We start from the raw sequence: 288,358 nt of genomic DNA on the forward strand, positions 1-288,358 counted from the left end.
TCTTATGTTAATGCCCTTGTGTTGGGAGCTATGCAATGATCAGCAAGCAGGGAACATACAAAGGAGCTGAGAAAAGTAGAGAAGTTTCTTCGCACATGTAAGTAGCAGTGTAATTAGGCAGCTCCTGAGGGTGAAGAGTATGAAGGTGATTTGGGGGGAAGATAGCACATTGAAAGGCAGCATATTGCAGTGCCATTTTTGATAGAATGGCATGGAGGTCGTGAGGCCAAAGGGTGTAATAATTGTGGTGAAAGATGGCCTGATGCATGTCTCATCACACATAGTGGTGATAAGAGGGAAGGGTGGATTTTACATCTGAGTTTCAGTGTGTGAATAATACATTTTTCATAGCTGGAAGTTCTGAGAAATATCTTCTGTATATTTAACCAGTCTCCTTGGAGTTGCATATATTCTGTGTAGCAGTTTTATGATACAGTGCTTAATGCAGCCTTTAAGATTCATAGAGAAAGGTGGAAGTCTGCATATTCAACACCAGACATGAAAGGCAGAGGTCAGTAATGAAAGTTGTCATCCATCTGCTCTAATAATATTAACTGAACCACCAAAAGTTGATAGTACAGTATGGTCAGCTCTCTTCCTGCTACAGGAAAACCCAACGCAGCATTCCAGCTTCTGTGGCCTGTTCAAGAACTGTGGAAAAATACTTCACACTATTCAAGTTTTTTCAAGGTTTTATAGAGAATTTACTGTGTGGTTGGGTTGCCAAGTGTGCTGAGTTAAATAATACACCTAGAGTAAGCACCAAAATAGAATCTATATTGTATGGTTTTTGGCAAATGACAGACCCCACAGAGGATGTGAATCAGATCAGCAACAAAGCTAAACATGTTTCAAGGCCAGGTCACAGCAGATGGACTTACCTACCTGCTTTCCTGACCCCCTGCCAAGACAGCCTGTCAGTAATCATTGCAATTAGGGAACAAATAGGACAGAAAGAGCAAGGCAATCCTCAAAACAATTTTATTAGAATGATCTGCTTCAAATTTTAAGAATACTTTTATGTCTATGGGTTTTTGTAACCAGACTGTTTTTTTTCCACATTCACTCTGCTATCTTTTTCCTAGATGAGGCTCTAGCTGTGGAGAGTTATATGTTGTACCCTCTCAGATGGGACTAGTGTATCTAGAGCCAAATGAAAATCTCAGCCACTGAAAACACATCACATGCATACTTTTTGATTCACTGTTCAAGTCTGGTTCTGACTGAAATTGCTACTGTACGGAATAAAATTAGCTGGTTTCCATTTCTTTTGGAGATTGCCTGTTCATTGATGGTCCACTAAAACAATTGCACTGAATTGTGGATCCCAGTCTAATAGTACGGAATATTATTCCATAATAATATTCTGAGCTGGGCAAAAACCAGGAATGGTTTTCAGAATATGCCTGTCCTATTTTTGTCAAAAAAATTGAAATTTGAGGTCTGATAATTTTCTTAGGTCTAATAACTTATTTCCCTTTTAAAAAAACTTCTTACATGTTTTTAGAATTACAGGGAAAATAAAACACTGTGGTTTCTATTACTATTTTTAAATTGCCTATAATATTAGGAATCCTACATTTTTCCTTGAAACAGTCTATTCTCCTTAAAGTTCAAGGCTTGGTCTCTAAGTATATGCATTCTGAGACTTGTTCCCAAGAAAAAGGGTATGGTCCAACTGAAATAAGGGGTGTGCAACTCATATAAAAGAAACGCCAGCAGCTTAGTTGGAAACCAGAAGGAATAGGAAGCTGGAAATAATTCAAAGTCATTCTACAGGGAGAACGATTTCTCATTAGGAGAGAAAGGGGAAGACTTTGTAACAGTGGACAAGTTCAGTGTAGAAAATGGCCCTCATAAACTCAGACAGGGTACTGAACTGGAGAGAAAAAGCCAAGGGGACTGGGATTCCATAGGGAAGGACCAGTAGGGAGAGAATGAATTCCCTGCTGCATGGATGATATACTGTATTGCCCAACCCAATCATTCGAACAGTGGCTGGCTGCTGATTTTTATTTCAGTTCTGGTTTCTGAGCCTTTAGGTGGCTCTAGAATCAAAATCTCAAGGTTTTGTTCACAAACACAAATCTTTTTTTTCAGTAAAATTTGAAAAACTCTACTAGTAAGTAAAATATGTACATAATGAAAGAAAGTGACTTGCAAGCTCAGAATTAAATAAGCATAGGTAAGGGAGCAAATGGTCTTATAACACAAGTTTAATAAGTTGCCCATTTTAATTAAAAAGAAACATCATAATAATTTTAAGAGGGAATGATGTTTAGGGGTGACAGTGAAATGTTCGTTAAAGTTCAAAGGCTCTGGAAGGAATGTTGTTTTGTTTTGTTTTAAAACTACTCTTTGAAAGGCATTTGCTTCCAGCAAAGCAAAGTATATTAAAGAAAACATAACATATGTTTTTCAAATGTCCACAAAATGTAGACAAAGCAAACAACAAAATTATAGATCTCAGAAATAAATAAATAAATACTGCCCCCCTCCCCAAAACAAAAAAAATGGAGACAGTTCCCTGTAGGGTTGAAGGGCCTTGCTTTAATACTGAAGGCCTGGTTAATTGTTTAGGAAAGCAGATAATGCCTTTGATGTTTTTTAAAGTGATTCAGAGTTCAGAATCAGTAGTATAACATGTGGTTTATGTTGAGCTGATGTCAATACAATTTTTTCCAGGTCTCCCTCTATGACTGTCCTATTCCATCAACACCAAACTTAGGCAGGAGAAAAGGAATCAAGACAGAATGGTGATGTGAAGGTGAAGTGTGTAGTACAAAAGGCCCTTCATGTGACCCTTCCTTCTTTTGCCCTGAAGTGATGGCACATCCTTTAACCCTTGCCCTCATGAATTTGAAGGGGGGATACTCTCATCACAAACAGTTAGTGCAAGGAGGCAAAAGAACTGTCATGAGTAATTACTATGAAGTGGCAATCATGCTTCAGCTTTGACATCACCAAAGACCTAACAAAGATGCTTACTTTCATTTTGATCCAGCTCCAATTTAACTGGTCATAAACTTGTCTAGCTATAACTTTGGTCTTTTGAAAGCACACATAAATAAGCGATTGACTTTGTACTTATGACTCTTCTGATTTCTCTCTGAATGTATGTGGTTTTTTGGTTTGCGTGATCTGAATTAGAAATCACCACTAAAATGATTATTTTTGCATTAGTGGAGGCTACTATTTAGAGATCTGTTGAGAAGCAGACCTTCAATATTTCCTGTGGCCCTGAACCTAGCTGAATGCTGTCTAATGAATGAAGTGATTACTTCCATGATTCTCTCTGCCTCAATTTTACTGGTAACTCTAAGTTGGATAAGGCAGTCAAGGTTCTTTGGGTAAATCTGATATCTTTTATTAGATGAACTCAAAGAGTTGGAAAAATTCTTCTTTGCAAGCTTTTGAGTACCAACACCAGTGTGATGCAGCTGTGAAAAAAAGGCATAATACAATTCCAGAGTGTGCTAAGCAGGGCATACTCAGCAGAAACAAGGGAGCGTCAGTCCCACTGTAAAAGGCACTTCTAAGACATTATTTAGAATACTATGTATGGTTCTGGTCACCAGCATTCAAAAATATGAAACTGGACAGAAACAAATAAGGTGAACAGTAGGGTTGTGCGAAATGGGATGTATTCGATTCAGATTCGACCTGAATCAGGGGGCAGTGATTCAATTTGTTAATTCGAATCACTGTCCCCAATTCAATTTGGCTGAATTTGAATCTGAAGAGCCGATGCTGATTCAGAGAATCAGCGATTCAGCCATAGATACAGCTTTAAAAGTTTTTCTACATACCTCAATATACCAGGTATGGCTTGTGAATGCTGCGATGGTGGGGCAGATAGACCATCCCACAGGAACACGCCCCCCCCCCCCCCCCACATGCTCGGTTGTGAACCTGGAATTAGATTGGAAGTACTTCAGGTCCACTTCTGGGTCTACTGCCGAGCATGTGGGCAGATACCGGGTGCCCCCCCAGACCCAGGAGGCACCAGTTGCCAAGCCAGGGAGGCACAGGGTGGGGGAGGGGAGGGGAGGCCAGCGTCCTCCCCAGTGGACCCAGAAGTGGACCAGAAGTGCTTCTGGTCTACTTCCAGGTCTGCTGCCGAGCACAGTGGGGACCTCTCTGCATTCCTGTGGGATGCTCCATCCACCCCACCATCTCAGTGTTCATGAGTCACCTGGTACCTTGAGGTACATAGAAAAAACATGTAAAGCTGTGTCTATGTCTGAATCATTGAATCTCTCTGAATTGATTTTGGAGGGTTCCAATTCAATTCGGAGAAATTAAAGGGTCTCCTGATTCGATTCGGATTTGGGGATTCAGCCACTGAATAGAGCCAAATCTCTGCCAAATCGAATCGGGAACCAAAGCTTCCCTTAGCCCTAGTGAAAGAGAATCTTACGAGAGGAGATTAAAAAAACTCAATTGGTTTAGCTTTGCAAAGGAAGGTTGAAGGGGGTCTATGATTACTTTTTCTAAATACATTTACAGAGAGTGCATTTACATGAGACACTTTAGTGTGCAATAGAACAGTTTTCTGTGCAGTAAGTGTGTGCATCTACATGTGCACATGCTTATTGCACAGTAAAATGCTGTAATCATGAGTAAATTTGCTATCTACAAATGCAAATATCAAATTTACTTGTGATTAGTTACTGCACAGTAGCGCTTGTGTAGATGCCTGACCAGGAACAAATCTGCTCCCAGCCAGCCAGCAGGGGACAGGAGATTGCTGTCTGCCCCCCAGAGCTGCCCACTGCCAGGGTGGTCTCTGCCACTGGAGCCTGGGTGGGGATTATGTCCCCCTGCCCCAGCCACAGTGAGCTACAAGCCGCCCTACTCCAAGATCGTGGTTGGGGAGTGGGGGCTGGGAAATCAAGATCTCCCAGCCCCTTCTTTGCCATCATGATTAGGGAGAAGGGGGCTGGGAGTTCCTTATCAGCTGTCTCCTGGCTCAGTGCTCCCTGCCAGCCCCTGGGCTAGCTCTTGGCTGGATCCTAGAACTCCCTGTAGTGGCAGCAGGGGCCCATTGCAGGGCTCCAGAAAGCAGGAATAGCTTTCTGCCATTAGCAGTAAATCTGCTTCTGCTTCCCTGCACATGTAGACACCTGCCTGGGAGTGTTTACTGGCAAGTGTACCAGTAAACTCCTGGATCTAATGCATATATATATAGACACACCCAGAGTGAATATAAGGGAGGGAGAAGAGCTATTTGTGTTACGAAATAATATTGGCACACAATCAACTACATACAAACTGGTTATAACTTGTTTAGACTGGAAACTAGAAGACCTCTATTAGAGGAACAAAGTTTTGGAATAGCCATCTGAACAAAGTAGTGGGGATAAAGAATCATAATTGCTTCAGGGTGGAAGTCTTCAAACTTAGGGGTTCTTAAAACAAATGATTAGCACACAGGATATATGGGCATAAGTTTTTGCAACACTCAGCTCTAGCTGTGCAGAAGAATGCTGTGCATTCAGGGATTTGGTGTGGTCTTCTGGGCTGGGCTAATCACACTAGTTGAGGATGTGGTCCAAAGTATTAAAGTGAGAAATTATATTAAAACAAAGTTTGTTTTAATGCCTTTTATGTCTGCTGCTTTCACAGGATTTTTGATTGAGTTGGGAACTAGGTGAGTTGAAAATCCTTGACATAAACTGTCTTTTATGATATTTTTGACCCAGTTTTGCAGACACTGATTCACAGAGGGTTGTAACAACATGCAAACATCTCTGTATCTTTCTAAACCTAACTACACAGCTGAACTATCTGAGGTTGCTTGCCCTCAGATTTTACTACCATTTTCTACAAAAGTTCTTCTATGACCCTCATTGCCTTAGTGTCTCAGTCATGCAATAAGCCACACGGAAGCAATAGGGCCTATGTTCCTGGCTATTATTATGAGGGTTCCCCAAAAGGTAAGGAGGGCTTCACTAACAAAAGGTAAGGGGCTTAAAGACATAAATTGGATCTTACTGAACTCTGGTATCCATATGGCTGTTCTTGCATCTTGTGGTTTTATATGAGAGTCCAAAAGGCCCGAGTCATGTATCAGGTACATACGTATGGACATGTATGTACTATGTATACTGGATCTTTGTGGTTTCATGTTCAGCTTGTCATACATGTTCAGCTTGCTTCAGCCAGTTTCTTTTGTTGGCTTTTTTGCTCCATATTGCAACACCATTTCTGCTTTTTGTAGGTATTACCCCCCACCCCCATATCACCAAACAGAGAACAAAGCATGGAGAATCCTTGAATTATCCTCTAGCCCTCTTCCCCTCCCCCACACCAGTTTTTAACATTGCACAAAACAAGTCTTCCACATAGGAAAACCATGACTTACTGAAAACTTAAATGCAAAATAAGATGAAATGCAGGCATTTTTCCTTCATTTGAAGAGAAAATAAGACTTATGGAGTCCAAATTATGCAATATAATAGCTCTGAAGGCTGATGAAAAGCAGTCAGGGTCCCAAACAAAGATAATGACTGTGACCGCAGCTACAAGAAGCTCATTCTTTAAGCTCTGAGAGACTATCTAATTGAAGCTATTGAAATCCTGGCCAGTATTTAAAAAATGAATTTTGGAGATCTCTGGTAATGTGGCTGTTGGAAAGAAACAAGCATAAGAGATCTAGGTGTAGGTAACAGGGCAGTGTTTATTTGAGTGTCTCTCTCTGAATAGATGACTCCCTGCCTGGCCAGTAACTGGGAAGAAGGGTATATCTGGCTCCCAACGGTACCCTAAAGAATATTCACAGATAGATTTTCTGTTTGTTACAGGTTTCAGTGAAAAAAACAGTTTTTTGACCTCTGAATTAGTGCTGACCATGATAATCCAGAATGCTCCTACAAAAGAATTCAGTATAGTTAGAACCACAGTGATTGCAGTGATCTTGAACATTGCAGACAAGGTATAAATATGAAATGCTGTAAGAAACTGTCACAGGGAAAAGGGCTCTTGTTTCTCTGATTTCACCGCAGCTGACATAGAGGGAGCAAGTTTATCAGTATAATCTATACTTACTAAGCATATGGCATGTCTACATGTGCAATTAATGCTCATAAAGCTTACTGTTTTACTATGCAGAATGCTTTCCTTGAGAGCATGTCTACACATGTGCCCATTGGGAGCAAATTTGTTCTTGACAGGAACAGTTTAGAGCAGGGATGTTCCTGCCATGCTCTGCCACTATATGGCAGCCCGGGGAAGCTCTAGGCTCTCCAGGGTGCCAGCCCCAGCCTGGCAGGGTCTACCAGTGTCAGGGCTAGGTTCTGGGAGATGGGTGGAGCTGTCCCACCTCAGAGGAAGCTGTGTCCCATCCTCTGTTGGCACTGTATTTATGACCCAGATACCTTGTTCCAGGTAGATGCAAACTCTCAAACTAGCCATGACTTCTTCCATTGGATAATAGTCAAATTTTATTGATACATAATGAGAGCAGATAAGACTAATGCAGGCAAGGCAAACAAAATAACCCCTTGCCTGATTACTTATCTACCAGTCTTAAGGATGTCACAAAGGGAAGGTACATCTGGCCAGTACATGAGCTTCACCCTGTGGTTCTTACTTGAAGGTCAGATATCAGCATCCTGGAGACTGAAGGCCAAGCCCCGCCCCCCCAGTGGTTTTGGGTAAGACAGGCTGGTTATGTGCCCTTTTTCCATGGTGGCCTCGGGTTCCCCCCTTGGGGACCCTTTGCTACTCTGAAATCCCTCCTTTTGTATTCTTGCCCTCCTCTGATGACTCTTCATCTCCAGTTACCATCGACTGGTTTCCCTGCAGTTGTTATACTATCCACATCCTGTTCTTTTAGAATATTCCTTTGTTTCCCAAACCCATGACATGCATGCATCCTAATTTGGTCATTTGCAATGCCTTAATTTGAACATGAGCCGGCCTCCTAATTTGGTCCCCAAAAGCAGATGTATTTGGAAGAACAGTGATTACCTTATTTCTTAAATGTTGCACTAAGTCTTTGGTTGGTTATGACTGCTGCGAGAAACCTTTCATTTGTTTGTGTCTGTTTTTAAATTTTATGTCTAAGTTCCAGGTCTACTTTGTGCTTTGTACAAAGTCTGGGTAAAAAACAGGTTTTTTTCCCCAGGAAGTCAGAGTTCTGGATGGAGTAGGTGAAATGTTACATGGCCTGGACATGCTTACCCTCATGCTTTATTCAGCATAAACATACTCTTAGACTTAGAGTCAAATGGTGTGTGTGCTGTGAAATGTAGCTAATTTCCCCCTTTTTTCTTAAAAGCTAGGAAGATGCCTCAAGAACACAGGAACATGTACAGAACTTTCAAGCATTCTTGGTTGATTTATCTTTTCTCTTAGGCCCAAGCAAGTCCTCCATTTTCATAGTGTCGGACTCTACCACTTGAACTATGTTTTGGCTTGTTTCATGTTGGAATGGATCCAGAACAACATTAAGTTAAAACTTCTGTGAATTTATGTATTTATACTTGTCTCTCAACTGAATAAATGTTTGCCCAGAATTCTAGTCCTGACCTGTTCTGAAAGATATCATTCAAAGACACCATAGATGACAAATTCCTATAGAATCTTTCTATGTAGTCCTGCAAAACCCTTCAGCTTATTTCTATAAGCTGACAATCTCTCTTTATGTAGATGCAAACACTGCTGTAATTATTTGTAGAAGTTAATCTACTGTAGCTCAGCTACAGTAGATTAACTTCCACGAATAGACAGTAACCCAGATTTAGATTAATGAGAGTGTGTGCCTTAGATGGAGCCATGCAATCTCAAAGAGGATAGTCATTTGTAGGGTGTTAGATGGGTCTTACCTTCAGTGTCCACATCCTATGCATGTAATTATTTGGCTGTCTCATGCATGCATGTTTAAGCTATGCCCACTCAAAGATTTTCCAAGATGTTAACTGAAACAATGGGTGGCCATCCACATTCTAGTCAAATGGCATATATGACACTGAAATTCTGTTCTGCTTCAAGGGAGCTTACTCCTTTGAGAATACTACAGTGCTTGCATACATATCTCTACATATGCAGTTGCACCTGTCATAATCTAAATTTCAAGGAAAGAATACCTAAAAAACACTGGAAAGAAACACATGGTTGCTGAGATGAGTAGTTTGACAGTGGGTTCCTTTGTAAGGGAACCCACCCCTCTAAAATCTATTACCTATGAGGGAAGGAAATCCATTGGATTATACAGAACTGGCACATGCTGCTTGCAACAGTGTTCTGTGTAATGGTATGTCCAAGTTTGTGCATTATGAGAAAAAAGAAGCCAAAGTGAATTCTAACTCAGAGAAATACTAGCTGATAGCAGAGTAGCGTTGGCAGAAAACACAAATGTACTTTCTCTTTACTTATGTTCTCTCTGGAAATCCCAGCAGGTGAGCTCATGTAGCATGCTGCCTTTGTCTAGTTTGCTTAGCTGAGTCAATACAGAGAAGCAGAGAAAACTTTTACATTGCCCAGGAGGGGTTTGGCTGTGAGAACAGGGCAAAGGAACGTATTGCTATGGTGCACAGAAACTTCTGTCTCCTGATTTGAAGTCAGCTTCCCAGCAACCTGAGCACTACAGTAGAGTACGTTCTTAGAGAATCATTAGCTGATACTATAAATATGAAACTCTACCCTAAAATAGCTTTATTCAGTTATGGTTTTCCTGGTCTCAGCAATTGACTATTGACCTCTGTGTGAATTCTATTTCAAGTCCGAATGAATGTTCACCAAAAATCACATTTTCTTTTCTTCAACAAGTGCTTTTTAAAATTATTTCAATGGATATGCTATAGTTGTTACTCAAGGTCTGCAGCCTTATCACTCTGAGGCCTATTGAGGTCTGAGGTTTTCCAAATACAGCATTAAGGAGATGCTCAGGTGGTGACTCCATAACTATGATTATGTTCTACAATAAGCTTAAAATGGGGCACATATTCTTATTTTCCCTCCCCCTAAAAGTATGTGAGATTTTGGAGTGTTATTTAGGTTGAGTTCTTAGCCCCATTGGGACTTTGTACACAACACAAAATTGGCCTTTAAAGCAGCTTAAATGCCCTTTTGCACTGCTTTAATGGTGTTGCTGTTTGCATGCTAGGCAGCGTATTCTGCTTTAAATAACGTTGTAATGTAGCAAGATAAAACACCTCTGAGGTGTTATAGTTTGCTACCTAACAAAATGCAACCATGCACAGGGTTCTGGAAATCAAAGTTCTTGGGGTTTGGCAGGCTTCCAGTGCCCCATGCACCATCCCTGCTGCCTTCTCCCACCACTAGCACACCTGTACAGGCAAGCAGGCTCTACTGAAGGTGGGGGGTGGGGAAGCAGCAAGGAGCCTGATTTTTTTGTAATTCTAGAGCCTGCCTGCCTGTGCTGTGCGGGGGCCCAGTGCTACCGTTTGCAAGTGGAGGGGGGTGGGGAAGTGCTTCTCTTCATGGTTGCAGTGCCCCCCAGGACCACCAGGGCCAGATGCCAGTGGGTAGGTGCCACGTGAGGGATGCTGCCACCATCATGTAGGCATTGGTCCCCTACTGCCATGGAGGGAAGCACCAGGACCCCATGCACTTGAGGGACCATTCGGCCCACAGGCAGCTCATCCCCCAACAGAGAAGCACATAAGGGTTGGGTCCCACCCTTGGGTACATGCCATGGGGTGAGTTCAGTTTAATTCTCCCTGAATTGAAATGGTGGGTTTTTTAATACCTACCATTTCAATTTAGGGAGAATTAAGCCAAATTAAACCCCAGTGGCATGCAGAAGCACCTTTAAATTTTTGGTTTAGTTGTTGATTATCTTCTCAGGGGGGTTGCTGTAAGTCTATTTGTTTGTTTTTTAAAAAAGGAATGATTTCAAATTTGGCCTTGTTTGGAACTCTTAGTGATGCTACTTTTTCATCACCCTGGCCGTGTCTACACAAGCAGCGGACTGCACAATTGTTACTGCACAGTCATTTAATACTTGCTTATGCATTACTATGCGGTACCATCCCCGCTTAGTTTTTCAGATGCTACTGCACAGTAGTTTGTTACTACTGCTCAGTAGTGGTGCAACATGGTTAGTGCCCACCAATGCAACTACATAATAGTATCTTGGGTATATGTACCCCACCATCTACTTAATTGCCCTACCGACACAGCAAACCACTGTACACAGAGTTCATAACTAATAGGAGTAAGTGGTGGATAGTTTTGCAAATATGTATATAGAGAAGGAAAGGTTAAGGGTGGTAGAGTTAGGGTTTGCAGTGCTTGGTATTTTGTGTACAGTATTTGTAGCACTAGTCATCTGTGTGCCTGTGGATGAAGGGAAAGAGGGCACATCTGGTTAGGTGTCATATAACTTTCATTTCCTTGCTTTCTGTATATTCAAATGACGAATGGTTAGACCTGTTTTACATGCAGTTAATTTATTTTGAAAACACCCATCATTCTGGCATGGATACACCAAGTATAAAATTAAGAGTTACATTGAAGTTACCTCTTAATTTTTTATTGATATTACTCAGTTTCTATTTTTTTCTTCCTTAATTCTTCTTTTAACATCTTTGAGCATGCCAAAACCTTGTACAACTCATGTTATTGTGGTAGGAGCAGGGTTTTCCACCAGATTCTGGAAGAATTCCTGTTTGAATTCATTCTACTCTTGGTGAATATCATGAAGAAGACTACAAATAGACTTTTCAGAAATCTATTCTTGGACTCCTTCAGTGGGAGAAATTTCACTAAATCCAGCTATTTTGGTGAACTGTGAATGGAGGATCCCAATTCCTGCAAATAGTGAACTGCAAATGGACAATCCTAACTCACTAAAGCCATAAAGGTTTGGGACCAAGGTCTTGATTTGAATGTACAAATCAAGTTCAACGGGAGTTCATATAATGTGACTTTTTATATATTTTGCTTAAAGGATGGATTGTGGCATGTTACACTAGATGAAGGGTACAAACAATTGTTCAAATGACCAGACTCAGATTAGGCAGTTTACTATATGCTTTCATGCTCATGGTTAAGGCAATCTAAATGTAATGCTTGTGTGTATCCAAAGTTTCCACTTGGACTTTGTCACTTGTGTGGGAGCACAGTCTCTTGACTAGCTGGAAGTGGACTATGGTATTTCTTGTTGTTTTGCTGTGCTTGAAGATGAGAGCAAAGATGGTTCAATAAGTGTCCCTGAGAACACATTAACTGGACACATTTGCATTGCAATTAATGTGTGTGAATTAACTTTGGAGCTTATTGCTCCAGAGTTTTTTACTCCCAGGCATGCCATTTCAACATACATGCATATTGCTCTGGAGTTTATTCATGCACAGCACAAGGTGCTTGGTTGGAGTAGCCTTGGCTGGCAGGGGACCCACAGGTTTAGCCTGCCAGCCCAGGGCTGCTCTGACTGGGCTCCGTGTCTTGCAGGGGGTTGGAAGAGGCATGAGGGTACTTCAGAGTGGGGGCTGCTCGTGCTGTGGAAGGAATGACTAGGGCACAAAGGTGCTTCAGCATGGGGGTTGCCTGTCAGTTAGCCCCTCACTGAAGTACCCTCATGCCCCAGTCAGACTCATCACCATATATGTGTGTGCTGCAGCACACAAAACAATGCCACCACAAGGTAGTACTCGTGTTTAGCTGGACTATGCTGAGATGGCATTTATTAGTTTACTGAAGCCTAATAGGGTTGCATGTGTAGATGGTGATGTTTTACTGTGGACCTAATTACCTACATGTACATATACCCACTGAGAGTCAGAGGATAAATGGACCGTTTTGACTGAGCAAAGGGCCTGCCAATCTTTTGCTGTTATATAGTTCATTTTGAAAACATAATAGGACTATTGCAGTACTGATTTTTCTTTCCCAATTATAAACATCAGACTGAAATACAAACCTGCATTCAATATACAATAATGAAAGACAATTTGAAGCCTCTTAATCTGTAAAGCTGATGAGGTATATAAACAATAGTAATGCTAAGTACACCGGGTTCAAGTACTTGGAAAGCAAGCATGTAAATAGGTTACATAGTGAGTGCTTCTACACAAGATGCTTTACTGTGCAGTAGTACTGCCTGCTGCCAGGGTGGGCTCCACCACCATAGCCCAGGTGGCAACTATATCCCCCTGCCCCAGCAGCAGGGAGCTTCAAGCCCTCCACACTGAGATTACAGTTGGAGAATGACGGGTTGCAAGATCCTTATCTCTCAGTGCTGGTCCCATGACTGCAGAACTGGCATTGGAAGCTCCCTGATGTCAGGGGCCGGAAAGCCTGTTCTCCACCCAGCACCCTGATCACAGAGCTGAGCAGGGAACAGGCTCCCCAGCCCCCACCCCATGATTGCAGAGGAGGGATGGGAACTGTCCTAGTCAGGGGCAGATCCCAGCCCTGTGCCCTGATTGGGTGATTGAGGCATGGGGCTTGGAAAGAGCTGCAGGGGTGGGGCAAGTCTCAACCCCACCTGCTGGTGGGGCAGCTAGTAGCAAGCCCCCAGCTGGGTAGAGAATCCCTAGCCAGGGGCTTGCTGCTAGTTGCCCTGCCACTTCATCAGGTCAGGGAACTGGGGCCTGGCCCTCTCCTGGAGCTCTTTGCAATCCCCTGCTCTTATTGCAGGGCCGGGGCCAGGACCTCCCTGCTGCTGGGGCAGGGGGGCGTTGTTCCTGCCCTAGCAGCAGGCAGCCCCCCTGAGGGCAGGGAGCAGTGTCCCAGGCCTGGCCAGGAGACAGCTGTCTCTTGGCCTAATGCTCCCTGTGAGCCCCTGTCCTAGCACCTCAGTATGGGTGGCTACTGTGCTGTGTAACCTTAACAGATGCTAGTAATGGATGATGTCATTGTTAGTTTTCAAAGATGAATTGGAAAAGGCAATTAATATTTAAAATGAAATATTGTAGCAGGCTCACCTTTCAGAGCTTGGCTTGAGTCCCAGGCTTGATCTTGCTGTTTTGATTGGTGGAGCCCATCCACCAATCAGGAGGCAACTGGAGAAATAAAGTCACACCCCTTTCCTGAGGGGAAAGAGAAAAGCCCCCTGGACCTGACTGAAGACTGTAAACTGTCAGGTCTGGAAGACTTCAGGGGTGGAGCCCTGGAGCGTATAAAAGGAGCTGCGTGCCCAGCATGAGGGGCAGATGCAGTGAGGGACTCAAGAAGAGCGGAGTCAAGAAAAGCTGGGGAGCTCTTTCTCAGCAGGCAACAGGCCCAAGGCTCCTGAAGTTGCCACTGGAGGAGCAGCCTTGGGAGTAGTGTGAGACCGCTCAGGGTGTTGATGGCGCACAGGGACAATGCATGGAGACCTGGTGCTGCAAGCAGTGTGGGATCACTCGGGCCCATCGCAGTGCATGGTTCGGTGCATGGAGCCCAGGCTTTGGGAGCCACAAGCGGTGGCTTGAGCCTGCAACCGGAGTGCCACATGGTGTGGGGGGGCAGTGCATGGGGCAAGGGCTTTGGGGCCACAGTGTGGCAGCTCAGGTCCCACAGTGCACAGGGAGATGCATGGGCCTGAGCCTTGGGAGCTGTGGCAGGGCAGCTCAGGCATCATTGGCATCCTATCTGTTGCCATGGGTCAGGGACTATGTTAAGAAATGGGTGTTATTAAATTTGTTCCTGTCTGCATCTTATATTTTGTAATAAAAATGTTGTATTGTGTTGATGCTGCTGAAATTGTTTTACTGTGATGGGTAAATAGTGTTGTTTAGGGTTTGACCTTGGTTATTGGTTAGCGCTCACTGTGTAAACATATGTATATGATATCTAGCTTTATAATTATGTATATTATAATTCAATAAATTGTATGTAGTTAAAAACTTTGGACTTGGGCTAACTCTATAGAGGAAAGAGGGATCCGCTCAAAATTCTGGAATCCCTCTCAAAGCACCCGCTGTTGCCTACCCATCCCATCCAATTATAAATGGGGCACACCCTTAGGTGTACCTGGGTTACAAATCTTCAAATTGGGTTTCTACCCTGTGTGATACGATTCCCCCATTCTAGCTCTCTCTTTCTACAAAAGGAAAAGTTTTGTTTTTTCTTTTTTGCTCATCCAAGAAGGGAAATAGAATGAAGACCAGACTTGATATTGTTTGAGACCGTCAGAAATGGGGAAATGATTGAATAGCATTAATGGCAAGATGTGCTGAGAATCCATAGCTTCCAGTGACTTCTGTTAATAAAGATATGCAAGTAAAAAAATTTGGGGCTAGGCTGACAGCAAGTGGGTGGAGGTTCCAGTATTAGAACTTCAGTGTCTCTGCCTGCTGTTACCAAGACCACTTTTCTGAATGTGATGCACAACTATAACTTCTATCTCTTTCAATTCTTTTCTTGTCTTTCCTGTCATCTAGTAAACAATGTATCAAGTAGGAAAACATGGCTATGCATCAAAAGAAGCTGTCATTTGAGTACTTGAATAGGCATAAATATATAACTTTGCCATTTAAATGACTTTTACAAACCACATGCAAACTGTGGCATCTGCTTCTTTTTTTAAAATGATTATTCACAAAAAATTACAGACGTGGATTACAATACGAACTGTGTGAGTGTGGATGACTAGTGACTTGGAAGGGTGTGGTTTTTTTATATGATAAATAAAAGCCCTCTGTTGCATTGCGGCTTCAGAAGAAACTTTCATGCAAAGAGCTAGCTCTTGTACCAGTTAATGTCAATGGAAACATCTCAGTGGGAATGGGCAGAGCTTTAAATCACTGACATTCAATTAGTTATAACTTTTTGCATCTATAAATTAATCTGTTGATGTCTCTGGAAGGCTACAAGAAATATAAAGGGCTGTTGTGCTCTTGATGCTCTTTTCAAGGCAGCATAATCAAAAAGAACAAAACTTGTTTGGCTGACTGATTAAAATAAGATATGAGCACAGAATTTTAAATATGTACTCTACAATACCAAAGGTTTATTAGTTGTTTTTTTTTTAATCTTTTCCTTTCCCCTCTACCTACATCAAATGAATTTATACTGCTTCCACTGGGAAATAAATGCTCTTTTCCCATCTACAATCTTTGCTACATAATATTATGTATGTATTAAAGCATCAATGTATGTAATCTGGATTGAATTCACAGCTAAAACTAATCTGTGTATTAGTGAAAATTTACTTTCAGGTCTTATTGTCATTCATAAAATTGCATTACCAAACAGTGGGTGTTCAAGCTAGGTCTGGTTACAGTGCTATTCATAATGTAATGTCCCAATTGGGAGCACTTTAATGGTATATTTTTACAAAAATGTATATATCTAGCTACCTTGCCAGCTGTTTCTTGATTCTTTTTTCTCATGCTTTCTAAGCTTCTGATAGTCTACCTGATCTTTTTTGAACAAGAGTGCCCAAAATAATGGGAAGATTTAATGTCAAAAGTGAAAATAAATCAGAATTTGCCCATTCATGCATTGGAGTGTAGGAAAGATGAATTTGTGAATGATGTCTGCGTCTCTCTCAGATTGTTTAAGAATGTGTAGGACTTATGAAAAGTGCAGATTGACAGCCATTAGAAAAAAATCTAGTCCTAGATCTAGTACAGCATAGATAATAGCAGGACACATTAATAAAGGAAGGCAGGTACTGTACAAGTGATTGGTAGTTGCTGCTATTTTGATCTATATGAAAAAATGTTTTTGTCTAATATCGCTAATATGCAGATTCTGGGTTTTAATATTTATGAGAATTTGGAAGTGATAAAAGTAAACAGTCTGATTTTACCTTATACGTTATAGGCAAAGGTGAGAGGATTGCCTTCCAGGGCTGGTTGCAAAATTCTCATCAGGTTTCTTCAGTGGAAAATAGGATTTCCAACTTAACAAAACAATTTTGAAGGAAATTAAACACTCAGTGCAAACATTTGATTTCTTTCATCAGAAAACCATATAAAGAAATATGTTTAGGTTTTGCGTTTCTGTAAACAAACAAACAAACAACAACAACAAATCCCATTTTCTATGGAATTTTCTTCTTTACCAGCTGCATTACATTTACTTTGGCATTTTAACACTTTCTGTTTTCTGGTTTTGGTTGCTTATAATTTCCAAACTCTAACAATCCATATTAAAAACTTCCATGTCTAGCTTCTTCCTCGGTAACAAATGAAATCTTAATAGAAGCCTGAGTCACGCGCAGGGGTGTAGGTTGTAGCCATGTTGGTCTAAGGACATAGGCAGACAAAGTTCTCTGGGTGAATCTGATATCTTTTATTAGACCAAATAAGACATGCATGTACACATGAGAAAATGTATAATAATGCAAAAAAGGCAAAAACCTTCAATGAATACTTCAATAAATATTATGTTCTGCTGTAGGATGATGTATTCATATCAAATGAGTATGGCGGAATTTGGGATAAAATGTTTAACCCTAGTACTTGCTGTTTAACGTACTGTTTAGTTGCTATTAACTTGAAGACATTTTAAAATCAGGAAGCCTTTCATGCAAGAGCCCTTAGAGCTGGCTGAGGAGAGTTCTGATTCTCTGTTTTAATTTTACAAAAAAATAAAATAATAGAATACAAAGGAAACTCCAGAAGAATGTTAATATTGCACCAATATCCAAAAAACCTAAATGAGATAATTCAGGTGACTAAAGGTTGGTTAAACCTTGCATCAGTCCTGAGGAATAGAATGGAAATACTGATATGGAATTCATTTAATAATAAAACAGAATGACCTAATGTCTATTTTCTTTTTTAGTTTTTATTGATACAAGTCTCATCAGACAAACCCATTTAATTTTTTGATACCTCTAGCAACCAAAACTGTAAAGATAACTTCTGTAAGGCCTCTGACTTAATTCAGCATAACATTATGATTAAAAAAATAAACATCTTATAGTATCATTAAGGCATACATTAAATAGATTGAGAATTTGGTAACTAACAAATGTATAACAATTAAGGTAATGAACTATTGTAAATAAACAATGAAGGGAAGAGAGTCTTCTTTGTTTGTTGTCTCCAAAACACCACCAGCTGTCTTTGTGATTTAGCCATGGTTTAGGTGATAGATTCAGTACATTGTAACTATCTGTTATTCTATGGTCCATGTTACATAGGAGGTCACACTAAATGTCAGTTCATCCATGTCTACATCACCTATGTACTATGTCGTGACTGCTGAGAAGCATACCTGCCAAGGTTCCCTCTAAGCTGCATGTGTGCATGGCCATGCACAATAAAAAATCTTGCCGTGCGGTAACTTTTTGATGCCACGCACCCACCTGAACCTGGCCACTGGCTGCCGCAGGAGTGGGGTGGGGTGGGCACACTGAGATACCCGTGCACTCCCAGCCAGGATCACAGTGACAGGCAGGTAAGTTTCTTTCTTTATCACTGGGCTTGGGGGGTGGGGCAGATCAAGACCCCTACAGTGCAGGAAGGAGTGTGGTAGGGGCTGCTACAGAGTCAAAGAAGACTGATTGAAGGAGATGTTCGAAACCGACGTGCCACATGTGTTTGGTCAGCAGTGCATAAGTTTTGGAGATATTTTCCAGTATCATGAAAGTGGGGATGTCCTGTGTAACATCTGTGTACATGCGGACACCAATAGCAAATGGACAACCAGAAAAAAATGGGCCGAATATTGGAAATTAGACTATCTGAAATGTCATTTGACCCACAAGATTCACGCAGATTCTGTGATGAAACTATGCAATCAAAGCAGAGGAATCCTGAAAAGTTTTATTTTCTGAAACGCACGAGACATGGGAAAATAGGATAGGACTGTCTGAAAGGAAGAGATCAAATGCTGACTAAGTCAAAATCTTGATAATGTTCTTCTTGCAGTCAAATTAAACTCATCAGTGCTATTACTGCAGGAAATCCACAGTCATGTTGGCAAATATGTTAAAATTCCTGAAAGCTGGAGAAGTAAGAATTATGCATTTGAATTTATTGACTGCATGCATTCTGTAATTCATCAGGAAGTACTGAATGAAATGCATACATCACCATTCCACACTTTGATCGTTCACAAGAGCACAGATATTTCTGTTAGCAAAATGTTAAGTCTGTATGTCAAATTCCAAACTAGGGACGATTTCACTCATCAGACCAGGTTTGCTGGAATTTTAAAGCTGACAGCCTATGATAGCTCTGCCATTGTAGCAGCAATTAGACAATTTTATGTTGACAGCACCTTAGATATGCAAAAGATGGTAATGTTCACCTCAAATGGTGCTTCAGCAATGCTTGGGAAGCACAATGGTGTGGCTGCAGTATTTTACCAGTCTATTTCACCTCTGCTCAAGCAGCACTGTGTGGCATACCGGGAGGACTAGGAGATTGATGATGCTTGGAAACGCATATCTTTGATAAGGTGCATTGAAACTCTACTATGGACCATATATACACTTTTTAGTAGGTCTTCTATAAACAAAATTAAGTTAGAAGAACTATCTAAGGCTGCTGAGTGTGAAACACTTTCATTTAGGCCACTGAATGAGGTCAGATGGCTCTCTAGACATTTTGCTGTTAGTGAGGTGATGAATTATACTACATTGATGGACTACTGTGCAAAACAAGTGGCTGAAGACAACAACCCAATTCACAAATACTGCTTGGACAAACTGCAGAAACAAGAGTATCACGTTGCACTGGCCATACTAAATGATGTCTTAGGTGAACTGGCTGAGCTGTGCAGAATGCTTCAACAAAGTTCACTAACAACAGTAGAAGCATTTCATTTTGCCAAAGCTAGAATTGCCAAACTTCATTCGCAGTATCTTTGTGAGACTACATTTTTCTGAAGATGTTCAAACCTTGCTGTCATCATTTGAATCATCTGTTGACATTAGATCAATTATTCAATTCATTGAGTGTACATGTTACACATGGACAACAGATTTCCAGAAGGCAAGTTGAAAAAATGGTCAATTTTAGATGAGGTCAATTTTTCCTCTGTCAAACAGGAATGATTTTTCATTTGGGCATGAGGAGCTGAAAACATTGGCAACAAGATATAGCACCTTGCTAATCAAATCTGTAGAAACTTTTAAGAAAGACCTATGCAAACAATATATAGACTTCAAATTAACTGTTAGTGAGAAAATGAATACCAGGGCAATAAAGACCTTTGAAGACATGGTCACCTACATACTACAACAGAAACAATTTAGTGAAGTGTTGACATCTGTGCCACTTTTCAGGCATCTAGTGCAGATTGTGAGAGAGGGTTTAGCCTCATGAATGCAAGAAAAACAAAATCTAGAAATCGTTTAGAAGTTGATAATCTGGACAAGTGATGAAAATTAAACGTCATTTAGGCTTAGGAAACGCTGTTAACCTGGACACTATATTCTGTTGGGAAAACAGAAAAAGGTAAACGAGAGTCACTCTGGTAAATAAAAAGGTATAGTATCATCTTTTGTTGTTATACTGTGGGGCAGACCGAAGCAGCATGCACTGAAAGGGGGAAGCAGAACCAATTTGAGAGCAGATTGAAGCAGCACGCTTAAGGATTGCTACACCTTAGCGGGAACGTTGATACCCACTCTTTCCTGCCTAGTGCATACTAAAACCCAGACATTAAACAGTGGAATCAATTTAGTGTGGCCAGGAGCATGCAACAAAAAGCTGGCTCGAGACAGAGAGTCTGAGGGTGAGCCTGGGACATATGTTGAGGACTGTGTTTTAAGCTGGCTACTCTGCCTAAGTTCCAGGCTTTGGTGCATGCTGAGTAAAAGTAAGTGGATGATATGTACTCCTGCTACTGGTGTCAAATGCAGCATTGCAGTAACATAGAGAGATTGGTCTTCATACTTTCAGGACTTAAAATCTTCTCAGTCATTCATTTGGAGAGCTTTAGCATTTTCAGGGACTAGAGCAAGATCTTAAAACTGCAGGAGGATAGACAGGAGAACAAAAGGTGATTTCTGTTTGATCCCTTAAATATGACATCTAAATTTGGCCAAATAATAAACCTCTGAAAATTGCCATTGACTTTTTTGGTCAGAGGAGCTTATTATAGGCTTGGTGAAGATGGAGTATCTGTGTGTTCTGTTTACACAAAGATAACTTCAGTTCTGAAGATTTTAATGTGTAGTTTAACTGGTTTTAATGTGTAAACTTCACTGGGCATTCTTCATGGCACAGGTTGAATTGCATAAACCTGCTTTGGGAGGTAGACGAGTGGTATTTCTTGTTTTAGAGATAGTGGAAAGTAAAGATTAGATAATGTCATATAGGGCAGGCCTAGAAATCGAAATAAGAAGAGATTCTGCACTAAGCAAAGTAGCTTTAAGCCACCTTTGCACCTCCTGCTATTTGAACCATTTTAGGGAACAGTGTATCTTTTAGCATAAACTGGGGCAGCAGAAGAGCCCTGTTCCAATTTCTAGCAGCTTTATGTTGTTGGCTGCAGGCCTCTCTCAGCCTAGACCTGCCAGAGTCAAGGCTGCTCTGATCATTACCTTCCAGTACAAATTGGTCATTACCTTCCAGTACAAATGGGCAGACCGACTCTTGACCCTATGCTGCAGGATGTGAGAGGAGTGCCAAGTACAGGTGTACAGGTTTTCAGTAGCATCTGTATGGTCTTTCATTATACCCTTGTGCAGTAGTAGAGGAGCATATAGGAGCTCTAGTGGACTGGGACAGGGGTTTTCAACCTGGGCTACGCTGGCACTTCTGCTGCTGCCAATTGGCCACAGGGTAACACCCCTCCCCCCCTCCCCCAGTTGATGATCAGCCGCTAGGAGACCCCCGCCATCCTTGCTCGCCTGGCTGCTGGGAGACTCCTGCCTTCTTGACTGGCCACCAAGGGTACACTAACCCAAAAGGTTGAAAACCCCTGGGCTAGGGTTACACCTTATCTCTCTACTCTGGCCTAGCATAAATCAAATTCAATTAGCCACCCTATCTTTGAGACTTAAAATACCAGATCCATGCATGTGGCTATTTTGCTTGTGATCATTAAACCTCCACTCTCTTCCCTGAGTGTGAGAAATGGCACCCACAATTTCTCCTTTCTTTTTATCTATCAAGTAGTTGCAGAAATCAGTGGCAACCATATTGATTCTTTCTACTGGCAGGCCCACATAGAAAATAACCTGCTAGTGGAATCAGTATTATCTGGCACCTGTAATAACAAGTTGTGGAAAACTGTGAACCTAACTGCTGGAGTTCCCCTGTGCATGTATGGCAATCCAGAAGCATTAGCCATACTTGCATGTAATTTGTGATTTTTTTTTTTTCAGATTTGTTGAAAGGGAAATTCAGAATATAAGCATTGAGTCCTAAATTTTAAAAGATTAGGATTGCAAAGTCAAGCTTTCAAAAGGAAGGAAATACCAGGAAGAAAGTTGCGTGTGCAGAATAAATTTAGCCATTCTACATATGCATTAGGATAGTAAAGTATGTGTTATTACAGATTATTTATTCTACGGGATCCATGTACCATACAGTGTCTAAGAGGGAATGTGCATTAGGAAGATGCTTACTAGTAGAGTGAGGAAGTGGTTTTTGTACATAAGCCAAAAGGTAATAATACATGTGCACAGAGAAGCAAAGTACAGCCTGGATTTTTGAAGAAGATCTGCTTGGAGTAGACTCCTATGCTTGTGAAGAGTCCAATTTGCAGTTAGAAGCCTGTCATTGACTCCCGTAAGCCTTAGTAGTAGGCCTTAGAGAGCAGGGTCAAATAACCTTCCACCTTTTTTATCCAGCTTCTCCACAGAATATGTTTGTGAAACATATTTGAGCATAACATAAGGGTGAAGTTCCATGTTATAGTTAAATCATACTAAATTGCTAGAATGTTAAGCAGTGTTAAAATAAAAATGTGGTGTGAGCAGTCGCACATTGAGGGTTAATATTTTTCCTTGCCAGCACAGCTCTAACTTGTCATGAGAGGGCTGGTGAGCAGGCATGGGGCTAGGAGCCAGGACACCTGGGCTCTATCCCAATGAGAGGGAGGCTGGGAACAGTGCAGCCTGGGATGCTGAAAGACTGCAGATTGCTCATTTTACCTTTATGGAGCAGATTGAAATTACCCTAGTGAGAAGCAGGTAGTATGGCTCAGAGTTAATCCTTGCCTGGAACTCTGAGATGCCCAGAGGGCACTTGGCATGAGTTGATACATTTTAGTATGAGGGTGCTCCTGTTTGAAGTGCCCTTAGTAACTTCACTCTGAAAGAGAGAACAGAGACAAAACAGAGTTGTAAGAGATCAAATGAACAGAAATGTTGCCCTCGGACACAGGAGAAGTTTTAAAGGGATTGCAGGCAAAGAGCCAACCCTTGCACAAACAAAATCAGGGTTTGTTGGCAGGACAGAAGGCTCTTCCCAATATGTTCCTTGCCCCTGGGAGGCCCGGAATAGGGTAGGGATATGGGTTGTAGCTCCGTTGATCTAAGGACATAGGCAGACAATGTTCTTTGGGTAAATCTGATATAATTTATTAGATCAACTAAAAGCAAAAGACAGGTGCTTTTAATGTTTACTGATGTGACAAAGGGACAATTACTGCCCAGCGCCTGATCTGGCCTTATTTTTTTTGTCTCTTTAAATCATCAACATGTGAAATCTGCAGGACTTTTCATTCTTGCAAATCACGCCGTTCCCAGGCCACCCACGATGAAGCTGTGGTGTCAGGGTGGTGGGCGTTGGAGCCTGGCTTCTCTCCTACATTTTCAGAACAGATACAGCACTTGAGAAAGTCCCTTTTATTTTTTTCTATCTAGCATCACATCGGCATAAGTATCCTGAAGGTATGGGTCCTAATCAGTACAGACAGAGTGGTGAGCAAGGGCTGCCCTGAACTTCTGCACTGCAGTGATTCCCTGCTGGTTGCTAGTAAGGGCACAAGTGGCTTCTCTGATGGGATCAGGGCATTAATGAAATGGGACACTGATGAGCAGGGATCCTGATTTTCTCTGATTAAACAAAAATCCCCAGTTTTTGGTTATAAAAAGGTAACCTCAAATCCACATTTTTCCACGAGTAAAATAAAACACCACTATATCTATATATCTATATCTATCTATATCAGTATTGATAAGTAGATATAGATAGATATATAGATATATCTACATGTATCTCTATATATCTATATAGATCGATTGATTGTATCTGTCTATATATCTATCAATCTATATAGATACAGATAGATATAGATACATGTAGGTAGATATATCGGAATTGATATATCAATACCGATATATAGATAGAGATATCTATCTATATAGATAGATACATATAGATTTAGATCTATATTTTTCATGAGTAAAACAAAAAACCACTAATCTATAGATCTATAGGTATAGATCTTTATAGATACATATATATAGATCTTTATGTATAGATCTGCCGATATCTATATAGATATCAATCTATATAAAGATCTATATCTATAGAGCTATATAGATCTTTATGTATAACTATACAGCTATATAGATGTTTATGTTTGTCTATAGAGATATAGATCTTTATATATATCTATAGATCTTTAAATGTGTCTATAGGATACTAGTGGGGTTTCATTTACTCATGGAAAAATGTGGCTTTGGGACTTCTTTTTTTTATATCCCCAAATTAGGGATTTTTGTTATTATCAGAGAAAACCAGGCTGCCCGGGGCCGCTGAAGCCGTGACTGAACAGCGGAGGGATTGCAAAGGCTCGCGGCGGGATCCTCCTCTGCCAAACTTTCCACCAATCCCAGCCCAGCCTTTCCCGATCCAGCTGCTGCAGCCTCTGGCCAGCTGCGGTGGAGCCGGCCGCGCCGCTGGCTCCGCCCTCTCCCGCTCGGGAGCAGCACCCCCCCCCCCGGCCCCTCTACGCGCGCGTGGCCCCGGCCGGCGCCGGCCCGCGGCGGCGCACCATGCTGGGCATGTACGTGCCGGACAGGTTTGCCCTCAAGTCGTCTAAAGTGCAGGACGGGATGGGGCTCTATACGGCCCGCAGAGTGGAAAAGGTGGGTGATCCTCAGCCCCGGGGGTGCCCGGCCCGCGGCCGACTCCCGCGGAGAGAGGCTGCCACGTAGCACGGGAGGGGATTGCACGGCGCCGTTTCCCCGCGCCGCTGCCTGCCTGGATGCAGCCCTCCCCTTTGTCGGACCTCGCTTCACTTCCGTCTGCTCCTCGGGAAAGGAAAACCCCTTGGAAAGTTCAAAACCAGCCAGCGGGTTGGGATGCCCCACACCCGCCCCGCAGGCCCTGGACAGCAGCTGTGCCCACAGCTGGCTCATTCTGTGCCCCAGCATGAAGTGAGCTGGGGGGGTGTTTTATTTGGTGGTGCCTTACTCCTAACACAGCTTCTTTCTTTCAGAGTTGGGCCAGGTCCTGCTTTGAGCAGGGTGTGGGACTGGAGGATCTCCTTGGGTCCCTTCCAACAGGGCCAGAGTTACTCTTCTAGTTTCAGGGGGTCTGCAAAAATAATAAAATTAAACAGGTTTACTGATTAACAAGTCCACCCAAGTGAAGGAGCAATCTGGAGGATACCCCTCCCCCCCAGGTTATGATTTTTAAATCTTTCAGGTGGGCTGTTGTCTCTTCTGTGCCCCCGCCCCAGCTCCCCTGTTATTGGCACCCTGTCTTCCAGCCCTCCTTTTCTCTGATTCTATGAAAATGCACCTCTTGTGATCTACTTCGGAAGATCCGGCACCTCTTGTGATTTGCCCAGGCCCCTGGCACCCCTTAGACTCCTGTGCTTTTCTGGCCTTTCCTAGATCAAATGCCCAAATTCACCATTAGCTTCTTACAACAAAACAGAACTCTTGGTTCCAAAATAATACCTTTTATTAGACCAACTCGGAAATCGCAAGAAAATTGTCCTTTTCTGAAAATTGACAATTTTTTTGGGGGGGGGTTTGTGTCATTTCCCAGTTGATCTAATAAAAGGTATCATTTTGGAACCGAGAGTTCTAGTTTTTTGTATGTCTTTTTGTCTCAGACCAACACGGCTACCAAGTATACCCCATTAGCTTCTTGAAACTTCAGTTATCTAGATCCCTCTTCTTCAAAGCAGGTCACATCCCCTGACTGAAGTTAATTAGAATATTCTCTTGATGATCCCAAAAATCTCAATTAGCCAGCACTAATGTATGGTGCCCATTATGTTCAGATAATTGAAGTGATGCTAAACTATTGTTATTAATCCCATATTAATTTAAGCTTCTACTGGGGTTGTTCTTTTTTTCTTGGATTCTTTAGTTTTTTGAGTCTGCGTCCCATTTTCAGATCTTACTGATTGATTTGAGAATCATTTGTACTTCCTAGGCTGCCGTCTGATGTATACAGCTTGCTTTGACTCCTTGGCATACAGTGAAGCTCAAGCATATTTTAACCTATTTTAATGGTCTGGGACATCTCTGGATCTATTTTGCCTCTCCCTGATATTGGTGTACCTTGGGATTAACTGGCTGTGTCTACACAAGATACTGACAGTGCAGTTCTTATTGTACAGTCATTTAATACTTGTATACACAAGTACTAAATGTGTATATGAGTACTAAATGACTGCACAGTTACCTGGAGTTACTGTGCAGTAACTGAAGTTCCTGTGCAGTAGCGTCGCTGAATGGCTTGTAGGTGATGCTGGCTGCACAGAAGCTCATTACTACTGCATAGTAGCATCACGTCATGCTTTGTGTCCTGCGATGCTACTGCACAATAGTAACAAGCTACTGCTCAGTCAGTTTCTCCTGTAGATGTGGCCACTGAGTTCAAAACATTGCAATGGGCAGAAGGGAGGGTGATCTTCCCTTACTCCTAAGTGAAGCCCTTCCATTTTGGAGATGATGGACTGCAGCATCGGGGAAACACATTGGGAAGCATCAAAGGAAAAACCCACTGTGTGGACCTGAGTTGGAGGGAAGAAAATAAAAGCTGTAGTGGATACTGGTTGTGCCCAGACGTAGATTAGAACCAGCATAGCTCCCCGAGGCTGGGCTCCGAGCGCAAGCGCTGTAAAAATGATTTGTATGCATGTCCAGTTGTCGGTGTACCGCTGAAGGAAATATTGGGTGGAAATCTTGGACACCACTCGAGAGATGCCAGTAGGTCTAGCCAATGACCTACCTTACCCAATGGTATTGAGCAGAGACTGGGAGGAGATTTATGAAGTCCTGGACACTGTGAGGAGACAAGAAGTCAAAGTAGAAGGTTTATCTGGAAAGAACAGCGAAGATTACACTGAACCCATTACACTGAATTTGGAGAGTTTAGCAAGCAGCTCCTGCTTTCAAGAGGCTCAACAAGGCAAGGACCTGTTTTGATCAATAAGACAAATGGAGCTGACCAAGCAAGACGATCAGGTAATTTGCTCAGAGAGATGCCACACATACCCAGGTATGAGTTGAGGAAAGTTTTGTTATATAGGATCTAGGTGGGACATACAGAAGGGACAGAGGTACTGCAACTGATACTTCGAGACTACTGGGAACCCCTCTTGAAACTCACTCATATGAATCCATTAGGAGGGCACATGGGAAGACCTAAAACGGAAACCAGGCTAAGTAAGTGGTGTTTCTGGCCCAGACTGTATGAACAAGTTGAAGACTATTGCAGAGCCTGCCCAAGTTGCCAGAGGGTCGGCCTTCAAAAACCCCCATGGGCTCCCTTACAATCCACGCCAGTGATAGGAGAGCCATTCTCCTGTATAGCCCTGGACATGGTTGGACCGTTACCGAAAAGTGTGACAGGTTACCAATTCGTACTTGTCTTGATAGACTATGCCACTCGGTTTCTGGATGCCATCCCATTGAGAACAGTCACTGGATCTCGAATAGCAGAAGAATTGCTTAAGTGAGTATCCCGCTTTGGTATTCCTAGGGAGATCATTATGGACCAAGGGATGAGTTTAATGTTCCAGGTTATGAGGAATCTGTGCCAAGTATTAAAAATAAAACACATGCGAACCATGGTTTATCACCCCCAAACCAAAGGCTTAGTGGAGAGATTAAACGGAACCCTTAAAAATATGATGCGTAGATGTACACAAGAGGAGCTGCGGAAGTGGGACTTAGTCATACCCCCTCTGTTGTTTGCGGTATGGGAAGACACACAATCATCTTTAGGGTTTTCCCCATTCGAGTTGGTTTATGGGCATTGACCTCAAAGCCTGATGGACATGGTCTGAGGGGGATGGGAAGAAGAAGGAACCCCAGGGGTGAGGCCATCTGAATATGTCAGTGAATTGAGAGAACGGTCACGAAAGGCAGAAAAATTAGCCCAAGAAAATCTCTGACAAGCCCAAGAGAAACAAAAAACTAGGTATGACCAAAATAAGAGTGAAAGGGACTTACAACCGGGACAGAAAGTGTTAGTCTTACTCCCAGGTACTACGAGTAAATTTTTAACCTGTTGGCAAGGTCCATTCAGGATATCCAGGTGTGTTGGACCAGTGAAGGCAGAGATAGACAGGATGTTAGAGCAAGGAATAATAACAGAATCACAGAGCCCATGGCAAAGCCCATTGGTAATTGTTCCAAAAAAAGATGGGTCCCTCCGTTTGTACATTGACTTTCGTAAATTAAATGCAATTTCAAAAGTCGACACTTTTCCCATGCCCCAAATCAGCGAATTACTGGAGAGAGTAGGACAAGCCAAATACATATCTATATTAGGTTTGACAAAGGGATATTGGCAGATACCTATACGCAGAGAAGACCAAGCAAAAACTGCTTTTGGCACACCAAGGGGTTTGTACGAATTCAAGCGAATGCCATTTGGCCTGTATGGGGCAGCAGCCACTTTCCAAAGACTCATTGATTGGGTCCTAGCACCACACCAACAATATGCAGCAGCCTACATAGATGATATTATAGTTTATACAGATGAATGGGAACAACATTTAAAAGCTCTGCATGCCATTCTCAAAGAACTCAGGCAAACAGGCCTCACAGCCAACCCAGGGAAGTGTGCCTTAGGTAAGGCAGAAACTAAATATCTCAGCTTCTTTGTAGGACAAGGTCGCATGCACCTCTTGGTAGATAAGGTCAAAATGATACAGGATTATTCGCCTCCACGGATGAGAAAACAAATGCGTGCTTTCCTCGGTGTAGCCAGCTATTACCGCAGGTCCATACTGCGTTTTGCCAAGATAACCACCCCCTTGATTGACTTATTAAAAGGACGAGGCAATGGGCCTATAAAATGGGAAGAAAAACATTTAGAAGCTTTTTGTAGGACTCAACAAACTTTACGTAGCGACGCAGTCCTTCATACACCCTTCTTCACCCGTCCTTTCATTTTACAGACGGATGCATCAAGTTATGCTGTGGGCGCTGTGTTGACGCAGGAAGTGGATGGGGTAGAACGCCTGATTGCCTATGCTAGCCTGAAACTTAACCCACCAGAACAAAGGTATGCCGCTATTGAATGTGAGTGCCTAGTAATAAAGAGGGGAGTAGAATATTTTCAGTATTATCTCCTGGGCCATAAATTCACTTTGGTTATTGATCATGCACCCTTGAAGTGGTTAAAGACAGCCCAAACAGATAATACACAAATCACCAGATGGGCACTCGCCTTACAACCATTCCACTTTGATATTGAATACAGGCTGGGACATGCCAATGTGTTAGCAGACTTCCTATCTCGATGTCGTCCTGGTACCCAATCCCTAGAGGCCTTGAATACTCAGGAATATCCGAACTCCCTCTGCATTGAGGATCAAGGTAAACAACAAAAGGCGCCTAGCAGCGTCTTAAGGGGAAGGTGTGTGAAAGAGCAAAAAGTGACATGGCAAAAAGAGCCGGAGAACGTCGCTTCCGGAGCTATTACCATATTAGGATAGAAGCTCCGGGAAAAGAAAGGAAGAGGAGAAGGGAGTCTCAGGGAGAAGAAAGAAAGAGCGTCTGAAGGAGAAGGTGAGGAAGAAAGAAGATCTCCAGGAGATAAGACACGTACCTCAGGATTTTTCTCGCCACTGGAGAGAGCGGAGCTCTGAGAAAGGGGAACGGATCCCTGAAGAGGCACCGGAGACGTGGCTGGCAGCCGCGCTGAAAAGTAAACCAAAAAAAAAAGAGAAGAATGATTGACTCACTCCCACAAGCTTAGTGAAAACAAGTGAGTGCTGACCACAAGGATTCAAGGCTTCAGGCACGCACCAGATGAAAGGTACACACTCAGGATAGCAAAAATAGAGAGAGAGAAATAACAAGGCTTGAAGAGAAGAGCCTGCTCTAAAAAAAAAAAAAAAAAAAAAAAGGAAATAAACAGACAAACCAGAGTTAAAGGGACTTTGTTTATTAACACCAAGTTGAGTCCGACCAAGCTGATAAAGGTTAAACAAGAACAGTTTGAAGATAGAATTACAAAGTTGATATAATTATTAAAAAAAAAAAAAAAAAGGACCACTTCTGTTTAAAGATAACGAAAGTTTGTATAGTGTTATAAAGAATAAAGATAAAGACAAGTGTTAATCTGCATCTGATTGTGAATATATATATCGGTGAGTGTGGGGGAATAATCGAGTGAAATTTTCCTCTATAATACTGGGATTCCTAACAGAGACACCCAAAGAGCAAACTAAAACAACAAATATATATATAACAACCCTTCCGATAAGTGACATCATAAAGCAGAACATATTATAATAACATCCAAGATGTGGCAGGCGGGAAAGTCAGGGTACTTACAGCTCTTTGGGAGATTATAAAAGGATACAGAGAGGCAAGGTCCACCATCATAGGCATGTATTAGCAACTGTTTCCAATAGTTGGCCTTTAATTAAAATGTCAAGCTTTGCAATACTGAGAATTAGCAACACTGGAATTTCTTGGTGTTTTGCTGGAAATAGAACCAGATTGCTGAAATGGGACTATTATAGCTTAACTTTCACGAAAGTTGACACCTGCCATTTTCTGCAAATGTGACGATATGGCAGTTTGCATGTCCTTCTGTTGTATACATAATGTCTGGTGCATGCATCATTTTTTATCAACTTGAGAAAGTATAATCTGTTAGGGATATCTGTGTGTGTGTGCGCGCACGTGTATATATCTGTATATATCTCAATATATAAGCATGTTACAACATGCTTATCAACAACCAAAAATTTCAGATAGATCTGTAAAAACAAACAAATAAATAAATAAAAGCTCTTTTTGATGATAATGTGTATATTAATAGCTGCACGTACTATTGGGATCTTTTGGGTTGCAGGGCATAATGGCTAGTTGTCTACCAACTTCAGTTTCATGTTAAAATATGACAAGTTTAAATTAATATTTAAAAATACATCTCACTTGCTACTTATTTTGAAATCACTTTGAAATTAAGGTGAATGTCTCCTGTTTCTTATCCACCATGGTTCTGGATTGTCCTAATTTCTTAAACATGTAAGATTACAGTAGAGAGTTACTGGTCTTGTGTGAATAGCTGTGTGTAACCCATGGTGGTCCTTACTTCTTGTTCAGTAGTGCATGGTATTTTAGGTCTATTGTTACATTTCACAGAGGTGTCTGTTTTGATGATTGGCAGAGCTTTTATACTATGCTATGGGATCCTTGGAAACAAAAGGTTTCTTAGAAATGTAAAACAATGGAGCTGACTGGCCCAGGTATAGTCAGCATCTCACTTCCTGATCTGTGTCCTACTTATGGTAGATAAATTTAACTGCTCATCTGTGCTTTCAAAAGGTAGTCCTACCTTTAAAAAGTGACTGTGTAAACCCATCCTTATCTGGTTTCATGCTCACTGAGTTTTAAACTGATTTCCGTATCATGTTTGCACAGTTTATTGCTGGTACAGGCTACCACAGGCTCCTTCTCTTCTTAAAAAAGAAGGGAAACCAGGGAACTAATTGTGACAGAATCACACTATCCCTAGGTCAGCTCCTGAGCCTGTAAGAGCTATTTGCTGTTTTTACATGCCTCCCTTTGCTTGGGACAGATTGTAATGCTAAAAACCATCCTTATATTATAAACTTTTTAGGCACTGCCTTTTTAAAAAAAAATCTAAGACCCCTCCCAAGTCATAGTTATACAAATATTTATCAACAATAAATAAAAAATTCCATATGTCTGTAGTGTAGAAAAGGGTATAATTTTAAGGGAGACAAGGATTTTTGTGGGTATTATATTTTATTGCCTGGTTGGAATAGACTTAGACAAGCTTTTAAATGCAGCAAATTCTTAACATATTTTACATAATAGTTTAAATATACTAGCTAGACATGTTGTAGTTTTGACATTTGTTTGAAGATAAGATGTACCTTTACCAGCTAGTACATGTTAAAGCTACAGCTTTCTTTTTCTACACCAGAATTTTAAGTTAACAGATACATCTACTATTTTTTATTCTGATGAGAATGCTTGAGTCAGTGGTTCCCAGCCTTTTTTTGCCATGACTTGCTGCTGGGAGCGGAGTATGGCGGCGGCAGTGGCTCGGGGGAGGGAGGTGCTCCTGGCATGCAATGCAGCTTGTCCTTTGTGTGTATCGCTGCTGGCATTGTCCCCAATACCCTCATTTGGGTTGCAACCCAAGGTTGTGAACTGCTGGCCTAAGGGAATGGTAATACCATCTTTACTCAAGTCTAAGATGAGCCCTACCCCCTTGCAGTCAGCATTGGGGGGAAGCCTTGTCTCAGATTTGAGTACTGGTTTGGGGTAGGCAGAGGCTTAACTCTAGCTTTAACAACAGGCTCATTTGGCAGGGGAGGGGCACACGATAGGTTGGGGTAGCAGGGAGAAGACTACTGGGTAGGGGAAACATGTAGCCTGCCCCTCCAATCCCTGCTCCCCTGTGCCTGTATGCTCCCCACTCCCTGCTGCCCCCCTCTCCTTTTACCTTCTGCTGTGGCTCCAGCCCTAACCCAAACTGGACTGCCTGAGAGCTGCTGCCAGTTCTCCCTGGCTCAGCTTGGCTGGGACCATGTTGCTGACTGCTCTAGAGAAGCAGAGCTGCAGCCGAAGGTAAGTGGGGGTGGGATGGGCAAGGGTTGGGGGGCAGACTGCAGGAGAGCCAGGGCTGGGGGGGTAGGCTGCAGGGGTTTGGGGAGTCGCATTGCAGGAAGGCCAAGAGGTGGGGACACAAGGAGTGTGTGGTGGGGGGCAAGGGCCAGGTAGCAGGGGGCAGTCACAGGCACAGAAGGGCTTGTGGCAGGGGGCTTATGGCAAGGGGCAGGGAAGCAAGAGCTGCAGAGCTGGCCCCTGGCTGCCTGCCACTGCTTTCTCCATCACAGTAGTGAGGGGGATGAATTTTAAGACCAAACAAATTTATAATATTTCATGTATAGAGCCTAATGATTGGGTGGTTGTCTTAAATTCTAAGTCATCTTGGGTTCATGTAAATACAATATTATAACTGCAAAGACTGTATAAACATGTTTTCCAGAACTGTGTTAATGTCTTAAGTACTAAAGACAACCTGGCATTTTGCTCTTTACTGCCTACAAAGGCTGAATTATAGAAGTGATTGCATAACACGCTAATGTTATTTGTCAAACAGGGATGTATTTGGTAGCCCTGTTGGTCTGAGATGAAAAGGAATGTAAAACTCTAGAACTCGAGGTTCAGAGATGATACCTTTTATTAGACCAACTAAGAAATCACAAAACAAGTATCTTTTTCTGCAAACTTTCCAGCTCGTATGCCTTTCCTCAGGGAAAATTAAAGATGGTAAAAAGTCCCTGTAGGTAGAAAATAAATTTCATTTTTGTGCAGAGGAAGCAAAGGTGGAAGTCTGGAGCAAAAACAGGGAAAAGATAGTTCTATAGCATTATAGGAAGAAAGTCTTAATTAAATGATTCACCATGCTTCTAATATGGTTTGTGAGACAAAACTGTTGTAGAAGCATGACAGTTCAGGCTTTTCTGGCATGAGTTTTGGATAACAGGTGGTTTCACATTTTCCAATTTTAAATTTGTTTATACAGATGAACTAATTCATAGATATGTACATATGTACTGTTACTTTCACCAAATTTCTCTATCTGCTGAAGAACTTCAAAGCTGTTCAGTGTTCTCAATTTGTGGCATTTCAAAAAGCAGATTTGTAATCAGGAAAATAAATGCAATGGAAACTCTACAGCCAAAAATCTTAATTTTTATAAGGATGTCTATTGAAAAGTGCTTTTTTAAAATGTTATGCTACGATAATATTGGCACTGTGTAATAGTTCTTTATTAAAAAGTTTGTTTTATACATTTTAGCTTAACTTAAAATGCAGAAAATTGTGCTCTTTGCCAAATTAATGATAAAAGTGGGAAGGAAAACCTGTAATTTTTAAAGGATGTCAGTCGCAACCCATGCAAAAAAGGAAAGATTTACAAAAATAGCGTAATGTGGTATTTTAGTACCTATAGCTGTTTGTGAAATAGACAGTGAGCCCTCAATTTCCCTAATCATAACTGAACATGACATTACCACTGTTGAGTTCTGAGCTATAATACTATGCAGTTTTGGTAAATAAAATCAAATTGTCTTTTTCTTTTTGAAGATGACGTTGTTGCAAAATACTGTAGTTTGGTAAGTTGGTTGCATTACTCTCGTATCCTTTTTGTTTAAACATTACGTAGGGTGAAAAGTTTGGTCCATTTGCTGGAGAGAAAAGAATGCCACAAGAACTGGATGAAAATACAGACTGCAGACTCATGTGGGAGGTAAGTTGCTCAGCTGGATATTACGAGCAGCAAAGGTCTTTGGAGAAGTAGGCCTTCAGATATATTATATTACATTGCATTTCATTAACTTAAATAGACAACTTGAACTACTTCTGGATTTTGTAAATACATTACAACAAAGCTTAGCTTCACTAGAAATGTTTTAGGGATTTGATGATGATGATGTTTTAAGAGAAATTATACATACTTCTAAAGGAATAAGTCATAACACATTCTAGTAATTCATGGGGAGTGATCAGTTAAATTCACTTTCAGCCAAGCTGAGCAAAATGTGAAAAAATAAACAAGCATGGTGAGAAATTGATTAGCACTGACTTTTTAAAAAAAAGCTAAAACAGTAATATAGTTGTTGCTATGATATTTTGATTAATTTTATCCTGTCAGTGGCCTTTTAAAAGATGAACATAATATAGTAAAAGATTAAAAATAGTAATAATTGTAAAAGCAGAACTAGGAATTTTGGCACTGGAGTGGCATGTGCATGTACCAAGCAGTTACCTCCCTACACAGTGGCGGCTGCTGTAACTGTGCGAGATCCTCGAATATGGGCTCCCCATGGGCTGCAGTTTTGAAACCTTTCTGTCTACCTCCCTCCTCCACTAATTGGCCATCAGCTCCAGTGCCTATGACTAGATCCAAAAAGTTAATTCTGCTCTTTGATACTTATTAGTTTGTAGTTCTGCTCTTTTTGCTGTTTTGGAATTATCATATGTGGCTGTTACATGTTTATTTCATAGCTTTATGTGAAGAGAGATTTTTAAATATATATATTGTTGTTTTAGTCCTGCTTTGCATTAGGTCATACGATTGGAAGGTTAGCTTTTTTACTTTTTTTTTAAATTCTACTGGATATTTCATTTTAAGTAATCTATAACTTTTTAAGTACTCAATAACTAAGAAATTTAAAACTAGTTGAAGTTGAGGTTTGGAACCCCCCCCCCCAGTTGTGAAATTTCTTTTGAAATTTCTTCTCCTTAATTTATTGCAGTTCTTATGGAAATTTTGTTTTCTATGAGATTCTGATAGACAAAGTGCCATACTTTCTTTTTTTTTAAAGCAAGCCTGCCTTTTATTTGTACTTGAGAGTGACATGATAGTAGAATAATGGTGGTGCCTTTTGAGGTTAGAGGCATAATGTTTACCGTTAAATGGATTTTGCACTGCTAAACAACAAGTGAGTGGATGCTAAAAGCCAGTCTTGTTTTCCAAACTCCATCTAGGGAAATACAGGTCTGCCATACCTTTTTAGTTGTTTGCACAGTCATAGCAAATGGTTGATCTTAATTGGCCTTATCAATTACAAAAAATGTAAATTTACAGTCTGTTGCTTGCTGAATGACTTGCGCCTTGTTATCTTGCAATTACCTCACCTTTTCAATACGTTCCTGCAGGTCATCTTCAGTTGATAGTGGTGCCCATAGACATGCGGGGAGGCTGCTCCAAAACACTTTAATTACAGTGCTTCAGCAGCTTCTGCATCTCATCCCCATGCTTCAAAATGGTGGTGGGGTGCTTTAACTGAAGCTCATTCAAAATGGTGGTGGGAATGCTGATGCATGAGATGCAGTGGGTGCGTTAATTAGAGTGGCTCATGGAGCACCCCCATCCCAGACCTGTGGCACATGTAAAAACGCATAAGATACTCTAGCTAGGGTAGCCTTTATAAGATGTTGGGTGGATTTAGGCATTAGTAAGAAGGACTCTTAATTTAAGTCAATCAGGAAGTGCAATACTCTTCTAAATGACCTATTGCTGATGTTTACATTGGAATTTAAACTTACTTCAACAAGCAAACAGTACAATCAAATACTACTAGTGACACTAATATGACCCCAGTGACAGCAAAACAGAAATTGGCTTATAAACTTTATTCTAAAACTATTCTGCAACATTTTATTCCGTCGTACTTCTGAAAGTCTCTAAAAGATTGATGCATACCACATTTTATGAGTTCCTGAAGTTTTGAACCCAGGTGGTACTTGTTTACCAAAGTTGGTCTTGTCGCGCCCCTTAACGCCGGTGCACCCTTGACCTGCGAGCCTGGGTCGGCACGACCGGCTTGGTGCGAGGAGGGGGATTTATGACTGGGTAGGTGGGTGATAACAGTGAGCAGGAGTCAGTATGATTTAAACACAGCGTGATGGTTTCACAAAAGATTTATTTTACTTACGCTTCTGATGTACTGGAGCGTAGGCAGAGGAGCTGATTGATTTATTCAGTTACAGCATGCAGATATCATGTTACCCAGCATTTACAGGTTGGGTAAGACAGTTGCTTCCCAGCGATTCATATAAGCCGTTGCAGTCTGCAGATTACTGAGAGCTCTTGACAAGAAAGATAACACCAGAAATAGAGAGATAAACGGGGATACGCCAGAAAGATAAAATAGGCGGAGAGAAATATTTGTGCACGATCTGTTCTTCTTGAGTGTATACGCAGTTCTCTGCTTTGGGCGGAAGTTCTTTCAAAGTTGTACTTTTCACAGGTGACTAATTACTATACGCCAATTATAAATAATTAATGAGCTGGCACTTGTGCTTTCTTTGTTTGCTCAGGTTTCATAAAAAAGGGGGGTTATTTTTACTTGGGTGGTACTGGTTCTGTTTGGTCACAGGATGGCGTGCATAGTATATTTAATTTTACAACTTTACTAAAGTCAGCTAATCTCGTTATTATAGGTACTTTATCTTTTGTGCTGGGCTGCCAAGGTCAGTTTTTCTCTTTCGTATGAGAACTCAAGTAATTTGAAATGAGGCACAGACAGGGGTGTGTATATGCAACACTGTTAATACAGAGGCATAAATTACAACCACAGAGTTTGTTGTGTTAGCTTCTGACCTTTTGTCATCTGACCTTTTGCCATCGGCATCTGAAATCAAAGACTTTGATCTTTGACAGATCAAATCTGAACACAGATTTTATAATGTAATTTAAATAATACTGAGAGTAACACTGAATTCAAAATGTATAACATTGATGCCATGAAATATGTAAGGTAAAAAGGAGTTGAATATTCCAAATAGATGATTATTCCAGAAGGTCTTCGGGGCAGTTAAGAGGCACTCACCAAGTTAGTGGCTATTTAGCTGAATTAAATACAATGCAAATAAATATGTCATTGACCAGGAAAACTACAGTTCTGTGAAGTATAAACGCAATGAAAATCAAAATAGTGATTTTTTTGGGGGGGGAATAATACATTTATAAAAAAGGCTAAGAAACAAAATTCTTTTCATTTTCCTGGCTCAGATAAATATGGATGTGACAGAACTTGTTTTCTGACTGTGATGTGTGTGATTTTAGTTCCAATTTAGTGGGACCATCTTGTGTAGGAATCGGTGGAAGTTCAGTCTTTCTGTTGGCAAAGATGGATGCTTAATAATGTTTACTGTATAAATTTCCAGGTGTGCACCAGAGCTAGTGGTCTGTGATGTAGTCTGTTATGATCAAACTACTTGATCTGTGATGAGACCACCATTTTGAATTGGCTTCTTCAAGAGGTCACTCTGAGAAAGACCTGGACATTTATGTTTTCCTTTCGTCTTTGTAAAACACAATGCTTAAAATGCATTCCTGTGTGTTCTAGTGAGCCATGGTAATTTTGTTAAAGAAGGTTCTGAAAAATGTCAATATTTGGGATTATAAGGTTAAGTATAGAAGAATGTTGTCATTCGGCCTGCAGTGTTGATGGCAATTCATACCCTTTTGAAGAAATCAGACATTTACGTTGCTTGTTTAAGAGACTCTAGAGGATTGAAACAAGACCATCCTTGATGCAGGTGTCAAATTCATCTCACTACAGAGCTACATACTGAAACATTTTATTGACAAGCCACATGTCAATTAAACTAAGCCTATGAACCAAAAAATCGAAATCAGAAAAAGCTTAACATGGCACCTTTACCCCAGTGCTATCAGTTTCTTGGATTATTTGCACGTAATTTACTATATAGGTAATCTATAAAAGAGAGCCTTGTTTTAGGCTACATAATCCTTGGGTCACTTGATGGAATTCTATCTTGGTACGTTGCAGAAGTCCATCTATTTTTATTCATAATAAGACTCAGGATGGTGATTTCAAATTTTGGTTTATTTGTTCAAAGGGTAGGTGCTGAATATTTTTTGGAAATTATGTTTCACAGAGCTCTCTGCCTCTTGAGGCAACTCAGATGGCTCTCTTGGTATTTTGTTTTCCACCCTCTGTGAGGGGAAGATGTTCTCTTGCATATATTTTATTTGATGTCCCAAAACCAAGCAAGTGGCTTCTTATTTTCAGTAATATTGGATTATGGGAAAGATATGTATTTTTAGTGAACTTTACATCAGAAAGGACTAGAAAGATTTTTTTCACATTTCCTGATGGACTATGTAAGAAAGTTAGCCTGACTAGGATTGGACATAATACACTTAAAGCACTGAATATTGTATATTTTAGGTTTGGTTTCTGTTGCTCTGCCAAGATTTTTTTTTTCCTTCAGTGCTATAAATTAAATCTGAGAAGAACAGACACATGCTAGAAATCAGTAGTTTTATAGTAACTACCACTCATGTTTGTTTATATTAGAAAATAAAATGAACATTTGTTTCTGCTACTTACTCTCAATGCTTGCAATAACAAGTTGGTTTTAGTTATAAATATGGATCTGTGGAAAGTCTCCCCTTGATGTCAGTGGGATTTGGATTAGATGCATGATGATTATGATCAAGTTCTGAGACACTGAAAATGCTTAGTTAATGTTGGTCAAAATTCTTTCAGTTTTCCTTTTAGAAACATGAGTGTGGTATGTGAATGTCTTTATATACAGGCAGTCCTTGACTTAAAAGTTTTTGAGTTACAACGTTTCGCACTTACAGTGCTTATCAATTGACACCCTGTTTCAACTTTATGATGTTAGTTTCGACTTTACAATGCTTGATCTGATGCAACGCCATGCCAACGAACAAGTTCGTTGCATTGCCTATCTCCCTGGAGAACATCTGTCTGAACTTCCTTGGACACTGTCTTTAAGAAAGCAGGCAAGGCTCCAGAAAAACCTGCAGCCAAGATTCTTGAGAAGACTCCAGCCAAGAGCCCTTCAAAAAGTCCAACCAAGAGCCCTTCAAAAAAATCCAGCAAAGTCATCTCAAAGAAGTCCTTCCAAATCAATATGATTTCTGTTTACAGTATAAATACATTAATGTAGCTATATTACTCATCTATGATTGGTTGAGTACTAAATTCTGGGGTATTTTTGGTGAAAATAGGGTATTGGGCCTTGGTTCAGGAACAAATTCCCCATTTATAACATTGTTTCCTATGGGAAAATTGGTTCCAAATTACATTTCAACTTAAGATGCAGTTTTCAGGAACCAATTGTGTCATAAGTCTGAGGACTGCCTGTACAAGGAACCATGTCATCATGTGACAAACCCTTCTGAGCTGAACCCTTGAGTTCTACTCTTTTGCAACTAGCCCTTGGAGCTCTCTTGTCCATGGCAGACTCCTCTTTTCCAGGCATGCCTGGGTCTCACTTGTAATTCACTGGGCCTTAGAGCTCAGTAGAGGAGACTATCACCAGCCCTAAAGTTTTCTTGGGTTTGAAAAAGGAAATGAAGAGGGATTCCCTTTTCCAAAGAAGTGGTATACCTATTGCTGTCAGTTGCCCTGCAACCCCCCTTATCACAAGACAAGTGGTAAGGTATTAAGCAGAACAGATTTACTATACAGAATTTCTTAAAATGGTAAAAAAGATAAAAAATAAAAAAAATTTGGTGTATTTGGAGACAACACAGGAAAAAAAAAAAGGTAAAAGAAAAGAGTCTGCAGATTGAACTACTTCAACCCTACTTTCTCTCTAACTTGTAACAGTCTCTTAGTGAATTCTTAATCTTTTGGCTAAATCATGCCACAAAACTGCAAAGATACGCACATGGGAAACAACATGACCCATACAGCCGTACAAGTGATAAAAATGAACGCAGTCTATTGTTAGCATTTGAAAAAAGACCAAACACAAAGGAAGTTGAATCAATTTGGAAGGATATCTATGCATGTGAAACTGTCATTAATCATAATACATGCCATGACCCAGAATATTTCTTAGACTTTTACTAGAAAGTTTCCAGTGGTTTTTCTCCTTACCAGTTTTAGTAACGCATCCTGGATTTTGACTTGAATTTTAAACCTTAGAAAAACACTTCCGGGATGTACTTATAGTTAACTATCCTAAATTTATTACGCATTCTTTATCACAATTAATTTTCCCTCAGTATTTCATATGCATTCATGTGATTTATTAACTATCTGGTTTCGAGCGTGATTTTTCTAGGGCACAGGCATGAGTACTTTTAGAGCTGTTTCAAAAGGGCAGAAACTGTTATACTTTAAGAGCTACTTGTGGTCATACTGGGTATATAGCAAAACTGCTCTAAATTAAACACTGTTTCATCCTGGGTTAAATCTGGAAGGGTTTTGCTACATTTGTATTCTTGTGACTTGTCTACAGTAACAATTAGAACTTAATTGCTATTGCCCTTTTGAAATATTGCCCTTTTGAAACAACTCCAAAAGTACATGTGCCCATAGTCGCAGTGAACTGTGGAACAGGCCTACTGAATATAGTTCATTATTCAACATTTAGCTGTAGTAATTTCATGGAATATGGAGGAGGTGTTACTTGAAAAGACTGAGGATGATGGCATCTGGCCTTCAATTATTTTAAATGACTTCAAAAATCAGAAGATTTACAAAATGCTACATTCTGATGCAAGCTTGTTTTATAATTACACAATATATTTAAATATGTCTACAGCTACCCTTGCTTTCTAATTATAATAAATATGCAGTTCAACACTCCTGGTGAAGGCTCAGCAAGTTATTAATGGAAATCTGAAGCTATTTTCAGGAAAAAAATGAATGCAATCATATAACATCCATGTAGTTTTTATAATTCTGAGGAATATTTCTTTCTGAAAGGGCCATTGTGAGTAGCTGAAAATTCTCAGGCCTCCACTCAACCGGACTCTGTCTTTCTTCTCGTTCACCCCCCATGCTTTCATGTTCTGGTTCTCTTGGGGAGGTTTGATGATTCCTTGGGTGAAGTTCTGTTTGGCTGGACCTCTTGTTCTTTTGCAGGGCTTCACCTCTCCTATACCTCTTTCCTCTTGTGTCTATGGTGAATGACTCATACCAGTCCCACATTTGTGTTTCTCCTTTAAGCTTTTCTCTGGGCCTCCTTTGTATTTCTCAGTCTTTCATTTGCCCTTTTTTGGGCCTCATTTCTTGAAACAAATATCTGGGCATTAAATCCCTCCTTATCCGTCAATCTGTTATATCAATCCATTTGAAATATCCACAAATTAATGCACTTCCTATTTCTTAATTATTATGATACATTCATTCAAAATGTCCATAAATTCATTTACTTCATATTAATCAATCCTATGGATCATTTTCATTGAAAATGTCCCTAAATTAACTTAGAGCATATTTCTTAATTAGTCCTGTAAATTCATTTAAACTGTCCATAAATTACTTCCCTTTTTATATCTTATTTAATCCCATAAATTAATTCAAAATGTTCCCAACTTAATTCATTTCTTATTTCTCAGCTAAAATATACATGGACACATCTTCTTCTCCTTTTTGATTAAGATTAATAAATTCAGTCATTCCTGAATTTCCCCAGATCTTTCCTGCTTCTGGTTGGATCCTTGCCAAGTCCTAGTCGTGCTCCTTCAGAACTTCTTGGTTTGGCCCTCTGAACATCTGGATCCCATGTCTCCACATGGGTTGTATAGCTCCCTGGCTCTATTGTACTTTTTCCTTTCCAGGGGAAGAACTGAACATTGTCTGTCATCCAACTCATCCTTTTGTTACCTTGCTGGCACTCAGGGCCAATGAGGGTGGTCTGTCTCTGGCACATGATGGCATGCCCTTGGAGGTCCATCCCCTCCCCAGGGCTTGTTCCCAGGTCCCTTTTCCTGGTGCACCAGCAGACATAGATAGATTCATAGACGCTAGGGGTTGGAGGGGACCTCAACAGATCATAGAGTCCGACTCTGTGCCTGAGCAGGAAAGAGTGCTAGGGTAAGATGACCCAAGCCTTATGCCTATCTAGCCTTCTGTTAAAGACCCCCAAGGTAGGGGAGAGCACTACCTCCCTTGGAAACCCATTCCAAATTTTGACCACCCTTACTGTGAAGAAGTTTTTCCTGACATCTAGCCTAAATTTGCTCTCTGTCAGTTTATGACCATTGTTTCACCTCTTAGCCTTCTCTTGCTGGGGCTGAATAGGTCCAGGTCCCTCGGTCTCTCTTCATAGGGCTTGTCCTGTAAACCCCTAACCATTCGAGTGACCTTCTTTTGGACCCTATCTGGAAACCTTCTTGAAGTATGCCACCCAAAACTGGGCACAGTACTCCAACTGAGGTCTGACCAATGTCGCATAGAGGGGAAGTATCACCTTCTTGGTTCTATTTATCATGCATCTGCTGATGCATGATAAAGTGCAGCTAGCTTTGCTGATGATTTTGTCACACTGACAACTCATGTTCATCTTGGAGTCCACTATGACTCTGAGATCCCTTTCTGCTTCTGTGCTGCTGAGAGGGTTATTTCCTTGCCAGTAGGTGTGCTGGATATTTTTGCACCCTAGGTGCAGTACTCTGCATTTGTCCTTGTTGGACTACATCCTCTTGTGTACTGCCCACTTTTCCAATCTGTCCAGGTCTGCCTGCAATCATCCCTACCCTCCGGAGTCTTCACTTCACCCCACAATTTAGCATCATCTGCAAACTGGGACAGAGTATCACATCCAAGTCACTGGTGAAGACATGGAAGAGTATAGGTTGAAGGACCAAGCCCTGTGGGACACCACTGCCCACATCCTTCGAGGCCGATACTGACCTGTTTACTACCGCTCTCTGGGTACAACCCCCCCCCAAGCTAATTTGGCACTCACAGAACCATGTAAGCATCTAAGTTACAGCCTCTTAATTTATTTATGAGAATAGGATGAGATACCACAGTGAAGGCCTTCCTGCAATCCAAGAAAACAATATCCACCTCTACTCCTGCATCTAAGCATTTTGTGACCTTGTTATAAAATGAAACCAGATTAGTCAGGTATGATCTACCTGCTACGAATCCATGTTGGTTGCCCTGCTGCATTATTTTTCCCACTGGACTTACACAGATGTGATCCTTAATAATCTTTTCAAAGACTTTTCAAAGGATGGAGGTGAGACTGATTGGCCTATAATTACTCGGCTCCTCCTTCCGCCCCCTCTTGAAAATAGGGACCACCTCAGCCCTTTTCCAGTCCTCCAGGATCTGACCTGAGTGCCATGAGTGCTCAAACAGCTGTGCCAGTGGTTCTGCTATGACACTGGCCAATCCCTTGAGTACTTTTGGATGCAGCTCATCCGGGCCTGCATTTCTCTGTTTAGCCAAGGAAGTTTTTTGGCTTCTTTCCCCACTTCCCCTCGCACTGGGATTGTCTCCCTCTGTGCCCAGTGGATCGCCTCTTTTAGGAACGACGACTCTTCCTGGACTCCCATCTCACCAATACTCCTATCCTGCAGTGTGTCATTGACTAAACTCTTGAGCACGCTGAAGTTAGTTGTCATGTGACTGTCCTGGACTTGCTTGGTTAAGTTTCCATCTAGTGTGGCTGGCTTTTATTGTTCATAGCAGGGGCTTGTCGCCAGCTCCTGCTACAGTTGCATATCTGAATATCTGTATATCATGAAACTTCAGTTTTATCAAAGGCTATTAAATTTAATGATAAATGATAAGCAGCAAGCCATAGAAATATATCATCCATTTGGAGATAAAATGAATGATAATTGTCCTCCAGACACCATTGCAGACCAAGAGCTCCTGGATCAGTTGTTCCCCCATATAATCTGACAACTTCCACAGTAACATTAAAACATAATCATCTATTCTGCAAGAAGTTTTCTGAGAGAATATCCTTCTAGAGCTGATTTCATCTCCCAAATATAAGTGTCGTATCCTAGCTGCTTTATATTATCAAAAAAAGGGGTCATGTTTTCCATTTAAAAAAGAAAAAAACACTGGGATACAGTAAAGCAGTATTTCTCTTCAGCTTATTGTTTACAAAAATATGTATCTTTGTATTTCTCACTTGATAAAAGCCCAGAAAATGATCTCTACAGAGCAGACAATGTGTGTTTACTGCCTGCCTCATAGATATCCATCTACTTATTGTCATCTAACAGTATGACTTTTTCCTGCCTTTGCCAATTGCATACAACACAGCATTTGCAGTTGAACTCATGAGCATATTGAACTAATACACCAGAATATATGACCCAGTAAGATGCATGTTGAACCTTTGGTGGCAACTTCATTGCAGGTATAAAAATGCCATCCAGCAAATGGCATGGTCAGCCCTGTTGAAAAGTTATTTAAAGCAGCCTGGGCAGCATTATTGAGATCTTTGTGGAATTTTATCTTGTAGCTTGCAAAGTTAATGCATTTTCTTGATGTTACTTTTAGTAGTAATATTGCAGTTAAAGTTATGGTGAAGGATTTGGTGACCTCTCAGTCAGCCATAAGGCAAAACCACTTTTGTGGGATCCCAGTGAGTCTCAGGAATTTCATTTATTTTAAAGGAAAATTAATTTAATTAGTTCAATAACGTACATGGAACCATTAGGCTAAATCTTAAGTAGATGTTTTCCAAATATTTTATCAATTTGAAACTTGGTCAGATATCTGGTGTAGATGTTGGATATCTAATTAATAGCTAATTAGCTATTTAATTTTAATTGAACATTACCTAATTAGTTATAATGCTCTACCTTATTAAGAATTGTTAAATCGTTTAGGTGTCCTGGTATGGATCCAGAGGCATTGATATGAGGCTCACTCTGAATTTATGCCAGAGGGTGTTCCTGGTCAACACAGCTGTCTATACATTCTTGATGAGTTAAGCCATATCATTCCCTTTCAATCTGAGGACTAGATGCCTTAACCACAGTGGTTTGCTGTACCAGCTATGGTTGGGAAAACCTTAGTAGTTAAGTACTTCAAAACTTTTTTGGCTGCCCGGTCATGTACCTGCAGCTGGGAACTGAAATATTATAATGTCTTGTCTACCGCCTGGCCTCATGTTTTTGGATGGCAGAGTGAAAAAAAAAAAGATTTTTTCAGACTTTTGGCCACTGAGGTAGAGCCTTATTTTCAACTCACTTTCCCTCCTTTTCCGGTTCAGACAAAAGCTACAGTTTGGACTTTTTCACAGTCTGCTCAGTCAAAACATAGAACTATAGCTGCTGCTGAAGACTAGATTCCAGGGGAAGGTTTTGAAGAGCACTGAAAGCAGTCTGCAGGGCTGTGAAATAGGAGAAGAAAGACCGTGAGTAGATTGTCTTTCTTCCATGCTAGACAATTGCTGAAGAAAGTAAATTTTGATTAGTAGAACATCAAGGTTATTTAAAAAAGGCAGAGGGTCATTAACACATGCAGAGTGAAGAATCTAACTAATGAACCCTCAATTTAGTTTACTTGCATCAGGTGGTCTGGGTAGAAATGTCACTGCTGCTTCCAGGCAGTTCATTTTAAACTTTGGGTGAAGTGGGAATTAAAGGAAGGTCTGACTGCAAAACTGCATCCTTGTGGATCTGTTCTGGTTGGACTCTGTCCTTCCGTCCATGCAGCTGCTTGAAGGTGGGGAGGGAAAAGAAGAAGCAGTCATCTTTCGGTATTTTATAGAAGTGCACCGATACGTTGGTCCATATCGTATCGGCACTGATAAAAGGAAAATTGACATTATCAGCAGTTGGGGATTTTTTTGGCAGATGTGGCCAATCATGTCTCTGATAAATGCTGTGTGTATGTGCACAGCTGCAGCATGCACACCTGGCTGGTAAGTCTGTTGTGGAGAAGTGGTGGGGAGAGGGAACGAATGTGGGGGGGGACAGGGACGGGACAGGGACGGGACAGATCAAAGCCCCTGTGGTGAGGGAGGGAGTGGGCCTGGGGCAGGCACAGGCATTCTTCAGCTGGGGTAGGGCAGGGGACAGAGCCACAGACAGCTCATTTGGGGGGCATGGGATGTGGGGGGGGTGGATCCTGCTGCAGTACACACCCCTGGTGGAGGCATGGCGGGGCTTGTTTCAGATTGTGTGCGGGGTGAGGGCAGGCAGCCATGGCCAGGGCTGTGCTTGAGCCACAGAGCAGCAGCTCTGGGAGAGGGAGTTATGGGGAGGGCTATGACGAATTTTGGGATGGGTCTAGCTACCCCCATAGCCACCCCCACCCCAGCGCCACCTACCAAGAACGCAGCCTCAGCCCAACCCCCCCCTGCTGGGAAGAACATGGCATTACCTCCAGCCCCAGCCCACCACAGAAGCCCACCCTCATCTCACACACAGCTGGGGGGCACATGCCCCCCCTTGGCTCCCCAGGGGTGTGTGCAGTAGTGGGATCTGTCCCTGCCCTGCACCCCCCCAGACGAGCTGCTTATGTCTGTCTTGTGCTTCACCCTGCCCCAGCCCCACTCCTCCCTCACCACAGGGGCCTCTATCTGCCCCCCCGCGACACCTTCCCAGACTTACCAGCTGGATGCTGCATATCGGTAATCAGATTGGAGGTATCGACTGATATGGCTCATGAATAACTGGCCATCAGTATCGGCCCAAAAAAATTTTTAGTGTTTTATTATTCTGTTCTGGGCAGAAAAATCAGTTTCCCCATTTCAGACACACACCTTAATTTTAGAGGGCTTATTTTTGGGGAAAAGGTGGATGCAGTATGTGAGTAAATGTGGTAATTAGGAAATTGGGGAAGTACAGGCATAGCCTTAAGAGAGAAAGCAAAGGGCAAAAAGGTCAGGGACAGGTATAAATATAGTATAACATGGGAAAAGACTCAACTCATTCCAGATAACAGTATCTGATGAATTATACTGCAGTAGTGTAGCGTAATATTTCCAAGCTAGGTACAGAGATTCAAAAAATCCGAGGTGGAATTGGTCTAAGTTACATGGTTTTCTGTAAGTGGTGTAGTTTAGATTGGTAGCAATCGGAAAACATGTTCGGCCTTTGATGGGGGAGGGGGGATCATGTTCTGTCATTTTTGAACCAGTCTATATGTGCCAAACTTCTTTTCCGTTTTGGGTATATACTGGTTTCTGATCACTTATACAGATAAAGTGTAATGTCTGTACCTGCCTCCAGGAGTCATTATATTATACTATTATATAATATATATAATTCAGTGTCTTGGAAATTAGTAAAGCAGAGCATATATGAAAAGAGTAACAGTAGACATCATGGCTATCCCATTGATTAGAAATAGTAGGGGCAACTGATAACTCATTCATAGAAGTTGTTTTTTCTTTTAAAATTACCAAATATTATGTCTGCATATATAATCATATTGATAGAACAGATGATAAGTTATAAGGTATGTATTATTTCTCTTATAAAGGTGTGACAACTTCAGCCTTACGCAGTCCTGTGCATTACACATGTATTGGAATTTGTTTCTATAGATAAGTAAGATGGGAAGACATAGTTTTAAATATATATCATCATGTATGCAGATGGCAGGGTTACTGTTAACACTTAGATTTCACACATTTTAGGTAGGGAGCATAATAATTAGGTATTAGCACTATAATATTTGCATATGCTTTAAATAGCTTTATTACAGTTCCTTACAAATGATTGCAGTTCTGATACATATTTGCAGGCTTGGGAAATAGATAACAATATGCTGTCGAACACTTTACAAAGGGTTCCCTTAAAAATATCCCGTCTGAGGATCTGACTCTTAAGTTTCCTTATTTAAGTATGCTTTCTTTTCCTTCCCTCAAAAAAAAATCCTGTGGTTCTATGCAGTTCTCTGCCAGCAGTTGTCATACCCCCCTGGATGGGGTAAGGGATTGTAAGGAGCCATTTTCCCTTGGGTGGTGCTAGGGATACAGGAAATGTGAGTTCCAGTTTCCTTTCCTGTATTGGCTCATGAGACTGACCACCTGCTAAGCCCCAGCCTTGCAAGGAGAGATGCAGTCTTAGTATCTCCAGGGTTACTGTGCAGTACAGCTGCTGCTTGACACCATCTCCTATCTTTGTCTCCTGCTAGCACAGCTGGAGCAGCTAGTGGGGTTAGGATGAAATACTGAAGCTACCACGTAAATTTCTCATACTTTCCTAAAGGCACTAGTCGAGTATGAAGTACAGGGAATTCCCTTTGCTGCAGCGGACGTCACTAGTTCAATTATGAGTGCACCTGCGGTGCAGCATCTGCCTGTGTGGTAGCCATTTTAGTTCCAACTCCCTGGAGAATGGCTGAACAGTTTTACAAGCAGAGAAGGCTTAGGCATTTTAACTATATTCTGTGAAGTAATTTTTAACATATCCTGGTCCCCTAAATTTAACACATTCTGTGCTGTGAACTTCAATCATTTGGCCTGGGGTTGGATGGAGGATTTCATGGTGGTTCGGAGTCCAGTTTTTCCTTTTAACCCATTTGATGGGTTTGTGTTGGCTTGTAATTATAGATCTGTCTTTGTAAGGCTCTTTTTATAGATAAAAGTTGAGATTTTTCTTTCATGGCTCTCCAGGGCTGGCTGTGCAAACAAGGGGCTTACAGGAGCTCATCAGTAGGAACAGTGAGTCAGTAATTGTCACCAATCCATTCATTGTAAAATACAATAGTTTGAATATATTTTTCTTGATTTTTTTTTCTTCTGTTTCACATCTGTATATATAATGCAACCTTGTGTCTTTATGAGGTGAAAAAAGCAATAGAAAATATAACACATGTCTTGAAGGGGTTTATGGGATTATTTTGCTCAATAGTTTCCTTATGTGTTAAGTCCTTGATGTGTGCTTGATATCTCTTCATGGGTTGGCAGAGAGTGAGAGGGTCCAACTGAGATGACTGTAAAGCTAAGATGAATTCTTTCAGTACAATTTAAGGATTAAACAAATGAAGAGACATACATGAAAAGGAAGGTAGCAGAACATATGGCTTTTATAATAGGAACTTGATTGTTTCTCTTTTGCAACCTAAATCAGGATCTGATGAAAACATTTACAGAATCTGCATTTTAAGCCTCTACCACCCCTACTCTTGGTAGCTGTAGCTAAGTCCAAAAATTATTAACTTTGCTTTAATTGATCAAAGATGTAAACCTCTGACATTAATTCTTTTCACACAAGTTCTGTGACTTCCTATTCAGCAAATTATGTACCATATTTTCTTGCATATAACAGGCTCCCAAATAAAACTTGCACCTTACTTTTGGACTGCAGCATTCAGGAAAAAAGATTTTTTCTGTATCATGGCTGACTGTGACAGAATAAGCTCATAGAGAAAATTAAGAAACTGTGTGTCCAGGAACACAGCCTATCCAGAAAGCATCCAGACTCTCCTGCAGTGCCACAGTTTCTGGATATTCTGTGTTCCTAGGAGGTCTTACTTTTTGCCACACAAAGTTAGAAAAGACAAGCTAGTCCAATATACTACTTAATGCTTGCACTGGGATTATGGATGGAATTCATATAACCACACTATATAGCAAAGCCCTACAAAAATACAAGTTAATATTGTATTTATCAGCATTCGTATTAGAAAGTAAAGATTGGATGCCCCCCAACATTACTTATCATGATATGCTCCTTCCATGAAAACATGCATGCCACAGTTCACTTTGATGGATCAACTTCTGACGGTTTTGAGATGAAGACAGGAGTGAAGCAGAGTTTTGTTCTGGTGCCCACACTCTCTGGGATCTTCTTTTCTAAGCTGCTGCACTATGCTTTTGATGGCTTTGAGGAAGTCATATACCTTCACACAAGATCAGATGGCAAACTCTACAGTTGATCACATCTAAAGGCCAAGACAAAAGTGAGGCACATGCTCATTAGGGAACTCCTTTTTGCTGATGATGCTGCACTTGCCACCCATGAAGGCCAACTACAAATATTAGTGAATTGCCTTTCCCATGCTTGCAGGATGTTTGCCTTGACTATCAGCATCAAGAAGACTCTGGTTCTAGGACAGGGTGTTCACCAGTCACCATATATCAGCCTTGACACCTCCTGAAGCAGTAAAGAAGTTCTGCTACCTTGGATCCACAATGAGAGCCAACTGATCACTGGATGAAGAGCCAAATGTGCACATTGGAAAGGCATTTTCAGTAAGCTCTCTAAATGAGTCTGGAACAGTACAAAGCTCATAATCAAAACTAAGGTGCTTGTGTACAAAGTCTGTGTCCTCAGTGTCCTTATGTATAGCAGTGAGACATGGTCAACATATTCATATCTAGCAAAGAAGCTGAACAGCTTCCAGCTACACTGTTTACACAACACATCCTTGACATCAAGTGGCAAGATGATCACCAACACAGAGGTCATTGCCAAAGCCAACCTGCCAGCCATCATTGCACTACTCAGTGGCACCTAAGCTGGCTTGGCTATATTTGCTGGATTGAAGATGGGTGCATCTCGAAGGACATCCTGTATGGGCGAATTGCAAGTGGGGAGAGAAGGTTAGGGTGCCCAAAATTACATTTCAAAGACATCTACAAGCAGGATGTGAAGGCTTTTGGAATTGAACCAAACTTTTGGGAGGCCTTAGCAGGAGATGGGACAAAGTGGTGTTCCCTTCTAAATCACGGAGTCCAATATCACAATGAGAAATGATCACTTGAATTACAACAGAAACGTGACCAAAAGAAAGAGCCTGTCAGTACAGCAGTCCCTAATGTCATGTACACCTGTGACCACTGTGGCAGAACCTGCAAGTCTGACATCGGTCTTTACAGCCACAAGAGAAAATGCACCACTAGTCAGTAAAATAGCTGCAGTATCCACCACCACTTGCTGATGAACAGATGCCATATATATTAAAAAGTCTCGGGTCCTTTAGTGATCACCATATTGGTTATGTTGCTATCACCGTGTATTTAAATATTGTATTTTCTTACATATAGCATATACCTTTGCACCCAAAATTACCACCCCTCCCACGTCCCACCCTCCCAAATTAGAGTGTGTGTTAAATGGGGAAGCTGTTTTCTTCAGAGGACAAGGAGTGCTCCTGGAGACAATATGCATGCCATGCAGGTACTAGGATGGCTTTTGCTTGTGTCTACTCCACAATATGAAGGGGCAGAATCTCATGTTAACCTTTTTACAGCCATAGCTATAGGCTGGGCACCATAGCTTGCACCTGCAAAAGCAAGCAAGCTCTTGAGAGTATTTTGATGAGACTTGTAATGTGGAAACAATACTTTATTTACAGGAACTTATATAAAGAACTTCTTACAGTAAAGAAGTAATAGTCTTTCCACTGCCCTTTTCAGAGGTTTGCTTTTGAATTTACAGACATGACTCCTATTTGTTTCACCAGTGAATGAATCTATATGTTTGAAAGCAGAATTTGACCTGCAGTTCTAAAATTTGCCAACTCTTGGTGAAGAGTCTTTCTTCAGAAACACATTTTATTTTTGCAAGGGTAGTGGTAAATTATGAAGATTTTTTTTATTTGTGGAACTACTGTAGTTTTTTTCAAAATCTGAGAACAATATGCTGTCCACATTGATTACTGTAATGCAATGTCGTTTTTCCTTCTAAAAATACCTTACTCTAGGTAATTTAAACAGTCATAGTGGAGGCATATTATATTGCGTCCATTAGAAAAAAATATGGGAAGTATGTTAGTAACTTAAACACAAAGGCATGGTGACCATTTAAATTTCGTTCTTGCATGTTTAAAGTCCATAGCTCTTAAAAATTCTTACTTTGGACACTTGTTGACAGCTTGACAAGAAGATGTGTTCCTTATGTAAACAAATCATATAAATTAAAACTGCTACAACATGATCTTCCATTGTAGCTGTATATCTTTCATGCCAGAAGAGATTGCATTTCAGTGATGGATGAAATGTTGTAAAATAAAATATATAAATATGTACACTTTAATGCCATCATTGAAATCTAGCCTTTTCTAGTTTGGGACATTGCAGCCCTATTTTGCCAACAGTATCCCGACATATCTAAGAATGAGTGGTGAAGAATAACTTAGGCCAGGGGTCAGTAATCTAAGGCGTGCAGGTCTGATCCTGTTCACAGAGCCACTGGGTATGGTCTGTAGAGCTGGGTGGCTTTGACAGTGATTTAGTGGCTTGGGCTTCCACTGTGTTTTGTGGCAGAGGGCTTCACCATCACCATGCTGTTGCTGGGAGGTGGGACAGAAGCAGTGGTCTTAGCAGTGGCAGGGGCCAGGTCCTTGTGTTAGCCTTCCTCAGACTTGCACTGAATCATTTTGTCCTGGTGTCACAAAGTGTTGTTAACTGCTGACTTAGCCTGTTGAAATTGCAGCTGGAAACATGATTATTTACATTCTGCCATTTTGAATTGCAATTTGGACAAAGCACCGGGGCTGTTTTTTTAAAAAGAATTCTATTATTGGATAACACAACCACATTCTGCAGTGTAGGGTTGTTGAATCCAGTTACTGACCATACCTGAGCTGAGAAAATTGGCCAACATAATGTATCAAATGGTAGGACTACAGCTGTGGATGAAATTGCTGGCATTCTAAGGTAGAATCATTGTGATGACAACTCATTCTTTAGTTACTTTTGTGCTAGTGAAATCTTTGTTGCTCTTCTGCTATGGGGAAGTTTTTTTGGAGTGGTGTCTTCATTTAATAAAAGAAATAATGGAACTTTTCTTTCCTCCTCGAAATAGATAGTATGCACCTTTTTATCAATGTTACATCAATTTACTCCTTTTTAACATCCTCTAATACTAAGATAAAAGGTCAGCTAAGTACAATTTAAGAACAAATAACTTGCAGCAGTTTGCAATGACCTAAATGCATCAATTCTGGATGAACTAAGTCTATAGGTACCCACAGTAATTTGCATGTATGCAAATGATCATGGGCATATTTGTTTCAAATCAGTGGTTTTTCATCCCTTTTGTTTCAAATGGCACAGGAAAACCTTGTTAAAGTGGAGGAGGGGGGCAGGCAACTGCTGTGGGTCTAGGTTAAAGCCAGCGTTAGACCCATAGCAGTCCTCTGTTCCCCCTCTGCTTGCCCTCAGCCACTTCTGCCCCCTCCTGCCTCTTTCCCCCCTGCTTTATTGTCACATGTAGCTCAGCACACTCCCACATGTTGTTCTTGGGAAGGGAACAGAGCCTGAGCAGGATCTGACTGTAAGTGAGGGAAGAGAAGAGACTGGGGACAGGAAGGCTGCAGGGGGAAGAAGTGTCCGTGTGTGGGGAGAATCTATAATTTGTCCATATATAGAATCTAATTATTGTGGGGGTTGTCTTCTATTCAGGTTCATCTTAGATTTGGGCAAATATGGTATTAAAAGTCTGGAAATGGACTTTAACGTAAAGTGAGAGAAAGAGAGGTGTCATGGGTTGGAAACTTAGGGGCCTTGTAGCACGTTGCAACGTGAGCTGCTCAAATGCTGATCAGTGTTAGTGCTAGCTCGAGTTTGGAGCAGTCACACTTCAGGCCAGCAGGGGCCTGGAGGACTGAAAGGTAAAATTCCCTGTGTTCCCCACCCATCGTGGACTTCCCTCCTGCCCCCTGGGTCTCCCGCCCTCCTTCCCACCCACAACTTGTGACGCCCATGCTGTCTGCTCCTGGGGACCAGGCAGGGAAGGATTAACTTGTCTGACCTGCCATACCCCCATGACTGCTGCTGCTGGGCTGCTGCTCTTCTTCTAGGTTGCCCATCAGCAAGAGTGGCAGCTGGGCAGGCAGGTTAGTGCTTCCCTGTTAATGCTGTGATAGACAGCACAGGCAGCCACAAGTAAGTGGGGGAGAGGTGGGAGGGACAGTGAATCTGAGGTGCTGGGAAGGGGAGGGGAAGTGGTCAGTGACCCTGATCTGAGCCAATATGGGAGGAAGGATATTCAAATTAACATATAGCCTAGAGTAGCTACATGTTAATGTAACACCAGCTGGATAACACGGGCCAGAGATGAACCTAGGCTGGAGTGGACTAACTTTAAGCCACGTAAAGAATGCTTAAAATTAGCTTCAGATGTTAATGTGTGGACAGTTCAGGGGTTAAGAGCTGTAGGAGCTACCTAAAATTCATAAGACCCTAGAATACTTATGAATGAGCTGATGACTTTTAGAGGAAAGAGGCAGATGTAAACAGTGATTAGTAAGAAGGTTGAGTTCATGTCTGAACTTGAGATGGAGATGGATAGAAATAGCTGGATTTGTAGACTAATGAGGCAGAGAAGTTCAGGAAGGAGAAGATTAGTAGTGCTTAAGACAGCTGACAAATGGTGTGAAATGAGAATAGAGAAATGGTCCTTTGGTGTTTCAAGAAGGATGCTCTTGATGGCCTTGGTGAGGTAAGCATTGGTGGAATGGAAGGGTTGGAAGTTAAACTGGGAAGGATGGTAGAGTGAACCAGAGGGAAAGTCTAAACAATGGGAGAAGACAATCTGCCCAAAGATCTTGGAGAATAAGATAATGAGAAAGATATGACAACACAAGAGTGCGTTGTTAGGAAATGAGAATGAGCCAGACGAAAATGAGCAGATAAAAATAATTTGGGAAGGAGTGGGTGAGAGGCAGAATGTATTATGGCAATAGACAGGAAGGCAGAAGGTCAAAGAACTAGAAAGTTGGTAGGAGTGAAATGTTGGCACCACAGCAGTTGGTAGATAGTGAGCTCAGAAAGAGAATGGGGAGAGGAGGAGGCTGACATGGCAAAAGTGAAGGACAAAAGCACTTCCTAGATATTATCATTTTTTCTGGGTGGGGAGCAAGATCCTAGGCAGAAGGAGGGCGAGAAGGAAGACAGAACTGTGGAGATCCAGGAGTCAGGAAGGCAAGTTAGAGGTCTTTATTAATAAAAAAAAAAAAAAAAAAAGAAGAAAAGAGAATGAAGTCAGAGGAAAAAGATGAGACAGTTACTGGATTTATGAATAGCCCACCTAATGTTTGTTAGTATAAAGCAGATGATAATATCATGTGCTTGAAGTAAAAGATGGATTTTCACCAATATCTAGAGGTGAATGTTGCATGCAGGATTCACCTGGCAAACATCAAGAGGTCTGGACATGTTAAAAGTCTGTGTGCTTGTATAGAAAAATTATATAATTTTATTTTCATACAAGATGCAACCTTTTTCACCCTGTTCCTAGTTTTCATTTTGTTCGATGGTTTTTAATATTTCAGGTTCGTGGGAGTAAAGGTGAAGTCCTTTATGTTTTGGATGCCAGCAATCCACGACATTCTAACTGGCTACGTTTTGTCCATGACGCACCATCCCAAGAACAAAAGAACCTGGCTGCCATCCAGGTAGGTTTGTTGAACCTTACCATTCATCTTCTGTTATTAGTTTAGTGAAGGTCTGCTCTTTTTTCTAGCCTTTATCTCTGGCAAAATTTACAGATTACATGAAATACGGCAGCTTCAGTTTTCCCAGCACCATAAATAAATATCTACAATGATAACCAGACCAAGGACTGAGAGCATTTTTAGAAACAATTGAATGTTCTTTGAAAGGTTTTTAATTAAATAGCTCTGATTGAATTATATAAACTGTATTTAAATTTAATTTTAATTTATATTTGCAGAAATATTCGTATAATATTGCTACAGTTATTTTTTTTTCATGAAAACCATATTCATCTAGGCTTCACTTCATTGATACCATTCCCATAATTGAAGACAGACATGGATTAGGGTTGAGATGGATCAGGGTAATTATCTTACAGGCTTATCCAGGTTCTCAGTAGAATTACTGAGCATATGGATGAGCAAGGAAAGCAGAATCAAGCCTTTATTTTTAAATTATTTTAAAAGTAAATAGTCAAAACACATGCAAAATATTCCACTGGAAGTCTAGCTCAGTGGGTCTGCTAGACCTCCAGAATGTTTAAGCAGAAATCAAGTGAAAGATCATAACGCTTTAATTTTCTTCATTAGTCTTGGGTACAAAAATGAGTTGCATACTTATTTGTTGCAGATAATAAAGTTGAGGAATTTTCAAAGATTGAAAAATGAAAGACCAATTGCTGAAAAAGACTATTTAATTAGAGTGTATTACATTTAACTGCATAGCCTTGTGACTGAAAAAATGTTATGTACTTATGCAAAGTATGAACTTACTAAAACTTAATGTAATTAGTCCTGATTGAGTACACAGCACTGTCAGTGCCATGGTTATTAGCGGGCCAAAAATGATTGGATCCCAACATGTTCAAGACTTCTAATGTCAGAAATGCTATTAGAAACCTTGAAAATAATGGGGATTAGGTACTGTTGGGACTAATATCTTGCCTTATTTTCAAGACTTCTAATAGTAGCCTTGAAATTGTTAACTCCTCTCAATTTCAAGACTTTTAGTAACAGCACTTCTCTGTATTTGGCAACAAAGATTATGTAATTAAACAGAATACTGCAATTACATTACAAAGCAAACAGTGAGGGTAAAATGTACTATGCACTCAGGTGGCTAATACACTTTATATGTATCTAGCCAATGTTTGTTTTTAATGTAAAGACTGCGCCAAAAAATCGGGACTGGTATTATGTATGCAGTTTGGTGAATTAATGTCCATTCAATATACATTCAAATGGAGATGAATATAGTCTCCAGTCCTGTAATATCCATGTTGATTGCAGGGTGCTCTTGGAGTCTGTTGGCTTGAATGCAACTCAATGTGGGTGCAGCAGACCACCCATGTACTAGATGTTGTGGAACAGAGAAAAAAATCCCCAGCTTTAAATAGCTTTATGCAGGCCTGTTGAAGTACTCAATGGCTTTTTTACTTCAGTCTTTACAGGCAAGGTCAGTTACCAGACTACTGTATTGGGCAGCAGTTGGGGGAGGAGGCAAGCAGCAGATAGTGGCAAAAGAACAAGTTAAGGTCTATTTAGAAAAGCTGGACATGTACAAGTCCACGGGGTCAGATGTAATGCACCTAAGGGTGCTGAGGAAGTTGGCTGATGTGATCTCAGAGCTGCTGGCCACTACCTTTGGAAACTTGTGGCAGTCAGAAGAGGCCCTGGATGATTGGAAAAGAGCAAATATGGTGCCCATCTTTTAAGAAAGGGAAGGAGGAGGATCTGGGGAGCTACCAACCACCCAGCCTCATTTCAGTCCCTGGAAAAATCAAGCAGCAGGTCCTCAAGGAATCAGTTTCTAAACACTTGGAGGAGAAGGTGATTATGAATGGTCAGCATGGATTCACCAAAGGAAAGTCATGCCTGACCAACCTGACTGCTTTCTTTGAAAAGATGATTAGCTTTCTGGATGTGGGCAGAGCAGTGGATGTGATGTATCTTGACTTTAGCCAGGCTTTTGATATGGTTTCCCACAACCTTCTTGCAAGCAAGCTAAGTAAGTCCAGGTTGGATGAAGGGCCTGTAAAGTGGTAGAAAACTGGTTGGATCATCAACCTCAAAGAGTAGTAATCAATGGCTTGGCAGTTATTATCAAGTGGAATGCCCCAGGGGTTGGTCTGAGGCCAGTTGTATTCAATATTTTCATCAGCTATCTGGTAGATGGGGTGGAGTGCACCTGTAGCAAGTTTGCAGATGACACCAACCTGGGGGGGAGTAGTACATACACTGGAGGGGAAGGCTAGGATTCAGAGACACCTAGACAAGTTGGAGGACTGGACCAAAAGAAATCTCACGAGGTTCAATAAGAAGATGTACAAAGCCGTGCGTTTAGGACAAAACAATCCTACATACTGGTACAGGCTGGGGGCTGACTGGCTAAGCAGAAGGTCTGCAGCAAAGGACCAGCAGGTTACAGTGGACAGTAAGCTGAGTCAACAGTGTGCCCTTGTTATGAAGAAGGCTAACAGCTTCAAAGGAGTGTCACCAGCAGATTGAGGGATGTGATTTTTTCCCCTCTATTTGGCACTGGTGAGGCCACATCTGGAGTACTGTGTCCAGTTTTGGGCCCCCCACTGCAGAAAGGATGTGGACAAATTAGAGAGAGTCCAGTGGAATGCAACAAAAATGGTTAGAGGGCTGAGGCATATGACTGAGGAGAGGCTGTAGGAACTAGGCTTATGTAGTCTGGAGAATTGAAGACTGAGGGGGGACTTGATAGCAGCCCCTGCCTGAAGAGGGGTTCAAAAGAGGATGGAGCTAGACTAGTGGTGGCAGATGACAGAACAAGGAGCAATGGTGTTAAGTTGCAGCAAGGGAAGTTTAGGTTAGATATTTGGAAAAACTTTCTTACTAGTAAGACAGTAAAGCACTGGAACAGGCTAACTAGAGTGGTTGTGGAATCTCCATCCTTGGAGGGTTTTAAGATCCAGGCAGACAGAGCATGGTTTTGATGATCTAGTTGGGGATGATCCAGTTTTGAGCAGGGGGTTGGACTAGATGACATCCTGAGGTCCCTTCCGACCCTATTTTTTTAAGGTTCCCATGAACCTATTTTTTACGATTCTAACAAAAATATGCATTCTCTCATTAAACTATAATACTGAAAATATGTGAGTAGTACAGCTGGACAAAATTCTTCATGTGGGTCATTTATTTTCTATAAAATGTATTTTCAAATTGTCTGAGTTTATTTGTAGATTTCTGCCAACTATTTTCAAATTTCAAATGTGAAACCTTTAATTTTGTTTCTTAAAATTTACCTGTTCATTTTGAAGTGGCAGCTTTTAAAACAAAAAAATAATAACCATAAAGGAATTGAACAATCCTTCAGATGATCAGAACTTTTTTTTTATTGGCAAGGATTTTTTTTTCAGATCAAGTTAAACAAACACGTCTTTCGATATACTGGTTTGCATACTGAACCGAAATATTTAATCATTTGCACAGCTTGATTTTCTAAAATTCCTTTCAATGTCCAAAGAAGGGACTTACTCTTCTATAATCTTACATTCTTGGTGACTCCAATGTCCATGTTGATGACATATCCATTCCCTTCGCTGTATTTTTCCTTGCCTTTTCCTTTTTATTCAACCTAGTTCATCTCTCCCACTCCCAACGGGCTATTCACTCAACTAGAACTTCATCAAGAACTACTCTCTATGTGATCTCTGTGTTGCTGAATTCCACATCTCTGACATCACTTGGTATTGTTTAGTATCATCTATCAACGTCTCCCATCATGTCCTCAAGTTAGCCTTTCTGTGACATTTGTTGCTCTCATCTCTCTCCTGCCTTACCTTTTCCTCCATTGTTATAGTAGTCATTTTTTTCCATTCCTTGTTCTCCACCATCCCTGACTCTCTTCTTCTGTCTCTTACCACAATGTCTGTTTTGTCATTTCTTAGCTCTGGATGAGCCCCAGAATCCTTCTGTGCCAGAAAGCATCTCTGGGATGAAATTCTAAGACCATGTAAGCTTTTTGCATGGAAATGTTGTTTCCTGCCTCCTTCAATTCCGGCTTCTTTCTAGCTAAACAACAAAGCTTCTCCAAGTATTATCTCCAATTACCCAAAATATTACCCAGCTGTTCTCCATCTCACTCATCAGATCATTTCCTCTTCCTACCTACACTTCTTCCTACACACAGAATTTGACTAATTTCTTCCAGAAGAAAATTGATAAAATACCCCGACTTTCCTGCTCTCCTCAGCTTGCCTTCATTTCCTACAGATGCAGAGGTTTATTGCTTGCATTCTTGCTCTAACTGCTTCACTTGTGCTAGAAATCCCATCCTGTCTCTTTGCCTAATATCCCTTGCATTCGCTCCTTTCTTCTTGAATCTTCTGCTCCTAAAATTACCAGCATGATTTTCCAGTGTCAGAAACCTTCCTTGACTATGGGTGTCTTTTCAACTGCTTTTCATCCTTTCATCTCTAACTTTACTGACTGTATAGTGTTGCTGCCTGGAATTCATATCCTGAAAAGCCATTCAATCTTGCTTGCACTTCTTGAATTCAGCTGTAACCAAACTCTTGCCGAAGTATCTCCATCTGCTTCATCTGTCAGCTAGCTTTGACACAGTCTGTGATGCTCCTTCTTCAGATATTGTCTTTTGCTTTCATAGACCGTGAGTAGACCTTGAGCAGTATTTTGGTTTTCATCACTCAAATAGCAAAATGAAGACTGCAGTAGAATTAAAGGGCCTGCCAGATGTGACCAGAGTGATTAGAATCATGGAAAAGTTTCCATATTGGGAAAGAGAGAAAATATTAGAAAGGAAGGGATAAATATGATTGGTCTATGAAGTAATGAAAAGAACAGAGAAGATAAATTTGGTATTTGTATTTACCAAATTACCTAGATTTTATTCAGCACATCAGTAAACATGCAGCTATCAGTGACTATAATATACCCATCTACTTTGTGACCCCAAGATTATACTTATACTAGGTGCTGAACTTCAGACATATTCAGAAGGACCACTAGTGTATGAAAGTCTCTGAAGGATTGGAGCCTTCTTTAGTATATATGAGTGCAAATGCTAAAGCTCTGATCTCCAACATACTTCACAAAACCAGTCACATACTTCTTTAATATTATATTGCTATGTATTTTTCGTCTTTTCATCTATTTGCAAATTTAGGACCCATCTCTTTAATGGCATGCTCCATGGAAATTTTCTTGAATAAATGGGAGTTCTTTTCTTTTAGAACAGTTCCAAGAATGGGGCTTTTATTTACTATTAGAGAGAAATAAACTATCCACCTGTATAGCCTTTATTAAAGTAATGCAAAGATAATGTGTAAGACATGGTTTGTAATCACTGCAAAAAGGAAATTTAATTGTCAGCAAAGTGATTTCAACTTCAGTATCATTGACTCTTATTACACAGTTAAAAAAAACAGTTCAGTCACGTTACTGAAAGAATTCTGAAGCAATTAAAACATTAAAATAATTCATAATGCAGATTATCTGTATCAAACACAAGAGAATCTTAATATTTCAATTGAATAATGACATATTGTCTAATACAGTGAAATATGTCAGTGTAATTATATAGAGGGCTAATTATCTAATTAACAAGAAAAAATGGAAAACTTAAATTTGGAGATGGCTACAAAACACTTGTTCTAACTGGTACATTATAATTACCCTAATGAAAAGTAGAATATCTTCTGATGTTAACCTCAAGACATTTTATTTTATGAAAAGGAGGAGTTCTTTTGGAGCTTGGTGGTATTATGAATCAGCTACTTGATTTTATCTTCATAGCCCTTTGTTCATTTTTTAAAAATTGGACTGTGGGTAAATGCTCCCATGATGATTCTCACCACTTCAAGAAATATTGTGCCAGCACTTACAATGATTAGCTATAAAACATAATAATACTGGTAATTAGAAGTCTTGGGAGAAAACACTCCCTTAGAGCGTAAACCTATCCTAATATTGATAAATTGTGTAGGGCACTTTTGAGCAGTTCTTTAGAATACTCCTGAAAATTCTCTAGGAAAATTACAGAAACAGAGATAAATTCTGTTGTCTTTCACTGACAAAGCATGGGTTTTTGTTTTGTAAAGAATCTAGAAAGAACTTCTTGACATACTCTAGAACAGGGGTTTTCAAATGAGTATGCATGTCCCAGGAGTACGTGGCACTTTGCTAAAGGTTTCATACCTAAATTTCAGTAATGGTGAGGAGCTGCTGCTTAGTCAACACATGGTGAGTAATGGTATCGCCTCACATTGACATGTATTTACACTCTTAAGGAATGAACGTGTAGAGACATGTGGGGGTATAAGCAGCAGTACTTTGAAGAGAAAGGGCTACACTGTCAAAAAAGTTTGCAAACCACTGTTTTAGAAAGCTTTGTAACCAGATACCATCACTATAACTTGGAGTAATACCATACAAAATGCAGTTTAATGCAAGAAGGCTGCTAATCAGTTTACTGTTTGGCTAGTTTTTGGTCTTGCATTTAAAAGGGGGAGCAAATGGATATTGTTGCACATGTACAAATATGGTGGTGAACCTATTCCTGAGTGGACTGAAATACACTAACAAATTACTCACCCTGAGATTACTCTAGTTAAGGGTCACACTCCATGAACAATGTTGTCTAGGTCTTAAGGTTTGAATAATATGCTTCCTGTTGAGTGCATAAAGGGAATTTACTGGGCATAAGGAATTGGGCCTTTAAGTTTTTTGTTTTTAATTAAGCTACTTGTGTGAGGTACCTGATTTGGTGAACTATCACTTAGATAATAGCTATTTCTGGTAATGCAGGATGTTAGGATTCTGAAAAATATGTAATGCTTAGGAGTCCAGCAACTAGAAAGTGTTTCTAATAGCTGTTTGATAAAAAATGAACATTTCTGTGTGAGAATCAGCGGTGGACTGAAAAGTGGGATTGTATTGTGGATGTATACTTTTTTCGTACGTCCTTTTACAGTTTGAACTGATAAATCCATTGTCTCTCCTGCCAGTTAACTCAGAAGTTTTATATGCCGTTTGTAATTTAGCCACAGAGTTACTGTTCTTGGATTGTATTTAGGTAGTCAGACTGACCTCATTGCCTTTAGCTGTGACACATTATGATGTGAAATATAAGTATGTTCTACTCTAGGCCAAGCCTAGAGTAGGCTTGTTATAAACTGATAAATAAATTTGACTTGTAATACCTAAGCAACAGTCCTATTGGGCACGTCCAGACAAGCACACACGTGCCTCTTGCCCCGCCTCAAACCCCATTGAGGTGGGGCAACAGGCATGTGCAGGAATGAAAAAATGTTCTCCGTGCTGCAATTTTGCAGCGTGGGGAGCAAATCAGAGCCCTGGATATCCAGTGGTCTAAAAAAATCGAAGTTTAAAAAAGCAGACCAGGGCACCCTGAGGCAACTGGAGACTGGGTCCTCCATAGAGACGCTCTGGCTGCCAGAGCCTCTCCATGGTTGGCCCCTTGCCCTGGGGCTGTAATGCGCAGCCAGCCAGGCCACATGTTTCAGCACCAGGGCTCTGGTGCTGGTGAGTATGTGGTTGGGGGGGTTAGAGGAAGGGGGAGGGGACCATGGGGGGAACCTCCGACGGCCCTGTCCACTCCACCAGCCCCCCGGACTCTTGCCCTGGCTGAGCCCTCCCCCCACCAGCCCTCCTGAGGCCCCCATCCCCCCAAGGCCCCCGACCCCTGCCACAGCTGGCTCCTCCCCCTGCCTTGGCTGGCCCCCCCCACACCTCTTCCCCCACCCTCCAAACCTCACATACCCCCAACAAATCTCACACCCTGAATGGGCAGCTGGCTCAGAGGTGCAGATGGCTCTGCTGCAGTGCCCATACTACAGCCCAGGTGGCCACACAGTCCCTGTTCAGTTCTGGCACACAGCCATGAGGCTGCAGCTCCAAGGGGGTGTGTGCTGTCACAAGTGGCAGTAGGTCACAGCCAGGAAGCAGCCCCCGCTGCCAGACAGCTGCAAAGGGTAGAGGCTGCAAGGGCCACTATAAGTTAGGGCTGCTTCTGCAGTCCAGCTGGCACAGGGGCTAGTGTCCTCAGATACCAACTAGCCAGGCCTCAGAAGCTCCTGCTGACAGGTAGCCCTGAGCTGCTCACCAGGGTAGCTTTTTATACCACTGGGGCCAGCACATGTGCTGGCCCCAGCCTCTGGTTCCCTCTGGCTGCAGATCCAGGAAGAGCTGGGCAGAGTCAGTTTACCCCATGTGGCAGAATTTGCCCCACACCAAAGTGCATGTTCAGGCATGTGTTCTGAGGCATAAACCTCCGGCACAAATTTGTACTGCTGCAAGTGCATGTGCTTGTGTGTGTGGCTGCGCCCCCAGCAGTGGTTCAAAATTAGAATCAGACTCCAAATTTTTCTCTTTCCATGAATTTTAAAGGAATACAGGTCTCCCTACATCTATTAGTTTAGGTTCTAGTTGATAATTGAACTTTCTGAGATGCAGTCCCTTGAGATAAACATTAAAACATTAACATTTGCCAATAGATGTTGTAACTACTACCCTTATTTCATCTTCTAAGCACTTAGAAATCTTTTAGCAACTTCATTACCAACGTGTAGTAATTTATGGTAAATGCTGATTGTTTTAAAGGTCGCACTTGCACCCTGCCAAAGGTGTATTTTTAAGTGAGGATGTTGGGAGAGAAAGTGAAAAATCACTCCTTGGAATTGAAGTCCTTTTTCAGCAGAACACTTAATCTCATGTTTCACTAGAAACATGTGCAGTACTGCTGACACCAGTGGGATTCCATATATTCCTAAAGTTTTTTTTGTGTATTTAAGTTCTGTGCTAAGTCAGAGGTCAGGTTATATTCCTCTTCCTCCCATTGTAGCCTAATCTTTAAAACTGTGACATATTTAGCCAAAGCATTCAAAATGGCTGGATCCTTCCCCAACCCTGACAGATGATTATTTCCATGCATAGCTTCAAGTATTGTTCCTATGTGATATCACTGCCACTGAATTCAGTACGAGACTTTCCAGTGATTTGAGTAGACCCTGAAGGTTGGGGAGCAGGGTGGGGGGAGAGAGAGAGAGACTCAGTTCTGGGGTGCTGAGCTTTCTCAATTTCCTTTGACTTTGATGGCAGCTAGAGGTCACCTTTATGGATAAAACTAATAAAGACCTTAGGTTGTTTGAGGCTTGCCAAACTGTTTACTCTGACAGTTCCCCATCAAAGTGACAGTTACAGATTTGAGCTCCATGTATGTTTTATACAGTGTCCATGTCCTTTTTATGTTTTTTACATGTCAGTTTTTTCTTACATAAAATAATGCTTTAATTAGAGATCTAAATTGTAATACCAAATGCAAACAGCTGTGAATGTTGAGGGAAGTTTGGATTTATCTCCAAAGCCAGAAAGAACCTCTGTGGCAGTGGTTCATTCTCAACTAGCATTAAATGTTTTTGCTTGTTTTTTTGACTACAAAGAAACCGGAGCAGTTTTCTGTTGCTAACAACTCAGAAAGACCACAACAGTTCAAATGTTTTTAACACCATAGATACTTACTTGGAATCTCTGGCTGTGTCCTGACAAGCATGGCTGTGCGGTATGTGGCACTGCAGGCATGTTTGCGGTGCACATTTAGAAGTTCTCCATGCTGCAAGGGAGCACTGTCCATGTGTGCGCTGCTTCACTTTTTTTTCCTTTGGTTTTTTTTGACCCCTAGATATCCAAGGGTCAGAAAGTCCCACAGGAAAGAAAAAGTGGATCAGTGCACACAGACAGTGTGCACCGATCAAAAGTGGAGCCAGGTTGCCTGGAGCCGCACTGTGGCTGGTAGCTAAGCTAGCTAAGCTCCATGCAGCAGAATCCCTGCTGCTGCAGCTCTGGGAGGTCCCCAGGACCCCAGGTAAGGCTTCTGGGGCCAGCGTCCCCTACCCCACCCGGGTTAACTTGCTGTAAGCCAAAGCGCGCTTGGCACAGGCATTTCTTGGGGACAAGTAGTGGTGGTGCAAGGTGAGCCGCTACATCTACACTTGGCTGGACACACCCTCTGGGTTTAAGTTGTGAATCATGTCTGCACACTTAACGGTACTAACGTTGCATGGCATTGGGGATGCCATGCATCCTAACTAAGAATCACTGCTCAATCAGCTTTTTTTATGTCTCATTTTAGTTTCAAAAGTAAAACAGGAATAAAAATTACATTCTTTTCTTAAAAGGCAGAAAAGTGTGTCAAGATCTATCTAGTTCTAGAAACCGAGAATGGAATGAGAACTGGTATATACATTCTACTAGAATGTTGGTTAGCATACTTTTGAAATATATGAATGCAAAAAATCAGAAGGTTACCAGATTTATATTAAAAGCGAATAGTATGGCTGAGAGGGGACATAGATATATTCTTAAAGAATGGGTTCAACTTATAAGTGTGGGACTTCAAAGATTGGTAAGAAAGACAGAATTTCTACATGGACCCAGAAGTTCATGAGCAATAAAAGACAGATTTTTTTTAGAAGATGAAGGCTTAAGCTGGTTATTAACAGCACAGCTGAAACCTAGGCATTCTGGGTTTTAAATCATGAGTTGCTAGCACCTGAGCCACCAGACTCTCTCAGTTAAACAAGGTTTTAACAAGTTTGTCTTGCTGCAGCCACCACTAGAGGGGAAGAAAGCCACTGTACTGTGTGTGTGTGCATTGTGCAAGCAAACTATACGGAAGAATGCTAATAGAGAGAACCATAGAGAGGAGTGATACATAGAAATCACAAAATGGATTTTACTTTCCATGTAAAATGCCAGATTTTCATTGCAAAAATGAAATCTGAAAGACTTTGATTTAGAAACTTTTTTTTTAGTGGCTCTTAGGGGTTGAGTTCCTTTGTGTCCTTTTTCTCCCCCACCTCCCCAGTTGAACTTTGGTATTGAACTTTGGTGAGAAGAAGCCATACAATCTGGTATTCATTCTCATATATTAAACTTGTCATGGGACATCTCCTGTCCATTTTATATGCAGGAGACCATAGTACAAAAGTCATATGGCAAATACAAAACACCTATTATGAAGATCAGAACAAACGAGCTTCATTTGTGTGAGCTTGATGTGTAGAATAATGTGGCATGATACTAACTACTAGGGCTGCGTGAAGCTTCAGTTGCCGATTCAGTTCAAAGGAGATTCAGCCCAATTTGGTGGTTGAATCTCCAAATCCGAATCAAATCAGAAGACCCATTAATCTCTCTGAATTGAACTGGAAGCCTCCAAATTGATTCAGAGAAATTTGACGACTTGGCCATAGACACAGCTTTGTTTTTTTTTCTGTGTACTTCGAGGTACCAGGCTTGTGAACACTTAGATGGTGGGGTGGATGGAGCATCCCATGGGAGTGTGTTGCGGGGGGTCTTCCGTGCGCTTGGTGGTGGACCCAGAAGTGTACCAGAAGTACTTCTGGTCCGCTCCTATGGGACACTCTATCTGCCCACCATTTCATGAGCTGCACCTGGTACCCTGAGGTATTAGAAAAAACATATAAAGCTGTATTTATGGCCATATTGCTGATTGGATCGCAATTGAATCTTCAGATTCGGCCGAATCAAATCAGGACAGTGATCTGAATCAGTGAATCTCGGCCTGATTCGGGGAACAGTGATTAATCTAAATTGAATACTGTCCACTTTGCACACCCCTACTAACTACAGGTAAACACTAATATTTTAAAAATCCTGATTATTTGAATTCCTAAATTAAAAAAAAATTGTTTTCTTTTTTAAATCTGGGATTCATATTAACTTAGTATTTTATTACACGATCCTGTTTTTATTAAGGTTTTTCAGATACCTACTTTATCCCCAAGAAACGCCATTACAAAAAAATTGGAATAATTGTAAAAATGAACAGAAATTGTAATGTTTTGTGTCTACAATGGTGGGTTTTTAAATGTAAGTATTAACCGTGAAAAATAGTGTTTACAAAAAAGTCTAAAAATCTCATGGGTATTTTATTAGTGTCTTTTTTCACCATCTTCCCTGCCCACTAAAAGGAAAGAAGTAAAGATGGAAGAAAAAGATTTACTTGTTTTTCAATTGAAACATTTTCATTTAGGAAAAAAGCCAGTCTGTTTGTGAAACATTTAGTGAGTTCTAGTCTGTAGTGTCACAGGCACCACAGACATCTATCTACAGTGTAGTTTCAGCCCATGTTAGCCTTTGAGGGCTGACAGTCCTCTAATATCCTTTCCATAATATCCCATATGAAACATGCACGCTCCTGTGCAGTTGACTGGGAAAGAATCCTAGAACACTTCAGCACAAAGAACAAAAGAATATGCCTTCATACACACGGGCAGAGCAAAGACAGTGAGACTGTAATAATGTGGATAGGACTTTGCTGTAGGACTACTTATATAGGGACTGGACTAATATGGATGGGGTGCCACTGCCTTTTGGTTTACTTTTCATGGCTGGTGCGCTTTTGTGTCAGAAAATGTGCATGACCAAATCCAGAAATTGCATTATTGTGTCAGGTGTTTAAGATACCAGTGTAAAACTAGCATGTTTCCTGTGTAGACTGTGCACAGGCCTTTGGGTTTTAGGAGGATAAATTTACATTGGATATTAGGAAGAACTTTCTTACTTTAAGGGCAGCTAAATACTGGAACAGATTACCTGGAAATTTGTGGAACCTTTAATACTATAGGCCTTTAAATACAGGTTACATTTGACTGGTAACATCTAGACGGGGATGTTTCTGCCTTAAGCTAAGGGTTAGACTAGATGACCTCTTGAGTTCCATTCCAGTCCTATTTTTTCTATTATTGTGTTTCAAAACAAGTGGTTTACATGCACAGAATTGTCCTGCGTTATGAAGGACTGTGTTGTTCAGTGATATAAAGGAGGCTTTCACTGATCTTTTCATCCAGTCTCTGCTGAGAAAGAGAGGAGGGAGATTATTTATTTACCTCAAATCAAAGTTACAGAGAATGAGTTATTTTTTATTTATATTGTAATACATTAAAGTTCTCTGAAACACGTGGCAGTACCATATGAAAAGCAGCAACTCTTAGATGTTTGCAGAAGTTAGGATAGTCTATAGATGAATATCTAGGCTGCACGATATATCTTGAAGGATATGTGTAATTAGATTTGTTTTCAGTGACTATTATTGGTGTACAGGTAAAACTGTGGTGAGTCATTGAAGATTGCTGTTGCTATCAAGTCTATTGAATTAAATGGTTTTCACTGTTGTATGAAAATTACTTTTTTAATATATTACAGACCTTCCAATGCATTCGAAATACTATATCCCTGTTGACAGTTTAAATTAATCTTAGCATATTACAAAATTAAAAATCATTATCTTGTCCCTGTGCTATGAGCTTTTTATAAAATATATGGCTAGATGTATTCTAAAAGAGATTCAATTAACTTCACTGGATGTTAATCAGATAAGTATTAAGATTTATGACAGCACTTGGAAGTCTTCATTAGGTAAATATGATTCCTTTGTTGCTTTGATAGCACCCAAAGCACTTGGCTTCTGTATAGCTGAAGAGGCAGCCTAGTACATCAGCTTTTGAGAGGACAGCTGTTTTTGTTAAATGGCTTATTTTTTAAATCTGTTTAAGTAAACATTGGACACAAAGCAATGAGCTCATGTATCTATTTGGAAGTTTACTTGATTGTTCTGGTTGCTTCTGAAGAAGTATTTCCTGGGGTTGGATTGGGGTGGTGGAGGGGGAGGGAGGGATGCATGGCATATCTTAGACAGTGACTAAGCTGGACCTTTTGTCAGTATTAATCTGCATAGCTGCACTGATTTACACCATACGACCGTCAAGCCCTCTTTTAAGTGTGTTATCATGAGCTTTGGGAGGATGTCTGTCATAATTCTGCAGTCAGTCTCATCAGAACTGAAAGCCTGTTTGAAAACAAGAGGGTGAATCCTTTGGAGAAGGATGCTTACAAACATACAGATAATTAAAGTTGCATAAGTTTTAATTTAACACTTTCCGCTGGTTGGTGTGCTTTACTTCCCACCCCTGACTTTTTTACTATGCTGGGGGAAGATCTAGGCATTCATTCTTGCGAGGGTTTATCTCATAAGGAATGTAGGTTGTAGCCATGTTGGTCTAAGGACATAGGCAGACATGGTTCTTGGGTGAATCTGATGTCTTTTATTAGACCAACTCCAATAGTTGGAAACATTTTTTTTTAGCAAGCTTTTGGGTTTAAAACCCCTTCCTGACAAAGGGTTTTTAAACCTGAAAGCTTGCTAAGAAATTTTTTTTCCAGCTATTTAAGTTGGTCTAATATAAGATATCTGATTCACCCAAAGAACCTTGTCTCTCATAAGGGAGATTTTCCATGTTGAAATATGGATGATGTTTCCCCCTTGAAGAAATTGAATTAACACTTATATACTCATGGTTTCTACTTGGAGAGCATTGATTCTCCCAGTACAGATGAAATGCCTTTATATGGCCTAAAAATGAGAGAAGAGGCTTTTTCAACGAAAGGAGAAGAGCTGCTGATCGTTGGCATAGTTTTCTGGCACAAATTAGAGCAGTATCAGGGGCATTCCAAACATTGTTAAAATGGGAGGACGCTTTTTGCCCATGCCCCAGACCTGGAAAGAAATCTTAGGACTGCATCACCTGTAGAAACACTTATGTCAGTTGAATCTTTCAGTGGTTGGCAAAGCTGGCTTTGAGGCTGCTCTCTGCCCCTAGAATCCTTGAATCTAACTTCGATTTTTATGTTTATATGATGATGATCAATTGGTTTTGCTTATTTTTTTGCAACAGGAAGGGGAAAACATTTTTTATCTGGCTGTTGAGGATATAGACACAGATACAGAGCTTTTGATTGGCTACCTTGACAGTGATATGGAAGAAGCAGAAGAGGAGGAGGAAGAAGTGATTCCTAACCAAGAAGACGAAGACAGTAACAACAATAACAATAAAGAACTACAACAAACTAGCGAGAAAGGTACACGAATAAATAGTTTTGTGTTTAAAAAACAATCACTAAGGGAACAAAAACCTCATTAGTGGGAAGATGAATGGATTTTAGGTATATTTCAAGAACACTGAAGGCCATTTACATTTTATATTGTTATATAAGATAGGCTTACATATAACTTTGGTTTGGGAAAATTTTAATCAGAAATTATTTTAATAGTGAGATTATAGCTCTACTCTGTCTCTAGGGTAGAAGTAGTTCATATACCTTTTGTTGCAGGGCTCCTATCTACATTCCCATTTCTGTTTTTGAAGAACATTTATTATGCTCTTTTAACAGTGGGTTTTGTAAGATGATGATCATGTTGGTCACTGTAGAAATTCCTATTCTAAGTCCTGAAGTTGTGAGAGTTTGGGACTGTAATGCTAGTATCCAGAGATGTGGACTATGTAATTGGCCCCAAGTACAAAGGTGATCCCCAAAGTATAACATTTTTCATATAAAGGGCAAGACCATGTGGAGGAGTGTTCTTCTAATTTACCAACAAATGCTCAAGTACAGTGCAGTGTTGAGACATATGAATTAATGGGAAACAAAGCTCTTGTCATGATAGCATAGTGCTCCATTCACATTAATGTGCTCATGTGAAGCTTGATATTACTTCAGGTAGACTGCTTCTAGGACCCAAAGTGCCTTGCTTAGAGCTAGGTACATACTGTTTTGCAGTGTGCCACATAGATATACCTCATGACCATATGAGAACATACAGTTAGGTTCTTTGCTGACCAGTTTGAGGCCCTCGTACTAACTAGAAGTCCGAATGGATTATTAATTTAGAGGAAGACAGCTCCTCGTGCAGTCTGCTAAAGCAGAATTAGCCATGAACTATTTAGCCAGGTACAGACATTACACTTTACCAGTATAAGTGATTAGAACCTGTACTCGTAACAGAACAGAAATTCAGCACCCAGAGACTGGTTTAAAATGGCAGAATCCAGCCTGAGATTTACGCCCCCTTTGCCCTTCCCCCAAAGGACAAATGTGTGTTCTGTTCATTACTAATCTAAACTACACCACTTACAGAAAACCACGTAACAGATCAATTACACCTCAGGCTTTTTGAATGCATGTAACTTAGCTGCCTTTTTTATGTCAGCCTCATGATTTGATTCTGTTACCTACTGTATCAGTTTGGTGACTTGGCAATTTGAACTCATTAATCTACTTAATCGATCATCAACCCTGATCTCAGTTTGATCCTTATAGTGTTCCTTTCTTAATTAGTTTAGGAGAGTTATAGTAGTTCAGGCTTATTATTAGTGTCAGCAATGTGTTTGTATGTGCCTGGTTATTCATTTCATAAAATCACTAAAAAGTCCACAGGACTGATTTATTCCTTCAGTTTGCAGCACAGGACAGTTATCCAAGAGTAAAGCTCATTTAGGTGAAATATCAGCTCATTTTCTAAATGCATACACTGTCTCTCAGACATGTGCCCTCACTGAGGCATTAAACAGTCAGCAACAACTTTAATCTGTTGCTATCTGACAAGCTACAATTGTCGAGGCATTGAACATCTGGACTTGGTCTGGCCTTCAGATTCTGTCTCGTTGGTGTAAAGGGGGGGATGGTAGGCCGAGAGCAGCCTCCACTACTCTTGTCTAGGAATATGTGCTGAAGAAGGTCTTGGTGTGATCTATAACAGCAAAATGATAAAGTGACTTTTATGCTGGAATATATGGACTTTGGGCCCCAAAGTTGGATTTGAACTCAGACTTATGGAAAAGGGCATTACTAATCTATGAATTGGTTAGACTTGGGGTTGATATTGGTGCATTAGCAGAAACTTGACTTTCAGGTAGAGGTTCTATCCAAGAGAATAATTACATTGTTTTCTGGCATGGGAAACCAACAGGAGAAAGGAGAGCAGGGAGTAGGTTTTGCTTTTAGAAACAGCTTACTGTTTTTCTGTGAAAGTCCAGTTGCTGTACCTATTTGACTCATGATGCTCAGAATGCATACACAGACTGGCTATGTCATGTGTAGTGTCTATGTGCCTACCCTTCAAGCTAGCAATGAAGACAAGAATGTTTTCTACCAGCATCTTGAAGAAGAGATTGAGAAAACTCACAGAAATTAGACCATTATAATACTTGGTGACTTCAATGAAAGAGTTGAATGTAGTTTTGAGAATTGACCTGATATTCTGGGCAAATTCAGAATTGGTAATATGAATGAAAATGGCCAGTGAGCGTTAAAACTTTGTACAAGTCAAAATCTGTGCGTTACCAACACCTACTTCACTGGGAAAATCATAAGAAAGACATTTCAGAAACATCCAAGCTCAGGGGACTGTCACCAATTAGCTCTAGTACTGACCAGGTGCAGCCACCTGGAAGTAATCGTGCGTATATGGTCTTATCACAGTGCTGACTGACCATGTCTGCTGTAAAGTCAGAATCAATTTAAAAAAGATCCACCATAGAAAAACTACCAGCATCCTCAGATAAACATCAGCCAAACTAAAGACAGAAAAATACAGACTTCGCATTTTTCTGTCTAGTCGACTATTTAATGAAGAAATTGTGAAAGCAACTTCACTTAACACAACCACCGAAGCTCGGTGAAGCCTAAAAACTTATGTGTACCATGCTGCTATAACAGTGTTTGGAAAAAATACAGGAAAAATGCAGACTAGTTTGAAGAGCATTCAACCACTGTTGAGAACAAAAGGACAGTGCTAACCACCTATAAGAAATCTTCTAATACCATAAGCTAAGCAATCTGAGAAAGGCTCAAAGAGAAATGCAGAAGGAGACTAAGAGATGTGCCCAAGTTATTTTATGGCTTGAAACTCTGATAATGATATTCAGAAAAGCTGAGGCAGGTTTTAGCTGTTGAATGTATGAAGGCATCAAGTGAGCAGTTGGTCAAGTCAAGAAGAAAACAGCTCCTTCTCTGAAAGACTTAAACAGAAATGTCATTACTGATGCACAAAAACAACCTTAGTGTTGGATTGAACACTATGGAATTATACTCCATTGAGACTGAAATCAAACACAAAGAGCTTGTAGGATTGCCACAGTTTGAAGTTACGGTGGATTTAGACAATGAGCCTACATTAGAAGATTTGCAGAAGGCATTAAATCGATTCCTGAGAACAAGGTATCGGGAAATGACTGTTTGCCTATGGAAATCTACACATGCCAACAATGAAATTACTTTGAAATCTTCCTGAAGTTATAGTGTTCTATTGGAAAGAGGAAGTGGTACCACAAAGTTTCAAAGATGCTTGGTTTGTACACTTATACAACAACAAAGGGGATAGAAATGACTGAGACAAGCATCATGCTCCCTAGGCTGCAATCTCTAGGTGAAGGAATCCATCCTGAAAGTCGATGTGATTTTTCGCTCGGGATGCTTCACCATTGATATGATATTTTCTGTCAAACAACTGCAAGAGAAGTGTAGAGAAAAATGAATACCACTGTACATAACCTTTATTGATTTAATGAAAACCTTGGATACAGTCAACAGACAGGGCCTTTTTACTGTGCTGAAGAAGCTGGTTGTCCCCCCAGGCTGTGGAACATCATTTGCTCATTACATCAAGGTATGAAGGCAACTGTAGTGTATGAAAACAAATAATTAGACACCTTTGACATCAGCAGTGGGGTTAAACAGGGGTGTGCCTTAGCCCCCATGTTCTTTAATATGTATTTTTCATTCCTGCTTCTTCATGCATTCAAGGGCAGCAATGATAGCATTTATCTTTGAACTAGACTAGATAGAGGAGAGGCTGCTCAGCATTGCAAGGTTTAGAGCAAAAACCAAGCTGAAGAACTAGTTCTGAGAGACTTCCTGTTTGCAGATGACATGGCCTTGGTTGCCCACAGTGAATCTTCCCAGCAATATCTCTTGGGCAGAGTTTCTGAATCATGCAAGAGCTTTGAGATGGCAATTAGTGTAAAAAAGACTGTGCTCATGTACCAAAGGGTGAAAGAACCAATACCTGATGTCACCCTGGAGGATAAATCTCTTGGTGTCATTGACAGTTTGGGGTTCTACAATCAACAGGAATCTTGACCTTCAGACTGAACTGACTATCAGAATCAGGAAAGCAGCTAAGAACTTCAAGCTATTACAGAAACATGCATGGAATAACAGCAAACTATCAGCTGACATGAAGCTGCAAATCCAGCAGACTTCTGAGCTGTCATCCCTGCTTTATGGTTCAGAAATGTGGCCTACATATGCTAGGCTTATTGGGAGACTGAACAGCTTCCACATGAGATCTCTGCTCAAGATCCTGAAAATAAAGAGGGAAGACAAAATGCCAAACACAGAGGTACTGAAGCATGCATGACTTACCGTTAGAGACCACTATCAAGAGGAGGTGGTTGCGATGGATTGACCATGTCATGAGAATGGGAGGAAGACTTTTTCTCCAAGAATATTGCGAGATTTGAGATGGGTCTAGAAAGTGAGGTCACTCTCCATGACGGTACCATGATGTGTACAAAAATTATATGAAGTCATTCACCATTAGTGTAGAAAGCTGGGAGGAGCAGAATCCTTTCCGACCTGGAGGGAACATCTGGCATTGAGTGCAGCTCAACGTGAAGCAGCTTTGATCTAGAAGATTGAAGCAAAGCGAGAGAAGATAAAGCAGCATGCTGCAAATATGGACTCCATCTAGACAACATATGGATCTGTGAAACTTGACAAACTGTCACCCTTGAATTGCATATGTCAGCCACAGATGGATTCATCAGGCATCTGACTAGACTGTTAATGTATACACTGTGATCCAAAGGATGGGCAATTGCCTACTACTATGTTGTCTCTCATCTCTACCCTCCCTGCTGTACCTTTCTTTCTCACTACCATCAAGCAAAGAGAATAGAAAACTACCATTTCACAATGATATACTGCTGAAATTTTTTTCATAAGGTGCACTGAGTGCACATTGGTGAATTGGGGAGCAAATTAGTTTGTTTTTCTGCTACTGTGGCAATGCCAATTCTGCCACAGCAGAGTGAGCTAGATCTCATTCTTGGTGCATTTTGAACAAATTCTACTTGTGCAACTATACTGAAGAGAAGTGAGATTACTTAAACATAAATGTGGTCAGATTTTTAGCTGAAGAACCTTAATTGATATGATGATGAACTATGAAGGAAACAATTTGGTTTGCTTGTAGTACTGGCCTATGAAAAAGTATCATGTTACCTGTATCATATTTGGAATGATTAATCCAGGCTGAAGGCCTGGGCATGCAACATTTTTATATCCTTGAACCCACCTCTACACTGGTTTAAATGGGGAACAGATCTATGGTGTATAGTCCTATAGTGGTGCAACTTTTTACAATCTGGAGTTGTTACTCTGGGGAAAAATTACAGTTAAAACACCAACAGTTTAGACACTACCAGGGTCCACTCCTATACCAGTGTACCCCTGGTACATTATTAATACTAATATGTTATTAATAGCTTCCCCATCACATTACATCAATTGCAGCAGCCACTCTGGGAGAGCAGGTTGTCTTTCCACTCTAGGCAACAATTTAAATTAACTTGGTGTTCGTTAATTGTCCTCAGGGACAATAATTGTGAATCTGATTGTGGCATTTAACATAGTACCTTTTCAGAGTAGAACCTTATTTTAAATTAAGCAGAAATATCAGTTACTGGAAATTATTTCTCTTCTATTTTTCTTTCCAATCATACAGATTCTTTGAGTTGTAAAGAGGACCACGCATGCCCAAATTGTGAATCCAGTTTTGCCAGCCAGGAGATTCTAGCTGAACATCTTCAGACTTTGCATCAAAAGCCCAGTGAAGAGAAAGAATTCAAGTGCAGGAACTGTGGAAAGAAATTCCCAGTTAAACAAGCTTTACAAAGACAGTGCGTACGAATAAGAATGTTTTCTATAACTTTTAAAATCAGTACTTTGCCTTAGTCTATATAATTAATTTCTTGTTCAAGTGCCTACAAGGTCCATGCCTCTTTTCTAATAGTGTTGTGATTTAAAAGGTGAGCTGTTTTCTTTCAATTAATCTTTCATACTTTACTCAATACATTAATTTTTGAATGTGTTGAGTTGCTGTATTTTTTGGAGATCCTGGTTGGAATGAAAAAGGGTCATTAATGCTTAATCATTTATGACTTTAGGAAGGCTGAAATGGAAAAATAATATCAGGTTTTGTCATTAAAGTCATATGCAGCATACTTTATATGAATATTTAATAGATACTGTTCTGTATTTTAGTACTTATATCTTATGCTACTATCTAAATTAAAATATAGATTAAATGAATGAATCGCTTTTTATTGTATGTTTAGTTACAGAGAATACTGCATTTAATCTGACTACTGGATAAGAGCACAATAGTATTACATAGCAATATGTAGATATATTCATTTAAGTAAAATCATAATCATCTCTAAAACTGTTATCTCTTACTTGTAAGTAAATACTATTAAGTGCTTATGAAAAATGTGATTTCTTGAAATTGCTTTTTGTAGAGGCAGTTAAATGAATGGAAGCAAAACCCTTTTCCCTCTTTTTGTAATCCTGATTTAGAGATTGTTTTGTGATTGGCTGCTAGCTAAATTTATTTAAAAATCTTGCAAAATGTATCTAATTAAGAATGCATACAGTGGGATTGCTGGATTCTTGCAGAATCTTGCAAAATAAAATATTTGTAACAGAGAATACATTTCAACAATTTACTATAGCTCCAAACTGCAAATACTTATACAATAGAGTAATCCCATGAACTCATTCTATATACATAAGTAAAAATACTCAGTAATACATGTCTGTAGGCTCAGGCCTATATTTTGTAATTGGCAGAGTCAAATTGTTCTTTATAGGATGTTTGCCATTTATTTTATCTTTTCTCCTAGTGTTCTCCAGTGCACAGAGAATGTCAATCCAGGCGACTCTTCAAGAAGTTTTCAGTGTTCTGTGTGCAATACCTCCTTCAGCTCAGAACTGAGGTTTTGTGTCTGAATTACTGGACTGCTATCATATCATTGCTGGCTTCCCTTTGCATGTTAGCTTGCAAGCTTGTTAGTTTATGTGAATCTTAACAGTGAACGAAGTGAGATGCTTTCATTCCTACCTGGTGTAAGTAATGCATGAAGAGGTGTGGAAATCTGCTATATGGCATGTGTTAAGCTCAGAGCAAACAGTTGCTTACAGGCAAGTTTGTTGGTATTTCTTCATATTTTATTTTTTCTTTGCTGGTTACCCAATGTAGTTATGAGCAGCACAAGGAGGCTTGCAGGGGGGATGCCAGATTCATATGCAAGGCTGATAGTTGCGGAAAGAGGTTCAAGAGTAAAGATGCCCTAAAAAAGCACAAGGACAATGTTCACACTGGTAAGAAATGACTGATTATATCATTCTAATTCACCAACTAAAGAAAGAACTATTTCTTATTTTATTTTAAACTGATTCATTGATAGTCCTACTATATTTCCATTTACTTATTTACTTCCATTTACTTGCAATATTTACTTGAATATAAGATGAGTTTTCTCCTGGGGAAAAGCCCTTCCTCTTACATTTGCATACAAGGAAACCTCATTAAATACTTTGTCTAGAATTAAACTGTTGCTAGAGACAGCATTAGCTTAGTAAATCCAACAATACACATAGCCCACGTGGCACAAATGTACTGATGGGAACCACGTGTGTGTGTCTGTGGCCCAGGAGGAAATGAACAGCAGGCCCAGAGGTACTGTAGTACCAGGGCAGCACTTGGAGAGGCCAGAGCAAGCTCCAGCACCCTTCCCTAGTGCCAAAGTGCTGATGGGAACTACCAAAGGATAGGTTGCTATAACCCATCTGAATAAAATAGAAGGTAGTGCCCATTGCTCTCAGTGCTGACTCTTTTTTCCATGGTGATTCACTGCACTGTATACATTTTGACTTCCTCTTGACTCCCACAGTTTTACTGCAACTTTCTTTCTCCCGCTCTTCCCCCCAATGATTCATTTTTCCTTCACCAGCCTTAAATATCTGGCAAACACCACCAACAAGGGCCCCAGACAGTTTACCGAGAATCCCTCTGTTGCTCCCTCTCTCACCCCATCACATATGATTAGTGTGGCCCCACCCTACATGAGGTGGAGCCAAACCAGGTTGCCCTGTACCTCATCTTCCTGTAAATTTTTGGAAGATCCCATAACTCAAGACAGGGCCACCTGGTTTCAGCCATGAATGAGGAGCTAATTAGCACCTGGATCCTTTGTGGGTGGTATCTGGAGTACACACATACAGAGCACTGCTGAGCTATGGATTCACCATAACTTTAAACACTGTTATCTCTGCTGGAATCCAGTCCAGTGGCCTATATGGTAAATCATGAATCTTTTGGCTTTGGACTAATGTCATGCATAATTTGTTCTATATATAAGTAGGTACAGCAGTGCTGCTTAAAAGTGTGGTAAAACTTGCAGTAGTTTCCAAAAAAAGGAAAATGCATCCATTCTGGGTGAACTAATTCTATGCCTACCTGTAGGGCACATTACTACAGGTATGTTTATTTCATGGTCAGTCTTTTTCAAATTTGCTGCTCACTTCCACACAGAGCCATCCCTAGGGGTATGTGGGGCCCACGGTATATCAGCCTGTGCAGGGCCGGAGGGTGGCGAGTGGCCAGAGCGCAGCACGGGGTGGGGGGACTGGGTGAGCAGCCAGAGCTGGCAGTGCGTGGCAGTTGTAGCAGGGCCTGTACGGCACTGTCTGCAGGGCCTCTCAAAGTGCTAGGCCTGGGACAGTTGCCTGGATTCACACCCCCTCCCCCCCCGGTGCGATAGCCCTGCTTCCATGTACAGGTCTGAAAGTAAGAAAGAGAGAAAAGGGAGGAATTTGGTGGGGGCAAAGTTGCCATCTGACCCTTGGATTTATTTTCCCTGCTGTATCAGTGAAAGAGGGACAAGTCCAAGGCAAACTCAATTAAATTCTATACCTGGAAAATAATACAAATATATACATTTTCTATATAGAATCCAATTACTGGGGGGGGGTCAGCTTAGATTCAGGGCCTTCATATATTTGAGTAAATATGCTACTTATCTTATTTCTATGATATTTCAATTTAGATAAACTAATTTAACTTTCTCACTTCTTCTGAGGCTGTGGATATAGCTAAGTATATCAGGAACACAGGGAATCCTTATAACCACATAGGCATATTACACAGAGATGGTCATGATGATGCTGATGACGCAGAAAAGGCAGACCTCTTCACTTTGGTTTTGTTTGTTTGTTTTGCTTTATTTTTGGAAAAGTGGGCTGATGTATTTGTATCACATGAGGATTTTTTGCTGTTTCTACGTCAAAAAATACATCTCAGATCTACCCAAGATAGACTGTTTTTTAAAAAGCAAGCATAGTTAATATCTTCCTGCCTTCTGATGCTAAGTTTGAATAATTTGGGGGAATTAATAAATACCAGGGAAATTCTAAAGCACCAGCAGAATGCGAATGTTATGCCAATATCCAAAGAAAGCAAACAGGATGGCCCCCGTGATTAGCAGCTGATTACTCTGACTTAACTAATAAATTGAAAAATAATGGGAAAATAATGGAAATAATAATAATGGAGAACTGATACTCGAGTCATATGGTAGAGAATCAAAGACTAAGATAATCAACACCAGTCAACACAGCCTTATGGAAAGCAGGTTTTGTCAGTTGCACTTGCTTTTATTTATAATGTCATTATAAGTTTTGTTGATGAAGGCTGTGCACAGGCATTCCATTTCTGATATGAGAATCATGGTTCTTCCAGTAAAAATGACACATGTACAAGCATTCACTCAGTTTCTCTCTGGGGAAACAAACTCCTTTAGGGAGAAGATCTTCCAGGGCTGACTTTGGACAGTCTCCCTTGTGAACACTCTTACACTCCCCTCCCAGTATGGTCCCCTGTCTAAGGAGCAGGTAGGGGATTTGTGGAAGTGCTTCAGTCCTCCTGAAAATGGGAGGACTGGAGCAGCTAATACTCCTCATGCTTCCTCCAAACCATGATCACCCTGGTCTTATGAAGGCATGAGGATCAGGGTAAAGGGTGCTGTTGCAGGATGAATGTCTGTACTGTTCCCCCTCCCAGAAACATTTCTAGTGATGGAAATGAATGCAAGGTTGTGCCTTAAGGTTGCCCTGTAAAAGTGATATACTTTTGTTTGATTTAGTACTGCAAGGTACTAAATAGTACCATGCTTTAAAAAGTATGTTTATACAATATTCTACATTAAATGGGTTAAAAATTACCCAAATCTCAAAAACGAACTGTTAAATGAGAATCATAGAATGTGTGTGTTGAAAGGCGATTCTGTAGGGATTGTTTCTAAGCCACACATTATTCAGATTTCTTATGCTGACCTAGAATTAAATAATGAAATTGCTGGTGATAAAATATGTGGCTTTTACAAAGATTAGTGAAGTGCTAAATAATTCTAAAGCCAAAGCAATCATACAGAATGACCTGGATTGCTTGGTAAGCTGGATCAATTCAAACAAAATGCTTTTTTTTTATACAGCCAAATGCAAGGACTTTTTAGTAGAAAGAATGTAGGACAAGCCCCCTGCATGGAGGGTGGTGCATCCCTGAAAACTGGGGCTCTGAAAATGATTTAGGGATCATAATGAATCAGTAATTGAATGGGGCTTTCCAGTATAGTGCAGCTGAAAAATGGGTTAAATTTAGTCCCTGAATATATTAGGAAGGAGGAATGGAAAGGTGACTTATAAGGAATTGGTGAGACCATTACAATTAGTGTATCCCATTCTGGGGCCCACATTCTAAAAAGACACTGAAAAAATGGAAAGGGTTCAGAACATAGCTAAAAATAACACATCATTTAGAGAAAATGCCTTAAAATAAAAACTAAGGTTAGGTACAGACATTCAAAAAACCTGAGATGGAATCAATCTAAGTTGCACAGTTTTCTGTAAGCAGCATAGTTTAGATTGGTAGTGGATGGGATACACATTTGCCCTTGGATATAGGGGGCGAGTCTTACACTGTACTCCACCATTTTTAAACCAGTCTGTGCACTGAACTTCTGTTCTGCTATGGGTATAAAGCTGTTTTGCATGCCAGCCTGCTCTGTTATGGGTCCAGACTGGTTTTCGATCACATTTACTTCTACAAATATTCACAATTTGCTGTGTGCACATGAGCAACTCTTAGACTATTCCCCTATCAACAATGATGGAAAGAGGTAAAAAAGAAGAGAGAGTAAATTAATTTATAGTCAAATCTTTCACACTGATGTTTAGATCTTGTTGTTAACTTTTTATTCTTTCCACAGCATGTTGTGCCTATTTTTACTGTCAGCATTAGCAACAGCACTGTGGTAATATTATAGAGTAAGAAAGAAGGCCTGAAAAATAATACTGCTCTGTAGAAGTTTCTTCTTAATCATAAATTTGTGGGACGTGCATAAGACATATACTGTCCCTATTTTCTAGCTAACTACTTTAGTTTTATCTTCACTAAACTTACTTTAGTTTTGCAGCTTGAAATATGAAAGATTAAGTCATGTTTTGTTCAATATAGTCCCCATGTTTTAGCTAATATTCTATTCAAACACTGCTGTTGGACCATTTTAGATTTGAAGTCCTTTCACCATGTTTAAGCAGAATGCAGTTATATATTTTCATGCACTGATTAAAATATATCTTTCTTAATAACTATTTAGATAAAATAGTAAATAGTAAAATAGTCCCTTTATAGTCACCATTAATTGGAAAATAATTGTAAATTTCATATTTATGTAACAATTTCTTTCTATTTGCCCCTCTGTATTGTATGTTGTTGATGGAAGCTGAAATTCACCTGGAGGGCTTGTTCATATCTCTCTCTCTCTTCCATCAAAAAGCAAATGGGGATAGGGTAGGTTATAATTTAGTTTATGCAAAGAATAAAGGATGTAGGAACATTGGGTAATTTCCCAGTGTTTACAGGGGTTTTTGTCACAGGTCCAATTTTATGTCCTGGATGACATTTTCTTTATTTCACAGCCCTGGGAATCATCCCAAAAGCCATCAGCCACCATTCTCATTAATTTTCCTGCAAGTGTGTTGCATGGCAGCCTCTCCATCAACCACACTTCTACAGCTTCCCTTGCTAGATGCTTCAGTCTTTACCCAGGGAGATCAAAGTGTTCTCTTTTCCTGGTTATAGCAAAGAAATCAGCATCCTGGAGCTGCAACTGGACTAAGAACTGGTCTGGAAAAAGATCACCAGACCAAATATAGAGGGGTTTCATAGATTATTACATGTTTGGGTTGGAAGGGATCTTAGCAGATCATCAAGTCCGACCCCCTGCCCTGGGCAGCAAAGAGCTCTGGGATCAGACGACCACAGCCAGGTGCATGCCTAGCCATCTCTTAAAAACCCCTAAGGTAGGGGAGAGCATTACCTCCCTGGGAAGTCCATTTCAGATTCCGGCAACTCTTACTGTAAAGAAGTTCTTCCTGATTTTTAACCCAAATCTGCTCTCCATCAGTTTGTGGCCATTGTTCCTAGTTACTCCAAGTGATGACCTGGTAAACAGAGCATCTCCTATTACTTGCTGCCCCCCCCCAGTGAAATTGTAGGCGGCCAAAAGATCACCTTTAGCCTTCTCTTGTGGAGGTTGAAGAGATCCAGGTCCCTCAATCTCTATTCATAGAGCTTTGTCTGCAGGCCCGTAACCATACCAGTAGCCCTCCTCTGAACCCTTTCAAGATTGCCCACATCTCTCTTGAAGTGCAGCGCCCAAAACTGGAAGCAGTACTCCAACTCCGCCTGACCAGTGCTGCATAGAGGGGAAGTAGCACCTCCCTGGGCCTGTTTGTTATGCACCTGCTAATGCATGATCAACTGTGGTTAGTTTTATTGCTTGCTTCGTCACATTGATGACTCATGTTCATCTTGGTGTCAGTAATGACTCCAAGATTCCTTTCCACTGCTGTGCTGCTGAGAAGGTCCTCCCCCAGCCTGTAATCATTCTGGTGATCCTTCTCCCTAGGTGCAGCACCTGGCTCTTGTTCTGGTTGAACTGCATCCTATTTTGTTCCTCCCACTTTTCCAACCTGTTCAGATCCACCTGGATTTTTTCCCTACCCTCTAGTGTGTTAACTTTACTCCATAATTTGATATCTTCTGTGAATTTGGAAGGAGTGCTTTCTACACCTTAATCCAAGTGACTGACAAAGACTTTAAAAAGTACATGTCCAAGGACTGAGGCCTTTGGGACTCCACTGCCCACATCTTTCCAGGTTGATACTGACCCACCTACCACCACTCTGTAGGTGTGAACCTTAAGCCAATTTACGACCCACCTAACCATGTAATTATCTATGACCTAGCCAATCAGTTTATCTGTGAGAATAGAATGAGATACCTTATTGAAGGCTTTCTTAAAATCCAAGTAGATGACATCTACCTCGATTCCTGCCTCTAAACATTTTGTGACCTGGTCATAAAAAGAAAGAAGGTTAGTCAGGCAGGATCTACCTGCTATGAATTCATGCTGGTTGCCCTTCAGCATTATTTTTCCTGCTGGACTCCCACAAACGTGATCTTTAATAATTTTTTCAAAGGTTTTCCTGAGGATAGAAGCAAGACTAACTGGTCTGTAGTTACCCAGATCCTCCTTCCTCCCTTTCTTGAAAATGGGGACTATGTTGGCCCTTTTCCAGTCCTCTGGGACCTGACCTAAACACCAAGAGTGCTAAAACAGCTGTGCCCGTGACTCTGCTATGACACTGGGGTGGGGAAAAGAGACTTGTACAGGAATGAAAACTATGCTAAGGTCTGCTGGAATGGGAACAGTAGTGAGGTGGACCTAGAAGGGAGTAAGGACAGAGTAGACTAAGGAATAAGGGGAGCACAACAGAGAAATGAGGGAAGTGAAAAGGTACAACATTAAACCAAGTAAATTAGAAAGGGAAGTGGTAAGGAATCCAAAAGATGAAAGAGGGGAAAAAGTGTAAAGGAACATACTAAGATCAGCCAGAGATTAAAGTGAAAAAATAGCATGTCATGAGGGTGAGAGAGAGAGAAAGGGCTGGGATAAACTGGCAATATATGTCAGTTTGGTCTGGAAATAGTTATGTTATGCCAATAGCTCCCAAACCTGTAGCACCAGCTGGCACTGATGAGAAGGTTTCTGCTGCTGCCAGGTTGTTTTGCCTCGATCTCTATCTAGCTCTTCAGCTGCAGTTTGGTTTAGACACTGGACATCCTATATTTGATATTCCCAGATAAAAGAATTTGACTCTGATGGGATATAACACAAATGTATTGCTACCCATGCATTTTGACAGAAGGTTCTGCCTGATTTGCTATAAATGCATTGTAAATCACCAAAAGACTACCACACAACCATGGCAGCATTCTTAAACTAGACCATGATTCAGAGGTAAATTTACTATTGGTTGATTAACTTTTCATGACTATATCTATAAGTGAAAATTTGACTCATAGACTGGTAATTCAGTGAAAGAGACAGGCTTTTCATTTTCTCAGATCTTTGCAATCAGTGGCTAACACATATTTGAGGACATGAGATACTAAATGACTCTGCCAAGATAAGTGCTACTTTTTTCTTCTGGTATGTATAGTTTGCCACGATCTTTCAGGTCCTTTTTACCACCAGATTAGATTTATATATTCAGTATGGACCTGCATTTGGGTAACCTGGAAGCTAGCAACTGAAGTCTTCAGCCTGCTTTTTAAGTTGCAGAATGGAAGCACATTAAGGCAGTATTCCATGAGCTATGCTGGCTCCTAATAACTTTCTCAGTGGAAACTCTAGTGTTGATTTTATACTGTAAAATCCTAAAGAGTTTGCACTTTGATTACTTGAGACATTAGCTTTTCCCAATGATATATGACCATCATTCCTCCTAGTGGTGGTGTGAGAAGTGGTGGTCTTGTGGAATAAAAGGGAGCTACTCCCAGGGTATTTTGAGGAGTCCTTAATTTTGGGACTTGAGTCTAAATTTGCTAGGTTTCTGAATTAATTTTTTTTTATCTTATTTTCTCTGCGTTAAGTATGGTAAATTGTTATGCTGTCCAGGGCATGTAGTCTTATTTAAAAAAAACTAGAATAATTAAATAAATGAGAGGGGCATATATTATATCAATTATATTTGTTTAACAATTTTCAAGAAAGACAAATTAAGATCAGATCCAGCTGAAAAATAATTATAAATATATAATGCTCAGGAAACTAAGAGCATGGGGAGATGGGGCACTGGAATGGCTGGAAAAGTCGTGAACTGGAAATAGTCTGATGCGTTAACTTCTGACCAGGCTTCATTAAACAGGTGAACAGTATTTATTACCTCCTCCTACTTAGCTTTGCTACTTTTCTTTTTATTGTAATGTGAACATGAATGCCAGAACACGTGTGTAGGCCTCGGGTTACAAAGAAAGAACCAGGTTTGTAATAATTGGCCCTTGTAATGAAACAGCTGTTGGAGTACTAACGCAAAGTTGAAACCATGGTGGTGGCCTGAAAAACTGCCTTGGCATAACTGATACCATTTTTTCCCCTGGACAGACACCACAAGGTACAGGCGAAGTGCACACAGAGGCATGGAGCGTGGAGGTGGTGTAAGCCACTGCTGTAGGCCAAACAAGATGTAGATAGCTGTAGAATGTAGGAAGACAGGCTGCAGGCAAAAGAAAACCCAAGGACAGCTCAATAGGGAATAAGTAAGTTCAGAAAGAAACCAGGTGAGGGTGACAAATTGATGAGGAAATAACTGCTGTAGAAGTTAATTGCTGAGGATCTATAGTATGACCATACAAGAAATATACAGAAGAGGACTGTAAAAGGGTATAAAAGCCTAAGGAAATGACCAAGTTTGGGGAGTTGTCACTGAGTCAGAGGAGAACACGGTCAGAACTGGGACCCCTAGGGCCATGATGATACCTAGCTAGCTGAGTCATTGTGCATTGATCAGAAGGCTGGCATAAGAATACCTTTACAGACAGCTTTGGGTTTTGCTTAAGTAATGGTATTACTTATGTGTTCAATACATTTGGATTTGAAACTGGAATGGGATCACCAATCATTTTTCATAGATTTTCATAGACATCAGGGCTGGAAGGGACCTCGGGAGATCATTGAGTCCAGCCCCCTGCCCAAAGGGCAGGAAGTCAGCTGGGGTCATAGGATCTCAGCAAGATAAGCATCCAATTTACTCTTGAAGGTGTTCAACGTAGGCGCTTGAACCACCTCCGCTGGCAGACTGTTCCAGACCTTGGGGGCTTGGACAGTAAAGAAATTCTTCCTTATGTCCAGCCTGAAACGGTCTTGCAGGAGTTTGTGACCGTTCGACCTCATCATCCCTTGGGGCGCTCTGGTGAACAAACACTTCCCCAGATCCTGGTGGTCACCCCTGATAAACTTATAGGTGGCCATCAGATCACCCCTGAGCCTACGCTTTTCCAGGCTAAAGAGTCCCATGTCTCTCAGCCTATCATCGTAAGATCTGTTTTCCTGACCTGTGATCATGCGCGTGGCTCTCCTCTGGACTCTCTCAAGCTTCTCCACATCCTTTTTGAATTGTGAAGCCCAAAACTGGACGCAGTACTCCAGCTGCGGCCTCACCAAGGCCAAGTACAAGGGGAGAATACCATCCGTTAATCAAAATTAAGTGCACCAGATTTAGAATCCCTTGTGGCTTCAGCGAGTGAGCTGAAGTGGGCTCTAGCTGGTGAATGGAGATCATAATATCCAGGTTTACTGAACTGTGCTGGGTCCCAAGGATTGCAACCTTGATTCATGTAGAGAGGGATTTGCTGAGACTATACACAATTACGGACGAGTAGGATATCTAGTTAGGGAATTTCCCCTTTCCAAAACTAACAACATGGCAACAGAAGTAGAAGATTTTAGATAACCTAATTAAGTGCTTTGTCACTTTTCAAACCAATTGTAAAAAGAAAAGAAAATGTGTGTGGTTTCTGACTTTTAACTTGGCTTATAATATATATGATAGACTTTATTTGTATTTATGATGTGGCGCTAATACGAATTCCCAATCTTATTCATTTAGGAAAATATTAATTTCATGCTGTTTTTTACTATAAGGTAGAAGACTGGCAGCTTTCAGGGCCTCTAAGTGGAAATATTGGTGTTGGCCTCAGTGGGGATCTTTTTTTCTCATTGCTCCACAGATTTCATTTATCAGACTTTTTAAGCTCTAACAGTATGTTTTTTGAGGATGTCAATTGTTTTTGCCTTCTGAATAGCACAGTTATTTAGTACACTTCATACAAATTTACTATTAGGTGATACTTCAGTTCTATAAGGTTCTTTTTTTAAGGTTTGATTTTTCATTAAAAATAAGTTACAAGACACATACAGAGAATTTCTGTAAACCAGTCCCTTGAAGATGGGGTATAACAGTAACATTCTTGTGTTGGTCGAATGACTTGTGAAAAATCATGCATTCAGTGAAAACATATGGGTTCTTTCTTTGCATTTCTTTAAAAAGTTTGTGGTATTTTGTTTCTGTTTTAGGAAATTCTAGGAAGAAACTGATGTGCTCAGTGTGCAATAAGAAGTGTTCCTCAGCAACAAATCTTCAAGAGCATCGAAAGGTCAGTAAGATGAAGGATGACCCACAGCAGGCTTTGACTTCACCAATATATTGAAAGCATGGAGCTTGGGTCACTTGAGAGCTCATGTAATATAAACTAGTAGGTTGTCTTTTTATGGTTACAAAAAATGCCATTTTTTTTTATTCTGGGCTTTTAATTTTGTAACCACAGTAGGTTAAATCAAAATTTTTGGTTTATTTGTAACCTATCATTTGCTGAGCATCAAACTGTGTGTGTGCATGTTCATTTTCAAATTCCTGAGTTAAGCCAAAATTGCCTACTTTTATTTAGCTGCAGGTCACAGGAAGGGGACTAAATCTAAATGTATATTAGCCTAAATTAGACTGAACCTGTGACTCTTTCTTATTATGCAGAAAATGCAAACAACTTCTTTTTTTTTCCTTACGATTTTATGTGAAAATAACATCACAATCCTAAGAATGTGGTCTGAAATCTATTTTAGTGGTATGGTTAGTATAACAATGCCTTTAAAAGAGAAGAGGTATAAAAAGCAAATATATTTTTAGTTTTATTCACTTGAATTCTTGTAGATAAATCAAAATAGTGGCATTTCAATAACTAGAACAGAAAGAGTTAATTTTCTAACAAATATCCATTGGAAATAAGGTAGTTAGTATAGATATACAGATAGGTAATGAATAAGGTTCTTAAACTGTTATACCCAAAGGAAGATCCTGCAAGATTAATTTGATAAATCAGTAAAACCCAAGAGGGCCAGATTTTACAAAAACCTATATTATATAGTTTATCAGATCAACCATGAGCCTTTTAATAATGCCCTGTTTTCAGTGTAAGTCCAGTGAGAATATATATGATATTGATTAAAATAAGTTGTTGTAAAATTGTTGCAAGCCCTTTTACTAATTTTTCATGATTTGTTATTTTGCTTACTTGTATTAATGTTCTCTTGAATGTTTTGGAGAGAAAATACAAAACACCACTATCCAATTGCCCAGTCACTTTCCAAGGTAATCAGAATGTGTTCTGTTTTTAATTTAGGTCAGGAACAACAAATCAGTGTATATTCATATGACCATGTCACTGAAAGCCTTGAACCATCCCACTTTTCTAGGTCACTCCTTGTGAGGTTTATAGAGAAGATTTGTCTTGCAATAATTATACATCTCTTAAGATGTTATCCATCCACATGAACTAGTGACCAAGTTTGCCAGCAAAAGTAGGCTAACTAAGTACCTGTTCATCTCAAGAACCACCATCAGGATTGTCAGTATTTCCCCCCCGTTTTTCTTTGGCTTCTGATAGAGGTTACACTTAAGATGTTTTTAACTGGTTAATTGTGTCTTAAGTAGTGACCATACCTTCAATCAATTCACAGCACAATAAAATGAGGAATAAGCTACAAAGTTATTAGATATGTTGTGTGTAATAATTTTGTAACTGGTTCCTGTCATGCCTTTAATTGAACATTATGACCATCCTCTGGAGTATATGGGAGGTTTTTGAGACTCTTGTGTGCTCCAGAGGCTGGAAGGCTTCTCAGCTGATCGGAACTCCCAGCTCGGGGAGCGCACCATGTGGACAAGAGCCCCTGTCAGATGATCAGGTGCATCACGGCAGGAAGCACAATTGTTGGGATCCAACGTCAGATCCTATCGCACTTTTACTTGAACATCTATCAGGGACCTTTCTGTTAACTAATTCCCTGTTAAAGCCCATATCCTGAAATAAACCAACTCTGCCCATGCAGGAAATTTGATCAATTTGGAGGCATTTAGAACTAAATAAAAAGGATTTAGGTGCTTAACATGGAGACTCAAACGGGCACCACAAAGGGCATGATCAAGTAGGTGTTTGCGGAGTGTGCCTAACTCATACCAAGAGGACTGGGCATCTCACAAAAACACATTCATAACTGTAGCTTTCTCTTAAAATGCTGCGGATAGGGAATCTCACTTATTGTACAATGACATGTTATACTATACCATTTTGTGTATTATACCCAAGTTGTATCCCTGTTTCTTTCCTTAGAGATGCCTGTAACTGGTTGAAGAGAGAGGTGGCACCTTGTGGTCTTGTAGGGAGTTTCTACACGTACTCCAGGAGTGAAGTTCATGGGGGAGCACAGAGCATCACTTGTATCGATGTACCCACACGGAAAAATGGTGGCGGGGGGCTTTAATTAAAGCACCCCCACTGCCATTTTGCAGCATGCTGGAGCACAGTAATTACCATGTTCCAATACACTCAGTGAATTGAGTCTGCTCTGACACGCTGTAATTAGTGTGTTGGAGCAGCCTCACTGCATGTGTATAGGTAACCCTAGTAAGTTGGGGCATTTCAGGTCCTTGTTTCCAGGACTGTTGCTGTATCATATATTTAAAAAGTCATTGGATAAAATACAGAAACAGTCCTGGGAGAAAGTTCCACAAAGCTACAAAGTCATGTGCATTCTTTTGCTTCCCTCCTATCCCCTTCTCCTCATTTCTCTCTTTCTATTTTCCAGTGAATCTTAAATTCCTGAGAGCCGAAAGAAGGATGGCCAGAAGAGACATTGAGGGGTCTAGCACCCCAGGAAGGGGCTGTGTGGAGAGACCGAAAGGTCTCGGGGTCTGGAGTGGGGCTGAGAGAGATTGAGGGGTCAGAAGGTCCCTAGAGGGGTGGCATTGGCAATTGATAAAACATCTGTAAGGATGCCATCTGCAAGGCATAGGGTTCGGTATAGAGGAGGTATGGAGCCATGCAATTGGCCCAGAAGGCCAGGACCATGATCGGTGGTAATTGTAATAAGACCAGGGCAGCCTTTCGCACTCTGTGTAACAAGCAACATCAAGAAATGGCAGGAAAGACCTGGGTGGACTGCTCATAAAGTAGGATATCCCCATTTTTTTCCTGGTTCCTATGACTGTCCTTTACACATTTTGTAAGTGTAGACTCCTGTTTGCATCAGGTATTATTTACAGAGTTGCCCTTTCTCTGTTAGAAATGCATATCTATTCTCTCTGGCCATGATGCATCTTTTTTTCTGGGAGTGGCATCTGGGGGCAGCAGAAAGGCAGTGAAGCGCCCCCAGAGTTAGAAGTTTGTAGAACTATTTCCTGGAAAAAGTGCAGGATCCAGTTATAAAAGATTCCATGAAAAGTCTGATCTCATTGCTTGTATCTGTGGATCTGTGCAGGGACTAATTTCTCAAGGAGTTTTTTATAGGTAGAGAGGTGGATTGCAACACAGATTACCAGTGATTACCAGTTTCAGAAAGCATCCTACTTACTTTTGAGACATTGGGTTTTCTAAGGGGTTTTTTGGGGGGTGGGGGGGAGGGGGGAGGTTATTTATGGAGGGGGGTTGCTGATGTGTGCTGGCATCTCTCAATTCCCAAATTTTGATTTGCCTCTATATAGAAAGCTCTTGGAGCTCAGGAGGAAGGGAAGAACAGAGGGCATTACCAAATCTCTGCCAGCCACTTTCAGTGAAGTCTATGCTTTGCTGATTATTTCTGCCCACCGAGCACCATGCATTTATCTAGGGGAGTTTTTACATGTGCTCCAGGGGCAGTGGGGAGCTGCTTTAATTAGAGTGGTTCTGAGAGCCACTCTAATTAAAGTGCCCACAACATCTCATGTATCAGCATCCCTGTGCTTCAAAAGTACTGTGACGGGGTACTTCAACTAAAGTTAATCAAGCGAGTTTTAGTTAAAGTGCCCTCACCATGATTTTGAAACATGGAGATGCTGGAGGAGGCTGGCTGGAGCATGCTAATTGGCACACTCCAGCAGACTTGATTAATCATGTCTGCTCTAACACGCTGTAATTACAACACATCGGAGCAGCCTCCCTGCATGTGTACAGGCACCCTACTCAATCATGTGATTTTTCTTTATAACAGTCCATTTTGTACCAATAGAAATCTACTTTAAAATGAAACACTGATTCAAAGCACTTTAAACCTACTAAAAAAATTGATTCGTGTGGTACAGAATTGTGGACTCTGACCCCTTAATTCATTCTGAATTGTACTTGTTTACACTGCATGTAGTCCTACTGGCTCTGTAAGAGGATCATTAAGTAAATGATTGAAGGGTTTTTAAACCTGAAAGCTTGCTTAAAATTTTTTCCAACTATTTAATTTGGTCTAATAAAAGATATCAGATTCACCCAAAGAAACTTCTCTGCCTGTGTCCTTAGACCAACATGGCTATAACCTACACCCCTCATTAAGTAAAAGACATTAGGTATGAATAAATGTTATTAGCAGGTGGCTCTTGGTAAACTTCCTTGCAAAAGTTAATCCAACTCAAGTTCACCTCTGTAAACTTGAAAACTCTGTAAACTTGAAAACTTTTCAGAGAAAATTTGTCCTATTTAATAAAACAAATATAGATTTCTGAGACTGACACTCTTTTAAATGAAGAAATATGTTTAGTTGAGGTTACATAGAGCTTGGTCACATACTTGCTATTCCATTCAATTAGGTCATAAGAGGTTGCTGTCTAGAGTTGTAAATCAAAATACGTTTAAACAGTTACAAGAATGTTTCTTTGTCATGCACTTACATAAGTGCTGCTTGGAAATGGAAGCCTTCCCAGTTTGCATTACTATCAAGTGAGTTATTCTACATACTAAAGGCTTTGTTACATGGTAATTTGGGGCAGCTCCTGGAACTCTTTACCACTGGATTGTCCACTCATCAACACCTGAAACTAGTTTTAGGCACCCTTTAGATGGCTTAGTTATGCTACTCCAGGGCTGGTTTATTTCTGTTACCCAGCTTGTGTTACACTAACCTATGGCCACTCTAAGCTACACATTGGTATAAATACTCCATCCACCCCTGCCTCCCAATAACACATATTGAGCCCATTGCTTCCACATACCCCTGATTGAGCTGCCCTCCCTATCCCCCCTGGATCAGATCCAGTGTCCCCTGCCCTCCCAATATCCCACATCCCCCCTCCTATGTCCCCTTTCTTGTGGCTGCCAGCACAGTCCCAGAGGAGCAGGCAGCAAGGGGAACCCAGTTGCCTAGCTGCTACTGTTGTTGCTGCCACTCTTTCGACTGGGTAATCACAAGTAAGTCAGGGTACGTGGGGACCTGAGTGAGCTGTGAAGGCTTGGGGGCAGGGGAGAGCACAGAGGGAACCTGAGGGGCAAGAAGGGAGTCCCAGGGTGGGTGGGGATAGGGAGAATGGTAGTGGGTGGGGAGGCAGGGGGAAGTCCAGATTTGGGAGGGGCCGGGAGGTGGGAGGATTCCTACTTTTCAGTCGTCAAGGTCCCTACTGGCCTGAACGTGAGACTGCTTCAAATGTGAGATAACACCAACAGTGATCAACATTTGAGCAGTTTAAAGTGTAGCATGTAATACAGCTCTAAAAGATAACATAATTTTCTACAAATTCTCTTAAAATGAAAATTCTTCCAGAAAAACATAAGAATTGCCATATGGGGTCACACCAGAGGTCTATCTAGCCTGTCTGTGACAGTGGCAGAAATAGATGCTAAAAGGAGAACATCAAATCAGATAGATCTAGAATGATCTATCCCCTATCCATTACCTTCCCTGGTATCTAGCATTATTGATTTGGAGCAGGGGTGGACAATTATTTTGGCTGGAGGGCTGCTTAATGAGTTTTGGTGAGCTGTTGAGGACTGCAAGGGTAGCCTCACCCCTTGACAGGTGCACTGCCTCCTGATTGCCATCTTGGGACTGGAAGTCCTGCTCATAACCCCTGACCTGTGCCACCTGAGGTTCCTCCTCTCGCCCTAGAAGTACTCCTTTTGGGAAGGGGGGGGGGAGAGGTTGCCATCTTGGAACTGGAAAAAAGAAACTAATCATATGATAAAAGATATCAAACATCTACTATACCATATTTTAATTTTTTATTAAAAAAAAATCTTTGACCTGATTGATGTGTTTGCATAGTGTATATAGCAGCAATTGCATAATTGCTCAAAATACAGTCTTATTTTTGTATATTTCATAGGTTTCATAGACATTAGGGCTGGAAGGGACCTTGGAAGATCATCGAGTCCAGCTCCCTGCACCAGGGGTAGGAAGTCAGCTAGGATCAAAGGATCCCAGCAAGATAAATGTCCAAATGTCTCTTAAAGGAATCCAGAGTAGGTGCTTGCACCACCTCTGGGGGGAGTCTGTTCCAAGCCTTGGGGGCTCGGACAGTAAAGAATTTCTACCTTATGTTCAGCCTGAAACGGTCTTGCAGGAGATTGTGACTGTTTGATCTTGTCATCCCTTGGGGTGCTCTGGTGAACAGGCATTCCCGCAGATCCTGATGTACACCCCTTATATACTTATATTGTGTTGGGGGAAGGTAAGGGTTATATGTGGGAGGGTGTGATTGGGAAGTGACTGTGTGTGTCTGGTGGGGTGTGGGTATGGTGGGTGGCACGTCCGGAGAGGTCCCATGGTAGACAGCTTCTGCCCAAGTCCAGCCCAGGCCCAGAGCACACGGCTCTCATGCTCCTGCAATGTGGGGGCCAGGTTGGCCAGGTCCCATAGCACACGGCTGCCCATGCTCCCAGCCCCCTTTCCCCAGTGGGAGTCCCTGGCCCCTAGCTCAGTGGGACCCTTACCTTCATTTCCACTCTTGCAGGCAGGGTGGTTTCGGAAACAGCCACAGGGATGCCAGGCAAAAACCTCTGCCAGGCAAAAGCTTCTTGTCTCTAGCACCCTCTGCCTTGGGGATGGGGGCAGGCCAGGCCGGGATGGGCTGGGGGCTGGTTGCTTAGTGGCCAAAGTTGGACTTCCTGCATGGAGGCACTGGCTTTCAGAGGAACAGTGAGGGCTAGGGCCTGTGATAATTAGATTTATGGAGGTACCTCATGCGCTGGATTGAATCACCTGCAGGCTAGATGTGGCCCACAGGCTGTATTTTGCCTGCCGCTGGAGATGCCAATGGAAATATCTCCAGCTGTTCTGTTTAACAGGTATTAATAGAGCTATCATCAGTGAATTTGTCCGGTCCATTTTTTAACTTGGCTGTGCTATCTCTCTCTACCAGTCCTGTGGCAAAGAATTCCATAAGTTAACTAAGTGTTCCATAACAAAATACTTTCTCTAATTAGCTTTAAACCCGTCTCCTGCTAATTTCAGTGGGTGCCCCCTAGTTCTAATATTCTGGAACTTGGCAAACAATAGCTCTCTGTTTACTTGGTCCATACTCTTCATGATTTTATAGGCCTTTATCATATGCCCCACTTATCCTTCTCAGCTGCAGACAGATGAGTGCGGAGGTGTGGTATGTGGCGCTGCAGACCTATCTACATTGCCCCATACACTGCACATGCAGGTATTCCCTGTTCTGTTACCTTGCAGTGTGGGGGAAGGGCAGGGGGAGGGGCAGGGGTTGACCCTGGGAGATCCTGGAGTTAAAAAACCCACTCTGAAAAAAGGCCAGGCAGTGTAATTAGTGGCAGTGCGTGCCACCAAAAACCAGAGCCTGGCCAGCCAGAGCTGGCCAGGCTGCTTGCTGTGGCTGCAACCCCAGGAGGCCCCCAGGATCCCAGGTAAGGATGCTGGGGCTAGCACAGTTGCCCAACCAGGTCTACCTGCTATGTGCCAGAGCGCGCATGGCACTGGCATTCCCTGAAGACAAGTAGCAGTGGCACAAGGTGTGCTGCTTTTATTTGACCCCTGGGAAACAAATGTTCATGCTCATCTGGATATACCCCCCAATTGCAAAATGAATGGTCTTAGAAGTTATAGTCTCTCCTGGTATAGCAACTGTTCCAGGCCCTTGATCATTTTGGTTGGCTTTCTCTGTACCTTTTCTAATTCTACAACATCCTTTTTTGAGATGTGGAGACCAGAACTCTATACAGTGTTCAAGATGTGGGCACATCATGGATTTGTGTAATGGCATGACAATATTCTCCATTTTGTTTTCTTTTCCTTTCTTAATGAAACCATTTTATTAGCTGTTTTGGTTGCTGCTGCTCATTGAGCTGACACTTTGAGAGAACTATCTACAGTGATTCCAGGGTCTCTTTCCTGAATTGTAACAGCTAGTTAACAACCCAACAATATGCATGTATAGCTGAACTTATTTTTCCCCATGGGCATCATCTTGCACTTGTCAACTTTGTAGATCATCTGCCATTGTTTTTGCCCACTCAGTGAGTTTGGAGAGAACTTTCTGCAGCTCCTCTCTATCAGCTTGGGACTTGACTACCTGGAATAATTTAACATCAATGGCAAAATTGGAGATTTCACTGTGCACTTCCATTTCCAGATCATTAATGAAAATGTTCAACAAAAATTGGGTGCAGTGGAGATCACTGCAGGACCCCACTTTTGACCTCCCTCCTTCCATTTAGCCCTATCCTTTGCTTATTATCTTTCAGATGCTTCTATTCATGAGAATGTGTTATATTTCTAGTTATTTTGTTTTGGCTTGATATTTAGTTTAGTTTGTTTTGACTTGATATTTTCTAAAATATTGATACAAAGAGTACTAAAGATTGAAAACATATCTGAATTTTAGTGCTTTTTAACATACCATCTTAGTGCTGAGTACATAAATGAATAATGAAGAGTTAAAGTGTTGTAGTTAGGATCTAGAAACGCATAAGAGGCAGATTTTTAGTGATATCTTTTACTGAAGCAACTGCGTAGTTCAGAGAGCTTTTGGACAAGTTGAGGGAAAGCACTTCATGCCTGAAAGCTTGCCCAACAACTCTCTCTTTCTGCATGAAATTGTTCTTGGTATGAGGAAAGAGGTAGTTAGCCATGTTTGTCTGTAGTCAGGCATAAGAGAAGACAGTGTCATCTTAAATCAACCCATAATCAGTTTTCAATCATTCTATACATATGAGTTACTCTTTAAGGGTGCTGATAGTTGTTCACCTGATATACGTTCATGCAGCTTTCTTTAAGCCATTTGAACATAGAATGGGAGTGGTGCATATAGTCTGTCGTTGGTGCCAGGAACCATATGGGGAACCATTGGGGTGGAGGGAAGGAGTGGGCAGGACTGGGAGGGGTCACTCGTGGGTCTATAGGGGTTGGCACGTCCTGGAGTGGAGGTCAGGGAACTAAAAATATCCCAGTCACAGTTAGGGGGTTGTAGGAAGAACACAGTGCTGAGGCTAGGGCAAGTGGCTAGGCTTTCCCAGCTTGAGGGCTGTGCTCCGAATGCAAACAGGAGTTCAATAGGTCAGGTTAACCCATTCCTAATGTAAGTTAGTTCACCTCCTCAGGTGAACTTACTTTGTTTGGGCCCACCATTTTTTGTCTGCCTGCACACCCCTTCTGAATGCCTGCACACATACGCATTTAGATCTAAATGTAATGAATGGCTTTATGTAGCCTATAATACTACCCTGCAGTTCCTTTTTCTTGATATGAAGAAAAAATAGAAAAGACTTTTTTTTCCCTGTTTAAAAATTTTTCTCCATAGTTATTAAAATACTGCTACAATTTCCCCCTTTTTAGGAGGACTCCATGTAACAGTTTGTAAGCTGAAATCAGAGTTATGCAAAAGTAAAGAGCACTGTTGGATTGGTACCTTGCTTCTTCCCTAAATATTTCATCCCATTTTATTTAAAATATTCTGAGTTGGCTTGGTTGTGAAATTACTGAATTGTATGAGAGAAGGAAAAACCAGGCGAGCTGAAAAAGGATGTGAAACCATTGTTCATCCCAGCAGAACAAGGAATGTGCAGAGAAAAGTTGCCTACCAACCTGATTTTAGAGAAATGTTTTGGATCTAAAAGACTCTGGACCTTTCTACATGTAAAAGTAAATGGAAGCATACAAAAACTTGTGGAATCCTGGGGAAGTGGTGGTAACCTGTCGTGATTATTACTAAAACAATTAATTTGTTTCAAAAGTATTTTAAATACAGCATGAATCACAAAGCAGAAGATGTGCAGCTCAGACCTTATGAAGTGTTTAATTTGTAAAGGTGATTTTTGAGTAGAACATTTCTTTATGGCTTTCACTTATGTGTGTAGCATAGATCATCCTGAGTGCCTCAGAAGGGCCACTTCCATTTGCTTGTAATGTATGACTATAGCTTTACCAGAATTCTTTAGAAAGGTTTGACCACGGGGCTATGTGTATAATATAGAATAAGTATATATTTTTAGGGCTGTATCTTTTATGGGACCTTCTTTATAGTTGGGAGACATATCAGATAAGGTTTTGGGCCCAGAGTGCCTTTCCTCAGGTCTGGGAAAGAGCAACTATAGCCTAATTTAAATAAAACAAATAAAGGGTATTTTAAATAGATAACCTAATTTTACAAAGGTTATTTTTATTTGTTATGCAGCTACTACCTGAGGTTGTATATGTGGCTCAATAAAAATGACATCTTATAAAGTTTTCTTTATGGCAACATAAATGGCAACAAATAGATGCTCTACCCTTTTTTGCAGCACACCTGTCTGTAACAAAAGGTTAAAATAGTGCCACTTTGTTGCAGTGGATTTCTATTTGCTTTGTGATCGGAGAGTGTAAGCGGCTCAGAGTTGCCCAGACTGTCTAGCCAACCCAAACAGTTGCTCTAGAGGCTTTAGGGACCCAGTCTTGTCCACCCCAGGAAACTACCTGCAGGATCAAACCTCTTGTTTTATCTGGTATTTAGCTTGGGCTGTATCTACATCTTTTTTGGATTTGAGGAAAGGGTACTCTGTGCCTGAAAGCTTGTCAGACAGTTCTTACAATTATACAGTTGGTCCCATCCCCCTGCAACTCTCCCATCTCCCCAAGCCCTTTGATTGTCCCCCAAAAAACCCCTTGCTTGCATATTTGTTGGACCATCACCACTACATTGCCATTATGACCCTTCCATAATATTGAATAAATTTATTAATGGGAGAAAAGCAGCAAGAGTGAATTCTGTGGAAGTCAGAGACTCTAAATTGGATGTTTACTTGTGGACAAAGTCACCTTATTCTTGCTGTGATTTTTTTCATAGATTTCATAGACATTAGGGCTGGAAGGGATCTTGGAAGATCATCGAGTCCAGGCCCCTGTCTCAGGGGCAGGAAGTCAGCTGGGGTCATAGGATCCCAGCAAGAAAAACATCCAGGTTTCTCTTGAAGGTGTTCACCTTTGGTGGCAGGCTATTGCAGACCTTGGGGGATTGGACAGTAAAGAAGTTGTTCCTTATGTCCAGCCTGAAACAGTCTTGGAGGAGTTTATAACTGTTCGACCTTGTCATCCCTTGGAGTGCTCTGGTGAACAAGCATTCCCCCAGATCCTGGTGAACACCCCTTATAAACTTATAGGTGGCCATCAGATCACCCCTGACCCTGTGCTTTTCCAGGCTGAAGAGTCCCATGGCTCTCAGCCTGTCATCATAAGGTCTGTTTTCCTGACTTCTGGCCATACATGTGGCTCTCCTCTGGACTCTCTCAAGCTTCTCCACATCATTTTTGAATTGTGGAGCCCAAAACTGGATGCAGTATTCCAACTTCAAAAAGGGGAAGGAGGACCCGGGAAACTATAGGCCAGTTAGTGTTACTTCGATCCTAGGCAAGCTGTTCAAGAAAATTATGCTGGCACACATCCATGAGGGGCCAGCAGGGGATTTCATGCTTAGGGGCAACCAACATGGGTTCATCAGTGGCAGGTCCTGTCAGACCAACCTGGTGGCCTTCTATGATCAGATCACCATATCATTAGATGCAGGGGTAGCAGTAGACATACTCTTCCTGGAATTTCGGAAGGCCTTCGACACTGTCTCTCACCCTGTTCTCATTAAGAAACTGGAGGACTGTGGTGTCGACACCCACACAGTCAATTGGGTTGCCAACTGGGTGGAGGGCCACACCCAGAGAGTGGTAGTGGATGGGTCATTTTCAGCCTGGAGGGATGTGGGCAGTGGGGTTCTGCAGGGCTCCGTCCTCGGGCCCGCAGTGTTCAACATCTTCATCAGCGACTTGGACAAGGGGGTAAAAAGCACCCTGTTCAAATTTGCTGATGACACTAAGATGTGGGGGGATGTGGGCACTCTAGAAGGGAGCAATAGGCTACAACCGGACCTAGACAGGATACAAGGGTGGGCGGATGAGAACAGGATGGGATTCAACACTGACAAGTGTAAAGTGATACACCTGGGGAGGAACAACCAGCACCATACCTGGACTGAAATTTCCAGGTATTTCCAGGGGATTAGCAGGCACTGGGGAAGTCCCTGTTCCCCCAAGCACTGCCAGGAGTGACCAGGAATAATGGTCACAAGCTGGTAGAGGGTAGATTTAGGCTAGATATCAGGAGGCGCTACTTCACGGTCAGGGTGGCTAGGGTCTGGAACCAGCTTCCAAGAGAAGTGGTGCTGGCCCCTACCCTGGGGGTCTTTAAGAGGAGGTTGGATGAACACCTTGCTGGGGTTGTTTGACCCCAGTAATCTTTCCTGCCATGGCAGGGGGTCAGACTAGATGATTTACTCAGGTTCCTTCTGCCACTAGAAACTATGAAACTGCGGCCTCACTGATGCCGAGTACAATGGGAGAATGACATCCAGGGATTTGTTTGAGAAGCATCTACGGATGCAAGCCAGGGTTTTGCTTGCTTTATTAGCTGTGGTGTCACATTGAAGGCTCACGTTCATCTTGTGGTTAATCGTGACCCCCAAGTCCCTTTCATCTGTAGTGCTAGTCAGCGTAGCACTGCCAAGCCTATAGACATGCTGCAGGTTTTTCCTACCAAGGTGGAGAAGCTTGCATTTTTCAGTGTTAAACACCATCAGGTTCTCATCTGCCCATTACATGAGCCTGTCAAGGTCAGCCTGGATTATCCTGCTGTCCTCAGGTGTGGATGCTTTACCCCAAAGTTTGGTATCATCGGCAAACTTGGCCAGTCCGCTTCTGATTCCAATGTCCACATTATTAATGAAGTTGTTGAACAATATGGGTCCAAGGACAGAGCCTTGAGGGACCCCACTGGTTACAGCGCACTATGACGATTGACTTCTGTCAACCACCACCCTCTGGGTCTGACCACGGCACCAATTTCCCAGCCAGAGGATCATGGTGGAACCGAGGCCGCAGTTGGCCAGTTTTGCCAAAAGTTGATCATAGGATACCAGATCGAAGGCTTTTTTAAAGTCAAGATATATGACATCAATCTCTTCCCCCTTGTCCAGGTGATGAGTCGTCTGGTCATAAAAGGAAATGAGGTTAAGCACAACCTACCTGCAACAAACCCATGCTAGCTATCCCTCAGGATGTTGCCATCGGCCAGTCTGTTAAGAATGGCCTTTTTGATAATCTTTTCTAAGACCTTCCCTGGGATAGAGGTCAAGTTGATGGGCTTATAGTTAGCCGGATCCACTTTCCTCCCTTTCTTGAAGATAGGCACTACATTGGCCTTCTTCTAATCATCGGGCACTTCACCCGAGCCCCAGGAGGTCTCGAAGATCAGTTCCAGGGGCTGAGCTATGATGCAGGCCAACTCCTTGAGTACTCTGGGGTGCAAATTGTCAGGGCCGGCTGACTTGAAGGTGTCCAGCCTCTCAAAGTGTTTCTTCACGAGGTCAGCATTGATGGAGGGCAAGGAACCACCCTCACTCAGGCATCCCTGTCCCATAATAGGGTAGGGGTGTCCCATGGGACTTGTGAAAGACCAATGCAAAGTACCAATTTAGTAAGTTGGCTTTTTTCTGGGCATTGGTCACCAGTTCTCCCTTCTGGTTTAGCAGGGATGGAATGTTGCCCTTGCTTTTCCTCCGGCTCCCCACATATCTAAAAAAGGACTGTTTATTGTCCTTGATACTTGTAGCCAGTTGGAGTTCCATTCCAGCCTTGGCTTTCCTGGTTTGCTCCCTGCAGGTTTGAACCAATGCAGTATATTTCTCCTTGGAGGTGGATCCCATCCTCTGTCCTTTGTAGGTCTGTCTTTTTAGATGCAGGAGGACCACTAGTTCCTTGCTGAGCCAAGGGGCTGCTGTGCCCTCTTGCTGCTTTTCCTCCAGATGTTAAGGTCTCTGTTAGAGCAAGACCTCCAGTTTACTCTTTTCTCACTGAAATTTCTGCAAAATACGGCACTGCTCTTAAAATATATGTGATGCAAAGCATAATCTGGTAGTGATTTAAACAGTAATTCTGTCTGATTAGTCATTACTATGTGCCAGGTTTAAACCTTATTACAGCAAATGATTCACATTCAGTCAAGAAAAGTATGGAGTCAAACCGAGGAATTCTTATCTCATCCTGAATAATGGCTGTTTAATTTATTTTGTTTCGTTTGCGTTGAACTTTCAAGTTCTCTTACTGTAGCACCAACATGGTCGGTTTTGGGAGAAATCATCATAGATTACTATTTAATTAAATTTAGAAAAAAATTGAACTCTATCTCTTAATATTACAATTATATAAACTTTATTTTCAGAAAACTTAAAATTCGCAGGAAAATTGGCTTGATAATGTCACTTTTTAAATATGACAGGAGAAATTCAGTGTTCTAATTTCAAATTACTTTGGAAGGAAGTAGGTTTTACTCAGGAAAGGAGCCCTATTAACTAAGATGGGATAACTAATGTGAGTGGACACTACTTACATAAGTAATTACAGCAGTAGGTCTTGGTTAACTATATTTTGTTATTACTGGCAAGAATATCTTTCTTTTTTTTTGGAGAGGGAGGATTGGTAGTCTAATATGTCCAGTTAGGTGAATCTAGATGATCAACTTTTTCATTTGTGATAATAAATAATCATTGGCAGTTTAATGTAATAAAAATAAAATGTGAATTAACTTTACAGCAATTCCTTAAATTGGAGTAAACTGGAGTACAGATAATTTTACTATTTACTCCAATTCCACTTTCCATTTAATGTGCTTTAACTAACCCACTTCAAATTCCTCATTTTTTAAATTCGACTTAACTTTCCTGAATGAATTTTTTTTAAAGTGACAGTAATGGTTATGATTATTAAGAGAGAGGTGTGCCTGTATACTCACATTTGTTAGAGGTAAATGCACTGACAAATTCTACACTTCTTGCATGTTTCCATGTTGATGGAATTCAAATTTCATCTGATAGTATGCATTGATGTGCTCTTCATTTCTGTCTGTAGCCTTGGTGTTAATTTTTTGTTCAGAAGTAGCGTTTGATTTTTTTCAAACTTTGCAATCCAGCATGGGGTAATTAAAGAAGTCACAAACTATCAATAAATATTAGCATACCTACTGCCTAAGAGATAATTACAGTTTGTTAGGGATGTTCGGTATATTGAAGAGGCGCTATCTTGTTGGAAACACATATTTAATTATCATTAAACACTTTGCAGGTTCATGAGATCTTTGAATGTCAGGAATGTGACAAGAAATTTATATCAGCTAACCAGCTAAAACGCCATATGATAACCCATTCAGGTAAAAATCTTTAATTGTTTTCAGTATGTTGTAATTGGTCCCTGAGGTATTACCTAGATTATTTTCTAAGAAAAGGTTTGTTGAATACCACTGTGTTTTGAGGCTGTTTCAGTCAAGTCTGTCCCACCCGCCCACTCCCTATAAAATCATTTAAATAATGCTTTTTACCCCAGTAGAATATCCATATTTAACAGTGCAGTCTCCTGCTCCTTGAAACTTCTTGAAGCTGCCTTTTTATAATAGCGTGGATGGGAAAGTTCAGTTCCATGGGGAAAAATTAGATTGCTACTTGTTTTGTGGAGGAGAGTAGGTGATTAGTGGCTGAAATTTCATGTTGAACAGAAAGGGAATGAAACCAGTGATCAGAAATGCCGGGTGACTCAATGGTTTCATGAACGTTGTCCTGTCAAATACATTAAAGTTTAAAAAATGCAGGCTTTCACAACTGCAGAGACTTCTAATTTATTTCTTTTCTTGATATCAGCCCACACTGAAGACGCATTAACTTTATCACAGCAGCTTGTAGCTTAGTTTTGACACATTTTGAATGAGAATACAGGGCTTATGCAGTTAAGTTGCAGTCACCAGTTGAAGAATAAAGGCTTTTTCATAGGGACTTTAGGTTTTGGAAGCTAATATGATAGGTATATTGTTAATTAAGTTTTAAAACATTTAAACTGTCATGCCCTCTTTCACATTTGTAATCTGGAAACAGGCTTTTCCTCTTTGAAGTCATTCTCTTTTGATTTAAGCTAATTAATCAGAATTTAGTTTTAGCAATGATTATTGCAAAGAATGTGCCAATTTCTTGAGATGCACCATGGCTCATCTTTTATGAAGTGACTTAACTGTCTAACATAAAGGGCATTAGATGTCTTTCTAATTGGTTTAATCTTAATTGGGTTGACTTAATTGCAAAAATCTCTCTGAGGAGATGACTGTCTTTGCCTTTCATCTTCTCCCCCTGTACAAACAGGAGATTAAATGTCCCCCACTCATTTTCTGCAGAAAAACGCCCCTACACCTGCGAGGTTTGCAATAAGTCCTTCAAACGACTTGATCAAGTGACTGCACACAAAATAATACACAGTGAAGATAAACCTTATAAATGCAAGCTTTGTGGAAAGGGATTTGCCCACAGAAATGTTTACAAGAATCACAAGAAGGTAAAGCACTCTGCTGTTGTTGTTTACAGGTCTGCCAGCCTCAGATTTGCAGCTATTTTCCTTTTAAATGGTTGATCATTAAGCTCTGGCATGCTTATAAACATAAGATTAAAGTATTGGCAAATGTATTTTCTAGTGTTTTTTGTTATAACCAAGATCTCAAGATAACTGAGTTTTCGTAAAAAAAATAAAATAAAATACACACAAACCAAAACAGTGTTTCTTTGCTAACGAGCATTGGCTAAATCCTTTATTTGATTTTTCTGTTTTGATTTTTGTTATCGGGTCAAATTTTTATCTAATTTAAAATGGCCTCAGTCTTAGGTAAAAAAAAAAAAACAGAGACAACATTTGAACAATATTATCAGTATTGCTCTTGCAGTCATTCTTAATCATTGTACCTATCACATGGTGCTTTCCAACAATACCATATTTGCATTTTGTCGTGTTAAATAACACATTACTACAACATCAGAAAAAACATTACCCTGAGAATGTGCCCATGGAGGGACGCTCTACTTATGTTGATTTAAGCTCAATCTGCTTAGCCTAATTTCTCTAATGCCTGTCATTACTTTTAACCCTAGGTTCCATTTTCAATGACACCCATGACTGCTGTTTCAGAATTATAAGACTGTAAAAAATTATCTAGCTGGTTTCCTACCCAGTCTTTGGAACCCTTTGCTCTTTCTCCCCTTCCCTTTGATGAAATTGATATACTCTTACTTACATGTTTTTCACAGTTTGGCTCATGTTATATGCCATTCAGGAATTTGGCACAGGATCTTTGCACTATCTCTTATACTTTCAGCCATAAATCATATGAAAGTAATAATAATACCTCTTGCAGGATGAAACAGTGATAACTGTTCTAAAACAGACAGCATACAGAAGCCTGTTGAATGAGTAGACTAATTTTCATACACATTATGATCATAGCTTACATATTAAACTTCATTTTAAAAAGGGCCCGACAAAGTGGTGGTGAATCCTGCAGAATGGATGCAGTTCTATAAAAGGACCTGAAATACAATTCAGGCAATTGCTTCTGTATCTTAACGTAACAGGTTTCTAGGTTCTAAGTATTTTTGTTATGATAACCTGCATGTGATGGCCTATAAGGAATCAGAACTTCAGAATCAAGAATAGCGAATGATGTTTTTTTGCCTAATTTTGCAACTATTACTTGCACCAGTGGCACTATTCATATCAGCAAAAATTGCATGAGAAAAATTTCACAGAACTGACCCTTTTATTTAATAAAAAATATGTAGTCTATTTGCTAAAAAAAATTTACTAAGACTTTAATTATCTGGTAAATACGCTGTTTATTTTTGTCATGGATATTCTTGCTATGTGTGGGAGTAATTGCTTCTTGAGCGTGTATGCAAGTAATGCAGATGTATTTGTCCAGTTGGATAAAGAAAGTGTAGAGAGAAACAAAATATACATATTTTCTTTACATTTAGTTACAGATTTGACAGAGAGCCTTTACATATCTCCTCAGTCTAAGTGACATACTTTTCTTACTGAGTAAATCTCAGTGGCATATTTGAAAATTGAACAGAGTGTACAGCATACACTAAATATGTGATCTAGAATATTGTTATTACTGTGGTTCAAGGAAGACTATACTTGTAAGAGCTTAACCACTGATTCTCAGCTAGGGTGCTATGGCACCTTAGGGTGCCATGAGATTTTCGAAGAGATGAATGAGATGTGAGGAAATAAGCAGATAAGCACAGTTGCAGGCTTGTCCCTGGCTGGCCAGTCCTCCATCTTCACTGCCTGGCATGTGTAAGGAGGTAAACACTGCAATATATAAGTTAATTGTTGGAATTAGGCGCCACTCAATTCACAGAAGTTACAGAGAGGTGCCTTGAGTCTCAGGAGCAATGCCTCAAACCCAAAAGAGATTGAGAGCCACTGAATTAAATGGTTCGGTATTTTGATGACAACAAAATCTTCCCAGTAAGACAGAAATGTAAAATTTCATAGTGTCTCACCTAATCTCTTATTTAGCTTATGCTTTGTGTTAATGTTTATGGCTTTATCCTTTTCTTTTAAATCTCTGTGCCCCTTATTTTAATTCTTCTGTATTGTGTAGTCCAATGCAGATATACTATACATATGTTCTTTTCTTTTGGGGGAGGTAAATCTTGGGACTTGAATGAGTTGACAGTGTTCTGCTACAATGAAGCAATGTGGCTGTAAATCTGTAGTAAGAATAATATGTGCTTTAGTTAAAACAGATAAATCAGCAATATTTAGCAGAAGACATGATATCAAATTTGATGCTTTCAAATCTGAAAATCTTCTTTGGCTTTTACAGCCAGCTAGCATTATAGTACATATTTTTATTTATAATAAGAAACAGGATATACATTTTGTACCTTCTTTGAATTTTACATCCATCATTTAGATGGAGATATATATTTTTATATGAGGATTCTTATCCTGGTTATGTGTCAGAACAAAAAAAAACCCCTTAGCTTCCACAGCCTGTTTGCTTTTAATTATTTCTCAAGTTTTGGGGAATGCTGCATACTGTGCAGGCTAAGGCTAACCTTTTCAAAGAGTCAAAGAAAATTAGATATCCAATTCTCTGGGAAAGGTAATGGGAGTAAGGCAGTTCATTCACTGTGGTGACTAAATACTGCTTTTAAATGAAGTAGGTAGTCATAGAATATAAAGTCTTTTCACGAAAGAGGTGGACAGCAAATGTAGAGATAATAATAAAAATAGTATTGGACCAGTGCTAGAGACAAAACTTTTTACCTTTCATTAGGGTAGGTCAGATTTTATGAAAGTGCATCTTTGCAGACAAATACTGATGTATATTATTTTTTTATACACTGAGTACAAAGGAAGGGCTTACCTTTTTTTCCCCCTCAATTGTTCACGTACTAGATTGGCTCTGGAATAAAGTCTGAGGAGACGAGAACAACGAGCAGTAACAGATAAGTGGACAAAATATTCAGAAGGGCTTAGAGCAGTGACTCTCAGCCAAGATGCCATGGTTCACAACATAAACCCAGAGATTTTAAATAGGAATTCATAATGTTGAGAACATTGTGACCTGTTATTGTCTTTGAGTTCTTTGCAATAGAGGAAATTGCTCTATTATTTTTCAGTAGTCAAAAAACAAATGAAGTCTAGGAGCTGACAGTTTCTGAGGGGTGCCTTGAGCCTAAAAAAGTTGAGAACATCCGTCTTAGAGCTAATCAAGTGATCTTCATTCATGGAAAACGTGTGGTTGTAATGACTACACTCTTTCAGGAGTTCCTTTGGGATGGGCAGCTTTAATTTGGCACTGAATCCACCAGAGCCATCCTAGTAAAGGCTGAGAGAAGGCTATTTTGGAGTAGTCCCAGTTTCTTTGGTCATATCAGCCATCAAATGAAGTACTTTTTGCAACTATATTGGCCAGCTGCAATCCCCTGACATAGTCAGAGTTGTTAGGTACCTTGTGGGGTGACAAAATCACTTTATTTAGGGTTTCCAGTACAAGGTCTCTTGTGCCAGAAAAGGTTCTGGGTTAATGTAGTCTATAGTGTGTTTATTTCTGTAAGTCCATTCAGAACATTGAAAAACTAATTAGTGGGTGCCTAATATAAAGTTTATTGATTTCTATTAGGGAAAATTACTTTCAAGCATCAGAGATAATATGAAGATAATTATATTTTAGAGAAATAACTAGCCATGTGCGTTTTAATGTATAATATTGATAATTGGTTTTGTATTCTTCACAGTGAGCCCTTAGGCGGTTGGAAATTGGTCTCTTTATTTTTAATATTTTACAGTTCAGCCCTATTTGTGCTTCCAACAGTGCAAGTTACAGTATATATGAGGCACAAATGATGTAATTCAAATCTGCTGTAGAGGACACAGCAATAAAAATATCCGTTATCATGCCATCCTCAATTGCTGGAGCTGCAGTAACAGAAAAGTGCTTGTAGACTTTCCCAATTTTTAATGCATCTTTTCTGTGCTTTCCTGGATCAAATGTGTTTAACACATTTCAAGAAGCAGCCTAGGACTGACTTTATATAAAGAAGCATTAATTATGGGGAAGAAGAGCAAACCCCATCTAAGGCTTTGGTTCAGTAACCTAGCATTAAGCATGCGTGCAGGCCCCCTGAAGTCAATGAACCTGCTCATGTTGATAGTGTTAGGGAGTCACTTAATATTTCAGGCTGATTCAGGTTAAAAAACAACTAAATGTAGCTAAATATAGCTTCAACAGTAGTTCAAGATGTGTGTGGAGGGGAACCAGGGAAGAGAACGAGTAACCCAGATGGAGGCCTGTTTTAGATGGTTCCATACTTAAGAGCAGCTGTAATCTCTTCTCTTACTTTCGAATTTGGGGCATCCCACTGGTTTATGTGCCCTAAAGCTGGGAAAAGAATGGAATATTTAACAACGATTGAACAGTTCTATTACTTTTCCTTGCTGCATGTATATAAATCATGCCTTTTTTTAAATAAAAAAAAAGTTTAATGTGCATGATACACAATTTATTGTATATAGTGTACCATTATACAATATATGTGTATGATTTGGTATCGTACAATAGGGTGCAATTTTGTAACACCATTCAATAGCCATGTTGGCCGCACTTGAAAATTGCATGCAAGTACTTGTATTAAGCTTGTTTTGCAATTTGGAGTCTCATACCATAAAACAAATGTGAGGAGCTCGTAGTGATAACAGTGTCATCTGAAGGAGTACGCACACATCTATCACATGCTGGAGAGGTGTAGAAATATATTAGGGTTTCTGTATTTTAGACCGTGGCAGACAAGGGGCTCTTAGTGTTTAGAGATAATAAACCTAATGAGTATTTCAGACTAGGGCATTCTGAAATAAAAGGAGTGAATATTGCGCTCGTGAAAGGTGCCAGATTGACAGACCTGGAGACTGAACCCTTCTATTTATCCACAGAACAGGTACAGCACAGACAGCAGCACTGCAAGCTTCCCCACAGTGTTTCATCAATATGTCTCAACCCTGTTCTGGAGGAACCACCTATTGAGGTGAGAAGGTAGTTCAGTCTCTTCATGCCCAGTCAATCCTTGGCCTCTCTGATGAGATTGCCAGTAAGAGTGTTGAGTAATGCTAATGTGATGGGAAGAGCTAGGAGTTAGACTGGACAGTCTTTTTATTTTACATAACTGTTTTGGAAGTGCTGCAGTGGGACGTTCTGCTGTATGTGACTTAGGCTGGGTTTGAACTGTTGCCATAGAAGTGAAACCTCTTTACCCTGTTTTCAGTAAGCACTTTCTATGAGCCATCCAGTCATAAGCCACCTTCTCAAAAATATCTCCATGCATATCCAAATGCATAGTTAAAAAATGACAAAGCTTTATTTTTGTATTTTAATAATAAGGACAGGAATGGTTAAAAGAATGAATATCTATGAATGAAAAAGCATCATGCCCTTTACATTTCTAATCATTGCTCTGGCTGTAGGTTTTGTAACCCACTATTGATGACTCTTAGAGTCATGAAGACGCTAACATTTTTGTATTACTATCTATTAAGGGGACACTAAAAATCAATATGAAAGTGTGACCCAAAAATGCTAGCGACGATTATAAATAATTTTGCTGACTTTTAGCAGAAGAGCTATGACTATCCCATTGCATTGTGGATTTGTTTCTGCCATAAAGAGATAGACTGTGCACTTGTGTACCATATTAATGCTTCCTGTTAGGCTACGAGATTGACCTTTTAATATCCATAATTTTGTTTTTAACCACAAACCCTGGATATTATAAAATACTTCCTGTCACTCCCCTTTCCCTCAGGGCATGATGGCTTTCAATCAAGGTCCTTGTGAATTAAATAAAGTATTCTGATACTGATTCTTTAAAACTTCCCTGTCTTTGAAAATTATAGGAAATTAGGTAGATAACATATTGTATGCATTTATTTAGTGGCTCTAATAAGGTAGTCCTTGATTAAAATAGAGGAGAGGGGAAGTGGTTTGAAATTTACACAAGTAGGGTAAAGCTGGTTCTTTCACAAGCTCCAGAGATCCACTTCAACAGCTGTGAAGTTTGTTTACAAGATTCAGCCAAGCTTAGCTTTTTGTCTTGCTTATGGCTTTGATGAGGCTATTTTAGGTCTGGTTAATATGTAGTTATGTAAGTGAGGATCTTCAATATCAATTCTTTTGCCTCCTGTTTCAGATTAGCAAACAAGGCTGAAACAAAAGGGTGGGGAATAGATTCTAGATCTGAGAGATTTTATTTGCCATATTTTAAATTAGTGTCTTGGGAATTAGCAGATCATCAGTTTGCTAAAAATGGCCTGGAATTAGCTTTAAAAATGATTTTTTAATGCATGCACTTAATTTGAGATCCTTAAATTTCAGGATTTGGTGAAATGTGATGAAGCTTAGTTTGTAGTTTTCCTTCAAAATATGATTATTTTCCTTGCACATGTACCCCTACCCAATATAACAAGTCCAAGTACCTGTTTTGTACATTTATTTAATAGCAGCTGGGTTAGTTTGTGAGGTTTCACATAAATACAGGATTTTTTTAAGTCTCATCACTTTGTATGCTAATTGCTATTGGTATTCTTTCTGAACTCATCCCTAATTAATTTCCTTTATTCTTCCCTGTGACACATCTGCAGACCCACTCTGAAGAGAGGCCATTCCAGTGTGAAGAGTGCAAAGCTTTGTTTCGAACTCCATTCTCTCTGCAGAGACACCTACTAATACATAACAGTAAGTACTAATTCAGAGGGGTAACAAGTCAGATGTCAGTTTATATCTCTGACTTGTAACTTGAGAGGTAATGCAGTGCTGAGCAATGCAAATTTGAAGTGAATTTTCTTTGTCTTTCTTCCTCTTAGGTTCTTGGTTGAACTAAACTATATTGCAGTAATTCTAAGTTTCATTTTTCAATCTATGAGAATTAGGAAATTTAGACCTAAGTCCAAAAGTTTGCCAATAGACTGGTCCTGTTTTAATACCACAGAGGATATTGTATGTACGCTGCAGGTTTTCCAGTAGTTGTGATGATGTGGCTGATGGGACCAACTTTTATATAATCTGGAGATATAGGAGGCAAGCTTTTGGGCTAGGGACAAAAATTACACATAAACCAGTATGAGTTATTGGAAACCAGTTCAAATCTGTAACACAACAGAAGTTCAGTGCATATAAACTGCTTTAAAATGACCCAAACTGGTTTAATATAAACTTGGATGGATGTAGTATCAGACTTAACTGATTTAGGTTAATTTGGTTTATTGGACTTCTGTCCTGGATCCCCTCCAAATTCAAGGTAACTTGCAGCCCCTGAGCATCCCAGGATGCTTTGGATCTGCCCTGCAAACTGCACCTCATAGGATGGATAGGCTAGCCTTGGCCCAAACTGTCTGCTCCAGCCAAGCAAGGAGGCATGCCATAGCACCCCCACCAGATTCTTGCCAGGGCCACTGAAGGGTTGTGGCTGCATTTCCAGAATCAAAAGTGAATGTCTGTTCCTGCTTATTTGTCCAATCTATGCAGCTTTAACTAAACTTCAAAGATTGAATTGATTCAGCCTTGGGCTTTTTGACTATCTCTACTTAGCCTATTTGTTCAAGTGCCCTTCCACAGGTCTGCAAATAAAGCCAATTGCTTTATTAAGCCTAAAAGCTTGTCTGTTCCTTTTCTCTCTTTTCCCTAGCCTTAAAGGATATTATCTCAGCTCTCAAATATTACCTGATTAACTCTGAGAGATGCAAGATTTGGTATTTTCTGTATTAACTAGCACTAATATCCGTATTTTATGTGTGGGTAATTGTGGCAGAGAGAAGTAAATAACTTGCTCTGGTCACACAAGAAAGGCATCTGAAGTGTTTCCTTCTAAGTCAAAGCCCCAAACATTAGCCACAAAACAGACCTGTCTATCAGCAACACATGTGCCAGCAGACTGAAGGAATGTCTAGGCCCCACTGGGCCAAGGAGGTATTGTTATGGACCTCTAGCAAGTCATCTTAGTTATTATGAATAAATTAGCTATACTTCAAGGTTTTGGGTTTCGTGATGCGATGAATAGTATTTAATTATCCACAGAAGTCTACATTTTAATATATATTTTAAATAAATTAAGAAACTGTGCATGTTAAATTGTTCAAGTAAGCAAATTTAAACAATTTAGAAATGATTGTAACCCTAAACTCACCATAGCTTTGAAGATTATACTGTGGTTGGGTAAAAAAACTTTAATTTTATTTTACCTGATACACCAATCTTTAGTGTAAAGTATATTAGAGAAGTGATTGGCACTGGATAGTTTTAATCAGGTTTTCAAAGTTGCCATGATCTGTTGTTTTGGTGAAAACTAAATTTTGTAGAATCATTTTTATTTCTGATGACTAAATCAGAGTGCTGAAAAATCTCATTCAATTTACTCACATGGAGAGGAGCCCATTTTTAAAGCTAATTACGTTCTGATCCAATGAAGCCACTGATTTTCATGCATATTGGATCTGGCCCATAGTTGTAAAAGTTCTCCTTTCCTTTCTTTTCCAAGTATCCAAAACCTGTTACTAGACCAGAAGTTTTACAGTTGCTCCCACACCTCCTCCTCATCATCTTTGTGTAATTCTTTATAAAAAAGGTGCTGCTAGGCCAATACCAAAGTGAAAAGCATCACTATCATGTAAGAAATAATAAATACAAGACTGATCAAAACGAGGGGCTTCTGTTGCTTGTGTTCCAGGTAAAGGGCATTAGAACTCTTCCCACTCTGACCTCACCCTGAAATTGACAGGCTCCATTACTATGATAATGAGTCTACTGTTTATTTAATAACTCACAAACAACACATGCCACGTCAGGGTGATAGTTCCCCTTTCAAAATTGCGCTTTACCTGCTGTTTCCAAGAAAGAAAGAAAAAAACCAAATAGCCTTCTAATGTCTTTGGCCATGTTTATAGTGCTGTGTCATGGAGCAGAAATTGAGGGAAACCGCTTCCCCACTGACTATGAATTCTGGAAAGCATGGGAAATCCAGAGTTAAGGTGTATCATCCATTATAAAGTCTTTCTGTAATCAGTATCTCAAGTTGCATGTAGAGTTGTTATTCTGTAGAGCACCTTACTTTTAAAATATTATACATATTCTGCTTAAATTTCATAAAATAATGTTAAATTAGTTCAAAAGTGGACCACTTCAAAGGAGGATTTACTCTGAATTGTAGATCTATGAAAAAGTATCAGGGGTTTGATTTCTGTGTTTTTTATAGATTACCTATTAAATATGTTTACTTAGCAAGTAACTAGGCTTTTTTTTCCTTTTGGCAGTTTAGCCAACTAAATCTGTAATCCAAAAATTATGCTGAGTTCTTTCTTCCTGATGTGTCATTGTCAGTAATACTAGGCTCTGCATGCCAGTTGATGTATCAGTTCCATTCCTCTGGCAGCTTTTCATTGATGTACTTTGTTAGAGCAAAATAACTTTGGTGCACACAAAAGAAAATATAATTCTGACCATACTTTTTAGTTGCCTTGTCTCTTTGCGGCTAACAGAATTAAAAAAAAATCTAAATACTTCAGTCACTAAAACAAGCAACTAAGACTCTGAATATGTACGTATATATACACACATACAGACGAATATATTTATTAAGTAAGAAGTCAGTATTTTTTATGATTCATCACTGGAAGGTTTTTAAAGCAATTTGGATTACGTTAGATTAATTTAGGGATCTTGTCTAATTTTGTCTAACTAAACTAAAATGTCCTCTTGAGTTCTCTTCCAGCTGTTTTTCCATGTTTGTGCTTATAACATGTAATTCCTGTGCAAACTATTTTTGCACCAAAGATTGCATGTGTTCCATTTTTTGTTCTGGATGCCATTATAGGTATTCCACATATTAACTGTAATACTATTAATTCAGGTCAAATTATTTGAGAGGCAATCTTCTTTCCTGTATACTGTTCCAAAAACTGAGATCAATGGATTCACTTTGATTTTATTTTCTAGCTTTGACTGTGGCATCATGTTTTCTTGGGGGGTGGGGGAGGGGAGGAGAGGGTTATTTTGAAATTCCCTTATATTCTTAATCCAAAATTTGTTGACTTGAAACTGGATAATGGAAGTATTCTTATCATTTTATTTTATTTATCAATATAGTTACCTGTATCTAAAATGTATGTTGTATCTTTTTTTCAAATGGTTAATGTATATTAGTAAATGGAAAAAAACTTGGCCTTTGGCAGTGAGAGAACCTGTCATCTGCAGAAGTGTTGTTATGTTAGTGTCGTGAGAATTGATTGAAATGATCTAAATAATGATATCATATGAGGTTAATATACATAGTGGATTTTATGATGCAGTATTTTAGAAGGAGATATGGTCCTATTGAAAGCTAGTAAGGCTTTTGCTTTCAAGTCTTCTAAAGAATCTCTTCTATAACCATGGGTCTTTTAGAAGAATTAAGGATTATAAAACACTGGACTTCATGATTCTTGGAGAGAATGTCAGACTAAAGATAGACTTCATCTTAGCCTTAAGACCTAAGTAACAAAAAAGAAGGGAGGAGGAAGAAGACCTTGACCACCTTTTGCATAAATAGTTTTTTTTAAGGAACTTTCAAAGGATGGAATAATGCGGTCAGTCCAGAGAATTGTTAGGTTATGTTCCATAGAAAGCAAAGGAGAAGAAGAAAAACTATTTTATAAGATCAGTAGTAGTGAGAGGAAGTTTAAGGGAATATTTGGTCCACTACTTACTGGGTAGGGAAAGCTAATACCTGAAGACGCCAAGAAGGGTGTGGCATTTTAATATCTGTTTCTGATTTAGTCTTCACTGAAAAATTTAACTGTGCTCATATGTGATCATGTGTCTAATAGAATTGGCACCATGTAAGAACTCAGACTAAAATAGGGAAATAATTAGTTAGAAACTGTTTAGATGAGTTTCATACTTTCATAGCTGTTAGGGGCTGGAAGGGACCTTACAGATCACTGGGTCCAGTCCCTCTACACTTGGGCACGAAAGACTGCTGGGCTCAGATGACCCCAGTAAGCTTTTTGAAAATCCTCAGGCTGGATGACTGTACTGGGGGGAACCTGTTCCAAACCCTCGGTACTTGACTTGTAAAGAAGTTTTTCCTTATGTCTAACCTGAAGTGATCTTCAATCAGCTTGTGCCCATTGTTTCTTGTCCTCCTCTGGGGGACCTTGGTGAATGGATGCTCCCCCAGGCCCTGATGCACCCTTGATATAGGTATAGGCTGCCACCAAGTCCCCTCTGAGTCTTCTTTTCTTCAGGCTGAAAGTCCCATGTTTTTCAGCCTCTCCCCAATGACCTGGTCTCTAGGCCTCTGCTCAGGCTCATGGCCCTCCTTTGGACTCTCTTGAACTTCTTCACATCCTTCTTGAAGTGCAGAGCCTAGAACTGGAAGCAGTATTCCAGCTGGGGTCTCGCCAAGGCTGAGTAGAAAGGGTGGTTGACATCCTTAGCCTTGCTCAAGATGCCTCGGTAGATGCATGCCACTATTTGATTAGCTCTGCCAGCTACAGCATCACTTTTGTGGCTCATGTTCACTTTGTGGTCTATCATGACACCCAGGTCTTGTTCAGATACTAGCAAGTATAGTACTGGTGAGCCTGTAAGTGTGTTGTGGATTATTTCTCCCCAGATGAAGCACTTTACATTTCTCCATATTAAATAACATCAGGTTGAGGTCCACCCATGTTGCGAACCTGTTCAGTTTGGCCTGTATCGCCATCCTGTCTTTGAGAGTGACCACACTGCCCCATAGTTTGGTGTCATTGCTAGTTCAGTTTTAATACCCAAATGAAAATCATTGATGAATATGTTGAAAAGCACTGGTCTGAGTCGTGAGGGTCACCCTCCACCATGATGACTCAGTTTCATCAATCAGTACTCTCTACCTAGCCACCAGACCATAAAGTAATCGAGGCCACATTTTCCCAATTTTTTCATGAGGACTTTATGGAGACCAGGTCAAAGTCTTTTTGAAGTGCAGGTGTATGACATCAACCTCATTTCCTCTATCTAGGTGGCAAATTACCTGATCATAGAAGGAAATGAAGTTGGTCTGGCATGACCTACCTATAACAAAGCCAAGTTGGCTATCCTTTAGAATTCAATTCTATCCTTTTGAACAGGGGTTTTCAACCTTTTTTGTTTGGTATACCCCCGGCAGTTGGTCAAGAAGCAGGGTGTTCCCCCTGCTGATGAACAAGTTGTGGGGGGGGGGTCCCAACGACCAATCTGATCAAGCAGGGAGCAGGATGGGTCATCCTCTGGTGGCTGATTGGGTGGGGGGGACCACCTGGTGGCTGATAGATGGAGAGGGGGCGGGTTCTCTGCATGCAGCAGTGAAACCAGAAGTGCCAGCAGCAAAACCAGCGGTGCTCCCACTTCTCCATGCCACTGCCGCATACCCCTGGTTGAGAATATTGTCTTTTGCTAGCCTGTCTGTAATAGAGATAGTTGTTTTCAAATTGACTGACTGTGATAAATTTTATTCCAGAATACTTAGGGTGCTGTTAACAATTATTTTTGAGGACTTGTGGAGAATACGGGAGAACAAGTTAGGCAAACCTCTGTCACAGCTGGTCTAGTGTACCTGAGCCGCCTTCAAGAATGAGGAGGTAGACAAGATGACATAATAATGTCCCTTTCAGCCCTGTTTTCTACCAGTTTGTGTTTCTTGTGTTTTTCTTCTTCAAGCAAGAAAAACACAAGAGTGTTATGAGGGTAAACTAACTAATAAAACAGAAAAAGCTTATAAAATTAGGAAAGATTAAATTACAGCATTTGGATGATGTATGGAGTTAATGAGGTATGGAGCTGCTTGTTGAGTAAGTAGGCTAAGGCGGTGGCATACTGAATAGCTTCATTCACTGACTGCTGCCTGTCTTGTGCGTTCTAGGCCTAATTTGGCATAGCACACAAACATGTCATTAATTGTAAGCATCTGAGCATGCCCATTAACTTCAGTGTAATTAAGTGCTTTGCTAGATTGGTTAGTATTTAGTATTTTACAGAATCTCTGGATAACCATGGGTCTTTTAGAAGAATTAAATGTGATTAAAGACTGCATTATAATTTCTGTACACAGTGGGACCGAGTGAAACAATGTACAAGCAGCACTGTTTACAGCACTTGCTTCACTTTTCAACATTATTGTTCTATTATTACTCCGTTTTTTCCCATGATGTTTAATTTTATGTATGGAGTCATTTTAGAAAACTGACTGACTGGAATAATTTCGTTTAAACAAGCACTTTGAACAAAATATACTGAATATATTTTAAATAGCATGCTAAACACAAATATGATATTATTGACAGAGCCAGATGGTTAGCTAGTTAATGAAATAAGGTATATGAATAATTTAGGTTGGGTTACTTGCATTGATTTTACTCTGTGTGAAAATATGGATCTTTGCCATTTCCTGATGAAAGTCAGAATTGCAGGTAAAATGACAAAGAAGATGCTTCTTCCCACCTTCCCTGACACTAACCAAAAACTGAAACACAACACATGGCAGATCTTGTCTTAATCCAAAAAGGACAATGAATAACATTAGGGAAATTACAGAAATATATCTGGCTTCCATAACTATAAAATTACTTATTAGAATTATGTCTGGGATTGCTACATGTTTTCTTTTGTTCTAATTTTTCTCTAAATTTAGATCCAAGTTGCTATCTGCCTCTTGTAAAGAAAAGGGGAAAAAGACACCACTGGTGATTGTCATTTTTTTTTTTAAATACTATTTTCTATTTCAAGAGGTGCAGAAGATCTTGTAGGAAAGCATTTTTTAAAAAGTTTCTTCCTTTACTGGAGTAATGGGATATAACAAAGTATGTTAACATTAATGAATTTACATGAAGCTGTTGAAGAAAACTGGTATCAGAATAGAAAAAAAGAATTTCCTGTTTTCTAGAATTTCATGTAAATACTTTGGTGCAGTATCAATTTAAAATCTCTACCAGAAGGCACGTTACAATGCATGCCTGGTGACTATGAATCTAAGTGACGGGGGCTAAGTATTTTAGAGGATAAAGTATTCTGTACTCTAATACTTGTATTTTTCTCAGATAAAACTGCTTTTATTTTTGCTTATCAAAGTGAATGATTTTACAACTTATTAAGTATATTATTGGGGGAAAAAGTTGAGGTCCTAGAGGTGTAAGACTGCCTACATACCGCATAGGCCAGTAAAAATAGTCCTGATCTTTACTGGCTCCTCCTGTGTTAGCTGAGTAAAATAGTTTTAAGATCTACTTGTACAGGAAGTAAAGTCTGTTTTGCGATGGAGAGAATGCATTTGACAAATAATATCAAAGTCATTTTACATCTTTGTCTTTAAATAGTCTCCATAATGAGTTTTTCAGCATGTGCTACCAGATAGGATTTGTTGCATAGCCCATTTGGAATTAGTGGGAATCTCTCCATTTGTTGGCATTTGAATTGGAACAAGAATACATAATGAAAACTGAGATGCATTCATTTTCCAGTTGATTATTTTGCGCAAATTGAGTGTTATATTTTGCCAAGGGAGAGGAGAGACCATGCTTTGGCATACCTGGTGTACCTTCTTTTTGTGTGAGGATCAGAAGCTGGCAACACACAATATTGGACCTGGCTGTGTAATTGCTTCACGCAGCAAATTTTTGGGCCCTGTTCTCTTTCCCAGATGAGAGAGTTAATGTGATTTCTGAAAATAGCTTAACACTTTGCTTTTTCCTATTTATAAGGTGAGAGAACCTTCAAGTGTGATCACTGTGATGCTACCTTCAAAAGAAAAGACACCTTAAATGTTCACATACAAGTTGTACATGATGGACATAAGAAATATAAATGTGATCTGTGTGACAAAGCCTTTGTGACTCCTTCAGTCCTTAAGAGTCATAAAAAAGTGAGTATAATTGACTCCTTTACATTTTTACTTCTTGCTTGTTTGGCTAAGTATAAAACCCTCCATGTTTCCGGAGGGTGTTGATCATTTGGTACATTTGGTTGTTGTTAACAAAAATAAACATATTACATCCACTTATTACAATCCTGGAATTGCTGGTGACAACCAGAGTCTCTAGAAGAATAGGCAGAAATCCTGTCTAAGCACTCCAGTACTGATTGTATAGCAGAAGTGACTTGTTGCACTGATCTTACAGCACTCTTTTCTGTACCGCTCTATATAACAACACTGGTATCAGCTTTAGAAGAGACCACTTCCTCATATTCTTGACTAGAGGTTAAGTGCCAGTCAGAATAAGTCAGTTCAAGTGTTGTCACCACATGCAAACGAGAGGGCTTCTCAAAACCATTGTGCGTACATTCTTAACTTTCTAAAGTATGAGTAGGCCTGCAATATATCGTATAAGTTTCTATGCATTAACAGTGAAGCCAAATGTAATTACTGTCATGCTGTATAAGCATACTATATTAAGCACTTATAGTATATGTTATTGGCACATTGTTTAACCTTATGAATACTGAGCAAAATAATGAGCAGGGGGAAATTCAAAGCTTCCACTGTCATTCTCATCTTACTTTGTAGTCTGTGCCTGGGTGTGTAATAGCACAGGGCTGTCCAACTTCGACTCAGCGAGGGGCTGCACACCATAGGAGCTGCATTAGTGAGGGCCATGGGTCCCCTCCAGGCTGTATTGCATGTGCAGATGTGGGTGCACTCCCATCCTGCTGCACTGCTCTCCCATATACCAAGAGCAGGTGATCCCCTACACTTGGGTGGGTGCTTCCCCACCCCATGGCACATGGTACTTCCCTATCCCCTGGCAAAGAACATGTGCACAGGCAGGCACTTCCCCACACTGCTGCACTGCATGACTGAGGCATGTACCCCTGCCCCAAGTGGCACAGAGCCCTAAAATCACCTTTGAGTATCCAGAAGCTCCCCCATGGCATCATGCCACTCAGTGGAGCACTGAGCTGCCAGATTCCCTGGCACCGTGTTGTGAAGTTGCAGTTTTGCATATTTATGCATATTGTATTATTTGTATAGAAGTCTTACTGGGATCTGTATTTAACACTTATAAGATATATCAGGAGTAGGCAACGCTCAGCATATGTGCCAGTGTGTGGCATGTGAAGGCATTTTGCGTGGTGCGTGTGCCTCAGGAAGTGGCTGGGGCTGCCCTGCCACAAAGATTGGGCCCCTTGAAGTTTCCTCACCATCTGCCCCTAGCACACCAACATCTTACAAGCGTCATAGTTTCTAGGGTTGGAAGGGACCTGAGCAGATCATCTAGTCCGACCCCCTGCCATGGCAGGAAATAATACTGGGGTCAAACGACCCCAGCAAGATGTTCATCTAACCTCCTCTTAAACACCCGCAGGGTAGGAGCCAGCACCACTTCTCTTGGAAGCTGGTTCCAGACCCTAGCCTCCCTGACTGTGAAGTAGCGCCTCCTGATATCTAACCTAAACCTACCCTCTGCCAGCTTGTGACCGTTATTCCTGGTCACTCCTGGCGGTGCTCGGGGGAACAGTGACTCCCCCAGTGCCTGCTGATCCCCCCTGACTAGTTTATAACAGGTCACAAGATCCCCCCTCAGCCTTCTCTTTTGGAGGCTGAAGTTAAGTTTGTGGGTGTTTTGGCACTCTGTTAAAAAATGTTGCTGACCCCTGATATAGATGGATGTTTGTGTATGTCCATCTGACTGACGTCCCTTGGTAAACAGAATGTGTTAAACTCATTTTTTTACATTGGAACCTAGAATTTCACAGGTGAATAGCTAATGTAGAAATACTGTGGCCTACTTAGTTACCCATCTCTTAGTAGTCTTAGTCTGTTGACAGATAAGTGCTCATTTCTTTATTAAAAGCCCAGTTCAGCAAGTGTTGTTCACTTTAACTCCCATTGGAATAAGGAGGAGTTAAGGATTTTTACATCACAAGATTAAAGCCTAGGAACATTTTCCTATGATTATCTTTGAAACTTTTGGCTTTTTCCCTTGACTTTTTTTCCCTCTTTAAAATTAGTTGCAGGAAAGTAAGTCTTTAGTGGCCAGATTCGGGGTATGGTTGCCAACCCAAGAAAATAATGTTTTAGTAACAACCTGAAAGCTTTTTACTAACTATCAAACTTTTCTGCTGACATATGTTTTTCCTACCATATGCTTTACAATTTACTGTTTTATAAATCTGGCTCTAGCCCACATCCAGAAACCTGGGAAAATAAATTTTAACTGGGTGTTCTAATGTGAACAAAGTTCCCCAGTTGGAAGTAACACTCAACTAAAATGGAGTGTTCATCATTGATAATATGCTGACATGTTTTGTGCTACTTATTGGTCTCGTGTACCGCCATGTGCTACAATAAACATCTTACTCCAGCTGTGTTTAGCATTATGCTTGCTTTCCTTGTCTTCACAAATGCATTCTTTGAATTCCTGATCTTTATTTTAAGCAGACTGAAATGTACACATTCTGCCCAATTTTCTTTCTCATCCATGGGTTCATCTATGCTTTAAGATTATCACTTGCTCTTTTTCTAATTTGCCATTTTATACATAATAATACTAATACGAGTGATAAGTGATTGAATAGAGTTTTATTTAACTAGCAGTGGTCAATGGTTTTATACCATGCTGCCCCATGTCAGGGGTCCCTTAGTTACTTCCACAACCTGATACCCCTGACCACACCTCACACTATGTTGACCCCAACCCACCCATTTCCCCCACCCCCTTCCAGTCCTTCAGCTTTGTCCCAGCCACACTCCTCCCCTCTACCACCCTCCCACCTGGTGCCTCAGACTGCCTGGGGCTATGCAGTCTGCATACTTTTGAAGTGAGCAGCTGTTACAGGCAGGTGCTGGCAGACAAGACACAGTGACAGCATGTAGTTGGGTGGGAGTAGAGGGCTATAGACACTCCCATGGGTCACAAAGTTCTGACAGAGCTCTCTGTAGAGTACCAAACTGCTCCTGCTCAGATATAAGATGGCATTGCCCTACTCTGTCTGTCCATCAGCACTCAGCCTCATTCCAAAAACATATCTTCAAATAAAGCTCACAGTTTCTTATTTTTTACAGACAGATTTTTTTAATGGACTTATGGACAAGCCTTTTTTAATTTTTTTTTCTTCTTTTTTATGGACTATAGCAAGATTTACAGACAGCTGGCAACCCTGCTTCAGGCTTTTACTCTGAAGTATGTTTCCTTCTGTTTTTTAAATTAGTTGTGTTTTCACTGTAAAACATATGATAATGTAGAAATCTGATCACTGTGCTAGTAGGATTTGTGAAAAACTGGAAAGTATTAGTATGCAAATGAATCTCACAAAATATCTTATATATTTGTAGATAATGGCATCTCTCTAATTGCTTCTGAATGAATTGTTCAGGCTACAAAATCATTTTAGATGTGGTAATGATGACAGATTGAAAATTCAAGAATTAAGGTTAATTTAAAAGCTAGAAAGTAATAATTACATTTGTTGCTTCTCTGATGTAATAAATATGAGACTATACATATATGTTTATGCTTATAGGTTCAGATTTGAAAAATGTTATATGTTAGAGCCTTATTATTAAATTTAGTCATGAGAATCCTAGAAATACGTTGTGTGATAAGTGTATTTGTATATGCATTCCTGCAGGAATTTGACTGTCAAAATTGTGGGTGCAAATATATAGCACAGATGCCTACTGAAAATATTATCTTATAATTTGTATAATACAATTAAGCATATTAAATCCATCATTTGACAATATAAGTATTGTTAGCAAATGTAGACCTTTGGTTGATTTTATTTGTATTATGTTGGAATGATTATGCTGGGGAAAATTCTTAGAAGTCCAGAAAATGATAGCCAATGAAAAAACAGAAGGGGTAGATGATAATTGGATACAGCCTGAACAGGAAGTAGAACTGTTTAAAACTTGCTACCCACAGCCACTAGACTTTTGAGGACAGCCACTAGACTTTTGGGGAAAGTCAGAACTGAATCCAGATCCAAACAGGAGTCCATGTATAATGATAACTTTGTAACCCTTACATATTCATAGGTGCTGAGGTCGGAGGGGACCTCAGCAGATCATCGAGTCCGATCCCTGCCTAGGCAGGAAAGAGTGCTGGGGTCAGATGACCCCAGCCAGATGCCTATCCAGCTTTCTCTTACAGACCCCCAAGGTAGGGGAGAGCACCACCTCCCTTGGAAGGCCATTCCAAATTATGGCCACCCTTACCATGAAGACGTTTTTCCTGATATCTAGCCTAAATCTGCTCTCTGTCAGTTTGTGACCATTGTTCCTTGTTACCCCAAGAGGTGCCTTGGTGAACAGAGCATCTCCAATCCCTTGCTGTGTCCCCCTAATTAATTTGTAGGTGGCCACAAAATTACCTCTCAGCCTTCTCTTGCAGAGGATAAAGTGGTCCAGGTCCATCAGTCTCTCCTCCTAGGGCTTGTCCTGTAAGCCTCTAACCATATGAGTGGCCTTCCTCTGGACCCTTTTGAATCTATCAACATCCTTCTTGAAGTACAGCACCCAAAACTGGACACAGTGCTCCAACTGCAGTCTGACCAATGCAGCATAGAGGGGAAATATCACCACCTTGGTTCTATTTGCCATGCATCTCATGACAAATAGACTCATGTTCATCTTGGAGTCCACTATGACTCCAAGATCCCTTTCTGCTTCTGTGCTGTTGAGAAGGTCACTTCCTACCCAGTAGGTGTGGTGGATATTTTTGCACCCGAAGTGCAACACTCTGCATTTGTCCTTATTGTATTGCATCCTATAGTGCACTGCCCACTTTTCTAACCCGTCCAGGTCTCCCTGCAGTCTTTCCTTACCCTCTGGAGTTTGCACTTCACCCCACAATTTAGTATTGCTCACAAACTTGGACAGAGTACACTTCACACCCACATCCAAGTCACTGATGAAGATCCTTCACTGATGAAGATCTCCTTCAATGAGTTAAGAAGAATAGACAGGGAGGCACTGAGGTCCCAGAGAGGAGAGGAGTTGGGTGTCCAAGAAGAGTAGCCATTCCTTAAGGAGATGATCCTCCAAGCGCAAAGAGAGGTAATCCCAACAAGGATCAAAGGGGGCAAGAGGGCACAAAAGCCCCCATGGCTCACCAAAAGCATACGGGAACATCTCCTAGCTAAAAAGGAGGCATACATCCAATGGAAGAGAGGGGCCATCACCAGGGAGGACTATACATCAGTTGTTTGGGGCTGTAGCGGGGCGGTCAGGAAGGCCAAGGCAGAGATGGAACTGGGACTAGCTACCCGGATCAAGGACAACAAGAAGTCCTTTTTTTAAATACATAGGGGGTAAAAAGAAGGTACCGGGTAACATGGGGCCTCTGCGAGACACACTAGTAAATCTGATCATTGCACCAGATGACAAAGCTAACCTATTTAACAATTTCTTTGCCTCCATTTTCCTGAGCAGGGACTGGGTCACCCCCCCCCCCACTGGGACCCCCGTAGGCCCCAGGGGAGGTGCACCCAGGGTTAGGGTCAGTGAGGATCTAGTCAGAGAACTTCTGGAGGGACTGGACATATTTAAATCAGCTGGTCCTGACGAACTCCACCCCAGAGTGCTGAGGGAATTAGCAGAGGTCACTGTGGGACCCCTGGCACAGCTTTACAAGCACTCATGCTGTTCTGGTGTGGTGCCAGAGGACTGGAGTGGATGTAGTCTTTCTAGGCTTTAGGAAGGCCTTTGACACTATCTCTCACCCCATTCTCATTAAAAAAACTAGCGGACTGTGGTGTTGACACCTACACAGTCAAATGGGTCACTAACTTGCTGGAGGGCTGCACCCAGAGAGTGGTGGTGGACGGGTCTTATTTGACCTGGAGGGATGTGGGCAGTGGGGTTCCGCAGGGCTTGGCCCTCAGGTCTGCACTGCTCAACTTCTTCATCAGTGACTTGGATGAGGGGGTAAAAAGCACCCTGTTCAAATTCGCAGACAACACTAAGATGTGGGGGGAAGTGGGCATGCTAGAAGGGAAGAATAGGCTGCAATTGGACCTAGACACGTTACAGGGGTGGGCGGATGAGAACAGGATTGTTTTCAACACAGACAAGTGCAAGGTACTGCACCTGGGGAGGAAGAACCAGCACCATACCTACAGGCTGAGGGCAGTCCCCTGCCCTCCATGCTGACCTCATGAAGAAACACCTTGAGAGGCTGGATACCTTCAAGTCAGCCAGCCCTGACAATCTATACCCCAGGGTACTCAAGGAGCTGGCAAGCATCATAGCCTAGCCTCTGGCATGGATCTTTGAAAACTCCTGGTGCTCTAGTGTAGTGCCTGAAGACTGGAAGAAAGCCAATGTGGTGCCTATCTTCAAGAAAGGGAGGAAAGTGGATCTGGCTAACTATAGGCCCATCAGCCTGACCTCTATCCGGGGGAAGATCTTAGAAAAGTTTATTAAAGAGGCCATCCTTAATGGACTGGCCGATGCCAACATCCTAAGGGATAGCCACACGGGTTTGTTGCGAGTAGGTCTTGCTTGACCAATCTCATTTCTTTCTGCGACCAGGTGATTTATCACCTGGACAAGGGAGAAGAGATTGATGTCATATATCTTGACTTCAAAAAACCCTTTGATTTGGTATTCCATGATCACCTCTTGATGAAACTGGCCAATTCTGGCCTTGGGTCCACCACAGTCTGCTGGCTGGGAAATTGGCTCTGTGGTCAGACTCAGAGGGTAGTAATTGATGGAAGTCACTCATCGTGGTGCCCTGTGACCAGTGGGGCCCCCCAAGGCTCTGTCCTTGGACCCATATTGTTCTACATCTTCATTAATGATGTGGGCATTGGAGTCAGAAGCGGACTGGCCAAGTTTGCCAATGACACCAAACTTTGGGGCAAAGCATCCACACCAGAAGACAGGTGGGTGATCCAGGCTGACCTGGACAGGCTCAGCAAATGGGCGGACAAAAACCTGATGGTGTTTAACACTGAAAAATGCAAGGCACTCCACCTTGGGAAGAAAAATCTGCAGCATCCTTATAGGTTCGCCAGTGCTACGCTGGCTAACACTACGGAAGAAAGAGACTTGGGGGTCATCATTGACCAGAAGATGAACACGAGCCTGTAATGGCTTACATCCATAGATGCTTCTCGAGCAGATCCCAGGACATCATTCTCCCCTGGGTGAGGCCGCAGCTGGAGTACTGTGTCCAGTTTTGCGCTCCACAATTCAAAAGGGATGTGGAGAAGCTTGAGAGAGTCCAGAGAAGAGCCACACGCATGATCAGGGGTCAGGAAAACAGACTTTATGATGATGGACTGAGAGCTATCAGGCTCTTTAGCCTGGAAAAGAACAGGCTCGGGGTGATCTGATGGCCACCTATAAGTTTATCAGGGGTGACCACCAGTATCTGGGGGAATGTTTGTTCACCAGAGCGCCCCAAGGGATGACGAGGTCGAACAGTTATAAACTCCTGCAAGACTGTTTCAGTCTGGACATAAGGAAAAATTTCTTTACTGTCTGAGCCCTGAAGGTCTGAAACAGTCTGCCATCGGAGGTGGTTCAAGCACCTACATTGAACACCTTCAGAGTAAATTGGATGCTTATCTTGCTGGGATCCTATGACCCCAGCTGACTTCCTGCCCTTTGGGCAGGGGGCTGGACTCGATGATCTTCCGAGGTCCCTTTCAGCTCTAATGTCTATGAAATCCCTTTTCGTCAGTGCAGAGACAGAAAAGGATCTTGGAGTCATTACTGATGCCAAAATGAACATGGGCTGACAGTGTGGTAATGCGGTCAGGAAGGCCAACTGTACCTTGTCATGCATCCACAGATGCATCTCGAGCAGGTCCAAGGAGGTGATCCTCCCCCTCTATGCAACACTGGTCAGGTCGCAGTTGGAGTACTTTGTCCAGTTCTTGGTGCTGCGCTGCAGAAAGGATGTGGACAACATGGAGAGGGTCCAGAAGAGGGCCACTCGCATGATCAGGGGCAGCAGGGCAGGCCCTATGAGGAGAGGCTAAGGGACCTGAACCTGTTCAGCCTCCACAAGAGAAAGCTGAGGGAAGATCTAGTGGCCGTTTACAAACTAGTCAGGGGACCAGCAGGCATTGGGAGAGTCCCTGTTCCCCCAGCACAACCAGGAGTGACCAGGAATAATGGTCACAACCTGGCAGAGGATAGATTCAGACTAGACATCAGGAGGCGCTACTTCACTGTCAGGGCGACTAGGATCTGGAACCAACTTCCAAGAGAAGTGGTGCTGGCTCCTGCCTTGGGGTCTTTAAGAGGAGGCTAGATGAACACCTTGCTGGGGTTGTTTGACCCCAGTACTCTTTCCTGCCAAAGCAAGGGGTTGGACTTGATGATCTGCTCAGGTCCCTTCTGACCCTACCAACTATGAAACTATATTGAAGAGTACAGGACAAGGACCAAACCCTGCAGGACCCCACTACGCACATGCTTCCAGGTTGAAACTGACCCATCTACTACCCATCTCTGGGTACAACTGCTAAGCCAAGTTGCCACCCACTGCACCATGTAAACATCTATGTCATAGCCTCTTAATTTATTTATGAGAATGGGATGAGATACTGTATCAAAGGCTTTGCTGAGATCCAAGAAAACAACATTCACCTCTACTCCTGTGTCTTAAGCGTTTTGTTACCCTGTCATAAAACAAAAACAGATTTATCAGGCATGATCTACCTGCTACGAATCCATGCTGGTTGTCCTGCTGCATTATTTTTCCCACTGGACTTCCACAAATATGATCCTTCACAATCTTTTCAAAGATTTTTTCAAGGATGGAGGTGAGATTGACTGGCCTATAATTACTTGGCTTCTCCTTCCTCCCCTTCTTGAAAATAGGAACCACATTGGTCCTTTTCCAGTCCTCCAGGACACTGTATGGTGAATTTGATTGATCGGTGTTCACTGTCCCTGAAGTGACCATGAATCTGTAGCTCCCCTACTAGGTCATCCCGCATAGCCAACACAAAGTCCAGTGAGGCATTCCCCCTAGTGGGACTGTATACCTTCTGCATTAGGTGAAGGTCCTGCATGCAGGTTAAGAATCTATGTGAACAGTTGGATTAACCTAGTTAAGCCTTATATTAGCTCAATATCCCAGCATAAGTGCATGACTAAAGCCCATAGTATACCCAATATGTATTCCCTAGGAGACCAAGTGTCCTAAATGCAATTTTTTCCATCCATTATTTTTGCTTTCAGAGGAACCATGTAAGAGTTTCTTATCTATAGTCACTGTGTACTGTGTGTAATGGAAAAATGATAGGTGTCAAATACAGCTCTTTTAAATAAAGGAAGATTGGAGTGGTGGTCCTGCCAGTGGCAGGGCTGGGCCAGCAAATGCCAGGTTCAGGGACCAACCTGGTGAGAGGTGGGTCAGGGCAGCCTAATAACCCCTGCCCCCACCATCTGGTGGGCGACTAGTAACATTGGAGGGAGTTAGGACCAGGCATGTCCATGTGGGGCACCTGAGCCCAATGGGTGCAAGGCTCCGCAGAGTGGGTAGTGGGGCCAGGCATGGCTGCGGCCACCTGGGCCCGGAAGGGGTAAGACCCTGGGGAGAGAAGGATAGTTGTGGACCAGGCATGCTGACAAGGGGCACCTGAGCCTGCGGGGGTGTTTGATGCCAGGCCCCAGAGAAGGGGGCGGAGTATGTGCCTCAGGGGAGGTGAAGGTGCAGAGTTTGGTGCACCTGATGGGCTACATCTGAGTAATTGAACCAGTTGAGGCCCTGTGAGTAGGGGGCATGAGTTGAAGTCCTATTAACTTGGGGGACTGAATTTGGTCCAGGTAAGCCTTTGGGTGCCTGAGGCCACAAGTGGGCCTGAGGCCGATTGGAGGGCAACAGAGGAGAAGCCATTTAAATATAAGGGGGCAAGTCAGCAGCCCTGTATGGAGAGCAGCTATGGGAAGTTACCCAGCTACAAGACAGGGGCAGGGTCTGCTCAGTATTTTGCAAACTACCCAGCGCTCACTCAGATGACGGTAGCAGGAAATGCCCAAAAGACCTCATGCTTGCTGGTTGGGGAGCAAAAAGAATGAAGCCTGACGACCCTCCTCAGGCCAGAGCTCTACACAGCTTTTAAAAACCTCTGTATGGCATGGGACATGTAACGGGTGGTAGGAGCATGTACTCAAGGACCTAGACATCAGGGTCAGAAAGAGCAGCCTCCTAATTTAAGACCGTAATTACTTAACAATGAGGTGTGGCAGGCGAGGTAGGCAGCAGCATGCCCAGAGGTGGTGGGAGACCAGCACTGTGGCTGGCTGGGAAGCTCCCATATTTGCCACAGTCATCTTGGGGATTTTTGCCATGAATGGACCATAAGATCTGGAAATAAACAATATCAGCTAGAGAATGAGAATTTCTACATGAAAAAAATATCAGCCTGTCAACTTATTCCCAAGCATACATTTTTTTTTCATTCACAACTAGTGAACTAATAGGAATGCCACTTATTTAAGAAAAATTAGAGGTATCTAATTGTTCCCCTTTTGATCGATCTTTTGTTTCAATTCCTTCTTAAATATAACTACTACTGCTCCTGCCACAAATAGGACTGGTTGTATATTTGAGAACTCATATGCTACTAATGTATTGCTCCAGGAAGTCCTGTGATTTTGGTTGGTTAGCATGAATTAGTAATTGTCTACCTGGAGTTTCTTAGTATTGCCATAACAGATATATACAATTTCTAAAGAACTCTATCCTAATCAAGATGGATTTAACGTTCATAATCCTAAAGTCAGAGAGTGAAAATTATACAAGTTTCTTGGATTTTGAAACCGTATCCCATTTACTTAACCTTCAACAACAGTGTAATGTATACCATGTGAGTTAAGTTTTTTACTGAGGAATGAAGAATAACTTTATAGCAGCTGAGGATGTTGCGTACAAAATGAGAATTAATTTACTGATCTGAGAAGAATCAAATACTACATTTTTAAACCAAATTTGCCAGTGGGATAAGTAGTTGTAATATTACCTCTGCTATCCTATTTAAAATCCAATCAGTAATCCTAAATTATGTTGATGCTTCCAAGCAAATGCCCAGAGTAGTGACCATTATATATGTAAGCGATTATGTTGACTGATAACTCTGTAGTGAGAAAAGACAGGGAGCTTTGAAATGAGACTAACTGTTCCCCATGACTGAGGTTATTTGTGAGGTAACCTAGTGATGTTCACATTGTAACTGTTGGGGATAAATACCATATTTACTTGACTACAATACAGAGTTTTTCCCAGTATGGGGGGAGAAGCCTCTCATCTTATATTTGCATACAAGGAAATGTGTATCATTAAACTTCTGCCAAAAGCAGCATGTGCTTAGTAATGAAAACTAACTCTGAAGTTGATTAAATGCAGCCAGAACTGAGCATGACTTTAAAACACGTGGGCCACACTAGGAACTCATGCTGATAGGAACCTACCATGGGGATAAGTTAGTGCAGCCTGTCTAAGTACTATGCCCATTGTGCCAAGTCCCCTTTAGCATTAGTTCTGTTTCAAGTCATGGTGATCTACTGCACTGAATACATTTTGTTATCTTCTTCACTCACATAATTGAGCTGTGCCTTTCTTTCCCACTTTCAGTAATTTCTGTTTCTTCACCAGCCTTAAATATCTGGCAAACATTTCCAAATGGGACCCAAACAGTTCATCCAGAATCAAAGAGTCACTTCCTCTCTTAGCCCTTCGCACATGATTAGTATGCCTCCCAGCTCCATGAGGTGGACCCTGTCAAGTGCTGCATCTGCATATAAATTTTTTGGAGGGTCCTAGGACTTTGACAAGGACACCTGGTTCCAGTCATGACTGGGGGCTAATTAGCACATGATTCCTTTGGTGGGGAGTATCTGGAGTATACAAACCTACTGACCAGTGCTGAGCTATGGGGTCACCGTGGCTTGAAATACTGGTGACTCTGTTGAGGCCTAGCCCAAAAGTATGATAAATCCATGAGCCTTTTGGCTTTGGACTAATATCATGAATAGTTTATGCTATATGTGGCAAGTATAGAAGTGCTACTTAAAAGTGTGTTTGTGGAGTACCTGTACTAAAACTTGCAGTAGGTTCAAAAAAGATAAAATACATCAGTTCTGGATGAACTAAGTCTATGGCTACCTGTGAAGCAAGTTGCTCTAGGTATGTTTATTTTAAAGCCAGTGTTCTCAAAATTTGCCTCTTACTTCCATGTGCTCAGGGACGGCAGGGTTGGACAGTAAAGGGTGGGGAGGAGCTGTAGGGAGAACAAGTTGTGGGGGCAGAATGCAAGGGGGTCCCAGATTTTAGATAGAGATTTTTGAAGCCAATACCGATAGCTGCATTTTAAGGTGGCATATCAGCCGATACCAATCTGATTTCCGATACAGCCCAGCAACTTGAAGAGCTGCATGCAGATGGTAAGTCTGGTGTGGTGGAAGGGGAGGGGGGAGAGAAGGGGCATGGGAGGGGCAGATAAAGAAAGGTCCCTGCGGTGAGGAAGGAGTGGGGCCGGGGCTGGAGCAAGCGCTGCCCACCTGGGGTGGGGTGAGCATGGATGGGGTGAAGCTGTGGCTTGTCAGGAGGATGTGGGTGGGGGTGCAGATCCTGCTGCTGTGAGCTGCTCATTCAGGACCTACTGGTTTGGCACTTGCCCGCTCATCCAGCGGCTCCTGCCGCTTGTCTGGGAGAGCATGGGGGGGGCGGGGGCTGCCCCTGGATCTGCACAGGGCAGACTCTTCCTGGACTGCCTATCCTTCCCCGTACAGATCTGGGGGCATACACCCCCTACAAGCGCTCCTGGACAAGCGGCGGCAGCTGGCAAGCACCAGATGAGCAGGAAAGTGCCAGAACAGTGGCTCCCAGATGAGCAGCAAGAAGTGGCAGAAGCCACCCCACACCTCCTCCCTGTGTCCCCTGGATGAGACATGGCTCTGTCCCATACCTGACCCACCCTGGCTGGGCAGCATTTGCCCCAGCCCAACTCCTCCCTCACTGCGGGGGCCTTGATCTGCCCTCCCACTTTTACACCAGTTGCTCAAATCATGAGCAAGACTTTATGAGGGAGGATAAGTCAAGATGCCTTGTTTATTGATTAAGCGCTACACACACACTCTCTCTCTCTCTCTTTCTCTCTCTCTCTCTCTCTGCTTGTATACATTACCAGTCTTATCAGCTGGGATCCTGGTTTTTTCTGATAAAAAAATCACAAATTTTCTGACAACCCCCCGAATCTGTTATTAAAATTAAAAGCCCCCTGCAGCACCACCAGCCCTGCTGGTGCCTCACTGCCCCCAAAGCCCCCCCCAGCCCTGCTGGTGCCCCTCACTGCCCCCAAAGCCCCCCCCAGCCCTGCTGGTGCCTCACTGCCCCCAAAGCCCCCCCCAGCCCTGCTGGTGCCCCTCACTGCCCCCAAAGCCCCCCCCAGCCCTGCTGGTGCCTCTCACTCCCCCAAAGTTCCCCCAGTAGTGCTGGTGCCCCTCACTGCCCCCACAACAGCCCCCCATGCTACTCATGCCTCTTGCTCTCCACCCACAGCCCACAGAGGGGGCCCTCAGCTATCAGGGTAGCTGCAGCAGAAGCAGCATGGAGCCGGCTCTCCCACCACTGCTGCCTGCTGGGATGGGGGCAGGGCTAGCTCCTGGCTCCCCATCAGCCCTGCCTGTGCCTCCAACCATGAACTGCAATCCCCCAGCCCTGCCAGAGGGGCTCCCAGCCCCTTGCAAACCCCACTTACCTCAGGCTCCAGGAAAAGAGTGAGGCTGAGCTGAGCGGAGCAGAGCCATGGCTGAAGGAAAGCCTCAGGCCCTGCCCTTCCCCTCCCCCTTCCCCTCTGGGCTGGGTTTCCTGTTTGCAAACAGGTTTTGTGGGCTGGGGCTCAGCCAGCCTGCAGAGCTTTTTACAAAAGCAAGTAATCTGTGGGTTTCTCTGCTAAAAGAATAAATCTGCATTTTCTATAATGAAAGGGAGAAATCCGTGGTTTCCTCTGTTTTTCGCTGGGGAACGGAAAACCCAGGTCCCTGCTTATCAGTACTTGGATCAACCTAGTGGCCAGCCAAGTTGATCATGTGTAGGAGCTGGGCTCCTGCTAGTCCAGCTTGTCAGATGAACTGATGTTTCAGGATGACATGCAGAACAAGACCCAAAATTGATATGTCTCGCCCCATCTTTTATAGCTTTGTCAATTCACGCAGTCCTTTGGGTTTTTGCTGTGTTATGGCTGTGTTCTTCCTTGCAGGTTGATTGCCATTGTTCTTTCAGTGTTCTGGGGCAGATTCTTTTTGTTTTGGTCTTTTATCTGTCTGCATTCTTCAGCCAGTCACCAGCTGATGCTTTACTTTTCCACAGAGTAAAGTAAAACATTTACTCTATGTTCCAGGAGAATGGTTCCCCCACCTGTCCTGGCAATCTGCTGATTGGTGGGATAGATGAGGGGTCATTCTCCTGGGGCTCTGGGAGGGCTCCAGCCTTTTACCTGCTTTCTGCATGAATGGAACATCTGTACATGGCCACTGTTGGATCCTCCTTTGAGGATCCATACCATTTCATTCAATAAGGGAAGCTTTATCAACACTTATATGTTCACTAAGGGCCAGATCCTAATTGATCTCTAGGATGGCTCCAATAAGGCATTGCAGCATGTAAATTTCAAGCATCTCATCCTGTCCTGGTTATTGAAATTGAGAAGTTAGGTGCCTAGGCTTCCTTTGTAGTGAAGGGCAATCTGGCAGTAGTGGTGGTTGTCTCTTTGTTGGCCAGGAAGTCAGAAACCCAGTTTCTAAGCTCTCCTCTGTCTGAAGTGACTCAAGGCACTTTTGCCACTTCTGAGGAATGCACCCTAACCAGAAGGCTGTGGGAAGAGGTACCTGCTCATCTCATCTGCTGAAGCTGGCTTAATGGGCAGGAAAGACTCAGAGAGCCAGTGAGTCTGTATACAGAAGAACCGAGAGGGAACATGACTTCCTAACCTAGTAGTTGAGGCATTCATTTGTGTAGGAAGGAGTCTAGGAGGGGATTCAAGTCCACATATTCCAGTTCCCAGGAGAGCCTCCACCTCTTCTGTGAAAACACAAATGCAAAACAATAAAAAATTATCCTTCCAAATAAATGTTTTGCCAATCTTGCATGTGCTTGGGAATCTGTATTTCTTAGCTCAGATTTCTGATATACTTAATTTAACATAATTTAAGTTTTGAATGACAAAAAGTAGAACAGCTAAATTATTTTTTAAAATTGTGATGGAATATTTTTGCTGTAATGTGGCAACCATTTTTGGAAAGAACTTGCTGTTCTTAAACCAGATCAGAGAGCAATTTAAAAATTTGAGTGTCTGAGATCTGGGATACAATTTGTGTGGCTTTTTTTCCCCTTTAACCAGTCCTAATAAATAGCAATGGGCTCTCTGCAAAAATATTGCTGCCAAGCATATAAATGTTGGGTGGTTATCCTGACTTCTGTAATTTCTGAAAGTCTTGTGGTTGGATATTTTTTGCAAGATCTTCAGCTTTAGTTTGGATAAAACCAGGAATACTTCAAAAACAGTCTTAAACAGTTTTCAACATCCTGGACTGGGCTTGAAAATGAAGCCACATATAAAAATAATGGTTCCTTATTTCAATGTATGCTTCCAGCTGTTTGTAAGAACATTATTGGCTTTTATTAAATACATTCTTACCTTGCAACAGACTTTGTCTCCCAAACCTGACAGATATTATAGGCATAGTCTGGAATATGCTTGGGTAGGTTCATATAAAACATGATATGAGTAAAATATATATTCAGAAATTCCAATAAATGTCTTGTCCTATGCATTAGATATACAGAACTCAGTCTTACAGTCCTTATGCATTAAAGACAATGAGAGTCTTGGGTATTGAAAAACTGGCCATTACAGTTGTCTATATTATACAGTAAGGACGGTAAAGCAGGGCACGAGCTCCAGATGGTGCCTAATGGTGGACTTCAGAATAAATCTAACAGGGCAGACCACCCTCCAGTTCACAGATTCTCCCCTCTGCCATTTACCTTCCCTGCATCAGGTCTGGCAGTAGGGAGGGCGGAACAGGAGTGGTGTGTAGTGCAGGAGAAGCAGGTCACTTCCTGTCTCTCTCTCTCTTCTTTTGCTGCTTAAAATCAGTGTTTAAATGGCCACTTGACATACATGGAAGCAAAAAAAAAGAGCTAACATGTCCCATAGCAGCAAACCTCCCACTACCACTCCTGCCTCCTGCACTTTATGCCACCGCTGCTGATCTTCTCTCCCTGGTACTAGAGCCAGAACTAGAACCCAGGGAGCAGAGCTGGCCATGACACCTCTAAAATTATGACAACTAGATCTTGTTTTTATAAACTAGTTAGAACTAGATATTGCTTACATCATAATGATACATCAAACAACTTGAATTCTGTTTTGTTGGAGGAAAAATTATCTGCTAGCCAAATTCTGTTTAGTAATAAATTTAGATTTGCCCTAAATACAAGCTTTTAAGGAATACAGTTGTGGTTGATGTTATCATGAGGTATCCAGGTCACTGTTTGCTAGTCTGAAAAATGCTGTCATGGAAATGTTCTTTGATACAGAAAAATAGGTGATTACTTTTTCTGTCCTGGGTTTGCAAGAGCACATTAAAGATGAATTGAACTTTTATAAGCCAGAGTACCTTAAGAATTATAAAGCCAGTGAACTGTAATTGGGTTTGACAAGTAGGTTTATTTTACAATTAATAAAGAAATTAGTTTGGAAACATTAGAAGTTTGCTGAACTAAAAGAATATTAATGATTGTCTCTGATGTGACCAAATTAAATATGTAATGGCTGTTAAGGGGACATGTAAACCTGGAAGAGAGGAAATATTAGAGCACAGAAGTAAAGAAAAATGCTTGATGTCCAATATATTCAATTTCCCATGGACTCTAATCCTTAGAAGGTTTTCTAAATCTTTCATCCTTGTCTTTTCCTTATCCCCAACCCTATACAGACCCATACTGGAGAAAAAGAGAAAATCTGCCCTTACTGTGGTCAGAAGTTTGCAAGCAACGGAACACTGAGAGTTCATATTCGGAGTCATACAGGTATAGTATTATGTGGAAATTGAAGAAAAACTTCTCCAAGCTATATAAATATTCTACAAATACATCTTACTTTACAAGGGGAGGTGTTTAGGTTATATCTACAACAGGCTGGCACTGCGTCCCAGCTTGGCATGCCCAGCTGGGCCAGCTATTGACATGGTCTGCCCTTGCACAGATGCCACACACCCCAAATCTGGAAACAGGACATTGAAGATCATTTGGGGTCGACTCTTAGTGGCTTCCCACAAGCTCGCTTGAGATCAAGATCTTGAAAGTGGCCACAGGTTGATGCAACGTGTGCTAAATTTAGTTAAGAGTAAGTGAATAGAAAAAAAAGATCAGTCAGACTATTCTGGTTTGAAATCTTGATTTATTGAACACATAAGCAAAACCAGTCTTTAAGCAAGGATTTAAATGCAACACTTCACTTTTACACAAGTCCTAACAATCAATACAGATATTCTTATATAAGCCTTCCAGTAGATACAGTAGGTTCAGCTGGCCAGACGTTCCTCACACCACCAGGGCTCAAGTACCTGTTGCTGCTTGTCTTGTGTATTGTTATCTCCCCCAGCTTTAAGTCCTTTTACAGTTGTTATATAGTGGTCCTGTGTAAACTTAGTTGTTCCATGAAGTTTCCTGGCTTAGTGTTGACAGCTGCAGTTACGATTTCTTTTTACCATTTGCCCTGTCAGCCTTTTCTGCTCATGTGCTTTCTTTATATGTAATCAAATGACTTTTAGCTGTTCAGTTTGCAGCAGTTGTGCTTGGCAATATGTGTGTGTGTGCATGTGTACAAATCTCACTAATTGTGAGTAAATTTGCTACTTACAAATGCAAGTAGCAAATTTACTCACTAGTAGTTACTGTGCAGTAGTGCTCATGTAGATGCCTGACCAGGAGCAAATCTGTTCCTGGTCAGCGAGCCACCAGGGGGCAGGAGATTGCTCTGTGCCCTGGCAGCTGCCTGCTACCAGGGCAGGGAGACATATTTCGCCACTGTCCCAACAGCAGGGAGCTCCAAGCCCTCTGCTCTAAGATAACAATCAGGGAGCGCATGCTGGGAGATCCTTATCTCCCCGTCCCTGCTTCACTAATGATCATGGAGCAGGAGGTTGGAAGATCCTTATCTCCCAGTGCCAGTTCTGCAACAGCAGGGCCAGTGCTGGGAGATGAGGATCTCCCAGCATCAGCCCCACAACAGTGAGGCTGGTGCTGGGAAATAAGGATGTTCCAGTGCCGGCCCTGTGATTGTGGAGCTGGCACTGGGAGCTTCCTGCTGGTGGAGGTTGGGGATCCTGTTCCCTGCCCAGGTCCATGATCATGGAGCTGGGAGCAGAACAAGCTCCCCAGCCTATTCCCCACCCAGCTCCATGCTCATGGAGCTAGGAAGGGAATGGACTCTCCAGCCCCTACCCTGCAATTACAGAGAAGGAGCTGGGAACTATCCTGGTTGGACAGTCAAGGCATGGGGCTCAGAAAGAGCTCTAGGGTTGGGGCAGGTCCCAACCCACTGCCTCGTCTGCTGGTCAGGCAGCTAGTAGTAAGCCCCCAGCTGGACAGGGAATCACCACCCAGCCAGGACCTTGTGGCTAGCTGTCTCACTGGTGGATGGGGCAGGAGGCTTGGACCTTCCCCTCTGCTGCAACTCTTTCCAAGTCCCCTGCTCCAGTCAGGGAGCTGGTTCCCTGCTTCTGGGATGGGGAGAAGCAATGTCCCAACCCTGGCCAGGAGATGGCTGTCTCTTGGCCCCCTGCTCCCTGCCAGCCCCTGGGCTAATACTCAGAGAGAGCCTCGAGCTCTCCCTGGTGGTGCCAGGGGCCCACTGCAGGGCCACAGGAAGCGGAAGCAATCTGCTGCTTGGAATGTGTGTGTAGTGTGTAATTGCCTGACCAGGAGTGTTTACTTTCAAGTAAACTGATCTCAGATCAAATGAATATGTACCCACTATGACTTATTTGCTTTTGCATTCAGTTAATTCTATCAAGATACAAAATGGCATTGCTTATGTTAAGTATTTTGCTAAAGCAGCTTTCAGGCATACAACCAAATTATTTTCACCACTGTATTTCTGGGTTTGGAGTATGTGTGCAGAGGTAAGTAGGCAGTATTCACTACCATTCTTCAAATTTAAGAACATATGTGATTTATATGTAATTATGTAAGACTATCCATTTGTCTATGAAAGCATTTTTCTAACTATCCATCTGGGTCTTGGTGCCAGTATAATTTAGTCATTTCCTGCTGGCCTTTCTTGTTCCATACTATGAGACTTCAATGAAGCTATGACAATTTATAGTCACTAACTCAGTAACTTAAAGCAAGCATGATTTGGTTTTTAGCCATCTGAGCCATTGTCATGTCTCCATTGGTTAAGAATTGTATGCTATCAAAAAATGGGATTGATGAATTACCAATTGGGTAGAAATTGATACCAAAATGAAAATGTTGACTGCCCTGCCAGTAAAGTGGTCATTTTATTATTTTGATCATATCTTTGACGTGATAATTCTTACTGGCCAAATGGCAGACGCATTTCAGAATCTACCTAATGCTGTATATTAGGTCCAAGTGGAAGGATCCTCTTGGCTCCTATCTGTTGCATTAAGTGAATGGACATGAGTCACTATTTTGACCCCTGGAAATTCTTTTTTCACAGTCAGGAGAAAGGGATTGTCTGATAACACGTCTACTTTTCCACTAGAGGAAGAAGTTCCCTGTTCTACAGACTTTGTGATGGAAATAGGTTTTGGGTCCTGGGAGAGGGACTTGGAAATATTCAAGCCTTCAGAAACAGTTTGATTTGAGAGTTGGCAAAAGGTTAAATTGAAACCATATTTGAAGATCAAAATCTGCAAAACACTTAAGCAAGGAGCTCTGATATATGCACCCTTTCAAATTTCAGAGAAAAGGTAGTTGGTCTGAACCCATTGGGTCTGAACTTGTCCCTACCTATGGTTATAGTACCTGAGTTAGATCTGAAACCAGGTTCTAGTTTTGATGCAACTGACATTTCACACAAGGTATACAACATCTCATCAGTATAAAATTCAAGCCTAGATATCCAACCCTTGACCTCAGGTTCTAACTTTAACCAATATCCAGTTCAGATCCAGTCACTTGCTTGATAAACTCCAGTAGAACAAAGGTGGGTTGGCACATCAGGCACGGGTGCTGGGCACTGCATAAAGGCAGAAAAAAGAAACAGAAGGGAGGTGAGGGGCCACCTCAACCTCCTGTTCTCGCCTTCCCAGCACTATAAACCTTGTTGCAGCAGCTCTGGCCAACATCAGGGGAAAGTAATGCAGCAGCAGCAACACAGGAGAGAGAGGGAGGGAGGAACATCCTGGGAAATATAACCTCTGTTGCTGAGAGGATGTCATCTTTTTGCTGCCAAAAATTGACTTTTTTTTTGACTTCATGACACATGTCAGTGGCAAAAAAAAAGGAACAAAAAGAGGTGACGGCTCCCTCTAGGAGCAGAAAAGCTCCAGTAGCTGCCAGCACTGCACATTGTCATCACCACTGCTGTCCCCGCTACCTGCCAGAGCTTCAGCCATTGCAGGGAAGGGGCAAAGTATATAGGGAAAGAGGTACAGGGGACTTACAAGGGCATGGTACTGGCCAGTTACACCTCTGATAAGCTCATCTCAAGTCAGAGTTTCTCTTGCAACATTTGTCTTTATTATGATGTCTTTATATCCAAGTGTGTTCATATGTTGGATGGTTTATTTAAAAACAGTTATTTCATAGATTTCATAGACATTAGGGCTGGAAGGGACCTTGCGAGATCATCGGGTCCAGCCCCTTGCCCAAGGGGCAGGAAGTCAGCTGGGATCAGATCACCCCAACAAGATAAGGATCCAAGTGTTCCTTAAAGGTATTCAGAGTAGGTGCTTGCACCATTTCTGGTGGGGAGTCTATTCCAGACTCTGGAGACTCAGACAGTAAAGAAATTTTTTCTTATGTCCTGCCTAAAACCGTCTTCCAGCAGTCTGGGACCACTAGACCTCGTCTTCCCTTGGCACGCCTTGGTGAACAGAAGTTTTCCCGGTTCCTGATGCACACCCCTTATATACTTATAGGCTGCCACCAAGTCACCCCTGAACCTTTGTTTTTCCAGGCTGAAGAGTCCCATGCCTCTCAGTCTCTCAGCCTCTCATAAGGCCTGTTCTCTTGACCTCTAACATGTGTGTGGCTCTCCTTTGGACTCTTGAAAGCTTCTCCACATCCTTTCTAAAGTGCGGAACCCAGAATTGGATGCACTACTACAGCTGTTGCCTTACCAATGTTAAGTAAAGCAGGAGGATGACTTCTTGGATTTTGCATGAAATACATCAGTAGATGCAAGCCAGTTTTATTTGCATTGCCAACTGCAGGATCTCATTGGTAGCTCATGTTCATTTTGTGGTCAATCATGACTCCCACATCTCTTTTGGTCATGGTGCCTAGTGAGCCTATAAGTATGATGTGGGTATTGTCTCCCAAGGTGAAGCACCTTGAATTTCCCTGTGTTGGATGTCATCAGGTTTTGATCTGCCCACTTGTGAGCCTGTCCAGGTCATCCTGAATTCCCAGCCTATTCTGTAGTGTGACCACACTTCACCATAATTTGGTGTCATCTGCGAACTTAGCCAGTCCACTTCTGACACCCAAATCCAGATCATTTATTTATCCAGCTTGCTATACATTTACACAGCACTTATATAAGCATGTTGGTCATACTGGTAGATTCCATTTACCACAGATGGGGAGTTCATTTTAAGGAGCTGCCAGGTAGCTGAAAAAAGTTGTTTTGGAATGCTTTGCTTCCAGCATAAATGGAGATAGATGTGAGTTTGACACATGAAGCTGCAGCTAACAAATCAAATTCCTATGACATTCTCTTAACTTTTGTATAAACAGATTTGGCTTGGAGGAAGATGACAAAATGTGTATGTTTAATCATTTGGCTTTTTACTGTTTGACAAAAGTCTTAATCACTTATGTCTATCAAAGCTACCTGTTAAGATCAATTTCTTTATTTGTTTGATGTACCATTCCAAATGTATCTGGTGCAGGATAATGAGACCAACTGAAGAGATTAATTTAATTTGCATTTTAAGCTTTTAGTCTTTGCTAAATGAATTGTTTTTGAAAGTTAATACTCATAACTTCTATAACACAAAATTCTGCTGAGATTGCTTTCCCTTTTATTTAAATAAATAGTAGGCAGAAACACAAAATACACTCAAGTCAGAGCAGGGAAGATGGTGTAGTTGTTCTTTTCTCTTTTTTCTGGTCATGACTCCATTTCTTATGCTCTTGTCAAGCCCCTTCTGCCCAACCTCCCTCTTCTTGTCTTCCACGTGGTCTCTCTCACTCCTGTCCTCAGTGTCCATCCCTTCAACAATGACAGCTGCAAGGTGTGGTGGGGAGCAAATGATCTAGACATGTAAAGAGCCCAGTGTAAATTGATAAACCAAAATGTTTCATTTCAGGATGAAATGAAATGGTTTTAACTGAAAATGTCATTTTAAATTAATGTAGAAGGCAGGGTAGATTTGTATGAGCCTGGGCTCAGTTCATCACAATAATTTTACATTTTAATTTAATTTTCAGTTAATATCAACTGAAAAGATTTCATGTTAACCTTTAGAAACACTTCATTTTGAAAGTCTAAAATATTACCTTTCAGTTCAAAATGGTGAAGCTTCTTGTTTTGACATCAAATTGAATTATTTCTGAATTTTGAAATTCTGCAATGATTTTCAGCATTTCAACTTGTCTACCCATTTTGGGGTGGAAACAAATGTAGAAATATCAGATTTTCCCGAGAGAGAACTGTTCTACTTTTAGCCCAGCTCTACTGATTAGAGTGCAAATGATCCATAGCTTGAAAGATATTGCTTTGGAGAAGTCTCTCTTGTACATAGTAATCCATACAAGAAAATGTAATGTTAACTCTTTTTAGCTGTTGTTTAATACATGGTACTTATTCTTGAATATGTGCACACTTCCTCAATTAGTAATTTTTAGAATAAGGCTCTGTAAATGAGGCCTAGCAGAAACTGCACTGGTTTGGGGTGAGTGACAATGCCTGCGTGTGCGTGTATGTAAGAACACTGGATGTTTGCATCTGAGCTTGGCATATTGCTCTGTAATTCATCATCTGGGTTTCCAGCTTTGCAATGACAGAGACAGCACTCTGTAGGTCAGCTGAAACACTATAGCACATTCTCCCCCTGCTATATCCTGTTGGTTTATGGCTTCTGAGGGTCAGAAGGAGCTGGGGTTAATTCAGCAAAGGAATCCTCTGACTGTGACATAAATTCCATTGGTTGTTCATAAATTGTGAAAGAAATTCTATGAACTGCTTTTTGGGATTTTAAAGCTAAAGGCCAGAAGGTTAATTACTTGCCTGAAGTTTCAACCAACTTCCAGTGCTAACAGTTACCGGCTGTTGTTTCTTCTTTTTTAGCTCTTGCTTTACACACAGATATTTAAATATAATCATGGCTCTCTTACACTTTTTAAAAAATTGTGTGCTTGATCTAATTGATTATGGTCATATAATTCCCATCTATCTTTGAGTTACAGTACAGGGAGTTGCATTGTACCAGTTTGATATGGGCAGTTTAATTTACAGCTACTGTTTTCCAATACATAGGAAAAAAGATCCTGCGAGTGTAAAATTATTCCCACTTTATTATACTATATTTGGAAGCTGGTGAAGTACATGTAGTGATCTTCTGAAAACTATCTTATAGATGACAATGAGTTAAGTATAGAGGGGTAGCTTTAATTCCTTGAGTCAAAGACTCAGTACAGATCAGTAAAAGCCTAAAATATTGTTGAAACATTTATGATTTTTTCCCTTCATTTTATATCCTTTTTTATTGAGCCCTAGCACATGGTGTAAGTTTCCTATGTATTAAGTGTGCTGATTTTTTTAAAAAGCTAGCTTTCTTTCTTGAAAAAAAAATTAAGATTCCATTGGGATCAAATTTGGTGTCTGTGTATGAGTTTTATTAAAATAAAAGCTATAAAAACCTTAATTTCTACATTTTAATTGTAGATATATTAAGGTTGATTTGTCTAAACATTGAATCTTTACATTAGTCTGTGTTTTTGATGTTTTCAAATATGCTTTGTACAATCATATTTGAAGATTATATTTTTCCCTTTACAAGAATCTGGCTGGGTTTAAAAACTTATATTTTATTTTTAATTACACAAAAACTACTTGATAACTTTGTATGATGATAATTAAAAGCAAATTTGACTTGGCAGTTTAATAACAGTTAACATGACATATACAGACACAAAAGTACCTGGATGGAATGCCAATTAAAAAAAGAGTTAATACATGCAGAAATAAATAGTATTTACATTATAAAGTCGATATGTATATGTGTGTGTGTGTGTGCACGCGTGCATACAGATAGATATACAGGTGCTTTACAGTATATTACATGTAAGAAAACTTATAAGATCCTAAACTACTTCAAGGTTTTCTCTGCAAATTTAATTTCCAACTATTCTTTACATTTAAGTTAATCAAAAAATAAAAGGGAAGTCTTTTCAATATTCTTCTATTATAGTCATAGTATGTGCAAACATTTAGTGATCAATACCTAATCCAGGAATAATGTGTAAATAGGTTCATTCTATTCAGTAACCAATAGATGATCCCTCTCTCTTATCTTTTGAGAGAGAGAAAGAAAGAAAAGCATAAGACCCAAAGCTATAGTCTCTGCATTCCTAAACCTTTCAGTTTATTCATCATTGTCCTATTTCTCTCCACGGCACAGCTAAATCTTTAAAAGTACCTGCAAAGTCTCATGTGGCTGTCAGTTTCTTGTTGTCTGCTACTAGTGGATGAAAAAGATACATTCTTATAAAGGATAGTTTTCTTGAATGCAACTGACATCTTTAGATCAAATGAGTTATACCACCTAATTGATTGATTAATGTACATAGAAAGAGTACCAGTGCTCAGTTCACTGAGGTCATAGATTTTAATACTTCTTTCATGGGGATAGAAAATCACTTCATTTAACTAGAAAAGTATCAAACTGTTCTTTAAAATAACATACTTTGTGGTTTCTGGTGACCAACATTATTAATTCATTTATAAGACTGGTAAAATTCTGTATCTGTTAAATCATTTTGCTACTTGGTTTATTGCAGTAACTCAGATAACTTTTTAATAAGCTGTCATAAATTTAGTTCTTAGTAGCCTTTAATTCTTTTAACAACAAACCAAACCCGTAACATATCACAGAAATTGTAATGACCCCAACCAGACAATAATTTATTTTAGAGGCTTATATGTTTACAGTTAAAAACAAGATTCTTAAATTTAGTTTTTTAAATTTAACTTCTTAAAATGATCTATATTTTTTAACTGAATTTAAACTAAAAGGAACCCTCTTAATATAATACAGCTAATCCTGTTTCTACAAAATTAACATCAATTGCAAAAATATCACTTATGCCTGAAGTCTAAAAGAAATGGGTAGCTAATTACTTAAAAGTAAAAGATATAGAAAGGTTTGGTGAAAGTAATTGCATTCCTTTGCTCTTTTGGAATGAATTATTTCCAAGGATTTTTCTCTTAAATAGATTTAATTCTGGGTAGGAAACAAACTAAAGCTGTTCTACTTTTCCCAAGTGGCAGGAAAATATGTAATTGTTGCATCTTGCCTGGAAACATTGACAAACATGAAGGATCCCACTAGGCACGTCTACACAAGACACTTACTGTGCAGCTGACTAATTAGCTGCACAGTAAACATCATGTGTACCCATATTAGGCTGAAGTAAATTACTGCGGAATAAAAAACTCCACAATGGCACGCATGTAGATGCTCCTCTGGCTGGCTGGAGCATGAAGGTGCTTCACTGTATGGGCTACCTGCCAGCTAGCCCCATACCAAAGCAGCCTCGACCCAGGTTGGAGCAGGCCCAGACTGGCAGGCTAACCCCCTGCCAGCTGGGACTGCTCTGACCCAGCTTAATGTGCAGCTCTCCCAGGCTTATGTGCAGACATGGCACCCAGGAACAGTAAACTCCAGAGCTAATTCATGTGTACTAATGGCACATGTAGATGCACCCAGTGTTAATAATCAGAGGAGCACATGATAATATATAGTGTCTTGTATTCAGAGCTTCCTGGTCTAAGCCCTGGTTAGAATAAAGAAAGCATATCTTCTTTCCAAGAAACCATCACCACAAGAAACACTGCTTGATGTGACCCTTTCCCCCGTTCTCACAGGTAAGAGGGAGGTAGTTAGCCATCATAGTCTCAAGTCAGGCAGAAGACAAGGTAGAGGTACACCTTACAGGCTGACTGGATCACAGGCGTATGCTTTTGTGAGCCACAGCTCACATCATCAGAAACTTAAGCATCTCTTGATTCAGTTAGTCTGCCTCTGCCTCGCCTTCTGCCTCACTGGAACCAATCATTGCAATCATTGCAGGTTCTCTTCCCTCAGCTCAGTGAAGGAATTTAACTCTTTACTTATCTAGCTGAGTTTTGGGGAAAGAGTGGTGTAATATTGTTTTTTCCAGCTCTGGTCTTTCTTGGGAACCAGAAATATTGGAAAACTTCTACAGGTGTGAATATGCTCAGTTCTTGGTGTGGAAAGCTGTTCCTGAATGTGTTCTTTTACCCTTTTCAAAATGGACGTGTCTAATGACAACCTTAAACAATTGATAAGAAAGCACACAGGCAAGACATTTGGGAAATATTTGGGGAATGATTGGAAAGTGCTCTTGCTACCTGACTTTGTATCTGCTACTACTATTAGTGGGGCTTGTAAACAGAAGTAGTGGTTCACTCCTGCAATACTTGGCTGTTTGGATTGACTTAGTTTGGCTTTTCTTGTTTCCCTAGGTAATATTTTCAAAAGGGCTGAAGTGGCAAAGATGCTTCTGAAAACTTTGTCTTCAAATCATGCAAGTGCCACTTCACGCAAGGAAAACATTAAATTAGTTTCTTGTTTCCAACAATAATGAGATTTTTGTCTCCTTTGATTCAACATGATATTTTATACTGAGCGTTGGCTGTGAATAATTAACCCAATAACATCTTACAGTAAACCACAGTTGAAGAAATGCTAGAGAAACCAATGCTTAACTATTTAATCTCTACAGAATTTTGCTGTCTGGCAATTTTTGATTCACATTGTCTTTATGCAGGTTAATGGCACTCTGTCATTGATTTCAGTAGGAGCAGAATCTGTTCATAATATGTGAGAAGTGCTTCCCTCTGTATTTATAAAATGGCACTTAAATGGAAGTTCTAGTTATGTATGCAGCTGTGGAGACACAATCCCCATGTATTTCAGTGGGAGCTCCAGGTATTGAACAGTAACAGTACAGGACAAATGTGCAAAGTTGTCAGGCAATCTGTCTGAAGAGATTAAGTTCTAAGCATATGTCACAGATTATAATTTTGTTCCTCCCTTTAACCTTTTGCCCATCCCTACTTGTTGCAGAATGCTGTCATCACCCCAGATTACCTCTGACTAAGAAGAACTCTTATAACTCCCTTTCTAAACTACCCTATTGATCATCTGGGAGGGGTGCCGCATGTGGAACCCAGATGGCCCTCTTGCCTTAGCATTCCTCCCCAAGAGAGATGTCTCCATTCTGCCAGAGTGGTGTGGTAACAGTAGATTGTTTCCCCTTGTCCTTAGCTTCCAAGTTAGGTGTTTTAAAAGAGGGCATTTCAGAGTTGCAATTTTAAAAAGTTCTTTAGAAAACCAGCTCTTAATATAATATACTTGAAATGACAATGGAAACCTTTTGTAATCATTATCATACAAGTTCAGTTGTTGGTCACAATTTGACACAATGAGATACTACATGCCATATGGTAATGTCTGAATATCCTTAGCAAAAGGCAGGAGTTGGTTCCTACTTCATTTGAAAAATAAAATAAAATAAATTGCTTTTAAATTACATATCTGGGGCCTGATCCAATTGACTCAATGACATGGATGAAAATCTTGCATATGACTTTAGTGGGCATTGAATTGGGCAGAATCAGCATTCAAGATAGACTTTCGTAAGTTTGGCTCTAACCTAACTTCCAATTAATATAAGAAATTCATTGTCAATCCCGTAATTCCCAGATGATCTCTACTATGCCTTATTGATGGGTCATTAAGTGACTCAAGAGTCCAATCCTTGAGCCACAGACCAGTCCATAGAAATTGCAGGTCTTTCCACCTCCCTACAGCCTATCCACCAGAAGGAGGATAGGCTGTAGGCCAGGATTTCTCTTCCTTTCCTTCCTCTACTCTCTCTTCTCTTCTTCAAGGTTGAGATAGTTTACCTTAAAATGGGCAGCTGCTTGGCTGAAGTTGCAACACAATTGGAGTCAGTCAGTAACCAGTTTCTCACAAGTCTTGACACTAGCATCCATTTTCTTGAATGTGCCTTCAGTGTGTCCTTGTAGTATTTCCTCTGACCACTGCAAAATTTCAGGCCATTATTAAGCTGAGAGAAGAGCACTTGTTTTGGGAGTCGAGAGTTAGACATCTGAACTCAACATCTGGTCCGGTGAAGCTGGTACTTGAGTATCGACTCAGTGCTGGTCACACTGGCTTTAGCAAGCATGCTGGTGTTTGTGCAGTGATTTTTGTAATTTGATGTGGAGGATTTTCTGGAGACATTGCTGCTGATACCTCTCTAGGCTTTTGAGATGATAGTAGGTCACTCATGTTTCACATGGGTAGAGGAGAGTGGGGATGATGACTGCATCGGAGCCCTGGATTTTAGTGTCTTTCCAGAGGTCACGATGAATAAAAACATGCCAAAGCACTTTCCCAAAGGAGGCACATAGACACCAGATCCTGTGCTGGATCTCCTCATCAATGTTCGCTCTCTCAGAGAGGTGGCTGTTGATATAAGCGAAATCCTTGACTACCTCCGGGGTCTTTCCCTCAATGATAATTTGGGAAGTTGGTGGTCACATTCATAAAAAAACCCAACAACTTAAAACCCTCAAAAGGGAGGACATAAGCTAGATAAAACATATTTAAGCTTTAGTGAATGTAACTGGGAATCAGTGAGAGACCAAGTTATTAATGATTCAGTAGAGTAGATACTTCAGCTGGGCACTGAGAGATCCTTTTAAAGATGCCTCATAATGTTAGCACTGTTAGATGTGCAAACATCTATATATGATTCACAAGATAAACCTGATTTCAAATAGAAATCCATAAAGTCAAGAACATTCTGACCTGCTTATGGTGTTTCTGAGTTATTTGCAACCAAGAATTTCTCTTTAATTTTTCTATAGTCAAAAAATGAGTGAAAGCTAAGAGCTAGCATTTTCTAAGGGGTGTATTGAGTCTAAATAGGTTGAGAACCAGTGTAAAAGATTATTTTTAAGATCTCCATGAGACTGCCTCCCATAATAGTGGTTTATCAAATGGAAGTCACATTTGTGACCCTCAGCCCTGTATCTGTCTGTGTCCTTTGATCTTTTTCTCTTATCTATTTAGATTGCAGGCTTTTCAGATTGGAAACATGCTCTCACATAATGAGTGTATATGGTGCTTAACAGAATAGGACTTTATATTACTGTAATACCTTTTCATAAAATGTTGGGTTTTTTTTTTTTAGCCTTATATATACAACTGTCATAGAGCTCAACTTCTGACAATCTGTTATTCTAATGAGTTTAAGACACATTTTTGCCGCCAGTTTTTTCATTTAATCTTTTAACAGCCAGCCCAAAAAACAGGCAATAAATCTTGGCAATATCAACATACATGCTTGCTGTATTACCAAAGAAGACATTTGAACATAGCTACTAAACTCTTGTGCAACTTTGTAATAAGGAGTGAGTATTGTTGTTTCCTTACTGTTATGCTTTCAAAATATATCTGAAGTTTGGATCATATTCTGCTAACTGACTTGTACTGTATAGCTTGTTACTCTACAAGGGCTTCTATTGAAATCAGTTGAATTGCTCATTGTATAATGTATTGGGTAATGCAAATGAATGTGGTAGAATCTGAGGTTTAAGCTAAGGAAGTACAGACTAGATGAAAGTACTGTAAGGTAGATACATAACTGATTGGACTGGATCATCCTGCTGAATGAGTAGTCATCAATGGCTCTAGTTGGGAGGCAGTATCAAGTGGGGTTCCCTAGGGGTCTGTCCTAAGTTGGGTGTTGTTTAATATCTTCATTAATGATTTGGATTGATGGGGCTGAGTGCACACTTAAAATCTGTGGATGACACCATTTGGGGTGAGCATGTAGATGCTGCAGCTGTTAGGGCAAGGAACAATGGTCTCAAGCAACAGCAGAGGAAATTTAGATTGGCAATTAGGAAGAATTTTGTGATTAGTCAGGCATTGGGACAGGCTACCTAGAGAAACTGTGGAATCTCCATCCACGGACATTTTCAAGAGCAGGTTGGATAGACACTTGGCTGGGATGGTTTAGTCAGAGACGATGCTGTCTTGAGCAGGGGCTTAGAATCAGAGGATCACAGAAAATTAGGGTTGGAAGGGACCTTAGAAGGGCATCTAGTCCAACCCCCTGCTCAAAGCTGGACCATCCCCAACTATATCATTCCAGCCAAAGCTTTGCCTACCTGGATCTTAAAAACCTCTAAGGATGGAGATACTACAACCTCTCTATCTAGCCTGTTCCAGTGCTTTACTGTCTTCCTGTTGAGAGGGTTTTTCCTACTATCTAACCTAAACTTCCCCCTTGAAGCCACGTGAAATCATTGCTGTTTGTCCTATCATCTGCCACCACCGAGAACAGTCTAGCTCCATCCTCTTTAGAAACACACTTCAGGTAGTTGAAGGCTGTTATTATATCTCCCCTCAGTCTCCTCTTCTCCATAGTAAATAAATCCAGTTCTCTCAACCTCTCCTCAGAAGTCATGTGCCCTAGCCCCCTAAATATTTTTGTTGCCCTCCACTAGAGTGGGAGGTCCAAACGGGACACAGTACTCTAGGTGTGGTCTCACCAGTGCTGAGTAGAGGGTAATAATCACTCTTCAATCAGCTGTCAGCACTATTAATGCAGACCAGTATGCTGTTAGTCTTCTGGGCTATTGGTTCATATTCAGCTTATTGTCCACCGTAACCTCCATATCCTTTTCTGCAGAGCTGCTGCTTAGTCAGTCAGCCCCCAAACTGTACCAGTGCATGGGATTGTTCTTTCCTAAGTGCAGGACTTTCCACTTGTCCTTATTGAACTTCATGAGATTTCTTTTGGTCCGATCTTCCAATTTGTCTAGGTCTCTCTGAATCCTAGATCCACCCTCAAGGGTATCTACTACTCCCTCTATTTTGGTGTCATCTGCAAACTTGCTGAAGGTGCACTCTATCCTATCTTTCAGGTTATTGATGAAGATACTAAATAAAAGTGGCCTCAGGACCGACCCCTGCGGCACTCCACTTGATATTGCTGCCAACTAGACACTGATCCATCAATTATTACCCTTTGAGCCTTAAGATTCAGCCAGCTTTCTATCCACCTTACCAGCCATTCATCTAACCTGGACTTCCTTAGCTTGTCTGTGAGAACATTGTGGGAGACCATACCAAAAGCCTTGCTAAAGTCAAGCTATATCACATCCACTGTTCTCCCCACATTCACAGAGCCCATCATCTTGTCATAGAAGGCAGTCAAGTTGGTCAGCCATGACTTGCCCTTGGTGAATCCATGCTGACTGTTCTTAACCACCACCTTCTCCTCTAAGTGTTTAGAAATGAATTCCTTGAGGATCTGCTCCATGATTTTTCCAGGGATCACGATGAGGCTGACAGGTTGGTAGTCTTCTGGATTCTTATCCTCTTTCTTGAAGGGCGCTATACTTGCCCTTTTCCAGTGATCTTCAACCTCTCCGGATTGCCATGAGTGTTCAAAGATAATGGCCAGTGACTTGGCAGTCACATCAGCCAACTCTCTAAGCACCCACAGAAGCATTGTATCCAGCCCCACAGACTTGTAGACATCCGGCTTTTCTAAAGCGTCCCTAACTTGTTCTTTCACCACTGTGGTGAAAAAGGCATTGCGCACTTCAGCCTTTTCTGCATCCTCAGTCACTAGGTTGCCTCTGCCGTTCAGTAAGGGACCCACACTTCCCCTGATCCTCCTTTTGTTGTTGATATACTTGTAGAAACCCTTCTTGTTACCCATGTCCTTTACCAGCTGTACCTCCAGTTGTTCTTTGGGCTTCCTGATTTCATCCTGCATGCCAGAGCAATACTCTTATACTTCTCCCTAGTTGTTTATCCACGTTTCCACTTGTAATCTTCTTTTTTGTATGTTAGTCACTGGAGAGTTCCCTGCTAAGCCAACCTGGTCTTCTACCATACTTGCTTGTCTTCCTGCGCATAAGGATGGTTCATTCCTGCACCCTCAGTAAGGTTTCTTTAAAATACAGCCAGCACTTTTGGACTCCCTTCCTCCTGAGACTAATCTCCCAGGGTATCCTACCCATCAGTTCCCTGAGTGAAGCAAAGTCTGCTTTTCTGAAGTCCGTGGTCCTTACTCTGCTGCTCTCCTTCCCTCCTTTCCTCGGTATCCTGAACTCAATAATCTCATGGTTGCTGCTGTCCAAATTGCCATCCACTTCTACGTTCCCCACCAATTTTTCCCTGTTTGTGAGCAACAGATTAAGAAGAGCACGGCCCGTAGTTAGCTTCTCCACAACTTGTACCAGGAAGTTGTTCCCAACACTCTCCAAAAGGTTCCTGGATTGCTTGCACACTGCTGTATTGCCCTCCCAGCAGATGTCAGAGTAATTGAAGTCCCTCATGAGAACCAGAGCCTGTAATTAGGAAACTTCCACTAGCTGTCTGAGGAAAGCCTTATTTACCTCAGCATCCTAGTCTGGTGATCTGTAGCAGACACCTACCATGACATCACCCACGTTGCTCTCCCCTCTGAACATGACCCAGAGACCTTCAACAGGCCTATCTCCAGTTTCGTGCTGGAGCTCTGAGCAATAAATCTTACAGCTCTTTTACATATAGCACAACTCTTCATCCTCTTCTCCTCTGCCTATCCTTCCTGAAGAGTTTATACCCATCCATGATAGTGCTCCAGTCCTGAGACCTATCCCACCATATCTCTGTGATTCCAGTTACATCATGGTTCTGTGACTGTGCAAGGACCTCCAATTCTTTCTGCCCATTTCCCAGGGTCTGTACATTCATGTACGGACATCTGAGGTGACTAGCTGATCGCCCTGCTTTCTGCATTTCCTTGTGAGGTCCTTTCCAGACCTACTTTCCCATGATCCTATAATGCGTCATCTAAATTTGATACAAAAACCCATATGGCTTTCAATCATGTAATCATTTTTAATAATCCTTGTATTAGGATTATATTTATTTTTATTATTGTAAAAGCTTTGCTGTTGTTAAATAAAATTCTAGGAGTATAGTGTTCAGACTTTCAATGATCTGAAAATCCTTTTGTCTTTTGTTTGTGGATTGTTTAAGTTTTTTTTTTCAGAGACAGTTGAATAATTTGTTAAACAGTTTGCTGTTGACACTGGGGATGCAATAGTGAAATATAACTAGAAGAATAGCTGCAGATTTTACTGCTTTTGTCACTCAAGTTTGTTATGATCTTTTATTGGCACACATTGTTTTTCTAACTTGCACAGAACTTTGCATTCATAACATTACTTTTGGATCGGCTGGGATTTTTATCACTTATTACAGCAATAAATGTAAACAATGAATGCTGATACATGAAGAAAGCAATGTTCAGATTGAGTAGTATAAATCATGCTGGCTTACACAGGGCTTAATAGCAGAATGGAAGGTGTTTAGTTTCCAAAAATTACACTCCTAAAGTGTGTAGACATGAAGAACTGAACTTGTTGGGTTTTTTTGTTATTTGTCACAAATATTATTTCATGTACTAAAAATAATATTTGGGAGCCAAAGTAGTGATTTTTTTCATGATCCCATTTTTCTCTGTTAATAAATATAACAAAAAAATCAGTATCTTCCTTTTAAATAAAGGTTGATACTTTAAAACATACTAATCTATTGCTTACTGAAGAAATATTGAGAAGACCACAAAATGGCCTTATTCCAAAATTCTGGTTCTCAGAAGTCTTACCTCCAGTTTGTCTTGAAACTTAGAGTTCAGTGGCATCCATGTTAACCAGTGTTTTTAACCTCAGAGTTACTCCAGACACTTTGTGAAGAATTGTAACACACATGTAAATATTTATATGCTTTCAGGGTTCAAGTCTTGTTAGAAGTAAATCCAAACAGAAACTGACTTTTATGTATAGAAATACATGATGTGTTACTATTTCTCCCTTTCTTTATTTTTCTCATAAGTTTATAAATCTTTAGAGGTAAGGAAATATTATAGGAGATGTACCTCCTGGGAAAGATAAGAGAATGCTGAAGTTTTTAATTTCCTAACATTTTTGATCTTATTTTTAATCTTGTTCTACAAACACAACAGATCAATTCCCTTCCTAATCTGAGAAGATTTACATCTATAAGTATTTATTATGGGGGAAATAACCTGAAGGTAGGCTAGGAATTCCAATTTTTACAATTGACTTTTGGTGGTCTTTGGTTGATTGAGAACAAATCCCAAGGCATAGATGCATAATGTCACCTTCCCAGCAGCTTTGGTTATATTGCATTGACTCCTCCTGTTATTTTTTCTGATACATCTTTACTTTCTCAGTGTGTGAAAGCCTGTCACTTTAAAAAGAAAGAAATATTCTAGGAGGAAATATAATACTTTGGCAGAAACTTACAGAAATCACATAGGAAGAACATATAAGGTTCATTACTTTGATTGCATCTTGGAAGCAAAATATTTTTCCTCTCAGAAAAGAATTTTTGTTCTTTCCCGTTGTCGTCTTATTTGTCTTGCAGCACTGTGTATCCTGAAAGATTGCAAGCACTCTCTAGTAGCTGCATATTGCACCTTCAAAATGTAGCCAGTAAGGCCAAAAGTAGTATAGTTTTATATTCTAAGACTAGCAAGCACTTATTCCTCCAAGCCATATATCATGAAAATGTATTATTGGTAGTATTAGGCAATAGAAGTAAGTAGGCAGAAGTAAGAAGGCAGTGTAAGTAGATGATCCAACAATTTTGCCCAAAATAGAGAACAGTAATTACAACCAGTTACTTTGCTAACACCTACTCACTGAGGCGTACATCATTCTTGAAACATGGTATCCTATGTCATTTATTCAAAAGTAAAAAAATGTCAAGCAAATGATTTTAGCTAATGACACAGAGACAGCCACACACATTCATGTTTCTAGGCCGTTACAAAGAGGCTAGGAAATCTAGGTTGTTCTAAAGGTACTGCAATTGCAGTTATATATTTGGCTTTAATAGACTCTCCGAGAATGTGTTTGTGAGAGGAGGTGATTTATACAGTTTACTTGTGTATGTTTATGTCTAAACTTGAGTGAGACAAAATTTTAAGAAGTTTAGCTGAAAAAAGGAAATAACAGAAATAGTTGGATCTAAGGTGGAATATGTTATTGACGATGAAATGAAATGTTTGATTGACCATTGCTGATTATGCTGTAATTTCAGTGGGTAAGAATGCTTGTGTAAGTCATTAGATTGTGAGGTAAGAATAACTTGTTTCTCCCACTAATGCAAAACCTCAGTCTTTCTGTCTGTTGAACAATAAAAAGGAGATTACAATTCTCAACTGAATAGGAGAGAGTTGTATGGTGCAGATTTACAGTACCTATAGCTGATCAAAGGCAGTCCTTATCAGGCATAACATGTTGATATCAAATTACAGTGTTGCCCTCTACTGGCATCTGCTGAAAGCTGTTAAGCATCTATTCATCAAAAACCATAAACACCGTGATTAATTTCTGAAGGATGTTGTTTAATAGATTTCAGACCAGCTCTAAGTCATCTCCTGAAAGCAAAGAACTCCTTCTATAAAAAGAGTGGGGGCAGCACTTAGCTGTCATCACTCTTCTGGTTACAAACCTCTACAAACTTTACCTTCAGAATAGAGAGCCTAAAACATAAAAATGTCAGCTGGATTAATTAAATGTTTCAGTATCTGATAGAGTTCCAGACCTTACGGCATGGGTTAAAGACATCAGGGGTCACAGGAGATAATGTCGTATTTCAAGCAGATGCAGAAAAGTAAAGACAGTATTCTACAGCAAACTTGTAAAAAAATCCATGTATTAGTCCTTAATGAGGTAAGGCAAGGCAGTCCTCACACACGTGAGTAAAATCCAAGGCTACACATGTTGCAACAATACCTAGTGGATCAACCATAGTACTCTTTAAAGAGCAATTTCTTTCATCTGACTCCAGTAGAGGCTTTTGTAGAATTGTAACTTTTTTTTGTAAGCTTTTGTCCCAGGGACAAAGAATATGATATCTTTTTGTTAAAGCAATTCAGGAGGAGCACCTCAAACTGGTGAAGACTGGAAAAAGGAAATGTGTCTGGTTTGCTCTAAGTCCAGATGAATGTCCCCATAGTTGGGGAGGCAGGAAGCCCTCAGGGTTAATTCTCTCTATGACCTTTAGCAAATCAGTTGTGAGTTTTCACATCTGTAAAGTAGAGATAATTTTACTTGCTTACCTACTTTACAGGATTGAATTAAGGGACAATTACTGTTTGTACAGCTCTTAAAACATGCCATAGTTTTGGATATGTGCAGCTGCTTTTATCAACACAATTAGTTCTACATTGACTGGCAGAAGTTTTATTGTTTAATTTGCAATTGCAAATAAGGGTTTGTTATACAGTTACCAGCTTACATAGCTGGAACAGGCTCTATTTGGTTAAATAGAAAATAGTTACATAATATTAATTTATCCAACCATACTTTTGTAATGGAAACAATCTGATTTTCTTCATAAAGCTTATATGTACAGAAAGAGTAGATCCCAAATTCAGATGCCCGTACATTGGCCAGAATGTGAAAAAATAAATCTTACTTCAGAAATTATCAAGCTTTATTCCTATTCACAAAATATGAAACTACCTTATAAATTCCTAGCTTGTGTAGATTTGAATATACCAAGCTCTTGAGTTCCACTGGTTGGTGACCACTGCACTAGTGTATCTTGATGCACCGGTAGATCTTGGAGCCTCTTGCGGTAGATCTCGGAGCCTCTTGGAGTCAATCCGAGGCTGGGGTGGGGGGCTGAGTGCTCATGTGCATACATGCCCCAGCCCAGCAGGTCAGTCCATGGGGGAGGAAAAGGATGGGGGCCAAAGTGAGGCCCCTGCAGTGAGGGACAGTGCTGCAGGGGAGGAGCAGGGGTAAGTTGAGTGGGGCCCCGGCAATATGGGACTTACCTGCTGGGGAGGCATGCCCTCCAAATAATTTTTTTCTCCCTCTGCCTCAATCTGCACCCCCCTTGCCCTCCTGCCAGACTTACCTGCTGGGGGGAAGGGGGTGGCGGCAGCGTATAGTAGATCTTGGGTTGCTTTAAAATGCCAAAGGTGATCTCCTACTTCAAAAGGTTGGAGACCACTGCACTAGTGGTAATAGGAGTAACTTAAATTAGAATGAACAGAAACAATCCTGATTTATGCTGATTTGAAGAGGCTAACCCTATGAGGTACAGAATGTGAGAGGCTGAGTGAGCTTGATGTGAGGTGCTGATACATCCAGTAAGTCACTAGGCATGTCACAAAAGTTGTTGAAATTGTGGTGGAGCAAATTTTACTAGAATATATTTAGTTAAATGAATAGAAGCAATAGGAGTAGGTTTTCTAGTTAAAATGCATGGTGAGACCCAGATGGCTCAAGTGATGAAATGAGGAAATTGTCTCTTGCTACTGACTGACCATAAAAGTGACCATATATTAACTATGGTAGAATTCATGCCGACACAGATGTTACAGGACCACAGGGTTTAAAAAAATAATCTTTCTCTGTACATTTGTATTGTTTAAAGAAAAAATCAAGCAGCTAAAAATGCTATCTTGATCCAGCTCAAATGATGCCCCAGCCAATCTTTTGTCCTTTCTTTGTGGTTTCCTCAGTGCTCAGATCTCTTTGTTTCTGTCTGAACTGAACATGAACATTAGGCCAGAAAAATGTGCCTCCTTTTGATAGTTAACCCATGCTGTGAAAACTTGATGTACTAAGGTAGTGCTTCCTTTCACCAGCCCATATTTGTGGATTTTGATGCTTATTTTCAGGTGAGCGTCCCTACCAGTGCCCTTACTGTGACAAAGCTTTCAGCAAGAATGACGGATTAAAGATGCACATTCGTACTCATACGAGGGTAAGTGTGGGTTCATTTCTTTTAATTGCCACTTGAGAACTGTGATTGTCCATGAGCATTGAACAGAAAAATATGTTATTGCTATTTCAACAAAAATACTATTTGCCCTTCAATATATTAGGTGTAAAAGGCTTACTCTGTTTATCATTTTAAAATTGTAATTCTGGTTCCTGCATTAACTTGCTGTGTGACCCTGGACAAATCATTTAATTTTTTTTCTATGCTTAGCTTCCCTTATATAAAAAGGGATAATTATTATTCCTACATATCTTATAAGATTGTTTTGATATATTAATTAATGTTTGACATCAATTAATTAAATAAAAATTCTAAAACATTACAAGTTCTCTAAATACCCCATTTTTTGTTGTCTGTTTCTTACTTCTGCTGCCTAGTTTGAAGTCAAAGCCTTGACATGTATGTTTTCTAAGACCAAAGGCCAGAACCTAGTCAGTTCTTCTTGCCCCTCCCACTCTTGTGCCCCTCTACTAGAAGGGATGGAAAGCCACCCTAAACAGCTAGGTATGAATTCCCCTTGCATAGGTGGAAAGCCAGCAGAGATGTCTCTAAGCTACCTGCCTCTGGCCATAAGTAGCACATTGCGCTCATATCCTAGCGCTTCCCATGGCAGGTCATTACTGCTGCCATAACTTAAAACAGATTTCCATGTCCCTGCTTGGTACTCCAAATAGGACTTAAACATGGTGCCCAGAAACACTGGTTTTCAGGTCATTTGTAGTTCTATGCAGCACTTCTGTGTGGTTCATAGAGAGCTGACTGTTCCCATGATGTTTTTAGTTCCTCCCTATTCCCAGCTGCTAAATGATTTTAGAAGTACTAAAAATGCCCATCTTCATTCTGTTCTAAAAATACTTGAAGGACCATTATAGAGAGGATGGAGATGGGCTTTTCTCTTTGGCCATAGGACTAGGAGAAGCTACATCTTGAGGGGAAATTTAGGTTGGAGATTAGGAGGAACTTTCTGACTATGAGAGTGGTCAAGCATTGAGACAGACTACGTAGAGAAAGTGTGGAATTTCCATCCTCGGGAGTTTTCAAGATAGGTTAGACAAATGCTTCTTTGGTATGGTTTGCTCTCAGGGATGATCCTGCCTTGATCACCTAACTGATGAATTAGATGATCTTGTGAGGTCCTTTCCAGCCCTGCATTCCATGATGTCACTTTGCTATATGGGGGTATTTAAGCACTCACAGGTGCATGTTGTATCCAGAGTCAAGAAAACGGGTTGTTTTAGAGACATAGAAGCTTTAATTTGCCAGAAATTGAATGTCGCTCTTTTGAGAAGTAAGTTTTCATGGTAGTTCTCTCTTCTGCTACTTAAACATTGAAACAGTCATAATAGCACACCTTTATAGGGATTTTATACATACATGTCAGTCTGACAGATTGTTATTGCTTCTTTTTTAAAAGTCATTGCTTACACATATTTCCATATGTCTTTCCACATTGCCACTGTTACATGTAAACAAAATACCTTTGAATGGTTTGAAAACACTTGTATTAAATGGAACGTAATGAAAGACTGATTAAGGATTTATGCTCATAAGAGGACATGAGGAAAAAGAAAATCATTCAAATTCTGTTTCTACATGACAGAACCATGATTTAGCCAAACATGATGATTATTCACTCAGCAGTAGGACTTACTAAATGTGAAACCAACAGCCACAGTTCAGCAATAACTGCACTTTACAACATAAACATTGCATGCTGCTAAAGGATGCAGTGAAGTTTAATGTTAAAAATAGCTTGAATAGAATGTTGCTTTGTAATAAGGCAACTATTTAATCAGTATATTATCAGCTCAGCAGCAGTGAACTCAGTATTTCCACATACACTCAACTGGTACCATAAGAATATGGCAATTTCAATACATTTGAGATGTAGCACCCCTCTAGTAAGGGGATGTGATGTCATATCTGTCTTCTTTTGTGTGAAGAAAAGAATACAAATTCATGCAGCTGTCTTACAGATTAATTAAAAGTATGCAGAAATTCACAGAGTCCGTTTTTGTTGTTATCGTGTTTATATATCGTGTTCACCCCGTAAGTCTAAAGCCAATAAGTACTTTTTTTTAATGAGTGGGTGGCATTTTATATAAACTAACACCTGAATATTGATCTTTCATTTCAAAATGGTGGTCAGTATTGGCATGTTACTAGCTGGTTTTGTTTCAACAAGCTTATTTTTACTTCCTTGCACCACAAATCTGTGTTCGCAATCAAGTGGTAGAAAAATTTGAACCATTCAATATTTTATTAATATTTCAATATTGAGTAAACCCCTTTTGATTTCTATATGGCACACACAGCAAAATCTGCTCTGAATGGTAATCCTCCCCCTTATTTAAAATGTATTCAAATCAGGATAAAACATTGGGTCTTATTTGTTTTTTCTGAATTTGGATATTTGATCATTTTTTTGCAAAATTTTACACAAATTTGCACACACATACCCTCATATCTGTCATGTCTTAATTGTGCTCCTTAAACTACTGAAAAGGATGTGCACAAGTGAAAGAGAACACTGGAAAAGGAAGACTTACACACAGCTGAAAGGGACTGAGGCAGAAGGAAGAGAGAAAATTCTAAAAGTTAAATGAAATGAACTAAAATAATTACTGACAAAAATATTAAAATGTATATGGAATGCCATTATTAAAAGAACTCATTGGGTGCCCATCGCTGGGATAGCCTGGTGCTTTTCAGGACTGAAGTTGTAAATAATTAATATCTCATTAAGGATTAAGTTACATTAGATCATATTCAATCTGTGGAATGTTAAGCAGTGTTAAATTTAGAACGTGACATGAGCAGCTGCATGTTAAGGATTAATATTGTTTCTTAACTGCACAGTTCTGACTTGTCATTAGAGAGTGGATGAGCTGGCATGTTTAGAAGCCAGGACACTATTCATGCTCTGGGTGGGGGAGAGATGGGAGCAGTGTATCCTGGGAGGACTTGCTCATTTTTATTTCTGTGGAGCAGAATGAATTTACCCTAGGTAGGTAACATGGTCCATAGTTAAACCTTGCCTGAAATGATGGAACTTTGAGATGCTCAGAGGGAACTTACCATGAGTTGATGAGCTTTAGCATGTGGACACTCGCATTTTAAGTGCCCTTAGCATGATCTAAGTGTAAAGTGTAATTTCACCCTGAGAGACGCAGAATAACTTGAAGAATTGATACCTGCAAGTTGGACATCACTCAGTAAGGATCCTGGCATTGGCCAAGGGAGAACAGTGAATGTGAAGAATACCTAGAAGAAAGTCTCAGAGGAAATACCAATTAGAAAGCCTTCACAGCAATAAATAAATGTTTATGCAGAGACCATTAAGGTCCTCTCCCTAGAGGGATCCCTAAATACAGGCAGCTTAAAGAGCAAAGCAAGTGCATGGTCTCTGATATATATCACACAGTTTAGTTGCAGACATAGGCACCGAGTACTTGGGGAACCTGAGGGCCCTGGCTACCTATGGGTAGAAGTGAAGGTGACCACCTGTCCCTAATTGAAGACTGACAAACACAAGTTACCATGTATCCCTGCAAGGGGCTGTGGGGAGCAGGATACAAGGGGTGTCATGTACATGTGGTGTGCACACATGCACATGGCCAGGAATACAACTCCCTCAGCTGCCTGGAGGCAAGTCTAGGGAGAGGGGCAGATTGAGGTCCCTACAGTGGGGGATGGAGTGCTGGGGACTGGGCAAGGGGCCATTGCCCAACCAGGGCAATGCATGGGGTCTGGGGCTGGGGTGGGAGCAGGGCAGAGCCACAGGCAGCTGATCCAAGGGATGGGGAGGGCACAGTCCAGAGGAGGAGGACATGGGGGCCACGTGCCACCCAGGGTTGTGCATGGGGCACACGTGGATGTACAATCTTGGGGCTCCCTACCCTACTACCTTCCCCCTGGGGGCTCCGCACCACCATTGTGAGGTGCCCTGTGCCCACCCAGCAATAGGAAATAACTTCCAGTGGATATACTCCAACATTTTGCTTACATATGACACATCCAGACAAGTGCAGCCATGTGGTATGTGGTGCCACAAATCTGTCTCTGGTGCCATACACCACACGTTCAAGCATTTCCTGTGCAGTGGTGTTTTTTGGACCCCATGCAGAAAATAAGTAGGGTAGCGCACGTGGAAGCAGCATGCGCTGCCCAAAACCAGAGGCTGGCTGGCCAGAGCCATGCTCTGGCTAACAGCCAGGTTCCCAGCTGCAGGAGTGGCAAAGCTGCAGCTTCCCCAGCCCCCAGGTCCCCAGGTCAGGGGCTGCTGAGCCCCTGACTATAAGAACTTAAGGTCTTTAAGTTAAATAAGGCAAGTTAAAGCAAATATTCCAAAGAAGTTAGAATACTTATTTTACCTCCTAGTGTATAAGGACAGATTTACAAGTGAGAGAGTGTTCCTTGGATCCTGGTTTGGTGGAGCAGCTGGCATTCCTGAGGGAACATCCCACTGCTGGGGTTCCTCAAGCTCCAGGTGTAGACCCTTCTCACTCTGTACCTATTCAGGTTTTTTTATTTGTTTTTAGAATCTTGAGGTGCACTTTCACAGAAACCCCTGCACCTATCTCCTTGGAACTTGGCAGGCTTCAGGCCCTCAGAAGCAGCTACTAGCCCTGCTGGTTTCATCTGAATCTGCAAAACAGTGACAAAGTTATAGGTGATTTTAGTGATTCCCTATTATAGTCTATGGCCAAACCTTCTAATCAGTGCCAAATCTCCGAATCTGAATTCACGGAATTGAATCACTATCCCTCTGAATTGGCCAAATCTTAACCAGAGACACTTGCTGCTTCACACAGGCCTAATGCCTAGTGTTTCATAAGTGAATTAGGTTGTTCATTTATATAAACCCCTTGCCTTGCACGGGCAGACTTCTCATCTAGGCAGTGTACCACGAAGGATCACATCCTCAGGTTAAATTCTGAGAACAGAATAAAAAGCACAGCTGTACTAGAGAAGAGCCAGGTGGTGATATATATTGGTAATAGTAGTAGTAGTATGCAGCTTCTCCTGTTGGAGAGAGAAGAATTTACCACATACCAATGATTTGAAAAGCTTCCTTGAGATACGAAATCAGTGTACTCTGTTTAGTGATTCCAGGTAATTAAAACAAAGAACAAACCCAAAAGAAATTCTCTAACCAAAATTTGTAGTTTTTTAGTACATTTTAACTCTAAATTCTACAAACCATCTAGGTAAGATTATAACATAAAGACCCACCAGGTAACTTCACACATGGCACAGTTTTATTCTGTAAAGTGCAATCCCCAATTCATTGGTTTTTACATTGACAGTTGCCATTTAGTGTTATGTAAGTGTACTACAGATACAGTCAACTCCAATGAAGTTCTGATGGGACTTTTGTGAGCTGGTGCAGGTAGAGGTCCCAGGACCCTAGTTCCTTGCCGTCTGAGCTTCCAGATTTTCAGCTTCCATAGTTCCAAGCAATCTATAGAGCTCACTGCTTCCAGGTCAGACATCCTGGAGTTTCAGAGGTCTGTGGCAGACTGCTGCAGAGCTAGGCACAATTGACTTTTTTGTGAATTATACAATTTTTGGTTTTAACTTGAGTCAGGAGAGTCAACTGTTGAAATCCTCCAAGAAATCAAAAATCCTTTTTTTTTCTGGCAAGCTGTATGGCTAAGGATTACTTTTATGAGTAGTTGTTTCCCCTCTGTGATTTCCAAAAGTGCCAAGGCTTTGTTAGTGAAAGGATATACTTGAGTTCCATAACCTAAGAACATTTTCATCTGCATATTTACCATATTATCTCATACCACACACACCCAAATACATGCCTTGTTTTTGAAAGGCAGGATTTCCAGCAGGTGCTTTTTGGGGCAAAGTGTGTCTTGTATGTGAGAAAATACAGTAAGACCAGTTTCTGCCCATGATGGTAAAACAACATAGCTTTGGATACTTTGGGAAATAAATGTTGTAATGAGAATGATAACATATAATATATTTTTATAAAATGATTCATAGCTATGTCATGTTGAAGTATATAGTAGTGGTGTGCTTATTTCATAGAAAATAATACTGAACAGATTTTAAGAGATGGGTCATTTCACAAATTTTAATTATAATACAACATTAAGTACCAGCCAAAAGAAAAAAAGTAATTTTTTTTAACATTTTAAATTTTGCAGGAGAATAGGCTTGCTTATTAATATCAAGTCAGTTAGAAAGTGTTCCATAAAGAGTGAACACCTTTTTCCTCCTCCCATTTCCACTCTAGAGTGGAAGCTTTACTCCCATGTTTAGAGTAAAAAAGCAAATGTGTAAAACAGTACTTTTTATGATGCTGTGAATATTTGCAATTTCTGGTGCAGCCATTTCATGCATTCCTCCCCATAAAGAAAATCTGTTATAGTCCCCTAGCACTGTAGAGCAAAACCTGAGTCCAGCGGCTTTGCTCCAATGAAAAAGAATGAAATTACAGCAGGGGTAAAGACAAAAGTGTGCTTCAGAGACCTCTACTGTGTGACCAGAGACTTCTGGATACGGGCAAATATAATCTCAAACTACTTTAAAAAGGGAAGGTGTGTCGGTGATAGCGGGCATGGAAGGGCTTTTATAATGTAACTCTTACTTTTGAGGTCCTGTAGTGGTACAAGTGAGCTAAATCACTGTAATTTTAACTCTGTATGAAACAAAGCTTCATACTACCTGCATATCTGTTTTTGTGTGTTCCTTCCAAAGTTTCCTGTGGAAACACACTGCAGAATTCTTTCCTATTGGTAGCATCAGTAAAACTCTTGCTACATGGATTCTCCATAATGCTGTGTTTCAGCTTGCTGTTAATCATATAAGGGACCCAATCCAAAGTGCGTTGTATCCCAAATAAGATCAGACCTATTCCTTACTCAGAGCAGGTTGTTGTCATCTTGAAAAATGATAAATGCTTTTCAGATTCAAACAAAATTAAACCTTTATAGGTGTTTGACACTGACTGACTGCTATTCAGCTACAGTTGTTATCTTTAACCTTTCTAATGATATCGTTCCAGAGTTTAAGTACAAACCCATGAGGTCTAGTCTAGAAATAGTTTTCCTTTGTTTCTAGAATACAAAAAAAGGACAACACTTACAGCACAATGGATAAACCTTGAGGAAACTCAGAAAAAAAACCACATTATTTTCATATATGTGATCAAATTTAAAAAATAGATTTACATTTGTAATCATCTTTAAATATTTTACTTAAACGTAACAGAATAGAGCCAATGAAAAATGAAGTCTTTAAGCAGCAGCATTCTTTGTATGGTCTAGAAACTTCACTTCAGATGCATATGGATATAAAGCCACGTATTTAATTATATAGTTTAATTATCTGCATACTTTTTAATGCGTTGTCTATATTACATAGTAATAATAATTATTAGGATTGGTTATTTTACCAGTCAAATAAAGTTTGGTCAATTGACTGGTCAAATATTGGTCAAAAAATGTAAAATATTGCCGATAGGACCAAGTAGTCCACAGAAAAAAAAAATTACAAAATTTTCTTTAAGAAATTTGTCACAAACAATAAATATATATATTTTTGTCAAGAAAACTACAAAAAAATGTAGGGTTTTTTTTGTAAAATTGCTATAATCTTTGACTGGTCAAAAAATATGCATTCATTTGACTGGCCAATGGGCAATATTTGACCAGTCAATTGACCAGCTTGCCAACTCTAATAATATAATAATAATAATAAGCATTCTACTTCTTATCAGTAGCTCTCAACACATTGTGACTATAGTGGGTGTCACGGAGTGGGGCCTAGGAGCGGCCGTGATCTCTCTAGCATCCCCTACCGTGCCAAGTAGGCGATCCAACACCCTCTTTCTCGCCCACCACGTCTTGCTGTTATATAGTTTTAGAAGGGAGGCTGCCTCTTGTCGCCTTGGACACGGTGCTAGGATTGTCTGGGCTCCTACTCTGTATAGAGTGACCTGGTGCACCCCAGCCTTATGGGCTATGCGTGCCTCCAGCCTCCCCTTTAGCATGCCCCAAGCCTCGCAGATCTTCCGGATGTTAACCTGCCCATACACTTTCCCCAAAGGCTCTCTCAAAAGGCCTCTGCCCGAATGTTCTCTCGCACCGGGCCTTGTCTCTCAGTCCACGCCCTCTCCGGGGCATCTCTCAGTCCGCACCCTCTCCGGGGCTTCAGTCACATAGACAGTGCCCCACTGGGGCTAGTTTCTCTCAGTATGCGCCCTCTCCTGGGGCTTCAGTCATACAGACAGTGCCCCACTGGGGCCAGTCTCTCAGTATGTGCCCTCTCCTGGGGCTTCTCCGGCTATCGCCCACCCAGGGCCGCCCTGCTCGGGCTTCTCTGAATTGGGGCTCAGGCGGCCTTAGCCTTACCTGGCCCCAGACCCGCCTTCTTGGGCCTATGCCCCCCTGGGCTTTTGCCAGCACCCCCACTGGGGTCTGTTCTGATATTGCCCCCACACGGGGCTGGGGTCAAGACACCCCCAACCGCAGTGCCACCCCAGCGCCAAACTACTGTGCCTTCCCTGGCACCACTCGCTGTGCCCTTACAGGGCACCAGGAACCCCCACCCTACTGGGGAGCTCCCCTGAGCCCTCCTCCTTCCCCTACAGCCTCACCCAGTCCTCCAGTATTACACAATAACAAACAGGGAACATAAATCCATGAGCCAACCAGCTATAAATACAAAATAAGCCTCCTGGCTAGAACATAATTGCTGTGCCACCATGGCTCACCTTCCAAGCCTCCCTGTCAGGGTTCTCTCCACCCCGTACCATGCTGCAGCCACTCGGGCGGTCAGGCTGCTCTTCTCTGCTCTGCGCTGCTGCAGATCTGCTGCTCCTTAGGCTGCCAGAGGGGAACTGCCACTTAAGCTTCAGCCTGGGCTGTTTATAAAGGCCCAGCCCTGCCCCCTTCTGGTCACCTGACCAGTGCAGTTGCCCCAGCAACCGGCACCTGAGCTGCCCTGAAGATTGGCAGCTGTCCTTCTCCCTTCTTAGGAACAGGGCACCTGAGTGCCCCTGTGACAGTGGGAAAAAATGGTTTATCTTTGATGTTACTTTTGGAATAGATTACAGACCTCAAACTCTGTTGGAGTAGCAGGCCAAACTAACACAATGGGCACTTCCACACATGCTGCTATAGTGGTGTTGTTACTGCACCATCATTTAGTACTTCCTCTTGGAAGTACTGAAAGATGGCCCAGTAACAGCTGGTACTGTACCATGTATGCTGTGCAAGGTTATTTTTAGATACTATGTTGCCATAGTGACATGCTATAGCAGGGGAGCATGTTACTACAGTGATGCAGCTATGGTGTCATGGGTTTTGCTCACAGATGCTACGTCACCATAGCACGTTGCTATGTTGACATAGTGTCACGTGTAGATGTGCCCAGTGTGATCAAAAGTGGAGACCCAACCAGGACCACCACTTTCCCAACTACCTCATCAGCTGTAACCAGTTCCCACCAAATTGCCACTGATGTGTTTGCAACCTGGTCACTGCTGATGATTGTGTTCATTTTCTCCTTGTCACCAAATTGTTGACAACATCCTGGCTTTGTGGGATGCATAAAATTGCTTGGTAGGCTGGAGCTAGCCTGTAGGTCAGAAGCTGTCAATCCATAGAATTAGATAGCTAACTGCAAGGTTTAGTTTATAGTTTATTGTGCAAAATTCACCATGAGCAGAAGAGGGCCTGAATATAATATTTTATTATAAGGGCCTGAATATAATAAAAGGCCTGAATATAATAAAGGGCTTAGTCTGTCTGTCTATAACGCTCTTGGAGCACTCTGACTGGTTACTAAAACAACCAATCAGAGTGCTCCAATAGTGTTACAGACACAAGGCGGCAGCGGCATGGCAGAGCACCACCATGACAACAGGGATGGAGCTGGGGGGTAAGGCCAGTGGCGCTGGCCTCGCTCTCCCATCTCTGGCCCTGTTCTCTAGAGTCAGTGGAGTACCACCATGATGGTGGGGATGGAGGGGATGAAGTGGCGAGGGGCAGGGTGAGGCCAGCACCTCTTGCTTCTCTCCCACCCCCTGGCCCTGCTCCTTGAAGGCGGCAACAGCACTGGGTGCTGGCGGAGAGGGATGGAGGGGACAGCAGGGCAAGCTCTCTTCCCCCACCCCACGCTCCCCCCACGCCGATCCTTGGAGGTGGCAGTGGTGCAGGGGTTTAAGGTTAGCAAGCTTCCCACCCCCTGCCCCTTTCCTGCCCGCCATTCTTGATGGTCAATTCAGTAGTCTTCTATATCCTCTCTAGTGTTCTGATTTAGTATTAGTTATCATAGAAGTGCTTTTGGCTTGTCTCTGCATCTCGTCTTTACAAATATTTCCCTTCCACTTATTTATACTATATTCTCTCACATGTATTGACACACACTTATGTTCTTAAACTCCAAAGCCATAGATTGCTTACATTCTAAACAAACATGAATGTGTCAGGTATTTTTTGCATTAGCTAAGCAGAGAAATGTAGAGGGGGAAAAATGTTTAGCACCCTTGTTTAAAAGCCTTATTTTTCATACTCTTGAAAACATTTTCATAATCCTCTACTTGAACAGTTACAAATGAAAATTGTAAAGTTTACTAAATGTAACAATATGATATGCCAAAGGTAAAATTTCAGTCCTGGATAAGGAGGTGAAATCGTCATATACTTTTCCAGTGGGATTAGATGGCAAATCATCCCCACATCAGGAGAGACTTCTGGAAAAATCATTGCAGAGGTTGATTTAGGTCTGGCAGCTGCTAAACAGAGCACAGTCTGGGTGGCCCCAGGTGTCAGATCTAATGCGGGAATAAACAGAGAAGGAAAGAAAGAAGAGCACTCAATATCTTTCAATGGTAAAAAGAGAAGAAAATTCCAGGAACTTAATATTAAAATATCACATAAGTAAGGAGTTACTTTAATAAAGGTTATTTTATCATATTTAAAAAAAAGAGCGGGGGAGAGAAAATAAAACTAACAGTGAACAGGGAATTTGTGGAACTTCTTGATGAAGTGAGCTTACAAACTATATCATCTTGGGGAGATTCTTTATACTTCCTTCTTACAAGTGCAGTTAGTTTTAGGTTCTTTCCAAAGTGCTATAAAATCCATATCATCATGTTTCTTGCTGCAAGGCCCAAAGCTTAATTGTTGAATAAGAAACAACTTATAGCATTTTACTGCCATGTAATTTTGAACATTATTAAATGTGATCATAAACGTGTGCTCAAAAGTAATTATGGTGAATCAGCATTTTCATTTAGTCTTAATACGCTCTCTTATTACATTAAATTCCAGATTGTACCTAGTCATAATGAAAAACAGAGAAGAGAAGGCACTCCCAAGTGCTTTTTCATCACTTCTGTTAAATATTATATATTTATACTTTATAAAATATAACAAGGAGACCTGCTTTGCAGCTTATTTTAAATCTAATTTAATGCCTGCTGACTGTAATGTTCAGGCTTGTATATTTCATGTGTGCTTGTGATTAAATACTGTTTAGTCTTAAAGGTTGGCCCATAAGGGAAAACCTTAAATAAAGTACATGGGTTTTTTAGTAAATATTTTGAAATTAAGAATTGCTATATACAATTTTACATTTGATTCCATTACTTGCATGAGTACTGCAGATGCGATGCTCACATTTCTTTAAGCATGTTTAAAGTGACTTGATATTCAGAGACCTTTCTCCCAGAAGCCAGAATAAGTATAAGTGATGAGCTATAATGAAACTCAATCCATTTATATTTAGATACTTAACTTTTGCTTATGCAAATTTGCAACTTTGGCCTGTATAAATATTTAACTGAGAATATGTCCACTTTGGAGGAACTGTTGCTACTGTATAGAATCATAGAAAATTAGGGTTTGGAAGGGATCGTAAGAGGTCATCTAGTCCAACCCCCTGCTCAAGGGAGGACTATCCCCAACTAGATCATCTCAACCAAAGCTTTGTCTAGCCAGGTCTTACAAACCCCAAGGATGGAGATTGCACAACCTCTCTGGGTAACCTGCTTTACTCTACCCTTCTAGTAAGAAAATTCTTCCTAATAACTAACCTAAGCTTCCCTTGCTGCAACTTGAGACTGTTGCTCCTTGTTCATCTGCCACCACTGAGAACAATCTAGCTTCATTCTTCTTTGAAACCCCCCTTCAGGTAGTTGAAGGCTTCTGTTAAATCCCCTCTGCCTCCTCTTCTCTAGACTAAACTAGCCTAGTTCCCTCAGTCTTTCCTCATAAGTCATGTCCCCAGCTCCCTCACCATTTTTGTTGCCCTCTGCTGGAATCTCCAGTTTATCCACATCCTTTCTGTAGGTGGGGGGCAAAACTGAATACAGTACTCCAGACGTGGCCTCACCAGTACAGAATAGAGGAGAATAATCACTTCCCTTGTCCTGCTGGCAACACTTCTACTGATGCAGTCCAGTATGCCATTAACCTTCTTTGTACTAAGGATACACTGTTGCCTCATATTCAGCTTATTGTCCACTGTAACCCCCAGGTCCTTTTCTGCAAAGCTGCTGCCCAGCCAGTCAGCCCCCTGCCTGTACTGAGGGTGTGTCTCTCACTGCCCATGTCTCACACCACTACTGGCTGCAGCTGAGGTCTCCCCAGAGTGGGGGGTAACCAGGCCCAGGGCTGGGGCTTGGGCATACAGATAAAACATCCCATCCCACCTGGGTGGGGGGCAGCACTAGAGTGCTGAGTGCTGGGACCGGGCACTTGGGGCAGGGTCTGGGTGGTGCAGAGAGAAGCAGGTGTGGGGGGAGGCACTGTGGGCAGGCTAGTTCAGCTCGACCCTTGGGAAGGTGGCAGCTGGAGGACAGTGGGGGCCAGGTGGGAAGTGGGAGCTGCCCAAGGGCTCCGCAGACTCAGACGTGGTGGGCATGTGGGTGCCAAGTGGTACTCAAGGTGGGGCCCAGCCCACACAGTTCCACAGGGATAGGCCACAGCCACCCTGCCTGCAAGATGACTGCTCAGGGCATGACACTGGGCTCAGGGGGCTCCCAGCACTGGGCTCAACCTCCCAGCACACCAGGCCTGGAACCAGGAGTGGGGCAGAGTTGCCCCTGGTGCAAGGGCCCAGCTGTGATACCCAGCTGCAGGAGCCCCCAGGGCCCCAGGAACAACCACATGGGGCGGCGCTTGGGGCCAAGTCAGCTGAGAGTCTTCAGCACAGCGGCCCTCCTCAGTGCCTGTCCAGGCCCCGGCCTCACCCACTTGCAGCTCCCCTCAAGGGGCCAGGCCAGGCTGGAGGGTGCAGCCTGGGGACAAGCAGAAAGCAGACTACATCATTGCCTGTGTTCTCCTGACTCTGCCCCCGTTGCCTGCCATGATGCTGGGACCTGTGGCTGCTTCAGACAGCCCAGAGTAACAATTTCAAATAATTTTTTTAAAACAATTTCCTTGCACAGCTTCTGGCACACCAAGGAAAATGTCTCCACATGCCACTAATTGGCACACATGCCAGGGGTTGCCTATGTTTGGTCTACACTGAAATGGGAATGCACCTTGGTCAGGACCATCTACAAACACATCTACCCATGTGCACATGTGCATGCTCAAAACCCAGAGCTGCACAACATAGACTATGCTAGTGTCACTGTTTTCATATTTGCAGCCTGCCTGTGGGAATGAATGGGCAGTATGTGCTTACTAATGGTCCAGACCCTTAAGGCTAAGACCTTAAGGCTTCATTACAATGTATAATAAAATAACTTCTGAAATTCCACCTTGTGGTTTTACCAGTAAGTTCAAGGGGAACAGGTTCAAGTCATGAACGATGTAAGTGCCTAACCAACTTCCCCACTGCAGCATTGCCTCCAAAATTAAAGCTGTTCAAAAAGACAAACAAACAAACCAGGGCATATTAGTTAAATAATAATCTGTCAAAAAGATACTAATTACAAAAATTGTTGTCTTTCTAAAATCCAAATGTATGGATTATGGAAAAACTGGATTTTTCTCACTGTGAATAAACATGAGTTTTTGCAAAGGAAGAAATACACTCTATATTTGCACAGGAATTTAAGTGGACATCTATTATAAGCAGACTAAGTAAGCAAGTATGAACAGTCTTATGTAGTTATACCAGGACCAAGCATCAGAGTAGTATAAGTTTTTCCGAACCACTCCCCTTTTGCTTCAAGACTTGCATTCTTTGTATCTACATTGATCTAAATTATATGACTCTGTGCAGTTTAACTGCTCAAGACTTAAAAAGGAGGAAGCTTTCTTCTTCTTGTGTACATTTGGCTTTAATCATGGCTGGTATCGTGTATGTCCATTTTGCACTCACTTGGCACACTCTTAAATGTTTACACAGGGCGCCAGGAGAGTCTTTTCTTCCCTTGCCTATCTTCACTTCACACAAACAGGGGCAAGTATTTGTGAGAGTGGCATACTTAGGAGCATTCGGTTGGCTCTCTGAAGCCAATTAGAATATAGTTGTACTGACACATTTGCAAATCTTATCCTAAAATTAATCATTCTAATGTGTACATGATTAGCAAGCTTAATCTGTGGTCTGTCAGAGAAAAAAAATGAAAGGGGACAACTACTCAGAGGTCAGTGTAATCAGAATTCATTGCATTGGTGTTTTATTGGGACATAATTTGGTTTAAGTAAGAGGATATCATTCTAGCCAGTGTGGTATGATCATATTGCATATGTGACTTGTGCTTTCCACCTTGTGAATGATGCTGATTCTTGTCTTAATCTACATTTTAAAAAAATATGTTAACTTGGGTAAAAAAACCCTTATCCTAGCAGCTTTTCCTGCATCTACTGGAGAGCTTATATTCATAGTTTTGTGAAAGAGTTTTAATTTAGGTTATCTGGAGACAGAAACAGCAACTATGCTTTACTGGTGTGATTAGTTGCACAGTGTTTAAGATCCCTAATAATCAGTTTTAGCTAAATAACATAATAGGTGTCAGCCACATATTTTCACCATCGAAGTGCACAGAGCAAGCAACCATATGTGGTAATGCTAAGTTAGTATGCAACATAGCATTAAGTGTCTCTTAATGAAGGCTTTAACATCCACAGCAGTTTGCATTTTATTATTTTCCAAATTTGAGCATTTTCATCTGTCATGGTTTTAAGAGACTATAGCCAGGTTATACTCACGGGTTACTATGGCTAACACTGCCATAATAGAGGTACTGAGGTGTTTTAGGTATCTGTGCATAATGGGTTGTATATTTTGAACATTAATCTCAGCATCAAAACACTTTTGCAGTTATGTGGAATCCAGGGTCATGATTCACGAATTCAAAGACAATGAAGAAATTGTATGTTTGATAACAGTAACCTTGGTACACTGGCCCATGAGCTTCATCATTTCAGATGCCCAATTTCTCTTTGTTCTGTCCAATCTTTATGGCCAAGATTTTGGCTGCTGAAACCCAGTTTTTGAAAGTGCAGAGGCCCAGTGTTGTTTCTTTTGTACAGCTGATCAGCACATCTTTTACTACTAGGAGGATTTGTCCTGTATACCACATTGATTTGTCCTGTATACCAACTTGATTTCTCTCAACTTATGTATGTCTAGTTAGGTATGAAGTAACATTGCTTTTTAAATGCAGAATTCATTGCTTGGATTGAAATGAACTATGTTGTTCTTCATTATTCTGATCTTTATTTAGAAAATTTAGTATTTCTGTCTATGTACTACATCTGGAATCCTACTGGCAGGTTATTCCACCAGGACACAGAATCTTTGCCTTCATAAACACAAAGGATAGGATACTTGCCTCCACTAAGGTTACTTTGTAAAGCGCTACTCTAAATGGAAGTTGAAGATTCTCTCAGAATAGTATTTAAATCAATGGCATTGCTGAATGCTGAAGTATTAAGATTTGTCTGATAAAGATGAGGCAGGATCAAACTCCATATGAATACTCTTTGTCTTTTCTGTACATACTAAAGCAGGGGTTCAACAGCACCTATCCTGAAGGAATGAGTCCTTCTGACTCATCCTTGTATGCTAGTATATCTCTCAAAATAAAGCAATGCAATAAGTTTATGATTTGTTAAACAAAACTACAAAACAGTCTCTTCATTGGTAGCCAAAAATAGTAATTATATATTCTCCATTCTGAAAAATATCTAGGCATAAACATTATTTGGAACTCTACAGACACTTATATGATTATAGCATTAGTAGTTTCAAATTCCCTTTAGGCACGTGGGCCAGGTACAGACATTACACGACAGTCATACATGTAACAGAACAGAAGTTTGGTGCAGAAAATCAGTCTATACCCATAACAGAACAGAAGTTCAGCACAGAGACTAATTTAAAAATGGTGGAACCCAATCTAAGATTTACCCCCTGTAACAGGGAGCCAGCGACTCCTGTTCTACAGATTAAGCAGGCTTGTCAGGAGGGCCTCTGTGAAAGCAAACAGAGAAGATAAGACCCACCAGCTCGAGAATGGGCAGCTTGGGGAGGGAAAGGTGACCAATCCTCTCTCACTGAGATATATTGATGCCTGGGGCTGGTGAGTCACCAGACACGGACACTAATAAGTAATACAAGCAGGATCAGAGAGGTACCAGAGGGAAAGAGTGCCTGGGAGAGCGTAGCGAGAGGCACAAAGACGAGAGGGAGCTCCACAGAGAAGTGGAGCCCTCATGCTGAGGGAGAGAGTGAGAGAGAGAGGACTCATAGAGAAATCCCATTAGGGAATCAGACTCTTGGGAACTGGGCAGACAGGAGCCCAGAAGAAGGTTTACCTGAGAAAGCTTTGCTTTCTTAGTGTCAGACTTGTGTGTTGGTGATTGCCCAGACTAGGCTACTTAAGCTAAAGCAGCAGCAAACTTTTGTTAGGACTTGTGTACCTAGGGCAGGTGTGTTTATTTAAGGCATTAGTGAGACTTCAGTTGGTTTGACCTGCAGTTTGGGAGGGACTGGCAGGGATGAGAGGGGGTCCCAGCAGTGCCTAAAGAGGGCAGAGGCAGGGCTTAAGAGCCAGGAGCCCTAAGAGGGGCAGAGACCAGGGGCAGAGATGAGAGCCCAAGATGGCAAGACCAGGGCTGGAGCCCACAAGCCAGGATCCATATAGTGGGCCTGGGCTAGAAGGCCCAGAGAGAAAAGGGACAGAGGCCGAGAAGACCAAAGCTCCGATAGAAGAGTGACTGAATGACGCCACCTCTGTGGTATGGGTACAGCTGTAGAGGAGATCAGAGGCTTTGAATAGTCACCAAGGCTATCAGTGCCTTCAGGGACTAGGAATGTAGCCCTTAATGCCCCTGGGACTGGGTTAGCCAGGAGTGACAGATACATAGGCAGGATAAGTGGTCCCCCAGAGTCCTGGGGAGCCTTTTAATGACTACTTTCTTCCAAGAGACATCAAAGCCATAGCAGGAAAAAGGAGAACAAAGAAGCCAGGAACAGGTTAAGCAGGAAGCCAAGGGTCACTGGGGGGGATACTACTACACGTCATGCCCCATCCTGCTGCACCCTCCTCTCCCCTCACCAAAGGGCGAATTTGTGTTCTGTTTGCTACAAATCTAAACTACGCTGCTTACAGAAAACCACGTAACTTAGACCAATTCTGTCTCAAGCTTTTTGAATGTCTGTACCTAGCCATGAAGAAACTTATAATCAGGGTTACTTATTCTTCTGGACTCCATTTTCTTTTACATAGTTGTACTTAGTCCTAAAGTTCAATTGTAAGTTTCTAAATAAAAGCCATGTGTTGTATCAATATACATTTACTTCTGTGTTCTTACTGGAGGGAAAATGTGTCCATTCAAATCTATGCATTATTTCTGGATAGGAAAGTAGTTGTGGGTATGGGGGAATGGGGTATGCAAACTACAAGCTATTGATATTCAAAGACAGTTCAAAACTATATGATAAATGACAAAATTGTGGGGAATTTAACTTTTTTTCTTTTCTTTTTTTTAAAAAGTTTTTCCAGTTTTCGTTGATTATGTTCAAATAATCTCTATTTCCTAAATAACCAATAGAGAGAAGGCAGGTTAGTGTGACATTGGCATCTTATAGACTAACTCATTATTCTTGTAACTACCAATAATACTATATGAATTTGAGGAGTTCATTTGTTTTCAAGCTCTCACAGAATTCCTGTCATTCGTTCTTCTAGTACAATGAATCTTGAACACTGGTAATTCAAGTTAGACTACCTTCACTTTCCAGCAATAACGCATTCAGCTACTTAGGGTTAAACTCTGGCTCTGTTAAAGTCTATGGAAAAACGGCTATTGACTTCAAAGGAACCAAATTTTTACCCTTAATCTTTAAATCTAAAGATCAACTCCATTACAGTAGATAGAAATAACTCCTCCAGAACTGTATCACTTGTATAACAGAATGGAGAGTCAGGTTCAGAAAGGGTCCTTGGTCATGCTTAAGTTTTTTGATTGCTGTAGAAACATTTGGAAACCTGAATAGTATTTGATTTACTTTTATACTACTTACACAGCCATTTGTATAACTCACAACTTCAAGTGACTCCCTACTGCTGGCTCAAGTGGAATTCATATAGATTTCTTGCCTAGTAATTCTTAAAGTTTATTTACTTTGGTTTTGTTTTTGTCTGGAGAAAAATAAATCCATAAATTTGGACTAAAACAATATGAAATCTTGAGCCAAAACAGAAACTAGTATGAAAAGGAAATAAATTCTATAAGTGGAGTTTGAAAGATGTGTGGTATATTTTTAGCGTTTAATATGATTGTTGGCAGAATGAGAAATGCCACAAGGATAACTTTAATTCCTTCAGTCACAGGTTTGTTTTCTTTGGGGGGGGGGGTTTAGGGGGAGAGGGGGGTTGTAATTGCTATAACTTGAAGAGGGATTGCATCTTACATAATGTCCTATCTTACTTTAAGAGTTTATGAAGGACTTTGATCAAGAAATTCTGTGTATGGGTGGTTCTCTGTGAAGATCACCTTTTACTTATTTACTCCAGCTAGGTGATCTTAAAAATCATACAACATCTGAGCTACAGTAGTCACTAGCTGATAATTCTGATAAAAATGCATATGGCTTGGTAGCTTTTGAGATCTTGCAATGAATATACCATTAACCTTCTGTCACCAACTTTTAAGATGTGCTTTCTCCCCTACCATATCCTCTAAAAACCTGGTCCCACAGCCTTAAAGGCCTTCCTTGCCTTCATGTTTAAAGCTTTTAGAGGTGGGTGTGGAAAATGTGTTGGAAATTTATTTTTGTACCTTTCGCATTATGAAAAACAGACCCTTACAATTGCTGGGTTGGAAGGACTGAAACAGAAAATTAATTCATAAGTGGGTGCTGAAGTGGAAACTGTCAAGCCACAGCTTTCCCAGCTTTCACTTAATCATTTTTAAACCCACTTGCTGTTGTTTTCACTGACTGCAGTCCCTTAGAGGGAATATAAAACTTGCACCATCCAGCATGGAATTCCACTCGCTTAATGACTTGTGCTCTGTGTTGACTCACTTTCACTCCCTGTTGTCATTGTATACAGGAAAAACCATACCAGTGCTCGGAGTGCAACAAGGCCTTCAGTCAGAAGCGGGGCCTTGATGAGCACATGAGGACCCACACTGGGGAAAAGCCATTCCAGTGCGATGTGAGTTGGGCTTCCCTTTCCCTTCTTGAATCCGGTCCAGAAGTCAGACTTTATTTTCCATGAGAGTGCTGGCCTGCGTGTATTTTCGCTTTACAGTTGCAAGTCACGCCATAAACTTCCACAGTTTTATGATCTTTGATGGCTTAACTAATGAAATATTGCTCAGGTAACGTTATGTGCCCTCTTTTGTTGCCAAGAGCATCACCCCACACATTGATTTTATGGTTTATATCCCTCAAGGGTTGTTTGCACTATTCTTAATGCAATTTGGACATTGCTTGGTACAAATTCATGACAGTTCAAGATTGTTCTTGTGTTCATGCATAAGTATATGACAGGTTAATGGCAGGACATTAGCCTAGACAAAAATATCATTTGCCTTTATTAGATGGAACCTGAATCTCCATAATATAAGTTAACTCATTCAGTGGTTGTTAGTTTGCTGAACAGCTTGAGTATACATTCAGAATTTCTAGTTTCTGCTAATGAAAACTTGAGTTAAGGCTGATCTCCCATTAGGAAATGGTTACATTGCTGAATAAGGGCAAAAACACTTCTGAAACTTGCATGCCTTGGGAAATGGGTAGCAGTGTTGTTGTAGCTGTGATTATCCAGGAGAAGCAAGAGAGGGGAAACAAGATTTGTGAGATGAGGTAATATCTTGTAGTAGGACTATTTATATAGTTACAAGACATAAATGACAAGCTTCTGGGCTTCAAGCACCTTTCATCAGTTCTGGGAAAGTGGTAGTCACAGTTTGAACCTAATACAAGTTAGAACAAGGATCCTTTCCTTAAAGCAATGGGATCCCCTAAGGTGGTGCATGGACCCCAGGTTAAGGAGGATTTGCGGTATGTAGGCCCCATCTGCACATTACTCTTAAGGCATGATTAACCAGTTAATCATGCCTTAAGTTTTGACCTACCAAATGATTGTGAAATGGCAGGAGGTGTGATCATGTGGATTGCACATCAGATCCTATCATGCCTTTACCTGAATCTCCAGAGAAGCCCATGGAAAATAAGAAAATGATTCATGTAAGTCTTAACCCACAACTGGTCCACATTTTCCTGAGGTGAAGATATATATTTATGCTATTTTTTACCTTGATTTGGCTTGATTTGGTAAACATTGCCCCTTTGGGAAGGAAGCTCAAAGCAGAGCCAGCATATGTGACTTTCTGGGGCTTGTGAACTTGGGAGACTGTATTTTGGTCTGGCTCAAGTTGATATTCTGAAAGCCAAAATCCTCAAAGAAGTGTGTGGAAAATAGAACAGTCATGATGTTTATTGGTCAATGTGAAACCTCAATGTTATCTTATTAAATAGACAAAAATATAAGTGAGCCAAATGTGTTAAGAATTAATCATTTTCCAAACATCACAGTTTGACTCAAACCTGCTTTTGAGTGAGGTGTGCAGCAAAAGGAGGCTATTTAATTATTTTGAAATCTTACATTAAAAATGCCCAGGTATGTTCTCAAATGGAAACAGGCAAAGTGACAGCATGGATTGAGTTTATGAACTCAAAAGTTTTTCATGGACAGACAAAATGACCATTAACTGCAACATCAGAAATGGTACAGATATCTAGTCTTTCAGGCAGGCTCATCTGCAATATCCTGTCAGAGCACTCCCAGCCTGGCACTAAATAATGCTTTGACTTCCTTAATTCAGAGTCATTTTCAATTAATTCTATAGCTCTCAGATTCCTGTCCCTTTTCTCAATTTTCAGTCAGTTTGCAATGCCAGTGTGATCTCCCCATGATGCTTCAGGCTAGTCATCATTTTCATAGATTTATAGATGTTAGGGGCTGGAAGGGACCTCATGAGATCATTAGGTCCAGATCCCCTGCACTTGGGCACGAAAGACTGCTCGGGCCAGATGACCCAAACAAGGTAAGCGTCCAGATGTTTTTTGAAGATTTTTAGAGTAGGTGCTTGTTACCACCTCTGGGGACAGTTTGTTCCAGACCCTGGACACTCAAACCATTTGTAACTGTATGCTTAGACTTCACACACCATTATAGATAAATCTATATCTATCTGGAGACCCTTTGTGTAGAGGTATTTTTTTGCTTTTTCCTTCAGGCTAGTGGTAAACGCTGAATGCAGTAAATCAGTTCTGTCCAACTGCTTCCTATATTTACCGTATTAATCAGATGGAATTGTCTCTTTTCTAGCTAAATATTTTAAATGAATTATTTAAAACTATATAACATATTCAAAAATTAACGTTTCTAGGAAGATTTTTACAAATGCATCTCCTTTCTTCTAATGTAGGATTTTTTTTTATTTTTTCAAAACAATAGAAAGCATGTAATGTACATTCTCAGTAATAAATTGCTACCTTGTTCTACTCCTCATTGCTTCTCTCTTATGAGCTCCAAACTTGTGAAGTCTGCTCACTTTTCTCAGGGCTAACCCATACAACAGTTTGCATATTATAGCAATTTGTACAGTATTCAGCTACCCAGTTGCCTGTAACTGTCTGCTCCCCAGTTCAGAGATGAAAAGCATGAAATGTTTGCCTTCTATGATTAGTCTTCTTTTGGATTAGTCCCATCTGAGAATATAAAAATGAAGGATTTTGAGTGGTTGGAAGGCCAGACAGCAGAACTAGAAGGTTGTAGAGGCAGATAGCATAGCCAGGTTTAAATAGGGAGTAGACAAATTCACGGATGATAAATCCACTAGTAGGTATTAAGCAATCTGGGATGTATTCTCTGGCATCTCTAAACCAATAACGGTGGAAGCCAGAGAATGTAATGAACAGGGGATAGATCACTCTAGACATATAACCTATTCAGTGCTCTCCCTCTAAGGTATCCATTAGCACTACCTCTGGAGGGAGGATATTGAGGTAGATGGACCATTGGTCTGTCCCAGTATGGTATTTCTTATGATCTTAGTGTACTGTATCACATCTCAGGAAGTAGCAGATGCTTTTGAGGACATTGCAAGAAACCAAGTGTAGAATAAGTAGTAATACAGTAATCAGCCCATGGGAAGTTTCTTCCTAACTCCCTTTCATTATTGATTCATTTTATTCACTGATGCATGTGTGTTTTATGGCTTATTTTTATACCATTTTAGGTTTCATTATCCCAATAAGCTTTTGGTTTGAGTGATAGCTTTTGGAAGTGAGTTCTACCAGTTAATTATGTATTATATCAATGATTTCCCTTCATCACTTTCTCATTTACTGGAAAAATGTCCACTTTTTCTTGTTAAAGGGAGTAAATAGTAGCATATGAATTTGCCCTAGCTGCAGTATTCACCATTTTGTATCCATCTATTTTGCCCTCTTAACTTTGAAGTTATGTGAAAGACTAATCCAATAGGGCTACAATGATCTCAGTGATCAGGCCAGTGAAGAATCTGTTGGAGGTGTGGTGGGTGCTCTTTCTTTAAGTGATAATAATATTTTTACATTTAAGCACATATTGTGAGGTACAAAAAGATCTTACAAATTAATTATTTTTCTGATAAACAGCTGTAAAGACCAGTCAGTCCACTTAAAATATCCCTTTAATTCAAGGTGTTAGACTTCCCTGTTAATACTAAAGAACTTAGCATTTAACATCAGGAAATGTCTTTTAGTGCCAAAGACTTAAGGAAGCTCAGGTTTTGCCTGTTCAAGGAAAGCATTTTATAAGCTTATGAAAATGCTGCACTTGCCCCACAAAAGAAATAATTGATACACCTGCACTTTGAAAAATGTTTCTTGGGTGTGAATATTATTGGCCTTCCGGAATCAGAAATAAAAACAGCAACTTCTCCTTTATTTCTCTCCAGACCACATGTGATGGGCATCAAAATAATGAGTTTTGCTAAGTCAGAAAATAATCTGCGCACTTCTTTTGATTTGTATGCTATATTTATTTTGATATCTGCTTGGCTTTTACTTATAATCTAAAGTATCGTCGGAATTTGTTATTTTAAAGGCTTCAAACTCTTGGGAATAAAATTTCAAAGCTTCATCCTAGACAGCTGTCATTAATGTTAGTGGAAATCAGATATCTGTGCTCTAAATTTTAGCATATCATCTACATAAAAGAGTAGACTAAACTGAAAAAGAAAATATGTTTCTGTCAGTCTTTCAAATGATATTTGTCTTTTGAAGATCTTCCTGTTTTTATTAAAAAAAAAAAAAAAAAAAAGCTAAAAAGCCTATGACCTGTAGCTGCCTTATAGATAGCAGATAATTCTCCAGAATGGCATTCCTGGTTTATTTCCAGTAAAGCATAATCACTTCACACTGTGCTTTCAGTTGACCCTAAACATGCCTTCATGTGTCAAGTGTCCCCACCTCCACACTAAATCAAAACTTTAAACATTATAAGGAAACTGACTAAAAGTCCAGATGAATAGAAACAGGAGTGTTTGTGATCAGTGAAATGTCATGGGTAAGTTATAAAATTAACATAAAAAGCAAACTCTTTAAAAAAATATTTACAGTTACCTAGAATACATAAAAACAAGATTCATATGTAAGTAATAGTCACTTTCTTGCATATTTTAAGTTCCTTCTCAGAACAACAAAACAATTACAGCCTTGAAAGCAAAGCCAGTGGCACATAATGCTAAATTCAATCATTCTGTGGCCATTGAAAATGAAATAATATATACCAAAACTACCAGGAACCTTTTAATTTCAAAGTATAGTGGGATTATTTTGGAGTTTGTCCTGATTCAGCAACATGTGAGAAGCAATACAGCCCTATTGAAAGAACGTAGGATTCAAGATACAGATTCTATTTCCAACTGTCACTAGATAAACTAGTCACTTGTCATCCTTTACCTCAGTTTTCCCTAGTCTTAAAATGACAATAATGATAGAGAAGTGCAAATGACTCTTCTTTGTAAAGTGCCTTTAGAACTATTGATAAATTGTGTGATAAAAAAGTGACATTGTTTATTATGGTTAGATAATTACCTGGTTAAGTGTTTTGCTGCTTTCAGAACGTAAATCAAAGTTTTATCAACCCAGCTCAGGAGACTTTTCCATAAACATTTCAAGGTACTTTTACACTGCAGAACAACTTTACAACCAATGAGTCTTAGGCCATCTACAGACATTTAGTTTCTCTGGGGCAGTCCCACAGTGTCACCCAGGCTGGACTCTTCTACCCTAGCAGAGCAGGGAGCAGAACATGTGTCGGGTTGAGCAGGGAGTAGAACATCACAATCCCACATTGTTCTGCAAGGAGACACAAGTTGACCCTGCCAAATAGGGTCTGGGTCAGCCAAACAGCATTGCCTGTGTACTTCTGTCATCTGTCTCCACAGTGAAGTCCCATGTGAACATCTCTGTTCCAGATGTCTTCAAGGCAGCCACCCAGAGTTCCATATCCATCTTTACCAAGAAAGCACTGTGCTGCCTAGGAGGCCTTGAGAGCGGGTGCTACATATGCACATTCTGCATTGCCATGCTCCATCCCCTTTTTATGGGTATACTGCTAAAAAAATTCTGTGAACTCAAGGTTTGAAGGGCATGTCCATATGGATTGCGCGTTTCTTAAGTAACTTCCCTTGAGGAACAACACTAGTAACTAACAGCTCTCAAGCTGTCACTGCTGCTCAGTTGAAATGCATCAGGAATTACTGTAGCGGAAGTTACCTTTGACACAGGTCTTTTGAGCATTGCTCAAAATGTGGGGCACACCCCGTGGGGAGGTGCAAAGGTTCCAGGGGGGGCGTATGTGAATCACAGCTGCTGACTGTCACTGATTCCCTTTGTTGGCAACAAGGAGCAATGGGGTTGTAGGAGTGGGGACAACAATATGGACTGAAGTGGGGAAAGGGACCAAGAATGGTGCTATGCTAGGATGTAACCCCACAAACTTTGGGAAACACTGGTATATTGTATACAGCGTACAGATATGCATGACACAAAATATTATATACACGCTTATGTGTACATCTTTATTGTAGGTTTCATGGCTGTATACTTATTTCAATATGGAACCTTGCTTCCCTTATTTTTGCCATTTTGAGATTTTTTTTTTTATGTGAGGGGATGTGTTGGTACAATGGGCACAGTTCACTGAAAGCTTTGAGTGATACAACTTCCTGAGTTGTCTGGGAATGTAGAAGAAAGCAGCTCAAGAAAAGTAGTGAAATAAAATGGGACCCAAATAGTGGTCTCTTAAGTAATTTTTATTCTCAGAAGGAGTCATGAGGTTCTCTTATGCCTGAAGTAAGAAAACAAATGAAAGAAGGTTGAAATGTTTTCTTTCCTATCTAAAGATCAGCAGTATGACATCATCTCTTAAGTTTAAAACTGTTCCATAACAATAGGACATATACTGTTCTCGTTATTTGGAAAAATAAGTTATTTTGGATACAAAATACTGCTTTTGACTATTACTCTTCTCTCCATTGCCACCCTCTGACTTTGCCAAAAGCATTTATAACACAGGTCAGAACGATCTACCTTACTTCAATATAAGACAGTCCCCCAATAATTAGATTCTATATACGGAAAATGTATGAATTTGTTATAGGTATAGAATCTAATTATTGGAGGTTTGCCTTGAATTTGTGCTCCCCTTCCCCCCCCCACACGGGCTAAAGCAGGGAAAATAAATCTGGAGGTCAGGTAGCACCCTTGCCCTGTGCGTCCCCCCGACTTATTTCCCCTGTAGCCCCTCCCGCCATACCTATTGTCAAGCTCTGCTCTCCCTCACCTACTGAACTGAGGGGCAAATTTGAAAACCCTGACCTTGACATAAACACACTGGTAGTAATTTGCATATAGGCCAATTACTATGGGTACCCATAGCTTTAGTGCCTCCAGTATTCGTGCATTTTATCTTTTTTGAACCTGCTGCAAGTTTGAGTACAGGTATCCCATAAACATACTTCTAAGTAACACATTTGTACCTAACGATATGCATAGTTTGTACTATATATATATACCAGTATAACTATGCATATATCATTAGTAATAGTATGCACAATATTCAAAGAGCCCAGTGGAGACTAACAGCTATGCATGATATTAGTCCAGAGCCAAAAGGCTCATGATTTACAATAGTAGGTCACATACACAGATACAATCAGATATACAATATAAATGATTTACAGTATGGTTCAGTGCGTTTGGATTAAATGACCTCCTTTGGTCCTATGCAGCTGTATTCTAACATCAGAACTCTCCATTGTCTTGCTCAAAAATGCCATTAAATAATACTGAGTTTCCATACATATACAAATCTTTTCTCCTGTACTGTTCCTTTAAAGGAAATCTATAAAGATGGATTTTTTTTTCTGTTTTTGACCACCTTCTTTTTGTGTTGTACCTAGTAGTTCCTTTTCATTAATACTATAAGCATAGCATTGTAATTCTATTGTGTGACCATACACAAAAAGTATGTTGTGAGTGGGGAAAGAACAATTTTATTCTGACCCAATTAAATAGTAGCAGGAAGAATACAGAAATTGCTGACAAAACAGTTAAATTTTTGTACAAATGTTCTTTTGTTTCAGGTTTCCCAACAGTGAAATTCCTTTTTGTAGAGTACAAGCATTGCAAGTGCCTGAGAGTTCACTGCCTTTCATCCTTCCTTGCCTTTTGTTAGCTGACATGCTTAAATTAATTTTAATTTGTTTCCAAAGCACCATACAAAGCTTTTAATTAATCATTATAGTTTGATTCCATAAAGGCAAACAAAACAGCCATGATATGTAGAGATTCTCTCTCATTTGCTGCCTAAGAGTCAGATCCTGTAACCTTACATTCAGGAGGACCTTTTTATTGCCACCACTACAAGTACTTGTGTAAGAAAATGCTTTCAGCGCAAGAATACCACTTAACCAGATGAGAGGTTTGTTTGGAGAGCCCTGCAGAAGGGGAGAAAATAGCCTTCCCAAAGTAGGGAAAGAAAGGGATGGGGTGCCTCAGCTTGCACATGATCTCGTATGCTCTCTCTGCCAGCAAGAAGATGGGAGCTGATTGTCTCTTGCTCCTCCCATTGAGTTAAACTTTGCACAGGTCATTTAAGTTATAAACAGACATCATATTTAAGGTGGTCCTTACTGTCCCAGGTTTTGACTCAGATCAAACCAGGAACAGCTCAGCCCTTTACACCCTTTTACGCTGCTTTGCTTCTTCTCTGCCAGTACCTGGTCAGGGAATGCGCGCAGCCTGATAAGTTTGTTTCGGGAATGAATGAACCACAGTTGACTTCTACACATACACAATGATGTACATGGAAAAATTGTTAGAACATTTTCTAGGATATATTTCTCTGGTACTTAAAGTATGACATTGGGTGTGAAGGTCTGCTGGATTTCAGAACAAAAAGCTTTGTCTCAGAGCAAATACAAAGTCTGTTTACAGCCTTAGGGCTCCTACACACATGTAGGAAGCCTCCTCCAATGCACTGGAAGCCCAATTAATTGAGTCTGCTGAAGCACGGAAATTGACGTACTCCGGTAGCCATGTATCAGTGTCACTGCATATCTGTATGCTGACAAAATGTTGGTGATGTGCTTTGAAATAAAACACATCCAAAGGGCTTTAGTTCAAAGCACCCCACAGCTACTTTTTCAGTGCATGGACGTGCAGTGAGGCTAATACACGTGATGCCCGGGCGCTTTTAATTGGCACAGCTCTCAAATTAAAATGCCTGGTGCCATGTCTGGGAGCACATGTAAAAATGCCCTTAGAGGCTCTCCTTTCCTTATTTGCCCCACACTCCATCCCAGTGGCAGGACTTCTGAGGCTGTATTTTCTAAGATGCTGTGGGTGTGACTGGTTGCCTGTTTTGGGGTGTCAGGGCAGGATGGAATTTTTTCCTTCGAGACCTAATTGGGAGGAGCCTAGTGAGGTTTTTATCCTCCCTCACAGTATCATAGAGCCACAGTTTGTTTAAATAGGAGTTAGGCTTTAAAAACGATATAATCAGTAATAGTAGTTTAATAAACTGTCTTGTTCATTGTAACTTGCAGCAGGTATCCCATTTGGGTAAAAGTCCATAGTACTCAGAATTAAATGAGTCCTAGGTCTCTGTGGACCTGGTGCCCAAGAAAAAGAGAGACTTCAGTGAATGCCAAAACTTCAGTGAAGAGGCAAAACTAGTGAAACAATCACTGGACTGTGGAAGTAGGGGGTGCTGAGACCTAGAGAGTGGGGTTTCAGAGCATTGCAGGATGCTGCCGGTGCCCACCTCAAAATCAGCACTCAAGGCTGGTTTCCTATTTCACCTTGCCCTAGTTACACTACTAGTTTGTAATATAAACAAATATAGAAACTCATGGGCATCAGTGCAGTCAGGCTTTTGCCTCCTTTCCTTTTTTAATACACATAATGCCAACTGTTAACTTAAGAACGTTGAAGAATAGCACAGAACAGTATAATATAACAGGAGTTGGGAGTTCTTGTTCCAAAGTCTTATGTTTTCAGTTTTGCAAAAGCATAATAATGGGAGGTCATCTGTAATACCATGATTTAAAATAAGTTACTTACCCGCTTTGTGTTTTTAAAGATTTATTAGTTGTTCTTGTTTTCCATGCTTTAGGTTTGTGATTTGTCCTTCAGCCTGAAGAAAATGCTGATCCGACACAAACTGACTCACAATCCCAATCGTCCAATGGCAGAATGCCAGCTCTGCCACAAGAAATTTACAAGAAATGACTACCTCAAAGTGCACATGGAAAATGTCCATGGTGAAACTGACAGCTAACTGTGGTTTATGCAAAAAGTGTGTGTCTAGTCTTCAAGTGTTCCATTTGTACATATACAAACTCCAGACTTCTCACCTGATTAGTAAGCACAATCAGGAAAGGAACTGTAATATGCTCACAGTCTTTTTTTCCATTTCGCTCTCTGTTTATGTTACAGAGGGGTTTTTTTTTAAAGACCCTGAAGTAAAACAGTTTGAAGATGAAAGAAAGAAGATAAAGTAACATTTCTTTTTAAAAAATGATCTGCACCTTTCTTAGCAGCCTGTGGACCTGATATCATGGTAACAGTACTGAGAAATTATGGATATTTGTTACTAGGGGACCTCAGAAATACTCCTGTGTGAAGCAGCTAGTATTTGCTTCAAATTCAGATTTGGCTGATTTAGGGGACAGTGATTCAATTCAGTGATTCAAATCACTGTCCCAAATTGATTCAGCCAAATCTGATTCGGAGATTTGGCCACTGCCGAATCAGCTGAATCTCCAAATTGAACAGGTTCCATCCCCTGCCCATGCTCCCAGCCCCATCAATGACTGCCCCACCCAGCCCCAGTGTCCCAGCACTTTAAAAAACAAAGAAAGGGGGGGAAAAAAAGCCCCGCACTCACTGGCTCCTGCCAGGTGCAGGGGCAATCCCCGCTGCCCCCCACTGTCCCGTGCTGCATGGGGGGGCTCTGCCATGAGCCCCCAGAGGCCCCAGCAGCCACTGCAGCAGCTGGTGAATGTGAGGCTTCTTTTATTTATTCTTTTTATTTTATTTTTTTTTATGTGCTGGGATACTGGGCCTGGGCAGGGCAGCCATTGACAAGGCTGGGAGAAGGGGATGAGGGTCGGGGAGCACTCAGGGGGGCTGGGGAAATGGGCATGGTATGGGGCCTGGCAGGGGTCCCCCCATGGTCCCTCCCCAACTCCTTCAGACCTCCCCTGCCCCATATTTATCAGCCCCCTACTTACCAGAGGCCGGGTCCAGCTGTCTGTGGTGGCGAGAAGGGACTGCCCAAATCACCGAATCTCCTCCAAAGCTTTTCCAAATTGATTCGGAGGCTTCAAATCAATTTGGACTCTTTATTGGTCTCCTGATTCGATTCGGATTTGGAGATTTGGCAACTGAATTGGTCCGAATCTCCTCCGAATTGAATTGGCAACCAAAGCTTCGTGCAGCCCTGCTCAGAAATATCAGTCAGTGCCTTAAGCTTCAAGACTATACGAAAAGCAACATAATCTGACTGCCTTTTTCAATTCAATTTCATCCTGATGGGCCATGTTGCCACCCAAACAAATTTTATTTGGATATTAGCAGTATGTTTTATTTCACTGTTTCTTCTTATTTTATTTAGAGCCTAATAATTATAAGATAAAAGAATTAACTTGAAATGGACTCTGAGGCACCAAAATATGGTACAGAAGCTGCAAGAATCTGCAGTCTCAAATACTTTCACATGAGCATCCAAGAAAGACATTATTCTATCTGGTTGCCGTTGTGTGAGATGAGACCAGAACAAAAGCTGAGAGCAATTTAATTTTAATAATCATTTTAACACTCAAAACTGCAAGTTGAAGGCAAGGGAAATAAGTCCTAATGAAGTCACTTAAAGGCCCCCTCCTCACATTACACTTAAGGCAGCTGCCCCTGCTCTGCGCCCAGCTACCTGTAGGGCTTGCAGCTCTGGAAGCCAGTGCTGGGGGAGCCCAGGATCAACGTACCGTGCTCCCCTACCACCAGTGATAAGGAACAAAATCCCACAATCATGCTTCCAGCCATGCAAGTGGGATAGCAGGAAGTGTGATTATGTATCACACATTGGATCTCATTACACCTTAGCTGCACCTGTAGAGGGGCCCAAACAGATACAAGTGTCTGGTCAAGACAAAAAAGATGCATCTAATTTACTAGGGCAATCAAGTGCCCTTATTTTCTTCATTCCACTTAAATGACTTTGATTTCCTTGTTGCTCTCAATGAGCAGTTGGGAAAAAATATTGCTCATAACTAAGTAACAACCAAATACTTTCAGATCATAGATTAAGACTCATATTTTTCAGTTTTTAAAAACAATTCTCATAGCACGTCTTTTTATGTCACTCTGGTGAAGGGATCATTTTTACATAGGGGGGACAGTAAATACTTAAGTCTAGATTTTTATTGCATTCAAATCACAATTTGATTGCAAATCCCAGAGTAGTGCATTTGGCGTCTATATAGAAACAATGTTTATGTTCATTTTGGATTACATGGACCAATATTTTGTTAGGAATAGTGTGTTAGAAGTACACCTTCTTTCTGATGGAGATTTCGCTCAATTACTGGTTTTAAATTTTGTAAACTGCATCCTAGACTGCAGCAAAAGCCACTGAGTGCATGAACCATAAAAGCAGAGCAGGAATGTCTGGCCCCATTACATTCAACAATATTGACCTGAAAAGAAACTAAGCCACTGGTTTTCAACCTTTTTTCATTTGTGGGCCCCTAAAAAAAAATTGAAAAGAGGGGCGGACCCCTTTGAAAATTTCAGATAGAGGTGCAGACCCCTTTAAACTGTAAGTGTGAGTATTCACATACTTTTAATTGATTGTAGCCATCTTTTGCAGACCCCATAGACATAGTCTGTGGAACCCCAGGGGTCTGTGGACCACAGGTTGAAAACCATTGAACTAGGTGAGAGTGAGAAACAGCATAGGGACAAGCATCATCTCTTTTATGTCCAGTATTGGTTTGGATATGATTGTCTTTTATTATTATAGAGTAATAATTTGCTTTAAAATTATTATGGAGTAATCGCTCCCAATATTATTATTTGCTCAGAATGTGAGTAGAGAACGTCATGACTTTTTATGAGAACTCAGAACAAAGCACAACATGCTGGGGCATATTCCCAGAAGAAAACTGTTCTAGAAAACTTTAAATATTTTTTTATCATTCACCCCACATATTGTTACTAGACTGTTTCTTAGACTTCTCCTCCTGTTCAGTCGTATAACAGATGGTCCACTACAGCAATTCTTTATAAGGCAGTCTTTATATGAGGCCCATTTAATATATTTTAGCTGTGTTTTGATGCATTTTGAAGAGGAACCATTATGTGGGGCTGAGCCAGTACCCACTGCAGTCAATGAGAAAGTTTCCATTTACTTTAGTGGCTTTTGGCTCAGGCTGCATGTGACTAACCAGATGCCAATGAACCATCAGCAGTGTGTCCATAAATGAGTACAAATGCTTTGCTTTATATGGAGGGTAACTACAAATAGGAAACTGAAGCCTGTCATCCAACAATTTGCATAAGAAAATAGAATAGTTAAAGGAATGAGGCAAGGTACATCATACCACAGATTTAACTTGTAATTATAATATGTGGACCAGACCAAGTTACACTAATGTAAATTCATAAGAATCTCTTGGATACAGTTCTATCCCATATTACAGGCAAATATGTCAAATAATCCAGTTCATAAATATATCTATGCAGTGAAGCACCAAAGAATTTATCAGATTTTACAGCAGTGTAACTGAGAAGAATTTATCCCTACATGTGCATGTTTTTGTTTTATATTTGTTAACTTACAATTGGTGCATTGTATTTAATTAGAATTACAAATAGAATGTATTTTCCTATATTTTGTAATAATTTGTCCGATGTCATTTTAGATGTAAACAATGTGTTTCATTATACATTATATATATGCTTAATTATTTAGCAGTGATTGGTATAGTTTATTGCATTCTAATTCAGAACCCTAAGTCTTTTTGCAAAAGTATATGTAGATATTTTTCATGTACCTGTCGTGTTTCAGAATCATATAAACCTTTGAGGACTGACTTGGTAATTGAATTGAATTGAACTAGATAACATGTATGAGATGAATACCACACCAAAAAAATACATAAATGGTAAGTTGAGTTTATAATGTTTACTAGGGCTGTGCGAAACACCACCTTTTTCTTTTGACTTCCGTTTTGCCATTTTGACAGGACAGTGTTTTCTTTCGAATTTTCTTTTGTTTTGAAAGCACTGTTCTATTTTGTTTCATTGAAACTGTTTTGTTGTTTTGACACTGTGTCGACGTTTCGCCCATATGCTATAATGGCAAAACACAAAACTGCTTATAACTTTGTCATTTTTTGGCAGATTTGGATGAAAGCAGCAGAGATGGTAGCCCCTTCTGATAGCATGAAACCTGCCAAGTTTCAAGGAGATAGATGCAGGGGTGTCCCGGGGGCCGAGGTGACCCCGAAAACTTACCAGCAGCAGGAGTCGATGTGCCGGGGAAAGCTGCGCGGCTTGTGAGCCGGCTCTTTATACAGCTGCAGCCAGCCGGGGACATCAGCAGAGAACACCGGCCGGTGAAGATAAAAGCGGCGGCAGCTGCGAAGATCGGGGCGGATGGCCCTGAAGAGGGAAGTCCGCCAACGGAGGAAGAGGAAGGGGAGACCCTGCGGCGTCCGAGGAGGAACAAGGAGCCAGAGCCGGAGGGAAGGAGCCGGCGGCAGCGCCAGGAGGTCGGCGGCAGACAGGAGGCGGTGGGACTGGAGCGCGGTGAAAGCAAGTCACCGCAGAGGACCCACTGGAGCCAGGTGCACTCGGGGCGTGGTAGAGCAGCAAGAGCCCATAAGGAGAAGCCAGATCAGGGCGGGGTCGTCGCAGGGACTGCGGATGCCCAAGCCCATTGAGAAACATAGATCCTAGGGACTGAGGATCTGGAGCCAGATCCATAACTATAGAGGCTCGAGCCTCTGAGGATAGGGAAAAGGGGCAAAGGAAGGCAGCAGTGGGGCAAGAGTAGCCACGTGCCACTTCCGCAGGGCCAGCTCCAGAAGGTGGCGTCAGGCCGGGGTGCAGGGGTGGTTGGAGCCCCGTGTATGACCGTCGGGTGGACCCGGGCAAAGAGAACCCGTCAGATGACTCCCCCCCCATTGGTGATCCATCAAGACATGGCAGGCAAGAGTGGGGCGGTGACAAGGTGAAAGAACATCCATTTTGCCCTCAGGAGGGAGCAAAGCCCGGCGGGTACAAGGGTTTTGGGGAAACTGCACCTGAACCTGCTGACAAGGAAAACTCGTGACGTGTGACTATGTGTGTGTTAAGACACGTCCTCACTGGTGCTGGGGCCTCTACATGACATGGTAGTTTGCCCAATGAGGCCTCCTCCTCCCCTACGTCCTCGGCCTGATCCACCACTTTAAATGACAACAGGTAATAACATAGTAAGCAGTAGCACAATAGCACCAGCAGCATCTCAGGCAGCCAAACAGTCAATATCGGAGCAATCCTTCCCCCACCCCCCTTACTTTCTGTTTATCTGCAGGCAAGCCTGGCTTCAGCTTCAAAACTTTTGGAACGTTTTGACTGCCCTTGTTTTGCTTCAAGCCTGTTTCAGAGCCCTTTGTTTCATTCCAATTTCGCTGTTTTGAGCTCAAAATGAGTCGAAACAGCATCGAAATGAAACAGTCAGCAAAATTTCACACAGTCCTAATGTTTACTTTCCTTATTGGAAAAGTTCCTATGATTGAGTTTACTGACAAGACTATTTACAGAAGCAGAGAATGTTAAACATGTTATTATTACTATCACTAAAAACTAAACAAGGACAAAAGCAAGTGGAATATAACATGCAATCAGACCTAGACAGATTACAGGGGTGGGTGGATGAGAATAGGATGGGATTCAACACTGACAAGTGCAAGGTGATGCACCTGGGGTGGAAGAACCAGCACCATACCTACAGGCTGGGGAACTCCCTTCTTGTCAGTGCAGAGGCAGAAAAGGATCTTGGAGTCATCATTGATGCCAAGATGAACATGGGCCAGCAGTGTGGGGATGCAGTCAGGAAGGCCAACCATACCTTGTCATGCATCCACAGATGCATCTCGAGCAGGTCCAAGGAGGTGATCCTCCCCCTCTATGCAGGACTGGTCAGGCCGCAGCTGAAGTACTGTGTCCAGTTCTGGGTGCCACACTTCAAGAGGGATGTGGACAACATGGAGAAGGTCCAGAGGAGGGCCACTCGCATGACCAGGGGGCAGCAGGACAGGCCCTACGAGGAGAGGCTAAGGGACCTGAACCTGTTCAGCCTTCACAAGAGAAGGCTGAGGGGGGATCTAGTAGTCTGTTACAAACTAGTCAGAGGGGACCAGCAGGCACTGGGGGAGTCCCTGTTCCCCCGAGCACTACCAGGAGTGACCAGGAATAACAGTCACAAGCTGGCAGAGGGTAGATTCAGACTAGACATCAGGAGCGCCACTTCACTGTCAGGGCGGCTAGGATCTGGAACCAACTTCCAGGTGAAGTGGTGCTGGCTCCTACGCTGGGGGTCTTTAAGACAAGGCTAGACAAACACCTTGCTGGGGTCGTTTGACCCCAGTACTTTTTCCTGCCAAGGCAGGGGGTCAGACTTGATGATCTGCTCAAGTCCCTTTTGACCCTACAAACTATGAAACATGTGACTGAATTAATTGTGTATCTTGAATTTTAAATGTACAATATTCAAAATTAACTATAAAAATTAGAAAACTTTAAAAACATCTAAACCATTTTAAAAGTTTTTGAAAAATTAGAAGTAGCATTAAAAAGAGTTTCTATTCAAGACCACAAATATTCTTAATTTTTTCAAGCAATGTTTTCAAGTTGTCAGGTATTCCAATAAATTTGCATATGGGCTAAAGTGTTTACACACATATCCATGAGTCAATACAAGACCAGCACCTGTCTCCAAAGCTGCACTGCTATTACAGCAGTTTCCATATTGTATCCAAGAGACAGTTGTATTTCCTGATGTAAGAAGTAATATGGTCCATATTAAATACTGAGAATAATGAACTATATTATTGATCTTATAAACACTACAGAGTACTCATTATAAACCCTATGGCTGCTTTTCCCTAACATGTTAATAAATTCTTCAGTATTACATTTTCCAGTGACTACATGAGTACATAACATTTTTTTTTCAATGTAAAGTCCCAGACAGACAATTTTTGGTCATGTAAAAATGGAACTGCTCTTTTAGTTTTAAAATATTACTTTTTTGTTTTTTATTAGTTGTTTACTGTAGTAAAAAATAAGTCTTACTGTTTGATATATTGACTAGCTCTCTAAGACCTTCACCAGAAGTATCATCCACAGTCAAATTCTCTAAAACAGTGTCAAAAGCTAAGGACAATTTCATGTGAGAAGAAATTTGGTCAATTTTAAGAGTCTACAATTTTCCCTGTGTTTATATCATGTTCTTCAAATATTAGCTTTCCATTTTGTCCTCTTTATGGCATTGATAGTTAAAGCCATTTTCTGTTTAGGCAAGACTGCTTACCATTAGGACCAGCGTTTCCACCCTGGTCCAGGTTTGGCTCTGTGGGGACTGCAGCTTTCAGGTTCCTTCCAGTGACAGCCAGATCAGGGGGTACCTACAGTGTGAGCAGTGCCTCCTGGTGGTGTCTCTTAGGGAACAGGCAAGACAGCTGCAGGAGAAGGTGCTAAGGCTCCAAAGTATCCTCTTCCATGAGAAGTTCATCGATTTGATGCTACAGGAGACCTCTGGGACTGGAAGAACTGTCAGAGGCAGCGCTAGAGAAGAGAGAGGACATGGACTCCCAGGAGGGTGGAAGATGGAAGCTGGCAGCTGATGGCTAGAAATGGTATTTAGAGGTTTCCTTTTGGGAATTGGCTTTTGTAGGTAAAGTAGGTATGTATTAGAACAATGGTCCATGGGTTAATTAATTTCTAAAAAAGTCTGGTTGGGCTTCTAGGCCCACTGTGTCTAACACAGGCAAGCAGCAAGCAGAGACAAAGGCTGGAAAATGGAAGATATGAACCACACTGTTCCATAACTTGAGATAATAGACTCTGCCACATTGGCCAGGACTCAGTGCTCAACTGCAGGGCCCTGGGATTTCTGGCTTTGGCCCATGGACCAAATTAAGATAAGACTGGAAAAGCCTAAATTAGGATGTATGCATGTGATGGGTTTGTGAAACAAAATAATATGCTGACAGGACAGAACATGGACAGTGGAATGACCACAGAGAGACCAATCAACAATGCCCAAAGATGAAGAGTCATCAAGAGGAGAAAAGGATACAAAAGGAGGGATTTTAGAGCAGCAGAGGTCCCCAAAAGGGGAATCTGAGGCCACCATGAACAGAGGGCATTCCACAAGCCCACCTCACCCACACCACTTGGGAGGGTGGGGGCAGGCTTTGGCATCTGACCTCCAGGATGCTGACATTTGAGATTCAGGAGAGAACCTCAGAATGAAGTTTGCATACTGGCCAAACCTACCTTGACTCTATGCAGCTCTAGGACTGGTAGATAAGAATAATGCAAACAATTCTATATCTACTATTGCTGTGTATCAATAAAATTCACCTGTAGCCTGGGTATACACAGGTATGTACTCCCTCTCCAAGTAGAAGAGATAAGTGGCTAGGCTGAGTGATGTGAGAGGGAACTGTAATTATCAGCCAGTTTCCTCTACCTGCTATAGACAGGCCAGGACAAAATATATCTTAACTATTTAAAGTTTTATTGATATAAACACACACACACCCAAAAAGGATATTAATAAATATATATACAATATATGCTTTACATGTAAAACTATACTCTGTAAATGGTGACTTAAGAAATTATACCATCACCCGTGGCTTCAAACCCAACACAGATAAATAGCTGATCTAAACCAGGTAAGCACAGGTGAGTCATATAATATACAATCTTTAGACAATACTATACTCTCTATAAATGGAGACCCAAAGTTACACTACCTCCAATGAACCATGCACAGGTGAGCAGCTGATATAAAGCTGGTAAGCCACAGGTTTACAACAAGTGAACAACAGGGTAAGTCAGATTAAATACAACTAAACAGTCAATAGATACAGACTAACCCAAATAAACAGAAAGCAATCAATAGGTGCAGATGAATCTGGATAAGTACAGGTAAATACCAGTAAACCCCAGGGAAGGTATCAACCAAGTTCACTATCCCAACTATATACATACATACATATAATAACTTTGAACAACAACAAAAATATAAGGCGTGTCAGCCTTAGATTAAACTTAACCATTTAAGCCCCCTGGTGCCCAGACTGGTCCTGGTGCATTGGCAGTACTCCTGCAGGAACACTGGAAAGGGGAACTTCCCCAGGGTTCTTGGCCTGTGGCTTAAGCAGGTTGCCTTCCAAACAGCCCACCTGATAGGCCTGGGTGCTCCCTGCCCTGTGGGAATCCCATGTTCCTGAGTAACTCATACTCCAGGGGAAATCATGTGTTTGTTCTGCATCTCCTCGCTCCCACTGCTCCTCACTATCAAGGCCTCTGGGGCCAATGACTCCTCGGGGCTACTGCCAAGATGAAAAAGCAAGACTCAATGGTCTCAAGTTGCAGTAAGGGAAGTGGAGGTTAGTATTAGGAGAGTAGTAAAACAGTGGATCAGGTTACCTAGAGAGGTGGTGGAATCTCCATCCTTGAAGTTTTTAAGACCCCCCTAGACAGAGCTTTGGCTGGGATGGTCCCACTTTGAGCAGGGGGTTGGACTAGCTAACCTTCTGAGGTCCCTTTCAACCCTAATTTTCTATGATTTTAATGTAGACAAATGCACGGTTGCTAAATTAATATGTGTCCTATCTTGCAGAAACCTTTTAACATTATCAAAAGAAATGCTCCAAGCTGACTTGTCTTTTATCCCATTCATTCCAATAAGTTGTCATGCTCCAAAGTTTACACAGACTATTAAAATACTAATGTTCTAAATGTAATCATCATTTTTAATTTTAGAAATATAAGATTTAAAAGCATTAATCCTGTTTGACTTGAATCATGAATTTCTATGGGAAAACAAAGGGGGGAAGTAGGTAAGTAATGCAACATGTATGCACGTTATATATAGTTATATTTGGTTGTACAGTGTCAGTGTAATAAACAAAATATAATATATGTCCAGTGGGGGTTGATTAATGGTGTTACTACTCAGGAGAGGGAAGTTTACTAATTTTTGTTTTAAACTTACAATCTTCATGGTTGTCTTTGTTTATTTATCTGTGTCTAGGTGTGATTTAATTACTCATATTTAGCATAATTTACAAAGACTATCTGCAGGGCCTAAAATTAAGCATGTGAATTAGATTTCATAGATATTTTCTCCAACATCTTGTTTGAGATATAAACAGACCTTCATCTGTTAGTGCTACTTTAAAGGATTTTTAAAGGCATTTTCAGTTGACACATGCAACTGGTATTTGGTTATCACTTCCTCCAGAACACTATTTGGTTAAATATAAGTCAATGTTAAGCCACATAATTGGGTGAAATCTGATACATTAGATCAGGGTACATAAATACCATATTTTTAAAGAAATACAGTGACATTTCTTTATTTCTTCTACTTTGAAAACACCCTTTCTGTAACACAGTCATTCTCAACTAGGGTTCTGCAACATTGTTTCTAAAATTGTCAGAGGGTACCATGCAATATTAACACTATGACACCTGGCTGTGATTCACAAGATAAACCCAGATATTTCAAATCTCAGACCATTGTATCAGAAACATTCTGACCTGTTTCTGATTTCTTTGCAACATAATAATTTCTCTACTATTTTTCTGTGGTTAGAAAAAAAGTGAAAACTAAGTGCTGGCATTTCTTAGGAGTACCTGGAGTCTGGAAAGGTATAGAACCACTGCTGTCCATAATGCTTAGTGTTTTGAACACTTTTTCCTTAAAATGCGCAATAAACTATGGCCCATATATAGCTTTTAAATGTTTGGAGCAAAATATAAACTTCTATACCTTTATAGAAGAAACTGTGTTTATGGAGTAGGGAAAAAGTAGTTTGAACCCATTGAAGGTCTCATTTTTACACTTGGCTTAGGCACAGTGTCCCATTGGCTATTGAGTGAAGCATTGTCTCAAAAAAACAGAAAGAGCTTCCTAAAACGTACATTGGGAAAGACAGTATATTCTCCCTTCTGAAGATGCACTACTAGAGTGACTGAAGTCACTGATCGACAGTCACTTTGACTTGGAAAGAAATCAACTCAAATTCTAGCCGGTGAATACTATTCATAATTTTATAAAATTATGCATAAAAAACATTTTCCTCATACTGGTAATAATATATTTCATAGATTCATAGATGCTAGGGTCGGAAGGGACCTCAATAGATCATCGAATCCGACCCCCTGCATAAGCAGGAAAGAGTGCTGGGCCTACATTACCCCAGCTAGATACACATCTAGCCTTCGCTTGAAGACCCCCAGGGTAGGGGAGAGCACCACCTCCCTTGGGAGCCCGTTCCAGACCTTGGCCACTGGAACTGTGAAGAAGTTCCTTCTAATAGCCAATCTAAATCTGCTCTCTTCTAGCTTGTGGCCATTATTTCTTGTAACCCCCGGGGGGGCCTTGTTGAATAAATACTCACCAATTCCCTTCTGTGCCCCCCGATGAACTTATAGGCAGCCACCAGGTCGCCTCTCAACCTTCTCTTGCGGAGGCTGAAAAGGTCCAGTTTCTCTAGTCTCTCCTCGTAGGGCTTGGCCTGCAGGCCCTTAACCATACGAGTGGCCCTTCTCTGGACCCTCTCCAGATTATCCGCATCCTTCATGAAGTGCGGCGCCCAGAATTGCACGCAGTACTCCAGCTGCGGTCTGACCAGCGCCCGATAAAGGGGAAGTATCACCTCCTTGGACCTATTTGTCATGCATCTGCTAATGCACGATAAAGTGCCATTGGCTTTTCTGATGGTTTCGTCACACTGCCGACTCATGTTCATCTTGGAGTCCACTAGGACTCCAAGATCCCTTTCCACTTCCGTGCCACCCAGCAGGTCATTTCCTAGGCTGTAGGTGTGCTGGAAATTTTTCCTCCCTAGATGCAGCACTTTGCATTTCTCCTTGTTGAACTGCATTCTGTTGTTTTCTGCCCGCTTGTCTAACCTGTCCAGGTCTGCTTGCAGCTGCTCCCTGCCCTCCGGCGTGTCCACTTCGCCCCATAGCTTAGTGTCATCTGCAAACTTGGACAGAGTACATTTCACTCCCTCATCCAAGTCGCTGATGAAGACATTAAAGAGTATCGGTCCAAGGACCGAGCCCTGCGGGACCCCACTGCCCACACCCCTCCAGGTCGAAACCGACCCATCCACCACGACTCTCTGGGTGCGACCCTCCAGCCAATTCTCCACCCACCGGACTGTGCAGTCATCCAAGTCACAGCCCCTTAACTTGTTCACCAGTATGGGGTGGGATACCGTATCAAAGGCCTTCCTGAAGTCCAAGTATACGACATCCACCCCTCCTCCTGCGTCGAGGCGTTTTGTAACCTGGTCATAAAAAGAGACTAGATTGGTCAGGCACGATCTGCCTGCCACGAACCCATGCTGGTTTCCCCTCAGCATAACTTGCCCTGCCGGGCTCTCACAAATGTAAGCCTTGATAATTTTTTCAAAGACTTTGCCAAGGATGGAGGTGAGACTAACTGGCCTATAGTTGCCCGGGTCCTCCTTCCTCCCCTTCTTGAAAATGGGAACCACATTGGCCCTTTTCCAGTCCTCCGGGACTTGACCCGTGCGCCACGAGCATTCAAATATTCCCGCCAGTGGCTCTGCAATGATGTCGGCCAGTGCCTTCAGTACCCTCGGATGGAGCTCATCCGGGCCTGCCGACTTAAAGGCATCCAGTTCTTCCAAGTGACCCTGCACCACCTCAGGGTCCACGCATGGAAGTCTGGTGCCTTGCTGCTGCCTCCCTACACTCCCAGTGAGAGACTTGTCATGCCTCTCGCTTAGGAACACTGAGGCGAAGAACTCGTTGAGGAGTTCAGCCTTGTCCCCTCTGTCCGTCACCAATTGTTTCTGCCCATTTAGCAGAGGTCCTATTCCTCCCTGGGCCTTCCTTTTACTCCCTATATATCTAAAAAACAATTTCTTATTGTCTTTTACTTGGGTTGCCATCCTCAGCTCCATGGTAGCTTTGGCCTGTCTAACTGCCTCCCTACAAGCACGAGCAGAAGAGGTATATTCCTCTTTGGTGATCTCTCCCTGTTTCCACTTTTTATGTGCTCCCCTTTTGGCCCTTAGTCTGCCCTGGATTTCTCTGGTCAGCCAGGGAAGCCTCCTGGCCCCTTTCCCTCTTTTACCTCTCACGGGGATCGTCTCGCTTTGTGCTCGAAGGATAGTTTCCTTAAGGCACCGCCACCCTTCTTGAGCTCCCATCATTTCAAAACTACTACTCTGTAGTGCGTCCTTCACTAATCGCCTGAGTTCACTGAAATCAGCTTTCCTAAAGTCCAGCACGTTCACCCTACTAGTTACCTTACCCACTCGACGCCTTATGTTGAATTGTATTTTTAGGTGATCACTGTCCCCCAGATGGCTACCGATCTGTAGGTCCCCTACTATGTCATCCCCCGTTGCCAATACCAGATCCAGTAAGGCATTCCCCCTAGTGGGACCATGTACCTCCTGCGTCAGGTGGAGGTCCTGTACACAGGTTAGAAACCTGCGTGAGCGGTGGGACTTTGCTGTCTGTGTCTCCCAACAGATGTCCGGGTAGTTTAGGTCCCCCATGACCACCGCCTCTTTAGGTTTTATGGTCTCCGAGAGTTGCCTCAGGAGCCCCAAATCTATTTCTTCCCCTTGATGTGGGGGTTTGTAGGACATATTTTTAAAAAACCTTTTATTTCTTAATTAGGCCTTCATTATCTGTATTAGCTGGTATTGAAGCTAGCTGAATAAAGACTGAAAAGATCACATTGCTTTTTCAGCATAGCAGTGAATGTGGTGGGTCAAGCATAAACTGGCACACCAAGTGTCACTTTCACTTGGTTCTAGTCTGTTCAAGTGATACTCTTCTGAGATGCCATTAACCATAGCTCTGTCTTAACTTACAAGCAAGATCAGAGGCTTTGCATGACATGTGCTCTATCATCACCCTCCAATGACAAAAAATTAAAAAAAAAACCCCAGGAAGAAACAGAATGTCAGAGAGAGAGACCAGATGATCCATTTTTTCCCCATGGACTTTGATTGAGGTATGCACAAAAACATTCCTGGGCCTTCCTCACTGTATGTGGTATGATGTTGAATGATATAGACAGCAAGACAGAGGAGCAAAAACAAACACAATGGTCATCCTGTTTAGCTTTTTGAGTGGAAAGTAAAAGTGTAAAAAAAATATGGTGACTTGTTATGCTCATTTGCTTTAAGTGGCCATTTAGGGTATGGTGGAACATACAGTACAACTGCCAAAAAGGGTGCTGCAAAGGTTGGATAGAAAGCACTTAATTAAAAGATATTTTCTTTTTAAAAATGAAACCCTTATTCCATTTCCTGAAAATCTTGTGGGGGGAGGGGTTCATTTATTTTGGAGGCTGCACAATGATCAATGGCAACCAAGGAATAAACAAAATGTTGAAAAGATAATTGCTCCAGATTGATGGGTCTCATTTTGTATGCTGAGTAGGATGTTGAGAAAGTGATTTAAATTATATTATTTGGTAGCATACAGGAAGATCCCTGTACAGACCAATTGAAACTCTGTCATCTAAGCAACTAATATGCCTATAATATAGGTATACAGATAATATACTTACAATTTCTGTACATCATTTGTACAGACACATTATTTTAACATAGCAGCAAAAACTGGCTAGGGCTTTTCTAAGATTAAGTGACTCACTGCAGTTAATGGCCTCACCATCAATTTATTAACCCCTAGGAACAATCTTAAGTGTCAGTCATTTAATTCATATGAAAAGGAAGAAGTAGCAATTGTCACGAAGGAGTGCAGACAGAAGTGACAACTTCTGCCTGATCTGGCCACAGAAAGTGGTCTTATAGCTGTGACCAAACACAAGTACATGGCTGCAGGCTGCTTCAAAATGGCTGATTAAGCAAAAAAGTTAACCCTCATTGCACTGGGTCAGGTTAAGACATTTCAAAACAGAGCATCTTCTGTAACTTCTGTCATCACTGCCTTCTGTCAGCCTGTCTCTGTTTTCAGAATGAGAGTGGGGAAAGGGAGTGGAGGAAGTTCAGTCTGGGTTTTTTTTGGCCTCCTCTGGAGGGTGTACTGGAGCACCCCAACCCTGGGAACTGAGTTGCGGGGGGGCTCCAATACATCCACCACACCCTCCAGTGCTGGCTAGGGAACCTCTAGGACAAGGTCCTCTGCTCCCTTTCCCGTTCTGAAAACAGGGACAGGCTGGGAAGGAAGAGGAACTATTGCTATGGGAAACTGACTGCACACTCCCAGCCAGCAACTAGATTCCCCTCCCTGCTGGAGCCAACAGTGAACTTCTGTTGGGTCCAGGGGGTTGTTGCAACTCAGAATGCTTCCTGCAAAGCTTTCCTAGTTTCAGTGGGGAGAGCCATACTTCTGTCTGTGCCCCCCTCCCCCCCCCCCTCCAAGTCCAGGAAAAACAGTGTTAAAACATGGCTGTAATCCCCAAGTATTCATAGGACCAGGGAAGAGACGAACAACATCACTGAATAAGATATTAAAGTAAGACTATGTAGCCTGAAGAGGTGACATTGTCTCCCAGCCTGCCCCCTGAAAAGGACTGAAGCGTGTTTCTTTAGTCTGTTTACTGAGGTGAATAGAAGTGAAACAAGTACCAAAAGGTAAGCACATGCTTAAGCCTTGTGTTTAGTAAGGATGCACTGCTGAATTGGGGTGTTAGTTCTGATCTCACACCAGTGTAAATTGGATGTAATTCCCTGAAAGTCAGTGGGGAGGAGAGAAGAGAAGCAAGATCATTGTCCTCAAAAAGAAAACCACAGTTAAATAAGATTTTTTTTTTAATTTTAACAGCTGCTACTCTTAATATTTTAATACTTAAATTGACAGATTCTAGAACAAGGCACTGGAATGCAGGTGAGGAGACTTAGATTCTCTTCCTGGATTGATTGCTGGAACTTTCTCTTTCAATCCATTTCTCTTAGTCTGGGTATGTCTACATGGCACAATGCAGTACTGTACAAAGACAGGCTGACCTTGACAGGCTCAAGAAATGGGTGGATGAGATCCTGATGGTGTTTAACACCAAAAAATGCAAGGTTCTCCACCTTGGGAGGAAAAACCTGCAGCATTCTTATAGTCTCAGCAGTGCTATGCTGGCTAGCACTATGGATGAAAAGGACTTGGGGGGTCATGATTGACCACAAGGTGAACATGAGCCTTCAATGTGATGATGCAGCTAGTAAAGCGAGCAAAACGCTGGCTTGCATCCATAGATGCTTCTCAAGCAAATCCCAGGACATCATTTTCCCCTTGTACTTGGCCTTGGTGAGGCTGCAGCTGGAGTACTGCATCCAGTTTTGGGCTTCACAATTCAAAAAGGATGTGGAGAAGCTTGAGAGAGTCCTGAGAAGAGCCATGGACATGATCAGAGGTCAGGAAAACAGACCTTATGATGAGACGCTGAGAGCTATGGGACTTTTCAGCCTGGAAAAGCGCAGGCTCGGGGGTGATCTGATGGCTAAGTTTATCGGGGTGACCACCAGGATCTGGGGGAATGATTGTTCACCAGAATGCCCCAAGGGATGATAAGGTCGAAAGGTTATAAACTCCTGCAAGACCATTTCAGGCTGGACATAAGGAAGAATTTCTTTACTGTCCGAATCCCCAAGGTCTGGAATAGCCTGCCATTGGAGGTGGTTCAAACACCTACTTTGAATACCTTCAAGAGAAATTTGAATGCTTATCTTGCTGGGATCATGTGACCCCAGCTGATTTTCTGCCCCTGGACTTGATGGTCTTTCGAGGTCCCTTCCAGCCCTAATGTCTATGAAATCTGTAGACATAGAATTCTACCTGATCAACACATCAAAGAGCTAGCGACTCAACACAGCTCACAAAGACTCTGATGGACCTGGAGGGACAGACTTCCATCTTCAGCTTCCTCTGTGGAAAAATGAAGTTTATTTCCTACCTATGGGGACTTTTTACCATCTTGTACCATCTACACTTTTCCCAGAGTCTGACAAAGGGACTTTGATCCCGAAAGCTTGTAGAAAAGGACAACTTTCTTGCCATTTTCCAGTTGGTCTAATAAAAGGTATCAGTTTGGAACCAAGGGTTCTAGTTTTTTGTATCAAGTCTATGAAAGACATATGAGCTGGCCTTGATTAAACTGTCATCAGTGGCAGAAGTAGTATTGCTACATTACACTGCAGCTCTTGACCTGGCTATTTTGTGAGGTTGTTGCTGTTATTCCAAGCTGTAGATATACATACCTTTATTAAACATCTAATGCACTTATTGTCGGTTCAAAATAAATACCTCCAAAAAGGCTACAAAAACAGTGTAGGAAAATATCTTTTTCTCTTTTAATTTACTTTTCAAAAAAAATATGTTCTCAAAAACAAATTATTTAAATAATAAACGTTTTGTCTTTCATTGACCATCTCAGACCACAAACACTTTGGGGCAGGGAACGTATCATCTTACGTGTCTGCACAGCAACCAGTATAATGGGGCCTCAGCAACTATTGTATGGTAAGTGAAAACTATTTCAAATTTCTTTCCTTCCATGGTGGAGGAAGTGCCCGTGCTGTTTGCCAAACAATATTTTATTAAAGGGAGATTGTTTTCATTTATATTTCTCTTCAAACAGGGCATTTAACAAAAAGGCAGCCATTAATAAAGTGTGTTTTATTATTCTTTTATGAGGTAAAAGACTATAAGCCCTTAAATCCACAAACTCATTTCCAGTTTAACAGCTGTTTAAACAAAAGTGGAGGCAAGTACTACAACAGGTACTGATGCTGCTGGTTTACAGATCAGAGTTCTGTCAGGGTTAACCCTTAAGCTTGCATCGTGATCAGCCTGGGTCAGTCATCACTACATAATTTAACATCTTTTTAAATACATTATATCCTCCTAATTAAAAGTCTGTCATGTGTTAGCTGGCAGCTAAGTGGGTCACAACATTTTTCAAAGAATAAAATATTTTTTTTCATTAAAATGCCAGGGGTTGAAAGTCCATTTAACTTTTCCCTCAAATGTCATATGCAGGGCCATAGGGAACATTTAAGTTATATAGTGTCTACTGGGATAAAACACAGAAATGCTCTTTCCTACATCCTATGGGTGACGTGCAAAATCCTAGTAAACAGACTGAATATTCTAGTTGTAGTTAAAAGACAGGGATTATTTCATAAGAAAATAACAGGCAGATGGAAGATGATGTATTAAAGAATATAAAAGCTTCCTATTTTTGTGTCCTCTCTTCTACAGTTGTAGAAGTCGTAATATAATAGTGCTTGATAAAAGAAAACAGCAACCCATGGACAGAGAATGGGATTATTCCATCTATCCATGGTGGGTGTCCATTCTTTGTCTAAGAGATTTGAAACTTTTCTACCTCTTGATGTTCCCATATTCAAAAATAATCACATGGATTTATACCATTTTTTCAACTGTGACTATGTATGGTGTAGTCACATAGCTTGAGGGAAGCAAAATCCACCCTGATTATTTATGTTTTGGTCATCTCCACATTGGGTTACCATAAAGTTTTTCACTGAAGCTACAACTGGTGCTCCTCAGTGAGCCAGCATGGGCTCCTTAAATTTCTCAAGTTTCCTACCTATTTTCAGGTTGAAAGGGAATTATTTGGAATGACTAGATCATGAAGCCCTGGTAAATTTATAGGCCTGGTTAATTTGGAGATGACCTTTCTTCCTATGAACAATTATGGTGTCCAAGAGCATCTTAGATTCTTTTGCTAACTATTCTAGGCTGTACACACTTGAGAATGGAGGTAAGACTTTTCTAGTGGTTGAACTGAATTGGATCACTTGCTTCCTTTAGTGATTCAATAAAACTTACAGGGGTTTTTGGTTAATGACTGGTTCCTAGTAAGGGTCTACTCAATTCACAATTTCAGAAATTGTAAAATCCAGGACTGTCCGAGAAAGCAATGTAAAAAAATAAATAAAAATAAAATGTTGGCTCCGGTAGTCCTTGCTGCTACTGTGGCCCAGCCTCTCAGCCCACTGAGGAAGGTGCTGGCTGGTGGGGCAGCAAGAAGGGCAGCAGACAAGTTGGCAACTGTCCTGTCATCCCTTGTCTCCACCCCATCAGGGTGTCACTGCCAATGAGCATAAGGGCCAATGGGTGAAGCCACATGAAGGCCCACCAACAGACAAAATGCAAGCTGCCCTCTCATCCCTCCTCTTCCTGCCAGGGCCTCTTTACCAATCAGTATCAAGGTATATCTGTGGATTTTGCTATTTATGCCACATACAACCTTCAAAAATTATTTAGTTTCTCCACAATTTAAGTACATTGCTAGTTATTAGCATTTGCTCTGGTTAACTGGGGCTGCTTGCCTTTCTTCCATAGGTTTCAGTGGGTAGTTGTTTTCAATGTGCCTATGTATCTAATTTGTCAGACCTACAGATGGCATGTCAACATGTAAAAAAAAGTTTATATAAAATAAATATATGGATGAACATCTAGGATTTAAATATTCCTTGGATCCTGCAGGGTAGAAAGTTGTTCCTTCTTAGTTTGTGTGGTTTGGAAATTATATGTCCCTAGAAGTATAGGGCTAGATTGCAACTTGGCCTCAGTAAGGGAGAATGTATAGCTGTGCAGAGCAGAGCAGGAATCAAACTGTGATCTACAGCCACCCTTTTTTTCTGCTGTCCTCCTAACTCTAGGGAGGACAGATAGCTTTTTCTCCATGACACAGTTAACTCGTGATTGAAACCCACGTCTCATCAGCAAGGATATCCTGTCAGCGTGAGTGCTACTCATATTACTGTGTTCTGCCTATTACTACATTAGGAAAATAATTCATTAGGAAAACAAACCTCCACGCTGCCACAGAATATGCGTAATAATATGCAGAAGTATATTGCTATGCTTTTGTGCTTAGCCATGTGTTCCTGGTGACGCATCCCTTGATTCTTTGTACTGATATGCTTTATAATTCTCATGCAGTGGAGCATATTGGCTGCAGGAGAACTTGCTCATCCTTTGGAAAAACTGCTGGAGTATCTACTTTAAGGTGCCTTACCTTTTATCCACATTGCAAAATGGACAGATTTCAGCTTTGGGCTCTAACTCACATTGCCACATGGTTAAGTTAGTTAAAGTTAAAAGTATCTCAAAATCTGGGTCAGAATTTTTTGTCTGCTTGTTTGGACGGTCAAGGGCTTAAGGCTAAAGCCAAGTTAATTGTGTGGTATGGACATAGCCTAAGTTGTAGAAGCCTTCTACCTGGTATCATTTATGTTTCAGATCAGCTATATTAGCCAGCATTTAGAAGGGAAGTTTAGAAAAAAGCGTTTTCTCAATCCCCATCAATGCACGTGCATGCAAGTGGAGAGTAACATCTTCCGGCCAGCACTGGTGCGTGTGATACGATTAACAGTTAGAATGAAATACTAGCTTGCAGCAATCTGCTTCTTAGTAACTGGGTATGGAAAACATTAGATGGGTGGGAAGGAGTTTGTTAGGTTGCCCAGGGCATGGGCCTAATTTTTTAGTTTTCTTGATTTTAAAGCAGTTCATTAGGAAAACAAACCTCCACGCTGTCACAGAATGTTGAGTGCTGTTCAGTTAATTGCTTGGAGAAGGCAAAGGAATTAGATGCTGGCTCCTTCCTAATCAATGTCAATCAGATGTTTAAATCACTGTAACCAACAAATTGTTTTAACAGTTTCTTGTGAGCATAAGGGATTTCATAATTCCTTATCCATGAAAAAGAAAAACAAAAGACTTGATTATCCATTGCTGTCAATTGAGTAATTCTGTTACACCAGTGGAAAATTTGGCTCATAGCTCAGTATGGAAAACAACAATAACTTTGCACAGGAATAATCGAAACAACCACTATCTTCTGAAATTCTTGAGACCATTTACACGCACTTCAGAATACTAGCTACCAGTTGGTCCCAGTGCTTACTGTGCTGTATCTCCCCAGTCCTGAATGAATTACAATAACCTTTTAACATTTAGGATAAGCCAGTGATTTCTCCTCTCTATAAAACAAGAATAACAATTGGTTTAACATAGAATTTTTCATGTTCAAACATTCACTAATTCATCCAAATAAAAATGCATGAATACAGCTGTTCAGAACACAACTGTACATAAAGTGGATAAAGGCACCCTGCTTGCAGTTAAACAGTTATCTTGCAAGGCAGGATTTTCCCATGTGAGTAACAGATTAAGGGGCAGATTGTGCAGTTCTTAGTCCTATGGTTAAATCCTTACTGATAATCATAGCCCCTATGAATCATCGGCAGTCCCTTGCAGTTGAGGATGATTGTCTTCCATGATTGTATTATCTGTGGGTCTGAAAATGGCTGACAAGCCCAATCTGGGATTGACAGTTTCTACTTCAGTTTGAGCACATGTTTCCATGTGGGGCAGGTGGCTCTGGATTCTTGGTTCTGTTTGTGCCACTCCTACTTTTTTCATCTGCTATTGTCATGAGGTTTCAAAGTACTGAAATCCTTGCTGCAGATTCTTCCTCCATTCAGAGTGGTCCTGGGTAATAGTTTGCCACAAGTTGATGTCGATGTTGCATTTTTTTTCAAGTTGGCCTTAAGGACATACTTGAAGCACTTTCCCTGCCCTCCTCTTGAGTGTATGCCTTGACTGAGCTGGGAGAATAACACCTGCTTCATGAGTCTGGAGTCAGACATCTGGACGATGTGACTGATCATTGCCTCAATGCTTATGGTGTTTGCTTGTGAGAGGATGCTAATATTGGTGCACCTGTGTTCACACTGGATTCCCAGGATCTTCAGCAGGCAGCATTGATGATACCGCTTACTTCTTGAAAATAAGCACTTAGCACTTACTAGGGTAAGTAAAACAAGGCTCTGCAATCTGACTCTAGGAAAAAACACCAAACAGAATACGTAAAATGAACTTATTTCCTAACAGGCTGATTTTTTTTTTTTAAATAATTCCTGCTAATATCTCTGTGAGTGCAAATGGACAGCAGTGGATTTCATTTCTAATTACAAGTTTCTTATGCTTGATTTTACAGTCTCTCAAATTAGAGCCCTGTCTGGATCTGGTCAGGATATGGGCTACTGTCATGTCCACAAGTATGTGGTTCCTCCAGCCATGGTTCATTTTTCTGTAAGTGGAGAATAAATATTTGGATGTTTTCCTTCAAAAGATATCCTTAGAACGATAAAAACCTTTAAAGGAGCTTGTGCCAAAGGAATTTAGAGCCCACATGCATTCTGTATGCTCCAAGCTGCTGTGGTGTTAGCCTCTGCTTTTTTCCAAAAGCAGATCCCAGCTAGATAAAGCAGCTAGTTTTGACATTTCTTTCTCCACCCAGTATCCCTCATGACATATTTTTAGACGAGCCAGACATAAAGAACAACAAAAGACACATTTTCTGAAAACCGAAAAATTAAATAGATTACAGATGAGTCTTTGGACCTTTATTCTATTCCAAACTTACCATACGTGAATCCACAGCTGTTCTGGATTTTGGCAGTATGTTCATGAATGCACTGAGAGCTATAGGTTGAGAAACCTAAAAAAAATACTCCCATCTGAAACAAGCTTAACTCTACTGGCCTTTGTGGAATTAGTCCTCATATACACTGGTGTAAAAAAGGGAGGAATCTGCCTGATTTGTGTGTGTGTATATCTGTACACAAGTAGTACAGATTTATCAAGTATTCAATGGAGGAGACAAAATAAATGAATACCAAATCATAGACATGTAATTTGCATAAACAGGCAGATGCATGTACTGACAAAGATTTGCTCAGGTTCTAAATTGTATTTAAAACCTTACATAAGACTAAGCCAAGTTGTCCCCCTAAATCTTTGTAATGCTAGGCCAGTGTCCTTTTACTTCATCTAACTGTTGAGGGGCATAACAAACTACATTTAGGAGGATCCTTTACACTTAAGGTATATTGAGTAACCTACAGTGAGAAACAACATTCAGATGTCAAGTCAGGGGTACTGGTAGAATTGACAAAGTCATTTAGGGCATTTTTACTTGTGCTCCAGGAGCGGGGAGGAGGGGCCCTTTTAATTACAGCAGCTTTTGCAGCCGCTGTAATTAAGGCTCCCAGAGCGTCTCATGTATTTTTGTCTCTGTGCTGCAAAATGGTAGTTGGGGCACTTTATCTAAAATGTGTTTAATGAGCTTTAACTGGAGTGCCCCTGCAACCATTCTGTAGCACAGGGACACTGATACTCAAGATGCAGAGGCTGGCTGGAACACAGTAATTACCATGCTGATGACCTTGTTAATTCTACCAGAGCCTAAGACTCAGATCTAACCAAGGCTAACTCCCATTTATTTCATTTAAGTCCTGCAGGTACCATGTTACTTTATACAATCAGAACTTGAGTGGTGGTATCTGTGCATGGCAGCATAACTTTAAGCACTTAAGTGGAAATTTAAGCACCAAAGGAATTTGTGTTAAGCAGCAGCTGAGGGTAGGTTTCTAGGATATAAATTTTAGGTTTAGGCATCCTGGTGCCCAGATAATTAAAGGTACTGAGGTGCCTCACTTCCACTGACTATGCAGCCTGGTTGCTTGGGAATACACATGGGATGCATAAGATCTGGATTCAAGTTCTCCACTAAATCACATGTAATAGGGCTTTTAAAAAGGGTTCCTACTTCTCCAGGGTTTGTTGTAACTGCTACATTATTGTGTAGTCTAGGGTGGGAGCCTATGTTTAATAACCATCTTTGTATTTTTAGTGCATGGCAAGGTTGTGAACTTGGGCACATGGAATTAGGCATTGAGACAGAAAAGCCCAGTGCACAGATAGCTCTGCTATAAATATTAGATCATTCTGTATGTGAACAGCATCAATAGCATGTCCTCCTTTTCCCTTTACCCAGCATACAACATCTGTTCAACATTCTTGAGGTTACCCTTGCTTCTGCTTTCCTGTGGATTTGAAATGGAACAAATATTGTAGATTTGTATTAATTGGATTTAAGAATGCAAGTGTCTGTAAGAATTTTACAGTCATCTCATTTTCATTATCTGGAGAAATTAAAACTAAAATTAACTTACTATTGTATGTGGTTTTACTGTAACGATTCTCAGGGCATTGTTTACAATAAATATGGTGTGTTCTGTTCCAGGTTTTGGTTTTGTGTGTGTTTTTTTTTAACCAAAGTTTAGTCAAATTGACATGTTTCACCAGAATCTTTAAATGCAGCCTTCTTTTCTGATCTCATAACTATTCTTTCAACTCTGCCTGCCTCAGGAAGCCAGCAGTAAAACCAAGGATGGAACATATGAAATCTCACTCACTTATTCAGAGGCTCAGCAAGCCTTGGAAATCTTTTCTAAGGTCACTAAGTGAAGAGATCAGAGCCTTCCGCAACCTAATCTTGCCAATAATATATAATCTTCATCCTGAAGATTGCTACATGTGCAGGAGAGGAAAAGCTTCAAAGCTGGATATGAAGGGATTACTCCCTCTACTGAACCAAGAACATCCAGCCTTTGTCAAGCCACAAGCTGGAATTCTTTAAATGATGCCATAAAAACTGAAATGCAGGCTGGAATATTGACAAACAATATTAGTACAAACTATGGCTATTTTAAGTTATACAAAATACGCTAGTAATTTTTAATGTTCCTTATTTGCATATAAAACTTGGTCCCATATTTTTGTAAGGCTTAACAGAACTGAAAAGAAGATCTCTATTCTAAAGTATTTTCATAGGGGCTGGCTTTTTCAAGACAATGGTACAGCCGGAGCCTGGGCATAAACAAAACTCCCAGTGACTTTTGGAGAGCGCTGAAATGGCACTGCAGTCAGCTCCTATGGCACTCCTTGCAGGTTTGGGACCTAAATTATACAAGTATAAAATAAGGAGTAAAGCAAGTGGAAAGGGAAGGAAGGATAAGCATCAAACCAAATTATTCATTGTATGAAATAAGGTAAGTGGGGGGAGAGGGAGGGGAGAGCAGTGAAAAGCCCAGAATTGGAAGTTCATGATCAAAAGCAAAGTGGGTTTGGCAGAAGAGAGAGGGTTTGTGGCACCCAGGAAGAAGAGGGCATCATTCCAGGAATACAGAGGAGCAAGGTAGAAAAGCCATCTAACTGGAGGAGGTGACAAAGCCTTGTCTACACCAGATTTATTCTTTTATTATTTCCTACCATTGTTGTCCCTGTTCAACTCTACCAGAACTAGCAGTGAAGAAGTACTAAAGATAAGAAGGCATTGGTTTTTCAGCATAGTATCATAACACTGCTCTGAACTGCTTACTCAGCACAGTAGCCAGGTTGAATCCTTTGTAACACTAGCCCTACTGAGAGCGGTATCAAACTAGTGCTAACGCTGTGGGATATTTGGGGCAAAAAGTTTTAGAGAGCATCAAGGTTGGAATGAGTAGAGCCAAGGTTTGTTCTTTTTGTACTGAGTTTTTTTTTAGCTGTATTTACCTTTTATTTTTCACAATCTCACACTGTCCAAGGTGCTGATGACACCTTTTGACAGATCTAATAACATTGTAGCAGAGCACTAGGGTGCTCGCTGCTGGCAATAGTAATAAGGACAGCTGCCAATCAACAGGGCAGCACAGGTGAGGGTTGCCAGGGCAACTAATTTTGGTCACCTGGCTAGAAGAGGGCAGGACCGGGCCTTTATAAACAGCCCAGGCCGGAGCCTAGCTAGCAGTTCCCTCCGGACAGCTGCAGGCGCAGGCGCAGGCCGGGTGGATGGTTGCTGCCTGACCATGCAGACCAGCTGCAATGATGCAGGGGAAGAGAGAACCCTGAGGGAGGTATGGCTAAGAGCCAGTGGGACACGGAGTTTATGTTGTGAGCCAGAAGGCTCCTTGTGGTTATGTTGCAGCCGTTTGGCTCTGGACTTAGTTATGGTTATACCAGAGGACTGGGTGAGGCTGTAGGGGAGTGAGGAGGCCTCACGGGAGCTCCCCAATAATCTGAGGGTTCCTGGTGGCACAGAGGGCGCTGTATTTTAGAGTGTGCCCTGGGAGGGCGCGGCGATTGGTGCCGGAGGGGGCTCAGCTTTGTTTGGGGGCGCGTTGGCCCAGCCCCGAAGCTAAGAGGGGGCAGCAAAAAGCCCTGGAGCTAGTGGGGTATCCTGACCCCAGCCCAGCGGGGCAGAAAAGCCCGAGTAGGACGTAAGACCCCAAAGGAGGGTCAGGGGGCCAGGCACGGCTACGGCCACCTGAGCCCCGACCGTGGGAAGCGTGGGAGCAAGGCCCCAGAGAGGGCGAGTACTGAGGGGAGCGTGGAGTGTGGGCCCAGATGTGGGGTGACCGTATGGCATACTAGAGGCAGGCCCCCGGGGGGGCGCTACCTGGACGGGGAAAGCCCCGAAAGGGGTAAGCCTAAGGAAAAGCCTCGGAAGGGGGCAAATATATTGAGAAGCCCGGTGAGGGCAACGAGCGCAGGAGTGCAGGGAGACTGGTCCAGTCGGGCCTGGTCTGGGAGAAAGACAAGCCCAAGAATGCCGGACTGGGCACAGTTGCATGACAAGCCCGAGGGCGACAGGCAGGGCACAGAGAGGAGAAAGACCAAACAACGTCCGGAAGAGCTGCGAGGCTTGGGGCGTGCTAAAGGGGAGGTTTGGAGGCACGCGTTAGCCCTTAAGGCGGGGGTGCACCGAGGCACCCCATACGGAGTAGGGGTAGGTCAACTTACGCTGTGTATTAGGAGATAAAGGCAGCCTCCCTAATTGAACCAATTACCATCAAAGATGTGGCGGGCGAGGATAAGAGGGTGCTGGATCACCTAAGTTGACACGGCGGGGGGCGTTAGCGGGATCACGGCTGCCCCTGCACCCCACTCCATGACAAACGTTATTTATATACTTCTTGGAGCAAAAAGGTGCTCACAAAAAGCAGATCTGTAGGAGTTACGACTTGCTTTTTCACTGTATGTTAATCCCAGAAGAGATGATCATGTGCTTGGCATGTGACAGCCTATTATACAATGATATTGCTAATGTTAGAGACAAGAATTTCTTGGGATGATATCTTTTACTGGCTCAAATTAATAGTTGGGATAGAACTAGACAAGATTTTGAATGCAAGACTTTCTTGATCATGCTGCTGTCAGGTCGGATGGGCACTGGTTCTGTGTGTGGCCATCACAAACAACACAGATAACTTGTTTTATATTTTAAGATCTGTAATGCCAAAACTTAATCCTAATGTCAGGAAGGAATTTGAGGCTCATAGTAACCATAACTCATGATCGTGCAGGGAAACACATTTTAAGCTTATTAACCCTGTCATAACAAAAGGCTCTAGGATACCCTTCAGTCTGTCATGTACCCAAGAGTATGGCTTGCTGCATAGCACTGTAGATATCTGAACATGTACCTTGTTCAGTAGAGAAAACTGGGACTTATCAAGAAAGTCTCATGCAGTGAAGACAAGGCATATCTTTAGTGTTGGAGCACTGCCTTGCAGATCTTTTAATTCACCAATATTGACAGAAACAGATGTTAAGCATAAGTCTGACGCAACTTATTCTGACTTCAGTGTTGATTTATACTAGCTAAGGATCTGGCCCATATTTTTAAAATAATGTTATGGATGGTTCATAGACTTTACACTTCAAATCAAACTTCTGTTTACTTAGTTACAAATAAACAAAAGGACTAAATTTAAGTGAAGAAAAATACAGAGTTAGGATGCAAAAAGATAGTCATTCTTAATCCTGAAGAATGTTTGAATGCCCTTAAGTTTTATACATTTCACTGTCTAAAAGGTTAACTATTAGAAGTGTTTGAGGTTTTTTTGAATTTTTAAATTTTAAGAATGTTTTCCATTAAAAAAAAAAATTGTACTATTGCCATCTTAAAGAGCCAGTTGTTTGAAGAAAAAAAAACATGGTTACCACATATTTTGTTAGTTCTTTTACCACCTAGTTTCCTACAGACTGATGTTTCCAAATGACCTCCTACACTGTTATTAAAATCATAATGCATGCCTTTGAAGTGGCAGACTGAGTTTTAGATAATGACTAAAGGTAAAATATTCTAAAATGTCTAAGTTTTGTTACCTTTCAGGAGAACTTATGCAAAATCAATGAGGTATTCCTAAACCGGCATATACAGTACAACATTCCATTGGTCATTTCTCTATTTTATAATGTGTGGACAGAGTAAATTCTTATACCATTTATAAAGCAATATAAGCAACTTCAGCATTAGGTTACTAATCTCTACTGGTGTATCCTGTATTTATTTAATTGTAAATCACAACTAATTCTGAAAAGCTGGGTGTGTTTTTTAAAAAAAGTGTAGAATCAGACCCACTTTTTAAAAAAGATCCATATTTTCATGTAGAGTACAGTCTTTAACATATTTTATATCATAAAATATAAATAAGTTTGAAGCCTCTCAGAAGTTTCAATTAGAAAGAGAATCTAAGTGTCTCTGCTTTCAGTGTTGTGCACATTGTGTGCACCGTGCTATTTAGATAAGGTGCACATTGAAAAAAAATTACTTCCACATAGGTTGAACAGAAGCATAGCTCATTAGTATTCTACCCATTGAAAAGAATGGGTGGAATCCTTTCACTCATTCTCTTTCGCCCATCCCCCTCTGTTCAGCTATTTCTTATTTATCCAGTTCTTGACAAAGTACAACAGTCTGAGGTTAGGACTGAAACTGTTGATTGAAATGATTGTTCAGCGTCTTCAATAGACTCTTGTCAGAAATGGCTGTAATGTATGTATTTTGGTTAGGAGTATTTGGATCTATAAACAAAAAATATCTTAAGGCCACAAATGCTGCTGTGCAGATGTTATTGTTTCCTACTGCTTATGGCTCTCTAGATACCAACGGCTGTCAATTGGCCATGACATATCAAGCAAATATCCCCAACATTTTAAGTGCAGTTCAAACTTTGTAGCAAGTTTAATGTTCTGGGGGAACACCCAGATATTGTTCCACTAATAGATGATTGCTATAATCTTTTTCATGGTCCAGTAATATATTGCAAGAACTGTCATGCAAGCTAGTGGTGCTAACTTGTTAACAGATGAAGCTATTATACTGTCATACCGCTTATCAGACCATGCAATATTAATGTAGTACACTCTATATGTCAGTTCAATTGTAGTAGAAGCAAATTGTAAACTGTAAATTTCCATAATGTTTCATAAGTTACACTAGTAAAATATTTATAAATGGAACCATACCAGGAAATGTACCTAGATTCTCATCATCCCAGTTATCAAAACAACACCTGCTTTGAAGTGGAAAATACATTTTTTTGTAGTTATCTAACAAATGTTAAAGCCAGAAGGTTTGGCAGCAGAATCCAGATTCTGGATCATAATTAGTTTGTATATATTATACATACTTTTACTAATTTGCTAATTTTAATAACATGAGACTACATGGCCTAAAGGAAGAAGTATGGAGTCAGGAGCCATCATAATCTCCCATGAATGATCTATTCTGGGCTCTGCCCCTGCTTCACTTCATCTCTCTCCTTTACTGCCCATTCAGGTGTTATGAGACTAACAAAAAGGCAAAAGAAGTTAAAAATCATGAATACTAGATTCTTCTTATTTGCCTTCTTATAGCTGAGCTTTCATGGTTTGTATTTTTTATCTGTCTCCACAACTATGACAGGTAAAAACAAAGCCGAGATTCTCATCTAACCATGCAAAAAGTAGGCAGGAGATTAATGGGTTCAGTCTTCATAGGCAACAGTCTACTTTATCAGATACTATATAACAACATGATTCCAGGAGCTGAGACTTTCAAAGAAAAAGACAAATATCTCAAGCTTTGGAATACAAACCTTGGGGTTGGCAAGGCAGCATATGTAAGATGGAAATAAAATATGCTTATTTACTTTATAAAACACTTGGAACTGTACAGCTGAAAATAACAATATGAAGGTTAAAAATTATTTTGAGTACATAGTAGTTGAAATACACAGAATAATAGAATTATACTGCTATGGGGTTTTTCCAAACCAGGACATATGGTATTACTGTTATTTTGCAGTTCCCTGTGTGCACTTACGATTTGCTCAATAAATCTCCAATTCAAAAAAGAACTTAAGCTTCTTTACTTCTGTTACACAAAATTTACTGGAGTTAGGAGTTTGATGTTCTTAAGTGATATTGCAAACAGAGAAAGTGTTATACAAGTTCCTTTTTCTGACCTGGTACCTAAGGTTCAGATTCTGGCATCTGGACTTTCACAGGGCACATCTATGCAAGATGTTTGCTGTGGAGTAGACAAATTAGCTCTACAGTAAACATCCACATCTACAGGTGTGCCCCTATTAGGCACATGTGTAACTACAATACACATATTGTATTTACAATAAATGCAAGTAATACAGTAAATATAAATACTAACCTGATGGAGAGCTTTTTACTCTACAGTAGTGCACATGTAGATGTTGCCCTGGCTGGCTGGGGCATGAGGGTGCTTCAGTGCAGGGGCTGCCTTCTAGCTAGCCCTGCACTGGAACACCCTTGTGCCCCAGCCAACCCTTCCTCAGCATGTTAAGCCAGGGGGTGAACAGCCCCAGCCTGGCAGGCTGACCCCCAGAGCCCCCTGCCAGCTGGGCCTCCTCTGACCCAGCTCAAAGTTTTGCAGTCCCAGGTGCACGTACAAACGGCATGCCCAGGAACTATAAACTCTGGAACAATAAGGTGCAGAGTTCATCGGTTTGCATTAATTGCACGTGTAGACATGCCCACAGAGTGCCATTTTTCTCTTCAAGTAGCTTTTTTTATAAAGTGTTTTCCCATATGATTCCCCAATCATTTTGGAACGAATGAAAAAGCCTCTTCTTCCAAAACTGTAATATTTCTTATTTTAGTGAAGAAAGATAGCTCCTAATCAACCACCTTCTTCCTGCAGTTCATCTTGCAATTCCATTAAATCTTTCAGCCTCCTCTATTTACATCTTTATTTTCACCACATTTAGGTAATCTGTGGGGTTTCACATTGTTCTAGTTTAGGTCCATTGTGAGACATCAATATAGCTTTGACAATGTACACGAAGTGGAACATTTTGGTCTATAGCATCAATGAAAACAGATGGGAAAGTAGAGCCATGTGTGACGTACAACATGCAGAAATGTGGATCTCTACAATTAATCATGGAATGCTGCTGACAAATAAGTGACAGTAATTGATGCAGCCCTTTGAGCAACAATCTGGAACTACTGCAACCTGGGAAAGCTCATTCATTTTTTTTCTTTTGCTAGTGGTGAATAAGTGCCTTGTTCAATTGCTGATCAGTGCTGCTTTATGACGTAACCATGTCAATGACAAGCTCTAGGGTAACAGGGTATAACATTTAATGGTATCTACCTTGTTAATTTCTGTGTATTTTCTAGTAGTACAAGTTATTGACATTGGAGCTTCAATGTACTGGTCATTTTAGAGCAAGATGTAGAGCTTTTGTGAATGGGATGTGTCATTTCTTTTCAGTGCCCTAAATCACATCCTTTATGGTTTACTTCTAGTTCAGACTGGTCAGGTCTACCCTAATAATAGTAACATTTAAATGACTTGTATCTTCATGCTACTTTATTTAGGTGGCAGTATTAGGTTTCCAAGACATCCAGCACATTCTAGTGATGGGATGTCCATCCCCAGGTATGATTTTGTCTATGCTTTGTCTCATTGTATATACGCAACTGACAGAATTTTCAGGAGCATCTTCTTGCAGTTTGGATATATAATAAATTGGACATTTGTCTGCTGTTCAGCTCCAACATACTGCTTATCCAAAAGGCTAGGGAATGATATGCATTTTCTGCAGCACACCAAAGGAAGAAATCAAGGCTTTACTCAGGACCTTCCACTTGGTGAAGGTCCGGAGTGTATTCCTTTGCCAGTAGACACCAGTTCATCCTGCCACTCAGCAAAAGTTTTCTTTCATGTGCACCCGGCGTCACAACAAAGAATTTTGCTGTACTGAAATGAGATCAAAGCATATTATTACAGTAAAAGACCTGCTGAATGGGGCTTCATATGATCATGCCATTTTCAAGAGGGTTACCCTTCTCCCCCATTTAGATCTGAAGCTATTTTTCTTGTAATAAAAAAACAATAACTTTTCCCTTACGTTTTGTTTGTTTCTTTTTGCTTTCTCAGCATCACCCTTGTGCCGCAAACAGGTGCACACAGCTGCAAGAGAGCAGAACAAGCCCAGCTGGGAAGCTTGAGCAGCAATGCGAAAAGATGTGTGAATAAAAAGAAACATACACTTGGACTCCTACAGCTTGTTGCTCTGTTTATTCTTTATACAATAATGCATCTAACCAGGCATGCGAAGTCAGTGGGACAAACATAATTACAGTTGGAAGGAATCATTCAACATGTACGAAGTTAGAGAAATTCTTTTCACGTTAGAATCTCCAAATGCGATTGGAAAGGAAGGTATCATCAGCCCTACTTTACCGACAAGGAAACTGAGGTACTGGGTAGATAATGACCTGCTGTGCCTGAATACTCCTATTGGTTTGCATGGGAACTGTGCTTGACTGGGACCTCTGTGAATCAGACCCATTATAACTACATCATTTCCCCTGGTGTTCAGTGAGCCAATAGGAGATTTGAGAACAGAACCACATTGCCCTGCCCCAAATCAAAATGGTAACATTTTGCACAGGGGTAATTGCAGTGGGTGCAGACCCATGTGAATCTGTCCAAGTTCTTTGTCCAATACAGGACACCATGAACTTGCCTAAAAGATTTATTTAAAACTACAAATGAGTTTAATAGAAAGGAGTTGAACAAAATGAATAATACAAAAAGGGAATAAGAGCTGGAGAGTCTATCAATGTGAATCCAAAAGAGAAACTTGGAGATCGTTTCTGACAGGAGAAGAAAGTGATGATGGAGCCAGGGTTGTGCAAGTTTGTGCATCCCTATAATCAAACAAACCCACTAAACCATTTTGAATTCAAAATGTCTCTCTTGATCTGCATTTAATTCATCCAGGACCTGAAATACAGGGGGGAAAAAAATCCAGTCTCTAGAACTACCGCTGTCACAGTTTCCTAGTTTTTTCCTGAACACACTTCAGGCTATTTTGTGAAACCTTCCACAGCTGTTAGCAAATATTGATTGCCAGTTTCTGTTTCATGTAGAGACCCCAGCAATGTGGTCCATTAGTGCCCCCTTGAGAGACAGCACCATAAACACCCTTCTTAGCTTATGTGGAACTCTTCTTGGCAACACACACATCACATTTTCTCCACCAGTTGTTTACATCTTGCCTTCTTTTCACCCAATAGAAATTTTCTGTAATTTTTTCCAACCCCTAAATATGCAGCAGTTTTAAAATCCTAACAAGCTCAGAACCCCCTTCTTCAATGTAACTAGTGCAACCAACTGAAACCTCTATTACTCAGTGTTTCCCCCTCTTCTTCCATATAGTATTTCTCCTTAAACTCCAAGATTTCCAGTTCTGACCGGAAAACTGTGTTTACTGTGAGATTAGCAGGGGATGCTACTTTCCAGGATGACTGTATTTACCAAATGTTTTTCAAATGAGTGACAGCAATGATATTGGGATCCTCTCCTACAACCCTACATTCACTGCTGCAGTCCATGAACCAAGAGTGTTTACCCTTCTACGTATAAGAGAAAAAGAGGAGATCACCATCTCTTCCAGAGTTCATTCATCCTCCTAACCATGCAATTCCTTGTTGTTTTGCTTAGGGAAGTATAATTAGTTCCCCAACATGACTGCCTGCACGAACACCAGAGTCATCATGCTGGTGCCCAGGCTTGTGTGTGGCTAAAACCCATAGCACTGCATTTTCTCCATCCACCCAACATACTTCACTTCAGGATTTTTGAATCTCAAGAGATAGTCTGTCCTCACCATATACCTTCTCTATTACAAACAGTGGTGAACATTTCCCATGGATTTCACCACTGCCTGGAGTTCCCTTTTGGATAATACAATGATTTTTCTCTGGAAAACATACTATCTTTACAATAATAAGTCACCTACCTCTGAAGTCCATGTTCTTGTATCAATATTGCCACCTATCTTCAGCATTTGGGCTAATATGAACAGGGTTTGAAACATGAGTATGCCAAAAAAGGAACAGTCACAACAGCCTTTTAAAATCAGAATATTCTAAATCTTACTCAGCTAACCACCAATATGGATTTCTTTCCTTGACCAATCTATGCAAAGATTTTGTAATATTGGCAGACCCACAAATAAAGCTTCTGCAATAAAAGCTGAGTACTACAAAAGTCTTGTACCTCTGTGGTTGTCTGGGGAGTTGGACAGTTTTGCAGAGCTTCAATTTTCTTCTTGTTAGTGGAAATATTCCCTCATCACTGATTGTTGCCAAAGGCAAACTACCTCTTCTTGAATCAACTCACATTTCTTTGGGTTCAATTTCAGATTGGCAAAGAGCATTTGTAAGACCAGCCGTTCTAATTCAAAAGTTTGAGCATGCAGCAGGATATCATCTTAGTAAAACAGATCGAGCGAGGCATGCCATGCAACCCATCTCTCAGCTCTTTCTGGGAAGAATCCAGATGCTGCTTTAACTTCTGTTGTGAGGCCTCCAGCTCCTCTTTTAAACCATGCTTTATTATTTTTTTTTTTTTAAGTTTCTCACTGTTTCAGGTCCTGTTTTACTCTTTCAGGACAAGAAAGATCCTGTCCTTGCTTTTTCTCTTCATAGCATACACAACTTTTGGCTGTATTTCATTAGTGTGAAAATTGGCTGACCATTTCTGTGCTTTAAAGCAAGGTCCTACTTGTTTCCCTACTGTTACCCCTTTCTAAACTGGGTGGTTGCTAAAATTTTGGGGTCCCACAGGTTGTTTCAGTTAGGAGGGATGACTGATGTCAGGCAAGCCTTGAAGCAATCCTGTTAATTTACACTGAATGCACACAGTCTTGTTTCACTGAACTCAAAAAGGCTTGAAAAGTAGGAGAGAGGTTTTTTGGTTGGAGTTCTAAGTCTCCTTCAGCCACCACTTAGCTTAAAAATTACTCTCACCCTAGGCTTTTTCTCAGAGCTATTTTTTTCACAATACTTTCACTGGCTATCTGCTTAACTTTTGCTCCTTTTTTATGTCAATTTATCTGCTGGTTCTCTCAGATAAATAGGCATACACAGCTCTACCAAACAGTATCCAGGGAGTCCCTCCTTGCACATAATTCACTTTCCTAAGTAGCCTCATGTGTAGCTTTGTTTTGTGTGGTTACATAGGTGCATTTGTAGGTATGTGTACATGTGTGCTTATTATTAAATACATTTTTTTGAAATGCAGATTGTTTCAGCTATCTGATTTCATAAAAGAGTTTAATGGCTTCTTACAGTTATCCTAAAAGAAGGACAAGTGTTACATCCACCAATTTCAGTCAGGTTCAACCCAATCCATAGAATACCATGATTTCATAATAACCTCCCCCCTTCTCATTCCATATATAACTTTGCAACTAATAAAAACGATCAGTTGTGTTCAGGTGCAATGGCTGAAAGAGGAAAGAGCAGAAACTCCTAAGGAATATTCTGGGTTTAACTTTCTTCTTTTCCATGTGCCTAACATCCTTCTAGGATTAAGTGCAGCATCTTGGCTATTATTGTTATATTTGTAGTACTTCCCCAAAACCATTGAGACAGCTGCCAAGTATCATTTTATGATTTTTTCCCCTTCTGCATGCAACAATCCCAGAAGTGAGATAGCAAAGCCAAATCAGCAGGCACCCCCTGGTTGTACTCTCATGCACACCAAAGACAGAGGTGTGGAGACAGCACCTTGAGGGGGTACCTCAAGAGCAGCTTCCCTACCTCATTTATGGGTTTGGTACATACCTGTCAGAAGTGAGTGGGTAGGGCATTCTTGTCATCAATAGTCTCAAGCGAGCTAGGGAAGTGGTATAGATGTAACCTATGTAAAGCCCGTAGATATACCAGTAAAGGACTCCTAGATGGCTTAGGACTGTAATCGTGTCCATACCTCACAGAGAAGGGAGAATTGCATGCCATCACACCACTCAAATCTGGAGACTTGCTCTAGACCTAAAAATTCATTAATGAGGCTGTCTTGGGCTCATTCCCAGTGGCTGCTGTCAGGTCTGCAGAAGACCAACGGCTTAAGAGGAAGATGAGCCTGGAACAGCCTTATTCATCAATGTGCAGGTGTGGAGCTTGCCTACAAACTTGTGTTTGAGGGGCAGGATTGGCCACATCCTCACTGGGACACCCTGCTGGTGTGGTATAAACAGGCCCAAGATGTCCTGCAAAATGGGTCTCAGGGAGACCTGGCAGATTTTCATAGCTTACTCTCCACTGAGTTTGTGGTAACATGGACTTTGGAGTGGGAAGACAAAGAAGTTAGCAACTGAGAAAGAAGGACTAGGGAATGTGCCATTTCAAATGAGTCTCACGTTATGAGTAGAAGCAGGATGTGATGAGAGGAGTGGACCAGTGCAGTTTGTAAAGGATTCAAACCTTCTGTTTTCTTGCCTCATGGGACACACCTACACATGGAGGCATGTGCGCTTGCAGCAGCTCAAATAAGAGTGGCACAAATTTGTGCCAGGGACCTTTGCCTCAACACATGTGCCTGAACATGCACTTTGGAGCAAACTGACCCCTACCCTCTGTCTGCCTGAGTCCTGTCACTTGCTTCACTAGCAGGAATTTTGGTGTTCCCTATTAAAAACCTGCAAATTCTCTGATAAAAAAAATAAAATCCCAAACGCACTCTTTAAAATAACCCACACTGTAGAACTGTGCCCTGCGCCATTTTTTTCTGGGGTGTTTTTTTTTTTCGATACCTGGAAATTCAGGTATCAAATTTAGAGCCTTCACTGCAAATATGTAGTGCAGGGAACATTTTTTTTGTTCTCAGCATGCCTCTGGCAGCATCTCAAACTGGTTTGAGATGCTGCAATGGGCAAATACGTGTTTGTCTGGATGCACCAACAGTTTTCATCCACTTTTTTCCCCTAAGTGAATCAGTAACATCAGTGAAAATATTACTAGAGATGATTAAACAAAAACAAAGTTTTTACTTTCATTCGTGTTTCCTTCTCCTTCTTCACCTCTCCTTCCCCACCCCCCCAGCCTTCCTTAAGTTGTTGTTGCTGTTTATAGCCTTAAGTTCTCAGCCCTTACTTCCCTGGATCTCTTGCTCTGTGTTAGATCTTCCTCCAAAAAAATTGGAAAGATGTACTCATCTATTTTCCTTCCAAGTTTAAGAACAAAGCAAAAAATGAGTGCTTCATTCCCTGCTGATTTTCCAACTTGAACCAATATTTTTTACAATGTTTATGGAAGTTTTTCTCCAGAGGCACCTGCCAGAACTTGATCCTTCCTTATACTCTCACTGTGGTGATCATGCATTGTTGCTGATTATTAGGGTAAGAAAATGTTACAACAACTGGAAGAAGCCAAAATGCTAACACTTGCTTCACATGTGAATTTGTTTTAACATAGTCAGACTTCAGTTATTTGAAAAGTTGTATTCCCCTGGGCTTTGATAGATCACACTGGCCACATCTACGTGAGAAGCTTTACCCAGGATTAGAGCAAATTACTGCACAGTATGTGTCACTGTATATACATGCAGGTGGTTACTGCACAGTAAGCTGCTCTAACTGTAAGTGAATTTGCTATCTGTAAATACAAGTAGCAAATTTACTCGGGGGTAATTACTAAGCAGTACAGTACATGTAGAAAAATTTGCTCCTGGTCAGCTGGCAGCAGGTGACAGTGAATTGTTCCCTGCCCGCAGGGTTGTCTGCTGTCAGGGAAGGCTCCCCCACCATAGCCCAAGTGGGGACAATGTTCCCCTACCCCAGTAGCAGGGAGCTCCCATCTTGCACTCTGAAATTGCAATTGCAAAGTGGGGATTGGGAGATGATTGTTCCCTGACCAGCTGGGGGCTCACTGCTAGCTGCCCCACCAGTGGATTGGGGCAGGAGGCTGGGACCTCCCCCTCCTCTGCAGCTCTTTCCAAGCCCCCTAATCATGATCACGGAACCAGGGCCAGGAGCTCCCTGATGCTGAGGCAGGGGGACATTGTTCCTGTCTGGACTCCAGTGGCAGAGCCTGCCCTGGTGGCAGGAAGCAATCTCCCAGCCCCCACCAGGACATGACTGTGCTCCCTGCCAGGCCTTGGGCTAACACCCAGCAGGAGCCTAGAGCTCCCACTGGCTGCTGCAAGGGACTGGTGCAGGGCCAGAGGAGTGGACTGTCAATTGACTTCATGGCTCATTATAATCTACCTGCTTCCCTCTAACCTCTTTATTCCACAGGTGTTAACAACCCTCTTTTCTTTTTAATGATCTTGATATTCCACCAATCGAGCTATCCTTTGTTCTGCAATTTTGTTGTCTGCTCATTAGTTAGCTGCTCTTGGTACTGAAGCTCCTATTTCACAGTCCTGTAGATTGTTTTTAACTCATTTCTATGAAGTTCTATGTTTTTGCTTCAATCTTAAACTTAATAATACAGCCCTAGACCCCTACCATTTTAATAAAGCTTATTTTTAACTTGGAGAAAAATATGTGTTTTTTGTACCTATGTGCACCACCCTTTTCAAAATTCTAGATCTTTTAATACATACATGTACTCAGCAGTCTCTTCTCAGATTCAGTAGTCTATAGCTACACTGTACAATTCAGATCTTCAGTCAAGGTTCTAGTTTAAGCAGAAAGTACCTAAGAATGTTTACAAGTGCTTTCCTGAAACTGAGCCTCTGAGAGACTGACTGAAAATAGTGTGTGCCATTTTAAACAGTGTATCTGTGTGGAGGTCCATGATGCTATGTTTGTGGCATCTGTACTGCCTGCCTATTGGTCTCTAGGTGAAGTTTAAGGTGGAGGTTTTGATTAATAAAGCCTTTGGTGGTCTGTGACCTTCCTGTTTGAGAAACCCCAGTGTCATATTATTACATTAAAGATCAAATAAGGTACTTCTGCTTAAGGCCTCTTCAGCACCAAATATGAGGCAGTGGGTAAAATGCTCTTTGAAAAGCCAACTGGGATTCAAGCACCTTCTCAGTCTGAATAGCCTACATTAGCTAACCTTCCCAGTATATGGCAAAAGTCATCAGTTTTATTAGTCTTCTGGGGATAGCTGAGGCAAAAAGGTCTTTGTTTAGAGTGTATAGCATATACTTAGCTGTCTACTTGGTGGTATGTTCAGTTTTATTTTGTATTTTACTACTGGGTGATATATCTAGGGATTTCACATTTAATTTTTGTCAGGTCATGGATACATTTTTAGAAAAAAATTAATGGCAACATGTTCAAAATGGTCAAAGCAAACTGGCTCCTACCAAGGTTTTATAAGTCTTGTGAGCTATCATCTTGTCAGTGCCAATGGTAGTAGAAGAGGCAACTAGACACCAAGTTTGCAAGGCATTTGAGCATGTGTTCGTAAGGAAATTGGGTGCTCTGAAGATTTTTAATTAAATCTGATTAATGATGTTCATGGACTTTCGGAGATTAAGTGATATGTTTATTGACAATGCTGATTAATGAAAAATATTTACAAAATGGGAAAAAACTGTATTTGTTTACTGCAGCTATCTTGTGAGGAAAAAAAATGACCACAACAAACACCAGGGAAGCATCTCATGTGTTGATAAATACTGGCTTTTAAAAGATATCATGTGCATATGTAAGTGTCTACGCACACACACCTATGTAGTGGGACGATACCATTGGTTTACTGTTCTGTAACGCTATTAAACAACAAAGGAACACTACATTTGATCTAGATATTTTTTAGATATTTTTCTTTCAGATTCATAATTCAGGTATAAGTAGGAGACTGAATTCATCACCAGATACTTCATAGATCTTACAAAAAAAATATTTTTCAATAAAATTGTCAGAACTTCTCCTTAGTGACAGGAGCCTAAATCTTTTGACTTTCAATGGGAATGAGGATCCTAAGTTATTTATACATTTAATTATTTTGCAATATTAAAATATGTAGCTTCTGTTCTACCTTATTAATATTGGACTGTGTAATATGCAGGGCTCCAGTCAAGATCAGGACCCCACTACTCTAAGCAATATGTAGTGCCCAGGAGAGCTTGGGATAAAAATCAATAAAGAAGACAAAGGAAAGATTATTATTTCTAATTTACAATTGGAGAATTGAAGCCTAGAGAGATTATTAGTTTGGCGAAGACATCTCAGGAAGTTTGTGACGGAGCTAGATTTTGAAGCTTCATCTCTTGTGTCAGAGTCAAGTGCTTTGCCTTCCCTCATTTGCGGAACGTTTTACCTGTTCAAAATATTGATGTTATTTAAGTAGTCACAGCTCCATTACTACTACTACTACTACTACTACTACTAAACTGGCCAAATTCCGCTCCCATTTAAGCAAGTAAAGTTTTCTCCGTCATGGAAGGCTTTTTAAACCACATTTTTTTTAACACCAGCTGACCAAAATAGTGCACAAATTGTTTGTTTGAGCATAATTACTGGCAAGGAGTGCAACATCCTTTGTGATGCTGGGCCACCAGAAAAGGATGAAGTGAAGTTTGGATGTGACTGTAACTCAGCCAGTATTTAAGAAAAAAAAAATTCCAAAACAATGATCTTCTTGTTATGGAGATCATTAATGAAACATCAGCACTGTTTTGCAAATGATACCACGTTGTGATCCAGCTGAAAAAACAGCCTCGTGTAACCCAAGTAGGTTGCGTAACGTAGGGACTGGAAAAACAAACTGCTTGAATTTTCAAGGAATATTTACTTTTTAACTAAAACTGAATAAGTAATCCATAATGAATAATACATTTTATTAATTTAACTTTTTTTTTCTGCTCGAAGAGTATTTGCCAGGGGACTGTAATTTTCTCATATATTAGAAGTTCAGATTTTTTTTGACAATTTATTTCTTTTTTGCACTTTTGAAATGCATAATGTACACATATTTTCAATAAAAGTTGTATTGATTACTTCTGATTGGTCAGATAAATCATACGGTATTCTTTCCTAGTGGATGAAGGTGCAAGAGTAAATGCCTATAAATAATTGGGGGGTGGGAATCTATACAATAGGTAGCTTTTTCTATACAATATCTTCAGGAGATAGAATCATACAATAATAGAAAATTAGGGTTGGAAGGGACCTTAGCAGGTCATCCAGTCCAACCCCTGCTCAGAACAGGACGATCCCCAATTACATCATCCTACCCAATGGTTTGTCTAGCTGGGTTTTGAAAACCTCCAAGGATGGAAATTCCACTGCCTCTCTGGGTAACTTGTTCCAGTGTTTTACTACCCTCCTAGTGAAAAAATTATTTGTAATATCCAACCCAACCTCCCCTTGCTGCAACTTGAGACCATTGCTCCTTGTTCTGTGATCTGCCACCACTGAGAACAGTTTAGCTCCATCCTTTTTGGAACCACCCTTCAGGTAGTTGAAGGTTGTTATTAAATTTTCTCTCAGTCTTTTCTTATCCAGACTAAATAATCCCAGTTCCCTCAGCCTCTCCTTGTAAGTCATGTGCCCCAGCCCCCTAACCATTTTTGTTGCCCTCGTTTGGACTCCCTCCAATTTTTCCACATCCTTTCTGCAGTGGGGGGCCCAAAACTAGACACAGTACTCCAGATGTGGCCTCATCAGTGCCAAATAAAGGAAAATAAATCACTCCCCTTGATCTGCTGGCAGTGCATTTTTAATGCAGCCCAGTATGCCATTAGCCTTCTTCACAAGGGCACACTATTGGCCCATATTCAGTTTATTGTCCACAGTAACCCCAAAGGCCTTTTCTGCAGTTTCTGCTTAGCCAGTTGATCCCAGCCTGTACTGGTGCATGGGATTGTTCCATCTTAAGTGAGGGACTTTCCACTTGTCCTTATTAAGCCTCATTAAATTTCTTTTGGTCCAATCCTGCAATTTATCTAGGACTCTCTGAATCCCAGCCCTACCCTCCAGCATCTCTACTACTTCCCCCCAGCTTGGTGTCATCTGTAAACCTGCTGTGAGTGAGCTCCGTCCCATGTTCCAGGTCATTGATGAAACTATTGAATAAAAATGGCCCCAGGACCGACCCTTGGGCACTTCACTTGACACTGGCTGCCAAATAGACATCAAGCTATTGACTGCTATCCTCTGATCCTGATGATCCAGCCAGACTTCTATCCACCTTAAAGTCCATTCAACTAATCTGTACATCTTTAGCTTGTTTGTGAGAATGCTGTGGGAGACTCTCTCAAAACTCTTGCTAAAGTCAAGGTATATCACACCCATTGCTCTTTCCTCATCCACAGAGGGTCCTGGGGACAAGAATTCTTGAAGTCAGTAGATGCTAAAGCCAGAGAATTAACAAAAGCTCATTTTACAGCTCATTACAATTTACCTGTTGCCTCTGCTAACCTTGCAGTGCTCCACAGCTAATATCAGCCTTCTTCCCTCTTGAATATTATTATGGTTTTATACTATTACTTTGATCCATTTAAACTGTTCTTTCCTTCCTTTACAACTACATCTGTTAATTTCTCTTTATTGTAAAAGTTTACTGCCCACTTACCCTCTTAAGTAATCACTTTCTTTTAGATAATGTACTAAAACAAAATAAATTGTTTTACCTCCTATTAAGCTTAGATTGTATCTGCTTGTTTTCTGAGAAAGGGTGTTCTGTATCTAAAATTTTCTCTAACGTCTTCCAGATATATAGTTTGTTCAGTTGGTTCAGTATTACTAAACAAATTGCGCTATTCACATATTCCCTGGATAATCATGGCTACTACACTATAAAAATACAACTTTGAAAGCTTCTTATCATTAACAGTTAAAAACTTTTGAGACAAATGTTTGTAGTAAGCCAACATATGGTTGAATGAAGTCATCAAAACATTCTTATAATTGCTTGCAGAACTTTCTTTACACTATTTGCTCAGCTGTAGCTAAACATATTTTTGATGAAAGTACACACAAAATGAGCCAGTTTCCCCCATGCAGATTCTCTGGTTGCTTTTCACTAGACAAAAATTCAGTTGCCAAACATAGTACCATCTCTGAAGAAGGTGGGGATTTATCTGTTGTGTTGCCAAGCAACTGTCCAGTTAGTTTCTTACAATTTTTGCTACTTCCAAAAGTGTCAAACACATCCAAGAGCTCCCAATCTATATATACAAAGGGCTTAGTCCATCTGTCTGTGTGTCTGTCTGTCAGTCTGTAACACTCTTTAAAGGCAGCAGCAGCAAGCAGGGGACGTGGCTTCAGCCACTGATTCAAGTGAGAGACAGGGGCACGCAGCCAGACACAGAGTGGCAGCAGTGTGGGGTGGTGGGTGGAAGCGATGGCCACCTCATGCAAGCTTCCCCCCCACTTGCTCCTGGGAGGCAGTCGTGGTACGAGGTGGTGGGTAGCAGTGCTCCATCCCCACCCATCTGCATGTAACCCCTAGGACCATCCCAAGTACTCATGGCACACTTACGTAAGTAAAAATACAATTGCAGCATATCACCCCCTCCCTCTGCCCCAAACACATAATATAGGGGTGGGGAGCATTGGGCATGGAGCAGGGCTGGACGTGTGGAGCAGGGGTGGAGTTTGGCATGCAGTCGGTCACAGAGCAGTGGCAGTGTGGGCTGGTGGATGGCATGCAATCTTCCACCCCTCCCCACCCCCACTCCTGGGAGGCAGCAGTGGTGTGGGGTGGTGGGTGGCAGCGCTCCATCCCTGCCTGCCCCACCTGTCATTCTCGACGGGCAATTTGCTAGTGACTAAATATCAATTTAGGCAGAGTTTTTGGTACTTGAGTTGGGATTCTTTTTAATAGCTTTAAAATTCCTCCTCTAACATTTCCCAAACTTCCCTGATAAAAGACTGCTTTGGGATGAAATATAGTATGCTCAATTCCATCTTGTTCCATGTGCCTTCCCTACCCATTGTGTATATACTGATATTTCATTAGCCAAATATGAAATAAACTTTGCTATATATTTTTATAAAGTGTCTTTAATTGCAGGACTGCCTTGATGTAGTTTGGCATTGTACTCCTTTATCTAATTTAAATGATACAATTCTCTCTTGGGGGAACTGAATCAAGACAAAGACAGTTAAAACCACATCTTAAAGTTCAGGCAAGTTTCAACATTAGTTATAAAGTAGCCAACAGTGTTCCATCAGAATTAATTATGACTTTGACCAGTGGGTGTAAATTAGTGCATGCCTTGAGTTTTAGGAAACAATCTTGTTTTTATCTGCTGAGGATCTGGTTTTGTGATGGGACTAATGGGAATGGGACAAACCTTGTCAACCATGGACAGATTATCCAGTTGTCCAGCCATTGCTCAGCCACTAACATGTTCTTTATAGTTTGTGCAGCTATTGGTAGTTTGTAAAATTTTCATCCAATTATTTACAATACTAATAGTGATCTATTTGAATAAGATCTCTGTGACACTGTGTATAACTGAAAGATAATATGACAGAATTCAAATAAACATGAGCACAGGACTGAAGCTAAAAATTATTTTCCTTTATTTCCATCCTCATATTGTTTTCCAATGTGGTCAACAAAAGTCACTAAACTTCTCTGCCTCAGTTTCCTCATGATTACACTGTTCATTACATCCCTAGAATTTTGGAAATACTTTATAATGTTAGTGTGGTAATATGAAGAAGAAAACCATTCTGTAAAAACTAAAAACTAGATATCTGATAAAATAAGTTAAGAAAAAAATGTGTGCAAGTTGTAGATAAAAACTAACTTGAATTTTTAACATGGGAAAAACACTGTATTTATGCATTTATTTACAACATTTACTCATTTTTATCTAGATCTGTAGTGTGTGTTTTATTGACTCAAGGTATAAATTTATAATAAATGGTAGAATTAAATCTTTTGTTTTATGACTGTTTCCAATCAGGGGTGGTGCATAGGGGGTGCACACGGGTGCATGTGCACCCCCTGTGTGTGGCAGTGCACTCCCTGCAAATAGGTGCCGCCAACACTGTCAGTGACGACTGAGGGCAGTTGCCGCTCACCACCCCATCACTGGCGCTGCCAGCAGCATCTGCAGGTGGTCCATGATTGCCCTGGCCTCTGCCAAAGGCACCTGTGGGTGGTCGCCATCCCTCCCCCCCGTACCACTGACAGTGCCAGCAGCATCTGGGGAAGCTCCCTGCTCACTGCCACCATGCTCCCATCACTGTGCTCCTGCCACTGTCAGTGCAGCCGTGCCCCCCCCCCCCCACCTGCCAGGAGCATGAGCCATTCATGTTTTCAATAAATGGGTTAGCATATTGAAGTTTAAGCTCCTTTTACTTTCAAAATTAGCCAAGATTACCAGGAACACTTTCATTTCAACTTTGTAGCTTTGTTTTTGTTGCTTTTTCAGTTAATAATTACCTTATATGCGTCAACTGCAGCACCGTTATACGAGCATGTGAACAGAAACAACTATTGTTTGGTACAATCAGCTGTCAGTGGGTATGACAACAGATATGACTATATGCAGAGACCTAAATCTGCCATGTGGCCATGACACCAGATAGGGCCTGTTATCAGTATCGTGTGTGTGAATGATTAGAAAACACTTTACAGTGGATATCATTATCATATGCCATAGAGATTTAATATTTTTTCCAGACCATATTATTTTTTATATTGATGGCATAAACTAAACACTAGTAAATACTGTGGTTTATTTGATCCTTCTTTCCCTTACCCACAGATGCAGCTCTGCTTTTCAGCTGACTGAGAAGACCATACAATTTATGGTTGCCTGGGGATTATTCTATGGATTATTATTTAACCTAACATTTGGCTACACTATTGCAATTATTTTTAATTCCATTTTAAGTTCCCCATATGGAAAAAATATCATTTTGATAGAAGTTATTGCCCATATATTTTAAAATGTGTGACAATATGCAAACTACAGTTCAAATATGGGAGAACTGGCCACTATTCAAGATGTTTTGGATTTGAGGGATGACAATATGCATTGTCTTGTGCCAAATATTTTAAATGGCATGACATTTGGCTTATTACTATATACAAGATACATAGTAAATGTTTTCAACATAATGAATAGATGGAAAACACGCTTTTCATCAGAGCTGAAGTTTTAGGGAAACCATTCTATTTGGAGATAATTTCATTAAGATATCACAAGGTACATTTCCTGTTGTCTATAAATAGAAGTAATTGTTTTGTCATTAATATGGACTTAAAATTGTTCTTATATATTACTGCTCATCAGTAGTGCTTAAAGGCTCCATCTCTATTGTGCTTCAGTGCTAGAGAGAGTCCCTGTTTCAAACTTAACAGTCAGTATAAAGTTAGTCAGGATACAATGAACCCATGGAGAGACCGTAATGTGACCATAAGACATCTCACTTGTTTTGCTTGTGAAATGTATATGAAAATGTACTCTTTGCTGTTCAACTCCTCTGGCAGTTTACTTCTCATTTGAAGTCACAGTCTCTTTATGACTCCAACAACCAACTGCATAGCAAGTGTTTGTGATATAGAAAATCCCATAATCTCAAGTAGGGAAGAAGAGTAAAAGTTCTAATTAATAAAGCTCCTGGGTAAAACTTTGACTCCTTTGAAGCTTAAAGGAGTTTTTTCACTGATTTCACAGAGGCCCAGATTTGTTCTCAGATAGCAAGAATAGGAAGGTCTATAAACAACATTTTTTAAAATCTTTCCAAAAGATAATAAACCTCCACTACTTTTTTTTTTTGGTATGCACTTCTCTGATATGGTCATTTTTCATAGGAAGATAGAAAAGGCATACCAATAATGAAACACTAAGGACTGCAGAATATCTTAAATTGGGAATTATTTACCCTAAGTTTTTTGTGCACTGCCTGCTACAGTGGAGTGATACCCAAACTAACTATAGAAGATATTTTGAGTGAGCTAAGGGCCTTGTTCGAGGCTGTGCGAGGCTTCGGACACAGCTTCGGATCTGGAGAAGCTTCAGGTGCTTCAGGGTCCCAAGCAGCATGTCTGGGTCAAAGCACTGGCCTCGTTAGGCTTTCCAAAGCAGTTTGGAGCTTTCAAAGTGCTTCGGAGCCACCTTGGAGTTGCCTCGGAGATCCGGCCATAGGGTATAATGGGGAAAAAATAAAATATCTATAACTTAGTTGTTTTTTGTCCAATTTGGATGACATTTTCAGGGGTGGTAGGTTCTGCAGAGAGCATAAAGCCTGCCAAGTTTCAAGATCAGTGCAGGGGTTTGTGGGGAACTGCACCCCAAATTCCTGAAATCAAAACTCCTGCCACAGGCATGGGAGACACTACTGCAGGCCTGGCTGCTAAACTACTGTGTTACCAGTTACCAATCAATCACAATTCACTCAGGTACTAGCTCAGAACACAGGATGTAGCCAGTTAATTGCCATCAATTAGCACCTACAAAACCAGGCTAAGGAGAGGAAAGACTCAATACAGACAACCAACTGCCCCAAGACAGACACAGTCAGTCCCACAAACACCCATGGCACAAGTTTTGTCTGTCCACAGCTAGGGGTGCAGGGCCCCAGATCCCCCTTGCACTGATCTCCTTGACAGCTGGCAGGCTTCATGGCCACAGCATGGGCCACCATCCCTGCAGCTATCACCCCGCTGTGCCTTAACACACACAGGGTCACCCATGTCAAGAGTTTTGCTTGTCTGCAGCTTGAGGGCCAGTTCCCCCCAAACCCCTGCACCGAACTTCTTGAAACTTGGCAAGCTTTGTGGCCTCAGTAAGAGCTACTATTTCTGCAGTTTTAAACCCCCTGTGGTGTAACACATAGCTGTGACAGGAGTTTTGCTTTCAGGATTTTGGGGTACAATTCCCCAACCCTCTGCACCGATCTTCTTGAAACTTGGCAGGCCCTGTGGTGTGACACAGCTGTGACATGAGTTTGGCTTTCAAGAATTTGAGGTACAGTTCCCCCCAACCCCCTACGCAGATCTTCTTGAAACTTGGCACATTTCATGCTCTCAGTAGAGGCTACCATCCCTGCAAGTTTCATCCAAATTGGACATAAAACAACAAAGTTATAGATATTTAATTGATTCCCCCATTATACCCTATGGCCGGATCTCTGAGGCGGCTCTGAAGGTTTGGAGCCACTTTGGCTGAATCAAGGCAGAAACCCAGTCTGGACATCCAGATCAGATCATGGCCATCCGAAGCAAACAGATCCAAAGCCGGAGCAGATCGCTGCTGACTCGCACTTCTTACACCTTACACTGTGAGCCTCACAAACGTTGATCTGTGTTAGTGCTAGCTCTAGTTTAAAGCAGTCACACTTCAGGCCAGCAGGGGCTTGAAGGACTGAAAGTGAATTCCCCCACCTCCCTCCCATTCGGGGCTTCCCCCCTGCCCCCTGCTTCCCAGAGCTCACTCATTTTTCCCCAACTACTTGTAGCTTCCTGGCTGCCAGTTCCAGGGGAGCAGGCAGGGAAGGGTTAACCTGCCAGCCCAGCCTCTGCTGCCAGGCTTGCTGATCTTCTAAGAGCTGAGCCCACATAGAGAGCTGGAGACACAGTCTAACCCTTTGTTGCCTGCTCCCCCTGGACAGACAGAGTAGACATCAAAATAAGTTGGGAGTGGGCAGTGAGCAGGCATCTGGGATGCTGGGGATGGAGTGGGGTGGGAGAGGACAGTGGGCTGATCCAGGTCAGGATGGAAGAAGGGGCAGGTTGGGTGTTTACACTAAAATGTAGCTTAGAGTGACTGCATGTTAGTGCAACAGGAGCTGGGTAGTACAGATCAGAGATGGTCCTGGCCTGGAGTGGCATCACTTTGAGCCACACAACCAGTGCTTAAAACCAGTTTCAGGCATTAATATGTAGGTGATCCAGGGGTTCAGAGCTCCAGGAGTCACCCAAAATTATCCTGTAACAAAGCCCTAATTCTTAGGGAGAAGAAAGACTTATGGCACCCTTCCCCTCTGCTCCCCCTTCCCTTGTTTTTCTGCTATGGGCTGGCCAAGGTAGCTTCCTGCTCAGCATGCTATGAATCTAATTCTGAGCTGCCTAAAGCTCTCCCTGTATTTTATACAGAGTCTAGGTTCCTAACATAGGGTATGTGTATATCATGTCCCCCAGGCTGTCAGAGGGAAGGCTTGCATGTCCTGCCTACTGCTTCTGACTTCATGCAGCAAACCCAAAGATTCAGTAGTGAAGCTTCAGGGTGCCTCTCAGGGGAGAAAAAAGATCTCAAGAGTGGCTGTGCATGGCACTCTGAAGCTGCTTCATCACGTCCATTGCTGGGTCTGGTGGCTATAGAAAGGATGTTTTCCACAGCAGCCATCCTCAAGAGGCAAATTGTAGATCAGTAATTCTCAGCCAGGCTCCCACCGCACTCTGGGATGTTAAGAGATCCTTTCAAGAGTTGCAGGGTGCCACACAATTTTTAGCACTGTTAGGTTTGCAAACATGGTTCACAAAATAAACCCAGAGATGTCTAATAGGAATTCACAGTGTTAAAAACATTTTGATCAGTTTTTGTGATATCTTTGCAACAGAAGAATTACTCTACTATATTAATTATTATTCAGGAGTCCAAAAATGAGTGAAAACTATGACCTGGCATTTTCCAAGGGGCGCCCCTAACACGTGGTGCCTTGAGTCTAAAACATTTGAGAATCACTCGGACAGACATACCTTAAGGATATGAGCCTCAGATACTGCAATGATCTGTGTATCTAAGAGCCTAAATGGAAGAGAGACATTTTTCAGCCTCAACAGGTGCGTCTACACATGACGCTATGTCACTGTAGCAATGCACTACACAGTGACACAGCCTCAGTGCACGGCTACACATGACCAGCCTCTACTTCACCATAGTGATGCACGCCCCCCCGCCCCAATATAGCACACTGCTATGGCAATTTAGCTGCTAAAAATAACTATGCGCCACGCATACAGTGCAGTATGTGCTGTTACTGCCCTGTGATTTCATACTTCCAAAAATACTAAATCACAGCACTGTAACAACGTTGCTATAGCAGCATGTGTAGATACTCCCAAAATGTTTCATATTTTTCCTTCCCTTAACCATTTTTGTTACCCCTCTACTTTTCCGCACTTCCCCCTTTCACCACTGCAAAATCTGAAAAAGGAAAAAAGAAAAAGAATGGAACAATTAAACTGAAAGTCAAAAGATGAAAAATAATCAAATCATGTGTTTTCTGCCTCAATATTAATATATTTAAGGTACAAATCAGCTAATCTGGAAGGGAAAGCCTAATTTTTTATGGGAAAAATATTTGAAATATTGTATTTTTTGTATAATGTTGACAGTTTTCTGAAAAGCAGAGTGTAGCATCACCATCCCTGGCTTTCAGTGGGAGAATTTTGGAATATAGAATAATCGGTCAGTTATTATAAATACTTTATTCTGTGATCTGTCATACCCAAGCAGCAATAATTGAAGCAGAAGTAGCTTTGCCATGGGAAAAAAATAAGATGACCAGGGTGAATGCATTTAGACAAAGTATAAGGATCTGATCAAAGTATTGTGTATTATCAGCAGCAATTCCCTGTTGTAACAGGAGATTGCCTGCTGGTACACATGTTTTTAACAGATACTGAAGCCCATTTTCTCTTATTTTTACAGAAGGACTAAGTTCTGTTCTACAACCCATCCTTTAATAGAAGAAAGTTCAAAGAAATTTAAAGCAAATGTTGCTAATCCCACTGAACTCCTGAATTAGTGGTGCAAGTTCAAGGGGTCACTTTTAAAAGTGATGTAATATGCAGAAACTTTTAATAGCTGAACATATGCTATCTGTATAACAAGCAGCCACTAAAACATATACTCCTTATTCACATCAAAAGACTAGACAGAAGGCATTTAAAACAAGGACCTAGAGTTCTTAATAATCTTTATTTTCTGACCACTGTACTTGTTCATAAAATATATTTTTATAAAAATAATATTAAAAGCAAAATAAGCCTTCTGTCTTAAAGTAGGTGCTGATTTGAGGAATGGGGTTAATATTAATAGCACAAACTTCTGCCATTCTTTTAAAGTTCTGGGCCAGTTGTTCTCCACCTCGTTAGACTCAAGGCACTCATCGAAAAATGCCAGCTCTTAGTCTGTGGCACATTTGGAAAGATCTCAAGTCACCCCAGAGTTCTGTGACACCTTGCTCTTTGCCCAAATCCATTGCTTTTATAGCTTCATTGTTGTGAATTTGGTGCTGATTTATGTTGTTCCATATCTTAGTTCATTATAGGTGAATGAGCAATATATGTTTATTTTTGCTTCAATATAATAATAATAAAATAATAATAGATAATGGAAATAGATGTAGCGTGCAGTGGGGTGGGAACTGAGATAGTGTGCTGAAAATTAAGAGTAAAGCCTTGAGACTGTCTTTTTAATTTTGAAAAGTAAAGGACTTTTCTTACTCCTTTTTTCACTTTCTTCTATGTGAAAGCAAATCTACCAGTTAGTGACAATCTCAACAAAAAAATGAGTTAAATTTACTGGCACCAGGAGACAGCTGACATGTTAGCTGATGTGATGTGACTCAGTGGAGTCAGGTGTGTGAAGGTAATAATAGAGCAAGCAAGTGACATGTTGAGGGCACCCAGTTGAAGCATTAGTGTAGTATGTTAAATTCAGACTGGGCACATCTACACAAATCTATTAACGAAAAATAAACTCTTCAAATTCTTGCTCTGGAGTTTATTGCTCCTGGGCATGCATCTGCACGTGTACCTGAGACTGCAGTACATTAAGCTGTGGCATAGCAGCCCCAGCTGCCAGGGGGCTGGGGAGGTCAACCTGCCAGCCCAGGGCTGCTCCACCTGGTTCAACGTGCTGTCTGGTTGAGACATGAGACTGCTTCAGTGTGAGGCTAGCCAAGAGGCAGCCCCCACACTGAAGAATCCTTATGTCCTAGCAAGCCAGGGCAGTGTCTACACATGTGCTGCTGCAAAATTAATTAATTTACTCCAGCCTAATAGGGGCGCACATGTAGACACTGAGATGTTTACTGCACAGCTGAACTGCACAGAAAACATCTTGTGTAGATGCATCCACTCTGTATGTCACCATGTGCACTCCAAAGTAAAAAAATGTATTGCAATGCAATGTCAGGAAATATGTGGCTTGGGACTGATGGGGAGAAGGGAAATATTTATATAGAGAGAGTGAGAAAAAGAAAAAGAGAGTTTGTTTTGCAGAACTGGTGCTTTTGCTACCTGTTCTTGGCAATGAACATTTTCTTTTTCCCTTCTCTCTTCATAAAAGGTAAATTTAAAAAAAAACACTCTTCAGTATGGCACTAAGGAGCAGGACCCCATTATATGTAAATTAACACAGTCAGCAATTAAAATGTTACAAACTTCAGCATATTTCCTGCTGTATATATCTCAGGTGAAACCACAGGTTTCTGTCCTGGGAGAGGCACCTTACCCATGCTGCTCAGCATTGGAAAGAATACAGTCCACAGTTAGGACAACAAATAGGGAAATGGGGGGGGGGGAAGCCTTTGTTGCTGCTTGAAGAGTCAGTCCCCTTTTATAGGAAAGCCATAATTCATTGATTAAGAAAGAATTCAAGCAATCTTTTATGCTGTCTACTGAAGGCGAGACAAGCCCCCGCCCCCTTTAAAGGTTTTTAATATATTCACTAAAGCAGGTTATACCACTCCTGGCCTATAGGCCAGATCTAGCCATGTAGCTGTGTCATCTGGCCTGAAGGAGTCCCCACAAGATCGAGAAATTTGGTGTCAGGAGAGCACGAGAAGTACTAATCACCACTTCTGAGCTGCCAAATTTCCAGATCTGAGGGGAGCCCAATGGGCTGCATAATGTGGCCCTGCACAGCAGATCGTACCAGTTCACAGCTGGATCGATACACACAGATTTGGGCTGGTGGGCAGCTGGATCTCTGTGTGATGAACTGGGCTGGTTTGTGGTCAGATCTGAATGTACAGGGTTGAGCCAGGATATGGGCAGATCTGAATGTGCAAGATAGGGCCAGTATGCCAGACTGAACCTATAGACTGACCCAAGGGCTAGGGATAGACATTATACGTAAACCAATTTAAGTGGTTAGAAACGGATTTAAACTTGTAACAGAAAAGATGTTCAGTGTACATAAACCAGTTTGAAAAGGGCTGAAACCAGTTTGACATAAACCTGGTTGAATGTAGTATCAGACTTACATAATTTGGATCAGACCGGTTTATACAATGTTTGTCCCAGACCCGTTGCTGGTTGAAGTTAAATCAGAGTCCCCCAGCATACCAGCTTGCTCTCTGGACTGGGCAGGGTTCTCTGCTCCACATCAGGGCTGGCCCCTCCCTTCTGCTCCCTGGCGAGAGCTCTGGCAAACTTGCAGGTACAACAGGGTCTGCTGGCTTCCCTGTGCTCTCCTCTCCCCGCCTCTCACCACTTGCGGCTTAAGCAGAGATCCCTTCCTCCTCTCTGCCACAGCATGGACCATAGCCAGCATGTGGTATGCTAGCTAATGCTCCAGCAGAGACTACAGATGCAGCAGGGTCTGCCTGGCTTCCCCCTGCCCTCCCCCACCTTCCCCCCTTGCTGCTCAAGCAGGAAATCCCCCCCCCCTCATATCCCACAGCAGAGACCCCAGCCCCAGGGACCCTAGGCATGTGGTATGCTAGCAAAGCCAAGAGATGTCTTGTGTGCATCTCTCTCCAGTCTTACTGGGATGGGCGCACAGAACAGTGACTGCTTAGGGCTTTTGGAGCTAATCAACAGGTCAGCTGGTAAACAGTTTAAGAAGTTTTAGATAATGGAAAGAGGCTATCGTTTTGCTAATCAGGTGATAAAAACCATTATCAGCCACCCCCCCCCCACCTGGCTTGCTTGCCTGTCAATTTGCTGCAGACAGTAGGATGAAGCAGGGAAGATGATTGAAAAGCTCTGTATCATCACCAGATGCATGCATTGCACACACACACCCTTGCCTCAGAGTGCTAGCAGGGGGCTGGGATTGGCAACACTCCCACCCCTTGAGTAGCCAGCAGGGAAAAGCCTGGGACCATGCAGGCAGACCTCCCTAATCAGAGGTCCTACTGGGGCCTGGCCATGCTCCCATTGATGTGGAAATCATGACAGGATCACTATTTGACTAACAGAAGCACTTTATTTTACATGGCCATGGGAGATCAGCAAGAGGCGGCTGATGCTCAACAAGAGTAAAACACAGGCTGCTATATATACTGATAAATCACATACAGGTCAACCCGTCCCCCAGCACCAGGCTCTTGGCAGTCTGACAGCAGCTTATCTGAGCTAAGCGAGTTTTCTCATGCTGTCTCCTGATAAGCTTATCCGAAGGCTGCGGTGTTATTCCCGCTCGGCCTTTACCTACATCACATTTCCCTCATCCTGACCCGACACAGTAAAACACTCCTTTCAGTACTTTTCCATTCCTCATCACCAACAGCTCAGCAATGGAAGGTCACTGCTCTAGCACCCCCACCCCCACCCCCCGGCTTCAAGCCTGAGCCACTGCAGGCATATGCCTCCATTTCCTCAGTCCAGAGAGAATGTCTGTACAGTTTCAACTCAGTTCAGCCTAGCCAGGTTAGACTAACCTGCAAAGACTGAATCAATTCAGGCTCACGCTTTTTGAATGTCTGTCCCTAGCCTAGGCACTGACCTGATGCTGCTCATTACTCTCATGAGGCCAGATGCTTGGGGAGCACTGCACTAAGGCCATGTTTCTATGGGAGAGTTATTCTGCGCTGCTCTGGACTGCCTCCTATATCAAAAACCAATCACATCAAGTGGTCTTATTAGCTTAGAGCCAAGCTAATTGACCCCATCATTCAGCAGCACTGATCTACTACTGCCTGTTTAGGAGGCAGCCTGTCTTGAGGAGCATAGCATGCTTGAGGATGCTGTTTGTGGGGCTGGAAAGTGTGCCATGGGGGCAGGAACTGGAGCTGCACTTCTGTTGGCAAAATCCCACCATTTTACTCCCTCTCAGACATTATAGGGCACAGGGCTGCCCAACTTTTATGGCTGGGTAGCTTGGGCCTGTGCCTATGTGATTAAGACTTGGGGGGGGCATTCTGGTGCCTCTGCTGCAGCTGGTGTTGCTCCTCAGCTTCAAAAGCCTATGCCCATGTTAACACTACAGCAGCAGCTGCCATGAGAGTGCAAAGAGAGCTGGGGCATGTAAGTCTCTCAGTCTGCCCACATCTCAAATGGTGGACATTCTGCCCAAGGAGCTTGCTTTATATATTCCATGGATACAAACTACTGGAGACATCTACATGTGCCATTAGGGGGTAGCAATAAACTGTGGAGCTTATTCCTCTGCAGTTTTTTGCTCCCAGGTATGTGTCTGCATGTGCACCCATACTGCAGCACATTAAGTTGGGTCACAGCAGCCCCAGCTGGCAAGGGAACCAGGGGGTCAGCCTGCTAGCCTGGGGCTGCTCCTACCAGACTTAATGTGCTGTGGAGGGGTCAGCTGGGGCATAAGTGTGTTTCAGTGCGGGGCTAGCCAGCAGTCAGCCCCAGCACTGAAGCACCCTTGCACCCCAGCCAGCTGGTCAGTGTCTACACATGTGCTGTTATATTTACAAGTCCTACCCTGCTGTCAAGTGTATTAGTTTCATATGCCCTGCACACGTGTAGACACTGAAACATTTATTGTGTAGTTCATTAGTCAACTGTGTAGTAAACGTCTCATGTAGACGCGCCCACTGTTGCCTAAAACCTCCTGATTTTAGGTACCTATGCTATAAATGGGGCAGTTTGGAAACTCAATCTTTTTAAACAGAAACAGCAATGCAGTTGAGGTCACTTAGACCATAAAGAAACAAAATTTGAGTTATGTTGATGCATTTTGGAATCCAGGAGATTCCCACCACCTGTTACCACTCTGCAACAGATTCTGAACCATTTTTCTAGGGCCTGTGAATGCAAGTGTTTTTGATAATTACGGCAATTACAAGAAACTGAGAGCTCACTGGATGGCCACAGTTCAGCAGCAACTCCACCTAATCTGCCATAATGTCAGCAGATCCTATAAATTCGACAGAACACCAGATGACTCCAACGCATTTGCCTTGAGCCATTGTATTCTCCTTCCACATTATTTACTCCTGTTTCTGCCTCCCTTCTCTTTATGATGCTTCCTTGCTTTAAGTTATTTCCTTTCTATCATAAAAATATCATTTCATCATGGTAACATCAAGATACATTTATGGCACACTGTAATGTGAGGAAAGTCCAGTGAAAAAATGCCTGACCTTTCTTTTTGATAGAAAAATGGATTTTTGATTAATTGTTTTCTTTTTTTGTGAAATGTATCTGCTTTCTATGAAGAATCTTTAGTTTTCAATGAAAAATATTATGACTAAAATCCATTTTAGTTGAAAATATTTGGTTTTCAGTTCTGTGAAGAAAAAAAAATCTCATAGAAAAACTATTTTCTAACCAAAGAGATAGAAGCAGCATTTGAATTTTTATAAGAAAAATATATTGAACACAGTCCTGAAGGAACTTGGTTTTGATGCCCTTTTGGCCTCCTTGCCTTTTTTGGTTTTGTTGTGTTTACTGACTGCTTCATTTTACTTAGCCTTTCTGACTATGCATTGTTCATTGTTGGACGGGGTATACATTTGAAAAGATCTAGATAGCAAGCTGTTTGTGTGTCTTGGCTATTTCTTTATAAAGTGAAGTCTCTTTAGAAGTGTTAAGTCTGACTGTGTTGAAGCCATCAGCAAAATCCCATTGATACAATGAGAACTGACTAAAGGCAGTGATAATTTTTTTGTTTTTTTGAAAAGCCAAACCGTCCTAAATTTGTAGATAGCAGGCACAATACTTAGAATTAAATTCTTCATATGTAAACATCACAAAATATTTCTGAGAAAACAATTTAGATAGAAATTCTTCAAAGAAGAAACTAGTTATCAGAAAATCCTAATAAATGTAAGACTTTTGTAGTTATGAACAATGGTATGTAGAACAGTACGTGATCATAGAATGGAAGGTGAGAATACCAATATTTGCTACGTAGTATTTGAAATACAGTCTAAAGTTAGTTGTTGGTAAGTATTTATAATTTCTATGCAGCCTTTTTATCATCATATTATTATTAGATTTTTGCCCCCTAATTTTATACATTGGCTCTTTTTCAACAGGAGAACTTAAATGGAATAGTTTGTGTGTGCAGTGCATACTGATGTGATATATGTTTTAGTCTACAAATAGATTTCTCTTTAGTTTAAATATGTAGAAAAATATGAAGCAATCCACAGGTATGTTGACCTCTCATCATCTTTCATTAGTGAAAATAATTTCATTAAACAAAGGAAAGGAAATGCTAAGTTTTAAGGACCAGGTTACCATTCCCTGAGTTGCATAAATGAGCCTGAAGAACCTTTCAGTAAGGCAGTGTTCTGATGCTACATGTAGGCAATGTCCAGATGAGTGCAGCCAAATGGTATATGGCAGTGAAAACACATCTGCAGCGCCACATACCACACATTCAACTGTTCTTTGTGCTATAAGGGAGCAGCGCGGGGGAGGCAGGGAGGTTTTGACCCCTGGATATCCAGAAGTCAAAAAACCTATGCAAAAAAAAAAGTGCAGCAGAACACATTGGGGCAGCAAGCGCCACTCAAAACTGGAGCCTGACTTCCCAAGCCATGGTCCAGCTGCCAGCTAGGCACCGAGTGGCAAGATTGCAGCTGCTGCAGCCCCAGGAGGTCCCCAGGTAAGGCTGCTGGGGGCAATCCAGTGCTGCCCCTAGCCTCTCCTATCCCACCAGGGGTAACCTGCTGCATGGCACAGGTATGCCCTGGAGACAACCAGCAGTGGGACAAAGCATGGCACTGCTTTGTGTCCCTGAGGAATCAAATGTCCACGCTTACGTAGATGCCGTTGTATAGTCTATGTCTAAAACAAAGTAATCTCTTTATTGGAATATTGTTTGGAACTCATATCTATTATTGCAGATAATGGGTATTGTGAGGTTTTTTATAGAGGTAGAATTTGGGGAACTAATGCTTTTCAAATTGATATTCTACAAAATCAAGCACTCGTAATTCTCTTTCATTTTTATTTTGAAATGCAAACAGAATTCCAAATTCTGTTAAAAGCTTTATTTACTGTAAGTGGAGAGTGTTCTTTGCAAATGACTACCTCCTGCTAAAATGCAACAAGCTACATTTTCTATCATGGTTGATAGTTTTTGCAGAATAATCTTATTATTCTGTTACTATATTTTTTTCAATTAATTATGGATGCTTACAGAAACTGCCTGAATACTTGCTATACTTATCTATAATGCTGTTTCTGCAACAACAAAACTAGCTAAGAGTGTAATATGAATAAGCATTGAATATCTCTACGGAGATGTTAAGAGGATGGGAAATGGTGAACTTTCTTGACTAACTCATGTTTAGTTGAAAGAGACAGGATACTCACCCATCTGTTGTTATGGCAATGCATTTGTACAATATTTTAGTGCTTTTAGATGTTAGGTCCAAACCCAAATTTCTTCAATACAGCTAAGAGAGCTTGCATGGCCATTCAACTCTATCAGATGCTTTTCTGCCTGGCTTTCCCCTGGCTTTTCTGCCTGGCTTCAGCAGGCCACTTTGACAGTGTGCAGATGATTAGGTTTCAAGCATTAACTGCATTATTCTTGAGCATAGTCAGCTTTTAACCTTCCATTATAAAATCCATTTGACCTTTCTGTGTAATTGTGGAAGTTTAATCTGACAGCCAACATTTTTTGCTAACCTTTTGCAATTTATATTTAGGAAATCTGTTGGTTGGAAACCTCTCCACTGGTTTCCTGCTCTATTTTGGGATTAATGTAATCAGAGATGTTTTAAAATCACCTGGGTCAAAGCCAATGTTGAACTATTCTAAAAACATTTGTCCTAGTATCAGCATCATTGCTGTTTAAGATTTTGCAAACAGCATTAAATTATTTTTATTGTGTCTTATACTTTTTATTTTATTCTTATTATATGTGCAACTTGCTCATCTGGTTTAATTCATGTGTGGGTGCTTGAAAAGTGGTATTTTCCATCAGTCTTTTTTAAAATTGACTTCAGAATTTTTAAATAATATGGAAGATGTTTTTCAAATACAGAACCAAGAGGTGGAATTTTCCTTTCCTAGTTATTGGTCCTATAAATGTTCTGTTCAGAAAATGCAACTCATTTGCAACTCACATGAAAATACTCATATTTTCAAACAAATATGATTTTTTAAAGAAGAAAATAAAAAGTAAATCATATTTCTTTGACCATCTTGCACACTGCTTCTGCATCTATTTTAAAGATTATCAAATAGCCATCCATGCTGCCAAAGGTGTCTAAATCAAGTCATCATAATCAGGGATCCTGCTTTTCTCTGATAAAGAATCATATATTCTCTTATTTTAAAAAATTGCAAATTCTCTGATAACCCCCCCAAATCCATACCTATAACTTTTGGTATTTGGTTCTGGGGTTTTTATCATGGACAATCAGAGCTTCCCCTGCCACCTTAGCTCACAGAACACAGGTCCAGGCCCCTCATCCCCAAGCCATAACCTCCAACCCTTCTGGTGCCCCTCACTCCCTACCCACAGCTCCCTGGCCCTGTTGGTGCCCCTAATTCCCCACAAAAGCCCTGTAGCCCTGCTGGTGCCCATCACTCCCCCCACACAGCCCTCCAGCTCTGCTGGTGCCCCTCGCTCCCTCTCACAGATCCCTGACCCTGCTGGTGTCCCTTGTCCCCCACCCACAGCCTCCTGACCCCCAGCCCTCCTGGAGGGGACCCCAAGGTGCTATGGAGCCAGGGCCCCAGGTCCACAGCCCACTGCCACCCAAAACAGTGCCTGAGCCCTGGGTGCTGTCCACGGGAATCAGCAGCTGCTGCAGCAGAGTGGAGCACAGAGCCTGGCTCCCCCTCCCTTTGGGCAGCATGGCTGGAATGGAGCCCATAGGGGTACAGATGAAGGCTGGTAGCTGTGGGATCAGGTAGGGGGGACAGTTCCAACACTTCCAGGGGGAGCAGGGGTGACCCATTCCCCGCAGAACTGTCCGTGAGGCAAGGGCAGGTGTGGGAACAAGCTGCCTGCTGTGGCCTTAGGCTCCCACCCTCCTACCCTCCCCCAGGGCCTCCATGGCCCAGTGGGTGAGACCTAGTGCATCAGGGCAGAGCAGGGCCAGGCAGGGAAGCTCCTTGTTGCCGTGAGCCCCTTGTCACCCTGGTGAAGTATCCTCTGCATGCCCCACAGAACTGGGAGTGGTGGCATGGGTTTGTGCTCCTCACTGCTGCTGGGTGTATAGTAGATGCTTTGCAATGGCAAGGAGCTTTCCTGCCCAGCCCTGCTCTGCTCTGCCCTGTCAGATCCTGTCCTCTGGGCCACAGAGGCCCTGGGAGGACAGCAGCAGGGCAGGGAGCCTGAGTCCACAGCAGGCAGCCTACCCTCGCACCCACCCAGCACACAGATCTGGGGGGTCATGGGTCCCCCCTGCTTCCCCCTGAGAGTGTGCAGCAGTGTGGAGCTGGCCCCTGGCCACACCCCCTGGATAAGCCACCCATGGCCCAGTCCCACTTTCTGCCAGGGCACTGAAGCCATGCATTCAAGCACAAAGCCCCACACACCACCTGGCTGGGCAGCAGCTTCAGCCCTGCCCACCTCCTTTACTCCCTCCCTATGGTGGGGGGCTCAATCCCCCTTCCCTCCCTGCTGCCAGTCTTACCTGCGGAAGCTGCTCTCCAGGCTCCCTGGTAGCCATGTGCATATATCCTGCCTGACTACCCTTCTTTCACTCCCCACAGCCCCTTGCAGGCTGCAACTGTGCCAGCCTGCAGAGAGCTCTTTGAAAAAGTGCAAAATCCCTGCATTTCTCCATTTAAATGAAAAATCTGCATTTTTCTCAGGTAAAAGGGGAAATTGTGGTTTTTTTCCATTTCCCCATGTGAAATGGAAAACCCAAATCCCTGGTCAATAACTATGAAGAGCACACTGATGAAGATCCAGATTTCTGATGCCCTAAACAGCATTGCTGTTGGCCAGAGGAGTCCTAAATAGAAACCAAAGCTGTGCTAATATTGTAGGGAGCTAAAGGAGGCAGTGCATCAGCTGGCCATCCCTGAGGGCAAATTCTTCCAGCCTTCCAGAAGCTATGAAGAGGTTTCATTTTTTTTAAATCTAAAATTAATATTATTAAAGACAATTAATTAGTAAAACTGGAATCATCAAAAAACCAGCAAGTTACCTTTATGACTAAATAGAAACATTCTTACCTTGTGCTGATCAAGGGTTACAAATTTGCTAAACTGTAAAGGAAATGGTTTATATTTAGAAACCTAGAAGGAAGAATTGTTAGCATGGAGGAAAACCTTCATCACCATGTGTAGATTTGCAAGCCAGGAGGCCTGTTCAGGATGGGATTGTTGTGATGGGTGTTTGGTACAAGGGAATTTAGTGACCAGGATCCAGAAAAAAATACTTTTGTACTTTTTTGCATTAAACTAACTGACACACTTAAAGGGACTACAGTATGATAGTGATCATAGTAGAAGGCTCTAAATATACTACAAGTAAAGTATAAAGTAAAAAAAGGAAACATGATTATGATGGTGATGTTTATATTGCTGAGAATCTAGGGAAATCTTGTGGAAGGCGGAACTAGGTAGCAAAAAACACAAAGGACTGTACATAGGCAGTAAAATACTTATGAATTGCATATCACAGACAGGAAGAATTGTGCAAACATTCTCAAAACTGTATGCAGTTTTGTGAAATGCCTGAAAATTTACAAAATTCATAGGTATTTAATGAAAAGTATTGCTTAATTAACTACAAACTAGGAATTGAATGGAGATGCCAAATGTGGAGGAGTGAGCCCTGTGTTATTTCTTTATGTTTAATATAAACAATCCTATCCACTCTATAGTATCTTGAGAAGGCTTATGGTGTTCAAACAACTCTTTATTACATTCAGAAACTGCTATATAACTACTTACAGTAAAGAGGTAACAGTTTTTACTATTGCCCTTGGAGGGGTCTTGTCACTGACCTGCTCCTAATTCTACCATGCAGAAGTTCCTGCTGCCTCATCCTGACTGTCTCCTGGGATGCCATACTCCCTGCACATTCTACATGTCCAAGTGGACTTACTCTCACCTACTACAATCAATTTGTAGAATATGTTGAAGAAAATAATCTGAATCCTATGATATGGGAAGTATTCTGAGATGGGTTCTGTGCATGTCTTGCATGCAATAACACATTTTACAGGGCTTTGGTATAGTGATCCTTAGCCAACTTAAAGGAATAAAGAGTATCTTAGTCATGTATCTTGAGTATGTTGAAAATATGTAAGATACAATGGTGGTCAACCCATGGTCTATAGAGTCATGTCATCCAGCTCACAGAGCTCTCCACAGGTCTGAAAATTCAGCAGTAGGAGAGTAAATGTCCATCATAGAGGACAGTCCGGTTGTCCCCTGTCTTCTCTTGATAAGAAACTGGATGCCTTTATATCCTCTATTTTTCTCTTGAAAAATAGAGGACATAAAGGTGTCAAGTTTCGTATCGATAGAAGACAGAGTAGCAGAAAAAGGGAATGTCCTCTATGATGGCCACCCTAGCCCTCACCCATTAAATTTCGAAAGCCCACAGGCAATATGTAATGGCCCTATACTCTGGATTAGTTCAACACATAGGACTAGGGTAGTGGACTTGATTCAGTATGTATGGGGCTGGGCCAGGGTGGTGGGCCCAATCCAGCGTGCATGTGGGGCCAGGGCAGCAGACCAAATTTAGTGAACATCTGGGGTCAGAGTGACAGGTCTGACCCAGTGTGCATGGGGCTAGAGCTCAATTTGATGCACAGGGCCACAGGCATGCACCAGATTGTGCCTGCACACTGATCCCCAACTAGATTGGGCCCATAGACTGAGGCCACGCTCCAGCTCTGGACTGAACCTGTGGCACTCCTTTGGCTCACAGTCCAGCATGGTTGGGCACCACTAGTCTTGCATAAACATTCATACTAAATTCTTAGAGTGCACTTCTGAGGAGTCATGCTTGACAGAAATATGATGCTTTATTTACGTGTCATATCTGTATTGCTGGTATAGGCTCCAAAATAAAACTGTCAATGAAAAAGTCCATATTAAGTGAGCTACAGAACCTAGAGTGACAGTATACAAACAAATAGTATCACCACCCGTCAAGCCACATGACAAGATTTCTCTAACAGGGTTGATCTCTTCTTTCAGAAATCTAATCTAATGTGTATAGAACTGGGAAACGCATACAAAGGGCATTACAAAATACAGCATCAAAAGAAAGCCCTGATGTTTTGGCTCTGGAAGCAACCCCCGGGGTGATTTTGCAGCATCCACAGCTACATATCTCATTACACATGTCTAAATTCTTAAGACAAACATTTTTCAGAAGATAAACATGAGTAGAGGGATCAGATTATTATTTTGCTTGTTTGCCAATGGAAAAACAGCATCTGCCTGCACTGAACATTTGCATAGCTAGCTACTTTTCTGGAGTTTATTCATACAATGAACTTTTCACAGAAATTCATCCATTTAAATGCTTCAAATGTTTAGAAGCTGCAGCTGTATTATCATATATGCAAATATTTTACTGAGAATGAGGGCAGGATAGGATTCAACCTGACAATAAGCTGCTGCTGAGCTCACCACGGGGAATCTGACTTAACTGGGCTTAAATACTTCAGATTCCTTCAAGATCCTTTCCTTCCTTCAAAACAGTTTCCTAGCAAAAGCACAGCATTCCTGTCCCACTATTAAGACAAATATGAATTTCCCCCTTTTTGAGAGTCTAGGAGTATAAGACCAGAATGAACCTTACCAGCCATTTTGTCCAGTGCCCTGAGCCTAACGTGCCACAGGCAAAGAGCAGCAGAAACAAGGTCATTGTCAAGAGGTTTTCCAAGGTCTTTCAAGGACCTGTTAGGTCCTACTAAAATATTGAAAGAAGAAGCACACAACAGCTACTCAGTGGGTGTATCTACATGTGCAATGAAGGTGCCTGAATAAACTGTGCTCTAGAGTTAAAAAAAGCTTGTTGCTCTAGAGTTAATTGCTCCTGGGTGGACCATTTGAAGGTGTGCCTGGGAGCAATTAACTGCACAGAAATAAGCTGTGCACTTTATTCAGGTGCAGCATGTAGAGTGAAGTTGAGCAGCCCTGGCTGTCAGGGGGCCTTGGGAGTCAGCCTGTCAGCCTGGGGCTGCTCTCCCCAGCCCAATGTACTCTGGAGGGGCTGGTTGGGGCACAAAGGAGCTTTAGCGTGGGGCTAGCTGGCAGGTAGCCCCTGCACTAAAGCATCCTCATGCCCCAGCCAGCCAGGTTAGTATCTATATATGTGTTGCTGTACATGAAAAAAACTCCACAGTGGGACTTGTATTTACAAGTCCTACCCTGCTGCAGAGTTTATTAGTTTCCTGTGCCCTAATAGGGGTGTATGTTTAGATGCTGAGATGTTTACTGCACAGGTAATTAGTCAGCTCTGCAGTAAATGTCTTATGTAGATACGACCACTGAGTATAAGCTTCATGTAGATTTATTCATATTAGCCAAGAAATCAGACTAGCCAACAGCTGGGGTAGCACAGGGTTAAAATCAAGACTAAAGTGCATTTCTCTTCTATTCCTTTTTATAAATGAGAAGTGATTAAGTTGTTGTACCTTACAATTTCCCCATTAATAATTTTAATTACAACATTCCTATATACCTTTCTGTATCTATTGCACCAATTTTGGTCGTACGTTTGGATATGTTCCGTTATGATCAATCACATTTGGTGCTATATAGCTTTATAATTTGTTGATTAATGAACTTACTCCATTACAACAGCTCTACATATCAATTGTTTGGTTATATCTCCCTACATACTTTCCTTATGTACTATGGTGGTTCATACTGACTGTTCATTGTAAGGGCTAGGGACAGATATTCAAAACACCTGAGCCTGAGTTGATTCAATCTTTGCAGGTTAGTCTAACCTGGCTAGGCTGAACTGGTTTGTAACTGGACAGACATTCTCTCTGGACAGAGGAAATTCAGGCACATGCCTGAAGTGGCTCAGTCTAGAACCAGGGGTGGGTGGGAAGGGAGAGTGCTAGAGCAGCCCTCCCTTCCCTTGTACAATGCTGAGCTAAGATGGGGCATGGCCAGGCCCCAGCGGGACCTCTGATTAGGGAGGTCTGCCTGCACCACCCCAGGATTTTCCCTTGTTGACTGCTCAAAGGGCAGGAGTGTTGCCAGCCCCCAGCCCCCTGCTAGTGCTCTGAGGCAAGAAGGGGTGTGCAGTGCATGCATCTGTTGATGATACAGAGCTTTTCAATCTCTGTCCCTGCATCATCATACTGTCTTCAGCAAACTGAAAGGCAAGCATGCCAGTAGGAGGCTGATAATGGTGTTTATCACCCCATCAGCAAAACAATAGGCTTTCTCCATTAGTTCAAACTCTTCTTAAACAGCTTAGCAGCTGACCTCTCCGCATTAGCTAGAATACCATGTGCCTTGGGTCTGGGGGCTGGGGCCTCTGCTGTGGGAGATGGGAGGGAGGGAGTAATTCCTGCTTGAGCAGTGAGCAGCGTGGGTGGGGGTGGTAGGGCAGGGGGAAGCCAGGCAGACCTTGCTGTGCTTGCAGTATTTGGTGGGGCTCCAGCCAGTGAGCAGAGGGGAGGAATGAACTCTGCTGTGGAGCAGAGAGCCCCACCCAGCCCACAGAGAATGCTGAGACACTGGGGGAGTCTCTTAAACCAGCAAGGGGTCTGGAACAGACATTGAATAAATCAGTTTGACCCAAATCAGTTAAGTCTGATACTACATTCAACCAGGTTTATCTCAAACCAGTTTCAGCCATTTTCAAACTGGTTTATGACCTGTTACAGGTTTAAATTAGTTTCTGATCACTTAAACTTATGTATAATGTCTGTTCCTAACCAAGATGTTCTTAAGCAGATTCCAAATGTTTTGATGTACTGTATTGCCTGCCACAGAACTTGAGACCTGTAGGCTTTTAACCCCAACTGGTCAAGGCCTGCCTTGTAGCCCACATTACCATTAATACAGAATTGTTTAGATAAAATGCTTTTAGATACTCCTAGAAAGTCGACTGCCCCCTTGCTATAGAGGAAACTAAACAAAAAAAATTCCCTTACCAGTTTTGTGATCAGTTGGATGCTGAACTCATAAGCAAAAACCATGAAATCATGAAGCTAAGAAGCGTCTCAGTATCAATAAAGAGCACCTGTGGACCTGAATATCCACATTTCTCCAACCAGATACACAGAAAAGTTAATTAAAGCAAAAATAAAGTAAGAAAAGAATTAAAATAAGCTGGATTGGCTATACAGCCTTGTCTATCACAAACTCCAAATGTACAGGAGCAAGCCATCCTTTGTCTTCTTATAGTAGTGATTAATTCCATATGCACAAATACTGGTATGTGATCACCATGGTTAGTTAAACATATACATGCTTAATGTGTGTATGAAAAACCATGGACACAGAATTAGAAGCTATCTATTTATAACTGACACTTTAGGCAGAATGCAGATTGGAAAGAAAATCAATCTCTTTACTTTTCATCAGAAAATAATTTGTTTTGATTTTTGTCCTGCTTCACATAAAATGATGATTTTTTTTCTTGGTTTAAACTTTTTTTGCTTCGATTCCACCATGAAAAGCCGTGGAATCACCTTCATCCATTTGTTCCAACAAACCCTGAGCTCATTTCTTAGACATTTCTAGAAGTTAACCTGCCAGCCTGCCCTCCCAGTTTTCAGTCTAGAGGTCAGATGGCCTTCTACTGGGTCTTGGGATGGGAAGGCAAGAGAGAGCAGTTGCTAAATTTGCAGCTGTGCAAATATATTCTCATCATGTGAGGACAACATGTCAAACCACACACTGAGGCCCAGTTTGAGGAGATCCAAGATAGCCTCCATTTACTTCAGTGAATTTCAGTGGGAATGAAAAATATATCCAGAGCCTGACATGTTTCTGACTTGTAAGCAGCAGGTTGCTCATCACCTGAAGATGACCCATTTTCAAGGTTAGAAAAACAAATCGTAAAATGTTAGAAAAACCCAATACCTAACAGGATATATTAGTGTTAGGTTTTTATCTTCAGAATCACCATTTACTATTATGCTTACTGTCTAGCAAATTTACTCTGGAGTAATTACTGCATAGTATGCCATGTGTAGATGGTAGACTGGGAGAAAATCTGCTCCTGAGCAGTAGGGGCAGAAGATTGCTCCCTGCCCTCAGGAGCTGCCTGCTGCTGGGGTGGTCTCCATCAATGTTCCCCTGTCCTGGCAGCAGGGAGCTCCCAGCTCCTGCTCTGCAATCGCTCTGCAGACACTTAGTGGGGGACCTTAAAATACATCATTGCTATGTTTATATACCATTCATGTGTGAAAAATAGTAAAATTTCCCATCCTATGTCTCACTTACCTTTTGAATTCTTTTTATAAACTATTCTATGACAACGAAGAGCCATTTGGGACAAAAAAAAATAAGGATTGTTTTTCACAAGAACATGCAAGACTTCTTTCCTCTGTATTAAAGGCTAGGATATTAGATTATGTTGCCATAAAGTTGGATTATGCTGCCATAAAATTAGTATTTTCTTTCTATAAAACCATTATTTAGATGGCGTAACTGTAATTTCACTGAAAAGTCCTTAAAACTGAAATGTTTCCAGAAGGCAAATATTAGATTTCTTCCATGAGAATTACTGCGAGACAAAATCAGCTTTGTTTCCTGACTGAAAAATGCCAGTTCAACTTTAAATAAGAATATTAGTACCGCAAGAGAATCATCTGAAAATACTATCTTTTGAGTCTCTGAAAATAATTTGTTTACAATGTTTATAGCTGTTTAGAGCTAAATTAAAAGTAAAATAAATTGTTATAATGAGGAATAGAATAGAAATAAAACATAAAATAGGCAGCAAATAGATTAAAAGGAGCAACAATGGTGAGTTAATATGCACTTAATCTATGAGCAGCATAAACTTGTGATGTCCCAGTCCCATACCCCATACCACTCTTTGTCCCTGCCTGACGTACCAAGCTTGTTTTTAGTGAACCATGTCTTTTATAGAAAAGGCATCAAAATGCTAGCAGTCCTGTGTTCATAATTAATGGTAATAGCAAATGTCAAAGCTTCAAGTGTGAGTAAGTTGAAATGCTTAAGGTTCTTTCCCTAAAGCTATTGTACTTCTTAGGTGCCACTCTGCAAAGCACATATGCCAGGAAGAACAAATGAGTTTAGTTCCTCATCTAAGTGAAACTGAAAGTGAAATTTAAGGTGTGTAGCCTAATTGCACACACTGAATTTTGATGAAGTAAAGAATAGAAGGTCTTATTCTTGCCAAAAAGGCATAGTTGAAAACAACTGAAGTCTGTTTTATATTCCACCCATCTGAAAGGATTTTGACTCTAAACATAAAGTAGAAATATGTGGTTCTAATATTAGTTTGCTCACAGAAGTGAAGGGCATTCTGTGCATGAGATACATGTACAAAAAAGTACATCTAACTTGTACATGTACATCTATCTTCCAGGTACTGTTGAAGTGATGTTGTAAACATGATGGTCCAGGAAATATGGAAGAGATTAGGGGTGTGTGAAGCAGGCTGTATTTGATTCAGATTCAGATTCAGCCGAATTCGGGGGACCGTGATTCGATTTGTTGATTCAAATAACTGTCCCGATTCAATTTGGCCAAATCTGAAACTGAAGTTTCAATGTTGATTCAGAGAATTGGCAATTCAGCCATAGACACAGCTTTAAATGTTTTTTCTACATACTTCAAGGAGCCAGGTGTGGCTCATGAATGGTGAGATGGTGGGCCAGGTAAAATGTCAAGTAGATTATAATGGGCCGTGAAATTATAGTCTCTGGTTTTTAGTATCCAATAGGCAAATTAATTTGTCCCAGGGGGACACAAAGACGCAGGAATGGTCTTGTTCTTCAATTTGTCAGGTTTCTACTTCAGGATACTGCAATACTGAACTTGTCTTAGTGTATCCCAACAATACAACTGGTTCAGTAAAAGTGAACACCCACAAAAATCCTTGCGATCTAGCTTCTAGCAAGTTATTTTAAATAGAAGAAACTGTATCACAGAAGTATCACAGGTGTCAACGTGTGATGAATGGCTTCAATTTCTGAATCTGGTGCATATTTATACAAGAAATGAGAAGGAGTCTTTTCCTGTGCAGAGAATTTTGTATGTTTTTTCTTAAAGCCACCCTTAAAAGAATATTTTATAGAGCAGATGTTCAGAAAAGCAGAATAACATGGAAATAATCAGGATTTGCAAGTGAAAATAATATCTCTGTGTAGACGCATCCATGGTGAGAAAGATACCACTTCTTTATAGCAGTTATGCTGCTGGAATCTGACACTTATAGTTGTCTTTTGCGCTCAGTGGGGATACAAATCTCTGAACGGGTTAGAGAAATCATCTTGGGTTGAGAAGCAGTCTTTGAAATGATAGTCCTGAAATTGTATTAGAGATACATACTCATAAACTTTCTTTGAATTGATTTCTGAAACATTAGAGGAAAAGGTATTACTCTGGGGGTTGGGTAAAAACCCACACAATCCAGTTACGGGATTTAATTTGATAAACTAGAATCAATTCTCTTTTAAATGGCATTACATATGCTATTCCTGTTTTAAATATTACATCTTCATCATATGCAACCTTGCAGCCTGATGATCTGAAGCAATACCTCGACACAATTCAATGATCAACTGAATATTGTGATTCTGCCATCTGGAGAACAATAAAAAGCATGTGGTATCAATTATACGTCACAATTTCCCTGAGAATTTAAGCATCAAAAAAAAAAAACCACAAAAAAAAAAGGCTGCAAGCAGAGTTTGAATTTCTATTAACCAGAAACAGTTGATATAAATAATTTTTACTCAAACTGTTTTACCAGTCCCAGGTAATAAAAACAATATATTCTCTGCATTTGATGGACTTTATGGGTACAAAGTATTTCACACTAATAGGGAACACGAAACAATTCTTGAAAGCAAGGTATAGAATAGTTTTACTTGATATCATATATGTTATAGCCTTATGGAGACTTTTGGAAACCTTAGAGCTAATATTGCTCTTATGTATATAGCATTTTTGGTGCCTAGGCTGATTTATCTCCTGAGGACTTTACAAACTAAATTAGACATGTAGAATAAGGAATAGTAAGAATAGCAGACAATGCAAGGTGAGTGCATTTAACTTCAAGTTTGTGCTTATATGCTGTTGCAATCAGACTTATAATGTGTAATGTTAATTAGCTTAATACCAGCTTTTTTTTAGGTTCTCTTCAAAAGAAGGATACATCTCTAGGAATGGTAATAGCCTACTGCATCAGTTTCTTTAACTGAAATGGAAAGTAATGCAGACATTTTAATAATAAAATAAAAGGCGAAGCAATAAAATACTTAACCACAAACTACCAGAGAAAGTCAGTGTAACTTCTAGTAATTGTTAGTGAGTGCTTCCAGAGATTTCTCACCGGCCTGCACAGTCATCGCAAGTCCCCTCTTCTGTCACCCACCACGCCTTGGTGTTTCAATAGTAAGAGAGAAGGGAGCTATCACTAGAGGTTGGTGACTGTCTTTACAGGGCTTCTCTGTCCCCTCCATCCTGCTCTGTACTGCGTCTTGTTTGAATTTAGGCTTGAAGACAGATCTCATAACTCCGTATTTTTAATGAAATGTGTTCCATCATATGGCCCCCTGAATTGCTGATCTTGGTTAATCCCCTGCCTCATGATTAGTTGTGGCAAATTTCTGGGGTGGGGCTCCTCTCTTCCAGCCCCACCTGCTGGAAGAGAGGAGGTACTAGTGCTCAATCAATCAATTAATTAATTATTTGAGCACTGGCACCTCAGCTCAGCTGGTCAGCCTTGCCATCACTGGGTAAAAATCAACTTATTTACACTTGCACTTGCACTTTCCTGGTCTGGTTGCTTAGTGTCACCACTGCCTATACAAAATCAATGTAATCACTTAATGCAAAGTCCATTCACTTTCTAACCCTTCCCTCAACCCCACATTCATGTACTTAACTTGATCAATTAATAGGTCATGAGCCACCAGCCCCTTATCTCACATGGTAGCTGTCTCACCCAGTTTTCCCTCATATATCTGTTTCTTGTTACCTTCAGAAGGGACTGGCCTTATCCTCTATTGTCTCAGATCCTTCCAATGCATTCAGTTCTGGCTACGGATCTCTGGCCATCCCTCTACATTACACTCTCCAGCCCCCACGCTCTGTGCCTCCATCTGGGCCAGAGCTCCAGGCCCAGTTCCAGCTCCCCACCTCAGCTTCAACTCAGCCTCAGCTCCTGATCTGGCTCTGGCTCCAGTGCCACATCTCCCACACAGCTCATACAGCTTTCATAGTTCACCATGCATTCTCCTTTCTGGGGGTATCCAGTGTGCTGGCAGCCTTTTTGAATCTCCAGCAGCATTCTCAGAGCCAATGGGAGCTGGCTTCTGCTGCACATGGTCATGGGCCCCCCAGGCTGGCCACTCTAACTTCCACCTGTCTAATTCCATTTTTCTACTGCAATTCCGGCATGCAAACCACCACATTCATTTCCCCAAGTACGTCTTTAGCTGGATCCTGATCTGTCTGGCATGTATGGACCATAACAGGGTCTGGGGCCAGTGCCCTGTAACAGTAACAAACTCTTAAGAATCAATGTTACTACTTGAAATCAGCTGGTTTACTCATATGATTAAGTGTTACAGCCACAAAGGTGTGTGCAGATGTTTGGGAGTTATGAGGAAGTTAGATCACCTTAGAAATGGCCATTTGATCTAACTTAGTTTGCCCTGGTCCAGACCTTAGATACCTTGTGAGATCCATCTAAGTGTGAAACATATAGAAGTTCCAGGAAGGTTAGATCAGTCTAAAAATGGCCAACCCCATCAAAGTTTACTCAGAGGTAATCTAACTTGGATCAGGTTAGCCATTTTTAAAACAGATTTAGTGTCCAGAACTTCTGTACAGTTCCCAATGCAGCCTCAAGGCTGGGACAGCTTGGATGCTGACTCCAGCCCCAGGGCTGCACTTTTCCTACCCATTCCCCTGGAACTGGAATATGTTTAGCCACCCAGTACTGCTCTCCCCCACCATAAACCAGCCACTCCCCCACCTCAACTCCCATCCCGCAAGCTGCTCCCAGTTCTGGCTTGGCCAGCTTTAAGTCCTGATGGGGGGAGAGGCAGGAGGGATGGGAGACTAGGTTCACTGGGAGGGCTTAGGGGTCTAAAAATAGCCCCTGGTTCCTTCAAGGCCATCTGTAGACTCTGTCATGATCCTACCAAACCCTCACAGACCCCACCTGCTTCCCCAATTCCCCTGTAGATTCTGCTTGCCTCCAATCTCCCCATGGATACTGCTTGCCCCTCAACCACCCTGTTCCTTCATACAGACCCTGCTCTCCCCAATCCCCCCTGATAGCTCCCTATCCAACTTAAAAATAGCCATCTGAGCTAAAGTAACTTGTTCTAACCTCCCCCTAACCTCCCTGGATGTCTTTATCCAGTCTAAAAAGCAGAATTATTCAAATAAAAATGCTTTATTAACTAGATTTATCAGACAATATATTCTATTTTATTCTCCAGAGTACACTGGTATAGAACTGGAATAGCAAAAGAGAATCTGAGAGTAGAACCTGACCCTAAGTCGCTAACCAAATGGATTAATAGAACGTGTTAGTAAAGCAAAATTTCCTGAGGACATAATAATAGAAGTAGAAGAGCAGTGATAGAATTATGAACTAACCTAAAATATCACTTTGATGCGGATATATATACATTTACAATTTTGTCAAGAGAATTGCAGCTTTTTGTCCGGTAGAAACCATAAGCATGCAGGCATTCACACAGTTTCTCCTGGAACAAAAATAGTTCCAGGAGAAAAATAATCTATCACCAACCCTATAAAATACACTTCCAAGAAAGTTTCTCTCAGGAGAACAAAATTCTGTATACTTCCCTCCCATTTGACTCCTCCCAGGGACCAGGAGGGATTGGGCACAGGGAAATGATCCCTGTGTCTTCCCCAGACTTCCCCAGAAGGTGAAGGGAGCACTGTGCCTACCCCTACCATGGACCTGTCAGAGGTGAGGAGCAGCCACTCCTTGGTTCCCAATGTGAGGAGTAGAACTTGTAGGTCTCTGAGACAATTTTGAGGGTGTTGATCTTCTGTCTAGTACCCCTTCTGACAGTTGAACTCCCCTACCCCATTATCCAAAAGTTGAGACTCTATAATTAGTGCTAACTGTTCCTGACTACCCAGTGACCCAGGTACACTTTTCCCTAAAGTATCTGAGTCCATGTTCTGCCTTTCCCATTCCCCCCTAGTCTGTGCCAAGAGCTTCGCTAGATTTCATAGACATTTGGGCTGGAAGGGACCCCGGAGGACCATCGAGTCCAGCCCCCTGCCCCAGGGGCAGGAAGTCAGCAGGTATCATAGGATCCCAGCAAGATAAGCATCCAAATGTGTCTTGAAGGCATTCAAAGTGTGTGCTTGAACTGCCTCCGGCGGCTGTCTATTCCAAACCTTGGGGGCTCGGACAGTGAAGAAGTTCTTTGTTATGTCTAGCCTGAACCGGTCACAGTGGAGTTTGTGACCGTTTCTATCTTGTCATCACTTGGGGGGCTCTGGTTAACAGACATTCCCCCAGATCCTGCTGAGCACCCTTGATAAACTTATAGGTGGCCATCAGATCAACCCTGAGCCTGCGCTTTTCCAGGCTGAATAGCCCCATTGCTCTCAGCCTCTCATCATAAGGTCTGTTTTCCTGACCTCTGATCATGCACACGGCTCTTCTCTGCACCCTCTCAAGCTTCTCCACACCCCTTTTGAATTGTGGAGCCCAAAACTGGATGCAGTACTCCAGCTGCGGCCTCACTAAGGCCGAGTACAAGGGGAGAATGACATCCTGGGATTTGCTTGAGAAGCATCTATGGATGCAAGCCAGCATTTTGCTCACTTTACTAGCCACAGCATCACACTGAAGGCTCATGTTCATCTTGTGGTCAACCATGACCCTCAAGTCCCTTTCATCTGTAGTGCTAACTAGTGTTATAGCACTACCAAGCCTATAAGCATGGTGCAGGTTTTTCTTCCCAAGGTGGAGAACCTTCCATTTTTTGGTGTTGAACACCATCAGGTTCTCATCCGCCCATTTCATGAGTCTGTCCAGATCCACCTGGATCACCCTCCTGTCCCCAGGTGTGGATGCTTTACCCCAGAGTTTGGTGTCGTCAGTGAACTTGGCCAGTCCACTTCTGACACCAATGGCCACATCATTGATGAGGATGTTAAACATTATAGGCCCTAGGACAGAGCCTTGTGAGACCCCGCTGGTCACAGGGGACCAAGATGATTGGCTCCCATTGACCACCACCCTCTGGGTCCTACCACAGAGCCAGCTCCCCAGCCAGTGGGTTGTGGTGACGTCAAGGCCACAGTTAGCCAGTTTAGCCAAGAGGTGATCGTGGGATACCAGATCGAAGGCTTTTTTAAAGTTGAGATATACGACATCAATCTCCTCTCCCTTGTCCAGGTGATAGGTCACCTGGTCATAAAAGGAAATGAGATTGGTCAAGCAAGACCTGCCCGCAACAAACCCGTGCTGGGTATCCCTCAGGATATTGCCTTCAGCTAGTCTGTTAAGGATGGCTTCCTAATAATCTTTCCAAGACTTTCCCCAGGATAGAAGTCAGGCTGATGGGCCTGTAGTTTGCCGGATCTACTGTCCTCCCTTTCTTGAAGATAGGCACGACATTGGCCCTCTTCCAATCATTGGTCACTTCACCAGCGTGCCAAGAGCTCTCAAAGATCCATTCCAGGGGCTGAGCTATGATGCTTGCCAGCTCCCTGAGTACCCTTGGGTGTAACCCATCAGGGCCGGCTGCCTTGAAGGTATCCAGCCTGTCAAGGTGTTCCTTCATGAGGTCAGCTTGGATGGAGGGCAAGAAATCTCCGTCACCCAGGCCTCCCTGACCCATAGTGGGCAGGGCCGTCCCATGGAACTGGTGAAAAACTGATGTGAAGTACCCATTTAGCAAGTTCGCTTTTTCCTGGGTGTCAGTTGTCAGTTGCCCCATCTGGTTTAGCAGGGGTCCAATGTTGGAGCTTTTCCTCCAGTTCCCCACATATCTAAAAAAGGACTTTTTATTTTCTTTAATATTTGTAGCTAGCTGGAATTCCATCACAGCCTTGGCTTTCCTGATTTCATAGTTTCATAGTTGGTAGGGTCAGAAGGGACGTGAGCAGATCATCAAGTCTAGCCCCCTGCCATGGCAGGAAAGAGTACTGGGGTCAAACGACTCCGGCAAGGTGTTCATACAGCCTCCTCTTAAAGACCCCCAAGGTAGGAGCCAGCACCACTTCTCTTGGAAGTTGATTCCAGATCGTAGCCGCCCTGACAGCGAGGAAGCGCCTCCTGATATCTAGCCTAAATCTACCCTCTGCTAGCTAGTGACCATCATTTCTAGTCACTCCTGACAGTGCTTGGGGGAACAGGAACTCCCCCAATGCCTGTTGGTCCCCCCTGACTAGTGTGTAAATGGCCACTAGATCCCCCATCAGCCTTCTCTTGTGGAGGCTGAACAGGTTCAGGTCCCTTAGCCTCTCTCCATACGGCCTGCCCTGCTAACCCCTGATCATGTGGGTGGCCCTCCTCTAGGCTCTTTCCATGCTGTCCACATCCCTCCTGAAGTGTGGTGCCCAGAACTGAATGCAGTACTCCAACTGTGACCTTACCAGTGTTGCATAGAGGGGGAGGATCATTTCCTTGGACCTGCTTAAGATGCATCTGTGGATGCATGACAAGGTGTGGTTGGCCTTCTTAATTGCATTCCCACACTGCCGGCCCATGTTCATTTTGGCATCAGTGATGACTCCAAGATCCTTTTCTGTCTCTGCACTGACAAGAAGGGAGTTCCCCAGCTTGTAGGTTCTGGGGTTCTCAGTCCCGCTGGAGTGGTGGGGAGCAGGTAGATTGGAACCCCCCCAGATGAGGGGGGGTTCCAATCTACCCACCACTCATTCCAGAGGGGCTGAGAAAACCCCAGAACTGACCTCCCTTCCCTGCCTTTTTCCCCTCCCAGGGACAGCAGCTCGAGCTGGGTGGCTGTTAAGCAAAGCAGACAGAAATTAAGGAAGTCGTTCCACTTAGGAGTGGCTTCATACAATGAGAGTTAATTTCATAGTTTCTAGGGTCGGAAGGGACCCGAGCAGATCATCAAGTTCAACCCCCTGCCATGGCAGAAAAGAGTACTGGGGTCAAATGACCCATCCACTACCACTCTCTGGGTGCAGCCTTCCAGCCAGCTGGTGACCCATTTGACTGTGTGGGTGTCGATACCACAGTCCCCCAGTTTTTTAATGAGAATGGGGTGAGAAAGGCCTTCTGAAAGTCCAGGAAGACTATGTACACTGCTACCCCTGCATCTAGGGATTTGGTGATCTGGTCACAGGCCACCAGGTTGGTCTGACAGGACCTGCTGCTAATGAACCTGTGCTGATTGCCCCTAAGCATAATCTCCCCTACTGGCCCCTCGTGGATATGCGCCAGAATAATTTTCTCAAAAAGCTTGCCCAGGATTGAGGTAAGACTAACTGGCCTATAGTTTCCCAGATCCTCCTTCTTCCCCTTTTTGAAGATGGGAACCACATAGGCCATCTTCCAGTCCTCTGGCACCACACCAGAGCACCATGAGTGCTTGTAAAGCTGTGCCAGGGGTCCTGCAATGACCTCAGCCAATTCCCTCAGTACTCTGGGGTGGAGATCATCCGGACCACCTGATTTGAATACATCCAGTCCTTCCAGAAGTTCCCTAACAACTTCCTCACTAACCCTTGGCCTAGGTGTGCCTCCCTTTTGCTCTCTGCAAGTCTGGACTAAAGTGGAGTGACAGTTCCAGTCCTTTGTAGGTCTTCCTTTTAAGATGCAGGAGGTCCGCCAGTTCCCTGGAGAGCCAAGGGGGCTGCTGTGCCCTTTTGCTGCCTTTCCTCTGAGATGGGATGGACTTTGCTGGTGCATCCAGGATTGCTCCCTTGAGGAGCAATCACTTGTCCTGAACTCCCCTCTCCATTTCATTGTGGCCTTTTAGGGCCTCTCTGACAAGCCTTCTTAGCTTGTCAAAGTCAGCTTTCCTGAAGTCGAGGACTTCTGTATTACTGACTGATTTGCCAGCTTTACGGCAGATGGTGAAGGTGATCCGTTCATGATCACTGTCACCCAGCATCCCTTCGATTGTTAGGTTGCTGATTAGGTCATTCCCAGTTGCCAGTACGAGGTCGAGCAGCGCTTTACCTCTTGTCGGCCTGTAGACTTCCTGCATCAGATAGAGGTTGTCCATACATGAGAGAAAGCTTTGCGACTGCTTGGATTTTGCCGAGCTCTCCTCCCATGAGATGTCTGGGTAGTTAAAGTCTCCCATGACAACATACACTGGGATCGTGTGGCCTCAGCCAATTCCCTGGTGAACTACTGGTCAAGGTCTTGACTCAGGGTAGGGGGTGTGTAGTAGACTCCTACCGTAGTATCCCCTGTGTCATGTTCCCCATGCTGAGGAGGTTTTTAAGACCTGCTCTTTGTTCTAATTCTAGGGAAATTCTACCCCTTCAAATCATAGCTCCCTGCAGAAAAGTTAAAGAAGTTTCAAACAATCTGTTGTTCAAAGTATAGGTGGCCATCCAGGTTTAATAGCCCTCTGCTATTCTAGGTCTCTGACATAAGTTACACAGTCCAGATAGCAGATGGTGGATTCCACACACACTGAGGCATTAAATGACATGGCAGTCTCATAAAATCAACCAGGATTTATAAGTCATACTGAGATTCCTCAAATAGTGTCTCTTTCTCATACTCACACACAAAACTAATCATTAATGGCACAATGTATACATCCTTTCCAATTCAGTGTTGTAAGAAAGCCATACATCTCCGGAAAAAGTAAGCTTATTATAAACTAACACCTATCAGCTAAATTACAATATTTTGCGGGAGCGAGGAGGATAGTTTGGTTTGTTATATTTTCTTATTTTAATATTTTATTCTGTTGTTTTAAGTTTTTGTCTGTTATTTTATAAGTCACCCCGAGCCCTTCTTGGAGAAATGAGGCATATAGATCTAACAAAGCAAGAAAGTAATACATTTTTTTCCAGATATCTTTTCCTTAGAACAACTGATTACTATCACTGTAAATATCATAGATTAGAAAAGAGTAGGATCACAGCAGAGAACAACATTCAGTATTTTAATTTAAAGACAGTGTAGTTACTGTGAAGGGAGAGATTCATAATACCACTCCTAATATATTCAACAAAGTATGAGTATGAATTTTAGAAAGTATCAGAGGAAAGTATGTCTCTCTCACTAAAAAATCACTTATAAGAGAGTTCCTTTCACTGCTCCACAGAAAATGCCCCAGTATCAAAATAAGGCACTACTACTCTAACCTCTACTTTACTTCTCCCAGTACTCAGCAGTACTTTTTTGTTTTGTGTTTTCAGTGATGTGCAGCTAGTTGGAAAAAAAAGATGCAGAATAAAATATAGTACAAGCTAAAAGATGACACTAAAAAGAATCATCCCCCAAATAAACAGATGAAATCCCCCCAAAATACCATGTATCAAAACAGAAAAGTCTGCTGATTTTTCACTTTTAACTCAACAGAGGCCCTAATTCAGCAAAACACTTAAACACATGTTTAGCTTTAGAATGTAAATGCCATTGGAATGATTTCATGGGGAAAAAAACAAATTGACACACTCCTCCAGCTTCAGTAGTATTTATACTTTGCTGAATCAAACAGTCTTTTACTTATTATGATGAACTGAGGTCAATGGGAATTGTATGAATGCAGATCTCAAGATGGAATTTTGCTCCCAATGAACCAAACAGTTGGTATCCTATGCTATTTTAACAAAGAGATGGGTTTCAAATTGGCCCGTTTCAATCTTTTCGGCCCTTTAATTATAACTGCAGATTTAGTTTCCAAATGACATATCTGGGATGTGAAATAAAATGAGAGCAATTTAAATGGACTGTGTTTTTTATCCTTGTGTTAATTTTCTTTAATATTATAATTTGTATTCATTCCAAGGATATACGGGTCAGCCCTAGTTATATCAAGAACAAGGATATAGTTTCTAGGGGGAAAAAAAATCACTGCTAGCTAGATATAGTGTGGCTGCTTTCAGTAAATATATATCAAAGATTCCTGAAAAAGTGGAGACGACCTAACAGGTGGTCTTAAAGTAAATTCTTGCTTGTTATGAAAAAGGGATTATAAAGAAAGCTTGCTAATTCTAACAATTTATGTCTGAACTTGATAAATGTTAACTATTGCTGGAGAAAAAAAAGAATAATAATATTCTGTCAATATATATATGTACGTGTGTGTGTGTATAAATAAAAATAATGTGTGCGCATGTATATATATGTATGTGTGTGTGTGTACATATATGTGTATGTATATGGATGTATGCAATATAGGATTCTATTGCAGAACATAGGTAAATATTGATCCTTCTTATTTACTGTGTCTTCCTGCTGTTTATACAACAAGCGATGATCTAGTTTCAGCTCCTTCAGATGCCTCATCAACAAAACTGTCTACTAAATTCCCATAATCTACAATTAAATTATAATGAATTTAATATGTGACACTTGTAGGTGGTATCATCTTGTCAATATGGTACTAATACTCTGTGAATATTTTTCTTCAGTTGGATTACCAAAATGAAAAACTGAAAGAATCTTGATATGATCAACTCAAAGAGAAACTATTCTTTTTTTCCCCATTGCTTAAGATTGAAACACATAACATTCATTTCCACATGAATAAAATGTGGCTAATTCTGAAATGAGACCTTTCATTTCCTTTTCAGATCTTTATAACATAAACAATGCAATGGAAATGGAGGACTAGAATTAGACATCACTCACAAAAGGAGAAGGATGTGAAGCACTTGAACTACCAGGTAATTAATAGGGTGTGAGAAGCTTCGGTTGCCAATTTGTTTCTGAGAAGATTTGGCCCAATTCGGAAGCCAAATCACTGAATCCAAATCAAATCAGGAGACAAACCCCCTCCTCTGAATCAATCTGGAGCCTTCACTAAACAAGTGAACTCAGTGTTCGCTGTTTGCTGAATGCTGTCTGAATTGTTTGCATGGATTTCTGAGGGAGACACCTGCAAGAATTTCTAAAGAAAGACCAAGCCTTCGGACTTGGAACAACAGCAACCCAGAAAGCTCACCCAGTACGGTCGACTGTGGAGAGCACCTCCTGAGTAACAGCTTTAGACGGATTGTGATGCAGTGAGGAGTCACATTAACATGCTCAATTTTGGTAACTGCCTGTTTATATTTCGGCATTCCCAATAAAGTTGACTACTTGTAGACTGACAACCCCAGTTGATTAATTGCTTTGTGTTTAATGGATCATTTTGTAGTCAATAAAGCTTCTGACTGATTATTGAACAAGTGCCAGTGGTTAATCGCATAGTTCTCCTTGCCCACAAAAAAGTAGGGCCGAGATTCAGTCAAACATACTGGACAGATGTAAAAAGTCCTTTCCACAAAGAAAAGTGATGTTTGCAGCAATGAACCTGCAGCAACGATACCCATTTTAACAAAACAAATGCACAAAAAGCCCTACCTAATAAACCAGAAAAATTACCCTGAAGTAAATCAGTATTTAAAATATACAATTAATATAATCTAAAATAATCAAACAGCAAACTCTGGTTCAGTTTTTCCCTCCCATAAAAAGGGAGAGAATTGCCTCTATAAAGTCTGCAAGACTCTTACCTATTGCTGTTGATTTTTATCTGGAAGTCATTCAAATACTTTGCAGATAGGCAGCAGTATAAAACTAAAGTAAATAGCTTGATAGATGATAAGAGAGGAATTTATAATGCATCCAAAGAGTGTAATTGAAGGCATATGCAAATAGTTGTATAATGTACAGTTTATTTAGTAAAGCAAAAGCCTGTAGCTGGCAGACAGAGATTATAATAAGAAAGCCTAGACTTTTAAATTCTTGGGTAATCTAATTATAGTTACACACAAAAAAGAAGAAATGTTACTTTGGCAAGTACATTTGCTTGCATGCTTCTCAGAATGGAGAAGATGTTAGCAAATTTTTCTCGAATATGTTATGTGATGTTGTCAAGTTTTAAAGGATTTGTTATGGTTTTCCAGTGAAGGGGGTTGCTGTTCACTTGAACTGAATACCGTATTATTACTGTTGTTATTTATAACTGTGTATTATTTATTTTAAAATAAATATTTTATCTAAAGCATTTTCTTACACAGCATATAATTTATTTGAAAAGATGGATCTTTTGAAATGCATTCTAAATCCTGTCTAGTAGTCTTACTGTTCTATTCAAATGTATATGGAGTCAGTTGCTATATATATATATGATATATTTAGTGGTCATAAGAAAATTTCCCCTTCTGTCGATGTAAGTATGAGCTTTTCTCTGTTCAACATTTTCTCATCAGCAGTCTTCTCCTAGGGAAGGTGAAAATAAATGGTCTCTTCCTTCTTATGTCCTTCTGTCAAGGTATTTAGCAGAATTTGCTAATTCATTGGAATCTGACACGGCAACACCTTGAGTGCTTCCGCTGTGGCCTCATGCTTGTGATCTCTGGGCTGTCAACAGCGCATCTTAGCACCTGTGCCATTGAAGCCCATGTCTCTAAAAGTACTATTTTAAAATTATATACTATATAAGTGCAGTTCTCCATTGTTTCTTGGGCCTCCTTTCTTTCTCTTGACCATGACATTTTACCTCATGTTTACGTTCACAAAACGGAATGCTATCACTGACTATGCTATAAAGAAAAACACATGTTTTTGTATCTGAAAAGCACCTGAGTCAAGTCAGTTGGTCACCTTGGTGGTGACATACAGTATTGATATGGATGCACTCTGAAGATTCATGTTTCAGAAATGATTCTTTATCCAATATTTTAACTGCATGTTTTTGTTTTTAAAGAAATAAACCACTTTGTAAACCCCAAGACCTTGGTTTCCAAACCTATGGTTTTTATTTATTTGCAATTTTTGAAGAAGTTGAATAATTCAAAACAAAGTTTGCATGCTCATCCCTCACATGGCAAGCATGTTCCATGTTTATTTTAGGACAACAGAGACATGCCATCTCCTCCTCTCAAGGCCTCCTTTATCACTACATGTGAGCAGGGGTGATTGGTGCCACCTTAGTCGGGGGGGGGGGGGACATGCCCCCCCAGTGACCAGTCAGCGACTGGGGGGGGTGTCTCCCAAGGCCGATCTTGCTGACCCTGGGGGCATGAGCATGCTCAGAGGGTGCACTGGTGCTTTCAGTGGGTGCACATGCACCCCCGTACACCCTCTATGCATCGCCACTGCATGAAAGTATGAAATACTTCTAGTTAGGCAGAGAATCATTGGAGCTGTCATCACTGGCCCACACAGTGCTACCACATAGACCCAAAAGCACCAGTGGTATATCAGTTGCAGGGGAACATAGTACCTATGGTATTTAAATATGAAGCTGAACAGAGAATGCAATACAGATGTGACTTTTCATAGTCTGTACTATATAATTTCCATGAGAAGAAGGAAAATATTAAGACAGTGGGGTGTTTGGCCATGTACAAACATTACACTTTTACTGGTACAAGTGATTCGAAACTGGCCTATACCCATAACAGAACAGAAGTTTGGCACAAAACACCAATCTATTCCCATAACAGAAGTTCAGCACGTATAGACTGGTTTAAAAATGACATAATCCAGTCTAAGATTTTAGCCCCATCTCCGCACCAAAAGACGAACGTGTGTTCTGTTCGCTACCTATCTAAACTCTGCTGCTTACAGAAAACCGCATGTTAGATAGACTCCACCACAGGATTTTTGAACGTCTGTACCTAGCCCTTGTGTATGCAATGAGGTTTGTCAGCACTACATGCACATGAATGGGTGGAGGAAAGGAAAGGGATATCATATCTAATTGCATTTGAACAAATATGTGTAACGTGTGTTTGTTTATTTATTTTTCTTTATTGTATATGACATTGACGTATTGTTTACGAAGCCAAAGCTATTTCTTGAAATGACAAGTCTATCTTACAGAGTTACTAGCATTGAAACTCTCTGGGCCAAAACAGGCATTAGTCAGAATAAACTCAGTGGAGCTTCATTGATTTATCTAGCCTACAATCATAAATTAAATAAATGTATATTATGATGTGAATTGTAAATGTAAACATATGAACATTTTATACCACTTTTTAAAACAGATACAGATAAAACCAAATTATACTAAAATATAGAGGAAAATGGCAGTAATCAATATCAATATTGCTGTCATGTTTCTCATAAACATATGCTAAATTGACTCATTACATAAATGTGCTTAAATATTGCAATTTGCAGTTATTCCAACATGTCTCCTGGCTCTGGGGAAAAGCCTATTGATGGCCAAACCTATGTGGTGAATAAAGGAAAAGATACTATGCAAGTAGTGATGTGTTAAATTTGGGAATCCAAATGACCCAGCCATAGCAGTAAGCGACACACTGTTATAAGCTAGGAAATGCACTTTGTGGGATTTACTTCAGAAGAAGAGGGTTTTACCAAACTGCCTAACTCATGTTGCTCCCCATGCCACATCTTAGCATTTTCAATGACACAAAAATCTTCACCTGAGAGGTTAATGGCAGTAAAAACAATGCCCTCCTCTCAAATGGGAGTGACTCCACATCTTTCTGTGCAAACACAGATTGTCATTTGTGCCAAGTATGCCTCACTGGGCTTCTGTCTATTTTTGAACTGTAATGCCAGGGCATGGCTCTCCATTTTGACTGAAAGGAAATAACTGAGGACACTAAGCATTACATATCACCAGTGTCTTGTTGCTGGATCTGACCTGATAGCTTTGGCACAGGAAATGAGATCAGATATTCTAAATCACAGGAGACGTCCAGCACCTTACGCAGCATAGTTCTAAATTACCCAGGAGGATTTTCTTTCCTAAATCCAAATTACCTAATTTTGGAGACATTTGGGTGAAAATAGCTCACTGGTTCCCTCCGCTAGCAGGTTCTCAAAAAGAGCTGGTGGTGAGGGTTCATATAGCTGTTCACTATACCTGGTCTACATTCAAACAACTTACTATAAGCCATCAAAATGTTGACTGGGAGAAGGGTGTACAAAAGTTCACACTTCAGGAGCCATGCAGGGAAGCCAGTGTAAGTACTGGACATGGGGGTGAGGTGCATGGTATAGGGAGGACTAGTGGATCAAGTGGGAGGTGTTGGTGGGATCAGAGTGGGGTTGGTGGGTCTGTGGAGGGGGTTGCCTTGTTGAGGGAATGGTTGTGGAGCTAAAAATAAGTTGGGGGTGGAAACATATTCATGAGACTGGGTTAACCTGATGTAGGAAAGGGTTAATTCTATTGTCGTGATTTGCTTATGATACCTTCTGCTGCGCTTGCCTTTATTTTATGTACTGGTGGTATACCCTGACTTTCCTGCCTGCCACATCTTTGATGTTATTATTATATTATTTTTTTTATATTATTAGTTGGGAGAATTATTTTCCTTCAATTGGTTTTTTTTTACTGCAATCTTTTACTGGGCTGTCACATGTGGGCTGTCTAGGCCATTCAATCTACTTGCCTATGTAGACAATGGAACTTGAAGTCAGATATTCAGGAACTGTTTGGTCAAGATCAATTCTTTTTCTTTCTTTCTTTTTTTTAAACTTTTTTTTTGTTCAAATGCCCCACACAGTCAGATAGAAGATATTTATTGCATACCTTGCAATTATCTCTTAAATTATTAACTTTGTAACTCTTCATACAAAACTATGTTACCTGTTAACAGATAAAGCATAAATTAACTGAATTTAGTATTAAGGAACGCTCTCAGACTTAGAATTCTTCATTCTTTTCTTTTATTTAGTTCAAAGTCTCCTAATTTTAGAGGGATCTTGTCTCCTCAGATCTTTCTACATGAAATCCATTTATTTATACCAATGGAGGAGTCATCCACCAGACCTCTCTTTTACATCTGATCTCTGATGCTCTCAAAAAAAAAAAAAAAAAGGAAAAAAAACAGTCTTTTAATATACACTGTCACGGGTCCGCCCGTAAGGGCGCAACTCACGTACCCGTGGTCACCTAGGGGCCCAGCCCCTTTATGCACTTTGGAGTCACTCACGTTCCCAGCCTGCTCCCACCAAGTCCGCCTGCCACAACTTAGATGATATAGGTTCAGTGTTGTTCCTTGGCGGGTACGGGTCTAGAAACGGGTCTCTGGTCTCGTCTGGTCTGGGGTCTTCGAGGGCTCCGGCCTCCCCTACACCCTCGCCCGAGCCTCCACACGGTGAGCCCCAATGGTGTTCCCCTCAACCCAGCCGGGTCGGGTCTCTCTCTTCGCCACACGCGAGTCCTCCTTAGTGACCCCCGGGTCACTCGGTAAGTCTCGGCGGGGTCCCCTAGGTATAGCTGGGGCCTGCCGCTCCTGCCAAGGGCCTGTCTACCAACAGTCCTCCCTGGTTCAGCCTGCCTCTGCTACCTCTGGCCAAGGGCTGCACCGGTGGTGGCTGTGGTGGGGGTGCTTCCCCGCTCCCAGCCTCCACCACCCGATCAGTGGCCCTGAGGGCCCTTCGTCCATCGTAGTTTGCCCCGCAGGGCCCTACCCTGCTCCAAAAGGTTCGGGCCGCCTTTCCTCCTGCCGCCCGCCTGGCTGCTGCTTCCCTCCCGGGAAGCTCCTCCTCCTCCGGCTGCTTCCGGCCCCCGACGCAACGCACCGGCGCTGCTTTTGAACCTGCCGGGTCCTCGCGGCACCTGGAAGAGTTAATTAAAGCGCATGCCGCTGGGCTCCGCACTGGGCTTATCTCCCGGGCTTTCGCGCCGGCTCCGGCTGTGCTGCGCCTCTCACGCCTGGCGTTCCCGCGCTGCTGGCTCCGGCCGGGCATGCTCCGTCCCGCCTGGTGAGTCCCAGGGCTGCCTGGGGTCGGGACTCTTCCACATACACAAAGAGTTTAAATAAAATCCTTTCTTTTTTTTTCCCAATGCATTTGCAAAGCCAGGTAATTTTCTCTTCCTCTTCTTGTTCCTTTACTGTTGCAACCATGACATTCCCACACTGCTCAGAGGCTTCCCAGGAATCCCCTCCTCTCGTTTCCTTCAATAATCAAACCAAGCCCAGCTCACCTTCTCATCACTCTGTTTGAGGATTCCCCAATGTTCCACACCTTTCCATGCACTCTTCTCTCCTCTCGCCCCAATCTTCCTGACCTCCTGTCCCTATCTTCTGTTGCTTTCTTGGAGCTTCAATCTTAAAATGGCAACAGCTCTGGAAGCCATGCTTTCCGCTCCTCTTCATCTCGCTTGCACTCACTTCTTTACACCTTACTTAATCTAAGTTAGTGTACTTAGATCACGTGCACCATCTGGGGGGTTATCTAAGTCCTCTGAATATATGATTGGGCATTTAGATTGACCTAACCCTAGTTGGATCTATCCAAATGTAATGTACATACTAGGGATGTGTAAAATGGGTCATACTCGGCTCGAATCAGTGATTTGATTTGTTGATTCAGATCACTGTCCAAGTTCAATTTGGCCAAATCTGAATCTGAAGATTCAATGCTGATTTGGAGAATCAATGATTTGGCCATAGACACAAGTCTTAATTTATTTTTTTTTACATACCTAGAGGTACCAGTCATGGCTTGTCAACACTGCAATGGTGGGGTGAATGAAGCATCCCACAGGAGTGCAGGTGGCCCCACACATGCTCAGCGGTGAACCCAGAAGTGAACCAGAAGTATTTTTTGCTCCACTGCTGGGTCTGCCACCCAGCATACTGGGAAGGGGGCCCTCCATGCTCCCCCTGCTCAGTGATCAACTGCAAGGGGACCCCAGGTGTCTCCCCAGACCCAGGAAGTACCAGTCACCAAGCCAGGGGAGTATGGGGGAGCCCCCACTGCAGTCCCCACCAGACCCAGAAGTGGACCAGAAGTACATCCAGTTCACTTCCAGGTTCGCCACCAACCACGTGGCCGCCCGCCCCCCATGCTCCAGTGGGATACTCCATCTGCCCAACCATCTCAGTGTTCATGAGCCATGCCTGGTACCTCGAGGTATGTAGAAAAGACATTTAAAGTTGTATCTATGACCAAATCGTCGAATCTTTCCAAATCTCTCTGGGTTACGATTCGATTCAGAGAGATTAAAGGGCCTCCTGAGTCGATTCAGATTTGGAGATTCAGCCACTGAATCAGGTTGAATCTCCTCCAAATCAAATCAGCAACCGAAGCTTCGCCCAGCCCTAGTATATACGCATTGGTAAAGCCTGGTAATTCATTTCTTTTTCATATTAAGTAGAGATGTAAATAAACAATAAGGTGGAGATGGCAATCCCAAAGATTGTTTAAAAAATAATGATTCATCCTAGTTCCTACAACCAAGCTACTTCTGTGCCAGTTAAACTTAATTCTTTCATCTGACTATTAGCATGGTAGGAAAGGGAAGGACAATGGACTAGTGGGTTTCTAGAACAACCAGAGACTCAAGAGGGACAAGATTATGGTGGATGAGACTTATTACAGCTACCTCCCAATTGAAAAAATATTTTTTTACAAAACATTTTAAAAAATGGCTTCTAACTGACAGAAGTTCAAAATGGAATCAGCCTGGGTTTCACTTTAAGTTCACTGAACTTCTCAAACCTCAATACAAAGCTTGGTATGAATTCTGAGCAAGGGCTCAGGTTGTCTCTTATTTTGTCTGAAATGGGTCACTGTTCCCTATTTATTTTAAAGTGCTTTTAATTAGTAATGTAACTCCTTACTATTGATGTTTACATATCATTTCCTGCTTTCTTTGAGTATCCAAAGTTCATTGGCTTTTGCAGGTTTACATTCTAACAAACAGTGCTGGATTGAGCTCTAAATCAAATGTCTATATTTAGTTACTCTACAATACTGTTTACCTAGAATATGTCATTCCAAAGAATATATTTTCAGTGAACTCTGATGTTGTCAAACCTTGTATGCACTGAATGGGAATGGGAAAAGAGTAATGTTGTGTATAAAAGTATGCCATTATGTATAATATATGTTTTCTTTAGCCCAGATAGATTTGTTTATAATTTATTTGTACCTTTTTATTTGAAGATTGATTTAATGTCTGTTAGTTATTGTGCCTAGTTAACAAAAAAATGCAGTTGTTGTAACAGTGGGTATCATGTTCATGGTAAGCCAGTGGCATAAATCAGCAGTATTAATAAATTAAAAATCAGGCATAAAATGTCTCCAAAGTCTAAGATCTGATGACCCCTTAAACTGCAGAATGTATCAACAGCAATAAATTCTACTTCCAAAGTTTAAAGTCCACTTAATTGTATTCATCAATGGCAGGATGACCTATGCTGTATGCTCATTGTCAAGTGATAAATGACAGAGTTGTGAACTCCTGAAACATATACCACAGTGTGACAAAATGCACCTGCTACCCATGTTTTCCAGGTGAAAATGGATAAGCCTTCTGAGAGTTGGATGAAAATCCCAATTTCTGTCGATCAGCAGGACACAACTAGTAAAATGCCACTTATTACAATTAAATCAGGATACTATATTATTTTTATAATCTCAGTTTTTCAGCACTTTCATTTATAAACTAAATCATAACTGAAAAATGACAGATGAAATCAAGTGCTGAATTTACAGTATTTCTACATGCAAGTCTTCACCTGCATTTTATATCTTATATCAGTAATGCCACAACTATGCAGGAAACCAATTCATGTTTTCAGTCTCTTCTAGTTTTCTATTACTCTCAGAGAACTGCACAGTATGGCAGTCTGAAAATCTTCCAGTGTCTTCACACACACAAAAGATGCATATGCTGTTCTCATAAACAACTCTTATTGCAGTAAGATACAAAATGATTATGTCAGCCCCAATCCTTGTAGAGTCCAGATTTAAACCATTAGTTTCTTCAATTTGTTTTACCAGAGTCATGGCAGAAAAAAATACAAATTATTTTTCTCATCTAAAATAATCTTGCAGTTCATGCAATTGAGAGAAAAATACTTTGATTTTAACTTTCTTGCTTATTAAGCTAAGAAAAAACTTTTGGACATAGGCCATAAAGCCACATGCTGGCAAAACCAGAATTATATTCCCAATTAGAGTTTCAATTATTTGGGGACTTTGGATAGAACCTCAAAAGCTTTGACCTGCACAATGACAACAGAGAGGACTCTGAGCAGAGTAACTTATGCCTTCAGATGAAAAGATTGAGAAAGTGGATTTAGCAGAAATCTAAATTGTCATACCTCTTTATACAATTTACATTTCTTGGATTACTACCTTCTACCAGGCCATGATCCTGCAAACACTTGCTTTCTTGGTTCTGTTCTTGTGATTGTTCTTGGTTCTGCACACTATGTGCAAAGCAGCTAGTATTCACTTCAGATTTGGCCAGTTCTGGGGACAGTGATTTGATTTGGTGATTTGAATCACTGTCCTGAATTGATTCAGCTGAATCACCCAGGCTTATCCCATGCCCACTCTGCAGGCCCAGCAATGGCTGCCCTGCCTGCCTCAGCTCCCAGCACTTTGAAAAAAAAGCCTCCACTCAGTGGGTGCTGCTAGGTGCATGGGGAGCTCTGCATGAGCCCCCCAACCCCTCCCCCCCCACACTTTCCCAGCCCCTCCATGGCTGCCCCACTGAGAAAAAAACAAACCTGGGCTTACCAGTTCCTGCCCAGTGGGGGTGGTGATCCCCGCTGCCCCTCCACTTCTTGTGCCACATGGGGGGCTCTGCAGAAGCCAGTAAGTCCAGGGGGTATTTTCTTTGGGGGGGGGTTTCTGAAAGGGCCAGAGCTGAGGTGGGTGGGGTAGTCATGGGGGGGCTGGAGGAGCAGTGAGGGTGGGGGGGGCTCATGGCAGAGCCCCCCACACAGCGTGCAACAGTGGGGGACAGCGGGGATCCCAGGCCCAACCAGCAGCACCCAGTGACTGGGGCTTTTTTTTAAAGGGCTGGGAGCTGGGGTGGGCAGGGCAGCCATAGGAAGGGCTGGGAGAGTGGTTGGAGGTTGTGGGGGGCTGAGGGAAGCAGGCAGGGGATGGGACCTGGCAGGGTTCCCTCCTTGGTCCCTTCCTCCCTCCTCCAGCCCCCTCTGCTGCCTCTACTTACCAGCACAGAGTCCAGCTCCAGCTCCTTGCTGCAGCCACCAGGGAGTGCCCAAATCTTCAAAGCTCTCTGAATCTTTTCTGAAAATTTGGAGAGCTTTGAATCAATTTGGATGTTTTCATTCTCTGAATTGAATCATCACCTGAAACTTCACACAGCACTACTGTACACATGTATAAATATATGCCCCCCAATCTTGTATTCAGGTTCTTAGAATGAATGTTGGAAGACAAGGCAACAATTGACCTAAAGTCAATTTCAAGCCCTCACTGATTTCAAATGGTGGCAGACTTCTTTGTATCTTTAAAAAAAACTTACTCGATCCACCAGTACTCGAGAAGACCAGTAGCTAGCAACTCTAATGAATAGAAACTGCATAAAGATACTACATTTCTACTAGGAGAATTTTTGCTCCTCCAATAGAAACTATAAACATACAAGTGTTCATTCAATTTGTCCCAAGGGAAACATGCCCCCTCAAGGAGAAAGATATATTTTCCAGGTATCAGCCTGAAAGATCTCCCTTATGAGAGAAACTCCTTTGCCAGACTGAATGCTTGCACTTTCCCTTCCCAAAGGAGATGGGAGCAGTGAGGTAATGTTCCCCAGCACTTTCCAGACTGAGCTGGGGGATGGGTTCAGGATTTTGCCCTGCTGCTCTATAAATTTCAATCACTAGAAATGAATACAGGCAGTCCCCAACTTACAGCATTTTGAGTTACAACATTTTCTACTCACAACATTTATAAATTGACAACCTGTTTCAACTTTCTGACATCAGTTTTGACTTTACAATGCTTGATCCAATGCCATGCCACTATGGTGACATAGCTGCCAATCATGTGTAGACTCATGTGATTGCTACATCACTGTAGTGCACTGTACAGTGACTTAGCATGTCACTACATCTTCATAGGGCAACATGTAGACATACCCAGAATCAATTAAAATCATTATTGTCAAATTGAAAGGTAAAAAGTACTATAAATCTTGTTAGCTTGATGCCATCTTCCAACCTATAGTAGTCATCATCTTGTCAATTTTCAACATAACATTTTTGCTTATTGTATTTTGAGATGTTAAAGAAAACAAATTATAAAGGAATATCTTTAAAAAGAAGGATAGTGCTTTGCATCTCTGTTGATACTTTCATCAAAAAGAAACTCAAAGCATTCAAATAAAGTTATGTGTTTATTTTCATGTTTTAATCTGTTGTAGAGTCTGTCATCATCTCATTGTTGGCATTTCTGTATTCAGTTAGTACAGCATGTTTATCCTCTTGCTTGGTATAAAAGATGTAATTTCTTTCACTGGTAGATCTCAGAGTGGAAATGAACATCTTCAATTGCAGTAATTAACTCACACAGAGACAATTACAATGAACACTGTCAAATGGAAAAAAAATCAGTAGCTATCAATAAGAAATAATGGCAATTTTGGAGGGGTAGGGAATTTTATTTTGTTTTGGTCAGAGCAATAAGTTTTATATTTTGGGAGGTATTAAATGTTATGAAAATTCATTAAAACATACTTGCTAGTAGCTAGTTGATTTGAAGTTAACTATGGACAGATGTATAAGGCTTAGAGGGTGCATCTACATTTGCAATTAAGGTAAAGAAATAAAGTCTGGAGCTGTTTGAGCTGGAGTGAATTGCTTGGGTGCAGCATCTACATATGCACCTGGGAGAGCAGCAATTTGAGCTGGGGTGGAGGGGCATGAAGGGGGGGTGGAAGGTCTGGGTGGCAGCAGTGGGTGGCAGAGGGGCTGGCTGGGTCACATGAGTGCAGAACCTGCAGAGCCACCTGTAGCCAGGAATCTGGCCCCCACCCAGTCACCATCTACATGTGCATTTCAGTGCAGTTAATTACTCTGCCATAAGAAAGCACTGCCCCCGACAGTGCTAGCTTAAGGCAGAGCTAATTACTTTATACTACACCCTCATACCAGCCCACATGCTTTACTGTGGAGCTAATTAGTCTACTCTGCAGTAAAGTGCATGTGTAGATGCACCTGATATGTAGCAAATAATATTTAGGAGGGCTAGATTAGATATCAGGAAGAATTTTTTAGCTATAAGGGTAGTGAAGTGCTGGAACAGGTCACCTAAAGGATTGTGAAGTCTTCTTCCTTGGAGGTTAGAAAAGCATTAGTGGGCACATCTACATGAGACACTGACTATGCAGTAGCCCTTGACTACTATGCGGTTGTGTCATGTGGCAGGAAGTCCGATGCAATGCTACTGTGTTGTAGTCACAAGCTACTGTTCAGTCAGCATTATGAAAAAGACATTCCTCAGTGCAATGCTCCAGTAACACAGTTGAAGAGGAGGAAACAAGGAAAGTACTTACTGAGAGGCGGCAGGAACTGGTGAAGGAGAGACGAGTCCCCCAGGAGCTGCTGTTCCACAGCAGCTGCTCGGTACAGCAAGAGCAGCCCCGGATGGAGGAAAAGTAATTTAGAGAGCTGGAAATGAAGAAGCACAGGGAGTGCAGGGAGCTGAGGAACAGGCATTTGTATCCCAAATATTGTCTTAAATGATTGCTAAATGACAAGTACTAAATGAAGGCACAGTAACCAGAGTTATACAAGTACTAAATGACTGCGCAGTAACGACTGCACAGTCAGCGTCTGGTGTAGATGTGGCCAGTTTGTTGTGGTCTAGACTGACTTAATCTGCCTCAGGACACAGGGGCAGTCTAGGTGACCCCTGAGGTCTCTTCCAAACCTTCATTTCCATGATTCTGTAGTCTTCCAAATATAATATAAGAAGCTGTTTTAGAAATCTGGATCATATTGCGGCACAATATGTTTGAAGGCCAATTTAAGAATCCTTAATTTAGTACTGAATAATTAATTTGCAATAATGCAACTTTGAATGTTTAATTGGCACAGGCTTCTTGAAAACACTGTGGACTGATTCTTTGTTTTTTCTGGTTTGGGTTTTTTCTTTGTGGGGGGTGGGGTTCCAATTAGCAGAACCATGGAAATGTTTCAAACCAGAGCAATTTTTACTGTTTTAGTATGCTGTTTTTGTGGTGCCAGCATTATTTGTTTTTTGGATTTCCTGCCTGATGTTAACTTTCCAAGATTGTGGCAAACAAGGAAGCCATGTTTAACTGTTTAAGGAACAATCCTTTTGAGGCTGTGAGATGTCATTCTGCCGAGATTAAATCCATGAAATAGAATTCTTACCCTTTCCGATTTGTGATTGGGCAGTGTGCCCAGTAAAGTAATTTTCTTTGGATTATGCAGCTATTTCTGTGTATGTGAATAAGATTTGATGACTATGAGTTATATATATATTTTCATTTATGGGGTTTGTTCTGACTGTAGGCTATACAGTATGTTGTACTACCCATTAGGCTCAAAGTGGCTTGAAGAACACTTCTTCACTTGCCAGTTTATTCAACCTAAATTCATCCAGACTAAAACAGATTGCCAGCTTCATTAAAAAGAGGCAAACAATATTTCAATGGAATATCTCTTTCCTTCCAACCCACAAAACACATCACATTTCTTGAATCAGACTAGGCAGGACTTCTTAAGGTATACAGCCAAAAGCTGACTTAACATCTACATACAGAACACATAGCGTGACTCTTACTAACCTTTCAATACCAAACTAGATGAGGAACCAGGCAGAAAAGAATTTCAAAAGAATGCCCATCTGTATTTTATACTTGTACAGTCATAACATTGTTCTGTTTCTAGTGAGCTTTCGCAAGCAGTACATGCAGAGATGTGTAATTTCCTCCATTATGCTGCAGTGAAAGGAAGAAGCACATCAGAAGATTATAGATCAATAGGCCACAGAAAAATATGCCTACATGTGACAGGGCCCATGATTCTACATACCTCAGATAATTCCAATATATCTATTAAAAGCCTAAGAAATAAGCAGTAACATCTAGTATGCATTTGATTGCCACTGGCGTGCATTAGAATCAGAAGACACAGTGGTTACTGCTGCAAAGGGTTTCTACTGGTGGGGAGGGCTGGTTATTTTTTTCATTATCCTAGCTTTTGGGGAATACGAATTACTGTTCTTTCCAGAACATTTTGCAGTATCCATTTTTGAGGGCATGCTGCAATATGTTTTTACTTTTCCTGTTGTGCATTTTGGCACATCCAAGTATCTAGCATACCATTTTATGCAAGAGGTCATCACAAAGTCCAGAATAAGTTGATTGCATAGCAACTCTGCAACAAACTATTCTGGACATGGTAATAATGATGATAAGAACAGGAAGTGGTAAAACATGATGACAATAATTGTAAAGTAGCAAGAACAGAACATACTATGAAACTAGTCTATTATTCTAGTGCTAAAACTGGGTCAGAATAACATAATATAAAAAGCATCTTGTATTCCAATTTAATTTAGATCCTGCTGGAAGAGCTGCAGTTGCTTTTGCCTTAAAGCCCTCTTGGCTGGCTGGATCTTCAACAGTTATTAACTATGGGTAGATATGTGGCTGGAAAAGTTGTGCTTTTGTGGCTAGACACTCTGCAAATATGTTCTCTCTCTCTCTTTCATTGTACTTTATGACAAGGGCCAGCTTTTACACTGGAAACAAGTCCTCTTTTTGCAACCTCAGCACATTTTCAAGCTCCTATGTGGGAAGGGGGAGCAAAGGTCACAGGATGAAGTGAATATTAGACTACAACCTTGATCAGGAACTTTTCCTCTTGGAACCTGGTCACCTTGGCTGGGATGCCTTCTACCCTTCCATCTGCATCTAGGCTTGATAAGCCTCCTTCCAAGTGAGGTCCTAGGGCAGGCCTTTGCAATTTCCAGAGCTGCTGCAGAAGACCCTGGTCCATAATCTGGTTTTGCACCGGGGCCACCAAGCCTTGCCTCCAGGGCTAGCTACAGGCAGTCAAAGGCTGAATCAATTCAGTCTTTGTAAGGTTAGTCTTTGTAAACTACACAGATCAAATCAAAACAGATTCAGGAAATGAATGCCTGAAGTAGCACAGGTCAGAAGCCAGGAGGTGCTAGAGCACAGCTCCATGCATCTATATTCACTTTCTCTTCCTGTTGCCCCTGAGGTCTCTGGGATTTGCAGTCCAGAATTACAGTAGCAGGACTCTGCAGGATTGTTCATTACTTCCTCTTCCTGCTTCAGGTGCCTCTGGGATTTATAGTCTACAGTTGCAGCTAGCAGTAAATTTGAATAGGGAAAGGGGTGTTTAACTCCTGTCCCTGGTCCCAGACCCTATCTGGGGTTTGCCTGGCAGGGGAGGGGAGCAGTGTCCCCCCCCAGCCATAGATTGGGGTGCCTCACCCACCCCCTTGTCAGCCAGCCCTCACTGCTCCAGCTAGGGACCAGAGGGAAGGGGCCAGCCCTGCTCTCTGGAGCAGACAGCACAGCCGAGTCCAGGACTGGAAAGCATGCTGGGATGCTAGGGGACTGTGATTTAACTTGAGGTATGAAGGGGTCTTGGACAGAAGTTTCATAAATCTCTTTGACCCTAACCAGTTAAGTCTGATATACTACATTCAACCAGGTTTATCTTAAGCCAGTTTCAGCCATTTTGAAACTGGTTTATGTGTGCTGAACTTCTGTTCTGTTACAGGTTTAAACCAGTTTCTGATCACTTAAACCACTTTATGTGTAACGCCTGTCCCTAGCCCCAGAAAACTCATTTCTTCGTTGGCCCAGTCACACACCATTATGTTGACTCATCTCTTTGAGTCAACCTAGTCTACTTGGCTTTCAGCAAAGGCCCTAGACAATCAGCTGGGCCTGCACTCTGTCTGCATTACCTCATGCCCCTTGGCTAAAGTAAAAGTGGCTCTTGCTGTGGATACACTTGCTATGCTGAAGGACCACCTCTCCCATGCCCTCCTGAGCTAGGGACAGAGGTTTGAGTGATCAGAAACTGTTTTAAACCTGTAACAGAACAGAAGTTCAGTGCATATAAACCAGTTTCAAAATGGCTGAAACTGGTTTAAGATAAACCTCGTTGAATGTAGTATCAGACTTAACTGATATGTGTCAAACTGGTTTATAAAACTTCTATCCCCGACCCCTTCCTGGTTCAAATTAAATCACAGGGACTACCCCCCACCCCACCAGGAAGGACCTGGCTGGGGACTGAAGCCAGGGAGAGAGGTTAAACTTCCCTTCCCCTTAGTACAGAGCTACCCTGCCCTGCTAAAAACTTGCTGCTGGCTGCAACTGTGGACTATAAATCCCAGAGGCACCTGAAGCAGGAAGACAAAGTGATGAGCAACCCTGCAGAGTCCTGCTACTGTGATTGTGGACTGCAAATCCCAGAGACCTTGTGGGAAGCAAGAAGAGGAAGTGAACAAACAGCCCATGTTGGCTATGTACCAGAGAGCCGTAGTTTAGTGCCCCCCAGCTTCTGGCTGTAGCCACTGCAGGTATGTAGTTGCATTTTCTGCATCAAAAGCGAATGTCTTTCCAGTTGTTTCTCAGTTTAATTTCTGCATCTTAGATTAACCTAAAAAGACTGAATTGATTCAGCCTCAGGCTTCTTGACTGTCTGTTCTTAGCTCTAGACTGTTCCTGGGTATGGCCACTCTTTGGGCCCCTCAGCACCCTCTCTGGAATGCTGGACTTGGACTTCTCTAAGACTGTACATTTTCTCTATCCTGTACTGAATGGCTGAAGGGAATGTGATCTACCCAGCCAATTTTCTGTCAAAATGGCAATCCTGAAAAGATGCAGAAACTGTGTTGCAGGAGTGAGCTCCAACAATGTCCTCCAACTCTTTTGCTTCTTGGTCTAGGCGCACATCTTGGTTGAGTTTGGACAGATTGCCTTGCAACAAAATGTGGACATATTTGTGTTGTGCTGGGCCATCAAGGGGGCATACTGCAAGATGGAAGATGGACTGCTAACCCTATATGTGTAACCCCATGAAGGACATTGTGGGGGATGGGGTTTCAATCTTTGGTGATATAGGTATTTTGCTACTGACACTTCATGCTCAGCCCCTGGAGGGTCCACACACGCTTTTAACTTTCTGTTTTTTTAAATGTTTACAATAATGGTTTAAAAAGTAAAAGTCTCTTTCTCCCTCTCCTTTCAACTTCCTCCCTCTTGCTTACCTCCTGCATTCAGGGCATCCCTCCCTTTCTCTCACTGTCTCTGCTGCCAAATATTCTGCTTGCCGGCTGCCAGGAATCCTGCTTTTTGAGTACTAGACCTTATTCTCTGTCCCAAAGTAAATGTTTTTCTTTCCTTCTCTCTTCTCTAACCTTTCACTTTTCATTTCAATGATCTTTCCTTTTTCTTCTGTTGCTGCACTCCTCTACACTACCATACACTTACATGCATTAGCTTTTGCAATACCTTTGCATCAACATTTTCCATAATACTTCCTTAATTCTATCAGACTTCTGCCCTATTCCTCATCCTGGTCTAGATTCTGACCAAGTTTCAGCGTATATGTTGGTCAACCATCATTCAGAATTAATTCTTCTAGAATGTAACACCTCATGGAAGAGAAACTTTAAAAGATTTAGCTATTTTCAAAGCAGAAAATGAGGCTGATGGAAAAGTTTTGAATACAATTGGTCATCGCTGCTCAAAACCCACAGATTTGCACCATATGCATCAGGGAGCATTACAGGATATTATAGTTTAGAGAGGTAAAAATAACAAGACAACTCAGGTGAAAGTTTTATAATATTATATATTCTGCTGTTGTTCATGTTAGATGAAAACATGACCTTGGAATGCACTTATTTATACTGAAAACAAAATTTACAGTGGTTTTTATTCCTCATAAATGTTGCAAGGTTTTTTTATTTAAAAAAATTAGGTAGTGCCACAATCCTATTATAAAACCTTGAAGGACCTTTCTCCATAGTTAAATACTGTTTTTATATTCATTTATGTATACAGGATAAAGAATGGCACTGACACAACAGATTATCCTGGGCATGAATCCACAAACCAGTGCTGAAAGTTTTCTAGCCAATCAGATTGTCAAAAGGAATATGCCATCAGTATGTAGCATTATTCATTTAATTTTTCACTCATCTTCTTTATGTAACTACCAGCAAGGTAAGCAGCTGGGGCATGGAAACATTAATTTGTGCCAGATCATTTGAAAGTCGTGACTTTTCATGTCTGCAGCAGCAGACTGGAATGTAGATGTGAGCATTGCTCAGCTATAACAGACACAACGCGACCACACTGAAAAAGGAAGTTTAGACTATGCACTCCCAAATACCACAGACTTGTTAAAATCTTCCCTAACATTTGCTCTCTGTTCATATATCATAAGTGAGTGTTGCTTATAAAGGATTTGAAGTCCCCAAGCATATGTGTCCACTTCCACCATTAAAGTGGATTCAGGTGCTTGGCATGACTGTCTCCAGACAGACTTTTTAAAAATCATTGATAGCTGCAATCTTATTGCCCCATAGTTCTATATCTGGATACACTCATATTGCAGTTATGGAGGTTTCAAACAAGTCACTGCCTGACAGAACACATGCTAAGGATCTCACACTTTTTTTTATTAATATGACCTATCTACACATTCTTCAATAACAAATTGACCAAAATAAACTTTTTACACCTATTGTGATGTGATGAGAAATTCATATGTAAGTCCCAGCTGTACAGAGAACATTATAAAGCTTTCATGAGTTCATGGTCAGATTGCTACAATGAATCCAGCAAAGAAAGACATTCTAAGAATTAAATTTTCAAACCTATATTAGAGAAAAATATATGGTCACTTATTCATGAATGACTTGTTGTACCGGGACATGCACATGTACATTTGTGTGTACCCAGAGATTACTGTACGTGATTATTTCCTTAAGGGATTTATACATAACTCATGAGTGGCTCAACATAGTAATTGCCATGAAGGAAAATTGAAATATGTATTACCTTGCTGTTATGGAGAGCTCTATTTGGGCAAGTCCAGATTACATTCCATTTAGCTTCAACAAGAAATTGCCTTTCCACTAAACTAATATCAAAATGGTACACTATATGAGCAGCAATATTTATCAGCCATCTTTTCCACAGGTAAAAGCTTACAATTTAAAAATAATGTTTTCTATAACTTGTTCTATGCATTCATATTTTTCATAATGGGTGAATTGCTCTCCTGCACTTATGGGAACAAAACACTTCCCACCAAAATTTTGTGTGAGCTCCTTGTTCTGGCATCTCTGCCTGGTAAAGGGAGAGAGCAGTACAAAGGATACCTAAAATTCCTTGGTTCTGGTTGAAAAGAGGATTCCCTCAGCACAAGAACTTGAAGAAGGCAGCTATAATTATATTTCAAACATCCTCCCACATGTCCTTCTCTAAGAAGAGAGGAATGTGAGCTAGAAATGCATGTTTGGGTCAAAGTCTCAGCCTATACTTCTATGGAGATTACAGGAATCATTCCAACCCAGCCTCCAAAGACCTTAGGGAGGTCTACCATAATTTAAACAGATTTACTGGGCTACCTAAATTTATGCTGGGAGCCATTTCAGCTCCAGACTGCAGAAGACACAAACCCTTATCATATGCCTCTTGCCCCTGTACTGAGAATGATGTTTCTCACCCAGAGGTGAGCTCACTGGCCACATTTATATGAGATGCTTACTGAACAGTATATTGTTACTACTGTGCAGTAGTATCATGTGGCATAAACTGTAATGAGCTAGTGACCAGTCAGTGTCACCAGGAAGCCATGAAGGGATGCTACTGCTCAGTAACACCAGTTACTGTGCAGTCATTTAGCTTTTGGGTACCCAAATACTAAATGACTGTTTAGTCATTACAATGGTATAATCAATGTCTTGTGTAGATGTGGCCACTGAGTGCCTTGGGAGGGGGAGGGAGAGGGTATGCTTAACCCAGGGAGGAGACAGGTGCATGGGTGAGGATGCACGGGTGAGCAAAGTATTTCCAGGGGCAGAGGGAAGGGAGCACCATTCTGTTTGCCCAGCTAGCCCTCTGACCCCAAGATATACTGCTTAGTGAGGTGCTGCGCTGCCCAGCTCCAATGGCCAGGCAGACCCAGTGCAGGGTTGCCCCAGCCAAGGCAAGGACCCCTGGCAAGGGGATTCTGGTGCCCTCTCATAGTCAGTGTCCAGGGCTGGTGTTATACTACTGGTTCTCATTACACAGAACTGTATTAACTATTCTGAGGCTCTGAATGTGATCTTAGAGATGTATAGAACTATGGTTGGCCCTCTTTGCTTTGAAGAGCAACACTTGGAAGCCTGGGAGGTCTCCACACACCCCAGACACCTACCAGAGCTTTGTTCACAGACCATGAGAAGAGCTCTGCAGCCTAGAACATATGAAAATTGGAGAGGACCAGACTTAGCAGCTGGAAAATGAATGGTTATGAAAGATGGGTGAAGAAACTGGAATAAATTTATGGAGGGAATAACACGATAAAAAGTGAATCTGGCTCTCCAGTCATGGTGTGTGATGCATGGTATGTTGTGTTGGTGCCCCTGCCCCTGGTTGCAGTGCAAAGTAAATTTTTTCTGGTTTCCCCATATTTCTGGGTTTTACTGGTGACCAGGAAGGATTTTTTTCCCCTGTGCTATTACTACTGGTGTTTAGATTTTTTTCCCATATTCTTCAGAAGTACTGGGTGCTGGCTGCTGTCAAGTCTGGAGATTTTGACT

The 288,358-nt window shown here is 41.4% G+C and overlaps 1 protein-coding gene across 12 annotated transcripts; it reads left to right on the forward strand.

Moving 5' to 3' along the window:
• Nucleotides 1-24,772: 24,772 nt before the first annotated feature.
• PRDM5 (PR/SET domain 5) lies at nucleotides 24,773-197,394 on the forward strand. Of its 12 annotated transcripts, XM_090036620.1 has the most exons (20): nucleotides 24,788-24,907; nucleotides 26,211-27,737; nucleotides 29,191-29,297; nucleotides 29,496-29,611; nucleotides 34,455-34,538; nucleotides 55,747-55,869; nucleotides 70,674-70,857; nucleotides 76,565-76,739; nucleotides 77,745-77,837; nucleotides 78,101-78,222; nucleotides 88,383-88,462; nucleotides 103,691-103,775; nucleotides 104,784-104,941; nucleotides 109,891-109,977; nucleotides 111,587-111,680; nucleotides 119,690-119,850; nucleotides 136,894-136,987; nucleotides 158,153-158,238; nucleotides 177,746-177,850; nucleotides 187,376-191,654. In XM_090036620.1, the coding sequence occupies exons 5-20, from the start codon at nucleotides 34,491-34,493 to the stop codon at nucleotides 187,538-187,540; spliced, it is 1,860 nt and encodes a 619-aa protein (XP_089892746.1). In that variant the 5' UTR covers nucleotides 24,788-24,907; nucleotides 26,211-27,737; nucleotides 29,191-29,297; nucleotides 29,496-29,611; nucleotides 34,455-34,490; the 3' UTR covers nucleotides 187,541-191,654. The 12 variants fall into 12 exon arrangements, 10 of the variants coding, with proteins under 10 accessions (XP_089892748.1, XP_089892750.1, XP_089892743.1 ...); XM_090036622.1 differs by lacking the exon at nucleotides 26,211-27,737 and having other exon boundaries at nucleotides 24,773-24,907; XR_016440802.1 differs by lacking the exons at nucleotides 26,211-27,737; nucleotides 29,191-29,297; nucleotides 29,496-29,611 and adding an exon at nucleotides 191,665-197,394 and having other exon boundaries at nucleotides 24,778-24,907; nucleotides 187,376-187,558; nucleotides 191,330-191,426.
• Nucleotides 197,395-288,358: the final 90,964 nt, after the last annotated feature.

The sequence above is a fragment of the Crocodylus siamensis genome, chromosome 2 (genome assembly GCF_052110815.1).
Source record: "Crocodylus siamensis isolate JL-2025a chromosome 2, ASM5211081v1, whole genome shotgun sequence".
Lineage (NCBI taxonomy): Eukaryota > Metazoa > Chordata > Crocodylia > Crocodylidae > Crocodylus > Crocodylus siamensis.

Excerpts from the sequence above, each read along its gene's own strand:
- PRDM5 (XM_090036617.1), top strand. The coding sequence starts at position 24,815 with ATGCTGGGCATGTACGTGCCGGACAGGTTTGCCCTCAAGTCGTCTAAA. Across the intron at positions 55,870-70,673 it reads AGAACCTGGCTGCCATCCAG|GAAGGGGAAAACATTTTTTA; the intron begins GTAGGTTTGTTG and ends TTTTTGCAACAG. Across the intron at positions 76,740-77,744 it reads AAACAAGCTTTACAAAGACA|TGTTCTCCAGTGCACAGAGA; the intron begins GTGCGTACGAAT and ends CTTTTCTCCTAG.